Source organism: Megalops cyprinoides, chromosome 21, assembly GCF_013368585.1.
Source record: "Megalops cyprinoides isolate fMegCyp1 chromosome 21, fMegCyp1.pri, whole genome shotgun sequence".
Lineage (NCBI taxonomy): Eukaryota > Metazoa > Chordata > Actinopteri > Elopiformes > Megalopidae > Megalops > Megalops cyprinoides.
The window spans coordinates 19653578-19929269 of record NC_050603.1 but is presented as its reverse complement, the minus strand read 5'-3'; the positions used below and the strand labels follow the sequence as shown (position 1 = coordinate 19929269).

General features: G+C 46.0%; 6 protein-coding genes and 1 long non-coding RNA gene across 13 annotated transcripts; 3 read left to right on the top strand and 4 right to left on the bottom strand.

Moving 5' to 3' along the window:
• Nucleotides 1–2434: 2434 nt before the first annotated feature.
• On the bottom strand, nt 2435–57180 carry LOC118769269. Its single transcript, XR_005004475.1, has 3 exons — nt 57080–57180; nt 37001–37191; nt 2435–2588 (listed from the first exon to the last, which is right to left on the bottom strand). It is a non-coding gene; the product is annotated as an uncharacterized LOC118769269 (long non-coding RNA).
• Nucleotides 57181–100605: 43425 nt separating this feature from the next.
• Nucleotides 100606–102247, bottom strand: fabp4a (fatty acid binding protein 4a). Its single transcript, XM_036555295.1, has 4 exons — nt 102132–102247; nt 101627–101802; nt 101428–101529; nt 100606–100845 (listed from the first exon to the last, which is right to left on the bottom strand). Exons 1-4 carry the CDS (start codon nt 102202–102204, stop codon nt 100792–100794), a joined length of 405 nt encoding a protein of 134 aa, XP_036411188.1. The 5' UTR covers nt 102205–102247; the 3' UTR covers nt 100606–100791.
• A 1242-nt stretch (nt 102248–103489) lies between these two features.
• mrpl53 (mitochondrial ribosomal protein L53) lies at nt 103490–106270 on the bottom strand. The gene is made up of 3 exons (XM_036516293.1): nt 106170–106270; nt 104023–104135; nt 103490–103701 (listed from the first exon to the last, which is right to left on the bottom strand). Exons 1-3 carry the CDS (start codon nt 106259–106261, stop codon nt 103583–103585), a joined length of 324 nt encoding a protein of 107 aa, XP_036372186.1. The 5' UTR covers nt 106262–106270; the 3' UTR covers nt 103490–103582.
• Nucleotides 106271–111600: 5330 nt separating this feature from the next.
• On the top strand, nt 111601–149811 carry pag1 (phosphoprotein membrane anchor with glycosphingolipid microdomains 1). Of its 4 annotated transcripts, XM_036515558.1 has the most exons (9): nt 111601–111831; nt 130179–130214; nt 136832–136863; nt 139103–139353; nt 140068–140119; nt 142026–142122; nt 142514–143082; nt 148379–148438; nt 149451–149811. In XM_036515558.1, the coding sequence occupies exons 4-9, from the start codon at nt 139199–139201 to the stop codon at nt 149769–149771; spliced, it is 1254 nt and encodes a 417-aa protein (XP_036371451.1). In that variant the 5' UTR covers nt 111601–111831; nt 130179–130214; nt 136832–136863; nt 139103–139198; the 3' UTR covers nt 149772–149811. The 4 variants fall into 4 exon arrangements, with proteins under 4 accessions (XP_036371451.1, XP_036371450.1, XP_036371453.1 ...); XM_036515557.1 differs by lacking the exon at nt 130179–130214; XM_036515560.1 differs by lacking the exons at nt 111601–111831; nt 130179–130214 and adding an exon at nt 133449–133577.
• Nucleotides 149812–154322: 4511 nt separating this feature from the next.
• Nucleotides 154323–195936, top strand: znf704 (zinc finger protein 704). The gene is made up of 9 exons (XM_036515893.1): nt 154323–155197; nt 163100–163296; nt 185659–185762; nt 186399–186640; nt 192272–192372; nt 193469–193730; nt 194429–194536; nt 195277–195374; nt 195762–195936. The coding sequence occupies exons 1-9, from the start codon at nt 154940–154942 to the stop codon at nt 195871–195873; spliced, it is 1482 nt and encodes a 493-aa protein (XP_036371786.1). The 5' UTR covers nt 154323–154939; the 3' UTR covers nt 195874–195936.
• A 14688-nt stretch (nt 195937–210624) lies between these two features.
• On the bottom strand, nt 210625–234711 carry tpd52 (tumor protein D52). Of its 4 annotated transcripts, XM_036555419.1 has the most exons (8): nt 234586–234711; nt 217904–218022; nt 217248–217396; nt 215970–216071; nt 214922–214948; nt 212577–212618; nt 211783–211831; nt 210625–210784 (listed from the first exon to the last, which is right to left on the bottom strand). In XM_036555419.1, exons 1-8 carry the CDS (start codon nt 234602–234604, stop codon nt 210659–210661), a joined length of 633 nt encoding a protein of 210 aa, XP_036411312.1. In that variant the 5' UTR covers nt 234605–234711; the 3' UTR covers nt 210625–210658. The 4 variants fall into 4 exon arrangements, with proteins under 4 accessions (XP_036411312.1, XP_036411313.1, XP_036411314.1 ...); XM_036555420.1 differs by lacking the exon at nt 214922–214948; XM_036555421.1 differs by lacking the exons at nt 212577–212618; nt 214922–214948.
• A 2698-nt stretch (nt 234712–237409) lies between these two features.
• Nucleotides 237410–252527, top strand: zbtb10 (zinc finger and BTB domain containing 10). The gene is made up of 5 exons (XM_036515676.1): nt 237410–238588; nt 244411–245323; nt 249763–249828; nt 250613–250788; nt 251956–252527. The coding sequence occupies exons 1-5, from the start codon at nt 237866–237868 to the stop codon at nt 252265–252267; spliced, it is 2190 nt and encodes a 729-aa protein (XP_036371569.1). The 5' UTR covers nt 237410–237865; the 3' UTR covers nt 252268–252527.
• Nucleotides 252528–275692: the final 23165 nt, after the last annotated feature.

Genomic DNA, 275692 nt, shown 5'->3' with positions numbered 1-275692 from the left:
CATGGGTAGCGCCTGACATAAGAGCAAAAATCACATGAATTCACCTTATTACAAACACTGAACCCAGACAGCAAGGCCAATACTTACACAGGTCTGTTCATTAGTAGAGTACCTCCAACTACACTCTTTCCCAGGGGTTAATTTTGAAGTATTTTACTAATTATTGTCTCTGTCCAGGAGCTGCATTTTATTGTATCTCAACAATTCTTTATTGCATCCCGATAAACATATGTGCTAAATGATAACTGTAAACTATACCTTTAGCAAACAGCCCTCGGTGTTCAGTAAGCTGACCTACAGTAAACAGTGTTGACCTATCAGACTCCAACAGAGTCAAGCTTTCTACTGTATCATACACATAATCAGGCTACACATACATATGCATATAAGAATGATGCTGTCTGCTGGAGAGAAGGCCTGCCTTTGTGTTCCATGGCTGTTGTACCACATATGAACAGCAGGGGGGGTTATAGCCACGCTCTTCCCCCAACGAGTGCCAGTCACTCACAAATCACATGGGCATGACTACAGCTCGCTGCCACGAGCTGAGAATGGGCACGAGGATATGAATGGCATGAATGAGTGCGGGAATGAGCCGTTTTCTCTGTGGCGGGTACAGGCCGGAGCGGCGTTCATCCGGAGAGCTCAGCCCGAATCCGCATCGATTAAATCAATCAAATTAAGCCCAGACGGTGACAGGAAAGCAGGAGCCGACAACTTTCCCGCAGCTGATTGAGAGAGCCGCAGCCCGATCGATCCGCCAGTCAAACGCGAAGACAGCCCCCCCCCCCCACCTTCCCAACTTTTGCCTCCTTTCGAAAAGCTTTACAAACACCACCGCACCCGCGAAAGCGCTATTCCTTTTGTTGGCACCGCACGCCCCGCACGTTCCCACACGGCCGAGAACGGCGAATATTATAATCCAAGCAGGCTTATCAGACACTGGGTTAGCAGGGTCAGAGAGAGAGAGAGAGCACGCTGGTACAGGCCTGTTTAACACCGAATGATTACAAGGACTGCTATTATCTGTTGTACTTACTGCCCTTGAGGTTGCGCCGTTATCACTGAGCTTTGCTTGTCCTCTCAGAATGACACACACCCCGGGACTCCATTCATTCGGAATCACAATGCCGAGGCCTGAACGCGGGCCTCATATTGCTTCTCCCCTCGCACAAAGAGGTGTCGGCGAAATCACGACGGGGCACATGCTGCTGGTTTCTGGGTCAGAACCGCGCCGAGCAAAACCACGCGCTTGCTTGCATGCCGCCCACACGCACAACACGCATACACACACACACACACCATACACACCACACAGACACAGAAACATGCGCACGCACACAGATACCGCACACAGCAACCACAGTCACCACACACACACAACCACACGTTCCCTCTCACACCGCACATGCACGTGCACACACACACAGACACACACACGCACACACACACCTTGCAGCTCATGTGATACAGGGGGAAATGAGGTGAAGTACCCACACTAATTACTTCAGACACGCGGTATATTTTTTCCACATGCGTGACTCATTAAGAATTGATTTCCCCTCCACATCAACAGAGCACTGTGCCCTGCCTCGCTGCTGTAGGAAAAGTACACCAACAGATTTTCCTACAGGAGGTCTCACTGAAAAATGTGGAGAGAGCGAAGCCCGTGTTGTTTTGGTAAACAATGGATCTGTTGCCAGGCAGATCTTTTTTTCACTTCTTCTTTTCCTCCAATGAGAGGTGAAGCTGAAGCAGATCGCGGAGGGATTGCTTCGTTTAGCTCAGAGAGGGCGCTAACCAAACGAAGCCAGGCGGTCTTTTCTGGGGCTATCGAAGCCAAACACAGATGGCTCCAAATCAGCATTTCATCACTCCATGAAAGATTATTCGCTGCCTAATGTATCCAAAATAGCATAATAATCAAAGCAATCATTTATTTATATGAGATACAAATCTAGGCAAAGTTATTACATTAAAATGAAAGGTTTAGTCAAAAACCAACACCAAATCCTGATGACCATATAGTCAAAATACCTGTTTTATCCAACAGGCCCCTGTGTTCACCTCCCATAATCGTAAAGAAGGTCAAACTAGCTAACTTTTAACAGCGTACTGAACTTTTAACTTCTCTGCTGTTCTATCTTCACGGTAGTGTGTCAGTGCCTCTCCCAGCTCTGAGTGTGCGTACTGTTTCGATCCGACACAAAGCTGGAAGTGTGCTCTCACATGCTCTGACACACGGTTTGGCCTGCCTGCTCCAGCCTTGCACAACGGCGGCACCCCGGCTCACAAACACACCGGGCGGGCCAGCAGCAGCCCGCGTGACGCCGCCGCGTCTCACTCACCGGTGACGTCACATGCAGGCGTCGATCGCGTCCCATGCAGAGTCTCTACGGCGTGGAGAGCCCGGGGGGGGGGGGGGTGTGGGGTAAAGCGGATGGGTGTTCTCAGGGCCTGGGACCGATGGCAGCTAGCGCATCTGCTCTGTACTGTGGCACCTTCTGTCTCAGTGACGGCGCATGGCTCTGCCCATGGGGGTCCTCACGGTCCGAGTGCGGTGCTTTGTACCGGGGCCCGAACTCAACCTGGAGAGGGGGAGGGGCGAATGATTAGTAAAGAGGAACTCAGGTGAACTGTGCAGAGGTAATGGCCTCCCTACAAGCACACCAGCGTGGATAGATACACATATGCAGAGACAAAGGCAGGAACCCAAACCCCTACATACAGAATCATGCATATCGATGAACACACACGAATGCACACAAACTCACACAGGCGAGCAGACACAGGGACACCCGACACACACTCACACACACGCGCACATACAATCTCACACGTGCACGCACCCACAAACACACGCAAGCTCGTATGTATTCAGACACACAGACAGAGACACATGCTCCAAAATTGTGCTATTAACTGTGGAAGAAACAGTGGTGTTGAGCCAAACACAGATCTCCTGCTCAGATACAGCCGTGTGGGCAGTGCTCCAACACGTCCCATTGAAGCGATCCAACAAGCGATTGTGTCCCCATTGGCCTCTGAGTGATCCAGGAAGTAACTGACTGTGTCCCCATTGGCCTCCGAGCAATCCAGGAACTGACTGACTGTGCTCCCATTGGCAGGAGCTGAGAGTGCAGCTCCCCCCACCTCCTTCATCGCAACGGAGGCTGCATTCCAAACTGCTCCCTCAGCAGCGCTGACCTCAGATCAGTCTGGAGCCGGGCCCCGGCCCCCTTTGGGAGAAAGCGTGCTCTGTGCAACACGAACCTCGGGGCTGAAAGAGAGACCGGGAGCGTTTCCTTTCCCACTGCGCGGGCGTTTCACGCGCACAACGCTCGTTCAGCTCGCAGACATCGGCCATCACTCAGCACAGCAGTCACGGCCCACAGCGGGCCGCTCCTCGCGCCGGGAAAACCAAACTGTGCTGGCGCACACAAATCACAGCGCAAGCGGCAGGCCTTTACGGACCAGAGCGGAATGGCTGGAACTGGGACCCTCAGAAGAAGGACCCAGTCAATTCAGAGGAAAAGAGGGCTGGCTTGCATTCCAAGTTTTCATTCAGTACCGCCTCTGAACTCTAGATAAGATACTACCCTTGTGAAAACATCCTATAAGACGGCATAGCTTGCTGTTGGATTTGGCCTGTTAAATATAGGATTTCCGGAGGTCATATAGAGCATTTTTGTAAAGGCATTCCCAGAGTTTGTCAGACCATAAAAGGACACACCGAAGGCATCATAGCTGTGCAGTCATCTAACTCAGGCACTCTCCTCATTCACCAAGTCACTGTTTAAAGGCCAGAGGGGTCTGTGCTAGGCAGGGGTCTGTCTCTCCGCACAGCTTCTTAGTGCAGCATCTGTCAATCTCCCTGCCACTGCAAGCACCCTACGGTTTTCCCCTGTTACCAACAGAAACAAGAAATAAACAATGCAAGTAAAAGTGCTTCCTTTCACATGACCGGAAAGCAATTAAAAAAAAAAAGGCAGCTAGGAATTTCTTCAGTCTCCTCTGCGCCTCGTCCAAGAAACGAAGAACAAACAGTTCTCCTTTTTATTAGCCTGTGTTTTGGATTAAATACGAGTGTACAATGCTACCCGTCTTAACAGGGAGTCCTCGGCGCAGAGAGCCAGGATCCCCCACACTGAACCACTTCCTAAACCACCCGCCTGGTACAACTAAGCAAACACTTTCCCTGGGTTTCAGTCTTCTTTTTAGTTTTGGGGGCTTATTATTCATATTTTTTAGAGAATAGTCCTAAGTGCCTCTTTCAAACCAACAAATTATTGTCATTATACCCCCCAGTCTATTCAAATTCATGCTGGACATCTGACTTATGATGCTGTCCAAACCAAAGCTGTATTAATGACCTTGGTTTTAATGTGCTGATTCTGAATCCATCCACTCAGCAGGCAAGCCCAGAGAGCACCAGTGCAGGGGCATGAATGCTGATGAGATGTAAGTGAGACCTGGGAGCCTGAACTGAGCTGTCAACACAATACAAAGCAAATACCTGGACAAAAACACACAAATATGAAAAGTACTGCATTCACTGTGAATGGCGCTGGTGACGTTTCGAAAATGAATACCAAACAGTTTCTTCATAGCCAGCGGAAACAGAATTTATCAAAAATGGAGACTGTTGTACTGCCCACAACTGTTGACAGGAAGTGAGAAGAATATGTAATTTAAGGGATTTTTTTCGCTCAACAGACGTCGTTAGCTTGGTTGACTCCCATGGCTTATATTTTCCACATGACTGTCCATGCACACAACCGTACGTTGATTGACGAGATCCAGTACCTTGTTCAAGGTTAGAACACCAGCAGTGGGCTGTGTGGGATTTGAGCCTGAAACCTTCTGGAAAGGCAGGCAGAGGTCCATGCCAGAGACCCCCCTGCTGTCTCTTCCTCCCTGTGATTTTTGGATCGGCGCGTATCCAGATGGCAGCGGGGACGAGTGCACCCCCTGCCGTGGTTTCCAGCGGGTGTCCGGACCCGCTTCCGCACAGTGCCTCCCGCTGCCCACGGAATCCCGCGGCGCTCCACAGGCCAGGCGGCGGATGTGGGTGCGGGGGGGGCGGGCTCCGGGGATTACCCCACGCCAACTGCCAGGCCTTAAATCAGTCGGCAGGCCTTGAATGGAGGCCGAGGAACACGGGCCGCCGCCCTCCCAACAGTGAAAACGCTCACGGCCATTTTCAAAGCTCGGGAACGCGAGGGGTTCGAGGCAGCCTGAATGTAAACAGAAGCGTGGAAGCACCGGGAGTCACGTGTCCCGATGGGTGCTGACTCGCGGGTTTCGGATTATTCCGGAATCGTTACCTAAACCCACGCCCGGGGAACACTTGTATGCGCAGATTCCTCGAGAGGGAGAGACCCGAGCGATCATCCTGTGGCCGCTGCCTGCGGTCAAAGCCTACGGAATCCACTGAAACGTGTTTGAACAGACAGGCAGTTCACCACCAGAGAAGGGGATTCCTGCAGTGGTGAGGCCTGACAGACCATTCATTCTTTAAAACAAGACCAGGAAACATGCTTCATGCATTACTGGTTTAGCCGATGTATTTACTACAGTTAAAATGACTCTCAAGTTGCTGGTTTGTCATTGGTGCACACGTCTGCTATCTGAAGACATAGTGGAGAAAGGAGATTTTGCCATTTCAACGTCTATATGTTAGTAATGGCCATCTACCCTGTGTATTTTGTGTATTTTGCAATACGTGTGTATTTTGAAGACTACTTTTTAAACAGGAAGTTGACATTACAAAGTCATTGCAACAGACGGACACAGTGATGTCATTTAGGAACATCCTAGAACACTCTACTTACTTGGACTTGACCCTTCAGGAACAGCTGGAAGCTACAGGAGAAACTGGGCAGAGAATCCACTCCCTGGGCAGGGAAATGCCAAACCCGGCCTGAAGCCTCACGAAAAAAAAAGAACCCTTTCACAAACACTACATTTCAGCAGCAGAGCTTCCACAGGAAGAATAGTTCAAACAGCTGTAGCCACGGCACCCCGACGTCTGTGAGCGAAACCGCCGCCGTTTACCCAAGCGCACACGTCAAAAACCTACGGTGGAAACCCCACTGAGGAGAGAGCCCTCTCACAGCGTGTAGACCCATCTCAGACGGAAACACAAGCAGAGACAGGCCCCAGCCACGCTCTGACACCCCGAACACAGCCAAGCCCTTCAAACAGGATGACACAGGCAACTTGGCATCCGAAACAAAAGCACATGAGCACTGTGTGCCAGGCAGAAGGACAGACTCTAAATAAAACACATGTGTATATGTATCTAATACATGTATATATGTGTATTGGAGTGTATATATATATATATATATATATATATATATATATATATATATATATATATATATATATATATGAGAACAAACAGGAGGCACACAAATAATGAAAACTATGAGCACCAAACAATACATGAATATTGATTAACTAATAAGGAATTAGGCAATCCAAGTTTTGAACTGATTCTAGTGGCATATCTGACCCCTCTTCAAGATGGAGAGTTTCCAGTTCTTTGAGAGATGAAGGTCTAGTGATTTTAGATCTGGTGACTGTGAAGGCCCCCGTCTTTGACTGGTGTTCATGAAACCACTCTTGAATCCATTTAGCAGTTTGTCTGGGGGCGTTATGGGTGTCAATATCTTGGAAGATGGGAACATCTTGAGGGAACAATGTCTGCACCATAGGGTGCACCTGGTCGCCTAAAATGGCTCTGTATTCCTTGGCTGTAATTCTACCACGCAGAGTAATAACTAGACCCAATGACTCCCATGACATGGCTGCCCATACCATAACAGATCCACAACCCTGTTTAACGGGCAATGTGGGTCAAAGGCTTCCTTTGGCTTTTTCCAAATATAAACATATCCAGATGTAGGAAAAATACCAGAGGACAACTAATCAGACCATATTACTTTCTTTCACTCAGAAAGAAGGTTTCAGAGGGACTCAGAAGTCCAGGTTTCTTGCTCATTATACCAGGTTGTGCATTGTTGCGTATTAGCCTTGGTTACAAGCTGTTTACAAATAGCAGCCCTACCATAAATATCAACTTTGTGTAGCTCACAATGTGGTTTTTGTTGAGACTGGGTCACAGAGGTATAATTCAGTTCTGTGGTAATTTTTGAGGCCGTTGCTTCATGGGTTTAGCAACTATCCTGTTAAGTGACCGTCTATCCCTCTCGGTGAGATTAGCCTTGCAACAACTGTTCCTCTTTCCTGATGCAGTCGAGTCAGTATTAACTGGGTACTCATGGGGGCAACAGCTATGCCTCATTTGGGAATAAAAGCAGCAACCTTTGGGTTTTGAGCTCAGCAACAGAAACTCTCAGCAGGGCACAGAAGTGGAACAGAGAAGACTAAAAGCCATGTGAGCTGTTCATGAGATTTCTTGATTCCCCTAATCGACGATCAGGACTTAATCGATCGGCCGTGACTTCAGGGCCTGACCCATCACATTCTGTCCCACTGGATCAAGCCACTCCCCCCTGCGCAGGGGCACACACTGGGCCTCCTGCTGGGAAACTCCGCCCTCTCCCCGCCACATGAGGTGGGTGCCGGCCCGCAGCTGGTGTCCCTGGGTATAGGGCACCAGAGGGTACCATGGGGGCACCGAAGCAATCTCTACCTGCTCTGACAACATAACCCCATCCACCAGGCACCTCCCAAGCCCCAGGACAACATGCTATCCACTCCACCAGGGAACCCTCTCCTTCTCACCACAGTGTGCCACTGAAGTCAATGATGAACAAAACGCAAAAAAATATACGTCAAATTCTCACAAAAAAAGAAAAGAAAAACTACCCAATTCCCATCTTGGGAAAATCACCAGATCACCAGTTATTTGTGTCTTCAGCAATATCCGGAGGTGTGACAAGCTCACACCTCAAGACAAGACACACAAGCTCTCTCAAGTCACAGCCAAAGCGCGCAGTCAAGTTTTCAACCAACGATGAACAGAGACAAACTCAGTGGCTCATTGTGGTTCCTTCACCTGTTTGGTTCTACTGTATTCCCACCAGTGTCTTCTCCCTTCCGCTTGGAGAAGACGGCAGCATGAGCCTCGTAATTACTAAAAATGGGGTGTAATTTTCATTAACTGCTGCCACACAACATCCACTTCCAGTGAACAAACACAAACTAACAATCAAAAGACATCTTGTGGCTGTGTTAACAGCCAAATCTTTGAGGCATCTCAGGCAGTCCTACACAAAAGCCAGGGAGAGCATTTAGCTGGACACTCCAAGCAATTATAAGCCAGGCCTGTAGGGTCCATTTACCTGGTGCATACTTGGTATGTCCACCTGAACACTTTCCAAGGGTTCACTTAGGAATACTGAGACATTTTTGCTGCTGGAATGAAATCTGCCCTAAGTAATCCCTCAGGAATTTGCATGAATTGAACTCTCTACTTTTATGAAGCCCCATTGTCTTTACTCACAAAATAATCAAACCCCCACGAACAGGGATGTGATTCACTCTCCTTTCATAAAGTGTCCCACTGAAGCCCCTCCTCCTTTTCCCCAGGTGCCCAATGAAATCGTTGAAACCCTACCTGCTATCCCTCCTGAGAGTCAGACAGACACACCGGCGGTACCGGCAAAAACAGCGTGCGGCGTGGCGGCAGCGTCCTCCCGGCACACAGACAAAGGAACCAAAACGCGCCCGTTTCGGCGCTTCCGCGAACGTTCGGTGCGGTGTGCGCGCGCAGCAGACGGCAGCCTGTCTGTGTACACTGCAACCTCTCTGTAGGGACACCGTGTTTTTCTATTCACTGCGGGGGTGGGGGGTCCGGTGGGTCGGGGAAGGGGGGAAGAGGGGGGGGGGGGGTCGTCTGATCCTTACTGCTTTGCAATTCAATCCCCCGCTCCAGGACTAGAGGGGCTGGAGTACATGCATCACGCGAGTAATTGGCTTTGCCTGACTGATGCGCGGCGGATGGCGCGGGGAGAAATTATCCCTCAACGCAGCTGATGCAAATCAGCAGTTACCCCGCTGCTAGGAAATACTGAGGTGACCAGCAAAATGCCTGCGATGCTGTGCGCAAGTTCACATATGGGTATTATTGCAGCAATTTATAATACAGTGCAAACTACAAAAAAATCTCTGAAATTCTTCAGATTCATCTTAAATTGATCCATGCTGTGCAATGTGTAACCGCAAGTGGTGACCACAAGTAGCATTCCCACTGCAAAACAGAGATTCAGCTGTTTCAAATATTTTGCGAGGCTTGCTATTAAATCTACAAATTTCAAAAGAAACTACATCGATACATTAATCCATTAGATGTGCTGCAATTCTGCAACTGTCCACCAGGGGCAGGACATCAAATAATTTCCACCTATTGCGACTTCTCAATTTAGCATACACACACATGATTTTCAATCCTAAAGTGCAGTCTTGTGTGTGTCCACACACATGCACATTTATGTAAACAAGCACACACACACACACACACACACACACACACACACACACACACATTCTCACACATGTGCACACACACAATCAAGAGGCCATCACTCTGCCAGGCACACCCAGACACACACACACACACACACACACACACACACACACACACACACACACACACACACACACACACACACATATACACACACAGCTCCTCTTGTAATTCTTAGAAAGCCCTACATGAGAATCCTGAATGAACCTGTAAAACCAGTCTGAGAGAGATAAGAGAGACATGACACTGCTCTGACCTGAGGTGAATCTCCTCTACCCAGGTTAGAACCTACAGGACAAGAGTAAAACATTTCAACACATGCATCCCTCCTACGGCCGAAGCACACCACATTCATCCTAGTCAATTTCCTTCAATAAAAAAGAAACATTTGAAGAGCAACAACGTGTTTAACTTCTCCTGGACAAATAAAATCACCGGAGAGAAACCCCTCACACGATGAACGTGACTCACACTGAGCTCGCCGGTAGGGCACGCCAGCCCTCACACGGCACACGTCTGCTCCCGCACAGTGGACACATATTGTTGAGATTAGCGCGAACTCAAAGTTTCCATCGAAAGTCTTGACGGGGTGAAATGGTGCGCGTTTCACGACCGCAAGCAGTAAACAAGAATCTCGTTTTTTTTTTTTTTTTTGGTTCCCCCTTCGGCCCCGCTGCCTTCATGAAAGAAAGATTGGCCCTGCCAGTCTTCCCACATACTTTCCTGGAATCTTATCCCCTCTGAATGTCCCGATCAGCACTTTAAGGCCCAAACAGTCCACTATTGAAGCGTAAACATTTCAGTAGTCAAGGACAGATGGGAGGGGGGTAGGGGAGTTGAGGGTGGGTATAGGGGCGTGATCCCACACACTGTGACACACAGGGTGATGAGGGTGCGGGACACCACTGTCAGGTCACCATTTTCAACCCGAAACTTGTTCAATCAAACAATCAAAGTGGCCTGTGCCAGCCTTCCCACCCACACGCAAGCATTCCTTCTTTACCCCTGAGAGCACACTGAGAGATTGTTACTGATTTGGCCCGGGAGCAGACAGGGGTTTCCCCACAGGGTCGTGGCGAACACACATTTCCAGGTAGGCGGTAACGCGACGCGGCGTCACGGCCCTCTGCGGTTTCACGGACGGCCGGGCCTGCTGACCTCTCATTGTCCGCCTACGGCCGCTCATTTCTGGGCAGCCCCTGCCACCAACGCCCCCCCCCCCCCCCCCCCCCACCCCCACCCCCACCCCGCCGGCAACCAGCAGCTGATTACTGTTGGCCGGGCACCAGAATATTTCGAGCCTGACATACTGTCTGACAGACGGTTATCCCGAGAAGGTCAGGCAAAAAACCCTCAGAACTGGGCCGCCTCGCAGGGACTGCTGAAAAACTGCTGTGCAACGTTCTGCCACGCTTCCTGAGTTCCTTCCCTTAATATGCAGTATCATTACGGCGCTGGATATCAATTCCGCTAATAAAAAGTGCTGAAATAATCATTATATAAGTAATATTCCTGATCATCCCTAGCCCTTTCCAACTACGTAATTAATAATTACAATGTAATAACTGTTATGGAATTAATAACTAATGTAATTGCGGCTAATATGGCTCATCACTGCTAGCCAGTGTTTTGTGATATTAGTAAGATTACAGACCATACCTTGCAATTTCCATCTATGTAATTATACAATGCTGTTAATATTACTAATATACTAATGATCATTCCAAACCATTTCTGATCAGGACAGCAATATTAGTAATCTTCCTGAATATACCAATATATCTCTGAGTAATTAATAATGAAGGCTAAATATCAGTAATATTAAAAATATTCTTTTGCTGCCTAAGTTTATCGTCTTACTATGCCTGTCTTCTCCAAAGCAGACTTTAAGGAGCAGACGAGTGTCTGCTTTATTTGTATTCTATATTGTACTCACATTGTCCTTTTTTATTGTGTTTGTGTTTTAAGTGCTTTAGTAACACTGGATAACTCCTGAAAAGCCAACAAAGCCAGTCTGAATCCTTGAATGGTTGACTGGCACTTTTAAAGAAGGGAGAGAGGCAGAACCCTTCCATGAATGCGCTGTGAGAGGCTCTTTAACGAGGACCTTGAGACTGGCAGTGCGTCTGAACAAGCAGGCCGCATTGTTTGCCTTGCCTGAATAAACAGAGGGAGCCCACCGCCGTGACTGCGCTCTGACTGCGCTCTGACCCGTGAGCCCGCCGGCCGCGCACCGAGACATCAGAGCCGGGGGGAGGGAGGAAGGAGGAGGGAGCAGGCTCTGTCCCTCTGCTGGAGAGGCCCGGGGGCCTTCGATAAGGCCCACCTCTGACAGGCTGAGCCCCGCAAACGAGGCGCTACCGGAGGCCTGCACCTCACCCGGGAGTACGCGGCGTGTTGCATTAGCATTAGCATTGCCACTAAACGCCCGGGGTGAAGCGCTACACCAAAACCATGCCTGCAACACCATGGCAACTACGCCCCATCGTATAGATTCCATTACATATGTACCTGGAACAGTAGCAGTGTCCCATTTGGGAACTGAACCTACTAGAAATCAAGCTCCTTAACCATTGCACCACACTGTCACTGACAAACACCACACAAAGCTGTCATAAGGGAAGACTACATTAAAATTCTTAAAATCCATCAAATCCTTCAGTTGAAAAAATATACAATAACCTACATTAGTATACTGCTAAGATGGGACCATAATGCAGCTGATTGTATGAGCAGATACTTTGTCACACTGCACACACACTACATAGTAGCTACCAATGTGTAGTTCTTACATTTGAAGTGGGTCTGCGGTGCTTCAGAGCCTCAAAAGATGGGAGCCGGCGGCATCAGTCTCTGGCTCTGCATCCACTAAGCGCATTTTGATTGGTGGGAATGTATGAGCTGGGTGGGGCGGAGTTGGGGGGCAGAGCCGTGACGGAAGGACATCCTTTTATTTACAGTCAAAGGCAGGGCGCAGACAGCCCTCAGAGGCTTTTCGCAGCAGCCCCGCTGTGCATAAAGGCACCTCATATCAGCCGGAGCACAAGGCTCTCACTTCAAAGCGGTGCCGTGCGTGACAGACGAATTAAAGCGCTCCACGAGGATGACCTCCCTGTACTTTATCCCCCCCCCACCCCCCCCCACCCCAATCCTCCCCCCAGCTCTCTCATTCAAGTCACCAGCTTCTCTGTGTTCCTCCTTCCCTGTCGGGGGGGGGGGGGGGCAGAGAAGATCTTAGAGAGAGAGTCTGTGTGCATACTCACACAACGACACCAAGGCCTGGAAGACACAGACACCAGGCAGGACACCCTGCTCGCCGGTATCCCACAGAAATACACGCAGCAGTGCCTTTTCCCCACAATGTTTTTCCCCAGAAGAGGTAGTCACGTCAAAGCCGCCACCTTCTTGGCCAAGCCAGTTACGCAACTCCGCTTTTACACAACATATAAGGTTCCCACGCTCATGCGAGATGCATGACAGAGGAGTAAGGCAATATGCGTGACGGAGTTTGTGACATGGGTTGTGACAGCCGGAGCCCCTGGAAGAGGGTGGCCCGCGGGCGGCGAGGGAGTTTCGGCACCCCTCCTGACTCCCTGAACCCCGTGCTGCTGGCTCTCTGCCCGCCCCCCTGGCACAGCCTCAGCAGGAGAGGGGTGCACGGGAATTTCCAAGAACTTGGGTTTCGTGTTCAGAATCAATTAGGCCATAAAGCGGGCAAGAGAGCGTCTCGCAGACGCGTGACCCTTATCTGTCCGTCAAGGCCATGCAGGGCTGGGTGACTCAACAGGACTTCCCCAGCCGAGCAAGGTAAGAGGGGGCATATTTACAGTTACAGTAATGCTGCAGAGCAAGGTACAGTAGACCTGTACGGGCTGCAGTGTACACTATATGGACAAAAGTATTTGGCCACACCTGTTTTTCGGGGTTTGGGCTAGGCCCCTTATCTCCAGTGAAGGGCAATCTTAATGCTTCAGCGTACCAAGACATTTTGGACAATGCTATGCTTCCAACTTTGTGGCAACAGTTTGGGGAAGGCCCTTTTCTATTCCAACATGACTGTGCCCCAGTGCACAAAGGAAGGACTATAAAGACATGGTTTGATGAGTTTGGTGTGGAAGAACTTGACTGGCCCACACAGAGTCCTGACCTCAACCCCATCGAGCACCTTTTGGGATGAACTGGAACTGAGATTGCGAGCCAGGCCTTCTCATCCAACATCAGTGCCTGACCTCATAAATGCTCTACAGAATGAATGGGCACAAATTCCCACAGAAACACTCCAAAATCTTGTGCAAAGCCTTCCAAGAAGAGTGGAAGTTGTTATAGCTGCAAAAGCGGGACCAACTCCATATTAAAGTATATGTATTTGAATACAATGTCATTATAGTCCCTGTTGGTGTAATGGTCAGGTCGTCCGAATACTTTTGTCCATATAGTGTAGTTCAGTGAGGGTGTGGTGTGATTTGCCATTGATGTGGAGAGAGAGGGAACAAATGAGCACTGATTAAGACCCTGAGTGTCAAGGGTCATGACATCAGATTTTTGCTTAACAGTGGCCTTTTAAACTCCTTACGTTTTTTCATATTCATAATGAAGCAATATGGGGGTACTTGCATCGTAGGTATAACTGCAGTGCTCCGCCCAGGTTTCAAACCAACGACGTTCAGATTCCCTAATCTCTGCGCCACACCTGAACCCAACAATCACCAGGTGTAAGTCAGGTACTGCAATAGGAATCCTCAAGCCCCCCCCGGGATCTGCCCCAATCTGCTCTCTTCCGCCCACTCTTCGGGCTCCCACGGCAACCAGCCAGCCTGGCCAATCAGCAGCCTGGCTCTCTCGCTCAGTTCTGACCGAGGACTACCGGCAGACTGGACCCGCCAAGGTCACCACGGAGAGCGAGTGGCTGCCGATGACATCATTACTACCGCAGGGCGGTTATGTCACAGATCAATAGATAAGGGCGGGGGGGAGTTACTCTGCGCCAATGAGCTTGCTGTTCGCTCCAGGCAGCTCTTGGGCAGCGTGTCTCACTGGCTGGAGTCACTTGTGCAGCATAAGGCTGCCTACTACACACACACCACCGAATAACAACAGAGAGAAGAGAATTTTATAGTAAAATACCTTGCTTTCAGCAGTAAAATGCCAGAATATAACAACCACTGAATAATGCATTACATATTTTAAAGGTGTTTATGATTCTAGCTAATATATTACAGAGAATCACTACATTCAGCAACATTTTTAATCATCTTCATTTTTTGGCCAAAAAAAACCATAGATTCTATATGGCTAATAGAGAACAGAGGGCTGGAAGCTTGTAGTCAACTAGTAAAACATTAGCATCCATTACACACCACTTACAGCTCCTCTTCTCTCATTCTACTCTATCACTCAGATGAAATGATAACAGCGCTCTCAGCTCAATTCTCCTACTCACTCCGACATATCAGCTTTCACAGGGGCTGAGAGTGAACACGCCGGCTATGGGAGCTATTCTCAGGTTTCCGCACCGAACAGGCCGCGGTAACACACAGTGCTCCGGACACTCAGCGGTCTGAGAAAGCCCGCTTCCACGGAGCCCCATCTCTCCTCCGCGGTCAGGTTGATGCCGGCGGCCTCCCGGGGCGGTTTTTGACGGCTCCTTTCTTCGGCGCTGAATGAACCTCGCCTTCCCGTCCGCTGCAGATGGCCTGAACTCTGCTCGGAACGCTTTTGTGAAAAAGGCACTTTTTTTCCTCGCGTTCCAGTGAAAAAAAAAAGGCACGAGGCGACAGCGTTTCTTAGAATCTGTTGTTGTGCTGTTCTCTTCTGCTGAGCAGAGATGAACTGCTAACAAGTCAGACAACTTGGGAAACTGGTTGTTGCTGATGTTTAAGGCCACGGAAAGGCACTACAGAGATGCTAGCAATTCATATCATCAACATATATTATCATTCATTATCATCAACACCCTGACTAAAGACGACAATGATTATTATTAGCAATGGTGATCATAATTGTTACGATCACCATTGCTATTGTTGCTGTTAATAATAATGATAATTATAGTAATAATAATATTATTTTCATCAATATTATTATCTCTCTCATTTCAAGCCAAGGACAGTAGTTATAGGAATAAGAAGAATGATTGCAATGAAATTATTAGTAATAGTAAGAGTAGCAGTATTGTTATTATTAGCTGTATTAGCAATTGTTGTAGTAGGATTGTTACTATTGGCAGTATCTGGAGCAGTATTATCATTACTATTAACAGCAGCAGTAATATACAGAAGAGCAGGCTTGCAGTCAGACATAGTAGGGCTCCCATGATTGCTCTTGGCTGAGGAACAGCGTGGGTTTTCATTCTGCCAGAGAGAGCATACATTCCCGCCTCCCCAGTGTCAAACTCCCGTCAGACTGTCCGATCGCACTCCCATCCACCCCCCTTGCCTCCCGCCAGGATCGATACGCCCGCAGCCATCTGAGCGGCCCACGCGCCTGACAGGGGGGCAGGCCTCTGCCCAGGCGAGGGTCGCCGTCCGTCGCAGGCTGATGAGGTAAGAACGGGCGAGCCGAAGGCCAGAGAGAGGGAGCTGATCATCCCAAAACACTTGAGAGTCTGTCCTGAGTTTCCATCTCACTGAGAGGAAGAAACTCCACAACAACACCAAGGCCACACAGCGTGGCACATATCAAATCAAAATGGCAAGGAATCAGTATTTCACATGAGCTTATACAAATATATCAGTTATTTTTGCCCTCACATACACAGTTTATGATACATATTGCAGAGTGAAATGTACAGAATTTTCAAACTAATAGAGGTAACTGGAAAAACATTTGGCATTTTTGTTACATATGACACATTTCAATATATTTAAGAAATGTCCCTTTCAGTTGAACCCCATGAACCCCCAATGCCCCTGTAAGGGGGCCTACCAAGCGTAAATTTTACAACAATTAGCAAGAAAGCTGCCTGGTCACGGCATTACACTTTTGTACCATGACAACAGGAAACCAAACATCAAACGAAACTGACTTACAGTGTTCCTCTTGCAATGAAATAGTGGCTTAAAATATCTGAGCACGTAGAGACTGCTGATAAGTGCACGCTACGGCTTAGTGGCGGTGCTTAAGAAAACCACGTGGTTAAGCGGAATGAGGCAACGTGCAGAAATCGCAGATGACAACTTGTGTGCGAGAGTTTTAAAACGCGGACAGTCCCTCAATAAATCCACAGTCTTCGCCGTGCAGAGAACTGGATCTCGGGCGGCGGGAGAGGCGGCGCTTCAAACCAGCGGAGCAAAAAAAACGAAATGGAAGCATGCCAGCAGAACGTTTGAGATTCCCTGGTCCAGTAAGTCTGCTTCTACATCCACCCCAACATCTTCAAAGCTCCGCTGCGCTCCCGAGAGACGCCACAGAGCGTGTGTAGAACCCACAATCCCCGCTCCTCAATCTGTACATACAAAAACCCGCCCCGGGTCGCTCTGGTTTTCCCCCTGCAGAGCAACAATTAGCTCAAAAGGAAGGATTCTTCATATAAAATGACGCTGTGCCACTATAATAGTCTGACTATAAAAAACAGGATTTAAATAGTAATTGTCTGTGCCATCCTGAGACGCATAAAATAAACTTGTCTCAATAAAGAACAGTTGTGATTATGAACAGAAAGGAATCCTGGACAACTATTTGCTGGACAGCTGAAATAAACTCTAAAGGACAGGAGTGTGCTGGTTGAAGGTAACAGGTATAACTGAAATCTGCACAGCAGAGGGCAGATGGCGCTGTTTACGAGTCCCGCCGATCAGCTTAAACCAGTTCTGACACTCAGCCCATTCATTTTACACACAGCTGATCTGGGGTCAGCGCTTGGAGCCGCTACCCAGCCACATCCTTCCCGGCAACTGAAACCTGAGGTATCTGAGAGCTGTGGGGAGCGCTCCTGTTTGCCCATATGTCATATGTCCTGATTGTAACTGGTTCTCGGTTTGTGAGCGCAGCTCTCACAGCATAACCTACAGGCACATAAACCTAACGAGGCGGCACAGCTGTCCAATAAAAAAAAAGAAAGAAATGACAGTGTGCGCCAGCCAACCTGACACCTGGACACTGTTGCCGCCAGGAGAATTCTGGGAAGGACTTTCTCCGGGGGAAGTAAACAAGGGGTGAAATTTCCATGGATACCACTTCACAGAGGGATGGAAAACCTCCTAACAGCCCCACAGAAAGGCCAATAAGAAACCCTGCAATGACTGTGTAATCCCACAGTCTAGCCTGAGGAGAAGCAATGGAAAGACTACTATGCATGCTGGGAGCTTGCCAACATCTTACCATGGAGATATACACATTATGCTCATGATCTTGATGATTATGATTTCATTTCAATCATGATAATTCTTATGATACTGATACTGTTGTAGCTTATTATTATCGTTGTTACTTTTGTTGCTGCTATTATTATTATTATCATTATTATTATTATTAATCAAAATAATAATAAGGAAAATAATCATAATAATATTGTTTTGTTATCATTGTTGTGCTGTACAGAAATGAAGATATTCCTCTTGTCTTTCCCAGTTGTGTCATTTCAGCAATATCCCTGTATGTATCTACAACAAAGTTGTAGAGCTTCAGTGGCTGAGCTTCAGTTTGATTTCTTTTTGTGCTTGCAAGGCCACACTGGAAAGTATCAGGTCCATAAAATCTGTGGCTGTGTCTTCCAAGCCATTTGTCAGCGCTTTTGAAGTGACACTGCACCAGGTTTGGCACGGGGGTGAGAAACTGCTGAATCTGAAGCTACACAGACGTCACGCATCAATCACGTGGTGAACCTCCCCGCCCCACGTCCGCTGCCCTGCAGGTCACCGGCCATCCCGCTCGAGCTCCAAATCACTCATATCCTTCCTTCAACCTTTAGAAAAAGTAAATCTGAGCATTCAAAATGGGGCTGAATCACGCTCAACATGCAGGAGATGAACACTACGAGAGCGTATCACTTAGCACCTCCTGTGCCTTATCTTATGAGCCTTCTCACTGTCTGCCCAGTCAGACTCAGACTTCAACAATGCGAAATAAATAGCTATAGGGTGTCGGAGATAATCTCTTCCTGTAGGAAAATGATATTACGCTAAACGCTGTCACGCAAGGAGGGTCGCCCACATGCGTGTTCAGCCGTGTCTTACACTTGTGCAACGTTAACCTCACCTTCCTCTCCGCGCCTCTTGAACACCTCCGTCCTGATAATGTTCACATCGAGAGCCAGTGCAAAAACATTACTCAAACAGAGGAGAGAAGCTGTCGCTCTGCTTCTGGTGTGTGTGCGTCGAGCAGATTACGGGCAGCCTGTCCCTTTAAGAGAAAGCGCAGAGTTCATTGAGGCAGCCACGCTGAGCTGCTATTTATAACCCCTGTCTTTGAGGTCTTTCATTTGCATGTAAGCTGCGCTCTCACACCCTGCTTGCACCTCATTTGCATACGCCGCGCCGCTGCCACGGAGCGGCTCCCGCTGTCTGCTGCTGCGCGTACGCGCGAGCGCGCTCGTCTGTGTGTGACTGTGTCAGAGAGTGTGTGTGTGTGTGTGTGTGTGTGTGTGTGTGTGAGAGAGAGAGAAAGAGTGTCTGTGTGTGACTGTGTCAGAGAGTGTGTGTGTGTGTGTGTGTGTGTGTGTGTGAGAGAGAAAGAGTGTCTGTGTGTGACTGTGTCAGAGAGTGTGTGTGTGTGTGTGTGAGAGAGAGAGTGTGTGTGTATATGAGAGAGAGAAAGAGTGTCTGTGTGACTGTATCAGAGAGTGTGTGTGTGTGTGAGAGAGAGAGAGTGTCTGTGTCAGAAAGTGTGTGTGTGTGTGTGTGTGTGCATGTGTGAAAGAGAGAGAGAGATAGAATGAGTCTGTTTGTGTCTGTGTCAGAGAGTGTGTGTGTGCATGTGTGAAAGAGAGAGTGAGTCTGTGTGTGTCTGTGTCAGAGAGTGTGTGTGTGTGTGTAAGAGATATAGAGTGTGTGTGTGTGTGTGTGTGTGTGTGTGTGTGTGTGTGTGTGCGCGTGACAGAGAGAGGTAGAGTGTCTGTGTGTGTGTGTGTGTGTGTGTGTGTGTGTGTGTGTGTGTGTGTGTGTGTGTGCGTGAGAGAGAGAGGTAGAGTGTCTGTGTGTGTGTGTGTGTGTGTGTGTGTGTGTGCATGTGTGAAAAAGAGAGAGAGAGAGAGAGAGAGAGAGAGAGAGTCTGTGTGTGTCTGTGTCAGAGTGTGTGTGTGTAAGAGAGATAGAGTGTGTGTTTGTGTGTGCGCGTGAGAGAGAGAGGTAGAGTGTCTGTGTGTGTGTGAGAGAGAGAGAGAGAGGCAGAGAGAGAGACAGAGTGTCTGTGTGTGTGTGTGAGGGAGAGAGAGAGAGGCAGAGAGAGAGACAGAGTGTCTGTGTGTGCGCTGCGCGGCCTTTATCTGTGTAAGTACCCTCTCGCTGTGTGGGGCAGCTCCACGGTGCTTCCGCGTGTGCTCCCGTGAAGCACGTTCAGGCGTGTGTGCTGCCGGCGGAGCCGTGATGAGTCACCGCCCTGCACGGCGGGCACATTAATTACACTGACTGGGCCTGCTGTCTCCCTGCGTGCATGTGTGTGGGCACGCATGCGCATAGTACCAGACAGTGTGTGTGTGTGTGTGTGTGTGTGTGTGTGTGTGTGTGCGGTGCGTTATAAGACTTTGTTTGCACTGTGTGTGTGTACGTGCATTAAGAGACTGTGTGTTTGCTGTGTGTGTGTAAGACACTCTGTTTGCACTGTGTGAATATGTGTGATAAGAGTCCATGTAGTCAGAGTATGTGTGTGTTTCTGCGTGCGTGTATGTGTGTGAGACCATGTTTGCACTGCGTGTTTAGTAAACTGTGTGTCTGCATGTTTACACAGTTTGTGTGTGAGAGTGTGTGTGCGTGCGTCCATATGCGTGCGTGTAAGTGTGTGTATGTGTGTGCGCTCAGAGCGTGAGTGCTTTGTCAGAGTGTGTGGGAACCCCTCGCTCTCAGCAGTCCCTGAGGACTGAGAGTTAGCCCAGGCTTTCAGCGTAATAGCGCCTCTTGAAGTTTGAACCCAGGGCTGCGCAAGCCCTCTGCTGCGTAAATAAAAGCTAGGAGGCCTTTTTCCCTGAACGCGCAGCGCTCGGTGAGGCGTGTTAAAACGAGCACACGCGGCCTTTCAGTCAGCCTCACAGCAGCGCACTCTGCCCTTCACTCCGCACGGCAGACTTCCGTACATTATCCTCCGTTCTTGCACACCATTATGAGTTTGAAAAAGTATTGTGTAAGTGATGAAATAACGTTACATTCGCTTAAGGTCTTTAATCGAAGTTAAGCCCGAAGTGTACCGGGGTCAGACTGGATAGAGGCCAGATTGTGTGGATTATGTAAAGCAGTCTGCAGAAACACGGTCTTGTGGTCACACAAACTCCTTAATGTCCTCTCTCTTCCTCCTTCTCTCTCTCTCTCTCCTTTTCTGTTAACACTGTATTAAGTGTTCTTTTAACACTGAGCGCTGATTCGCTGTGCCTACATTGCCACTCCTGTGTGACGACCCGGTGAATATTTACATCTGTAGTGTATGACATAACCCTATGCATTGTGCAACGCTTTCCTCGTAGTAGCGCACCCGCGTTAGACGCCTCCCAGAGTACTCTCCTGTCTGCTATCTGCGATCCCCTTCACGTCGATCCCGAGTCCGAACTCCTGCCAAAGTTCAGCAGCTCCGGACGCTGGCAGCGAATCGTGAAGGAGGAGCTCGCCGGCTTTGACGTTCGCAGCCTCCGATACTTTGCAGCGTGTTTGACATTTTTTTCGCTCCTTGCCAAGAAAGAAGAAAAAGGACCTGGCATCCAACCCATGTATTACTCAACTGACTTTACATTTTTCATTTGCTTAGTGGCATCAGGAGTGACCTGCAACGCCTTACACATTACTGCTTTACACACCTTTCACATTTACTACTTAACACGCCTTACACATTACTACAGCTGGCATAAAGGTGAAGGAATGCTTGCTACGCCTCAGTCTGGTGCACGGTGTCCTCATAGTCCTCACACTGCTGTCTCAGAAACGCCAGCTGCCTTGGTCTTCACCTTACGCACGGCATCGGGAGCAACAAACGATCAAACTGTGGCTGTCTCTTTTCACCTGCTCCCCGCAAATGAATGAGTAGACCGTTATATTTTCCACTCAGACAACATCACAGGCCAATACGGCGCAGATAAAAAAGCATTGAAATCCTCTTTTTCGCTCACTTCAAATACTACTTCCAAGCCAAGACATTCCCTCCTTTGTGACTGTCTGAACTATGGGTGAAGGAATTCTTATTCCATCATCCTACAGACATGGGTTCATTTATTTCAAAGCATCTTTCACAACTGAAAGGTTTATAATGGAAACCTGTCCCTGTTTAACCTAGATAAATGTACTGTACCATACGTTACATGTAAAAGCTCACAGTCTATGGTTAGTGTTGAAAGATGTGAAAAAGAAAAATTTGGCTAGCTATGTGTATCAGTACTGGGGACTACTGACACTATATCATTTATGAAATACAAGACATTAAAGAAAAGGGGCCACCATGGACAGATTGACAAGATTCAAATAGATCTTATTAATATCTCTGTTTTACGTGCAACTCTAACGTAACCACACTGTGTATTACACAAAAGCCTACAGCATGAAATTAAAGCTCTTGCTTATGTAAATTAAAAATGAAGTAAAAACAATACAGAATGTACTGAACACATATAAACAAACAAAATACAGAAATAACCTCTGACCGTACATGTGTCCCCCATTGCACACAAAACACTGAACACCACTTTACATTACTTAAGACAGCTCCATTTTACCAAAGCAACTGTAATATCTGTTATGTTCTGACGGTGTCTAGATTGTGCTTGATAACAGCCTGCCAAGATCAGGCCAATGAAACATTATGTTATACAATCATAGCACTTGGCGCATTTTAGTTTTCGGAGGCACTACGATTCAACACAGTTGTACAAGCTATCACCACCTTGAGACAAACATTTTCCACTGTAAATAGCATGTGCTCTAATGTCCTTGTAACTGCGCTTCATACTTGCATGTGTTCTTGTGAAATGATTGCTGCCGCACTGTAATTACAAGCAGATTGTTCTAGAAGGGAGTGAATAAAGACCATTCCTCCCTCCTCCTCCTCCTCCTCCTCCTCCTCCTCCCCCCTCTCCCCCCTCCTAGCTTTGCCACGGGCGTTTGATGTCGGACTTTGCAGAATACCAGCACGCCAGTAAAACTCCCACACTCTTTAATTCGAACCTGACCGGTGTGATGTGGTTTGCCCGGGAGGTGGAAATTCCGGTGCCGGGACGTAAGGTCTCTCTCGCAGGAGCTGGCTGGAATGTGTGTGGCTCACGTGGAAGCAGAGGGGGTGCATTACCCCCCCCCCCCCCCCCCCACCCAGCGTACCCCTATCGGGCCGAACCGGCGCCCCCCACTGACACCTATCCTCGGAGGGGTTTGTACCCTTTTTGCACTGTTCATGCAGTAGGGCTGCAGTGCTTAGAGAAGTTTATTAGGCGTGCTCCCCTTCTTGCCTTACTTGGAAATATGTGATTAACACTTAGTCACTCATTTAACAGTCTTTAGGGTGACTTGGCTACACAGCAGTTTTGCACCTTTATTCTGTTGATTATATTACACACTGAATTCTCTATTCATTTACTGTCACATGTTACTAGTGCATTCATGAATTTATTTACTATCACATGTACTATCACATTCCTCATGTGTTATAAGATTTCTGAAATTATTTATTTGCACATTTATTTTATTCATATTCCACTTACAAGACACAGTATTCCAGTTATATTCCAGTTATAAGACGCACTGTACAGGGGTTTCAGCATACAGCTCTCTCTCCTCTGGGGCTGGCTCCTCAACTAGTAGGTGGAGCCTAAGAATCAGACCCCGGTTGTCTTAATGAGTATAGCAGCTTTCCTCATTGCTTCTGCCTGAATCTGGGCACTTCCATGCAAACCACCTACAGCAGACAATTTTACTTGTGGTGCCAGCAAGCCTTTGTTTTCTTTGATTGACTAAGTTTAAGTAGGTTGAGTCTCCCAACGGTGCACAAAATTGCTGTCTAGACCTACCCACCTGCAAGGTTGTATCTGTCAGCCCAAAGATGGACAAAATTGCTTTCTGCTCCTGAACAACTGATCCAGGGTTAGTTTAACTAACCCCTTATCCTGACCCCCCAGCTACAGTGTGAAAACAAATGTGGCGAAAATAAAACCGATCCCGGGTCGGTGTCATGAAATGAAATGAAAATACAACCCACAAAAAGTAGGCCCAGACTGGCCTACATTTCAGAGCAGAGAAACAACAAACTGCAGTAAAGCCACTGTCAGTCACATCGCTGATAGCAATAATCAGCTCCATAAAAAAAGGAATTTGCTTTCCTGAACACATGCTGGCTGAGGCAGTCAGAAAATCTGGCTGGAACCAGTATTACTGTATAAGCACAAAGGTTACAGGCCTAAGATCACACGCCCCGATGGGCCTTGGAGTATTTCTTGTGAGCGAGAGGGAAAAAAAAAAAAAAGGAAAGTTCCATGCTACTATGACTTACATAACTGGAGCGCCATAAAGACAGGACGGCGTAAGCTTACTGGGTTAATAGCTCAGCTGAGAATTTGAGCTTTTGGATATGCTGGCTTGTGCTGCTTAATATGCAGCCTTCTCCAGCAGCTTATGCTGCATTTTGCATTTCCTTCGGGTTACATTTTGTGTCCTTATGTACACTCTCCCGGTACCCTCGTTTGGGGTAAATGGCCTTGCCCCCCGCTAAGGCATGAACGCGTACTGAGCGCGCTCAAACGACATCAACAAAGCTTGTCTGTCAGGCCACACTTTCACCTCAACGCCTCCTGAAAGCACTCCCCATAAATGGAGTGCATTCGGAGTGTGAGGAGATGCATTTCAGATACGCTCTCCCTCTCTCCCTCTCTCCCTCTCTCTCTCTCTCTCTCTCTCTCTCTCCCTCTCTCCCTCTCTCTCTCTCTCTCTCTCTCTCTCTCTCTCTCTCTCTCTCTCTCTCTCTCTCTCTCTCTCTCTCTCTCTCTCTCTCTCTCTCTCTCTCTGCGGTGGAAACAAGGAGCTCCTGATGTAGAAGCTTCCAGAGCTCTCAGACAGGAGCCTGTCTAGGGCCTCTCCTTGACTCCTGGGTCAAAACGACAAACGAGGATGTTCCCCGCTTGGAGAATGCAGCGTTCTCTGCCCGCCCTTATCGGTGAGACAGACGAGGGAGGCACCGTGGCCCTCTTTCCTCCAGCCCCGTGTCAGCAGCGTCATAAACCTGCACCTCGTGCATGAAGGCCATTAGCCTGTTTCGCTGCACAGGAGCGGGGGCTGCGACCGCCACCTGCACAGCCGTTCCCCCGGTGCACCGGGCACGTCTCCACGCGCTCGCTGCCTGCAGGGAGCGCGGGCGAGTGATTTACCGCCGCTGCACCGTACCGCGGCCACGAGGAGGATCGAACGCGGGCGCGAACGTGCAGCCTTGATACCGCGCCGCTATCCCGTGCATCACCCTGAGAGGGAACTCTACCGCCCCCCCCCCCCCCCCCGGGGCTGGCGCGTGCCTGAGGGCTGAGCCGGCCATCTTCAGGCGCTCAACTCCCGTCGCTTAGCGTCGCCCAAGTATCCATTCGCGTAGCTGGCATTTCAAAGAGGCAGTTTGATTCCCGTGGGTTCGAGTGTAACTATCTCCATTTTACAGTCCCAAAAAGCCTCGTGGCCTCACTCCTGCCCCTCAGGGCTGCATTAAGAGTAATTTGTCCAGTGAATATATGAATCGTAATTGGACTGTGCAGAGTTTGCCATTTCACACTTAATATCGTCCGAGCAGGAAGAAGCAGGAACAGGTATTTCCCACTGTGGATAGGTCAACTGCTGAATTTATTCCAAACTGAAATGACAACCAGCATGTGAATGAATTCTGGGAGGGACTCGGTCACAACTTGATGAATCACTGTACGGGAGACAGGAGGAGCATTGGCTAACAGGCCCTCCAATACCCAGTAAGTGAATGTGGCTAAACGGCTGCAGATTTCCTGTGTTTTTACAGCTGTATTGTTATGGGAACCGTATCAGGGGACATCCAGAGCTAAACCAAAACCCATCCCATGGGATCTCGGTCAAAAACCATCAGGACTGCTGTGATGTCACTGTACTGTGCAACACTACTGGTATGGATTTCACATGAAAGCGGAGGATGCCTGGAATTAGAATCTGTTGTTAGATTAGATTAGTTGTTTTCTTTTTCCCCTCAACAGCTTCATGAATCACCACAAATTTTGCTGCCAGCGCTTTCATTTCAGTCAGAACCCAGTCACAATTGGTCCAGATGCCCATGCAAAAAGCTTCCCGTTTCAGGCACAAAAGCAAGGAATATTCAAGCGAAATCAGGGACCGGATGAAGACCGTTTACAGTTGGACTGCTGTTTAGTTTCGTCATGAATCACTTCTGGGACAATCCCAACGGAGTGTGTGCATCATTTCACATAGGTGAGAGGTCATCCGCCTGCCTGATGTCACACTGCTCCCCTCACCCACAGTGATGTCACCATACAAGCCGGCTCTACCCCCCCTTCCCTGCCTCCTAATGGCTGACCCCCCCCCCTTCCATGCCTAAACCGGGAGGGGGACTCGGTCCAACCAGTTCAGCGAGAGGATCCATCATTTCGGTCCCAGGCTCCCTCTACCCTCCCTCTGTGCCGTGACGCATGCGTTTGAAATTCGCCTCCCTTTAATAACAACCATATGGCCACCGCCAGGGCTGCAGGTTATGGGAACGAGCCTTTCGCCACAGATCAGGGAGATTACACAGCTTCGGCCCAAAGCGCTCTGTGTTCCAATGGATTCCTTGCGCTGCACTGTATTTGATTTAAGACATCCTTGTCATGCATTCAAAGCAGTAAGCCACTCCATAGTGTTACTGTGGGCCATCAGATCTTTCTCAACATATAAGAGGAACACAGAGCGGTAGCCAACTGTAGCACCACAGCTTTTTAACTCGTGATTTACACTGACTTGCATTCATGCCATAAACACCAGCTCCTTGAAGTGCTGCTTAGTGGAAGATTATCAAGCTCGCCTTTAACAATCACCACTTAACACGCGCACTTAACTTTCTCAGATTTCCTTTATTCCTTTCAGTGCAGCGTCCTACATCCGTCTGGATACAGTATGCTGTTTCTGTTAATTAAACAGGAAAAGCATTCAACTGGACGTATGAAGCACACACCAGGTTAACAGGCCTCACCGGGCCGATTCCCCTTTGCTTGGCACGTCCAAACTAAAACTTTCCCTGTGTTTTATTTTGCCAACAGAGCCACTGCAGGCACTTTACGGAGAGTGCATTAAGAAACAGCAAGGGGACATGCTGGGGCTCTTCATAGCTGAGAAGAGCAGGAGAGCAGCCTCGGCAGTGACAGACTAAACTGTCTGTCCCCCGCGCTTCACTCATTCGCCTGAAGAGCCTCTGCTGATTGCAGAGAGTGCCCCAGACTCCATTTTCCAATCACTCCGCCCCACGGCAGGGCCCGGCAATTACCGTCCCCGCAATCTCCCAGCATGCACCGTGAGCCAATGGAAAGGAAGGGAGAAGCCACTCGTAAGTAATTGCCAAATAACACCCCCCCCCCACTCCCCGATGGGCCCGAGTTAATACGAGAACCAGAGGCTGCCAGGGGAGGGATTTAAAGACCGGTGATCTCTCGGCGGCGTCGTCAAGCGCCTGGCGGCCTTCTAAAAACCGCGGCCTCCGCATCCCGGTCCATTAGAGACGTGGTCGCTGGTGCCACCCCAGACCGCAACCCCGCCCCCCCAAGCAACCCGCCACGCTCGGTTTAACCTCAAGTGATGTCAACAGTAGCAAGCTGCAATCAGCAGGAGAAGGCAAAAAACTCTGGGAGAGGGGATAGACAAGTAAGTTCACATGGACTCAGTTTTTGTAGGTCCGCCATGGTTGGAGCTGTATAATATAAATCACATTCAAGTGAAACACCTTAGGGCTCCAACTGACATTAGTTAATTGCAGGAATGCTTTAACATGGAACATTAAGAGCTTTAGGTGTGATTCTCTGGAATAGATGTATGCTGTTCTGACGCAAATACTGTCAGTCTGGAAAAGCTCATGTCCGGTTATTACTTGTTCACTGGGTGCCTCCCAGCCCCGTGGCCTAACACTGGGATTTCAGTTCAAACATACTTCTGACACTTACGAGAAGCCCACAGCAACGGCTTCTGCATGCCAGCGATCGGGTGTCAGCTTTGATGCCGTTGGTCTGTCACTGTCAGCATCTCCCCACCGCATAAACTGCTGTAATTCCAGGGTTACGAGCCGTCAAAGTCCATCACCGTCAGGCCAATGAAACGGTCTGTTACGGGTGCCAGAGGGACTGCACAAGCTCGGCGAGGGGAGCTGGGGCGCAGGGGGAGGGGGGGGGGAGTGTTCCCCTTTCGCAAGGGAACAATCTGTGTCCATGACAACTCGCAGACAACACAGCCCCACCCTACCCTGCAAGGCAAGGTCCGGTGCAATACAAGCAGTACCATACAGGCTGTTTCCAGCAAGTCACTTTGAATGAACGGGATAGCGGCGCTTTGGTGTGTGTGTGTGTGTGTGTGTGTGTGTCTGTAGGGGGGGACAGCCCGTGGCTCGGTCCTCCTCGTGTCTCATCCTCCTTATCTGTGACAGCAGAGTCCTGAACTCTTGGTGGCGGCGCCGGTGCCACAGCAGCCGTCCCATGAATCACCGGGAGCGGCAGAGGCCCTGTGACAGCTTGTAGGGGATTATCTGCCGCGGATCCGGAACCGCTCCCCCTCGCAACCCGATCCCCGACGCGAGGAGCCGCAGAGCCTCCAGACAGCTGCGACAACACGCCAGCCCGGGGGCCCGCAGTCTACGGGAGGAACAGGGACCGGGGAAGCAGTGTGGCAGAGCAGTAAGTAGCAGGCCCTGCAACCTGCAGGTTGTCAGTTCTATTCCCAGGTGGGCCCTGCAACCTGCAGGTTCTCAGTTCTATTCCCAGGTGGGCCCTGTAACCTGCAGGTTGTCAGTTCTATTCCTAGGTGGGCCCTGTAACCCAAAGGCTGCTGGTTTGATTCCCAGGTGGGACACTCCTGTTGAACCTGTGGGCAAGGTACTTAACTTGATTCCAGAAAACATCCTTTCTTTTTTTTATAAATGTGCTATGCGAGTGCTAAGGGATCTGCTGAGTAATGTAGTCATGTCATGTGTACAGATGTGTAATTGAAAGCTGACGGAGAGTCAAATCAGCATTTTAAAGAGGGGGGAGCTGAGCAGGGGGACCCACCTTGGCTGTTCTCCCCCACTCTAATTCCCATTCCCCACTCCCAAAGCAGAAAGAATCACCAGCAAAGCCAGCTGGGCGACCGGCGGCCGTAAAACCCGCGTGACCGAACCCCTGCCGCTTATCCTCGGGGTGAAGCGCCGCTGTAATGCGGCGCTGCGCTGAGCTGGCCGCGGTCTGCTGCAGCTGCACGCAGCCATATGCAACGGCCGTAAATCCGACACGGAACAAATGCGTCGTGACGCATTCCCCGATATTTCCCACAGGACCCGGGGAGCCGGTGGGCCTCCACACTGCGGCTAGTTTCTGATAACGCCTGGCCAGAGACGGAGGGCAGGATCGGCCCGGTTCATCTCCGCAACGTGCACAAGGACGGGTTCAATGTGACACTTCTCTGTGACTAAAACGACGCTTTGTGTTGAAATATGCATAGCACTTCCCAACAGCTCCCACAAGGGGATCCCCACAAGAGCAGAAATAAACCAGAAAAGTAAGAAATTGTATCCTTAATTAAGGTTTGCTGACAGTCTTGGACTGCAAATATCCACACTGAGAACCTGTATACATTTTCATGTTTTGCCTCAACTACCCACCACATCCCTCCCATCAATGTGACAACTCTGGCCCGCCCCCTCTCAGTCAATGAGAGTCTTGTGTGTACATGTCTCACCCCTCTTTCATACACCGTCAGTCATACAACTCTACCGCCCCTTCTGTCAGCAAGCCCCGCCTCTCTCATGTCAGTCAGAACACCCTGCTTCTCTCATGTCAGGCAGTCCCTCCCCTCCTCTGTCAGTCAGACAGCCCCGCCCCTCTCCTGACACACAGCCCCGCCTCTCTGTCACATCCTCTCAGTCAAACTTCCTTGTCCTCACTCCTCTCTTCTTCTGCTCTCCCTGACAGTGTTTCACACAGCCTAAAATATCCGGCAGTTACACCTCCTAAATCACCTAAATATAATCCCCGCTAAAGCTGCATGGCTCTGCAGCCAGCCAGTAGAGTTTCCTAGAAACCCAAAAGGGTCAGAGGTCTCCTGACTCACGGGTGAAGGGTCACAGGTCTGACTCCCTGACTCCTAAAACAGGCCACTAGTAAAAGCAGCTATGTGCAGTGCACCAAGTTCACAGACAATCAATAGTCAGAACCAGCTGTATTTTTCCACACACCACTTTCACATGACTAATATCACTTGCGTGCTGCGAGAGAAAGGTAATTTTATTTATCTGTGTCTAAAAAAAAAAATCTACACAAAGCAGTTCTGGGCACACTGTGTGAGAACAAGCTGTTTGTCTGTGGGCCTGACCAAGACAAATGCAGGCGTAAAACATAAGGAGCTCCTGAGTCACTCTCTGCTCCGGTGTCACAATGCGTCTCGGATCACTTTCTGCTTTTGTCCGTAGTACTCACACACACCCACAGGATTCCGGAGCCAGCGCTCTCTAAAAATACCTGCCTGAATCCCTCACTCCTGAGCTCGTAAGGCAACCAGGATGAATCATCTGCAAAAAAGTATCTACTGTAGTACACAGACATTCTTTCAAGGACAGAAATAACCATCATATTTCATTGTGTGTATGTGTGTGTGTGAGAGAGAGTTGTGGGGGTAGGGACACACACACACACACACGCGCGCGCGCGCGCGTTCGTCTGTGTGTGCTCGTTTGTGCCAGCGTGGGAAGCTGGCCAGTGGCCCTCGCATTCTCCGGCCTCCACACATTTCCACACACCTGGTCTTTACACTGTGGCTAATTTCAGTGAAAATCAGGTGTGGAGCAATCAGCCAATCGCAGCTGCCTGCTCTCTGGCGCATGCGATGACTGGCAATTCCACAGATTAAGGTGGAACTGATGGAACGCTAGAATGACGCTGTCAGTTTGCAAAACAGACTTCTCACACGCACACACACACACACACACACACACACACACACACACACACACACACACACACCGCAACAGAGGCATGCAAAATTAGTTTGTTTGCCGACGATGGGGCCTTCATCTCTGCATGTGGTCTACTGTCTGCTGACTGGGTGTGCTTTCCCATAAAGTTCCTCTTCTGGTCACTGTTTCAGGTTTCGCCATGGGGCGGATGGTTCCATTTCTCTGCCATGAGCTCCATCACAGCCGAGGGCCACAACGTACTCTCCAACTACTTGGCTCTTTGATCTGTATATTGTAGCGCAGGCTGTATGTCTGTTTGTTAAAAATCCTCTGGAAACCCCCCACCCCACCCCCCACATCCCATCTGTGTCCTCCCAATTCCTCGCTCCCATACATCACAGCCAATGATATTTGGTGCAGCAGTGCAGGGCTGTGACTGAGGAAGTGGATTCGTGACCAAAAGGTTGCCAGTTCCTGGGTTGCCAGGCGTCGTGACCATGCCTTTTACCAACACACATAACCTAAGCTGTTTTGGTGAAGACATCCAGCTTTTTAAACGGATAATGCGCAGTAATGTGTACAGTTTAGCCTATGCAAGCCACCAGAGATAAGGACATGTGCAAAGCACTTAAAAATAATGTAATCCACCACATGTCACTCTGTTGTGATCTGACACTCAGGGGAAGGGGACAATAAGCATTTGTGCAGAAAGCTTCCTTGAATCCTCTTCCCGTCACGTAGCTCCGGCTTCCAGTCTGTCTCTGAGGCAACAGCCGGCATGCTCAGTTCTACAGAGCCTCTCTTCCTATTCAGCATTACGTCGTAACTTGTCGTCCAATGCCATTGCTCCGTTCAAAATATCCGTTGTGAACGTGTAACATTAATGAAGTTTAATGGCAAAAGTGTGTCAGTAACTGGCTTACTGAGTTAGAGCGGTGAGGAGACCTGTGCCTGCTGCTAACACTGACATAAAGCCGGCCTCACAGCACCTGGAAACACGGGCATGCAGAAGCAAACGCAAACAGCGAAAATACAACAACCCTTAAAGCACACCGGTCCCTCGGTACATTGCTGGCCGTCGAGCGGTCTTCGATTGATCCTGCCGAGGATGGCAAATTCAGGCGGCTTTTCCTTTGTTTGTTCTTAGCTACTGCACAGATGCATCTGTGGACAGCTCAGCCAGTGAGTGAGGAGGTTTTGTTAGTATTGTGCTAGGTGACCGCCACAGGTGAACTTGCTATTACCCTCATGTGCTAAGGATCTCTGGGGGGGGGTGTGTGTGGGAGAAAAACGCACCCATTATGGGTGTAAAGAGCGGGAGGTGCTCACAGCATCCAATCAGACTCAAACCCCTTTCAAAATCACACATGCAGCATCAAAAATAACAAAACCCGCCCTGCACAGATAAGGAGCTGGCCTGCTGATATTTTCAGGCCTCAGCATTTTTTATGTAGACAAAATATCTCTGGAGTGAGTTAGTTTTGAACTCCTCAACATCAGTGCAGACAAAGAAGTAGAGTATTCAGAGTCCAGAAAAGCTTCAGAGTGCCATGCATGCACATCAGCGTAAAAGAATCTTCCCAACTGGCCGCCAGTAAAAGATAAATATCCAACAGGCCTGAACTGTATGACTCAGGCTAATGGTAGAGCTAAGAAACATACTCTATCTTCACAAAAACCGGATGATACGCAGCTTTTACATTTAAAGAGCTCGCAGGCTGGTCTAAATGGGAGTGCAAGAGGTTAGCTATAACATGTTTAGTGATGGGCAAACCTGACCACAAGCTCAGAAACAACACACAGTTTCACAGCCGCAGAGGCAGCCATGACGCTTTGTCATTAACAGCATGGCTGACCCTATCGCTGACAAGACCAGGCACGCTGTCCACCTAAACAGGTAGAGGGCTCCAGGCCACACCCCATCGTCGCGAAGACCAACCGCCTGCACTCCACGGTGGATGGACCGCCTGCACTCCACAGTGGACGGCACTAACCCCAAGCGCCGCATTTACTTTTGAACCCTTAAGCTGCTATCCAGCACAGGAGACAGGGAAGGGAACTGCGAAGGTAAGGAAGTGAATGTGCCCGCAGGTCAGGGTGCCATCGGCCCGCTGTTTCGTTCCATTACCAAAGATCAGAAGCCTCGGTGATAAAAGCAGGTATCTGATCGCTAACGCTACGGATGAGGCTGCGCATTTGACATCTATTGTCTTTGCCAAATCAGCCGGAGAAGTGACCTTTCGTCAGCGGATTTGACATGTAAAATGAGAAGCTGAAAAAAGAAAAAAAAAAAAACGAGGCACTACGTCCGGTAATTTTTTATCTTTATTTAAATCCACAACAAAGAGAACGTTGGCTGCTGCTGACTCTTGGGAATTCAGCCAAAACAACCGACAACACCCGGGGGGTGTCCCAGTTCCCTTAGCTTTGCATGATTAATCTGGGCACTTAGAAATCTAAGGGATGGCTTGACATTCCTGATAAAAAAAAAAAAAAACCAGAGCGGTATGCGAAGAGAGGATCAAACCGTTAGCAGAGCAGCAGCCTCCGCTCTCTGCTTGTAATGCCGCGCAGTAATCCTGCCTGACTTTGATAAAGCAGCCGGCTCTTGCGCTCGACAGCGGCGGCTCTCGCTCGCCCCTTCCTTTCTCGGGAGGGTGAGATCAAAGCCGCAGACCACCAAGGCCGGGTCCGTCAAGATCGCCATCACTGGAGTTAAACAAAGAAGAGTCCTGGAAAAACATACGCCACACTTTTTTTTTTTATTAAGTCTGCCGTGATCACAGGACACATGGCAATCTTGCTCTTGAGTTGATTTCATAATTCATGATATTCCATAATTCAGCTCCTGCAGAAGACAGTGAATGTGTGCCGGTCCTCAGTGCACTATTCAGATGATGACAGCCTAATACATCTTAGTTATTGGTCAGAGACTGGCATGCAAATGCTGGCCAATCAAATGTATGCTGGGGAGAAATGTAATGGTATTTAACTTTCCAGATGACATTTTCGTGGATAAAAATGTCTTTTGTCTGTCTGCAGTGTTTTTTTTTTTTTCAGGATCCAGGACCCAACAAAAGCCTCATATAATCTCAGTGTTTATTCTCTAGGCCATGTTTTAACCTAAGTGTAACATTGTGTAACATTGCTATTCCTGTCAGCTCTCAGGGGATGACATGGCCAATCACTTTAAATTATTTGTACAGTCACACTAATAATCCCTGAAATTAACCAAGCTCCACCTCTATCGGAGAAAAGACCGACATATCACTGGCACATTTAATATATTAAACGTAATTACTGAAGAAGTTGCATTATAGATCTGCATGCACACTGATAATTAAACCCAGAAAGTAATCGTTCCAAGGCGCTAGCCAGCTGCACGGTCTCGCAATTAAGACTTTAAAAGCATTTGTGTAATTGAAAGGGCTCACCTATCATTACCCCTGCCTGCTATTTCAATTAAAACCAGGACATATTTGAATAAAGCCATACCGCCACAACCAGGTAATTGAATAATCGTTCAGTAATTAGGAGCCCAGAGAGAAAGAGAAAGGGGGGAGAGAGAGGGAGAGAGAGAGGAAAGGAGAGGGAGAGAGAGTCGTCAGGGTGAGAGTGAAGTGAGAATATGTCAAGGGGAAAAGCTTCCCTTCAGGGTCAAAGATAAAGAGTCTCTTTTCAGAGAATCTCTACTCCATTAGACACAAGAGCTCCGAGGGGCCTACAGGGGCGCTGTGGCAGGTTTGGTGGGGAGCCAGGTTCCTGCTCCCAGCAGCTGCGGGCCGAAGGTCCCTCACACTCAAAACCCGATTGTCACAGCCATGCAACTGGTGCAGGATTCATTACGTCCAATAGGTGGTAAGGCTGCGCTAGTACCCAATGATCCTCTGACCTTTGACCCCCACACCCGCACCCACACCCACTGCCACTCCAAGAATTAACACTTCAGAGTAGCTAACGTCCATCTCACGTTAGTTATTTTTCTGTTAATAAAGAAAGCTCGGCAAATCTCAATGCACAGCTGCCAAGGTTTCACGGCCGCATTTTTTTTTACCCGCTTTTGTCTCCCAGAAGCAGCAAGGAGCCGCCCTGGATAGGCGCAGACACGTGCGATGCCCGCTCTCCTGAGACGTTCGGGAACAAATGCGGCTTCCTGGCAGGGGGCCTCCACACGGGGAAGAACAGCAAAAAGGCACGGGACAAAAACGAGGGGGAGAAAGGAGCGGTTTTCCGATTGGACGGATGAGTGTTACCGGGGAATTAAAAGGCGATACGATGGCGAGGCTTCGGCTACGTCCCCACTGCTTTCCGGGTAATGGGTAACTGCTTTCCAGGTAACTGACAATGATTCTAGGAACCAGGCGTGCCAGGCCACTTCTCTCCACGGACTGGACAGACCCATGACCTGACGATACCACCCTGTGCAACTCACTGACCTCCAAGCCGTGGAGAGAGAGAGAGATAGAGAGACAGTGAGGGTAAAGATAGAGAGAGAGAGATATATATATAGAGAGAGATAGAGAAAAAGAAGGGGCAGAGAGAGAGAGTGTGTGAGGGTAGGGGGAGAGAGACAGTGAGCACAGAGAGGGAGGGAGAGAGAGAGAGTGTGAGGGTAGAAAGAGAAACAGGGAGAGTAGAGACAGAGAGACTGAGAGAGAGGGGCAGAGGGAGGTGAGGAAGAAGCTTACAGAAGTGTGGTGTGTCTCAGACTACATTGAGTCAGCACCAGACACAGGCTGGGAGGAGGAGAGAAGGGAGGGGGGGTGCATGTGAATGTTTCCACACAGCCAGGAAAGGCGAGAGACCACAGCACGCTCACCCTCCTGTCAATGAAACCCAGAGCATCCGTATCAGCAGAGTCTTCAATGACATGATTTGTCTATCCAAACTTTCCCCACGGTTTACACACCTTGTTAAATGATAACAAACCTTTAGTTTCAATTATAGTTCTGATAAGCAGCTGCAACGCATTGGCTCCTCTACCTCCATAGTCAGCAATGACAGCAAGACTGGTTTTATCTCAAAAAGAAACCTTGCTGACCTTTACCTAGCACTTGTATGAGACCCCCACTGTCTGGAGTCGCTGTACTGGAGGGGATACAATGTGACAGCAGAAGAAGAAATGGGTGTGAATTCACAGGCTTTCCACAAACAGTGTGAGTATTATAACAAGCACAAGGCTGATAAACATATAAATGGTCACACGGCATCTGAATTACGGCAAAATGCCTTTCGCACCAACAGGTGATTTTCTCAGTTTTTTTTTTTTTTTTAAACAGTCGCCTTGCATCGCTGACAACGGTGTCTTCCATACCGCCCACGGACGCCTAGCGCGGCGCGGCGTCTCCGGCGACGCTCGGCGATTCCGACACCTCGCAGACTTACCCACGACCCCCGCGCTGGAATCGCGTATGCCGCGCGATTCCCGCACGAGAACGCAAAGCAAAGATCGCAGCTGTTGTTAATGAATAATCACATGCCAACGTTTTTTTTTTTTCTTGGCACCAAATGCGCTGGGTTTTTCTCGCACTTCCAGTAAGGACCGAGACAATTACGTATCAAAGACCAACGGGCTGCTGGGAGGATAAAGCTCTACCCATTACGCTCAGTGAGACTTACACAGCTACAGCACGGCTCTTTAGCTAGCAATGCGGGTGTTAAACGCGGCCTGCCACGGACTTCCTGTCTCTGCAAAAACTGTGACCACTTGCAACTCCAGCATAATGCTATTCTGTATGCCTCAGACGCCAGTCCCGTGAGAAAATACAATCACCAGGCTTTTTGTTGTTAATATGTGCTGTTACTCACATTAGTTTGGCTTCGTAATCCTTCATAATGTAGCTGAAATATTTTGTGTGTGGTCGAGCACTTACCTGACTTAAACTAATCATTTACCACATGAGAATGAATTCTGTGTACCACAGAATGTAATAATGATGCATCCCTCTGCATGTGATAAATAACCGCCATGCATAATTTAAGAAGTGTTTGTGTATATGCAAATGTGTGTGTGCACTGCTTGTTCGAACACCGTGCTTTCCATAGCCAGTGGAATATGTTTGAAAACCATGACAAAGTAGCTGAGGAGGTCTGTACTGAAGTCCCTCATGTCAAATGTCTCTTGGCATTTTGGGCTGACGGCTATCAACACGCCTGTGTCAACTGGGGATGGGTGTCACTGGCTCGAGGCCCCTTTGGGGTTGAACCACCTTGGAGGCACTGCACTGGGACGAGCTGAAAGGAAGACGACCGTGCCGGTCTTACCTGAGACGTGTGGGTGCGGGCGGGCGGACCCGGGGCGGTGCGTGTTCGCTGGTTCAGTTGAGGACGAGGGTCGGGTCTGTGCGGCGGCGCGAGGCGTGTCCGAATCTCTCCGACAGCGATGTGGGGGGACCGTGCGAGATGCCCGCTCTGTCTGTCCGCGTCTGTCCGTCTCCGGATGCTTTCACCATTCCCTGGCGAGACAAGGAGAGTCCGGTTCAGGAACCCCCCCGAAAACATCCAAAAACAGGACTGCAAAGCCATGAACTGCTCTGACAACAACGCCGCCCAGACTTTGCATACGGCAACCACAGAGCTATTTACTGTTCACAGGGAAATGTGTGGTGTAGAGTTCAGCGGGTCACACGGCCGTGGGTTGCAATCCCAGGGGACACGCTGCCGTTGTGCTCTTAAGCAAATGTACTTCACCACAAGTAAAAATCGCTCATAGATGGGTAATAGGATGTGGCCATTCAGAAGCACTGTAAGTCACCCTGGCTAAGGGCATCAACTTAAAATAAATAGGCTAAACTGTGTTATACATTTGGACATTCTTGACAATGTGGATAACGGTCATGTCGCTGTTGCGGACTTCCAAGAGAAAGGTCCTGTGCCCTCAGCAGCTCTGGTTAAAAAACGTCCGCAGCGTACGGGTGTGAGTCTGCGCTTTCTGGTCCTTTCTGGTAAAGCAGCGCCGGGCTACAGACAGCGGCAACGGTCCGCAGGTCCTTGCGGAGCCGCGGCCCACGCGCCGCGCGGGATCTCTCTGCCCATCTCTGCGCGGCCCGCATTCCTGCGCTGCAGACGGAGAGGAATGCGCCGGCAGCCGTCATTGCGCCCGGAATCGCTCGCCCTCCACTTTCTCAGGGGAGAGCAGCATTCACAAAACAAACACTGGCCACTATTTATAGATGCCTGTTGGCATGGCAACCCCTCTGTTTGAGTCTTGAAAGTATTTCTGGTTTGCCAAAATGCAACAAAAAAAAAGGGGGGGGGGGGGTCGTGCTTCCTTGAAGCAGGTTTTGCGATTTGAGAGCCAGTTCTGTTTTTGTGGTCTTTTTTTTCCCTAATCTGCAAAAATTCTAGAAACTATCACCCCCCCCCCAATAAATGATGTCACTTCACTCTTTTGTGTATCTCTCATGGCAACGTGGGAGGAGACACAGATAAAGGGGCAGGGCCAAGGGACAGACAGTGCTGCTCTCTGCTCTTTGAACCTGACTCTGGAGTGCACGTCCAGGTCACCTGTCCCCCAGGTCAAAGCATCATGCCTACGACTAGTACAGCACTAAAAGCGGCTCTTCCCAGCTACCGAAAAGTGCGCAGCTGTACCACAATCAGTCTGAAAGCGAGATATTTTTAACCCTTTTCAGTTTTTAGTTTCCTACTATCAGCCAAACACCAAACAGATGTCGAGTAACGCCTACTACAGTGTGAGCAGTTCTGAAGAGAAGCTCTTGTTCAATATTTATGAAGTACTAAGGACACACTGTATAGAATCGATAGAGCCTTTTTTAATGAGCTAAATGAACCCCTGAGGGAGGTAGGGGCTGGGAGGGGTAATAGCTGTGAATGGGAGAGGTTGTTGTAGCTTGTAATTTGAACTTCAGACTTTTGACTATAGAACATGGCATGTGTTCAAATATGGGCAAGAATCCAGGAGTACCCTGGCTGAGAGGAAGGATGAGTACAACTGCGGTAGACAGTTTCAGGTGGAGCTCTGCCTTTGAGTAACCACACACGCGCACACACACACGCACACACGCACACAGACACATACACACACAAACACACAGGCGCACACACACACACTCACACACACACACACACACACACACACACACACACACACTAACACATACACACACACACACACACACACACACACAGAGACACATACACACATAAACACACAGGCACATACACACACACACCCACACACACGCACACGCGCACACACACACGCACACACACACACACAGACACATACACACACAAACACAAAGGCACACACACACGCACACACACACTAACACATACACATACACACACACAGAGACACACACAGACACATACACACAAACACACAGGCACATACACACACACACACACATACACTAACACATACACACACACACAGACACACACACAAACCCCGTGCTTGCCCTGACTCAGCAATAGTACATTCAAGTTTCAGTTCCCCATCGCTGACGAACAGGAAGCTCGAACCGACACTACAGTCAGGCCTCTCCTCCACAACCACTAGCACTGGGTCAACGCTTCCTTTTCAAGATCCTTTAATCTTGCACGAGATCATTCAGAGTGTCTGTGCGCATTACACATCAAACACAGTTACAAAACTCAGAGGGCACACACAATGCATAATGCATAATGTAACTTGGGGCTAACTGACACCAACAACTTACAAATGAAAGGAAAGACATTTCTGTGCACAGAAATCACAGTTCGATTGTCAAGACGACTGACAGCCTCTCTCCCACCTCACAGCTAAGGGAACGAGCTTCTGGCTCTTCTGGTGGAGCTTCTGGTAACACTTCTGGCGCGCAGAGCTGGGAGGTCAATGTACTCCATGACCTCGCAGCCACACCAACGCTGAAGACGCATTAAAGAAACCGCAACCAGCGGCGCGCTCCGTTAGCGCCGGTTGCTTGTTTTTCAGTTGGCAGCGGCTGTGGGGATATTCTGAGAACCCGTCCCGCTGTAATGCCTCTGGAGGCTGGCTTTCGGAAAAGGGGATTTTTCCCTGAATGAGGCAATCTCTCGCGGCTTAGCAGCAACAGGGGAGCACGCACTCCTTTCTTCTTTTGGGCTGGGACTCTGGGACGGAGCGGGCAGCCGGCCCAAAAACTGACCCGGGGGAAGGTGAGTGGGGGGGGGGGGGGGCAGTGGATACAGTTCCAGGCCCACTCCCTCACCCTCCCAAATTCAGAGAGCTCTATCTCGTGGAACGGGTCCAAAGCAAACAGCACGGCAGGCTCGAGGAAGGCCCTGTCCTTCTGAGCTACGCCGCTCTTTGGTGGATCAAATTCCTCAGAGAGTACCGAGCTTGACCAGACAGGCCTGTGATCAGGCAGCTGGGTCAGGTGGAACGGTCTTTCCTGGCCTGCTTTCAGTATACGTCCTAGCTGCTGCTACCCTTCACTCTAACCCTCTTCCGTTACCTTATTAATGACAGTAATGAATACCATGACCCTGCTATAAAAGTCACCTATACTGAATGCTGTATGATATACAGAGACTCAACTGCTAACTAAATAAATATTGTGATCCAGCTAAAAGGAAAGTTATTTATACAGCGCAGTGAACAATGTAAAAAGTCATTGGATCACTCAGCCTTTGAAAATGTCTGATCCCATAATGCCAGCTTCACACTCACTGCCCCCTCCCCCAAAACAGTGCGGACTCCAAGTTAGAGACAGATCCTTAATCATAGGTGGCAACCAAATAAAACATGGTGATACTCCACGCTCGCTCGGGGTACAGTGCGTGAATGCGGCTGAGCGTGTACTGGAAAGTGTGTTCTTCAATTCCCCCGTGACTCAGATTAAAGTACGTGGGCACAGTGCCAGCCTGCCAGCCGGGGCACGTGCTGTCTATACGTTTCAAACAGAGCAGGAATGCTAAAGAGAGGCACCGCACCATGCGCGAGGGTAAGCGTGCGCGAGTGGTCTGTGGTCCCAGACTGCACGGAGACGTAAGGCCGGGGGGGAAGGGGGGGGGGGATGGGGCTGCTGTCTGTGACGCCCAGCGACCCGCCGACGTAGACAGCTGTGTTTATGCTACTGTGGGAAAGCAGCGTTTTCGCCACTCTCTCCCTGAAACTCGGCTTCGCGGAATCAATGGAGCAAAGTCTGTGCCTCCCAAAGGCCCTGGCAAACCGCTGTCTGGCCTCCACGCTGAGAGCCGTTTCGCTTACGCAAACCCCAAACAGACTCCCGTCCTACGGTCTCAAAGTTCACCTCTGGATTAACTGATGCTTCTCGCCTCAGACAGTCAGCCCAGCACCACTGCTACGACTGACACCAGCACTGACACACTGTATAAGAGAATAGAGCATTTACAGCTGACACTACAGACCACAGCACAGCTCAGGTCAGATCTCTTTTAACGACACTGAAACACTACTACATACCAGACCATGCACTATGTCAAGACTGACACTCACCACAAACAAGAGATGACTACATCTGACACCAGCACTGACTGACTCCACTACTGAATAGACCATCACAGCTGACACCGAGACTCTACAACGGACAAGACCACTACAGTTAAACCCAGCACGGACACACTCCAATGGCCAGACAGGCGTACTTCTTATTAATGACACACTACAGAGCACAAATAGCAATTTCATATAATTAGTGGGGTTCTTATCCACACTGACGTGTGTAATGTGGGTTCTTGCATGCTTTTAGCCCCCGTCGGCCTGTCCCCACTGGAGCAGGTCCAGTCACTGTGACCATCACTGCATAAGGTATGCAACGTCACTGCATAAGGGGCGGCAGTGTAGCATAGTGGTTAAGGAGCAGGCCTTGTGACCAAAAGTTTGCTGGTTCGATTCCCCACTGGGGCACTGCTGCTGTACCTTCGGGCAAGGTACTTAACCCTGAAATGCCTCAGTGGAATATCCAGCTTGTAAGTCACTCTGGATAAGAGTGTCTGCTAAATGCCAATAACGTAATGTAATGTGCTATGCAGCTGGGGTCAAGCAAACGGCTCATGTCTGTGGCCTGAGCGAAAGAGGAAGCATGTTTCGTGATGGAGAAGTGAACTGAGAGTAGCGTTTCAACACTGAAACATTCAGCACCATGTTGTTTCTGGGGACCATCAAAATAATGTTTCTTTAGCAGACGTAAATACAGAACAGCACAGGAAGTCCTTAACACCATACTTACCAACACAGGCAGACAAAGTAGGTTGTTCTGAGGTATATCGCAACCTGAATAACACACCTCTGGTGGTGTAAAAGGCACCAACAGTGGGTCTCTGAGAAGAAAAAACCCAGGGAAGGTGCTCATTGGAACGTCCCAAACTCTTGTACATCAGTATCTAAAGAGACACAGATGCGGCGCATGCTTGGTGGGTCCAACTAAAAGATTTCCCTAGTGTTTATTTTTAAATGAGTACAGTTAGCTCCCTGTAATAGTACACTGGATAATTGCTTGGTCGGCTTTATTGCACAGCATGCAGCCAGTCTCACTTTAATCCCACTGATTTCACTGACTCCTGTTACATGCATACTGTGGTTATGTGCACAATACTACCACAGCCCTGAGCCAAATGCAATTATCAGGGCTTTGAAACTGACATCACTCACAATTTCTGACTGTACATGTATGCTGGATGGTAAGTGCCAGGCAAAGTGCAGATCGTTTTCCAAAGAACGGTCCTCTTTAACACGGAATGACACAGTGCTCTAGTGGAGCATAGATTAAAAAAAAAATACCTTACAACAACACCTGAGGGAACTACCCAGCATTCCACAGGTCAGGTCACGTTCCCAGAATTTGCGGGGGGGGGGGGATGCTTTGATCGGTCCACTGATTGTCACACAGGAACGTACGATGGCTCCGCAGACAGACAACCCTGCCATGACCACACAAGAAGCAGAGTGAACACCGCCTATTCCTCCCTCCCTCCCTCCCCTCCCCTCAGCGATCGCCTCCCTGATGAAATATTCAAACGCAGGAGGAGGAGGAGGGCGCTTCCACTAATGCGGGCTCGTTCCACAGCGCCGTCAGGCCCGACGAGCCGATTTTCTCACTGCGGCGCGCCTCGCCATCCGGACACAGGTTAACTGTGAGGCTCTTCAGCGCGTTTCAGGGATTCAGCACAATCGCTGTGAGGTCATGCTGACCAGGAAATGAGGTTAAAGAAATCCCCTCTGTAGCATCGACCCGCCAGGTTCTCCGTCGATGTAGCTCTGATATGCAGCAGAGAGTGATATCATTCAGACAGGCAGTATATTCCTGCAGACCTTTCACATTTTTCAGAAATTTATGGGAGGCCTAGACTCTTGTTTAACTAAACGCATTGCCGCGGAATAAATTCGTTTCTCAAAACAGTTCCTCTAAAAAGGCTAAACATGCTAGCTGATACCATGAAAGATGTGTGGATTGAGTCAGCGGATGCCAAAATAAGATGTTACTGAACAAAATGTGTCGCACCAAAAAAATGTAAAAAAAAAAAAACAGAAACGAAACAGACAAGATGATCAAACTGCTACTGTTCTTCAGAACTCAACCGCAGAGGTTCTTCCACAAGCGCAGCAAGTCACGCTAGGAAAAATGAATGCAAATTCTGAATTAGTGACTGAGCAACTCCACCTCTAACCAAAAGGCAGCCGGTTTGATTGCCCTGCTGTTGCCCCCCTGAGCTAGGTAGTGTACTTAACTTGAATTGTTACAGGAAAAAAATCCAGGGCAACATGTAGGTCACTAGTTAAGGCCATCTCCTAGGCAAACAGCTACCGTGATGTCCGTCAGGCTACCGTGTTAAGGGTTATGTCATCTCCAAGCAGACGGAAGCCTGGATTCGAGTGCGTTTTAAACATGGAGCGGGACACCGATCCGCGTTATCTCAGCTCTGGCAAGTGGTGCTCAGTCGTGCTCCCGGACAACCCCTCAGAGCACACGCGATCTGACAGCAGAACCGGCGTTCAAGAGGAGCGCTGCCTCTTTGTCACGAAGGATCTCCTCAGCTGGGCCTGGCACCCCTGGCCGGGAGCCGACTCGCTGCATGTCTCCGACGTCTCATTAACGAGCCGCACGCACGAAGGTGGCTCACTCGGAGCGACGCGGCTTGTCTTTTCAGACCGGGTTTGTTTTTCTCCGAGCTGTCGGCATGTGGCGCGCGTCAGATCTCCGCAAACAAAAAAGGGTCAGCTTATACACGCCTTCCGACGGCCCAGAACCGGTCCTGTATCCAACAGAGCTCTTTCTGCCAAGCATGCACATTTCTTTTTTTTCATTAAAAACAGCTTCATCTATCCTGTCACCCCTGAATTAATTAAATGCTAGCATTCAGCTGAAATACTTTCGGGAGGACCAGAATACATGCTGCGTTCGGATATGTAGAACACTCAAAATTCCCATAGCGCTCTTAGATGAGTGCTGAGAGGGGAGAAAAAAATTTACTTACAACTAAACAAATTCCCAAAAGAAGGATTCGCACAGACTTGTGGGAGATAACTCAGAGCAGTTCCTCCAATTCGACAGAGCAACATACAGATCCCCTTATCTATCTTATTGGCTAAGAATAATGCAATAATGCAAACCCAAGCTTTGAGCAATTATCATAAAACAGCGATTCCAGAAGCTATAGGACAGGAATTTTCTTGGTGTAAGGAAAACTCTTGAAGCTTCGATTCAATATGCAATATACTCAATTAACACCGAGTGACAAGTGTGAGTTCTGAGCGAGTTCAGAATTTTATTCACAAATGATTTCAACTGATACAAATGATGCACATTTCACGGTGCATATGAAACACAACAAATCTAACACTTCATTAAATTTTGTTTAAGGTGAGGGCAAAGCTTATTGCAGTTGGACTGAATAGAGGACAGAGTCGAGGTGTGCAGAGACTGGTGCTGTATCTTCACAAGTCAAAGACCCGTGTTTCCACTGGTCCACTGGATGTTTCCACTGGTCCATATGAAGAAGCCAACACATGTGGAGCTCTGCCAATGGCACAGGTGGACCATACCATTATTTTATATATTATACCATTATTGCTTTTATTTGTATACCGCACTCAAGAGTACCAAAATCTAATAACTCCATCACTCTATGAAGGTGCATATATGTAAATGCACATGCATGTGCATGCGTGACTGTGTCTCCAGGTAACAGTGGCCATGACACACAAGAGAAGGGCCTGGTGCTGGCAGCTGTGGTTATGTAACGGAGGTCAGAGTGCCGGAGGGAATGTGCACCGCGGCGTTTCCACTTTGTTTGCCTTTCCACTGTGCCGTGCGCCATTGTTGCTCCCTGCAAAGTGGCTTTCGTGATACGCGGTGACACGCGGGCCATTTGGAACACGTCCAAACCGTCAGCGCTGGCTGCCGCCGCTTCCGCACTTCAGCGAAGCGGCTGCACAGATCCACGGGGGGGGGAGGTGCGGGACAGGGCCGGCGGCGCATAAGGGCTGCCACGGCGCGGGGGGCCCGTGCACAGGGAATAAGAGGATTCGCTGGGGGAAGCTCATCTTTGCTGCTGACCTGGGATCAGTGCCGTGGCTCTCGGGAGCCCACCATGGGAGAGGAGTGCACTGTAACAACCTCTTGAGCTTGGTCTGGATGACCTGGTCTTTCCTGTGAGTGGTACTGGATGCAGCCACCACTTGTGTTTGAAAGTCACACACACACATACATATACAGGCACACACAAACACATACATAGGCTCACACACACACAGTCACACACACACACACACATTCTCCATGCTTCTCGCTCTCATACATGTTTAAAGACTAGTGAAAGTGGAGCAGGGATGAATATGAAATGGAAATGAGAGTCATTGTGAAGGCTAGAAAGGGCCGACCCCCTCTCTACAGGAAAGGCTCAATAATTAAAACCTTTTCAAACGGCACCATACCAGACGAGAGGACAGCCAATCCAGCTCTTATGAAACGCAAAGTAATTGAAAAAAGATTCCAAAAGCACTTTTATTCTCTTTTTTTTAGCAGAATTTTTTTTAATTTGCTTTTGTTTGCCGTCGTTGTCATAGAATCCTGAAACTGACCGAATGATCATCTTTAAAAGTGTCTTTTATCAGTGGCTGAACGCTCCTGCTCTGAAGAAGAGAGCATGGCCCCTTTAGAGCTGGCCTGTAAGAGATCGGCCAATACGGCCGTTACGTTTAGAGACTCTAATCAAATCACTGCCGTCATAAATATCAGTATCATGTGAGAGGGCCGGTCACTGGACATTGCATTTGTGAGGGCCTTTGAGGCGAGGGGGTCATCTTATAGAGTTTCTCAGTTAGTCATCACTGAGGTCATTTCATTTCCTAAAAATTGAAAAAGAGCTTCTTCAGCACAGATTTTCGGAAAAAAAAGGCCTTTGGCAGGAAGTTGCCTGGTTTACAGCTCCCCCTCGTACTCCGGCTGAGAGCAGAGTCAAAGTAATACCCCTGCGCAGGGCTTACCAAAACCTGGCCCCAGACACCTTAAAAAACAATGCCAAGCAAGCAAATCGGGGCGCCGAAACCGCTGCGATTGAGCAACGTTACTAGCGAAGGGCCTGTCATGCGCTGCGCTGGGCAATCAGACAAGCAAATTAAAGGCCAAGAGTGCAAAAGAAAGAATGAAAAACACCTCGGAGCTCAAAGAAACTTGCCAGTCCGGCTTTTTTGGAGCTGCTTGTGCAATACCTCGACATCGAGCGCGCTCGTTATGGTCCGCGGGACGTTTACGAAGGCTTTAAGAAACATTTGTCAATCAAACTCCCCCTGTGACGCGCCTTACCCAGAAGCACCTGCTGTCAAAGAAACGCCGGCGGCGATGGGGCCTTCTGCCCGCATTTTATCCACCAGCTGCGTCTCATGTTACAGAACGCGGCCCTCCTTGATCATGCTGCTCCTTTTGCTTAACACGTTACATTCCTCGCTTAACACACCAGTGTTCCAGCTTCTGTGTGAGTGCGCGTCGTGTCATCATAGAAGCTGAACACTGCTAGGAAACTTGACTGCCGGAGGGGAGGGGGGTTGTCCATGCTTGGTGGTCACCTTCAGTGGGCATCCTATCAGATCTGCTGTGTTCCAGGCAGCGCCAGTTTAATTAATTAAGCTCTATCTACAGCCTTCCTCTGTACTGCAGCGGCCCACCCAACCTCATCGCCCGCTGCCTGCTTATCTTTTATCACATCCTTTATGAACCCGACGGAATGAGCAGTGCGTGCCTTTTCAGCGCTAAAGACCGTTTTACCCGCGTGAAAGGGCCGCATTAAGCCCCACTGCACCCTCTCGGCGCAGCCTCACGCACACCGGGAAAACCCGTCACTGTTTAGCTCGCCCCCCGCGAGGCCAGATGAGCCGTTAATGGCGGCCTTCGAAGACGCTCCCTGTGAAAACGGACTCCCGCTCGCATGCACGAGAGCCACTGGAACCAGGCCCCGCCGCGCCACACCGGGACTCGCGTTGATTCTGACCCCCCTCCTGAAGAGCGAACGAATCAGGACGCTGGGTTCCGGACAGACGAGATCGAATGGAGGCCGCTGACGCTTCAACCCCGGCGCTGGGCAACGTCCCAGAGTCCAAAGGAGACCTTCGGTCACCTGGTAATGACTGGCTCAGCTGTTAGATATAGACACGCGGATTCAAAAGCGTACTCACTCGTACACTTGTTTGAGTGCACACACACGCTTGAGAGCTTCCCCTGTATTTCCCAGAGTTCTTCTCCACAGTGATGGCTCCAGTTTAACCCCCCCAGTCCAGGCGGTGTGAGCTGCCCACTCGCTCCGCAGGGGCGCTGACGCAAAACACCTACAGCACAGGCAGAGGGAGAGAGCTTCCCGGGCCCAAAAAACACACCCCCACTTCAATCCCCATCCTGGCCCACGAGCACAGCACAAACCGATGACCTCCCCAGACACCGAGCGAGGGGCTCCCCGCAAAGAGCTTTCCCTCCCTTCAGTGCCTGAAGACCCCGGGCTTACAGTGCCAGAGAGGGCTCGTTATAATTTCCACACGGTAATTGCTGTGAAATTGGCATCGCCACGCATGGTTACTCAAACGCCCGACCCTTTCTTGTTGCTTTCCGGAGATGTGCCCCGCATTACAAAACAATACCCGCGCTGCGTTTCGGTGGGGGTCGGGGCTTCTCAAAAGGCACTGCGCTCGCCGTTCGTCGCCACAGGCCATGAGCCGGCTGTTTCGCGGCATCTCTGAACTGCAGAATGGCATGCCACATAGCGCTATCAAAAGCAGTCCCCGACACTGGAAACAAAGTGGCTTTAAAGTGCAAAGACCTATTTCAGATCTTTGCAGGCGATTATCAACAGCAGGGCCACTGTTTCCAATGTGACACTGCTCTCTCCTTTCTTTCGGCGGAGCTCCCGAATTGTGCGGTACTTTTCCATGATCTCCCACAACTCCCATCTACATCCATCCTCTCCTCTGCTGACGGCAAATTACCGCCACTGCCGAGACCCACACCAAAAATATGCAGCAAAAAGTTCTACTGGTACGGAAAAGAGAATGCCATTTGTCCCTTATGAAAAATGAATGCATGGATGGCACAATTATCTATCATATGAGGAATATATTTAAATATATGCGGAAATATTCACCATGTATTAGAAATGTCTATCTATTGGACAATGCCATGCAAACAGTGCAAACTGCTCTAAGGTACAACTTTTCCATAAGGGGAGGGTAGCAACATAAGTGAGATCCCCTCTGCCAACGAGCTGTCGTCACTGTTCAAACTTCAGTTTGTCTGACTACATTGATTTCACTTCATTGTGGAAATGTGCAGTTACAATTTAAATTGACATTCGATTCTGAAGCACTGAGTTCTTCACTTTTCCCACCGCAAGCACTATGGACACTATACATGCGATCATAAGTGCAAGTCGGCTCCAGGCAGCGCTGATTTAGGACCAGTTTTGCTGCTTTAGCTTACAATGGTCAAGCATTTAACAGTGTTCAGGAAATCTGACCACAGACCAGCACTTGGAGACGACTTTTACCTAGAGTTTTAAGTCGGTTGCCCTCATGTTCACGCTCATCCAGCACGCGCTTAAGTTCTGATTCTTTTTTCCCTAAATCCCTCTAACGGGTGCCCTGTCTCCACACCTGAGTGCACTAACTCCTCTGGGGCAGACTGACCCCTCCAAAAGGACCATTGCTACGAACTCCCCGGTGCCTGATCCGGACTTGCTGCCTCTCCCCGGGGGGGCCCCAGTGTAGCCTCCCACTGACCCTCCTGTTGCTCCGTAGGCCCCTATCTGTCTGCCCCCTCCCTCCCCCATGTCTCTTTTAATCACCATGGTCTCCAGCCTCAAACTCAGCCCTGAGTTACAGTTTGGAATTTTTTAGGGTTTCTCCTATTTTTTTTTAAACAATCGTTAAAGCATAATTATTTTAATGCCTAAATGCATTTCACAAAAGTATTAAACCCCAGACCCATTCAGTCTGGCTAGAAAAACCCACTAATGCATGCAAAATCTAATTTTTGGTCAAATAAAAGGAATACAAGATTGCATTGGACAAAACCAAATATACATGCATCATTCATGAATCGATTCTTAACAGACACTTGTGTGAAGGAAAATACACATTCCTCCTTTTTCCCAGCATTCACAACATGATTTGGGCATTAGTGCAAAAAGCATCAAAGAGAAAGACAGACTTTTACAGCATATGGAAATACTGAGTGAAGAACAGACATGAAACAAGTACATTTCAAACACATCCAAATATTTATCATTATTCCAAATATAAGTTACTGGAAGACCTTTTTTCTACAAATTCATATTAAATTAACTCTGATGAAGAACAGACATGCAACTCCTTTAATAAGGCCAAAATGATTTTCAGCTAACTCTGCATGCCACTCACTAACTCAGCAAACATATTACAATATATCCATGTGTGACCATGTAATAGCATGTAATTAAAAGGTATTTAAAAATATGGATCAGTGCTGTGTGACCCTGGTGAACTAGGTGAGGTCCACTCCTACCTCCCTCTTGCTATGAGATCATGTTACTGTACAGTGACTGTAAGTACTTGTACTTTGAACACCATTTCTGTGGTAACAGCAAAATTCTGTTCATACGCACTCAGTTCACACTTACTGTCTATTTCAAACGTGCCAAATTAAAATGTGTCTTCTTCCAGAATATGGTCAATGTTTGAGATTCCACCATTCATCCTAAATACGGTCAGTGGTAGAAATTTCACCATTCTTCCCAAAAACAGTCAGTGGTTATGATTTCACCATTCGTCCTAAATATGGTCAGTGGTTATGATTTCACCATTCTTCCTAAATATGGTCAGTGGTTGGGATTCCACCATTTGGACCAGTGATACTGATACTGATTCTCCCACAAGGCAACATCTAAATAATCTCTACTCTCACAATATTCTCCTCATAAACATAACAACAGATAATACCTCTTGTTTTTCGTCTCATTTAAAAGGACATTATAATAGCAGGAAATGCAAGCAAAGAATAAATTAGACTGAATCGTCTTGCTGAAAAGATATTACATTTACTGTCATTTATAAAATGACATTTTAATACATCCATTTCCCAGATAGAGGACCTCACTGAGTATGAGTATAAGTGGTCTCAATTCTGAATTTTTCTGTTAGCATGTAAATGTGCTTCATTTTGAAACCCTTTGTTCTCGAGCACAAATACTTTTAACTCCAAGTATTTTTTTCTTAATGGATGGCTTAAAAGGGAAAAGCCGTATCGGTGAAATCATCTCCCACAGGAGAACGGCAGGAATGTTTGCCAGCATACGAGTCTGCGCAACCTGTGTGCCCTCTCAAAAGTGCCTTCATTTTCAAACCCGCTTCATGTTCAGCTGAGGACTATAAAGAGGAAAAAAAGGAGAGAAAGGCCTATTCTCTTTGTAAACCATTTACTCTCACTTACTATTTAACAGCTAATGGCGTCTTATCGGCGTGGCATTGCACATGCGAGTGAACAATACAAAAACCAGACCGATTTAGCCTACAATTAGTCACCTCTACCATTACAACCGGCTCGTCTTGTCTTACACTTCTGCAGTGTTTTTTTGCACTTCCCTCAAAGCTAAATTAAGACTCTGCGTACTAAAGAAGCGCCACACCAGGAGACAAAACCAACACTGCAGTGTAATTACAGCCCGCTGTAAAGTTCAGCAGCTCAGCAAGGCCTCTATGTACAGTAGCAACACAGTACTGTGTATGGCTACCACCGCATGCACTTCGCACAGTCATAAAGAATAAATGGAGGAGGTTTAGCCCTGCCAAAAATAACAACGTAAGGGTGGGTTTTGGTATTCCACGGGTTGTTTGTATCAGTGTCTCTTCCTGTTATTGAATTCCTTTCTCGGTGCGTATCCTTTTCTTGCGCTGGACGGACTCATTGTTGATGCCCGCACTGAAGTCACGCTCCTTGGCATGCCTCTTCTGCCCGGCCCCGACGGAGGGCAGGACATGCAGATCTGGTGGTGTCATTTTCCGGTCGGTGCCGGCGGCCCCGAGCAGGTCAGCTGTCCGCTCTTCCCGCACAGTCAGCTCCAAGCGAGCGGCGGACCCGGGAGCCTTCATGTTGCAGTTAAGTAAACCTGCAAACTCCCCCCTCCCCCCCCCTCCCCCCCCCCCCCCCCCCCCCACCAGTGGTGGAAGGCAATGCCAAACCCGCCCGCAAAAGGACAGCGGACAGGGCGGCACGGACAGGGAGCTTGGTGGTCTGGCTTATCTGAGCGCTGCATCGGGCACGGCCGTGTGGCTCCATTGTAATTATTTGTGTGCCGTTTTCCTCCAAGGCCCTCTGAGGAGAATGTGCTCTGCTGAGAACGAGAAGGCCGACCCCCCCCCCCTCCACCACGTTCGACTCCCAGACAGGGCTGGAGGAACAGTGACTATGAGGGATCAGCTTCTGTGAGGAAGAGACGCCCCAAAGAACATCCATGTTTTTTCAGCCAATAGTACTACCCCACACTCGTACCACGCATTGGTTCTTCTCCCAGGTCCAGGATACGTCACCACAGGCCTCGGCGGTCTGTGAAACGCCCTGCTTACTGTACGAGGAAACATTTCACTTTCAGTGCCCTCGGCCCGCCACACTGACCGAGAACATGACAACTCAGAAGAGCATGGAGTCACTTCATCCGTGACCAGCTCCAGGTCATTTGCGCGTGACTCATGCCCACAGTGACATTGCACTCCAGAGACGCATATAAAGCATTACTGCTGTGATATTTTGCCAGATTCAAAGCAGGAACAGACTCTAAACTATGAAGGAAGGGGGAATACACAACACTAACAATACATCTGAATTTGTCACTCAACCCTCTGATGTACTTTTGAACTCTAGACTGAAGAGAAAGCAAATGGTATTACATAGTTCATAAAGTCCTGTAATTATTCACCAAAACTTAGCACCAGACCTTACACCAAGCTTCTGTACTGTACCGCATGCTACAGGCCAGTGTGATGAGTAAATGCAACCTGCACAGTGTTCAGGGTAACCTATCAATCTAGCTGTGCGAGAGAGACAAAGACAACAAAGCCCTAGCGTGAAGTCAGCCAGCCAAAAATAGGCAGGCCTTTTCGATCAGATTTTTGAACACTCCCTCGGCAAACGCCGCGCGGATCCGCCTCCTCGCCCGTCCGGCCTCGAACCCTCCGCCTCCCCCCGAGCGCGGCAGGCCGCGCGGCAAATCGTTTCGCCGATGATTTAAGGGCGGCCTGAAACCACATCAAATACAGATCGAGATCAAGCGCAAACATGTGACGGGGGGGGGGAAAGGGATTACCGCCCCGATCGCTGATAAGGGCTGTAACTGCAGTCTGCCGCTGCTTTGATCAGATAGCAGGTGGAGGGAATACTCTTAGGCCGCGGGCCGGGCGCCCCACCATAGTTTCAGTTTGAATCCTTCCGTCACAAGAACACTTTCTGCTGCTAAACACAACAAGAACTTTAAGACAGTAGAGACAGTATATATCCTAAAACAGATACAAGACCCATGTACCTCTTTAATGCGGTCTCATATGTGCTTAGTGCGGCCAACTGAACTCGTTCCCCGGGTTTTTTTTCCCCCCTCAAAGAGCAACCCCGGGTGCAGTTAAATCCATCAATCAGGAGCCGGCCTCCGCAGCAGCTCTCTGCTCACGGCGTGTCACTTAGGACCTGCCGATCACTGTCACCGAGGGCGACAGTTCTGTGCCGAGTCCTGGTGGCGGTGGAGTGCTACTGCGCTGGAAAGCTTCCCTCTCTGTTTGGCTTGCCCCATTTAACAGCTGCTGACCTCTGTTCCAACAACGCTGCAGGTTTCCACAATATCTGCAATTTGTGCTGAATGCTACTGTATATTTCAGTGTTCTTAGAGTTTCGCTGTAAATGACACATGCAGTGATACATGCAGCATGGTTCTGTTCAATCTGGTGCTATATAAAGGCAGAAAATACTGCAGCATTCTCCTCAGCAGATAGCCAGGATAACCCTGTCATATCCAGTGGTGTGGTTCACAGAAATCAATAATCAAGGCCGCAGTCAGTGGGAGAATAGAAACACTTTTCAGAGAAGTGTAAATACTTGTGTTTGTTCAAGGCCCATATCACCCAGACTGACAACTGGGTCCAACGTCTGCTTCTCCTGGTGTCAGTCATTCCGCTGTGCATTTGGGGCGTTTTCCCCAGAGGCACCACTCTCAAGCACAACGACCGCGATCCCTCACATCTGATTATGAAAGTGAACAGGTTTTATTTCTAGGCAGCGGCCAGCTTACGTGTCGAGAGTCGACGTCGAGCTGCCGTCCGACAGCACCGCGTGATGGGCGGGCGGCGGCGGAGGCGCCGTTCAGATCAGGAGCCGATCCGAGCCCGACCCCTGCGAGCGGCTTTTGCCGAGACCCGACACGAGAGCATTCCCTCAGTCCCTTCATCCTCACAGACAGCTCTGCGCGCCACGCTGAAAATACCCACACGCCGGCACCTACTCGCACAAGACCCGCCACAAAGGAGGGAGCGCGATCTTCCTTGTGTGCGTTTTCTCCAGCGGAGCGGCTCAAGTCAAGCAGGGTTAAGCTCGCACACACTGCGAGCAAAACTAGACAGTAGGGAGGGGCATCACTCCCTCCATCCTATCCTCTCCCCTCCCCTCCTCTCCCCTCCCCTCCTCTCCTCCTCTCTCGCCTTCTTCATCTGTCACTGCCAGAGACACCGTGTGGTTTCGTATCACAAAGGATGCGACTGCCTCCAGCTGACTGCCCACAACAGATATTCTCCACCATCAAAACCTCAATCTGACTTGGGTGGGAAAAAATAGAGGTGTACACCAGCAAGAGCCGGAAATAGTTATTCGAATTGAAAGAGGCTGTGGGTGGGTGGGGGTGGGGGTTAGCGGGCGCAAAAAAAAAAAACAGAAACAATTAAACGGTGTTAGGGTATTTCGCCACTTCAGTCGCCGAGCAACAGCTCAAGGATGATCCTCGCACACACACCTTGCGGTGCTGGGGGGGGGGGGAGTACACAGATCGGCCTATCTCTGGGCCTATCTCAGCCTAAATCTTCACCCAGCAGAGGAAAAAAACATGTTTCAACCCTGCTACCACCCCCCCAATCGCCGATGCTGGCACTCAGAGCCAAGGGCTTGCAGAGCCAGGCCTCGTGATCTGGGCGGAGGTGCAGGCTGTATCCTGAAGAGGAGATGTTTCTACACCCCTCCCATCAGGCAAGGGAAGGTTAGTGTGTCTGCCCTGCTCCTCTCTGCTCAGCTCAGCTCCGCTCCACCCTCTGTTTCAAGGGACCCGAAAAGCACGTTGTCGGTCGTGTTCCAGGCCACAACAAGTACGAACTCGATCCGGAGTTCCTAGAAACTTTGACGGGGATGCAAAATGCACCAATTGTGTACAGCTACTGGCATTGCCATTATTTATCCATGCAGAGAGTGACTTAGTTGTATTCATGGGCACGCCACCGTAGCAAATCATTCGACTTACATAAATAAGGATGGCCATTAGTCACATGAAAAATAACAAACTTAAAATGATGTGAACCAAGAACACATTTTTTCCAACTGATTTAACATCTAGTAACATAAGTGCCATATGAAATTAGCAGTTTGTCACAGTAGCCTTTGGTCACGTTCTGAGTTGTCTGCTTTTTGGCATCATGATGTTGGCAAGATGATTTTATGTAAAATGTCCAATCAATCCAAATTCAACTCTTTTCTGGGTTATTAAATATATAATAACAATCACATTTTAACATCCTGTTTTGTGGGACTTACCAAACTCACCCCTGGGTTTGCTGTTCTTTGACCCAGATCTCTTATTATTAATGTAATTGGGAGGAAAAGCATTCAAGCACTTCCATGATTAATTTCCTTCTTTCAACTAATTTTGACTCAAACATTCGCTTTGCTCCTAAGATGTGTTTTCCACAGGCAGGTGTATAGTTTCAGTAATCCTCACTTTACACACTTGTCTTCACCTTCACCTCCCATCTGATTCCACCTGTCAATCAATGAATCAACTTCACATTTATCAGACCATTTTCCAAGGAACTGCAAGTGGGAGTGCATTAGGGAAAATTAGTGCATTAATTGTTGCCTCACAAGCAGTATGATTAGAAAGTACAGTACTTCAGTGAAAGTGTCACACATCTGTGACACAATGTGACCTTGGGGAAGATCACTGAAAATGACAGATTAGAGATGTCTGAACAGGTCACCTGCAAAACAGCAGTTTTGGTTGGCAAGAAACTCAGCGTGTACAAGGGAGCTGTGAAACCACTTCATAAAGTTCTTGTCTCTTTCAATTATATTCTGACTGCATAGGGCAAATACTATTTTATCGTAAAACAAACCTAAGTCTAAAGACGACCGAATATGGCACACCATCGCACGAGGCACACAAACTTTGCAAACAAACAAAATTTGCATGCATACTTTGTTCTTCTGTTGTTTGGTACTGAAGTCCCTGCGCAGGAGGAGAGTAACGTGGGCCTCAGGTGAACGCCATCTGTAATACGAGCTGCAGAACTGCGCGCTCGTGACGCCCCACAAGGAGAGATCCTGCACCTCTAGACATATTCTTACTCCAGTTTTTAAATTATGATTAGCTTTATGTAATAGCCACTGCTGTTGTAATACCAACACTGCACTACTACACCACAGAAACACAGCGGCAAAGACAAATAAATCAATATGAATTGTTAACTGGACTGGAACGGGAAGAGTAAACAATGTAGCACACTGCTGTTTATTACGTTAATTATTTTGTCATTCATAATCACTTCTATTTATACTACCGCGCCCGCGTGCAATCGCACGCATTGAGTGGCAGTTCTAGCTTTTAAGAAAACTCTGGTTTTTGAACATCTGACAATGTACACAATGATTCCTGACTGTAAACAAAGTAAAAATAGCCTTCAATCGCTGTGATCCCAACAGCCCATTATATAACCAGAGCTGGTTTGTATGACATCACGTTCAGTCGAGCAATCACTCCTCGAGCAGAGAGAGAGAGGCAACGTCCTTAATACGCTAGCATTCATGGAATTGTTCTAATGTAACGTTAAGTGTATTCAAACCTGAAAATTGACCGTTTTTAATAATTCACAGGATTAGCCAGTTCAGATGTGCAATAAACCACGCACAATCGAATGCATTCACCTAAGTACGTTCTTCCATAGCGAGCTGATTATTTGAAAATAGGGGTTTCTGATTTTTTTTTCCAGAGGTACTAGTTGATTGTCAACTCTCCATACGTTTGTATAATAAAGCAATTTAAAATGTATCCTTCTGTTGACTTGGCTGATCTCCCGACAGCGATGAAATGCTGTTTTAACTGTAGCAGCCACTAGCATGTTGGAAACTACGGGAAAGTGAAGCAGCCAGCGACGTAGGTACAAAACATGCGCCTTTTGATTGTAGCGATAGCAGCCAGTGTACTACACTACTATGGAATATATACTATATCTTCTTTAATGCAATGTGAAACCAGAGGAGGTGGAGTTGCGCAGTAAGTACCGAGCTTGCCCTTCGCCAGGCACGGCTTAGTGCGCTTCTTGTCCGGCTACAATTCCGCGAAACATCCGCTCCCTAGTTTTCGCACTCTAGCTAGCCAGTTTTAAAGGCTTGTTGAGGTGTGACATGGCTAACACACCACCGTGAAAGTCACACAGCACATTATACTTAAGAGAACAAAGCTTTGCGTCTTGGGGCTTAAAAATAAACCTTTTGATCGGAATGGGAATAAATGACGATTGTGCTCCTTCGGGTCCCTTCCTAGTTCCAGCCATTTTTATCACTTGCCTGGCTGAGAAAAGTGTCCGTGTAGCTGGAAGGACAGAGCAATAACAGCGGTTGTAGTAAAAATATGACTTACTGTACGGTGATATGGATTTGTGCCTTAGCTTGTTACCGGGTCTCCTTTTTCCAGCACTGACGGTGGAATCGTCTCCCCTCCACTAGCTAGTAGACCGACGTCTGCAGCACTGAAGCTAATAGCTCGCTTGCTCTATGCGTCCCCCTCCCTCTCTCTCCCTGCCTCTCTCGCTGTGCGCGTGTGTGTGTGTATGTGTGTGTGAATGTGTAAACCCAAATATGGAGCAGTTGGCCGCCTCTGCAATAGCTCAAAGTTCCTACTCTGTTCACGAAGGGGACGAAAACGAGGCAAGTGACTGGCAAGCGTCCAAAATCACAGATTAAGGCATACCCACACTACAACGCGTTACAGAGCCGCTGAACTCCATTTAACCTGAATGGATTGTCATTTTGGTTCTTACTCGCGACCGTCTCAGCTCTTTCTGCACGCACAAAAAAAATTCGAAATAATAGGTAATACAAAAGAGGAAGGAACACTGACCCACCCCATTCATAAGAAAGTGACCTACGTTTATACACTGCATGCATGTTGAAGCTGCAGAGCGTGTCTGCCATGGCAAACAGTTTCCGTATACGGTCAATCCGAACCAAATGTCTTTGCTATAACACGCATCATTGCAAGTCTCAGAGGTCCGCTTACCTGAGCGTGGTACTTTAGCTCCAGGACGTTTAATTGTAGTACCACGAAGTGTTACATTGTTATAACCGAAAGTACAATTAGCAATACAATATGCTTTTATTGATTTGAATGTTTGGCCGGCTCCATCACAGCCATAGATAACTACGATGTGTCATGATTATTGCGTAACATGTTTGTCATTAGTGCCTTTTCCGTAGTAAAGCCTTCGACTTGAGGCAATGCTAGTACACGTGAATGTTTAAGCATTTACATGAGCGCTGACACAAATGGTAACACAACCTGAATGTCAGTTCCTCAAAACCGAGGTCGCGGTTTGTAGTGGTTAGTTTTACGCACGCACCGCTAACGGCTCTTCTTTAGCGCAATGTGTATATCAACCCCCCAAACCGTATGTGAAATTGAGTGGAACTCTGTTCTGCCGAAATGAATTTGAACAAATGGAAAAGTATTCATGGGAAAGACATGCCACTTTTTGGTTGTCTGTGTGTGTGTGCGCGCGTGTGTGTGTTCAGGCATGGGTATTAAAAGCCAGTGGCACTCATCTGTATTGTGCGTAGAATTGTTGTATCGAGTTTCAAGTGTTTTGTTCAAAAGTCTTTGTCAGACAAGTTTGAGGTTGGACATGCATGACAACATGACATAAAGATCCTGTTACAGAACAATAGTTTGCATATTATCAAGTGCACACTACATAGTCACCATCATCTTATGCTTTCAGTACTGAGCCTTGTGCTGTGTGTATAATGGGTATATTTTTACTACAACGCAACTCCAAATACATGCATGTGTTAATGGTTGTTTTCATCAAACCAAAGGCCTGTTCAAAGGCACGAAAATGAGCCTTTTATGTTCAGCACAGGAATGATATAGTAAGAAAAAAAGCAGAGAACGTACTCCAACTTCTTCAGTTTCTCAGGAGATATGTTATCCTTGGGAAAATGCCTGAGCAGATTTTGTGATACCATTGTGTGGGAGGGTGGAGGGAGTGCGTTCCTTCATACAAACTCTAATGGGGAAACGATGAAGGCCTGGGGACAGAAATCTATCATCTAAGACCCTAAGCAGCCCTTCATTCAAGGGCCGGAAAAGGTTGTAAACTGACACAGGGCCGCTTGCATTCGGAGGAGAAAACATACGCACGGACCCCACCCGTAGCTCATTCAGGGGCCACGCCATTGTTTTCCCCTTATCGCAATCGCCAAGGAGACACCCTTATTGAGGCAGGCTTGTATTGTGTTCAGCACATTTCCCTTTTATTTGGAACAGTTATGACCGTGAAAGCTGTGATAGAGAAATCCAAGTGCCTGGGTGCAGCAGCAATGCCCCACCCAGACGCTGAAACTGCCACCGTCTCTTTGGTCAAGAGTACCAATGCTCCGCATGCAGTCCAGCCGGAATACTAACATGGACATCACCTATAAATGCTGACAATTTAATACAGGTACTGAATTCTCTCGGAGCCTGGCTGCTGGCAGCCCTTGAACTGCTTCTGCTGCTGTCTGTTGTCATTGTTTCTCAGAGATTTGTTCCTGATTCTTCAGAAGGCTAACATTAAATTAAGTCTGTGATATGAGGAAGACTCTCAGGAGCAATAGGACTGTTTTTTTCCAACAAATAAATCTTATTAATTCTGCCTTACTTTTACTGTTAAGTGCCAGTGTCTCCACAAGCGCAATCAAATTGACAATAACCTCAGAGATTTGAGAGATTCCTTGGTCCTCTGTGTTACTAATTCATAACAGCAGAGTTGTGAAATTCAGGCAGGTTTGTTTTATTCTGTTTAATGTTCTTGTTGAGATGATTCTGCTGGGAAACATGGCCTGTGGTTGATTTGAGCCTGCAAGTATTATACAACAATAGGGGGTCAGTTCTCCAATGTGTTTCACAATGTTCCCCAATGGTTTATGATGTATGTAACCATAAAAACAAGTCAATTTAGCATTGACATGATGCAAGCAGACTATTATGTAAAATAAAAGGATCTCCAACTCCAAATGCATATTGTACACTCATAACACATTTGGATTTGGCTCTGAGTTCATTACAGCTGGAGATGGGCCCAGTCATGTACTCCTCATTTGTTTTTAATGTAATATGCATAGTACAGGAATAATAAAACATCTGAATCGATATGATATGATTGATAGGTTGATCTGAGAGTAATGGCGCAAGGGCACTGTCAGGCCGTTTTGAAGTTCATTATGTGATTAAATTAACTGTGAGTGGTAGATGGTGAGATAAGAGGCTTTGGTTATCTGCAAGCTTTTATTTCATCTGCGGTTGCAGAGGCTTATATGCTTTATCACAGTATGGGACTTCGAAAGTGCTTTGCGTGTTGAAGTGTTCACTACACCCTCTACTGGGGAAATTAGGTATTGCCTCGATATTTTCAAACCAAATGCGTCGCAAATGCATCCTGTACTGTATGTAGTTCAGCTAGATATATGCTGTATCTATCTATCTATAGATATATATCTTATATATATAATATACATATATATATATATATATATATATATATATATATATATATATATATATATATATATATATTTTTTTTTTTTTTTTTTTTTTTTTTTAATCAGACAGTTAATAGTTCATAGTATGTCTGTTTTATGGTCAGTCATCAGGCTGGAGGCAGACACAACTTTGGAAGCCAGGAAACAAATTGTCCAAGAGCGAGCAGAAACGTCCATGTGCCAGGTCAGCCAGGGTTTCCTCATCTCGCTCCAAGGCACCCCCGTGATCCATCAGGCACCTGTGAGTTGCTCAGATGAGGTCACCGGGAGTAGTGCCTGTCCTCCAATGAGCACCCACTTCCCTACGGCACCCTGTGTGACTGTGCGGGGTGTGCAGTGTAGAAAGGAGCCGCTGGCTGCATGCAGGTGTGTTGGAGGATTGCATTTGACTCGCTTCAGTGCTCATGCATGAGTGCAGAGCTGTGAGAGGAGCATAACACACAAACAGCAGTGCCAAAGCATGGTTGCATAAAGGGGAAAAAAGGCAATAAACCGTGTCTTATAGAAAAGGCCAGTTAGCTTGCAGATTTGGTCCATTTAGTATAAGACAGTAATATAAGTGGACATTTCTTACAGGGCTCTTTTGTTAAGGGACACAGCATCAGATGGCTTTTCCAAAGGATCCATCAGAGGAGCAGAGGCCGTTTCTCAGCCCGGCAGCTGACACGCCGTGATTTACGACTCCGCGGCCGGGAACCTCAGGTGAACCTGGCAGCCCTGCGGCACAGCTGAACTTCAAAGCAAGACAATGACCAGAGGGCCGTGCGGTTCTGAAACCTGCGCGTGTTTGAGGTAGATAGAAAGAAAGACAGAGAGAGAGAGAGAGAGAGAGACGCGTGACGGAGTGATGGATGGAGATTGAGGGATATGGGGGGGGGGGGGGGAGCAAAGGGAAGAGAGAATGAATGGAGACAGAAGACAAAAGAGATGCTCGGAGCGTGGTGTTTCCGCTTTTAGAGTCCGAGGCATCGCTATTTCTGAAGCCCCTCGTTGAAACGGGGTGCAGCGCGCAGCGACGCCTTCGTAAACACCCACCCGCAAAATAGGATTTGTGCTTCTTTTGAGCTGCAGCTGGCAGGTACAGCCTCCGAGCCCAGCGCTTTAAAAATCACCATGACAGACTCCCATCCCAAATAAAAATAGTGCAAACGTAAGTGCGCCGCAGTGGACACAGACGCATGTTCCCCCTATTCAGACTCTATTGCAATTGATTATGTGTCAGAGGCGGGCTTGCCATTGTTTATTACGTGAGTCATGCTTTAATGTGAGCCCTGCCAAGTCCTGACAGACAGCATAAAGGATTTCCCTTTCAATGGAGGACGGTTTGGATGAGGGGCCGAACACGTGAGAAAGTGGCGGAAACTGTCTCCAAAGTGGGCAATTCACTCAACGCCGTTTTCCGCAACAGGGACGGCAGTGTAGCATGGCGGGAAGGAGCAGGGCTTGTAACCGAAAGGTTGCTGGTTCAATTCCCTGCTGAAGCACTGCCGCTGTACCCTTGGGCAAGGTACTTAATCCACAATTGCCTATATTCAGCTGTATAAATGGATAACATGTAAATATTGTAATCTATATAAGTCGCTCTGGATAAGAGTGTCTGCTAAATGACAATAATGTAATGTAACAGTCGGTGCATCTCAGGGCATTAGATACAGTTTATGTATTTCGAGTCCAGGTCAGATTTATATTTTGATATGCGATGTCTGTATGTAATTTATAGGCTCGATATATGTCGGAAACTACATGAAACTTAGCCTGCTGCCATTTGTTATCGGCATATCAACAGATATGAAGTTAGCATTCATATCATGGTGTTGGGATGACGTTTGTTATAAGCATCTGTTGCACTGCAGCGCAGTGGAATGGAATTCCTAGAATGCAAGCAGGCCTTTGAATGTCACCTTTAGCTGAATGCCCTCTCTCATTTCCTCCTTGCCTAATAACATGGGAAATAAAATACCTTAGATTAGATGCGGTGGGTTCATAATCTTTTTATTGAGAGCGCCCAATTTAATCAACTTCTTTGGCGCAGACAGATTAGCGGTAATCTCGGGGCGCCTAATGTGATCTTCAGAAAGTTTAGATCTAATTAGCGAACAGAAATCGAGCCGAGCACACAGAGTCGGTGAGGATTCCTCGCCCGTCTCTGGCTTGCAGAGACTACAGCTGAATAATACATGAGCCCCGATAATCAGAAACATTTACCATGCTGTTTATATTAGGGAAGCCGATGACACCCCATGGAAGAGGGATTCCTCTAGTGTGGAAACACAATGCATTACAGACATGCAAACACTATAAATGAGTCTGTCGCCAAAGCAGAGAGGTTAATGTATAGTATCACTGGAGCTGAATGAATGAATCATTGTATGAATCACACTGTTCACTAATGGCCATGTGTATCAGGTGGCTAGATGGATAGCCAGACAGGTGAGCAGTCAGACAGGAAGCCGGACCGATAAACGGATGCACAAAGTTTATAGGGAGGAACAAATCTGAAAATGCTGTTCGTGTTTATTTTGTAAACAGAGAGAGGAAATAATCAGAAAAATATTCCATTTCGCATTCCGTTCGCATTTGTATTTTTCTGTTAAATTAATTCCTGACTGTCCACCATGGTCAGGAATTGAGACCATGTAGTCTCACTACATAACCTCTCTGTAATGCTACATCATTACTACATCATTACTTACTGTATGCACTTTTGTCGCTTTGGATAAAAAAATAAATAAATGTAAATGTAAATTATCATCAGCATTAACGTCACTATTGTCAATATCACCATCATCTTCATCACTGTCAGACTCCTATCATTGCGATCACTCCTATAGCTGTATGTAGTAACTCATGTCCCTCAGTGTGACAGAGTATACTGTGTGCTCCTGTGCTACAGACTGCCACTCCACTATGGTTTACTCTGCCGTGGGGAGGCCTCGCGTTAATACCCACTCTGATCTCTGTTAATGATGGCGTGATTATTCAGCCCTCTTCACCAGATTACAGCACCCATTACACAATGTCCTCTTTCACGGGCAGAGCCGCTCGAGAGCTGCTCAGGGGCAGGATCGGCTCGGCCGCCGCCGTGAGTCGATTGGCCAGCGCCGGGGGACACATCTGTGCCTGACACGTTACTCTGTCTGCAGGGCGCCCTTGTTCCAGCTCCTTTGATGTGGGGAACATTCCACCCCCCCCCCCCCCCCCCCCCCCCCCGCGGCAGTGCTTTTGTGTCTCTAACACAAAAATGGTTTCAGCGTACAAAAAGGGCCAAGTTACTCGCAGGTACAAGTCATATGATCTCCATATATCAGTGCATACACATTCGCTAAAATAGTTTTGCCACCCAGAGCATTGATATCGATATGCTGGTAAAGTAAACCAAAATTAGTCCACACTACCTCACACACACACGAGAGGTGCAATTCTATGTGGATGTGCCCAAATGTTTCCTCTGTTTTTTCAGTAACTTGACCCTGTGGTTTATCATTTTAGCAGGTAAGGAGAAAGTGACTGTTCAATGTAACTATTTGATATGTACCTGGAATGTGGCACAGAAGACATGTGTAATTCTGTATAACTACAGTGTTGCAGACTATGTATGTACACATGTAACTGTGACACAATATGTGTTTGCCCAGATCATGGCCATCCTTCCCAGCCTGCAGCCTTGTAGTCTTGCAGCACAAATAAATTTGTCATCATCAATGTACACATTGTTATGTGCATGACATTGAGGTCTTTATGATGTCTTGGTTTGTTACTCTTTGGCGCATTATACAGGTATATGCAACCGTGGAAACTGATATATTCACTATAGATGTGAGCTTGCAACTGTCCACATGTCATCAAACTTCATTCATGTTTATTGTTCATTCACACTGATGTTCATTCATTACAGTGTTGGAGTTCTGAAAGTTGTTCATATTTCAAAGCAACTTACACACAAGCACATGCATATTCCTTTTGCAATTCCCCCACAACAGTCCACTCCATTGAAAGGAATCAGCTGTCATTCCCTGCCCAGTTTCAGCAACAGCTGCTTGGCGAAATACACAGACCATCCGGGAAAGGACATTCAAATGCTAAAATGATAAACCGCAGGGCCAAGTTACTGGAAAGAACAGAGGAGACGCTGGACAGCTTTTTTTGGAATAGCACCGCTCTAGCATGTGTGAGGTAGTATGAGCAAACTCCATAAACATTGTAAAGCACTATTTTTCAATGTAACACGGAACTGACAATGAGCCAGAAGCACCGGGCTCTCTCTGTAGCCACGTGGCCCTGGCGGCACGGTTCCCCTCCTCGGATGAACGACACCAGAGGCCCGCGCACAGAACGTTCCCTCTGGTACAATGGCCAGGGGGGGGTACGCTGAATTATGGATGAAGGTAGCGCGGAGAGCACAGACAGGCGACTCTTCTTTCACCGCGAAGGGCGCGGGGCGGCGCTTGGAGGAATCGGACGCCGGTGTCGGTGAAGCTCTGCAGAGAGGTGAGGTCACTTCCTGTGGAGGCGGCGGGGAGAGAGCGGGCGCGAGATTCATTTAGACAAAAAACGAGCGAGCACAACTGTATTCACCCCAACCACCCCAGGGAAATGAGACAGTCTGTATGATAAAATCCAACATTTTTGCTGTTTTTGATAAACCTCAGAATGTGCGCCAAGTATATCAAATATAAATAAATATGTGGGTTATTGTCACTTTCATACATTATACAACTGCATAAATTTCATATATTGACACATATACCAGATACTATGTGGATACTATTTCATATATGGCAAGCAAATACAAATATGAATAATTCATATACAAATAACATGAATATAAGGCTCCGGAGTGGCTCAGTCAACAAGATGCAATGCAGTGTAGGCCAAGCCCTACGGCCGAGGGTCATTCCCAGCCATGTAATCTGCAAGCAATGAAGACTGGAAGCCCACAGTGGCAGAATGAACTGGCTCCGGGATAGGTGTGAGTATGTCTGACAGGGTTTCCTTGTCTTGCTGCTCTAGTGACACCCTGTGATTCAGCAGGCATATATATTACTTCTAATTGTATTTTAATATTTTAATATATTGAGATATATTACATTTTTAGAAGGCCAAACTGTATTGCTGACTGTGTGCTTTACACTGCACCAGACACTAATAGTAATCAATGCCATTGCTCCTTAACCTTTTGTCATGAATAAAACTCAGTTATCTGACTGACGCCTTTCTCTATGCATTAAAAAACATCCGATATAGGGGATGGAATTCATATACCATTTGTTTGTTTCTTTGAATGGAGTCTTACAGATGGCTATGAAACTCTCCATAGCCGAGAGCCAGATGTTTAGAAGACCCAACTGTCTCATGCATTAACCATGGCTACCAAACCACTCTCTCATGAATGCCAGTAAAAATTGTATTCTCTGTCATTCTTCCTGCAGTCATCCCGCAACGACTAATGAATGGTTATTATCTGGTGGTTATTGTCTCTACAGGATATGATTTGATACAGCTCCGAAAGCAATCTGATCGTTTGATTTAGACCGTTCGGCGAGGCCGTGACTTCAGCCTGCTTGGTCCTACATGCAAGCTATCTTGTATTTTAATGTGAGCGATCTTGTATTATAATGTGACATTTCAATATTACAAGATTAGCGGAGTGCTGTGATTCGCCAGCAAAGAGGTGAGCTGAAGGAATGAGATCTAATCAAGGAATACTTCACATTTCATTACATTAATGCCCTGAAATTATGCATGTAGGTCTTCTTCCCCCTTCATCCAAATGCATGTTCACATTGGCAAGCATGGCAGACTGGTGATCAAATGAAACCTATCAGAGCCGTGCAGCATGTCTCTGGTAGCAGATCTGAAAGAATAGAACCTGCTCTTAAGAAGATTATCTTCTCATTATCTGCACCAGTTTCACTTCAGGTCCATTAAAATCCATTTTTGGAACTGTATCAGCACACAGCAAGGCTCCTCTCACGACAGGATTGGAATGAATTTATTTACACAGTGATTTCTTTTTTCATAATTAAAATTTTGTAATTACTTTTTTTTTTTGCTCAGCAGAAGCCTTTAAACGGGGTTACTCATAACAGTTTACCATATTTATAAATCAATTATGAAGATGATTATTGGGACAAATGAGGTGAAGTGATCTGCACTACATGTTACCCTTGAACAGAATTGAATAGAAGAGAATCTTATTGCGTGTGGTGTTACTTTGGTTTCAGTTCTCCCCTCTGCAGGAAATTAATGGTGTGAAAGCTAACTCAAGAGTTTTGAGTGATTTGTCCTGTCTGTCTGTGTCTTCAGCCTGTTTCATGGTTAAAAGCCCTGCATAAGCATTCACTCACAAAATAAGTTAGGACCAACACAACGGCTTATCAAAAATATTGCATTTGTCTTCAATAACTTAAAACAAAGAATTCCACTTTCCAATATTTTTTGGTTGGTTTATCCCATACATGTATATAGTATATTATTATGTTCAGAATACATTTTAGAGAATGTTGTATCTCAATCAATACATTGAAAATATGTAAATTATTGCCAGTTTGGTATATTGTATTATTTTTCTGTTTTGTATTTTCAGCCCAACAGTGAATTAATTCTTTTCTTGAAGCGAGCAGCACTTCAAGTATCATAGAAAGAGTCGACACCTTGAGATGGCATTCGCTGAGAAGTGGTATCACCAGGCTTTCCACAATCATGTCCCGTAATGATAACATACAAACATAATATCTTCATTTTAACTGCAGTGAAAATATTGCACCACGCAGTTACAACACCACTGTACATTTCCCTTGATGCAGTGGAATTTTAGCTTTGGGAAAGCCACCAGGAGAGCATAGGAGTGCTGACTGAGTAGTTTGTGTGTAAGAGAGACAGCACCTCCTCCTACACCATAATAGGTCCTGTGCTGATTGTAGTTGTAGAAAAAGCATGCACCATGTAGATAGGTCAAATGGAGGGTGATTCAGAGAGAACCAGGAAAACTGTAGTAGATACGTCTTCACCAAGATTTTCATCTTACAGTTTCAGACACTGGGAGCCGATCCACTTTTGTGATATAATAAATCTGTTATTTACCGTTCTCTTTCTACCCCTCCAGATCTGCGTGGATTTAACCAAAAGCAGAACTGACAGTGCTCCCGGAGCTCATCGTTTTAGATTTAAATGTGAGCTTTGCCGTTTCAATGGCTTATTAAAGTGCTTCTTTCCCTGCAGCGGCAGATCCTTTAAACAGCGAGCATGACGAGTGGGAAGCAGAAGTGCAGGCAGAGAGATGCAGGCCCTCGCTACAATGGCAAATTAAAGCTTGATTTACTTCAGCAAGGGGAGGTACTGCTCCAGGGGACACTTTTAAAGGAAAAGCCACTCGCTTCATCTCTCTCTCTCTCTCTCTCTCTCTCCCCCTCCCTCTCTGGGTCTCTTTCTTTGTCACTCTGTCTCTCTCTCCCTTTAGCTCACTCTCTTGCCCTCTCTCCTCTCTGTCTTTCTCCCTTCCTCTCTCCTCTCTCTCTCTGTCTCTTTTTTGGCACTCTAGTTCTCTCTCTCCTCTCTATCTCTCTCCCTCCCTCTCTCCTCTGTCTGTCTCTTTCTTTGTCACCCTATCTCTCGCTCTCTCTCTCTCCTGTCTATCACTCTCCCTCTCTCTCTCTCTCTCCTCTCTCCTCTCTCTAGCTCCCTGTGTCTCTCTCTTTGTTTCTCTATCTCTCTGTCTCTCTGTCTCTCTCTCTCTCTCCAGCCATTTCACGGAGTCTTGAACCCCAGTTCTCTGAGTACATATTTCATTCAAGGCTAACGTGTTCGCTTGTGGTTAAGGGTGAGAGCTGCTCTGATCATCGGCAGGGCACTTAAGGGCTGACCCGCACGACCTCACTGATGCATGTAACCCAGTCGCCCGTGTCCTCCTGCTCGTTTTGCGCCCGTGGTTGGACACGGGGTCCTGGTGACCGTGTCAGTGAGGAGCGGCAGGGTGACTGAGCGCAGGAGAAGCGCCTCCCTCGCCTCTGCAGAGCCGCAGCGCCCGTGTGCTCGTTCGGAGCCTCTGCCGCCCGGTTTCTAGGTCAAGGGCTCTCCCTGTGGCGGGCTGCCAGTTGTATCCATGGTCTCGTCTGATCCAGGGAAATAAATCACGCTTCCACTGAAACCCCCGCTCCGCTCGGCCGGCTCCAGCTCAGGCACACACAGGCCACAGTTCAGCTCTCGGACCCTGAAGGGAGCGTGTGTGTCTGCCTGTGCGTGCGTACGTGTGTGTGTGTATAGGTGTGTTTGTGGATTGGTGAAAATGTGTGTGTGAGTATATATGAAACGTGCGGGTGTACATGCTTGTATGTGTGTGTGTGTGTGTGTGTGTGTGTCTCTCTCTCTCTCTGTCTTTGTTTGTGTGTGTATGTGCTTGTGTGTGTATGTGTGTGCGCGCGTGTGTGTGTGCTTGTATGTGTGTGTATGTGTGTGTGTGTGTGTGTGTGTGTGTATGTGTGTGTGTGTTTGTGTTCACAGATGGGTGTGATGGGTAAACAAATAATGGTATGAGGGTTAACCTCAGCTGCATTCCTGGTATTTCTGCTATCCCCATGTGTTGCATTGCCACTCCCATTACTCTGTCTGTTTGCAGAGCTCAAGGACACGCACGGACGGGTCCGCTCATTCTGTGAAACCTTGACACAGACCCAGTCCCAGCAAAGCAGGGAGCTGAACTTTCACGAAGGCTGCTCTCTGAGGGACCGATCAGACAGGCTCTCTGTCACCGGCCGTCCTACCGACCAAAGGGCCTCGTCCTGAATGGCTAACTGACGCACACCAGTCCCACTCCAGGAACCAATCAACAAAGAGCTTTCCAAGGGGTGGCAGTCTGCAGAGTTGGGACTCATAACGGCACGGGATGTATCTGTTCAGGTACATTAATTAGAGCCCTGTGAGAGGGCAGATTGCCCGCAGCTGACGTCACACGTCACGCGATTGCGTGTCTGAATAGGGATGCACTCACCTGGGACCACACCCTCCCCCCAAGTCCTACAGGCACGTCCACTGACCCCACACGAGAGGATGATGCCTGGTGGGCGTCAGCCTGTGTATCTGTGTGCGAGGGAGAGCCAGGAGAACGGGAGCTCTCCTTCAATCTTCCCCTTGCGTACGTGAGAGTCCCTTCTCTCTGCTTCCCCCCACCTCCCCCAGAACACGGCGCTCTCGTGTTTCCAAAACCATGACAGCGCCGTGCTCCCGAAGGAGGGAAAACAGCCCGCCGCCGCACGTAATCTGGAGCGCGTTCGCGGCGGGAGGCTGTTTGCATTCAACACAGTCGTGTGGCAAACACATCCATTCAAAACACACGTTCGGTAAAATGTACTACTGTAATATGCTGCTCCGACCGGCAGTGTAGCACAGCGGTAAGGAGCAGGGCTTGTGACTGAAAGGTTGCTGGTTCGATTCCTTGCTGGGGCACTGCTGCTGTACCCTTGGGCAAGGTACTTAACCCATAATTGCCTCAGTAAATATCCAGTTGTATAAAGGGATAACATGTAAAGAAAAATGTAACCTATATAAGTCGCTCTGGATAAGAGCCTCTGCTAAATGACAATAATGTAATGTAGAAATGGTTTTGGCTGATTGGCAGAACCAGTCAGCTGACAGGGTATGAGCAGCGCTCAGAGTGCACATTGACAGAGGGTGAAAGCACGGGCCTTTATTTAGGGATGCGCTTCAACACCTTTGGCAGTGCAGAGGCAACTGTTCCCAGAGCAAGACGTGTTATTAAGAGAATCCACCCCCCTACCCCCCCCCGAGCTCGTTACCCTGCCCTGATCATCACACCCAGGGAAAGCTGTGAAATCACCTCATTACCACCTCCGCCTCCGCAACCTCGCTTCCCTTAAACCTTGGGTCACCGTACCCCCCCTCCCCCCCGACCCCTCCCCCCCGGAACCGATCCCTTTTATGCTCTTCACACGTCTGTGTCACCCTGGGCAGCTGCGAAAAGTGGGGGAGTTTGGAAATAAAGAGAGGGCACGACACCATCTCTCTGTTGGCTGTGTTCGTTTAGCGAGACGTCTCCCGCAGGTAGGCGAGACCTCTGCCTCATCAATCTGCCACACGAAGCGAGAGACCAGAGGCAGTCTGTAAATGTGTCACAGGGGTTGCCAGATTGGAACCTCACAGGTCTGAGACTGGAGACTGGTAGAAAAAATTCAGAGAAACAAAGTGAAGATGTCATGATGTAAAAAAAGGATTTAATGGAAAACACCATGTTAATAACTGTTTTTCCATTCTAAAAACACAAAAATTACTCACAAACAGTCAACATGGCAGGTATTTTTGTTCCAAGCAAGTATCATTTGATGAAGAATACATACGTAAAATGGACTAGCTAGCCTGACTGACAGGTGACCTTCCTTATGTCTGGTGTCATGAAACACAGGTGAGATCTCAATGGGAACACTACCAAAACATCTATAAGCCTTCCCCCTTGTGGAAATCTATGGCAGTGCAATTCTGAGTTTTTTTTTCAAGCTCATCAAATTTAAGTTCATGGATCCTTTCATTGACATATATCCCTTTATCATGCCATTCAAAATTTATGGATGGTAATATACTGTCAATTTCCAGTTTCATTTCACATCTAAAAGACCAATAACATTGAGGATTAATTTCAGCAATATATGGCAACCATTCTGTGCCTTTGCTTGCTACACAGGCCACCATTGCTCAGTGGCTCCAGGGCTGTTTATTGTGCAATGTGCGGCTGACCGGCCCTGTCTTTGGTCTGCCATCTGAGACCAGCGAGAGCGCCCCCTTGCTCAGCCTTACGGAGCTATTTTTAAAGTGTCTCATGGGGCGGTGCTGCGCGTACATGTTGACAGTCAGCAAGAGCATTGTACCGTCTGTGATCGTATTATATGTCAGGTATCCTGTATCACTGCAGCTATTTTGGGAGCCATTGGTAAATAATTTTAAAATATATATTTATCAATGAAAGCAAGCCAACAGCATTAATTAATGCTGCAAATGCTTTATATAAAACGTCTATACTGTACTACTGGTGAAATTCTGGTGCAAATTATTTGCATTTGAATTTCAACACACACACACATACACACACACACACACACACACAATCACACACACATATACAAACACATATACACTGAAACACATGCACGCACAGATACATATCCACACACCCACACACATGTACACACACATATACACACACACTCAGACACGCACACATACAAACAAACATGCAGTTCTGCACACACTTCTAGAGTGAGCCATTGTCCTCTGGCTGGACTCCGACGCACTCAGCATCCAGCTGAAGACCCCCCCCACCACCACCACCACCCCATGTGTGATTATTTTGGAGACATGAGACCGCAGAGTCCTGGCATACAGTACATACCTCCACCCAGGCTGACGAGGTGCCTGGGGCCCCACTCCAGGACCCTAACTCCAGGACCCTAAACCCCCTCCCCCCATCCCGCTGGCCCCCTACCACCTGACCCCCTGGCCCGGGATGAACGTTATCAGAGAGAGGATTCCTAAAAACAAGCACACAAAAAGCTGAGGGCGCAGCAGCGCAACGCAAGCCCCCTCCACACGCCATACCTTGAACAGGTGCTTTTTCAACTAGCACAGCAGCCCGGCGGCCATCTTGTTTTTGCTCCTGACATTATAACGAGTGTCTATTTCTAGCATATAAAAGTGCAGAGGCAGAAAAAAGGCTCCCAGCCCCCGTGTTAGGCACCTTGCTCATCAGTAAACAGCTAATCACAACATCCGTAACATGGCATAAGCACGCTGACACATTGCAGGTCTCTGTAGTGACACACTCAGTATTATTTTCAACTTGCTCTTTTTCTTCCCGCAGTCAATGCCGTGTTTGTGTGAAAAGACGGATCTCGGAGAGTTTGGGGTGACTGTCCATCACACGTGCTGTTTTTGGCTGAGCGTAAGCGATATGCAGTGTGTGTAAGGGGCTCCGATGTCTGTGTAAACAGGATCAGTGGTAGCCTGTCTCTTCCCAGTTGCAGTAACCTGATACGTGAACCACCAGCGTTCCCTGACCTCCATGGTAGGGAAAGTCTGTCTAGACCAACAGGTGGTCTTAATGTGATTCCAAAGGATGACAGGGACAAAGAGCTGGACTCTGAAAACTGCAAAATGAGCAGTCTTTAACAGCCTCAGCTTAAACCTTGTGTGATATTCAGCCATTCATTCATATTCATTTGTTCATTCAACACCATTGCCCAGATTTTGTCAACATCTGTCTTTTGCTTTGATTAAGAAATAAATGCAAGTCTTACTTTTTTGCTGCAAACTCAATTTCCCATTAATTTTGGTGACTGCTGAATTGTTTGTGAGGAAAAAAGAAAATATTTATTTAGTCAGTTAGTCAAAGTTCAAGACAAATGCTCACTAAATCTTGGCTGGATATGTGACCCACTTACAGGCACAAATCCTTTTTTCACCTTAGAGCCCTGTTTGTTGTATTCAAAGCTTAAACTGGTCTTTGCGCTAAGCTGATAATTTCTCATTAGCAGGTGTGCGCAACATGTATTCCTGCTCGCCTTTTTAATTAGGGGTTTGATGTGTTTATGCATTGGGGATTACAGTAAACAACCCTGAATTTGAGGGCAACACTAAAAAGTCATCTCCACCCCCCCGTCTGTGTCCTCTTTGACGGAGAAGAGCAGCCTCCAGGCGTGACGGGAGCTCTGTCACCGAGCGCTTAGCCACGGCTTTCCCCCGGTCTGCTGATAGTACTACGCACAGCAGCTGACTCTGCCTGCCGAGGCAGCACATTCCACATTGTTACTACTTCAGATGTTTGTGGCCCAGGAGCTCTCTGATTGGTGGACAGCCCTCTGACTCAGGCCGCGGAAGCATCCAATGAGGAGCCAGCTCCGGGGAGCAGAAGGGCAACTGGATAGTAATTCAATGGCATTTTCTTTCCAGGTCGTTTCTTCTAAGGGGACGGTTATTAAGCGATGCATCATGAAGATTATGATGTTTTCCCTCTCTTGTGAAGATCAAGGCCTTTGATGTACAATTTTTCAGGCTTTTGGTTTTATGAACGATCAGGCGTTGTCTCATTCCTCTCTCTCTCTCTCTCTCTCTGTCTCTCTCTATCTCTCTCTCGCTCGCTCTCACACTTCAGCCACAGGCCAACCAGCTCCATCTGTCTCTCAGCTGAGAGTACAGCAGACTGTAGGCTCTGCACTCACTGAGCCTGCCTCCCGGCCTCAGCCAATCAGAGGGCTGATAAAAATTAATAGCACAAGTGTTACAAAGTAGTGTGCACACAGACCGCACCGGGCTGAATTCCCTGCACTGTTCAAGCAGCTGACAGACAAGCCCGGGCAAACTCGTGCCTTTACTCAGCCATTTTGAGCTCAGCATGAGGACCAGCTGTTCCTTGCTGCCGGCAAACCTGATGCTTTTTAGAATGTCTTGAATTCATTTTTGAATTCAAAGTAAAACATACAGAGAATCAGGTCATAGTAATGTTAATATTAAGTGACATGTGGAATCTCTGTTACTTCCTGTTGCACCCAGTCGAATGAGACTGTCCAGGCTGTGTTTTTTCATGTGTCCATAAAGGAAAGTCAGTGCTTACCTAATCATGGCTACCCTCTCCCGGATTCTCTTACACTGGGTTGAGAGAGAGAGGGTTTTCAACTGTATCACTCTCGCTCATCTATGGTTCCTGAGGTCGTGATTCACCGCCAGCATTCAACAAAAAACACTTTGTCTTCCTCGTCACTGTTTTAATTGGCCTAAATTTTGGTCTCAAGAGTAGACCACCAATAATTCAACAGCATCCATCTGCCTTGATTTTACTGAGGTTTTTTCCCATTACATTTACATTGTATGTGCTTTGTAGATGCTCTTATACAAAGAAACTTACATAGCTCAAAATATTTACATGTCATTCATAGATATTTACTGAGGCAATTCAAGGTAAGAACTTGCTTATGAGTAGCCCACCTGGGAATCAAACCAGCAACCATTAGGCCATTATGAGCACCTTACTGCTATAACACACTGCTGCCTCTGAAATTAAAACATTATGGGTTATTAGCATTTTGCTAACATGCAACAATGCATGAGAATAACAAGAAACAATTGCAATTGTTATAACAGTTCATTATGGGTCTCCTTTTAAACATGAGCTTTGCCGGGGTATTTCTTAACTCTTATAACCGCTGTGAAATTTCAGCAAACTCCAGTAATGCATGAAAAATAAACTATCACAGTGGAGTAATCATCTACACATGGTTGGCCTCACAATCGCAGGGTTAAGATGCCTGATAGAAAATACCTACAGCTAAAATTTTTCTTGCATGCTTCACATTCCCCATGGATAACAGTGATTCCAGCACATTCTATGAGGGCTTCATTTATATGCAAGGCATTATGGGAGTTTGGTCAGCACATGAACAGCTTGCTCAAGTCAAATCTCTTGGATGCCTGCAAGATGTCTGTCACGTGTGCTTCATTGCATTTGCACAGAACGCAAATGTCAACAAACCGGTTCGCAAAGTATTTTGCAGCTAAGTGCAAACGTACACATTTGATAATAGGCTAGTTCACGCTTTGAAGTTGTTTGCGAGATTAGCGGCTGGGATAGAGTGTGGCATTGGGTCTTTCAGTGACGAGGGTTGATTTATTTATAGCCAGAGGCTGCTGACTACAGTGTCGGCATTTCCACCCACGCAGAAGGACAGCCTGGGTCCTCCATCTACAGCATGCACACTGAGTGTTTATTGATATTGATTTCGGCAATAACCGTGGACTTTCACCAAGCGCCTTTTATTTTTTGATAAGCCTGACAAAACCAGCAAAGGCAGTTTAGAGGCATTTGTCGAGTGGGTGAGACTGATCCGATTAGAAAAATGAAATGTATCTTTCTGAGATTTTGGACTATTAGGCTGTGTGGAGATGAGGAAGGGGTCCCTTGTGGGTCTGGCTCCCCCTACGGCCTGTTTAATGGAGCTTCATCCTAAATGGTCTTTTGCTATATATCTGCCCTGAATCTCTTTGGGATGTGTCGAGTATTGCCAATTTCAAACACACATGCACCCGTATACCTACTCAGAGTAGACTAGTTAACTGTATTTGATTATCATATAAATCCAGCTCTCAGATACAGCATAGTCCTCATTGCATCTACCTCCATGTATCTCGAGGATTTCACTTAGTGGGCTGTTGCGATGGTTATCATTCTTCAGTTATTCTGTCTGTCTTATTTCAGCATATATGTATGAATTTGTTTTATATAATTTGAAGTGAATGTCCTGTCATTATTACTCAGCTGACCCGTCTAATATCATCTTATTTTTTTACTTATTGCCACCATTTAATATTAAGCTATCATACAATTCAGTTTCTGCCATTCTGCCATCCTAGCTGCCTGAATACCTGAATACTTGGATCCCGCTACCTGGATACCTAATGGACCTTTTTAATGTGCAGTACTTTGGTAATCGCCTTCCTTGTGTGAATTGCGTGGCACAAAGTGCTCTATGAAGATTCTGCTCTGTTTCTGAAGCCACTGATTGGCCAGGGTGCAGAGAGCTGAAAGCAGGGATGCGCAATAGAATGAGGACGATGGCTGTTCAATACCGCAGCCTTGAGAGAGCTTTTCAGACCAGATAGGGAGGCGCAGTAAAGGAGACCTTTCAATTACATGTCGTTAGCCATCGGGCTCATCACAATCAATTACCACTGAGTGCTCCGCAGTAATGCATTCGAATTGGATCGGGTATGCAGAGCGAGTAATTTATAAGCAGGTCTTTACAGACAGCCTCGGGCACATCAGTCTGAGTGATTCATGACTGAAAAGAAACCCTCCCCATGTTGAACAGCGCGGCATGTCAGCCGCCTTCCTCTGTTCAAAGGTGCACCAACGGCCCAGATATCAGCCGTCACTATTTCAGGTAACATTGTTGGCAGTGACTTGGATCACTTGTGACAGATAGCATCTTAGACGGTTTCTTCTGACTACGCCACGCACATGTAAGAGAACGTGTCTATCCATTTTTTACTCTCGCTGTGGCGAAATAGAGGAGGGTAGCCACGGATATGCTCAGAAACAGTGCTTGAGGGAAGGTTGTCTGACTCATCGGCTATTTCCATATTTTACTACCGATTCAAATCTACCCCTGTGGTGCAGAGCAGCTGACCTCTGTTGACACGAACAATAGACGACGTGCACGGCACAGGCAGAGATTAGCAGCGGATATTGCACATGCTACAGGTACCTGCCAAGTGCTCTGACCTCATTCAACTTTACAGCAAAAACCGCTGATAAGGATGTAGCTGAGGAAAAAATGATATTGGACTGCTCCCTTGTGCATTCATTTGGAGAGAAACCTGTGCGAGGATCCCTCAGGCACCGAATGTGTAATTTACAAGATTCTGTACCCCTCAATAACACACATCGTGCAACCTTACTGCCACAGTGACAACTGTGGCGACCTGATCGTATGAGCAATGTTACTGACTGGCAGAAAACAGCATTGCAATAATAAGCAGGCAGAACAGTCGTTTGACTCACCAAGACACAATGAAGCTTCTTCTATTATGTCACTCCCTAAGACATAATAAGCTTCTTGTATCATGTGATTCCCTAGAACATAATGAAGCTTCTTCTATAATGCGACTCCCTGACACATAATGAAGGTTCCTTTATACTGTGGTCCTAATGTCTGGACATGTGCATTTCTGCCTGTTATTACTGTAGAATATTACTGCGTAATCACGGCAGTATATACCCTCATCTAACAGCGCTCACATCTCACACACTTTACACACTTCTGTTGCACAGGAGGTTAAGAAGGTAGAGAGGAGGAAAGCCCGTGCAGCACCATATGGGTGTGAGAGGCACAGGGAATCAGAATGCATTGCACCGGGTGGTTATATAATGCTGAGCTTCAGTGAAATTGGTTGAATTTTAATAGAGCTCTTCAGGGTATTCCAGGCCATCCAGTCTCACCAATAAGAGATCAGAGAGAATTTCCAATCGTGCCCTCCCTGCACGTCTTAACTTTCTGAGAGCACAATGGCTTTTGGATCTACTACATTTCTCCAACAGCTAGACGACAACCCCCCCCCCCCTCCCACACACACACACACACACACACACAAACAAAAAAAACTTAATAAAGCTTAACCCTACGTGGAAGACACGTGCTGTTTGCAGGTGACCCACTGGATGAATGACGCTCGCTATGAGTGGCACGTCCAGAGTGGCCCAGCATGTCCTTGGACGGCAGTTATATTTTCACAAATCATCTCGGTGGGGGTTGGTGGAAGGGCCATGCAGTGGATTCACTTTCAAAGAAACACACGAGAGCCTATTGTGGTGTTCTGTGGAACTGCCAGGCATTCGTACCTTTCCACACAAGGAGTGAGCCATTTGTTCTGTGTCAAAAGCAGAAAAATGGATAGCACTGTAGATTTAAAAAAAAAAAAGCTTCACGCACACATCTGAGCATCGTCTAGTTCAAAGGGTCGTGAAACAATACAAGTGCGCAATTTTAAAGTGGCTGCTTGGTGCACTCTTTGTCATAATTTCATTATGCCATTTCTGAGTTTCATTCAGTCTTTGGTCTCGGCGGATCAATCATTTATGTCGTGTGAAAGGTTTACCTCATTTCTCAGCTCGTTTCACAGGCGGAACAAAGAAAATGGAGCCGCATTTTACAGCTGCTTTTCAGCTATAGAAATCCTCGGCTAAATAACACAGAGGGCCGCGCTGCTATAATGCTCGTGTCTAGACTGGAGAAGATGCCCTTGAAAGCCAGCTGAAAATTTGTGGCTTTTGATTCCTCTGAAAAAAAAAATCAGCTCTCGGAATAATAATGATGGCAAGAGACTGCCGATTAGCAACGGGCAGATTAATGGCAGCTATTTGAGGAACCACTAAAGTGCGGGCAAGTGCCAGAACAGTTTTCTCTTTTTTCCATCTGAATTGAGAATTAAACCCAAAACCAGTCCCCATAACTTTAAAGGCACTAATGTATATGTCTGAAAAAAATGAAACCCAGGAAGGGTGTTTTATTGGACCTGCTGAATGTGTACAGATCGGCCTTGTCAATCCCTCTGTATAAGGTTTTCAAAGTATGGGGTATGGAATGTAAAACCAAACACTCCACCTGGGTTTAACTTTTGTTTTGCCTCTTTTTTTCATTTGTGGATTTCTAAAGAGGATCTGTAATTTAATATCATTCTTACATGTGAATGAAAAGGGGCATGATTTTGACAGTGGCCCTGAAGTTTTGGTCAACACCTGTCAGCGTAATTGAAATAAACCGAGCCCCTCACAGCCCAGTGTTGCACTGAGTTTTCCGTCTCCCCGTGGCTGGCGAATGTTGACCATCCTCGCCGCTTCAGGCCCGACACGAGTGACCCTTGGCAAACAGAGAGGATCGGGCGTGGCACCAATCTAGAGTGTTCACAGAAGGAGAGTAACAGAGTCCTGGGCTGAGCAAACTAGCAGCGCAAATATTCCAGATTATTCAAATATTGACAGTGCGCAGCAGGGCCAGCTGCACACCTTCAGCCACAGCCAATCAATGTCGAGCTCAATAAAAAGTGCCACTTCCTGTCACGGTTCAGTGACTTTGAATGCTCTCTTCCCACAGAGAGCTCCTTTTAAGTGAAGAGAGTCTCCCTTACTCCCTTTACTCCATTACTCCTTTATTCCATTATTCAATTCCTCTCTGACTCCCTTTACTCAAGTTCTGTGTGCTCTTACTCCTGTTACTCCATTATGCCTTCGCTGTATTACTCCTTTACTCTGACCCCCTTTAATGTATCAGTATACTTTGTCACTCCATCAGACTTTACTCCCTTATTCCCTTCTCCACTTCTCCCTTCGCTCTATTCCTTTTACTTTATTACTCCTTTACTTTATTACTCCCATTACTGAGGTACCCTAAAGGCTGCACAGTCTACAGGTATTGCACTGCACACTTCACAGCTTAATTAGACTGGAACACAGCCATCGTTTCCCTTGCAATACATTTACTTAAATCTGTTTGATTGCCCAGCTCAGCATGACTGTGTGACGACAAAGAAAAAGTTGAATATGCTCTACCTCTGAGCTGTTTTGCATAAATCCCTGGTCTGCGTTGCTGTAGGATACAGAAAACCTCTCTGGAAATGGTTATGTTAGAATGAATATGTCTGAATGGCCCTGTATCTGAAGTATTATCCAGTTGTCATTGTGTCGTGCATATTGTTGCCAGGTAGGGTTGCTATTAGCATGCACATCACACCTCAGCCTGTTCCCATTCGCAGGATGAGGTAAAGACCACCGGGGTGACTTCACCTGGGAAAACTGACGGCGCGAGGAAACGGATCTGCAGATGACATCTCATTGCCCAGGCCTGGAGAGAAGCAGATGTGGAACATGGCAAAAACCAAAGAGAATCATTACCAAAATCATGGCCCAGATGAGGAAGAGGAGGTTTCCTCTCAGTGAGGGCTCAGGACTAGAATATTCCTCTTCCCAGAGCAAACTACTGACTGTTGTTTGTGTATGTATGCCTGTGTATGAATGGGCACGTGCGTGAGGAGGCGTGTGTGTGAGCATGCATGCGTGTGTACGTGCGTTTGTGCGGCATTCAGGCAATTATTGGTGACGACCCATGGGAAAAAGGCTTATTTCAAAACTCGCTCCAATGTGATGTCTGTGTGTGTCCTCGGATAACCCAGGCGGGTTTATTTATTTATACACACAGAGCTTTCGTTAGCAGGAAATTCCCCCGGACTGAAGGACCTCCAGGGACACCAGGGAGGAGAAGAAGCAGGAAAGTGGGAGAGCAGGGAACAATATACCAATATTAAGAGGAAGAATATTTTATTAGGCACTTCTCTTTGAGCTGGAACACTGCTACAGGTCTGTATGACCGCTAGCGGTCAAAAAAGCCACTGCATTTTCAAATTCTTACATTAAATTATGCATAAAATGGTACATGCCATGTTCCAAAGCACACAAGAGAAAAATAGGCTTCTTCAGTTTTGGGCACAAGATGGAAAGGAGTGGTCTACCAACCATTTGAGAGCTCTTTTAAAAAAAATTCACAGTGCACATTTTTAGAGAGTGGGTGTTCTTGCTACTGAATGTTTCAGTCAAAGTTATAGATCACATTTGGTCCTGTCTGTGTGTTTGCTAGTGTGTGTTCTCAGTTAGCTTTCAGAGAGTTTGCGATGAATAAAATGACAGTATAATGTAGAATAAAGACTGAATAATAGTTGGTTCATGGCTGTGTGCTATATTTTGGCACAGGATGACATATGAAATGCATCCACACAAACACGCACAAATGCAACATGCTGTTCATTCGCACCATTCATGGAGAGGTACCTGTGACGTCCCGCCAATCGTCGTCATGCCCTTAACTTCAAAATCTACCATGAAAATAATGTATATATATGTATGTATATATGTATATATATATGTATATTTTGTTGCGGCTCATGCTCCACGAAATCTCAATTATTAAATGAAAGTCCCCCCCCCCCCCCCCCCCCCAAGCCCGACTCTCCCATTCACATTGATGCTATTTTAGCGGCGCCGCGCTGCGACGGAGTGAGCCGGCAGCCCCTTTCAAAGCGAGAGGCTGACAAACCGGCGCAGAGGCGCTCGGAATGAAGCAGCCTGGGGATCCGCTCCGTCTCTTTTGGTCTTCATTTCGGAGGATCAAGAGCTTTGCGAGCTCAAGGTAACGGCGCCGAGTGCTTGTGCATACATCAGACGCGCAAAGATGTGACAGCCCTCTGCCAAGCCACCTCTTAGCTTCATTTCATTTCTCTCTCCCCAATTACTTGTCTGTAGTGTAAAAAGAATATGAGTTTATTACAGTTTTTTTTCTCATATACATGCATATTTCAGAAGATTAATTTTGTTAGGAGGGAGAGGTATGGGGAGGGTTTAGCGAATGAATTAATCAACTGAACCTTTTTTGAACAGAGATCCTTCCAGAAGTGCCAGGCCAGCTGAACCGGCTCACTGTAGACTGAACAGGATTGTGGGAATGAACCCGTCCCTGCTTACACCATGTTTGTGTAATGTTGGCCGCGGGGCTGCCAGGTGGCCGTGTGCCTGCGGCACTCGGCACTCTACCAGGCTGGGCTGCCTGGCACCCCCCCACCCCCCCCCCCGCAATGTACACCGTCCCTCCTCGGCGAGGCCCCTTCGGTGTCAGTGCCAGAGGCCTCTGAAAGGCACCCTGAGGTGGTTTGGTGATAAAGCCGGGGAATGCACTGGGGGTCAGACGGACCATACATACAGAAGTCCACCATTTACAGAAGTACACCTTATACATTAAAAAGCAGATAGAAGTTCATTTTGAAACACTTGTAATGATAATATCAAGGTTACATACAATTTTTTTCTCATAGGGTGTGAGCCACTTGCCCTGCAGGCCTGACCTGGGAGTTTCTGTGCAGTTTATGCCTTAAAATGTCACACAAGACAATGTAGCTGAGGAAAAACCTCCAGACCTAACAACAGTATACCAGCATGAGGAGAGGAATTAAGAGCGTAACTAATGTAAGCCACACATGAAACGCAGCCAGCAAATCTGCTGAGGTGGAGAAATTTAGTTATTATTTAGTATTAATCAACCATGACTACAAAGAGGGGAAACTGAGAGCTGAAACTGTGTCAATGATGAAGTGCTGACTCAATTTCAAAGTACCTAATAATGGCAAAATAATGTACATGAATGCAAAAGAGGATTCTATAAACAATGCATAGTATGTATATATAGTATATATTTTTTCATGTTAAGTTAGATGGATCAACACCAACAATACCCTTCATAATGGTGCTGCACAGCAGGTTAAACCTCATCTTTACCTATTTGCTTAGCAGATACCTAGAGTATCAGGGACCTTTATAAATACCAAGAAAATGTGTATTTTAAATATTATCCATTGGTATAGCTTGATATTTACTGAAGTAATTAAGAATTAAGTGCCATGCTCAAGGTTAAAATAGGAGTCAGGGAAGTGAACCTATAACATTCTGGTTGGAATCACAGCTTCATAACTGCTGTGCTATACTGCCGCTGTATGTGTGTCCTTCAGGGACATGACAGTCTTATGATGGGACAGAGTCACTGTCACACATAGCATGTAAAGACAGGGCCTCTTCAGTAGCTGTGAAGCAGATACTGCTATTCTTTTAACTTTCAGTGAGCCGTGCTGTTGCATTTGTAACTCACTGGCGCCTCCTAATGGGCACCAGTAAGAATTGGCCATGGCTGGGTACCACATCCACCTAACGCAGAGCTTTGGCACGCCTTAAATGGGAGGTAGTGTGTTTGATATGTTAATCATTTGTTTGATTTTGCATTCTGTAAGATATGTTCCCCTTAAAAAGTCCATTATTAACATTGAGTTGCAGAATATGCTTATAACGTAGTATGATTTGACCTGAAAAAAAATCAGTACGATGATTTTTTTTATTTTTTTTTTTTGTCTTTTTTTTTGAAAGGGGGACACATTGTGTCTGGTCTCAAAGCTTAAAATAAGCTATTTTTAATGGCTTTAATGCTCTGCATCTTTCGGATGCACTATCCTTTAGTGCTGTACAAATGCAGAGCTGTATAGATTTACTATAAAAATAGTTATTTTAACATATATACCATAAATAGCCCAAGAACCATAAATTCCTTCATTCGTAAATCTAACAAAGAGCAGTAGTACGATGCAATCGTACCGTTTCCTGACTGGAAAACTTCACATCAAATAAGTAAACCGTATACTTGGGTGTGTGCAATTACCAAACATTAAAACAATAGTCTACAGTAGTTTCTCACAGTAGCACAGTAGACTACAGTAATAATAGCCCTGCATGTACCAGCAGGGCAGCTTAATATCCACATTGAAGCCTAAATGATCTCTGTGGCTCTGTAAGCTGTAATAATAAACTGTGTGGAAGCTTGTGACACAGCAACCTCAGTAGTTCTCATCCACAGAAACAATCAGGCCTGTTGTTTCGTATTCCAGCCTGCGAAACAGTGGCAAGACAAGTCACCGTGCAGTGCAGGTCTGGGGATGTCACAGCCAACGCCTTGCCCCGCCTTTCTCTGTGAGGTATACGATTTCATTTCATGAGGTGACTATGACACCACAGAGGGTCTACCTGCAGGAGCGTGCTTTTTTTTTCCCACACACCCTCAAACAACACAACACAGTTCAGAAACACATGGGAAAATAAATATGTAGGCTAGATTAACAAAAGTTTGTAAAAACGGTATTCTTCTGTACCTCTCCATTGCTGTAGCGTTGTGACCCTGTGGAAATGTGACTGCAAAGTTATTAAAGCATTGTGAAAGGGGTGTGTTGTGTGGCTCGAGTGTTGCTCAGCAACGGGATCTCATGATGTACAGTGAGACCCAGTGAGGTGAAGTCCACAGCTATAAGTGGCTTCAGTAATGGAGTGATGACATGAGCCAGGACACTCTAGATACAGTATGAAGAGTCAGGAGCCTGTTTTCCAATGCTCATGCAGCGTTGGGGAATGGGAAGGAAGACAGGCAAGCCTTTGGCAACCATCTTAAAAATCACTCCTGTTTCAAAAGATAAAAGCATTTTTAGGCACAGTGACTCCTCTGGCAAAGGTCTGGTGAGATCATAATCCAAAGTGGACTTTCCAGAAAGCCTCACAGGGGAAGTTTACATAAAACGAATCCCTGTAGTTCTTCAGCCCTTGGATTACCTTTTAGAACAGACTAATAGATTTCAACATAAACATGCCTCATGGTCCCTCGTTCCGATCGGCAAAATGCCCCTGCGGCCTTTAAAACAGCAGGCTGCAAATTGCACTGGAGCACTGGCCAAAAAGACAAACTCTGTTTTCTCCAAAATTCCTTTGTGTCTCAGTCACCCCACTTTCCTTTGCATCTGCCATGCATTCCACCTCAGAGTACCCAGCAAAAGGATATCTACACCTCCCTCAGGCCCACTCTGTACAAAGGTTCATGCAAAATGACCATAAACACATTTAACAGCCATCAGAAAAAAGATCCTAAACCGGTCAAGACTGGCTACTGATTGAGAGGGTACTGGGTAATGACATATAGAGGTTAACCAAGGGCACTCTGGGATATTGAGTGTCAGTCCAATAGATGCCCTCCCCACACACCAGACGTGGGTAGAGGTACTTTGTCTCCATGACCACTGACCCTGGATCAGAATCAAAATTTTATACTGAACAGTTGGGGTTAGGATTAAGGGTGGGAAAGCTGATGTTAGATATTTGGTCCAACTACAAATTTCAGTCAACTGTAAAGACACTCAACTCTAAAGACAGAAATTACCTCAGAGGAAGAGGGAAAACCAGACCAAAGCTATGGTGCATGCAATCATGTCAAATATGACTGTATGTGTAAGTCCAGGTTGAGACATGCTGTGCTTAGGTTAAAGGTTAAAACCATTTATGCCTTAAATTCTTTGCCTTGTATTCTCTGAGCAGTACACTGTAAGTAACACTGTACAATGGGGAATCCCATGAAATGTTCACCTTTTAAAATTAAGAAGCTGCTCTGTTTCATTTCTTAATTACACTGAGCCTCAGATGCTTTGGTGAAGACTTTGATCTCCAGTGTTTCTGGTGAGTTCACATTTAATGGAAGAGGCCATCATAACAAAGGCCAGTATTTTGTTTCACGCTCTTTAAAGATGCTGGCCAACATTTCTCACATTAATAAACAGAAAGAATACAATTTTACCAAAATCAAATAATTTATTTTAAAAAAACAAAGACCAGACCAATTCAGCCTGAGGGTAGCCACAACCACACAACTGAAAAAGTTTGACTTCTAGCTCTCTAGCTACACACCTGTATTTAATATGCCTGATTAGACAGGTTGTGCTCATTAAACGGTTGATTTAGGCACAATTATTGCAAACATACAATTACAATCAGACAATTACAATGGGCTGATTTACAGCGAGGTTGATAAAACAGATCTGTTTAATGTTAAGATGAGTAAATTGGACAATTAAGGATCCTTAGACACATTAACACAACCATTTAACAAGCATACAATACATAGACAACATTTCATTTCGGGGAGGGGAGAAGCAGTTTACGGCTCTCCTTCAAGCTCTCTCAAGAAATTAGCAGCTCCCATCAAACTGGCATGATGCAGTATAAGCACTATATTTCACTTTTGATTATGTTGTACTGATGGCAAAGCTATCAATACAATGAGGGTTTATAAAAAGTGATTTTTTCATTTCTGTCTCTGGATTCCCAGATCTTCAAAGATCAAAAGTCACACCAACCCTGTCTGAGGAATTATGGATACTGGCAGATTGAGATGGATACTGGCAGATTGAGCTTTCCATTGTGATTGAAGTCAACAGCAATGTTGAAAACAATACAAAAAACCATACAAAGGGGCCAAGCAAGCTGAAGAGCTTCAGTTCACAGCTGCAAAGAGTAAAAGTGTCAGGATGTGTGTTTGTCAGTTGTCTAGTTCCAGACCTGCAAGGCCCACCCCACAGAGACACAATAGCACCCTCTATAGGAGAGCCACAGACATTCACGTCTGTAGGTCCGTTCTATTGAGGTGACTTCAACAACCTTCCCCCACAATAAAATGCATGGCAAAACTAGGAATGTCCCCAGGAAATATCCACCAAGGGAAAACCACATTAAAAATATACAGCTGGGAATAGGAAAAGGCCTTTGAATATTCTTGGAGCTTCAAACGGTAATATTACCTTGAAAACATAATCAAAACTTTAGGAAAACTTGACTCAGTTCATGCTCATTTAATGGCATGACTAATGCTTACTTGAAATGAGCACAGCCACACAAATGGATGTAGTGTGAAAAGGAGAGCAGAAATCCACTCAGCAGACTTATTTCTATATTTCAGCTCACAATAGAGGCTTCTGTTGAATACCTGAAATAATGGGAAATTAAAGAATGCATCACTATCTGTGAGATATTCATGTAAATAAAAAGATGAATATATTTACAAAATAAATGAAAACTATTAAAAAATGAAGAAGTGGGCTGATTTGGAACAGACAGGGCATTTTAAAAAGCTGTTATCTTTCAAAAGTTTCACAATGTAAAATATGAGAAGAATAAGTTTCATTCTTCAGTTAAGTTTAATTTAATTATGAAAGTGGAGCTTGATTCTGTGTAAATAATCAGTGCAGTTAGTATACACATGCCTCGGATCCTTGTCATCCACCTCCTACTCAATCCTACTTCATAATGAGACAAACCTATCATTGTTTCACCATTTCATATAATCTATGGATTCTGTATCACTTATCTGCATGGTGGTTTTGGTGACTGTTACCTTCATGCAGAGAGGTATAGGGAAATGCTACTGTTTTGTTTAGGAGCTCGTGCAGATGTGATGGGCTGGTGTGACCCCCCTGACCTGAAAGGAAGGAGCAAAGGACTCTCACATGCTGTTGCCTTGCGTGAATCACTGTGTTCTGTCATTCACAGAACAATGGCTGCCATTTTCATGGTGTAGAGCAATACTGGAGCATGCGGCCACTGACCCAGAAAGAACACACGTTCAGCAGAGATACATGTTGTTATTGACAATAATGGTTAAATATGAATGAAAACAGCATTTGATGAAAAACAAAATTGACTATATTTTGCTCAGATGAAAGGGCTGAGTCATATGTTGCCCAAAGAATGGCATGTTTTTCAGAAAGCTTATTCATGGCACCAGGCATCAACAAACAAGATACTGACAAAAATATCCTGCTTCAACATTCTGTTGCCTTGCCTTGACATCTTTTTTATTAGAGGGTCAGTTCAGAAGACAGAGTCACATTTACAATGACCAATGTCTGGGGTACCAATGTCACTCAGATCTCCTCTGTTTCTTTTGAGCATTGCAGGCTAGCAGGTCTATATTCTTCTGAATGATTTGCTAATGATGTCATTTTACAATGCCCTGACTTGGTATAATGCGTGAGACTCTATTCACGCTTTATATCTCACGCCATTCCAACTATATTAATTTCAAGGCGGGTGCAAGAATGGATGGGCTCTGTACAAGGATCTTTCAGCAGCCTGATTGGTTGATGCCTTGAATATCACAGCCAATCAGGGTATTGGGAAACAGTCCCTTTGAAAACAGATGTTCACACAGACAAGCGCTGGACTTCAGAGAAGAGTGTGCTGACGCAGCAGAACTGTGCATGAGTTCATTCAGCAGAAAGATGATCAGTTCTTTCTAAAATGGTGCTTTTCTGTGTGCAATCAGTCCATGGCAGACTGAACGTTTCCTTGAACGTTTGCAAATGAGAAATGATCAGTGACAGAAGTCCAGAACAAAATATAATAATTTTACAACCTGAAACAGCTTTACTTAGCCACCGTTTGTGATGTGTCATGAGAAGGGTCAAGTCAAATTTTGCACTTATATTTTATTGGGTTAAGATGTGCACCCCTTTATTAATTATATTCTGACAGTACTTTGCAGGCTTCAAAACAGAATCAAGTTTAATTAGATTGAAGAGGATTTTAATTACTTTGTAGATCAAGTGCTAAACCTAAACTTCCATTGTGCCACTGACTTCTATTTCTGAGAATTAGCAGGCATTTTGATATCTATTTTGTGCAGCACTGATGTTTTCCCATAGTTTTTTCTCTTTGATCCTTTTGTGTGAGTGTCAGATCAGTGAATGACGTAGTATCAGGCAACATTAATTTCTCAGGATAACTGAATATACAATTTAGTGTCAAATATCATCAATTGCTCGCCTATTTCAATACACATTTCAATATATGCTATCAATTATCACAGGTAATGAATGTATATACAGCTACACCACAGTATCGTCTGTCAATTTTGAAATAATTTTGTATTAAACTGAAATTCAATTTTGTATTTTGTATTTGTATTTTCATCACAGGATTTCAGGTGGCTAAGTACAATATACAACGTACCTGACAAATGGATCTCACATTTAAGTGATATACTAAAACAAACAGTTCATTGTCATGGTCTTTATGGCAGAAACTATAATGTAAAAGTACCACCTGCTGGAAACTGTTTTACTTTGCACTGATACTTAAATATCATTGAAATACTTTAGGTTTGCTGCTTCATAATCTTAATCTTATGCATTCTAGAAACACAGATCACCATCATCATCACCATCATTTTAGTTTTACAGCTCAAGGATACAGACTAGTGCTAGATTCAGGGTCTCCAGAGATAACCATCGATCAATCTAAGGGGGGGACAAAACTTAAAACACTACTGCAAATTCTCCACTAGGCGGCAGCAGCACCCCTTTCCTTTGTGAAGGCAGCACCCACACAGATACACAGCTGTCTAGTTCATGCACATATTTTGAGATTCAGCTACAGTATGGTGAACATTCACGATTCAGCATAATTATTTACAAAACACATGTTCCCAGATACTGAAAGCAAATATTGATCTAACAGCTACATTTATTACAAAGCTAAGGATCCATGTGGATAGAACAAACAAAACTCCTGAAAGCGTTCCAAAGCTGAACGTGGCAAGCACTATCAAGAGACTCACATGCAGTATATTGGGCAGGGAGAGTAGAATCTGCAGGATAAAAAAAGCAGTGATTAATTATTGTTTAACTGCACACCAGACATCATTATCCAGGGCAGCTTGCTCTTTTTAAAACTGCATTCACGTTTTGTAACAGATTTCTTCAGCTGGAATTTCTCCTGGAGTGTCTGAGATACAGCAGCAGGGTGCGACTGGAGTGCACAGCGTTAATAACAGCTCCATTTAAGACGGCCATTTAAAGCAGCTCCTCTGCTCATTTCATTGATATGATCTAAAATATGTATTGTTTTGGAAATTCATAGTTTGTATTTTGAAATTTGAGAGTTTTTTTGAGAGATTTTTCTGCTGTACTGCTGTATTGACTTTGTAGGCAAATAGCGATGGAGGTCAGATTTTCTGAGATTATTTAGTCTTTTTTCCATGTCTATATTATGATTTAGAACTGTGAGAAATGTGCTTTTTGTCACCAGAATGCTAGTCATGTGGCATTAACAGGAGCAATGAGGGCTCTTTTTTTTTTTTTTTTTGGGTGGGGGAGGGTCCATAATATCATTTCCATGATAACACTGTGCGCCCTGTATATTTGGGAATTCACTTGGTCAACCCACTGAAAGTCTCAGCAGGACTCCATCCCTTAATGAGACTGAATGAACTTAATTGCACTTAATTGAACTAAATTGCATCCTGGTTCTCAGATCTCATTGCCCTCTTATATCTGTTCATACCATGGACATGCATTCAAGGGCTGTGATTTACAGCACATCAGAGGTTTTCCTTCTTATTTTTCTTACACATTCCAAAATGTTGTCTCTTTTTCAGAATAGCAGTCATTCCAGGACATACTACCTTCTTCCACTGAGGTGTGGTCCAGTGGAGAAGAAGGTGGGTTTGTGGTTTGCAGGTTCAATTCCCCAGTGGGGCAGTGCTGTACCCCTGAGGGAGGTGCTTAACCTGAACTGCTTCAGTGAATATCCAGCTGTACAAATAGATAACATGTTTAAAATCTAAGCTGTGCAAGCAGCTCCAGGTAAAGGCGTCTGCTAGGAAAATAAAGAAATATAATGCAATCCAAATGAGGCCGGGAGCAAGCTGCTATCTTGTTACAGTATTTGTCCGTGGACAGCGGAGCTTTTGCTGGCCATGTTTGTCCATAGTCAGAATGTGACTAAACCAGTGTTCTTTCTGGAGCTCATGAGACCAGTAAGACTAGACAGTGTGACTTGCGCTCCTACTATCAGTTAGGAACAATCCAAAGAGCCAGTGCAAATGTCAGCAAGCAAACATGTTGTGGGAGTGTTTAAGTGGGTGGGGTGGCACCTTTCTCGTGCGCGCACATCTCTGTCTTAAGTCATTTGGTGCATAGGCTTCAGATGACTAGCATTACCACATCAGTTTCACTGCTGCTTGCTCAAGTACCCAGTTAGCCACTTTATTTGAAAGAAACTCTAGCGAACTGGTTTGTGATTCATTGACGGCTTTATCACGCAAACACATTCAACACCACACTGGCGGATAAAAAAAAGATACCCTTCATTGTTTGGTCTGTTGAGGAGCTTAGTTTGGTCTTTTGAAGAACTCTCTTTTCCTCTGTTTGGACTCCTGAGGTGATTCGTCCGTCCTCTTATCGGGTACCTCCGATTCCAGACTCCCATATCAGCAACTAACAGCGGGGGGGGGGGGGTGGGGGGGGGGTGACAAAGGTCACAGACCGCCAGTGGAATCTTTCCGGAAACGGCCGATTCGGGATCAGACAGTTGTAGAAGTGGTCAGCTGTGGAAAAAAGCGGTGATGTATTTATTTCTCTGCCTCTCTCTCTTTCTCTGGCGGGCCGTATTTGCTGACGGTGCTGTGGCGGGCCCGTGAGTAAGGTCCAGGCGGCCTAATGACTGTGCTGTCCGCTGAATGGGCCTGCCCATGCGGAACGGAATCGGCCTGCAAGAGAATGATCCCCTCTGACAGGCCACGGAGTGACGGGCCAAAAATAATCGGGGGAAATAAAAGCCGCCCCCCAGCAAACGCTGACCCCTGTGGAACCCGCTAACATGGAAGGATTACGGCACCGTGGTGGTGCGTGTGTGTGTGTGCGCGTGTGAGTGTATGTGTGTGTATGCGCAAGAGTGGCCCAGCTTCTGCTGTCTTCCCTCTTCTCTGTTCCACGGGTGTTAAAAAAGATGTGCACCGAAGAAAATTGGCCCTCTGAGGACCCCCAAATCGACACCTGGAATTTCATTTGAGGACATCATGGGTGTGCATTGGCCCCTGGGCCACCTGCAAGATGAGAGCGAATATTAACTCCACCCATTCATAACACTGTAGTCCTGTAAAATATGTGATACAATAATATTTTTGAGAGATTGTATTACTGACCCTGTGGGAAGGGGGCACTTTGCTGTTAGCATATACATTTGATGCAGTGCATTATGGGAAGAGCTTGGCTGTTGGAGCCTGAGCAAACCTCTCGTTTCCCATAAAGGGAATACAAGCATCTGACTGAGGTCACTGCATTTGCTACATGTCTGATTCTTGTTGCGCAGAACGAAAAAAAAAAATTCTAACATTTCTAATTTGTCTTTTTGTGTTCTACCCCTCTTCATATAAATGAAGTGTGGTCTACAATATGCAGGTGTAAATTAGCCATGCTCGTTAACAAATTCAACACCCACCAAAGCTAGGAATTATGCCAAAACAATAACAATAATCCAGATCTCATAAAATAACATCAGTTACACAAGAAATAATTGAAGCAGGTTGAAATTAGTTATCCCGTATTTCTTTTACCATTTCTGACCAACAATATATTTTGGGGGTCAGGTATGTTGTAAACAGCCAAAATGTGAATTCATATTTACAATGTGCATGAGTGTGCATTAATATTTTGCATTGCAAAATCCTATGGATCCATTATTTACTTTATTGTATTCATTAGTAGACAGTGTATTTAGGTTTAGTATTAACTGACCGTGTTTCATGCTTGTTCTTCTAAATATTTCAAAGTGGAGATGATCTTTAACCATTCCAGAGTATAATACTGGAATTTTAAGCCAAGTGACCTTATGGCCTCATTAGCAGAAATGCAGCTCTCTGCCTGGCATTACTAGTGTTGGTCAAGAAAATGCACGTCAGAATACTTTACATTTGAACATAACTTGCAATTTGTCATTTTGATAACTATGTCAGGCATAATTTTAATGAGGACAGCAAACATTTCAAAAATGTGATGGTCACTTATGAAATTTTGACAGTGGATGAGTTGTATCTTCAAAATGTGTCCATTTTCTATAAGCTCAGCGAAAGCAGTCATTTCTGCCTCGGCTGACCTGTAACCTGTTGAACTAGGCTGCTTAATCACATACTCAGAGTAAACTGAAGTAAAGTTCAATGACTTAGCTTGATTGGAATTTACGGGTCTGGTTGCAAGAGGCTGAAGAATGGATTCTTTAATGCCGCAGAGGAAAGGGTGGGTGAGGGGGTGCAGAATGGTGCGTATTTGCATGGCGGAAAAGCATGTGATGGGGAAATGCTCACATTGAGCTGCCTGGAATTAGCCTGGCGATTGGGTGATAAAACAGCGAGTGGGTGGATTGTGGTATGACATGATTATTTCATTGCTTGCCAGATGTCTGTATCAAGGATGAGTTATATGAGTTGAAAGGGTTAGTTCATATTTTAGCTCTTTGTGATCTTCCTATTTATGCAGAAATAGGGAAAAGCAACTCAATACACTATGTGTCTCTTTAAAAACACCTAATCTATGCCATGGCTCATGAGGCAACCTGTTCCGCAACCTGTGCCAGCTTCCCACATGGACGGTGCCCTTGCTATGCCCTTCGACGAGCACAAAAACCACACACTCACATAGTATCCCCTCATTCACGTCTTAAAATGAACATACGGCCCAATTTCTCAAGTCCTGGCAGCCTTCTGAATTCACAACGATTCACAGAATCTTAAGACTCTGTGCTACCAGGAATTCAGTCTCCCTTTGCACCCATGATGCCACTCTGCTCATTGCTGAAATGTTAAAACTCTAAAAGTTGAAATGCGTGAAGTCTCGCGTGGCAAGGTCACTTGCAGACTAGACACAGTGCGTTTTTTGACTCGTGAGGTATGACGGAATTGCAGCAGTACTGCCGCTTGATAAATATGGCTATTAAAATCTGTAAATCCTTTTCCCACTTCGCTCTGCAGTGGACACATTCGACAAAATAGCTCTAATTAAATGAATTGTGCACTCTCGCCTGGATCTCAGACACACCAGAGACGAAGAGGGGTCAGAGATTCGTGACACAGTATTGGGCTTGGCTTCACTCCATCTCCCACATTCCTCCGGTCACACTGGCAGTAAAGCTGTAACATTCGGTCCCGCATACGTTTTGTCCCTTCGCTTTGTGCGCATCATATGACCGGTTCCCCTTCGCCTTAGAGATCAAAAGTAACCCGTGTGAAAGACATGAACGCTGAGATGTTGGGCCTGCTGCTAGCAGAGGCATTTTTATACTGCGAGGTCAGTTGTGACAGTGTGGGAAAAGCAGTCACAATGTGAAACTACTCTGTAACCTAGAGAAACAGGGAACAAACACTTTAGATACTCCTTGGGCAACAATCTTCTGAGGTCTCTTGCTTGGTTTCTAATATTAGTCATTGCATAACAGATGTTAGTCATTTGGGTTATGACTGAGAGACAAACCACAGCTAGTAACATATGTGTTCCCTTTCACCTTTTAGCCTTCAAGCAAAACAGATTTAGCCTTTGTAATACCTTGTTTCAAAGGACAAATGCAAATGCTCTGCCTTTCTTTGTGTCTTTGTTTCAGGTACAGAGGGAGACATCTGTACAATATTTTATAATGCAGCTATTATTAGCAGCACGAAGTTATTAATAAGAAATAACTGAAAGATAAGTGGCATGAACTTGGGACTAGATTGTGTGCCATTAAATCCAGCTAAATTATTTTCCATACCATTCTTTCATGCTTGACAGGTTTACAAAAAAGGAATTTGTACTTCTTCCAAATTGCGAGGCAATCACATTGTGTTGCACTGGTGAACGCTCTATTTACAAGTAACTTGGATAAAGGTCAGCGTAAGAATGATGACTTCCTTTTTCCTCTGGGCTGTCAGGAGTAGAGTGTGTCTGTTATCTTTCCAAAACACTGTGTGGAAGTACGTGTGGCACACTACGCGTCCGCGGGTATTTGCATACCCATTGTTTTCGAGAGCACACACTTACAATAAAGGCATCAGTCCCAAGGGGCTCTGCTGATCCATATAGGTGAGGAGTGAGAGTGGGCCATGCTTAAAACATGAAGTCTGCAACCTTCCTGAAATACCGTACGGCACCAGAGATGCTTCCATCCAGCTTCTGTTTTGAGGTTTTCTTGCAGGCGTAAGCTCTGCCAGAGGCATCATTGCAGAGCTGAGGTTTATAAAAACTATTCATTTATCATTCACTATCTCATTTTCAACATATAACTAGGCAGAAAGGAGTGATCAGTGGGAAAATGAGCTCAGGGAATCCATTTTCTGTATTTCATCACAAGGATTGCATCTCCTGACAGACAGGTGTCCCTGGGTGTGGACACTCAGCAGAGATTGTTTTACTCTTCAGGGTGGCTGTGGGGGAACATTTGCCTGTGAGGCCAGGGTGAGCATATCCCAGAACACAGAGCACAGGACCAGGAAAGCAACATACACTTAAAAGTATATGATGATCTGGCCAATCCAGCTGGGGAACGGTCAATGAATTTCCCATCACGCACTGGGCTACTTGCAGTAAGTGAAGAATCAAGGCCTGTAGGTGACAGGCTTCCAGATGGGCAGATGGGCTCCCATGCAATCAAGACACAACTGAAAATGTATTTTTTTCTCATTGCACGAGTACATGTATATCTGCTGGTTCACTGATCAATAGACACCATCGCTGATTGAACATCGTAATGTATGCCTTTTGGAATGCTGTCCAGGTGCATCCGGGTAGAGTGGGGGAGTGTCGTGGCACCGGGGGCGGGGCCCAGCACGTGCCCGGATGGGCAGCTGTGATCTCGGCACCTGCCTGTGAAGGCCAGAGGAGCCCGATGGAAGGCCAAACATAAACACAGCACCCTTCCCCAAAACTGTCTGCCCAGTACCTTGAATTCCCACCCCGGCTTTGTCTCCTCTTCTCCGAGAAGACAAAACCCACACCCCCACCAACCACCCCCTACACACATAGGCCTACACCCACCCACGCCCCCGTGGCTGTCTGGGTATGCACTGTGTAACATTCTGATTTCAGCAAGACGGAGGCCTGCTCCACACTGTTCCAGAGAATAATGATTCCGGTGCTTTGAGGTGCTGTGCTCATGCCCTCCGTTTCCCATTGCTGATTTTGCGGAATGCACAGCTGTGATACTCTCAGCTGCGCTATCTGGTTGCCGGGTGATAAACCGTACTGTAAGTGACTGCGTTTCAGTCCTGCCCTTAAACCGTACAGAGTCTGCGGGGGGTCATCCTTCACACGAGCAGTGCTGGGAAGCGAATGACTTACATTCATGCGTTCAGTTTACATTCTAGTGCAGTGTTTCCCAACCTTACTCCTGGAGGCACCACTGTCCTGCATATCTTCTATCTATCCTTGCTGCTTGATTAAATCAGGAGTGCTCAGCTAATCAAAAGTGCCACTGATGAGTTCAGTCAGGTAGGTAGAGCAAGGATAGATAGAAGATCTGCAGGACAGTGTGCCTCCAGGAATAGGGTTGGGAAACACTGTTGTAGTGAATTCAGGACTCTTTTCATTCTTTATATGTGACTAAGGGTACAGGCCTGGAGGAAAAATGTTTTGGTTTCTGATGGGTGAACCACAGAGAAGCAGCCAAAAGGAAATCCCTCTTTTTTCCCACATTTCCACCATTCATTTTTCTCTGATACACTGTAATTGAAATGATTCCTTTGCAAAAACAGATTGATTGATTCTTGGCTTGACTGATTCTATAAAGCATTGCACAGTAATAGACAGAGTAGATATTATTTAGCTACATTTATACCATGAAATAGAGTATTACTTTCCAATATGTCTCTGAAGTTTCATCTCTGGCTACAGTACAAATATATTAAATACGATAGACAAATGATTGTGTATTAACAGGAAAATCCATAAGCTTTTTCTTTTCAACATTTGTGAATGATATAAAACTCACCAGCAAGGAGAGCACCTTTACAAAAATATCTATAAGGTGGCTATGCAACTTGCTGGTTAATGATCTTGACATTACCATTAGATTACAGGTTCACATCATAGGTGGGAAGCTGATACTATACATTGTATAGTAGGGCTGTTACATTGCCTCAGTCATATTCCAATTGTGTAAATGGACAACATGTAAGGGCATCTACTAAGGGAAGAAATAACTAAAATGATTAATCATTCAGTTATTTTTTTCTCATGTAAATGAATGAAATTGAAAATCCATTCTATGTTTCAAAAATATAATAATTCCACAGAATGCACTCAGACACATATACTGCAGCAGTCCCAGTACTTTTTGCAGTACGGTTATAGCTGTGCTGGTTGGGTGGGGTCTTTTCAAGATGTAAAGACAAAAAAAAAAAAAAGCAAAACAATGATATTTGTCGAGCGGAAGGCATGCTCCAAAGGAAGCTGGTGAAATATTATGTGCGTGGTGTCAGCCTTGGCCTTGCCTTCGAATAGACATAACCAGGGGAGGCGGGTTCAGTAGGCTGGCGGGGGTTGGGGGGGGGCAGTTAGGAAGGCACACCGAAGAGAGCGAGCGTTACACTCAAGTGGAGATTTCCAGATGTTACGCAGAGGATGTGATTTCATTCCTGTGCGGATATGCGGCCAGGCAAAACAGAGGCAACAAGATAGCACCCCAGAGTGTCAATGTTTCACACAGTACCTCAGTCTTTCTGGTCTGCTGGCCATGCAACTGCATGCAGATTGAATTATTGCTCTGAAGTGCAACGTTCCAAAATATACATTTTCTCTGTACAGAGGGATGGAGGGTGAACAGTGAACCAGCAGCTTTGTGGGCAGTGGTTTAAATCTGTGTGTTTGACCAAATGCTTCCTGTGTGGAGGGGCAACTGCAAAACAGTGATATTAATTTTCAGGAAGAAGAATATTCGGTTCATGTTCATGCTCATCCAAAAAATAATATATTGAGAATGTATTTTAGAGAATTTTTTTTTGATCAATCACTTTATCATAAAGACGTAAATTATTTCTATTTGGTAAATATTTCTGCTTTGCATTAATGCATTTTAATATATTTTATGTATTTGCAATATATTCTTAGAGTGAGCAACATATTTCTCTTTATATTATGGTACATTTCATTTTTTTACAGGTGGACATAATAGGCTGGCTGGATGAATAGGTAGATAAATACGTAGATTAATTACATGTTTTACATGGGAGACCACTGCATTATGCATTTGTTGTTACATTTGTTTTAGTGCTCATATTTGCCCGATGCCTCTCTTTTCTGCGCCAGATAGTCTCCATTCTCACTTGGGAGTGGAAGCAGACTCATTTCCCCACTGAATGATTGCTCCTGGCCATTGTACAGACGCAAAGCATTGTGGGTGTTGAACCCTGAGCTGTTTAAATAAGATCGTATCCTTTCCCCGTCAGAACAGGGAGGCTCCTGATTTTTCCCCTCTCACACAGAAAACAAACCACTGGCGTGGAGTTTGGGAACATTTCTTTCATGGATGGCTGAGTGCCCCCGCATAAATTTGACCCCAGTGTCATGTTACAACTCACCATGGATTTGAGTGAGTTCAGCATAAGTGTGTGTTCAGATAATGGCCTGTAAAATTCAACCTCTCAGCTACATTTACTAAATCCATTTTATTTCAGCACAGCTCTGGTGTGAGGGCTTTCCCAGTTTATTTTGACCGGAAATTTCCTAAAGGTAACACTACAGTGGTCATAAACAATGGCATACCACTCTTTATGGCTTCCTGAGAAGTACAGGAGGCTCTGTTTTAGACCTCTGTTCACGGTATGTTTTTATTTACATGAGGAGAGACATGTTTGACTGCATATCTCATTCTGTCAGCTTTGGTAAGTCTGGGCAGTAACCAAATGCATTACGTTTAGGGAACGGATACCGTTAATGGAGAGACATAACCCATAATTCCACCTGTTTAAGCTGTTTTTGTCGTTGGCCACAATCAGTCCCTACCCTTCCTCTCCAGGGAGCAGTCCCCCTTGACCACTTTTGGAACCATCTCTGCTTTGAGTCGTCGCCAACAGCCATAATTCTTAGAGGACCCACAATGCTCTGCTTTCCTGAAGAACGCAGATTATGAGCTGAAAGGGAAATGTTTCACCATACAAGGAAAGAAATACATATCCTCTCTGATCTTTGACATTTTGTCCTTTTAAACATTAAAAACTTGCAACTTGACTCCATACTGAAATATTGCCTGTCTCTGACTGTGTTTAGAATATATCTTCTGTGTTTCTGTACTGTGATTTCACATCTTGGAATCATGCTATAAGTGTATTTGATTTATGTAGAATCACGGTGAGGGGAGGTGAAGTACATATTTACAAACATGTCTTATGCTAGTACTGAAAATCATTCAGTATCCTTTAGTATATATGTTGGTCTATTATGTTAATTACCAGGAAAATAAGGTCCGTCTGAAACAATCTCTTTTCAGCATTTACACAGAGTCTTCCTCTTCCCAGTAGGTCATTGATTTGTGTGCATCATTCAGATAATGAAAATTCTTAGACTTTAACATAGACGTGTGTTGGCAAATGAATTACTAACAACTTCTGTGCAGATGTTTAGTGATCACCTAATTCTTCAAAGTTCAAATCTGTGTTTGTTTCTCATTTATTTTGGGGCACTTCAATGGGTTTTGCCTACTTTTTCACTTTGTTATAAAACAGATTACGTCAAATTTGGTATGCTCAGATCACTGTGCAGTAGAGATTTCACTCAACTAATTTTTGCTTCACTGTAAAATAACCCATGACAAATACACTTTAGTCAGATTACTATGAAATGAAATCCCATGAACCATTAGCTTTACAAATCCATCTAGGTCATTTAAGGACCTGACCCACCGCCTAGGTTTTCATTGGTTTGTGAAAAAAGCTGAAAGAAATCCTCCATTGACAAAACCTCAGTTGGTGCTGGTTTACAGAGTAAAAGCCAAATTACTGTTGGAATACATTCTGTCTCACACACTATTAAGAATGCTTGCTATCATTCTGTGCAGTCAACCAAAGGTTTCCTATACAGCGCATTGGTGTATGGGGTTTTCAGTTGGTTTGCTCAATGCTGTGAACATTACATTCGAATGTATGTCTTTCTGTATTATTTCTGTATGTCTGATTTTTATATTCAAATCCTTTTAGAATACTTGTCAGTGGTCAAATTAAAACAAAATGTGTGATGATTTCACTGAAGGGCATGATAACCATAAATCATACTTATACAATGAAGGAGCTCTATCACATTGTGCAACAATTCTACAAAAATACAGGGCTAATCTTATGCTAAATTCTTCAGTTTCAGAACACTGTATCATCTATATAACAACTCTAAAAAGACTCTAGCTGTATCATATGAGACCCACATGTTGGTCATTTAGCTGTTACTCTGTACAGTACATTATGATACATATCAATAAAGAGAATGAACTACATTGAGTTGCCATCCAGGAATATACGGCACATTGCAATGTGTCAAACCTTTAGTATATGGGGAGTCTTCCACAGCATATATAGGGACAAGAGTTTGGTCTGACCTGTGTTTGCCCATTTGGCCAATACTTCCTCGCTTTAAATTGTAACCCTCTGCAAATACTTTATTTTTTAATGCATATAGGATTTGCTCTCTTCAACAAGAACAAAAGCAAGAGTTAAAAAAGCCTTCTATGCCTAAAATGTTTCCATGTTTAAAATGTTTCCATGCCTTTGCAATATGTAAATATTTGGTACAATAATGTGAATTTAAAGAAACTCTGAGGGGGTTTGAATTCTGTGTTTGTCAGGCACAGAAAATTACCAGTGGTAGTAGAGGGTAAAATCAGATGCCCTTGGCCAACAAATATGTGAAAAATGGTGTACACATATTTGCTATCAACAGATTAAGCTTGAGGCATTCAATCTGACAGTCTAACTATAACACTTTAACCAGTCTTTTTTTTTTATAATGAACATGAGCTTATTACATGATGTAAACTCTAAGACATTGCAAGTACCATAGTCACTTCAAATGACAGAAATAAACAAGGTGTGAAGAATTAACTATGTAGTACATTCTTGAAGATTTGTGTAAGGATAAAGGTAGTGGTTATGTCAAATGCCATGCTATTCTCAACAGCATAGCTGGTCTGTCAGTGTACAGCGTGTTGAGGGCAAGTATTCTCCTGTACCTAAAACTAGGTTTGGAGAGAGATGGGAGTGAGTATTCCACAGTAGGATGCAACAGTGAATTCATCAGGGCTTGTTTGCAGGTTGGGTTTTTTTTTTCTCCGAGGTATGAAAGCACTTTAAGTGTTAAATATGTTAACTGTTTAAAATTGCGCCTTTTGCAACATAAAACTTCAGGTGGGATAAAATCAAATGAATTGAGAAACCCAACATTAAAAAAGCAGAATCAACGCATTCATGATCTGGGTTCCTACTTCCATGGTCCAATACCCAAAAAAACCACAAAAACTCTTTTGCACAACTCAGTTTTTTGGGGCTGGTGCCTCATTGCATGCATTTCATCCTACAGTTTCAGTTGTAATTACATGCAACTCTTACCTATTCCAACTCTTAAATAAACACTAAAAAACAGGATTTAACATTTTTATTAAAGCACCACAAGAGGTTAATACTGAATGCAATCATCTCAAAATACATGGCATATGTTTGCTTTGGTGTTACAAAATGAGCGAGACACAAGCAGCCATTTCAGCCTTTTGCTCATTGAACTGAGCCTGCCATCTTGAAATCCAGCCGCCACGAGGGCCAAATCGCTTCAAGCTTCTTTCACGTACGTCCTCACTGCCACAATTTTACCCATAGTGCATTTCTGCAAGGAGAGGCACAGAGGTTAGGTGGGTGCACGGCTGTCTGTTTTTGCAGCTGGCAAAACCTACAGTGTGGGATTAACCCATCCCAAAGTAGTTTCAGTCAATGACCAAGCAGGACATTTTTAATTTGCAATGGTGACAGATTCAAGCAGAATAACATTCTGTGGAACACAACAGCACCTAAAACAGACAGGCGTGACACACAAGAGTAATAATGAAACATTTCCCAGACACCTGCTTCTGCACAACAGAGTATGACTTTATTGAGTGCATATAGATTGCTGGATATTGCAAAGAGGGGGAAAGTCATTGAAAAATCATTGTAGTATTTATGTTCAACTGTTCTTTTCATTCAGGTACAAAACATCATAGGGTGAGACATACACGTTACCAATCCAATGACATTTTGGACAGAATTAAAAATATGATATTATTTGCAAACTAGAAAGAAGGGGTTTTAAATACCATCAATATTGAATCAAAATGTGTTTATATATCGGCACAGCATTACAGATATCATTCATACCTTCGGATTTAATTTCAATAACATTATTAATTTCACCAAAGGAACTTTCTCTTACCGCTATCATTTTTCCATCCGTCACCTCTCGCTCTAATGTCGTGTCTTTGCCATCCCAGCATTGCTTTTGCACAAGTTTGCCATTTTCGAGGGTTACAGTAGTCTGCAAGTGAAAACAGGAATCACGACAAGTTATTTCCAGGAGGCATAATGTTTGTGGCTGGCTGCTGTATTGCGCGATGACTAGACTAGACACTCACCCTGGTCCTTCTGTCGTCAGCGGTGGTTTCATCGAATTCTTCATTGAGTTTGAATTTGACCTCTGTGGTTTTGAATGTACTCTGCGACTTCATGCAGATTACTCCTTGATCGTCCACGCTGAATATCAAGTTTGGTTTGGCCATATTCCCCACCTGACGGGTGGCAAAACCGACACCTGCAAAGTCCGGAATAAACCGTTATCTTATATCCTAGCCTTAGTTGTATGAAAATCACTATCCCCTATCCGGGTCGGTGGAATTGCGGACAAAAAGTAAAACGTTTATTACAACATATAATATGACAGGTATATAAAGAATCGAATGCAATAATACAAAGAAGACAACAACCTGTGCACCTGTCTTGCACCATTTTTGTATCATCAACACAATTACATCGTTGTCTCATGCAAATATGTTTTGCTCATTTAAATTTGCTTTTGATGCACTCATTATACAAGTTTAAAAGGAGAGTATGGAGGAAAAAAAGAAAGAAAATACGTCTTACCCAAAGCCTTCATATATTCATCAAAGTTCTCACTGGACACCATTCGCCATGTTCCCACGAATTTGTCAACCATTTTGTCCACGTTATGATGCTTTTCTTAAGATGTAAACTTGTGACTTTACGTTCAATTGTGGTAATGACAGGTTTTTGATGGTATTTAAAGGGGGCTACCGAGCACGTGTCCTTTTCAGCGAACCAATCGAGGGACTCGACGTCACATCAAGCGATTCTATAGGAGAGCAGTTAGAAGTGAAACTGGGAGAAAGGTTTTGAAAATTCTACAGAGCCCCAGATGTGTGGAAAACTGCCAAATTACATTTACTAAGTCAGAGGTTAAGTATTTGAAAATGCAATAGTGGACAGACATGGAAAATATTTGTTCACTTAAGCAAATATCTGGCCAGGCTTGGCAAACTGTGGACACGTTAACATTGAAGCAAGCAAGATACAACAGCTGGATGGCTACTTGTAGCTGACTGAAGCACTGTACAGTGGAATTTAGTTATGTTAGGTAGCATTGTTTGTATGTGAAACAATATGCAATTGGTGCAACATGTCAGAAGAATTAAAATAAACTGAAGTTATTTAAATCATTAGTCATAAAACTCGGTGCAGATGCTAGTCGTTAGCTAGAAGTGCATGAACACTACACTGCTGTATAGCTCGCTACTGCGTTTAAATGATGGACAATAACCGCTGTTGAAACGCTCCACATACCCGTGTGCCTGAACATCGTAAACGTCTGAACAAAAATGCTTTTATGTCAGGAAATGGTTATTTTTATGCTTTCAACTGGCAGACATCAAAAATTAACATCTGAGAAAGATTGTCAATCATGTTACTTTCCATTTTCAGAAAAACCCATCCCAAACTAGTTTCAGCCAATGACCAGGCAGGAAAATTTTAATTAGCAATGGTGACAGATTCAAGCTGATTTCCTGATCTGGTGTGCTGAACAGTCTTTCCTAAGATAAAAATGCAATTAACGCTTCTCATTCCTTATTGGTTACTTAAATCTAACTTTGGCTTCAACTCTGACTGATGAAACTTACATAGCAATATTCATATGGTGTAAGGTCTTGATGGAAACTTTATTTCTTGGAAAGAATTATTTATGATTTAACTGAATGGTTACAAAAGAGATGAATTTTACAGCTAATATACAGTTTTGTTCCACTGTTGAGACACTTTAACTGTGAGGTAACACACAGTGCTACTTGGAGGAAAAAAAAAAAAAAAAAAAGCCAACCTTACAGCTGGATGCCCAAAGACATACATCGGGAAGCAGGCAGGATTTCTCCCTGGCAAGTAAAATACATCAGAAGAAATACATGGCAGCATTGTTTTCATGTGCATCTTTTATTGAGTCAAATTACAAATCACAAGATTTTACATAAATATGTACACACATTCATACATGCATCCATATATCCAAAATATACAATGTAGGACTATTTCTTTGCCCCCTCTTTGGCCTGGGGGTCTTTGGCTTCACATCGAGACTGCAGAGCCGAGAGCATTTCAGAGCTGGACAGATGAGCTCCTTTCATCAGTAACTGCTCTCCATCCACTGTGGAAAAGAACAAATCAGCTTTACTGAAACAGCACCGATCAGAGCCGCTTCAAAGAGGTACCAGCATCAAGGGCAGCCGAACAAAACAGCATTTCTCTTCACCGCATGTAAATACAATTGTCTTTAACTACATGCAACACTGAACATTCAGCTGAAACATTCACAAATATTCTTCTTAAACATAACCTTTCACAGAGCAATTTGCCTGGCTACATCTGGCTTTTTCTTATTCCGTGTCAGACACAAACAAGTCTTGCAATTTAGCCTGCTGGTTAAACACAGGAGGGCAATGATTGTTTGGGGTCGAGTCAGACTTACCGAAAGTGATGTCGATGATGGGCTCGGACCTGTCGTGTTTCACCACTGCTGACACTTCACAGTTCATATTTGTAGATCTGGCTTTTTCTGTTCCAACCCTGGCAAGAAACTCCCTGCAGAAAGGAATTGTGGGAATTAACGGCAAGCTGTGCCCACAGGGTCAGAAGATGTACTCGTTTCAGTTGCATGAAGCAGTTTGGCAAAGAAGTACAACCCCTGGCAAGATACCATTCCATCAGAGGAGGTAACTGTTAGCATTTTTGATGTGACTCTTTTGAGAACTGCACCCAAATAGGGGTGTATTTTAGCTCCACACCTCAACGTGTCATGATGGAGCAACATAAGAAAAAGTTGTTGTAATTCACTATAACTTCACTTGTAATTAGGCAGTCCAAATAAGCAAAGATGACTTCCCCCCTAAACAACGAGGCTGATTCCATAATAAGTAAGACAAATTTTCAGGGGCAATCTGTTTTCTCTTATACATATCTATTTTGTAGGATACAGCTAGCCTGCATTATTTTTCTCACCAGCTACTTTAAGATAAAAATGACTACAGTCTTCTAACAAGCTAGGCAACTACATTTTTCACAGATGTAACATTAGTTTGCCATCTATCAATAACTAACTAGCTGGCTTGTCTTGTCACTGTACCCTCTCAGCCAGTGTTGTATATGTGTAGTTATCTTTATTAATTACTCATTGCATGCCTTCCCAGTGGTGTTCCAGTTTTTCCCTTATTCTGAGTAAACAAAGTAATAATAGATATGTGAAAGCAAACTAACCATTCTGAGAACAGCAGACAGTCATTAGGGACGTGGTATCAACAACATCAAATGTCTGTATTTGAAATTGTTAATGTTAATTGTAACTAGTTAATGATTATTTGGGCTTTTGGAGGAAGGGGCAATGTAAGGAAAACAGTGACACTCCTGACAATTTTTAAAAAAAATATGCACACCTCAGACTGCACTTCTACACATGTGTAATAAATTTACAGAGGCCTGCCCTATCTGCTGCTCTGTTGATCCAATCAGGCTGTGCTGTAATTGTAGGAAACAGGAAGTAAGAGGAAGTGTAATGTGTGACTAATGAGGTTAAAAGTAGTTTTCCTCTGGATGTTACCCAAATAGATCCATGGTTCCTGTTCAGTCGAAATGGAATGTTTGAACAAAACAGGGTGTGGAAGCATCAGATGCCAGGGACCATCGGTTCTTTCATTTGAACCTGTGTCTTTAGGGGAGAGTTCATCTGAGACTTAGACAGTACAAAAGGAGAAAGTGAGCACTAGAGGGACCGAGATGGAGAGAGACTGGGGAGCTGGACCTTAAATCTTTTCATCACATGGTCAAACCTGCAGTTCAGCCTACAGTGAAAAATGTGAACAGTGACATAAAACTCTAATCACTACAGTATTCTGAAACATATAAGAATGGTAAAGAAAAATTTAAAGGTGATGTTTCTGCAGAATACATTTTGATATAACATAATGGAAATGCAAGATTCGTGGGAAGCCTTTGTTTCTTTGTATTTTTAAGTCTTTTCTGAATGGAATGCATCCCATCCCAGTGCCAAGAGATTGATTCAATGTACAGCCATGTATCAGAAAAAAACTATGTACAAATTTTAATAAAATTTATACACACACACACACACACACAATTACAGTACGTTCCATAAAAGAAATCAAATACACACAGAAACCAGCAAACTCATATGACAACTAACCAACTAACGTGAATAAGTTAAAAATACATATTAAACAAACTTTGCTACAATTTGTTACTGTGTCCGACTAAAATGAACTGGTAGTTTGGCTGGACCACTGCCATGAATGTCATTCCATCGGATCCTAACTAGCAGGTTACCCTTCTGCCAGCTAGTTTGCCAAAATCAAGAAGCAGGGCGCCATACCCAGATCAGTTCATGTCGATGTGTTATGCTGACATTAACTGTGTCACAAAACACACAGCCCAGGGAAACATTTATGGAGAAAACAAAGCAGCTCTCAAGGTCTAGCTAGCTAGTTAGCCTTGCCACTGTCCAATGAAGATTGCTACCCAGCTAACTGCTAAGACAGGCATCCCGCAGACAATATGGAGGCTATATATTTTTTTAACAGTTTAACTATCCACAGATATTCCTACCTTGTGGAACGAACATTAGATTCGAATGGACAAAACTGTATCACAATTTTCCTCACTGCCTTCAGCACCACCGCTCCCTTGGTCGCAGCCATTTTTTCACATTTGACCTTTCAACTCTATGTTCCGTGATGACGCATTTTTCAAACTACGACTCCCAGAGTTCACCTCACGTTTAAAGCGTCATGATACTCACATACTCACACATGATACTCTCATACGTATCACACACTGTCCGTATCTGTACCGAAAATCACATATATCTTAGCAGAATCTGAGTAACATTTGCACCCCATCTCCTCTACGACAGCTGTCTAGCTGCATTTAATTCTACACAGTATGTGTGTGCGCAATTGCGCTAACATAGGGCACAAATGAGATGGACTGATATTATCCTGATGACATTAGATACGCTAAGTGAATATTCGAGTGTGCCGCCCAAAATTAATATTAGCATTACATCATCAATATGCTTATGCAATTTATTGTGCCCTCTAGTTTGCCCAGTTTACCGTGCATCATGACGCCCTAAAATCGAACTATAATAATTTGTCAACAGAGAAATTGCTCGAATTATTTTGTCAGATTCATGGGTTATATGTCTATACTATACGTCGATTCCTTAATGAAAGGTATCAACTGGTGAAAGGAACTTGAGGTATTACATTTGTGTGTCTTTTGAGAAACTAACGATAGGTAGTCAATGCAATTTGGAAACATTTTAATAAAAACAATTAAGAAATACCTGGATACTTGAATCATATCAGAGTATTTTATTCTGTAAAATGTAGCATATATATACTCGTATTTTGCTTGTAATATGCGATATGTTATATGATTTAGTCCTCTATCTCAAAATCATCAAACTGCTCTCTGTAAAAACATCTGTACCTGTTATTTTGCACATTCACCAGTAGATGGAGCCAGTGGATAACGGTTAATCAGTCCTGTTGCGGTCGTCAAGGTTTATTTGCATTTAAGTGGTCAGCCTTGGATAACATTGTTAGACATGTGCAAGCTGTGAAGACGTGAAAAGAACGGCAATATATGAGCTATCTGAGATACTGTACCCTACTACTTAATGCACAGACAATCGAATATACACTCTTATCTATCCAGTTTTCTAACATTTCTTTCTGCAAATGCCATCTGGGAATTTTGTTTTATTTTGTATTTCTTTGACCAAATTTGACTTGGTGTGATTGTAGAATAAAAGGCTTGTCTGTAAATAATTACTGCATCAAATTACAAAATTACAGAAAGTATTGCTTTTACACATGAAAAATCTTACAATATGTCTTCCATTTCTCTGACAAAATATACTGAAGACAGACTAATGTCAACTGGACAATCGGTAAACTGTTATATCTGAATGTGTGAAAGAGCGCAATCTTATTTTTAACACAGAGACCGATGACTAGGTTGACAAGCAGCGGAGCACTGTAAACATTAAAAAGCAGCCAGTGCCGTGGGGGTGTGAACAGGCGGAAAGGACACAGTTTTGTGGGAGGTTGTCTTCTATGTGCTCGCAATGTTGTCAGCTCGCGTTAGCCCTAGCATCATTCAAGCAAACTCGGAGCGTTTGAGCGACATTATTTCTTTGACAAGAACTGCCGACGTTCACCTGACGGCATCTCCATTATGTTGTCGCTCAGAGCTGCGAGACTGTGGTTTATGTGGACCACGGGTCTCCTCGGTTCTTATGTGGTGGCTCTCTGGTCTAGAAACTGAATATAAGGCTACTTAATAGCTCTCAACGCAGTGTTTTGTTATGCGGTGCTGAATAGCGGCGTCATTTTCTCACTGCCCCACACCCTGGTTCTAAACTTAGAATTTCATTTGGTTTTACAAAGTCTTCTGGCCTTTCCTGTGAGGCCAAAATTTTGCACAGATGACACAAAGAGCTAAGACTATATTTAGAAAAGGGCTTGAAGAGCATGTTTCCTATCAACAGGCTGGTTCCTTTTTTATGAAACAGTGACAATTGATACTACTGGGACCATATACATTTGTGCAAAATAACATAAACCAGGGCGAGAACAAGAACAGAAACAATGCAACTGAATTCACATGGGAGGAGTAGGTTACTAAGCTTGAGGGTAAAAGGGTATGCCTTTATTCTCTCTTTGTATTCCTACAATCATTACAAATATAGTTTCGCTGTACATGGTCAAACTGAGTTTACAGATTCTTCTACACAGTCCAAAGTCTATCCTAAGTCCAAAGACTTGATGGTGAGTATTTTAACAAAGTTTATTACAACTATGGAAAGTATGTATCCATTGCTATCTGTTTTCATTTTTTTCTGCTGTTTAATTAATGGGCCCATGTCCTTGGACTCCTGAATTGTTAATATTGCAAGTTTGTAGACAAAGCAGTCAGTATTATGACTAGACAAACAAATGATCAAATTTCTATTCACTGTATGTGGGGATTTTCTAAACATCCATCTAGAAGAACTAAAAAACAGAAAACCAGGTAATCTCTCATTCATTTTGAATATAGTATAACACCAATGTCACAGTACCCTATAAGCACACTGCATAAGACTTGTGGGAGCTTTATAAATTGACTCATAACAACAACCTGATTGTCTGACAGTTTCTCGATAAACTATCACTGACAGGAAATTGTCTATACATTTTCTCAGAGAAGCTGCAACCTGCATTTACCAAAATGGGGGAGACTATCTTAAAGACCTAAGTGCAGGACAAGAAGGTAACAAGTAAGGTAACAGGTGATAACAAGAGATCTTGCTCTGTGAGAGTAACTGAGGACATTCAAAGGTGGAGAGGGTTCCTTCTTCCTTCATCAGTAGAAGATTCTAGAAGTAATTTTTGCTGAGAGCTCAAAATATGATTTGTGGTCCTTAGTGCTCAATGATGTAACAAAACCTAGCAGTTCCTCACAGCAGAAACAAATACTGCAAGAAGATGTGCGTATTCAGTGAAGCATGTAGCCACCATATAACGATCATAGTGTGAACCAAAACAATGTATCTCAGTTCTGCTATTTGCAACTTACAAAAAGAGAGAATAGGATGGCATGTGCTAGATGTATATTCTTTTAATGTCCTGATTGAAATTTAACTTAAGTTTTACTGATTAATTATCTGCCTTGTTTTAGTTATGGCATAAATACAAGGGAGGTTGGAAGAGGAACTTGATTTGGTGAACCCTGCCCCTTCTGTAATTTATGCAGGGTTAAATAGCAACCTTTTGACTGAAATTTGAGGGCTGGACTCACACAGTGGTAAGAGTGTGAAGAGTATGGGGGAAAGAGTGCATGGCACAGAAGAGAGTATTTAGAAGGGCTGGACTGCACATTTTAGTGTCCTCATGTTTACATTCACATGTAGTTATTTCACATTGAGGTATGTGTTAGCATTGTGGAATAGCATAGTCCCTCAGTTGCATGTACCTTGATATGATTATCTAGGAGTGCAGTTGTGATCGCAGCAATATATTTGGCACTGACACTTGTTCATATGTGGTTGATGGTGTCATGTTTGTACATCTTTTCGTGCCACTTTATTAGCACTTTGTTAGTTGCTCTAGATAAGAGCGCCTGCCAAATGATGATAATGTAAATGTAAACAAATAAACCCCAATGGGTGCTCTATACTAACCTGATTTACTGAACCGTATGTGAGGTCTTGTAATAGTTCAGCCATATAGCAGCCATATCAGCCTGCTACTTACATCTCCTGCCTGATAGCTGAAGCTAAGCAGGGCAGGGAAAATGGGGCTGGTGCTAGAAGTGGTGTTGGTGAGCTAGTAGGGGGCAGTCATCCCTCTGGAATAAACAGTACATCAATGGCTGAGCACAGTGATGGGATCACATTAAATCAGCATCTTTACTCACTGAGGTCATTGAAGACTTTATGAAACTAATGGGGGCGGGGGGGGGGGTTCCCTGTTCTCCTGGGTAAATTCCCAGTTAGCTTCTCTCATTCTGGACATTCTCTGTTACAGGACAGACAGCAGGCCCTGTTCACTGTCACACCCACGGCAGATCAGAGGTGGGGTGAGGGCGTGATGTGTGGAGATCAGTCTGATTTAGAGGTATATGTGACAGTCACAGCTGAATATGGCAAGCTGGGGTTTTGCTGTGGCAAATTTCCATGCAAAGCAGCGGGGAATGCATTCTTCTCTGACATTACTTCATTCAAAGTGGCCCAACTAGTTTCTTGCCTGGGTTCTTCCCACTGCCAAAGTCTCGACCCTCTTTTACAGTCTTACAAAGGGGTTCTGGAAACTGGTTTTATTTGCTCTTCAACAAGTCTATATTTATTTATGGCACAAGACAGGAACCACAAAAGACAATGCTTGTCAAGCAGATGTGGATGTGGGACAATTGAAAATACCATAAAGAAAAGCAGAAAATGAATCAGACAGACAATGGGCAGTCTACAAACAGTGAGAACAAGGTTGCCAATTCAGCTAAAAATTGCACTGCTACACTTCATTTTGTATAGACTACCAATTAAACATACATTGAAAATATATGATTGTTAAAACATTTTGCTCTGTTATCTTTGAGAAATATTATTTGAACTGTGGCAATTTTCAGTAGCTGTTCATGTTAGGTATGCAGCTATTTTGTCAGTGTGCAGCCATATGCTGTGAAGTAGGCTTAGAGTGTGATGATACAACTGGCTTTTGATCACTGTGTATTGATTAATAAATTGATCATCAAAACTCAATTCTCTCTGTCTCTCTGACTCTTCCTCTTCCTCTCTTTCTTGACAACCTTTCACAAAGCACCAGCAGTTGTGTCAGTAGTTACTTTAGGCTGCAATGAAAAGTCAGATGAAAAGTCAAAGCTGCAATAATATCAAAAAAAAAAAAATGGACTTTTGCTCCTTTCGCGTTACAGAGAATGTACTCAAAAGTTGATGGACTCGGTGAGGTAATCTCTTAGACTGATTGAAGGATAGTGCAATGTAAAGCCTTTACCAGCTGCTGAAACCCCTATGGCAACATAATCCAACCCGATGGTGAATCTCTCATTGTGTTCACCACCCCTTATTCCACAGACATTAAGTCACAGTTTTACTGTGGCCTATAATAATTAATTTGTATATTAATTATTGTAATTCACAATTGTTTCGCGACACTCTGACAAGACAACAAACATTTCCCACTGCCCAAGACAAGACGAAGGGTGGCTGGATTGTATTTAATGATAAAATAATGTACGTTTATTCTCTCCAGCTACAAATCCGGTTATGTAATCAGATTAGGAGTTCCTCTTCAAATCAGTTTGCGGCCAAAGCCGCCTGATGTACAGAAAGGGTTAACCGGCTGCGCACTACAAGTCCCGAGAGCCATAGCGAGACTCCTTGACAATCGCCGCTATCTGTCACGCCTCCCCAATATCTTGGCGGAGAAGAGGAGGGGTAGGCTCAGCTAGCTACATAGTCTGAATCGCACAGTTCTGGTATATCATGAAGGTTCTTGCGTGCGGGGCAGAGTGTTGTGTGCGATGCAGCTCTTCTGTTTTGAAGTGTAGCTATTCCGATTTGATAAAAAAAACAGTCATTCCTTATTTCTCATTATAAATGAACAGTTCTCTGCGCAGGTGGTGAGACCTGAAGCTGAGTAAAGAAAGCGAGTTTGAATTTAACAGAAACCGACTGAAATCATATGGATAATCGTTTTTGGTGAGTGGTCTTTTACTCCCTCCGACCGCAAAATGCTTTTAAAGTTGCGCATTGACCCAGATGGCTGGCTTTATAATGGGGTTTGAATTAAGTGTATGGTTGCTATGGAAGCTCTTTTAAACTTCATTGATTTGCTTTATATGCCGCAGCATGTCATGTTTGGAAGGCGGGCTTCACTAAGTAGCTGTCTGGCTATCTAGCGAGTTGCATCGATTCCAGTTTATTGAGAGAAATCACCTGTAAATCCATTTAAACGTAAAGGGCAGGTGTACCCGTTATTGTATCGGTGTTAGCTACAGTATGTCCCCACTTGTTTTATTGGCAAAACTGTCTTCGCCGAGCTACGCAATTCCAACCCGGTCGAAATAGCTAAATGGTCTCTGGCGACAAATCAAAGTTGGGAGCCGGTTGAGTCTCAGACGAATATTATTTCGCAGGTCTATTGTTATACGATCTTAGCTTTCGATAATTTTGCTAGCTTACCTGACGCCTTTGAATTTCCTTTGTCTGCTGTTCAGCTGTAGCTCTGTTAAAACAGTCACAATGATTTTTTTTTTTTTTGGCAGTAGTTCAGTGCATAAATGTGCTATTGTTCTTTTACCATTTGCCTCTGCATTTGAAATGTGAAATACATATTCATGGCCATTTATATGGAGAATACGAAATGAGTGAGGTCATTTTAAAAATGTTAAACTCTTAACTGTGAAATTAAAGGATACTGTGCATGCATGATTTTACAAAAATGGACAGTGCTGGATGTGGGCGAAGGAGCCAGACAGAGAGAGGGGCGCTTTGATTTTACCCTAAAGAGTGACAATCAAAAATCAATCCTGTAAAAGTCTGTGACACGTATTTCAGATGAGGGGGTGGTCACTCATTAATTACCCTGCTTAGTATTTACAGGAAATGCTTTGGAAAGGATTTCCCCTCTGAACAAATATATAATGGTGGTCAGCTCCAAGTGACCTTGCAACATCCAAGTGCAAAATATGGAGTTTTATTTAAGCATTCTAAAGTAAACAGCAGCATTTGTGTGGTATTCAGCATTTGTCTCATACTACAGCGGTATGTTCTTCACTGTTAGTTCATGAGATGAAACACCCAGGTCCCTACAGCAAGAAATACCATTTATTTGAAATTGAGGCACTTGAGCTCAAAAACACACACCTAAAACATAATTATCAGGAAGATTGGCCTCTTTTTTTCAAGCGGGTCAATATTGTAAACTTTCATTTTTATTTCCCATCGAAATATTGATCCTTATCACACATCACAGCTCTCTGTTTGATGCTGAGATTCTGAATGGTGTCCCTCTCTACACTCATGCAGCTAAATTCCTTTCTCCCCACCAAGGTTAGCCAGTTTGAGTGTCACCAGACTCAAAGACTCACTGAATATACTAATAATAACACCAGTATACCAATAAAACCCCACAGGCTCTGTCCACAATGGTGTCTGAGGTCAGGTGATTGACAGGCAGTTTTCTGCTCCCAGCACTGAGGTGACAGAGCTCTTTCACATGTGAAATTGTTGTGCTTTCGGTTGCACTTAAGAGTTCTGCCACCACTGGCACTTTTTTTCGTGTGTGTGTGTGGGTTTTTTTCTGTGGTGCAATGAAAAGTCCCGAGGTAATGTGAGGCCACGCAATAGGGAAGCTACTTCTCAATCCAGGAGGTCCCCTGGCCTGAAAGGCTACACACAGAATAGAAGCGCACTGGCAAAGTGTATTGGCTTTCAGGGCAGACCTCGGGGAAACTGTGGTCTTTGGTCTTTGTTGACGGAGGTGGGAGCACCCCGTAGCCCAGTGCGCTGTGACTGGTATTGTAGACATTGGATTGTTGCCTCCAGTCTGAGTGAAGGGCAGTTAAGGAGATTTAAACTGGAGCTGGCTGATTAAATTCATGAGAGATAGGCTGGTGGGGTGGTGTCAGTACACCACATACAGTACTGTACTTCATGCAGTGGAAGAAAAGAGGGTGAGAGTGAAACTTGTCTTCCTCAAATGACTGGTTCCCCAAGTGTAGGCCGTGAAGATGACTGCCGCATGGCAACTGTTAGTGATAATTTTAACCCCGTGATGACTGTACGATATTTCTGAAGTTCAGATTTAGCCGTGGGTGCCTCTGCAGCTGTCAGAGAGAGGGCTTAGAACAAAATGCGGCTCACGGCTAGTGACTCGTGCGACACAAACAAGTACCCTGCCATTTGAGCTCGTGCGCATTCTTGTGCATGGTCTCAGTGACACACCCTTTGATGTTCCTGGAGTGAGCCCCACAAAGCAATTTTAAGAATCTGTGGTTTGGTGGGTGGGTTGTTGTGTTGGTGGATGAGTGTGTGTGTGTGTGTGTGTGTGTGTGTGTGTGGGTATGGGTGTGTGGGTGGTTGAGGGGGTGGGGTAGGAGAGGGACTGGGAGGTGAGCATTGTATTGAGGCCCAGAAAGTCAGACGAAGGCAATGCTTCCTGACTGCGAGCAGTCAGCGACGTTGTCATAGTATTTTTTGCATCTACAGAGGATGGCAATATCTGCCAAAAGGTATTGGATGTGTCAGTAAAAGCCACTGCTTTGGTCTTTTCTGCACCGTGCATTCAAGTCAGCAGTCAGGAACAGGAGGTGACCCAGTTTTAGCCCCAGGGAATATTTAGCTTGTCTGACTGGTGTGGTGACAAGCACTCCCCAAACCATTGACCATGGACCAGTTAATCTGGGATAAAAAAATCACCTGCAGAATCTCGCCTCAGATCAGACTGAGAACATCTGCAGTGCAAACACAGCTATAGTAAACTAAGATGTGGTCACTCGAGCTGCTTCATGCTCACTGCTGTCTCAGCTTTCTTGTCTGAAACCGTCAATCAACACTATGCTTGACTGCTGTGGTTTAGTGATGCTGAAAACTTCATCCCAGGTTGGACTTTGGTTTTCCACCTCCCGCGATTTTGCTCATAGCTCTTCAGGATTATACTCACCAGGATTATGTCATAAAGTAAGTAACTCACTGTCACTGGCATAGGCAGGATATGTGTCATTGCAGTTTTACATCGCAAGAGCTCAGGTTCTCATGACATTAGTGTTAGTGCTGTTGGTGGGGTTTTCATTGTAACAGCCAGCAGATGCTGTGGAATTCTGACTTCGGGAGCACATATCGTAGTATACGGGGCGAGACGGCACATGCAGATTTCTCAGTGTCGCCAACCGTGACGAATGAATGTGAGAAAATGCAATCATACAAGGAAATGCCCCAAGCTTATTTGGAATAGGGTTTTTGACTGCTGCACTGCATGAATTGGAAATCACTCCATATTCTGCTTATTAGAAACCCGAGTCCCAAAATTTTGTCCAGGCATTACAGTTAATATGCTTTTTATATTTAAGAGTCAGCAGGCAAATATAGGCGGTAGGATATGTAGACTGTTTGTGGATCTGTCCACATTAAGCCTTGTAGACCAGACTGGCTGAATGACTGATAGATGAAAGTATGCATGCTTATTATTGCCCAAGGCCAGAGGTCACATAAAATATAGCCATTTTCACAGGTGTCAGTAACCCCTAACAGGATCCATTCATTTGTTTCACATCTGGTGCATTCATCAGACATGGGCAGTATGTGCATGCAAAGCGGCTTGCTGAAACTCTCTCTCACTGGCCACACCCAGTGCATTCGTAGAACACAACTTTTGCATAACGCCACAAAAGCGGTCACGGCCTGTAGATTCGTGCGCAGAATACTTGCACCAAGTCCACGGTAACATCCAGTTGGTCCAGCATGAAGGGGTTTTCACAAGTAACTTCCGATGGCGTCGGCTCATCTGTGTCACCTTCGGCGCCTTGATCCGGCAGAGACTGTAAACCTGTGCTTGGCCCCTCACCACATCCAGCCACACCCAGCATCACAGCCGCCGAAGTTGTCTCTAGATACACATACGCACGGTTGATTATTGCATACATTTCACCAGCATCTCTTCCAATCAACATTTGCCACATTTCTGAAACGCTGGCTTTAGAAGTGGATTTATTCTTGGCCGAAGCTCACAGCTACCAGACGTTTGGCTTCAGAGCCTCGCCTGAAATTTCTAGCTCTCCATTTGTCATTCGCATAGGCTGGGCAAAGACCAAATACGTGGGTATTAGAGAGAGCTGTAACCGACCATAAACCTGTGCTTATTTACACAGAGGCTAATAAACAGCGGGATGGTCAATACCACCCCCTACAAGGATTGATTTGTGCCATTAACACTTAAGTAGCCATTACAATTATCTGCGTCGTATTGATATTTTACTTATTTGTCTTCTAGTAAAAGTACAGCACTAACTCAACTATCAGCCACAGCAACACTGACAATGTGGAAATAAAAAACTTAATACTTGCTTTAGAATGCTATACACGTTGTGATTTATGTAATTAAAATGAAAAATGGTTAAGCTTTGGTACCTGCAGTTGTGAGGGAGCTAAACCAATAATAAAAAAAAAATTCTTGACAGCAGTCTTGCCTGTGTTGTTCAGCCTGACAGAGTTAATGTCATGCATATTTGTCGAGGTGCTGCTCGCGTCTTGCCTGGTCTTGTCCGCTGCGGGCTGTTATCAAATGGGCTTCTTGGCAATTTTCTCAGGATAACCAGAAGGTTTCGGCTCATTGTTGAGAGCGTCTGGGTAATGCTCCGCTCCGCTCAGACAGAAATTGCATCAGCGCTGCCCCGAGAGGATCTGTAATGGCACCGAGAGGGAGCGGGATGGATTCAAGACCACTTTGATTAAATGAAAGCGGGGGAAAATGCTGAAAGGGACATGGAGCTAATGCCACCAACACAAACTTCTGGTGAGGACACAGGCTGCTGCAATCATATGCAATATTTCATAGGAAAAAGGTATTTCTCAAATATTATGTACATAAAAAAAATAAAACGTATGATCATATTTGTAAGGCATGAAACAGATGACATGAACATTACATATTACACACATGTGGAGTTGCAGGCCCTTTGCAGGCATGGAAACAGAATGTACTTCACCGGGTTCTGCTTTTCCCTTTTCCTTTTTGACTTGTTTTGATGACCCAGCATACTGTTTGTCCCCAGCACACTGCAAGCTCACTGACTCATGGGAAATGGACCTCACACACAGACAGTTTGTGCAGTATGCTGCTGCGAGATAGGATCGGCATCTACACAAGGCAGTTGTTTCAAGCATTTCCTTGAAAATGCTGGCTCTGGGGACTGTCGAACCTTTCAGGGAGCATTTAGCCGAGGCACAGAAGAAACGAGCCTCTTGTGTAGTCAGATCATGTGTTTCTTAGGAAAAGCGGTGACACGGTCAAGTTTGCTTTGAGGAACATAGCTTTGATTTCACATCCTAATTCCTTCGCTACAGCACTAGACAATAAGACAGATTTATGACACATATAAGCATTTTTTTTTTCTCGCTTGATAATAGGAGCTCTTCACTGATGGTCTTGATGAACTGTCACAGAAAAATAGCTTGAGATCAGAACTGTGATAAGGACCAGAGCAAGCCATTCTGATCCGCCCGTGACGAGACGGAGGCGGTGACGTGGCGTGGTAGCGGCCGAGGGCGCTTATCTCTCCCCTATCTGTCTGGATTGGATGGAAACTTGGAATCGCGCAGATCTGGGAGGTCCTGGGCTGGAGAGCGCACGTCTGATATTTTTCGCCACAATTACCCCCTCCTCTTTCCACGCAGCTCATACTTTTCACAATTAACTGGGCCCTCCCACTTCCCCTTCCTCATTGCTCGCGAGGAAATGGGTCTGTTATCTAGCAAACGCATATTAATAAGAAACTTTCAAAAGCACAACAGCAAGCAACAACAGGGCTGGTCCTCGACGCTGCTTCAGCTCAGAGATTCTGCTTTGGATTAAAAGAGCGGTTCCTAATGTTAGGAGGACTTTGATGCTGACATTGCGGCCTCTCCCCGCTTCGTGACACGGCCCGGGGTTTTGACAGATGTCAGAGAGCTTGCGGCCTGCTATTTTCGTCCGCGCAACGATTCAGCGCTCGGCCAACAGGAAGCACTCGATGGGTCATCCAAGATCCGTGATGCGGGTCGGCGCAAGCTGTTCAGAAGCACTCGTGCTGACCCTGCTGGTCTGACGGGACCAGATTACCACAGGCCACGGTCTTTATCGGCGAGCGAGTTTCCTGTCAGAGTTCTGCTGAACGGGGGACTAAAACAGGATCGCGGATACCCTCAGCCAAGTCGCAACCATCTGATCCTTAGTGTGAGCTTCCCTCTGACACCGGGCCAGACAGTAGGGAATGCATCTCCTCCCCAAGAATCACCCTACGCGCAAAAAAAGCTCCGTGTGATTGATTAACGTGACTGTTTAAAAAGGTTGTAAAGCGCATGAAATTGATCACGGTCCCAAGAAACGTGAGTGATATTGCCAAATTAGCTCTTTGGTCTCAATTTTTTCCCCCTTGAGTAATGAGAGCAGCGGTGCTTTCAAATGAGGTAGTTTAGACCATTAATGTTGCATTTTCAAACGCTCCCCAGGCGCTCGCACGCATTGCGAACAGAGCGGTGTCAGACACATTAAACAAATCCACGGCTGGTTGTGCGCCCGGTGGACAGTCCAGTCTGTTTATGTAGCATGCAGCGTCACAGAGTTCTGCTGTGTGGCATGACCTGAATGTCAAGTGTGAGCCGCTGTGTTTGGAATTCATGAAGAGAGAGCAGCCCGTTCGCAGAGTGTGTGAACTGGACAGTTGTCCAGACAAGGCCGCTCCGGGGAGAAACAAGCGTGTCCTTATTGCTGGAAGGCTTTTTGAAATGAGACTGATTCTCACACTGTTTGCTTGGACTTGCAGAGCATTCCAGTGTTGTAAGGGCCATTGAGTTCGTTTGTTCTCGGTTTTGTGTCAGTGAAGGTTCCCTGAGGTTCGGCTTAAAATCTCTTGTCAGAAAACATTTATTTTAATCTTCAGTTAGATGTAACATCAATATTACATGTAAATTACATGTAAACCAGCCAGTAATGGTCCTGAGCAGCTTCAGTAACTTCACCAAAATTTTAAATTGATGCTTACCTTACACTGTAGGAGGTAGGCATAATATACGACAAGGAACTGGGTCCTACCACAGTAATATCATGCTGTGACATCAGCCTTTGACATTTTTCTTCTGTAATGCATGAACGGTGAAAGTGCACTAGACTTCCGACTCTGCGCCATTTTTCCATTTCATTTCTGTTAAGATCTCTGTGTGAGTCTTCGAAACCTGCACAGATGGCTGTCCTGATCCATTTCTGTGTAAGTGTAATCACTTTACACCTGTCTTCTTCAGAATACACTGTGGAAGTAGTCACATCCTGCCGCCCAATAACGTGCAGCTAGCAGTCTGCTGAAAGTGATTGCATCTGCAGATTAGCACAGCATATGGAGTCAGTATTCATGCATTTGCGTGATCAAGGATGGTTTGTAAAGAGGCAGCGAGAGACGAGGAGAGGTGGAGTCGTTGATTCTGTGGGTTTGCATGAGGGTGGATCACACGAAATAGGTTAAGAAACCGAAGAACAGTTTCAAGTAAAGTTGTGTTCTTAGTCATCAAGCAAATGAAGGTAGTTTCAGGTTACAGATAACTGTCATGGGATATAATAATAATCCCCCTTACAGTGCACCTGGTTAAAATGCAAAGGCAGGGAAGGACCACGGGGAGTTTATTGGTTTGATCAATTAAGGTAACTGCATTGAAAATCTCATCATTCCTCGCTTGCTTATCAGACATCCATATCCAGACCCTTACATATGATTAATTTACAAAGGTGTATATTTTATTGAAGCAGTTCAGGTGATGAGCCCAAGAGTAGTGCACCGCTTGGAGATTAAACTGGCAGTCGTTGTGTCATGAGCCTAGCTCCATAACCTCAGGACTACCACACTCTAACGCCAGACTACCGTGTTAATGATTCCTCACTGGCTCTGTGCCGCTGTGCAGCACCCTGTGATCTGATGGAAAGTGCCACTTCTGTGTCTGCATCTGCTAACTGTCAGAAGAAGTCATTTCTTAAAAAGTGGCGCCAGCTTTTTGAAATCATTTGGGGAACTTCTACCGGGGACGCGAGATGTGAACTCCTCCCAGGTTTTATGAGTTGAAGAGGTTACTTCAAGCGCGCTTGGCTGTTTTTTGCCTTCCCCCACGTCTCTGTGAGCAAGTGTTGCTCACCACTGCAGCTGACTCTCAGGGCGTGGCTCAATCAAGGTGATCTCCTCCCAGCGAGCTTTGCTCACATCCTGCCCGACTGTGGCCACAGGAGTGCCTTCGTGTGGGTTTCAGTGCAACGGCAGCACCGGTTATTTCCCTGATTCTGAAAGGCATGCAGGTATCGAAATCAGCAGCTTTCTAACTGTCTCTTTGGTTCACTTGATTCCACAGCACTTTTGCCACCATACCAAGTAAAGTTGCATTTTTAGATTTATTGTCTTAAATCTTTCAGGTCTAATATCTAGAGTTGTGTGAGAAAGCATAGCTTCCTGTTAACCTTATGGTGTGCACACAGGTTGTGGCATACTCAATATGAGAGTTGTTGATATCAGATTAATGAAAAGGGTAACAAGCTGAAACAAGTGTTATATTTTCTCGATTTTGTCATTCACTGTTTTGTGAATATTTGTGATTTGCAAGCTAAATAATAAATAATTTCACGTGGCATCAGTAAATCACAGCACCTGCTTAAATGCATCATAACACTTGAAATTAGAGGAGAGAGCCCCACTGCATTGAGACACTGTAAATTCAGAGCTCTGATCGGTGGCACAGCACTTGAAAGCCTGAAACGTACGTACTGCATAACCCCCAACCGTGTCCCCTCTTTGGCCAGCTCTCCCCTCTTGCTCCGGCATGACGGCATTTTCTTCTGACTCTGGTCCCCTTGAACTTTTAAACCCGTTTGCTGTGCCTGTCTCTCCCGCTCTACTGCGGTTTTATGGGCTCGAAACTGTGGGAGCACAGATACTGTGCAAGTTATTAGCATGAGGCATAAAAGAGTGCAACAAATCAGTAACCAACCCCCCCCCACACACACACACACACACACACATAACTGCCACATTTGTCCCCAGCTGTTAGGGTTGTTTTGGTGCAGCGAACCGAAGTTGATTAACATGGACAATCTTGTGAGCACATTTAATCTCGCGCTCAACTGGGGGGGGGGGGGGGGGGGGTGGTTTACACTTGTGCCATTGGAACAAGGGAACACAAACAGCCAGCTGCTTAAAGTGAGAGGGACAGGGTTCTAAGCAGTGGCCCACAGAGGTTGGAAGGCATCATTGTACATTTTCAAAATGCTCATTCATGTGTTCAGAGTAATGATGATTTGGCCAATTTCCTGTTTTTTTGAGTTATTTGTTTCCCCTTTTTTAGAAAATGGTTGGTAAAGTACAGTTCCGTTAAATCTTGACAGCTCTGATGAATAAGTCCTATTTAGATCATTAAATGGAAACGAATCAAGTCGAGGATCTCGCTGGATTGTGCATCCAAGTTATTTTTTGCAGTTTTCAGCAGAGCTGTGGGTAGACTGCCTAATGTATTGATCCAAGTCCTCTTGGTCCGATGTTCCTTGGTTCATTGGTGCTGTCTGGCGTTCGTTCTTGAAATTCTGAGTCGGCCTGGGGGGTTCTTTATTTGGAGGAGCAAAGTGCTGCATTCAGAAAAGCCCTTCGAGGCAAGAAGTGAGTCCCGTCTGTATTGTGCATCCTTTGACAGTGAGGAATGCAGGTTTGGTGGGGCGGGGGAGTGGGGTAAAACAGAGCCACCCTGCAGAGCTGTCTCCCAGCAAAGCGAGAGGTCGACCACCTCCTGCCTCAGGGCACCTCGTCCAAATCCTGCAGAAAACGCTTCCAGCTGTTAGCAGGAGGCATTACGTAATGTCCATGCTCCCAGGGTGGTCAGTAAATCAGGACGGATGCGTATAAACCAGCAGCATTCCTCCGCAGTGATTATGGACGCCCACGTCTTTAGGTTCGCCCAGTCAGTAGATGCCGCAGATTTTACCCACTCTTCCACACAAAAGTTCTGCTCCATCTCTTAACTGCTACTGTTTACCCCGGGAGGTATGGAACATTCTCCTTTTTTAGTGGAGCTCTGTTACCAGCGATCGGGGCTTCCTGGATCATTAATGATTAAATGAAACCTCTGCGAGGCTGAATCAGTGGGAGATCTGAAGTTTAGGCCATTGCCGGGTGTGGAGAGGCAGGGAAAACTGCCGCAGTAGCTCAGAAGCTGTATCTCACTTCTCTCCCTGCGGGGTTGAAGTGAGAGAGAATGCCACAAAGGTTCTCATTGTGCGCATTATATTACCTGGTCTGTTCTGTGTGTGTGAGGGGCCTGTACTTGGCACGGGCTGCGGCCAGCTCCCAGGGGAGAGGGGAACCTGGCCAGCTCTGCTGATCAGAGAGCTGGGGATTATAAGAGGCTTGTAGGAGCTGAGCAGAAGTCCCTTGCTGCGCTATAACTCTGTAGCCTTGTCATTTGGTAAATGTCAGTCACAGGGCTTTCGTGATGTAATTCCACAGAAATGGTGCAGTGTCCACAGCTGCTGGGACCTGTCTGCTCATTCAGCCAGCAGTGCTTGCGCAGTAACTGCTGTTTCACTTGCAGTGGCTAAACTGACAGTCAGGCCGGCGCTAAGGGTTCTGGTAAATTCACGAGAAATGATGCTGCCTTCCCATAATGCAGTAGCACCTACAGTTGACATCATGCACGCTGTTTAAGGGAATTATCCTGGTACTTTCCTTCAGAGATACAGGTTAATAATTATCCAATGTCCTGGGTCATTATATTACTCCATTTTTTTTTTCCACTCTCTGATTCAGAGGTCTAGAGATGAAAAGATGGGAAATGAATATTTATAAGGGGTACAGATCAGTGTCATGTCATATCCTCTGAGCTTCTGTTTCTTTCTAGGACATTCTCCTTCGGCAAGTATCATGCATGTCTGATTGTCAGCGATGATCAATATGCATCGGACTCATATTCTGTCCGCAGGGCCGCCCTCCAGGCTGTGGCATCATAACTCTTGCAAGGGCTGTCTGGGATGCTATCATGTTTATAACCCATTACATGGACTTACACGTCCCCCCAGCCAGGCAGAGATCACGGGTGTAATTCGATCCTTCGGCTTAGTGGGAGTTAATGCATGAACATTATTCAATTCTTTATTGACGGTCGCGTCGCAGTTCAATCCTTTGAGGGCAGTGCTCGTAGCGGTTGAGGCGCACTTGCTAATAAGCCGAAGAGTGGTTTCAGAAGTATTAACGGCTTAACTGCTTACTGTAACTGGTTAATAGGATAACTGTGCCTTCGAAACAATACATCTTTAGTTTGTCAAAAAGGCAGCTGGCTGGCTATTAGGCTTAATGTTTTTAAAATGTTTGGAACAGCTTTGGGAAACGACTTCCATAATGATGATTTGTTTTTTTCATGCCAAAAGTAACAATGCGCTACGTAGATTAATTAATTGTCTTATGCTATGGAGCTCAGAGTGTGAAAACGGTTGATGTTTTTCTTAATTAGCAATAGCACAGTGGGGAAAATACTGGCAAAACAAACGTCATCGGTGTAGAATCCCCTTGGTCAGGATCATTACACAAGCCTATGGGTGACCACTTGTTGTAAAATATTCAATATTCAAGGCATTGTATCAGTTTAAATCACAGAAAGGGAAGGCTGTTGTTTTTTAACATTTCTCCCTGCATGTCAGTGTAATGTTTCAGGTATAAGTCATTCTTCATCCCACTGTAAAAAAGACAAGATGTGAATTTCAGTACAGGAATGGATAAGCATTATAAGTTATTGTTGTATCAGATTTTTCAATCAACTGTAGCAACCCATGATGTGAGGAAGATGTTTTACTAAAATAATGTATTGATCATGCCAATTATGTCTATGTATCAGTAGAAGTTTTCAGATGTTTTCCTCAATGGCAAAGTGTCCAGAGAAAAAAGATCTTTTCTATGCACTATAGCCAGCCATGACCTTAGATAAGCATGTTTGGAGACAAAGATATTCAATTACATCAAAATATGGCTGGAACTTTTCAGACCTTACATTGTCATTAATGTACCAAGAAGACATTAAGATAGCAATATTCTCAATACAGAGAAATTAAACTGTTCATTACTTATACATTATAATAAAACATTAGTTTGTTTTCTAGACAGCAGTATTTTTTCCACTGCAGTTTGCTGTCTATTGGCCTATTAGCCTGTTAGCTATCACTAATCAAGTTAGAAAACACTAAGAGCTCTGCGAAAGGTTCAGATGTTGCAGTTAAGTGTGAGCTAATGGAAGGACATTGGAAAAAGGCTTAGGGGACTCTATGTTTGAAACACTTTTTTTTTGCAAGTTTCAAAAGTGATTTTCAAAATATAAAATGAAACACATCCATTTTTGTCAGTGAGTGGGAATCTTTCTCTTCCCATCTCAAAAGATCATTTGAAAATCATAATTTGAAATGGTAAATTCTGATAATGCCGTTGTCTACACACCAAAAAAAAACAAGGAATTACAGCAAGTATCTTGGGTTTCCTTCTATTCTAAAATTCTGACCACAGTTCCTGTTATGCTCTCAAAAAGGGTTTCTGATCCTTCTTAAGAAAAGTCCTAAACATGCCCCTTGTGAGAGAGGCATGTTTAGAAAAAAAAAAAAAAAACCCATAACCCCTCAACTGCAAGTTTCATGGGGCATAAACGGTATTGTACTGTTGTGAAGGGTGAGCTGCTGGTTAACACACATTAAAATATTGCTGGGCTGGGCTACGAGAGGGAGTGGGAAAGGTTTTCAGATGTCCTCGTGGGAAAACTCCCGGCTGGCTATGAGATGAACAGCGTAGTGAGTAATGTGTGGGATTGTTTCTGTGCTTTGAACTTCATGTCTCCTGGAGTCCCTGTAGGCTGTATCCTGTAAAATTGGATAGATAGGCCTATATGGCGATGGCCTGCTATAGTAAGAGCACAACCCTTTGAATCCCAAGGTGAGCTGTCTGCAGATGTGTAGGAAGCCGCCACAGCCTTTTTCCAGGAATGAACTGCTGCAGCGGTTCCAGATGCAAAGTGCATAGATTCCCTGTGATGCAGCCAACAGGCATGTGGACGGATTGAAAAATGCCTTAAATGAACTGCTCCCCTCTTACGGGAGGAAAAAGGGGCGGGCGGGGGAGATGTGTATGCGAGGGTGTGACAGCCATTCCGTGTCTGTCTTATTCTGTCTGTCCTTTTCAGGGGAATTTTAATAGGAACCGTATGGCGGTGTGGGGTGGGGGGGTGGAGAAGGGGGGGGGGGGGGGCACTGTAGTCTCGGTAGTTCACTTCAAAGCAGTGCCATACTCCTCACCAGTTTTACCGGCACACTCCGGCACCGCGACACGCACTCCACCTGCTCGTGCGTTTGAACCGACGGCTCATCGGCTCATCATCTCTCATGTATTATTCATTATATGAAGGAGGTAATTGGGTTTTGAAATGCAAACGGTAGGGGAAGGGGGGGGGGGGGGGCAAACGGGAAGTGAAAACATTGCGGATGTTACATTTATTTTTACTGCCAACACTGTGCTGTGCAGCCTAACAGCCAAGCTAATGATCAGTGATTTCCACGGCTGTTGTATTCAGCTAGCCACCCTCCTGCCTCCACTGGCCTGCTCAGCACTTCCCTGTACCCGTCCTCCTCCCTCTTTGACCGACCTGTCACTCTAGGCTTTGACTCCTGGGTTCTGGAGGGAACATTAAACTACACATGTACAGAACTATATTCTCCATTTTCTGAAGAGTAACTGTACTGCATACAGTGGATGAGTATTCAGTAATATGTTATTATAATAATTAAATAAATAATTGTATTGGTTATTATTAGCATGATTATTATTATTGTGCAATGATTATTGTGCATTTATTACATTTGTGATTAATATTTAAATGTTAACTTTTACATATTTGTATATAATTTATTAGGTAGAAGTAAGTATATGCTAAAATGCCTCCATTAAGTTTGGCAAGCTGTGTTGCCTCGAGGCAGCAAGGAAATGTGGGGAGATGCAAATTGGATGAATGTGAATGTGGAACTGCATGTGAGCATTAGAAGGAAACGTGAGAAGCCAAGAGACTGTGTGACTTCATTGACAGTTTTTAAAAGGTTTGCCGGGTTGTGGTGTTTGTTGGTTTGCCGGGTTGTGTTGTTTGTTGGTTTCTTGGTTATGATCAGTGAAATCTTTTATTGAAAAAATCCAGAATGTTTTGTTATATATATATATATATATATATATATATATATATATATATATATATATATATATATGGAGTTTTTTTAAATTTCTTGTTGTTTGTAGCCCACTTCAACAGTAAAAAAAAATTTAGACTGAAGTCACCACTCTGTGGAGGTGCCTGTTTATTGTTATTGAGAAGGATATTCACACAATTCAAATAGTATTTTAGTCATAAAGATGCGTTCTGTTGTTTGAAATGTTGAGGGTATATTGTGGGTTGTGGGTTTACGTCTTGTCATGTCTTGTGGGTTGTTTTCAAAGTATTTGCTGCCTTACAAAAATAACAGTGATTTGATGGTGAAATCATTTTAAGCTGTGTCCTGGCCATCATTTGGACAGATGTTGATTCCTGTTAGCGGAAACTCTGCTTTGCGGTGATGAATTCTCGTGAAATAGCTGTTAGGGATAAGTGTCAAAACATTTATATTTATATCATTGTTTGTGCTAAACTCTGATGAATCTGGTAGCTGTGTGTGAAAGATGTGAGAGCGATGTGCTGCTTTTCTTGTGTGGAAAAGCTGAAGGCCTCGGAAGGCGATCCCTGTTGAAGGTTAGCCCGGGTAGAAAATTGCCTGGAGTGTAAAGGAAGCGCGGCCTGGCTGCAGGCCCACCTATTTGAATGTACTCGTAATTGCTGACCTCAAACAATGGGGGAAACTTTCAAAGCACTGACGCCGACGACTTCAAAGCGAGAGAGGGCTTTTGCTAGCAGCTGTGCGGCCTTTGGAGGATATGGCAATGCAGACAACCGCAATGGCTGAGCATGCAAACAACTGCTTGGCTACCAGCTTAAATGCGCAACTGACTTCCTCAATGGGAACACGACCGCGTTCCTGACAGGCTAATGAGACAAATGTCGCTAATCCTTGGATCGATGGGACATTGTTCTTTGCTGAATAAGAATAGCCATTTTTGATCTGCATGTCAGCGTACGGGAGAAATTACAATACATTACAAGTTATTTCACTGTCAGCTTTTGACGTTAATTGTTAGGAGATCCAAGTAATTAAAGGGGTCCAATTTGGAGGAGGGTGGACAGCAACAGTCACCAGCAAAACTGTCGCATGATGGTTCTGTACTAGCATGGAAAAAGGGGCTTTGCATCCACTGAATGGGTGATTAATCAGATCCAAAATTCACACTGCGCTTGCATGAAATCAGATGGAGTTCAGACGAGTCTTTTTGGTATGGTCTCTGTAGCTGTATCCTTGCAGTGCTGCATCGTACAGCGAACGGCTGTTTTGCTGAGTGAACTGCAGGCCTGGATCGGCCTTCTGGGTGCACTGATATGTGATGCTGTGGTTAGCATAGCGCATTCAAGGATCAGGGCATCAACCTGCTGAGCGTTCTTTCACATAAGCTGTTCACAGCTTTAAAAAATGGGTAATCAGTACAAGGTTTAAATCCTTTTTTATTTATTTACTTATTTAAAGATGATGTTGCTCTCGGCAGATAAAATACCACGGGATTTCGAGGCGTCCTGGAAAAAGTATGCACTGCCAATCCTCATGCATAAAGACTGAGTCAAAGAGGATGTCCAAAAATGTAGCGGGTCTTGAAAACAGATTTGCAGACGGGGTTAGACAGGTAACACAGAAAGTATTTGGGGAATTTTGGCTGTTGAATTCCAGCCTCTTGGGTAGACGTCCAGCCCAGATGTGGTCCGCTGATGTTTTCGCGGGCGCATATAGTCGTAGCTGCGGTATTGCCTCGCCTTGTTTTTAAGGCATGCGGCTGAGCTCATATTGGTATGACAGGAAGTGTTTATTTGAGCGCTGATGATGTCTGAGGTCGCGGCTTAGCTCTTTTCCCAGCACCACAGCTCATTCCTCAACCCCCCCAAAAAAAAAGCTGTACTCCTGTACTCCCCCTGGGACGTCCCTTTATCCAGATGGGCCTAGTCTCGCAGAGGGAGCAGTCCATGGCTGTATTACTGACAACTGACTCGGGCAGCGTTCCCCTGGCATTTACGGGATTCCAGGGGCCTCCCGGGAGAGATGTTTATTTAATTTTATTTTTAGTCTCGGAGGAATGCCGCTGCACTCCGGCTCCCCTTCCCCCCCCCCGGCCATGCCTCATGTCCGGTTTATTTAAAGACTTTGCCTTGCCCGGGGCTGCGGTCCCCCCGCGGGATCCCTCAGAAACACCCCCCCCCCCCCCCCGCCGGCCGCATCTGGGGAGGCGCGCTCCTTTAATCAGGCCCCCGCCGGACAGGGGGGCCCCCGTACAGGAACGCATCCGTCACCGTGTTTGTCTTTATAAGCCCGGTCTCTCCGGGGGGTTCCTAATGGCCGAGAGCGCGGGCCAGCAGCTGAGAGCGCCGCGCGTGTAATCCAATCAACAGCGCTGTCGCAGAGCGGGATTGGGAAGGTGCAACGCGGCCCTCTGAAGCCAGGCGCCTGCCAGGGATTCACCGACAGATCGGCCCCACGCCAGGGGTTTGCTGGAAATGCAACATTTTAAACATGTTTTGTTGGAGGATTATTAGAAAATCCCTGTTTAGATTTTTTTTTTGTGTTATTTTCCAATGTAGGCAGCTGAGTGAATGCTGTTAGGTCCGGATCCCCACTGTGTCCTGTGTACTTCTAGGTTATGGTTCATTAAAAAAGTGCTGTTTAAGGCAGAATGCATTCTTTGAAAAACACATGGCTGTTATTTCTTCCTTTGTTTTTCTGGTGATTATTGCTGAATGGTAATTACGTTATCAAAAAGCACAAGTGTTAGCTGAACCATTCATGCATTTCTTTGGACTGTAAGTTAATTTTTTTTGATGAAACAGTATTTTCAGTTTTTTGCCTACAGGAATGTGCCTACAGGAAACTGAATGAAAATATATGAATCCCCCTCAATCTCTCTCCCCCCCCAACCCCCGGGGGGCTGGAAAAACTCATGAAAGCAGCGCTTGGAGTGACGTGGTTTTAATAGTCTCATAAAGTAAGAGAGCTTTCGAGCTCTGATGCAGATCAGGCCCTGAAAAAGTAATGAGACGACGGAGGCAGACATCACTGAGTGCGGCCAGTGTTGAAGCGCTGGAGCGGAGCGGAGGTGGTTTGCACCATTTCACTAATGCCCCATAACAACCTGCAGTGTTGACTCTCCTAATAGAGGGGAAAGCGGGCAAATATTGAAAGATAATTGACATGTGTAATGGTGGAGGGCTTTGGAGAGCCTCGCTGTGGACACAAGGCAGGCTCTTTGATGCAATAAGGACGGACAGGAAATTAGATTAGGTCTTGGGTCAAGAGCTTGCCCGTTTCCCAGAGAGAGAGAGAGAGCGATCCAGATTCCACTGCAGAGTGAACGGAGAGAGGGAGGGAGGAGAGAGGAGTGCGGGTGGGGCCCCCTGAAGCGAACTAACGTGGGTGCTAAGACTAGGGCCACACCTTCAAGACAAGAAGACATTCACACGGTGGGAACATGGGTTTGCCTCCAGAAGTTTTAGCCCCTTAACTCAACTCTGTGACTGCTCCCCCTTAAATTTCACGCCCCTGAGTCTGAGGGATTACGCCCATTCCTCAGAAAGCCGGGACCTCCTGTTGGTGTTCCTCTCTGCTTCCCTGACTCTCTCACTGTTTCTAAAGGCTTTGCTTGCACCAGTACTCTGTTTTCCATTTTATGGCAAATCTTAGGCACTTATTATTTTCAGATGTAGATGTGTGTTTAGTGCCTTAGGGAATAGTGGAATGAATGCTGTCATGTAATTAATAACTCTAATAATGGTAAGAAGTAATAACACTAACTTTGAGCGAACTTCGTCCTAACCATAGTTCTGATTGTGGAGGACTGATAGTCTAATATCCCGATGAGCTGTGTCTGAGGTTGCCTCTGCTGACTGCACTCCGTTGAGTGAGATTTCGATCCACTGCTAGAACAAGAGGCTGCCTGTTCGCACGGTTCAGTACTCTGGCTAGTGACAGCGTGAATGCACCAAGATCCTTAAAACTCTGCCGCAAAACATAAGACAGATTTTACACTTTGATAGATTGGCACTGTAAATGTGTTTTTTTTTATACCGGATAGGGATTTTTTGAACAACTGTTTTATTGTTATTAATTATTATTTTCTTTACCTCTCCTCAAGGGAAGGGAGTGAGAGACAGAGAAACATCAATATAAGGTAAGATAATATGGCCAGACCATTTACAAACAATTGGCAAAATAGATATGCAGCAGAGATGTGATTAATCTATTACAGTTCAGTATGGACAGAATCCTGTATGGCCTTTCAGGGAGTCCTAGCACATGATTAGCTTTAGGGTCCCATTCACCGAGAGTTGCACAAGAATCTCTATGCAGACAAGAGCTGTCTTCTTGTAGCGAGTAATGTCTTATAAATAACTCCACACACTGCACTGTAGCTGTCTGAATGTTCACCCTGGCTAGAGATACTTTGATGTAGTGATACACCTGAGGATTATTTGTTGTCAGGTTCATTATTATGCATTGTATGTGCTGGTGTACCTGTATTGACTGTGCTTAAGAGGAGCAGCAGTGTGAATGTGTTGGACATAGAGGTAAAGGTCAGCGTGTGTGTGTGTGTGTGTGTGTGTATGGGGGTGTGTGGGGGGGATGGGGGGTGCCGCGATCAGCACTGTGCTCTATCCGCCCCCTCCCCCCAACATCGAAAATCAAATAAATCAGAAGCGGGAGGAAGATACGGCTGTCAGCGGAGAGTTCAGCCCAGCCTCCCTAAATCACCCTGATGCTAATGAACTTTAAGGGACCATATGAAGCGTTCCATTTCCATTTAATTTGTCTCTGCCTCTCCCACCCCCCTGCACCCCCACCCATTACTAGTTCCCTTTTTGGTTATTGTCTGGGATGCAGCACCGCACCTTGTCTGGTTATTGTGATGCATTGTGCTTTTAGCAGGTTAGGCGAGTATGACGTTCCTATTTTACAGACACCTTCTCTTGCACGCAACTGATCTGGGCATACAGTAATTAATCCAATCCGCGGCCGTGCACATGCCCGGACACTGTTAATTAAACACGGCGCAGACAGGAGTCTCACACTAACGTGTCCTTTTAATCCCTTAATCCGTCCCTCACTGCGCTTCACAAACTCCAACCTGAATGCAGAGCCGGCTTATAGTACCTGTTCCATAGAGGTCTGTTTCCGCTCTGTCATAAAGAACACTCATAATGAAGGCTGGGTGTGGTGTTCTTCTCCTGAAGGTGAGGCGCATTGGGGCTCACCACTGTCTGATAGTCCCCGTGTTTTGCCGTAAGGTTTTCCCTTCATGAAATGGGACCTGTGAAAGTATTTGGCTACTTAAATACCAGCGTCCTGCTGAATCAGTGAATTCTGCCTTATCTTAGAGAGTTCAAAAAGAATGTCTGTTTGGCTTCTTTGTGGTCGTAGGTTCTTAGGGTGTGGCAGTTTGTTTGTGCAAAGTGCCTCTTCACATTGGCCCCGGTGGCACGTCTTTCAAGCGCCTGTCAGTTGAGAACGTAGGTCCAGATGGTCATGGTGATCTCAGCTTGGGCTTTGCTGAGTTATGTAAGACGCCAACAGCCGGGAGATCACTGTATCACTGATACAGAACAGCTGCACCAGTTCTGTGAGAGTTCACTGGTCCAGCGGTCTAAACTCAGGGTTACAACCCTTCGAAAAAGTCATTGCATTCGGCCTCATGAGACGTAAACTGAAAATGACGATTTGCTGGATTTGTTTATGTGCTAGTTGTGATTTTCTTCTGCTGTAAACAATCCGTTCCCTGCTTGCCTCTGCGCTGAGCTTGAAACTGGGCCTGTGTGCTTAGGGATCGCAGAAACATCACTTTGTTTACTGTTTTCTGAATCTCTCATGTACAGAACATGGAGCAAGACTTAGACCTCAAGTGTAAGATCTGGCAAAAAAATTCCACACTGTCTTCGCGATTCCATGTTCCCCACCTAACACTAACGGGTGAATTCCATTATTTGGAATCACTTTCCCTAAACTGTGACTTCCAGGGAAATGCAAGTGGTACTTTATTCTTCACAAGCATAGTTTTATGACTGAATGTTTCTGTTGAAAAAAACAAACACCCATTTCTTTGGAAGCCAAAGCTCAGGAGAGATGACGGATGTTGATCGAATCCCCAAGGTCAGTTAGACCGGGGTCAGCAGAGGACTCTTCTTCCACCAGTAGTAAAAACTGTCTCTCCTTGGGTTATACACTCATAAGGGTGTGGTCTTGTCAGGCGTCCTCAGTCTGTGGGACAGGCAGTGAGGAAGTTGCTTTGTCTCGCAATGCAGACCACCCTAACCCAAAGCTGTCCGACCACAACCTTGTGGTCTCCCGTAACTTGTAAAAACAACCGTGTCACAGGGGTGACAGCCCAGCCGAGGCCTACGTCACACAGACGTGTGAGGGACGGGGTGCTGTCGCCGGTGTGGCCCCGGGCAGGAAGCTGCCTGTGACAGCCCACCGACGCCTCCTGGTCGGCTGAGAGACGAAGCCAGGGGAGAGCCTCCCACGCCCCCTCCATTCCTGCATGGCTCTTTCTCATCCCCGCGGCTCCGCGGTATTGTCTGACAGCCTGGCTTCAACACAGCTCAATAGCCTAATAGCTTCCTGGGCATGTTGCATGACAGAGTCAGGGAGGAGGTGTGGGGACGGTATTGTCTCGCTGGCGTTGTGATAGCCTGCCGCTGTTTACAAGTCATGCCTCGGATTTAGTGCTTTAAAAGAATTCACCTCTTTCCAGACCGAAAAGATTGCTTCAGATTGCCTTCAGATTGCTGAAGGCAGCTCTGCTTGTTATGATGGTACAATTATGTAGCCATAGCGCCCGGGTCAGAGAAAGGAGCCCATGTAATGCTAGCGGTTCAGGTTTAGCGCTGCGTATTGAGGATGTTTGTTTAAGTGTCGTCCCTTTCGAAATAGGAAGTGCAGACCAGCTAAACCTGAATTGCTGTTTTGGCGATTGTTTATTTCTGTTGTTTTTTTGAGCGCAGAGTTGAGAGAGAGAGAGAGAGAGCGAGAGAGAGAGCAAAGAGACTCTAGCCCCGGGAGTGCGTTAATGCTCAACACAGAGCGCATTGTTCGGCGGGAAAGGGGCCGACAACACAGCGAGTTGCCGCGCTTTGCATGCAGGGCAACACTCGGCCCAGAGACTAATAACTGGAGCGATGGAGCGAGAGAGAGAGAGAGCGCTCGCTGGGAGCCTGACAACCGTTCACACGTTTGCACCCTCCCTGTTTGGACCACTAACAGAAGGCTGGGTTCACACACACAGCGGCCCTGTGAAACTGCTCCCGCGCCCCAAAAAGGGGCTGCCCAAAGTGACCCACCACGAGGTTGTTACTGTTTCACACGGCACCGAGAAAAGACACTGCAGGCTATTACTCGCTGTTGTCGCAGCTTTGGTTAGCATTAAGACATGATGCTTTTTCCCTGATTACTCGTGTGGATGTGGTTTGGTGTTTTGCAAAACCTGTGGCTACCTCAGTGCTGTAGAAGATTAACAGACGTATCCGTGCTCAGCTTCCTGGTACGTTAAAGATTATACCCCATCAATGATGCATTTCCTTGTACGTTGCTTTGTGGGGGGGGTGGTAGCAGCCTGCTTTGTTCCATTTTAAAATGTTCTTGATTTTCATGATAAGTACAGACTCTGTGCGTACGTGTTGGGGGGCGGTGAGGTCAGAATGGTTCTGTGGGACAGTGAGCAGAAGACAGGAAATGCCTCTTTCTCAAGACAGTGACATTACTGAGGTCTATGCCTCTGAGCTGCAATCACTCCCACTGAGGTAATTAGAGAGCACATCTGGCAGTGCTCCTCACTATGAGAGTGGCATGAGGCTTTTCTCAGGAGACCATTTAACCGGGGTTACAGCTGATATGTCTTTTCTTAAGAGGGGGTCATCTATATTCTTTTATGGCAGCTGTTCTCACCCGAAAGGTGACTCTACTTATGCTAGGGGAAGCGTTTAGCAAGGAGCTATTTCCTTCATTTTCCGTGCGGTCACTGTATTGAAGCAGAGACTGAAAGGGTGCTAACCCCTCTCAGAGCATCCTGTTGTGTCAGCCAGAGGCTGGAAGAATAAGGCAGCGAGTGCTAGGCTTCGGTTAGATGCGCTCCACTCTTAAGCAGACGCGACTGCCATGCTGGAAGAGTTCACATGGAGAGTAGGAATGCGGTTTGCGTGCCTGGCGACCGACCAAAGTGATGAACCCTGTCATCGAAGGTGACAGCGTGTCAGTTGGTTGACGCAACTGACACGCTGGGGAAGACCGCGACCCCCCCAATGCGAAGCTTCTTGTGTTTGGTCGACGGGCCCTGACCGACGCGTGGTGACCCGCAAGCCAAGCGGGGGTCTCCTCCCTCAGAGCGACTGGGGGGGTGTGTTAGAAATTAAATTAGTCACGGCTCGTTTCAGCTCCCCCTCCCCGGCGGGACTTATGTCACACGGCACGGAGTGGCGTCTGGTGGCCGGCTGTGGCTCTCGTTTTAACCGCCTCCGGTGAGGGCGTGTCCGCCTGCAGCCCCGTCCCTTCGTTACACACATGGCTAGCGAAAGGAAGGCTAACGAAGCAACGCCGAGGCCCCCGGTGTGACAGCCAGCAGGCTGAGATCGAGGGCTGGCGATTTGCATACCATCGATTGGACGCTTTGACTGACCTCACCAGCATGCTCGGGTCAGCCAGCCTGCCAGCCAGCAACATATGCTTCTGCGAAGCGCTCGATAACTGTGAAATTAATCAGACAGGCCGATTTTTAAAAAAGCAATCCGCAGTTTGTTTGGTTCACACAGGCCAGTTTGTCTGTTATACGTTGTGATTTGTGTGTTATGAGAGTGACTATTCGGGCTGCAAGAAGCTCCATACACCGACTGCTGTGAGTTCTGTGACTGGCATTTTCCAGGGGACTTCAGAATGTAAGGATTCATAGTGCAGCAACTAGGCATTAAATTAGGAGACAATTCACCCCTCCGGGCTGAGGCTGCCCAGTGGGACACGCCGCTCATCACTTCCTGGACACTGTCCTGTGCCCCCCCCCCCATCTCCTTCAAATTGGCCTATAGGGGTTTGTTGTCTTTTGTTTATGGGTTCATTTTTCGGAGGCCAGATTATTTGTTTATGCAAAGAGCAGCCTCGGGCTTTCACACGAGAATCTCCGCTTTCTCAGGGCGGCCCAGCTGCACATTCCAAACGTCCCCGAGTTCCGCCGGCCCCGTCGGCGGGCGGTCCCGGCGGCCCCCGCGCCCCTCCGCACTCCTCCGCGAGCGTGCCGGCTCACTCGCGGCTCCGTCCGCCTCGGCCAGCTCGCGCTCAGACGCTCCTTGCCCGCTCCTCCCCTCCCGACCGGCCGACAGATTGACGGACAGACCGGCTGACGGAGAGCCGCGGCCAAAAAGGTAACGCCTCCGGGTGCCCGGGGCTCGGATTGAGACTTCAGCCGGCTGCCAGAACCCCGCTGCTGGCCGCTGGCACCTCTGCCGTTATACCCGGCTGAGAAAGAGCTGTCGCTGTGCTGTGTGTGTGTTTCTGTTCTCGTCTCGACCCGGCTTGTCTGTCATGATGCGCGCACAGCGGCGTAATGAGGCGCGGCGCACGGATGCGCATATTTAACGCGGCGGAAAACGGTACGCAAGCAGAATGTAAGCAGAGTGCGGGGTATTTTCATCGCGCAGGTGTATCCTTTTCTTAGCCTGTGAAAGTGGAACAGAAAGAGCGTGGAAACTGCTGAGTTTCTTCCGTGAAGCCCAGCTGAACTGAGCTGTCAGTGGAGAGTTTTCACAGAAAGAAAGAGGAGGGTATATATCTCCTTTTTTAAATGAATCAGTGATCACTCTCCTGTTGGATTGTTCTCTTTTCTCTGTTCATCCCTCTCTTCAGTGTGTGAACAGGCTCTAACCGACAGTTATGTTTTTGCTGTTTTTGTATAAGTTACTGTTATTATTATTGCAATGAATATGATTAGAAATTTCATAAAGAATATGACCACAATGGTATAAATAATGACACTGTACTACATGGACTTCCTCTGCGTCAGATTAAGCCCATGATCCTCCGTGCCGGGAGTGCAGTGAGCTCCTGAGAACTGCTTTTGAGAGCCAAATGCTGTGCCTGGTTGGTTTTTTTTTAAAACATGCTTAAAAACCTGATGACAGGGTAAACTGCCCCACGGCTTGTGCCTGGTCCTGGTCTGTCAGTTGCTAGACACTGAACTGCAAGTGAGCCAGCACATCAAACGAGCCTTAATCTCACTCCCAGGAGTGACTGATTAAGGAGAGGAAAGGAAGATATTCCCAACGTCTCAGTTTCCACGAAAAGAGGTGATGTAATGAATATTTCCAGCGTGCTGTTCTACACTCGTAATGCCGTTTCCTCTGTATCGTCGGCTTCCTGGTGTGGGGTTTACCTCCGTTTGGTGTTTTTTGATAAGGTGAGACGTGGAGCCCGAGTCGCGTGAGGTGAGGTCTTTGCGGCGAGGGCGTAGGCATCGCTGAGGGTCTCGTACCCTTTCCCCCAGCGCGCCCCTCTCCGCCAGCAGCCGCTGGGGGCGAGAGCAGTCGGGCACGCATCTCGAGGAAGTGCCAACCCCCCCCACCCCCCACCCCCCCTCCCCGCGCCGCAGATTGAGGAAGGACCTGTCTCCAGTGATATAATGCCGCATGATGTCACCCTGTTAGTGTAGCGATGCGCTGATTACGGCGGGCCGAACGTGCCCGGAGACGCTGTGCTGCGTGTCACGCTTTGCCCCTGCCAGTAACACCTCTGTCTGTCCTTTTCCCCCCGCAGGCAGAGCATTCCTCAGCTGTCCCGGCGTCCAGGTAGGCCCCTCTTAACTACCGTTGTTTGTCATTTGTGAGAGTCGTGCAGTTTAGTCTGTTTAATTCGAAACCGTTGTTGACGTCTGTTGACAAAGCCGCACGCTTGTATTAATGGCTCCGTGCGAGACATGTTTATTATCGAGTCAGGAAATGCCGTGCCGTCCGTGTCACTACCTAACGCTACAGACAAAACGCTTAAATTGTTAAGCATTTTAAGGCAGTTTAAAGGGCAGGTAAAGCTGCTCTCTGATAAAATTCATATTAACTAGTAATTAATATTAAAGCTGTACATGTGTATATGCAGTAATTGGATCTTGAAATTGTTTTTTTGAAGCTGTTTTTTTTTCCCTAATGTTTTTGAAGTTGTTTTTTTTTTTTTTTTTAAATGAACCCCTCAAAATGAAAGTTTTTATTTGGGTACACTGAGCACACACTGAGTTTATGGCCCTGACAAGTCAGATTTATAAATGACGCCGCGCCTGGCCAAACCTTGGTTTAATGTTTAATTCTCTCATGGAACAGTCCAAGGTGCCTTTTAAGTTATTGCCACTTGCCTGTTCTGGGCAATTTGTATTGCCTGCCTCTGTATAATTCAGTTCCTCTTAGTCATGTAGCACCGCCACAGTGTAATTTATTTTTCAGACTACAGATCCTAAGAGTATTGAATATGCATATTGGCCTCAGCTGAGTCTAGAGAAGGTCTGTTTCTTTCTTCTCCTTTGAGTCTGGGCAGGGTAGCTTTAGCGCTGGTAGCCTTTTTTGTTGGTTTTTTTTTTTTGTGACTGTGCAGCGCCCGGCCTCATGGACGGTCTTCGACGCGAAGTCGTCGTAAACATCGCGCCCCGGGGGCAACAGCAGACACTCCCCCGCCGAGAGGGGGCATTTGCATAGGGTACGCAGTGGCACAAAGGCCTTTTTCAGAGCACGTGCGGAGAGAAGTCTCACGGGACACGCGGTTCCCAGCCTGCGTCGGCATGCGCTCCAGCCTCCCCTGCTCTGAAGGCTCCGTATTGTCAGCCTCCGCTCTCTGACCCTTTGTTGCTCTGTCCTGTCTCTGACGGGGGCTGGGGGGGGGGTTCAGGGATTCCCTTCAGCTGATAAACAGAGCTGCCTCCTGTGTCTGATTTCCAGGAGGGCTGTTTCTGAGTGCGTAAACATGGGACGGGCTGGTTTGCACTGGCTGTGCCACTCTGGGGCCCCTGCCATCTGATTCTTATCTCCCCATTCAGTCTGTGGAGGTGGGGCGCCTCTGTCTGCCCCTCCCCGTTTTTCAAAATAATTCGGGACCGGGTCCCCATTGAATTCGGGCCTGCCCTTGGAACAGCTTCTCAGGAGTAGCCTACGTGCAAAGGTTACTTATCAAACGCGAATGCCTAAAATCAGCAGCCTGTTATTCTTTGATAGACTGAGCTGCGGTAGACCGTCTGGCTGCTCCGTGGAGCACAGTGCTGCATTGTTTTTTTGTTTTTTTTTGTCAATGTGCCGGCCGCGGTGCTGGGAATCGGAAGCCGGCGTGAGGCTGGGCTGCCCCCTGGTGGTGGAACCTCACTACAGTCTAACGATCTGCAGCAGAGATAAGGACTGCAGTAACGAGAACCAGTACGAGCACTCCTAAACGAAACTGCCACGCCCCTTCTGTGTGCCAGTGCTTTGAAGTCTTCAGAGACAGCGCTGTATCAGAACCTCCCGATATCTTATTCCCGACAGGCTAGTGACGCAGAAATTTCTGAGGCGTCTACAGGTCCAATGAAATACCAGTGTTGGTCAAACGTAGTAGGGCATATGCTTGAAACTGTCAGGATTTATGACTTTTAAATGTTACTCAGTCAATAAAAACACGTTTTATTTTTCCATGGACGAAAGGGACACCGACATGACGGGAAAAACGCTGGTTTCCATGATCAGTCCAGTGGAACTGAACATGTAAATGACATGCGTAATACAGCTAACAATACCCAGCCACAGTGTTAATGGGCACTGTTTTCCAGGGGCAAGGGAGCTGATCGCTCCAGGAAACAAATTGTCATTAGAATAATGTGTTCTCTGTGCTGTACTATACAAATCAGCCTGGTACATTATTGTCATTTATGCTACAGTGGACAGTATACACTACAGTACACTGCAGGCCAACAGAATCTGTCAGGTTTAATGTTTGAATAGGCTTCTATGCCCTGTCCATTTTGGAGTGAATGACACGCTCTCAGCCCCTGCCTAAGAACCACTTGCCGGCTGCTTCCAGGGTGGTGACTGCTCCGTGCCGCCTGCGCCCCGTGTGTGAAGCCGCCGAAGAGCTGCCAGAGCGCCCCCTGCAGATGAGGCTGGCTCCCCGCGCGTGATGGCTCCTGTGCTGAGTGCGGCCTGGGCTCAGGGCGTGGCGGGGGCCTCGGCGGAGCTGGGGGGCGGGCAGCTGGCCCTGGTGGGCACCGTCACCGCCGTCTCCGCCTTCCTGCTCCTCTCGCTGCTCTTACTGCTGTGTACCGGCTGCCAGGGGTGAGTGGCACCGAACAACTCAATATCACTACCCTCATAACAAAGCACTGACATTGATTTATCGAGTTCTTCTATTGTACTGCACAGTGTTCTTACTGTCAAGGCAGAGCTTAACTGCCGTTGATTTATTATATTTTTGTGTTGTACTACACAATATTACTACTGTTACAAGAGTTTAACTGACATTGATCTATTTGGTTTTTCTGTTGTACTACAGAATATTTTTTCTGTCATCACAGAGCTTTACTGGCATCGATTTATTGAATTCTGTTGCACTACACAGTATTACTATTGTCATGATAATGTATCTATAGTGCCTTTACACTTTAATGATAATTCTTAGTTGTTTCATTGTTTTGTGTAGTACTGTATGCATGGATTGTTATTGTTACTGTAATGACGTTGTGTCTGTGATGGGATTCAGCTTTCGTAAGTGATTACTTCTGTTTATATAGCGTTGTTCTGTATTACACAATGCAACATTATCATTGCAATGACTGGACTTGAAGTGCAGCCGAACTTGTCTCAGTTGTGGGCTCATAACTGTGTGGTCATTATTGATATCATTGGTAGGTTTTGGGCTTGTAGGCTGGGCCCCAGCGGTATTGTTGTGTTTGTACACGGGGCGAAGCATGTCTTATCCTGATGAGTTTCTAATCCCACTGCTGTGTATGCAGAGCATTTAATCCCTCTGTCTGTTTTCTCTTTTCCAAGACAAAAGAAGGCGAACGCGCTCGTGGGAGAGCGCGAAAATCTGACCAATGGGGTATGTTTCCGTCCTGCTCGTCCAGCCAATGAAAGGGAGCAGTCCCCTTGCTTTTCAGCTCGCACCAAACGTTGAAAGGAGCGCTGCGTTCCTCGCAACTAACACATTTTTCTTTGTGCGTAGCACTGAATGAATGTCGCGGTCTCATGTGCTAGTACCCTGGGTCATATGAAGTTCAGCACTCCAGAAACTGGCCATTTGCCATATGGCGTAGAAGGCTGAACAAAATGTATATATTATGTGCATGTCACATTCACTGTGCTCACACAGATCCAAGTTACATTGAGGGGTAACTGTATCTCAATTCATTCCACTGTCTCACACACACACACACACACACACACACACACACACACACACACACACACACACACTCACTCACGGATACTGTGGGAAAGTCTCATGTTCCTCTTGCGGACATTATCTACCAGAAGATTCAGATGTGAGGATTCCGGCCAGAGTGGTTTTTCGCATTATTGAAGGGCTGATTTAGCTGTTAGCCACAGTGAAAGGCCAGCAGTCTGAAACCAGAGCCAGATGTGGGGAATTTGTCTTCATTAGATACACATTGAGATGACTATGCTGTACACTCTCTTTTGTGGGCATGAGTGCTTTGTTTTGACTGACTCATCCAAAAATGAAACTGCCAGAAAAATCAATTTTGATTCTAAAATAAACAGAAAACCTTAACTGGCTTTGATTTGGGAATACGAGCGTTCATCGTCGTGGGCTCTTTCTGGGTTCGTTCTGAAATTGCTTCTCAAGCCCTTACGCAAGGTGGCAGAGTCATCGGAATACATAGTGCTCCCCAGGATAAAGCCCGTGCTTTACTGTGATCAAGTTTTACGATGGTCTCTGTTCACATCATTGAAAAAAATGCCACCGTCCGCTGTTTTATCACACAGACCGAGTGTGAGAAAAAGCGCTGGTAAAAGTAGAGGAAAAAGTCAAGAAAAAAGTCTGAAAAGGTAACATGGATGTCTTTCCCATAGGGGTCTCTGTTTGAGTGTGCTGTGTTTTTCTTATTTATGGTTGCCATTTCTGTTCAGTGAACTCATTCGCTGAAGGTGTGGCTGAAGGGTTAGATGAGGGTTAGCTGAATATTGATTTATTATATTTGGGTGCGCACTGTCTCGCTCACCTTGTGGCTAAATAAATGCTCGTCCAAAGACCATGATTTGTGTCCTGCTGTTCCTGCAGTGCTAAATATACTGCAGGGCCTACTTCACGTGAGAGTATAGTTAAAAGTACAAATGTTTAGGCATTATTAATCAATCCCATATTTAGATAACTTTGTAACACTCATAACATTGTGGCTATTGGAAAAGAAATTACCCACTGACCCACTGTGACATTGAGAATAAGGACTTACATATTGGAGCCATCTTGTATCCAAGTTCGGTCTCATGCTGTGCTTTCCAGTTCTTTCCTACTTATGTTTAACATCAGCATGCTACAGTCATACTTTGTGACTTCTTAAAATCACAGGGGATGCTGGACTGATTTTATGTGTGATGAATTACCAAGTGTAACGTTATTCTCCATATATCCTCTGTCTGTGAACATACTGAGCAGTGCACTTAAATGTCAGAATTTGTCGCACCCTGACAGTATAAAAGGGGACTTTGTCTTGCCATGACAAGATGATTGCTCCTCCTCTTTAAACCTGTGTCCCTGAGGGACGTCTGCCGATCACTGATCCGGCCACTAGATGGCACTGCAGAGTTATTCTGTTCCGCTCTGGCGCGGCAGCTAAAAATCCAAACAAAGACCTGTGGACTGCAGCAGCTTTCCCGGTGTCGCATGCCGTCATGTCGTTGAGTGCAGTTCGAGCAGAGCACCGCCGCAGTGTCTGTGCCAGCTGGTTTAAGACTCTTGGAAGTGACTGGAGTCGTTCTCTCCCCAGGTGTCAGAGAGGGAGGCGTTTAGCCAGTCCGTTGACAGCCCCGCGACTGACATGGTGGCCAGCAGCTCCCAGAATGGGCCCCTGACCAGCGGCACAGGTGAAAACTGCCTGTCTGTGGTGTATACGGCTGCTTGTGTTAACTGAGTTTTGTAGCAGTCTTCTATAGTACTACCTTTGTGATAAGGAGCAAGGCTCTGCTGCTATTCCCCAGGGCAAGGAACTTAACCCAATTGCCTCAGTAAATGTCTAGCTATATAAATGGACAAAAGTGTTACCTACAAATGCGGAAAAGAGCATCTGTGAACAATATGACAATAATGTAATGTAATGTAAAGGCTAGCCTCTATTAAAACCCTATATGCTGAAAATATTATTGGGCTCATAGACGAAAATATAAAGGAATGCTCTCCATTAAATATGACTTAGTGTCTTTAAGTTTAATTGCTGCTGTCAGGGTGATAAGCCAGGCGCTGTTGCTCCGCCCACAGTGCTGTCAGAGGACACATTGGACACCAGTCCCCAGCCCTCCGAGGACATGTTGTCCAGCCAGTCAGAGCTGAGGTCCTCCAAGTGCCCGCAGGACCGCGAGCTGCCGAGCATCCCCCCCAGCGGCGGCTTGGAGGGGGCAGTGGTGGACCCACAGGCCTCCACCGGGGACGGGACCTACGAGGTGGTGAAGGAGACGGCCTCTCGGGACGTGAGTGCCGAGGATTCCCTGTACGAGACCGTTAAGGAGCTGAAGGAGGTGGAGTCCAAGGCGCTGCTGAACGGGGCCTCGGCCCCGAGCCCCGCTTCCGCACCCCCACCCCTCCTCAACGGCGGCCTCAGCCCCGCGACCCCGGACCCGGCGCTCCTCTCCACGGGGGCCGAGTACGCCTCCGTCGACCTCAACAAGAAGAGCCGCTACAGCGCCGACATGGAGGGCAGGCGGCCCCCCGAGGCCCCACCCAAGGAACCAGAGGACGAGAAGCCGCCGCCCATCCCGGACAAGGTGCTGGACGAGAACGATAACCAGCCGGCGCCCCTCGTGCCCGGGGCGGGGCTCCAGAACGGCGAGGTGAGGGTTCGGGATGAGGGCAGGGAGGAGGGTGTGTTCCCCACACCAGGGAGGGGGTTTTCTCCTCAAACATTCCGAAGGAGCACGGCCACATTCGCCGTGCATCTTTTGTTTGCGGCCACGTGACTCGGGGAGAAAAACAAAAAGAACCATGAGATGCATTCCATCTCGCGCTTAATTATTATCTTTTAAGCTGCCTACACCACATCGCCGGTAGAATACAAATGAAGCCATCTGCGGAGGAAAATAAATTGCTCATACACTGAGCCCCTAACTGTTCTCCCAGCATGAGGCCTCTCTACAGTGCGCAGTGATACATCATACCGCTCCGCTGCTGCCGCAGTTACACTTTCTAGAAAGCGAACGCTTTGTTCCCAGGCCCTGGAGTCCTTTGTGTCCTCCTTTGTCTACTGCTCGGCTCCTGTTTTCATCAGCCTCTTAGCCAATTAGCTCAATAGTAATATAAACTTGTGTTTGTTTTGACTAGCAATGCCACCAGCCCCGTCCTTCTCAGCCGAATATTGAATTGGGGTCTGTGGCACCTGACTCCTGGTTCCGCGTCCAAATGTGAAGTCAGCAAATCGGCTCGTTTTTTCCCCCCCACCCCCTCGCGCCTCTACCTGGATTTACATTAAGTGAAAACCCAACCACGGCAATTCCCACGGGGCCGTAAATACACCTAATTGGGAGCGGTGGTATTTTGTCTTATTAGGCGGTTGGGGAATGTGTGTGGTAATGTATGCAGAGTGCTCTGTTAGGCTGATTGGAGAACGTCGCCGGGTGAGACGCAGCTGTCAGTCTTACGAGCTGTGACTGAACGGAGGTGAGGGTGACCCTTGCGTGGGGTCAGTGGGGTGAGGGGGGGGGCGTGGGGGGATCGATATGTTCACGTGAGTTTCCCTCCGAGGCTCTGCTCTGTCAGTCACCTCCGGAGATTTAGTATGCACTGAAAGATCCATTAAGCACAGCATTCTTAAAGAGGTTTGTGGTAATGCTCATGCAGATCCATACTGTGCACAAATAGCCAGTGTACTCACTTCATTCACACAGACGTCCATTCACACAGAGATCCGTTCACACAGAGATCAACGACACACGCAGAGATCCATTCATGGAGAGATCCATTCACACAGAGATCCACGACACACACAAACGCCTATAATACAAACAAGTCCAAAAGGACATCCAGCACATATCCTGAGACAAGAACATAAGAATGTCATAATGACCAGAACAGGCCCTTTGTTTGTATGGCATTTCATGCGCATTAACTATTGCAGTAACTATAGCTTTTTGCTGCCATTCATATTTACTGTACTTACTACTACCGCCTAAGCTGATGGTAAGAGCAGTGAAGAGGAAAACGTGACACCCGCCCCACATACACGCTCCTTATGAAACATGAGCGCATCTCGCAAACCGCATGTGGTTAGTGTTTCTTTTTTAAGTAGCTGCAGGAAAGCCTGGATTGATTTATCGAGAGGGGCTGCAGCGGCCTCACATGTGGAGCTCATGCAGAGAGAGGGGAAAAACATCAGAAAGCTCAGCCACTCGGCCGCGCGGCGCGTAACACACTCGTGGAGATCAGAGATCGATGAGATGTTTAATGATGAACAGTGCGTAAATACGCAGATGGCGCAAACCAGAGATTCGGCGTATATCTGGTCTCGCTTTCCTGCTCAAAAACCTGATGCTCGACTGGTAAGCAAGGCCCCACTGTATCCACAGGTATGTAGATCGATGATTCACACTGAGGTGTAAAATTGTGCTTTTTCCTTCAGTTGCATTTGTATTTTGCAATGTCGTGATGCTGTAATGGTGGATTTGTGCGTCTTGAAAGAGTTTTTGTTATGTGTTTGGATTGGTGAGGGAAGCGTTCGATGGTTCTCGGTGCGTTCTGAAGGAAAGGCTGTCGACATTGATCCGCCTGCCAGCTGAAGTGTGATCATTCGTGCGGTTCTGCCCTGATTCACACCGGTACTGAACGTCAGGAAGCCATTCAGTAAAGTTTCCTGCCTGTTGCAACTCTTTATTAGAGGCCCACTCTGTGTCCGTGTCTCAAAATGGCATGGATATAAGACCTTAAAAACTGTAAATTTGGGTTCACATTGCAAGAAAAAAAATGCACAGAGGATTACTTTAATGAAACACTTTGTCAGAGTAGATGCTGGGGGGGGGGGGGGGGGGGGGGCATGAGTCTGAGGTGGTCCCTGGAGGGTTGTCCGCTTTCATGTTGTGCGACAGTAAGTGAGGGCCGTGAATGTGTCAAAATCTCACGGAGGTCCGTTCCCGGGCTTCAAGCCCATTAAATTAATTGGCTCGCTAATTAAACAAAGAGGAAGACACAGATGTTGAGGTGTGTCCTCAGAGTAAGCATAAAAAACACAAAAAACCTTGACTCTGAAGCGCAGTCAGAGCTTTGAAACAGGGAGGCAAGAATAATTTTGTTTATTGCAAGATATGTCCCTCCTCTTTCATCCACACACGTTTGCGTTCCGCAGGTGGAACAGAGCAGCCATTTTCCCCACCTGCCTGAAATCCAGAACAAGAAATGTGCTATGCCTTTGATGTGCTTTGGCTCGTATCCCAAGGTGGACCAAAGATGTACTCACACTCTGACCACTGCTGGGCAGAAAGCAGTTTGAAGCAGATCCAGGTGTGACAGGACTTTGTTGATTGAAGGAGGCAGTAGAGTCCAGCTGTGATGAAAGAGACAATGATACAGCAGAGTGCTACTGTCGAACAATAGACAAGTATTCTGCTTCTATTTCATATTCTAGCTTTTATAATGAGACATTTTCGGTATGACTGTTATTAGGGAGGTGCGAATGAGTGGCTTCTAGCAGAATGAATATCACCGGTCCGACTGATAATTGATAACAGTGTGACTGTAGTTGTGAGAAGTATTTTATTGTCTCATTGTTATTTTCCGAACTTTATGCAGCATGCTACCTAGCTGTAATTTTGAGATTTTAGTGAGATGTGCTTACTTTTTACTTCACAGATATGGCTAGCTATCAATGTTTATTCAGTGTGGCCTTTTAATTTTGTTTGATAGTGTGAAAATCATAATTTGTATACATGCTGGAAACCCATTTAAGACCTGGTATATTTCACTAAGTCGCTGTCCACAGAGAATATTTCTCCAAACAGAACCATTCATATTTCAGTCAGTTTCTTTGTGTTCTGGGACCCACTTTGCTGCGTAGCCTGATAATGACCGTAGAATGTACATAGCAAATTGATGATCCAACAGTTAGTCCTGAATCTACATTTGGATGCAGGCAACTGCGAGGAATACTACATTTTTATACAGTATAGCATACTCTAACCATAAATTACGTTAGAAGTAGTTGTCAAAAATACTGTAATTATATACCATAATAATAAATCATCAAGTTTAAGCTGCCTCTAGAAGTGTGTTGCTAGTAGCAACTTGCTAGAAGTCCCAAAATGGTTTCTGGCCAGAGAGGCTGCTGCTTTACTAGCTAAACACATATGAGCAGGCGTTTTGTCTGTTATAATTATTCTCACTGATTGAGGAATTCCCATTGATACTGGCTGCATGCCAGTGAACTGCGTATGGTCAGTCACTCTGTAAATGTAAAAATTGCTTGCAACTGGAAAAGGAATGTTATTAAGTGGTAAGCAACGTTTATAATAATGTTTTTGTTCCGCAACATCAGGAATGAATTTCACTACATTTCGTTTGCTTCTGGCCTCTGGTGACATATCCAAAAATGTTGAAATCGATTTGTGTTTGCAAGTATGAAGGGGGCCTTTGCCCCGGTTCAAAAAGAGGAAACAGATGCCTGCTACAGTGGAAGTCCATTTCTAATGAGTGCAACAGAGACTCGGTAATTTGACAAATGTAATTCAAGCAGTGCTGTCTTAACACATGCAGAGAAGCACAGAACTGGGTGGCGAGAGATGTTTAAATGTGCGGCTACACTTTAACTCGGGAGGCGGCCACAGACGGTCCCTGGAGTGATTTCCTCAGAATATCGAGCGGTTGCCCCTCACTACGGACCAATCAGCTCGGAGTGTGATTATGCGTGATGTCAGCTGCACCATGTGACCAGATTCCAGACTCCGTGCCCTGTTTTTCCGCTGGTGGAGACAAAGCCACTCTGTTTTTACCAACCTCCCTTTCATCACATGTATGAACAGGTCGTAATAATGTGGAACGGACTTCCCCATCTCCACCAAGCCAGTGTGTAAACGTTGGCAGCTCCCGTGTAAGCTTGGTTGGCGTTATTCAACACAGACGGTGCTTTTGATGAAATCTAATTGCAGCAGCCATGAAAGCGTACAAGCTTTGAGGGGTGCAGTGATTTTGCTAGAATGATGTTTTTCATCAAATTCATCCCCACAGAAGACGGGAGATGAGGAATTGACAGGGGGTTGATTAGGACCAAACTTGTTAATTGAGAGGATCCGCGCGGCCGCACAGCGCAGTCGCGGCGCCGCGATTAGAGCCGGGCTCGCTGCTTTGAAGCGGGTCTGCGGAATAGAGACATCAGCGGCCAGCTGCCAGGGGAGACAGATGAAGTTCGCAAACTGCCGCACGCCTGATCAATCGTTCGGCGGCGCGGCGGATCGTGCTCCCCGCAGACAGCCCGTCCACACCCCGCGCGGAGGAGGCTCGACCGCTCTCACAGTGAATGTTTCAAGAGGCCGTTAAATAATTAACCGTTCACTTCTGTTTCATTCCGTCCGCCACGGAGCGCCGCAGCGCGCTCCTCGGGGGCACCAAAACGGCATATTAATATTTCTCTCTGTTATTGATCTGACTCTGTTTATTTACATTTTAAAATGAGAAGTTAGGACTTTTAAGCAGCTCGTAAGAATTAGTAAGCCTGCGCTGAGCTCGCTACTTTAATTCCTGTTTTGTGAATAAAATGTAGTTTATATATGGTGTACGCTGACCTCTCTTTACTCCTTCAATCGTAATTTTCTGTCCACCCGAGCTAAGCGTAATTCTGCCCTTGTGGATTGGTTTTCGTGTTTCTCTCTGTTCTGTTTGCAAATTTATGAGATCAAAAGCGATCGGAGACTCGCATTGCTAATGATTTCAATTAGTAGCTCCTCCATAATTAATTGCCAGCAACATTTTTATCACTGTGTAAATATACAGCCATTTCCACACATAAATACGACTTGAAAATAGTGAGCCATATAATAATTGAATTGAGCCCGGAGCATTAAATCTCTTTTGTCCTCAGGCACACCATATAAACAGGGTTTTTGCTAGATGAGAAAACTCTACTGTTTTTTTTCTTTTTTTATCATGCAGATAAACAGTCCCCTGTCTCCTAGCACTGGGTTGGAGAATCACCAGCTCTTGGAGAACGAGGTGGGTATTATTCTCTGCGTCCATTCGCCCACCCCAGAGGAACCCTTTACCCCCATTTTGGTAGCCAGCACAGCTGGGTTGAGTGTTATTGTACACAGTACCCGGCCACTCATCCACTTTCATTGCTGCTGGTACCCTTGTGGTGACCTCGCAAGAATAACTGGGGACAGGGGCAAAATATATATATGCCTCTGCCTGCCGTTTCCCGCCAAGCCATCTGCAGCCAGTCCCTGCCCCGTCGCGCCCAATGCTGTCACCACCTGTCCCGCTAACGCCGTGATCAGCAGGCGCCCAGCCAGCGACAAGGGGCACCTGGCCCGGGCCTGAAAACGCAAGCCCGCTCTCTTCCCCCCCCCCACTCCCCCCACTCCTAGTCGCACCCTGCCAAGCCTGCTGGCGTTGAGCCCGCTGTCTGAGCGCCTTGCAGCAAAGGGCACCCGTCACCGCTGAAGTTAATCATCTCTCAGCGACTCTCTCTACGTGCAAGGCTCAGTCCGTTTAGACGGCCGCACGTCATTCTCTCCCTTCAGACTGTTAGAGCAGTCAGGATTCTGTTAATATATAAACATACATAAGCAACATTTCCTTTTAGCATGGCTTTAACCATAAACCAACACCATGCAGGTCAGAAATTGGTAAAAATCCATCAAATCAATAGCCTTACCTTGTTTTGAAGAGATTGTTTGGAAGGTGTCTGTTGGTATGTTCGGATTTGTTGCCTTGAATAAATGTTAAATATTAACATATTCTGTATATTTGGTATAATAGTCCTAGCCAATGTGGGATAGAAAGGAAAATCTGATTACCTGTTTACTACTACCGCTAACTATCTGTTACCCTGGTGTGCCTCTGTCTGAGTTGTAAAGTCATGACGGAAGTGTCTAGTGTATCCTGATTGAATATGCAGGCCTTTATGATAATGTGTGACAGTCTTGTGACTGTGGGAGAATTCGAGCTCTGTGAAGGCCGACCGCGTTATGTGTGCGTTTGTTGTTGTTTTTTTTGCTCTTAGCTATCGGCCATGTACTCATCCGTTGTGAAGCCCTCCGCGGTGGAGAAGGAGAACGACTACAGCAGCATCGCCGAAATCAACGGTCTGCTGCCCGAGTCCAGCTCCAGCGACCTGTATGCCACGGTGACAGACACTTACCAGTCGGTGGCGTCCAGCACCCCTCCCGGGGTGCAGGAGAAGGCCAGCGAGCACACCGACCCCGGGTACGAGACCATTGGGATCCTGAAGGCGGGGGACGAGGGGGCCGGCTCGGCTCAGAGGGACCCCGACTACGCGACCGTGGGGGAGCTGGAGCTGGGCAGGGAGATCTCCAGACTCTGACTGCAACACTGACGATGTGATACCCATCCCTCCACCCCCACCCCCCCCCCCCCTTCCCAGCCTGTGGACATTGCCCTTTCAGCCCCATCCTAATTGACTTTAACATACCAATACAGTTAGATTTTTTGAGCCCCAGGGTTGAGGGAGTGGCGACCTTTTGTGATGTCATTTCTGTGAGCCCCACTCCGTTTAGCGTGAGTGTGGCAGCAGTGAGAGGTTAATATCAGCACAGCGTTCCAAGGGTCTGATTTTAGGTGAACGGGTCTCTCTGCATGAAGTGCCATCAAGTAACTGCGTAAGCTGTGTTGCTGCATCCGGCAGTGGAGAGTCATCAGTATTGCCCAAGAAAACGTCCTGGAAGGTGTGCAGAGAGGCACGGAACCAACTCACAAGAGGGACTCGTGGGACAAAACCTGCTCCCTGTGCTGCACCCTGGGGTCCTCTCAAACAGGCCACCTTGCAAACTAGAGACAACGGTTGCCTTTTTAGGGGGCCAATTGTATTTCAACCGAGAAAAACAAAACAAGACCAGACAAAATACCTACAGGAAATCAATGGTTTACACAGTATTCAGAGCTGAATATCCTGCAGACTTTGCTTTGTTACTGAGGTTGCAAATGTTCTTGAGAATGTTGAAAATGCTAAAGATTTGATTTGAGGGATACCGGGCTTGGGTGCTGATTGGCTGGTAGCGTTGAGACTGAGGTCCTGTTAGACCTGCAGTGCCGTAGTGTCCACTAGTTTGCGTTCCGCCTCAGCACTTAATCGTTTAATTTAATTAGCTTTTTGGACCGGAAGGCAACCAACCTAGTATGCCAGGTGGACAGCAGTTGCCAGTTGAAACGGTAACTATAAGTCAGACCAGAGCAGTTAAAGCCTGGAACTACTCACCCCGTGTATAGAGAACGTCTTCATTCCCAAGTGTCTGAAGAAGTTTATGTAGGGTTAGGCTAGACAGATTAGCAGCCGGTCATGATGTGAAGCACATTGGAGAGGTACGCATAACCCCCTAGAGAACTTTTTTTAATAGATTCTGTGTATACATTATAATGAAGACACAGGGCCACGCACCATGTAACTGAAATGAGTTTGTCCATAACTTTGAATAACAAAATCAAGAAAGTGTTATATTTTGTCATTACTCAACTTTTTTTTTTTTATTTCAGCAACTGGCAACCTCTTGTGTTATGAAAATAATATTCTTGCTTTTTTCAGTGATGGACATTAGCAACCACATGTCACGGTTAGACAGTGATGTGGCCATATCTATCTTTTAATGCTGACATTGAAAACTCTTGTGATTTTGTTCAAATCTGTGTATATGTTTTTATTAGTTAACAGGAATCCCGTCTTGTTCAAAATAATATTCTATTTGTGACCATATGAAATAGCAAAACAATTTGTTAATCTGACAGTATTTAATACCTTGGATTGTACTTAGAACTTTTTTGCTTATTGTAGGTACGCATACAGTGGTCAGTGTCAAGGACCCTAAAGCACAAGGCATATATGTGGTACTACTGCGCAAGGCCTGTTAAGTTTGTATATTGTAGACATTTCAAATGTCAAATACATTTTCACTTGGTGTCATATTTACCCATTGCAATCACTTAGAAAAAATGTATCTTATGATGACGATAGGCCAAAAAAGGCCTGTGTGTATTTGCAGAATTGTATCCATTTAATCCCAGTTAATATAAGGATTCACATTAGTTTTTTCACTATTCAACAATTTTCTTACCTGTCCAATACTTTCAAGTGGGAAAAGTATAGTCAGAGGAATCTCTGTAATGAGCACCCATTAGTTGCTACAAAGGAAAACAAGTACATACTGGATTGCCAGAATATTATACTGTAATGTATTGTAAAGTTATTGTAGCTGAGAGAGTGGCAGTTGTATAGGGATGCACTGCCTAATAATTTGACTTACAGGGCAGTTTCTGGTTGAAGATCAACAGTTTAATTCTACCACCTGGTGTTTACCAAGCCCTACTGAATGGGGATAAAATTTTAAAAAACTACTGATCTTTGTCATTGTCTTGCAATCCAGTATAATTCCCATCGTAGCAATTTCTGTATAATCATGGTACATTGTGTTGGTACAGGTAGTTTCCATGTTTAAGTATCTTAACAGTTATCTTTTAATATGGAGGTACTTTTATTTAAAATATATATTTAAGTGATAATGTTTAAAAATGACAATTTTTACTCTTGGCTTCAAGCTATGTGAGTGTGCACATGAAAGTGTGGATTTTAAAACTGCTATAAGGCGCTATGACAAAAATTTGTGAATGCGATTATATACAGTGTGTATACATATTTCAACATACATGCATTAACACAATTGTCATCTGTTGAGAGCTTAGTTATACATTTGCCTGTTGATAAATAAAGTGATACCAGACCGAATTACCCCATATTAATAAAAGCTGTATTAATGATGCAGTACATTTCACGCACTGACTGTCCTCAAAAAAAAAAGGAAACTCGTATCTGAGATTTTATATGCGTTTTATAGGGAGTAAATCTCATTGTGATTAATATTTATGAAGAAAATGACTCCCTCGCTCTATTCTTTTGCCCTCTGATTATTTCATGCAGTGGAGTAACGCCATCATTTAAGCCTAATGATGTTCATGGAAATGTCGTAAATTGTCTTTTTTTATGGTCTGTCAAAGGCGAGTGCCAGTACCAGATTTTACAAGGTACCCCATTGCTTTGCTGTACATAGGCTTTACATGCAGTGAGCTGCCTTCATGAGGGAAGTGAGGGCTCGAAGGAAAACAGGGAAATGTCAGGGCTGCTTTGCACCTGAAAATGTTGAAAACTGTTTATTGAACCGCCCATTCAAATAAAAGAATGTACATACCCTTAATGAATGGCTGCTGAGTTTTTTTTTTTTGTAATGACTGTGTTGACAGGGAGGTTTTTTGTTCTTGCACGATACACATTCATTCACCATGGGCCCAGACATGTCATGAGGAGCTTCTACACTTATCGGAGGAAACACACCTGTTTGGCAGTACTGTGCATGTTTATTCAGAATTTGTTGAGCTCCTGTATACAGATGCAAATAATTGTATGTATATCGGTTGAAAAGATTAAAAAGCAAAAAAAGCAAAGAAGAATTGTGCCAGTTGTGTAACTGAGAGTATCCCTGAGACGGTCTAGTGTGATAGTGTTTTCACATATGCCAGCAGCAGCATTTGTATGTTCCTCTATTTGCTCTCTCATTGCATGTACATTAGTGAATGCAAGACCTGGGAGAATGGATACCAATGCTTTCAAATTCTAGATTTCTCCTGGAGGGAAGGACCAGAAAACAAATTCTGTGGCAAATGCTTTTCTCCGAAGAAGTACTGCAGCCCATACTCCTCAAATAAGGTGGATGGACATTTTGGGATCCTTGCACCCAAAGCATACATCAGAATGGGCAAGAATTCCAGCACCATATGTGGACGGCCTGTATAATGTATGGCATATTGGCTTCAGACCAGGTTTGCCCTGCTCCAGTGTGACTGGACCTTGACAACAAAGGTTGGAGGTGTGAAGCAGATGGGTGAGGATTCCTGGATGTGTTAAACATGTCGGTAGAATGTGCTTTGTATTGGACTTTTCAGGGGCTGAAAAGGTCCCTGCATACAACAGAGGCAGTCCCAACACTTAACAAAACAAAGGAACAATGGTAATCATAGGAAAAGAATAGATGTGATGAATGATATGACTTACTATGGGCATGCCAATTAATGTGTATCATACTGATAGATGACTCAGTCCAGTGTTGACACATTTAAATATATTATTTTAAACAAATCCAACTGTTTGAGAAGGGAGCTCATATACTCTGGACCATGGAAAAATTTTAATGTGTTTATTGTAAAGAAGTAATGACTGTGCTTCAATTGTAATAAGATAAACTATAAGGATCACAGACTCAGTTAGATTTTTGCATATTAAGTGAATAAATGCTATTGAGGTATTCTTATACAAATGTACTTATTTTGATACTAAAACAATGCACACGAGCTCAAGAACGGTCAGCTGGAACCACCACGAAAGCTGCCCTGCATTGCTTGCTGTTTACATATAGACTCCTGATTTTTTTTTTTTTTTGTTTGTTGAATTCCTCACCGCATTTTACCGATTTCCCCAATTATTGCTGACCTTCAGCAAATACAGCATAACGATGATGATGCCATATAGCTTGGCTTGGAGCAGGTCGTGCCACGGCCAAAGCCGCCCGTCGCGAAAGCTCAAGTTCGCCAGCGATTCTTCGTCGCGTTCCAATCCGCTCTCGTTCTCTCTATTTTCCACCCCTCCCTGTGCTCCCCTTTCTCTCTCTCCGATCATTGCGTCATTGTTTAGAGAGGAACTTCCTTCCCATCTTGGGTTACCGCTGTTTGGAGGGAAACTGGCGTTGCATCCCCGTAAAGGGAGAGTAAAATAGTGGAGGCGTGTGCTCCCCCGACCAATGGGAAGGCTCGGTGGCCGCGAGACCGCACATGTTTACAGGCAGCATTCCGCCGGTAGAGGCACTGACTCGAAGGAAACCTCTGTGGAATGGATTTTAGCCGTAGAATCGGGAGTCGAGCAGCGAGGAGACCGCATCTGATATTTGCCGCGGTGCTCCCATGCGTAGCCGAGTTTGCGGAGAAGGTGGCGGAACGAACGCGTCGGCCCGCGTAGCTTATTCTGTCAGATTGTTTCGACGGGCGATTCGGTGCCAAAACCGCCTTTTCACTCCGAGATATAAGGAAATCCGTGCCGTGATTTTTCTGCTGCTAGCGGGCTTAAGGGAACGGCTGTAGGAAAACAAACAGGTCGAACGAAGAAAGATCGGTGGCCGGTCGCATGAAGAGGTTGATACGCTGCGTGGACTTCGGCGTTGCATGCGTTCGGAAGACGGTGCTTTTTACCGTTTTTGGGTTAGGTAGCTAGCTACGCGTTTGCCACTTCGTCTGTTGCAATTGCATTTTTATTTGAACTTGGTGTAAACGCATATCTAGCCAGCTAGATATGTTATCGCTTGCTAACGTGCACTCGGTGCTTTTAGACCACAGTCTGTCTGCTGCGGGTTTTTGTTATTTTGATGTGTTGGCTCACGCTTTAAAAGTCGACGTTTCCAGCAGGCATTGAATAGTTAACGGTCCACATTCGAGGAAAACGTTATGCATTCTAGGCGTTTGGTGAAGCGTTCTATCCTCGGGAGTCGCGTCTATGCGCCTAGCCCGACGGGAGACGGGGCTCTGATCACAGGAGTGGTGCAGGCTGTCAAACAAGAAAACAAGGATGCTTCGACTGGACCTCGCCGAAACGTGTACACGGTGCTGATGCAAGACGGCAGCTTGAAAGAGTATTCCGAGGACGAGATTGCCGTGGGGCCCGCTCAAATGACTGCAAAAGGACCGCTCAAGTCGAGTTTGAAGGTTTGTGGAATAGCTGTTTTTGTTGTGCGTGTTGTTCAGTGTGGAACCACTCCGTGCTTGGTGCACAGTATCGCATATTTGGCTGCGGTTGCTGGTTTTCCACCAACCAACCGCGGTCGGCGATTGCAGGCTAACGTAATGCAACTAAACAAACAGCTATTGCGCTACAGTAGTGAAAGCGGCATAACTGCAGAAAAACAAAAACAATGGGTTTCCGTTGACGAATTGCTTCTGAACGCTGTATGACAGGGATTGCGCACTGTTTATCTGACCTAGTAGGAGGTGGGTAGCCGAGACAAACAAACATTTTCTGCAGTATTCTGTGCGTTGCATTGTAGAAGCTAGCCACCGTGTTTTCCGTTACTCCCACCCGTGATTCATTTTGGCATCCGGTCCAGTGTGCCCCTTCGAGGCATTGGACTTGATACCCCTCTTTCCCTCTCACTGTAACGTTTGCTCTAATGTCGCTTCAATTTTTCGTCCAATTATTTATCTCTCGGCATTGTTTAACCGCCATGCTAAAATACCGCTGGGTTTTCATCAGTGGGTAGCTGTATGAGGAGGAATATGATACATGGACGGGTGCTATGACCCACCATTATTTTTAATGAAAAAATGACCTCATTTCCACAGTTTGAGTCACATACAGTATATACAGTCCAAACAAAGAACTCACCGTAGGTCTGAAGAAAAAGTAGCAATCGAATTACAACGCAAGAGTAAAATAAGGAATGTATTTTTAAAATACAGAAGGTACAGTCCAAACATTTCGACATTCCCGCGTGCAAAAATGCAGTGTTTTGCATTTAACGTTAATTGTGTTTTGCATTGATTGTACATGCAAGATCACAGTCACATATTCACCCATGCATGTGTAAAATTTGTGAGATTTTTTTTATATATTTGTGCCAAAAAAACAGTCCCTATTCCTTGAATTTCAAAAATTGTGTAATTCATTGGCTCTATCTGGAAAAAACCAAAACATTTTTTATCGTTCCTGGCAGAGCCTGGAAAGTATGTCAAAGTGCACGGGGGCGAATCGTCCAAGAGCAGCTGCCATACTGCAGTAACAACTCTTTGGAAAGGACATGTTTTAAGAGTCTGTGGCTCTGGCAGGCTGCCCAGATTGCCAAATGAACCCCATTCAGCTCCGGCACGGCCACTTGTTGACTTGTGTTGTGTGCTGAGGGGTGGGGTGGGGGTGTAGGGGGGCTAGCTGTGTGTGTGTTGGGGGGGGGGGGGGTTATTGGGGGTTCAGTTGTCGTGCATGCTGCACTCCCTTCAGACATTGAAAGACAGGCTTGTTTCCCCCGTGGGTTCTTATCAGACATTAAATCAAGTGCTCTCAGGGCTTTTCTAGGGTGAGTCTTTGTCTAGGAGGGCGGTAGACTGGACACCATTTGCATTGGCTTACTTTAATTAGGGTGGACAGAAAATCATATTTAACCAGGAACTGGACCTTAAGCCAGTACATTTATCAGGCTTATGATAGCACCTTTTACATAAGGGGCTTATTGTTCTCCTTGATTACCTGGGCCTGTGTTTAGATGGCAGCATTGCAGGGATGTGGACGCTGATTTCGGAATATCTGACGAATCGGCCGGATGCACTGTAGCGGAACGTTGGTCCCTGAGATGCGGAACAGCATGCCTGCCCATGCGCAACAGCCCATGCGTGTTGTAATCTGCGCAGTTGTTGCCTGGCTGCATTTTGACACCTTGCAAATGAGCTCTTATGCATGTTTGGAATTCAGGAAATGAAAAGGTTACTGTAAACAGCATGTTACTCCGTTCACAAGCCTTTCACCAGGGCCACGTATGTACATTGAAAGGTAAAAAAAAACAGTTACGTAAAATTATGATGCTTATGTAATCAGAAAGTGTGTGTATTTGATAATATATTAAAGGACAAAGGAGTCACACATGTACATTTTTGTACTGGAAAACAAACATGATCTTCCCTTCTCCCTACTATGGGAGTCTTCAGAGGACCACGTTCATGCTGACGTGCCTGAGTACTCCTCACTATCAAAATGCACCTTCACAGAGACCACCTGTCCCACGGGGGCCTGTTTAGCCTGACTGCATTCGCCAAAAGCAGGCCTGCGATGATCGCCCATCAGCATTCTGAAATCCGAGCAGAGAACAGGGAGAATGAAGGGTCCCTTAAACCTGCTGTCTGTCCTGCAGTGGTCAGATGGTGCTGGTTGAGATTCGCAGTCACCGTCACTTGTTGATAGTGATTCTGTCTGTCAGCGTTTGTCATCAGAAAGCCCGTTTTGGTAGGCGGATGCGTCAGGCACCCCAAGACCGAGCGCTTTCACAGAATACCGTTGTGGATTGCGCTTCTCGTTTTCTGGAGCCGAAGGATTGGGAGAGCATTTTATGCTGCGAGGCTCCTTCCATTCACGTATCTCAAACCGCATAACCAATTGAGTGAGGCCTGCGCATTCTTTAATTTCCTGTTTCCATGAAAGATCATTATTTATTGCTGATATGAGAGGGAGAGATTAAGGGTAGGCCTTGTAAAGTATAGGCCTTATTTTCTAAATTGGTTGTTTGAAGGCGAAGAAAAGCTCGCCTCTCAATTTAAACGCATCTTTGACATTGTGAGCTGCCTTGGGGTCCATTGTATCGGAGCTTCGTATTAGAAGCTGTTTTTGTGCTGGTGAATTTTTTGCACAAGACCTGTGTGAGGACTAGTATCCAGTTTTTGCTTTCTCCTCACAAAGTCAGACAGCGTTAAGCATGATCATTTTTCATTTGCACGAGGAACTTGCCAATGAGCCGTCTTCTGTGCAATTCAATGGGTGTTGCTCCCCGGCTGAGCTAATCGGGTTACTTTGAAAGCATGATCTTGAATACGTAGTCGACATAACAGTACAGACGCTGCTGGGTTTGGCAAGGATAGGCATCACCTCTGTCTTTTTCACGCTCGTTTGCCTTTTTGTAGGTTAATATTTGTGGTGGAAAGCTGTTTCCTCAATTATGTGTGTGGTTCATTTATATGGAAGAACGCATGCGTTCTGTCTGCTTTGTGGTTGCAGGGATGTGTGGGTATGTCTAGGGGGACAGGTGTATAGTGAGAATTATGGGCTTTGTGTTAACAATGCCGAAATGTTTGACTGTGTTCCTGGATCATCGTACAGCTGCTGTTTCCTAGACAGAGCAGGTGGAGGAGGGAGACAGGTGAAAGGAGCACCTCATGGGGGCTTTTGTGTTCCGTTTACAGAAGATCCAAGTTGACTCACACCATGATGCACCCTGTAAGATGTTTAGAGGAAAGGATCTGCTCAAGACACAAGTCCTGATCATAGTATGATCAGATGAGACTCAAAAGAGGAACATGTTACGATGGTCAGCAAAGACCTTACCATTATGGCGTACGGACTAAAAGATATTTCTGTTAGATTTAATCTTATGATTTTACAGTGTCTCACTGACACTGAACAGTGTCTCACTTGGTGAATTAGTAGTCCTGAGATAATAAAATGTATACTACCATAATATATTACTGAGAATTATTAGTACAAATATTTTGTTATTGATAACTAAAAGTGCTACATCAGTATTTTTCATTTTGTGTGTCATTTTGTAAATTTTACTAATCACAGTAAGTGGGGTTGAATCGCAAGTTTCATTGGTCAGTAGTTTTACACCTTCCTTGTAGACCAAGCCAGAATGAGCGTAACTTCAGAACACAAGACATGTAAAGATGAGTACAGGCCATTCAACACAACAAAGCACTTTTCTGTCTACAGTCTAGGGACTTTGTAGGTCTGTGTTGAACCTGGTCTTGAACACTGGATTGGTACTCACTTCCAATATGAATCCAGGTGAGCTGTCCCAAGCATTACTTAATCTCTGCACAAAAACACTTCACATTCTAAGTGTGAGAGGATGTGAGCATTAGCCTTGGGCGGTATCAAGGTATTACAGTGTACCAGGGTATTTAGAAATCCCAAACATATGACTTTCAGTACCGTCAAAAACACAGACACTCCTCAGTGAATTTATTACAACAGGGAACTTACCCAACAGAAGAATTATTTGGAGGTAGAAAAGAAATAATTGGCTTGTGGTGACCACTCGCACGCAGGACTAATATTTAGTATAATTAGCACGCTACTGTTAGTAGATTAACTATGTTTCCCATACACCCAAGGGGGTGATTAAGTTGTGTGTTCTGCAACAACGAGGAAGTGTTGTTGAAATAAACGAAGGATGATCTTTTTAATTCTTCAACAAGGAGCTGTCTCCGCGTTTCCCCAATGCTCAACAGTGCATGATGGCTAACACAGTTTCGCTCAAATTAGGTCATTTCTGCTCTATAGGTCTCCTAGCTAATCAATTAAATATGACTAGATATGGAATCAATAAAATATTGCCACATATAACTTTATCTTGAGATGACTTCTTCCAACTACAAAAGCAGTTTATTAGCCACGTGATTTTATTCAACTGCCAGTCTGCCACCACCCCCCGCACATCATCTCCGTTTAGCCCATTGATGTGTCGGTATCCGCCACGGCAGTGTCATCGGGTCTTCCAGCAAGGTGTGCTGAATCTATGGAAGAAGGGCACTTATGTCCCATCTATTCATTATTCTGTGGGCCATAAGTATTCAAACCCAGCAAGACTTGTCTAAGTAGGCTAATTGCATATTAGACGCACAGCATTGTAGGCTAGCTAGACAATGTCATACATGCTACAGTGACTTCTATCACCAGCAGCTCAGCTTTTACGTTTCTTTTTTTTTTTTACACAAATACCGTCATATACCGTATACCCCGGTGAAATGTCGAGAAGGTATGCCGGTATGAAAAAATGGATACCGGCCAAGCCTAGTGAGCATCTTGTTAGTGTAGCGGTAACTGCTTTTGCTGAATGTGATATTGGGGAAAAAAAAAAAAAAAAAAACAGAAGCGTTTTTTAATTATTGTGTTGCTGGAAAAGCAAAGCCCTCTGCCAGAGAAACTTGTCAGCTCCCAGACTGATGACATTAGGCGTTGAATCGCTGTTTGTTCCGCAGAGCTGCCGATCTGCTCGTGTGAAGGAAAGGTAGTGCAGTTTTAGAGGCTTGCTGGCTTGGCACAGATGCATTGAGCAGTCCAGCAGCCTCCACAAACAGCGTTTTTACTGTAGGTGTATGTTGTTTTATCATAGGGTACATTGTAGTCTTACTGTAGACTGTGATGCTACTGGTACAGTGCTTCTGTATGAAACTCTAGCTCTTACATGGGAACCACCAGTGAAGCACGTTCAAACACGGTCAGTTGTGTCCTGAACTCATGCCTATTAATTAGATGCACATTGTACTCCCTTTTTGTAAATTCTCTGAATAGCAGTGTCTGCTAAATGACAAAATACAGTTGTAGAAAGTTGTCAGTCCTAGGCGTAAAGGAGCTCAGTAAGGGTTTTTTCAACAAACAAAGGCCTTACAGTCCCTTCTAATACCTACCTCATAACTATAACCATATTTCAACATCATAAAGTGGTAGTAAAGCTATGCTTAGATATCTATATGCAAATTGTAACATTTGTGTAAGGTTCATGGTAGTGTTATTGACAATGAAATGCTATGTTATAAGCACATCTTTCAATAAGGCTAAATTAATAACTGATTGTACCATTTAAGTTTCTGGTAATGCATTGTATCAATTGTATGCAATTGATTGTAGATTTATATAGATTTATTTTCCAGTATTTCAGTTTGCCATGTACTGAACAAATGGTGCCATTTTATGGGTGAGTAACTGCTTCAGAACCAAAGTGTTAACGAATGGGTTTGCCCATAGCACATGACTCGCACACCTGTATGCTGTGGTTTCGCCTTTGACCGCAGCGCCGAGCAGACATTAATCTGCAGTGTGGAGGAACACATGAGACTGCACAGGATTACCACGTACAAAGTGCTCATTGTGAAGATGTTGCTGATTCAGCCTAGTGGTGAAACGTGCACGGTTCTGGTTACACAGTGGCAAGAAGAGCCAAGGAGAGGCAGCGAAGGGAGAGCCTGGTTATGGATTCTCTCGAATATTTGCCTCCAGAGCTGGCGTTAGCCAGGTTTCGGGTGACAAGCACTCAACCAAAGCTGCGGGGAAGCCTTCCTCAGCCTCCTGTGGGCTGTTTTTCAAAAGTAGTCCGAGAGCCATCGCTGGCTTAAGCGCTTTGCGGGTTGAAAATAGGTTTGTCATGAAACTCTGTTCCGAAGGCCCAGGTTTCTATGACAAGTTAGTGAGTGGTTGGCAGTTGTCACAAACCTAAAAAATGCTTTTAGATGCCTTCTCCCTTCCGCAGAGCAGCATACAGACAACATATGTATCCAGAGCCTGGACTGAATTAAAACTCCAGATCAGGTCTCTGTTGTTTGTAGTTGCCTGCACTATAGCAATTTAAACTTTGTTGCAACACATTTTACCTGATTACATGATGTATTATTTAAGTTAAAGTAAGCGTTTTTGTTGTACATGGCATGAAAATGAGCAAAATCCAGTAGTCCAGTGCTGTTTGATGAAACTATTGGCAAAAATCTCATTTATTAACATGTTGTCACAAGAGTGTAGCCCAAGCCACTAACGCAGTTTAATGATTCTTATTTCACTTTTGTCAGTGAAGGGAAATAACTGCCAATTTATTTCTTACACTTATCTAATCTGTGAAAGTAATTTATCTTATACATTGTAAAACAGCAGAATGACTTTGAAGAAACCGTCATTTCTAATGTGTTTGCCAGCTAGTTACCCCTGCATATTTTTCAATTTAATACCCAGCCAGCATAATCATATCAAGGTGCATTTGTCATTTTCAGCCGCACTGCCTTAGCAAGAAGGCTATATGTTCCTTATACAATATAGCAGCGTTTCTCAATCCTACTCCTGGACGCCCACTGTCTTCCATATCTTCTATCTGTCCTTGCTCCAAACATACCTGATTGAAATTAGTGTGTATGCTCTTGATTAAATCAGGTGTGCTCAGCTAATCAAAAGCGCCACTGATGAGTTCAGTCAGGTAGGTAGAGCAGGGAAAGATGGAAAACGTGTGGAGCAGGGGGTCCCAGGAGCAGGATTGAGAATCAGTGCAATATAGCTAAATAGCTAGCTAACTACTTGTTCATGGGTGTCTTTGTCTGTATATACAAGCCTGTCTGCTTAAATATACCAGCACAGAACAGTGATATTACACATACGATAACATCTGTGAACATGAATAGAAATCATTCAAAATTCAGCATGTTTAGTAAAATTAAAGGAAGTATGCCTGACCAGACTGCACATTGTGTAGATATGTAATTGTAAATGATTGGTAGATACCATCTCCCTTTGCATTAGTGCGTTGTGCATCGATCCACACTAAGACTGAACAAACAGCCGTACAGCATTGGTCTCTATTGTGTATGGGAGTCAGTAGGCAATGCATTTTTTATAGATATTACAGTGGATTAAGTCTGTCTATAGAAAATGTGATAGGCCAGCAGATGTCAGTTTGATAGATTACATTACTGTAGGAGTTTTAGCTGGAATATGTATTGTCTTGGGAAATCCCGAGCAGCCAGATGGTTACACATATGTGGTACCCCTTTGTAGTAGCATGTGCTGGTCTCAGGTTGTGACACCAGAGCAGGAAAAGCAAAATCGCGTATTAAATTAATTATTTAATAAGTGCTTGATGCGATTTTAGGGTAACCTTATATGCAGTGCTGTATTTGCAAACAGTTTTTCATCATAATGTTTAACCACATTGCAGGCCTCGTCACCATCTCTGCACAGCAGTGTGCTCCTGAACAATCTGGTCCATTTTTATGAAATGTGATTACTGAGTTTACGCGTTTGAGTTGGTATGCCGCAATGTAGGCAATCTCAGGCTCCCTCGATAAATAAAACCATGTCTGCTCCCTCTGCAGCAAAGCTCCTGCAATGGTCGGGACCAGCCGACAGAACCCCAGAAGGGCGAGGCCAACTCCCTGGCGCCAGAGCCAGCGGAAGACTGCAAGTGGGCGGGCCGGGCTCTGGACCCAGAGAAGGACCACGCCCGCTCCGTGTCCCTGTTGGAGCAGAAACGCAAGGTGGTCTCCTCCAGCATCGACGTCCCCCACGCCAGGTAAGGAAGCCTCGTTTGCAAGGTGCGGAGCCGCCTGCATGGCAGGGGACCGTGGAGCTGAAGGCCAGCCGGAGCTGAGGCCTCGGCGGCTGTTTTTCCCACAGCAAATTATTTCCTGCCCCGAACAAGGACAGCGTGTGGGTTCTTCAGAGGAGATTGATAATGAGGTAGAGTAGAGCCACAGAAAAGCGTGAAACCACTCTGACATCATCAGTGGCGCCGTCCTCACTTAAGTATCACGGCTCAGACCACTGTGACATCATCATGTGTAGAGGAAGCACCACTAATGTGTACAAAATTGTTCCGTTTGCTCTGTAAGGGCCACACTCAAGGAACAGTAATGGCTACTTGCTGTACTAAGCTTTGCTGGCCTTATAAACATGAAATGAAATCAGTTCAGTTGTGAGATGTAAACTTGGCAATGTTAACAGGTTGAGAATATAGGCTACCTGGATGGAGGAACTAAACCCTCTAGAGCCTTCAATACAATGGATATCTCATGAGTTATTTTACCATGGCTATAAATGATAGCTGTAAAGTTCTGTGCTCAGAGATGCTGTGCTTGTAATGTATTTGCATACCGTGTTGGCATGTGGATAAAGTTGACTATGATCAAGACACCTTTCTCTTGCCTCACCTGTGGGTGTGGTCTATGCAAATTAAGCAACACCCAGTGGCCACGGCAGCGCATTGCTATTGAAATCTGAATCGTAAGAGAATTTGCCTTTCAGCCTGCAGGACCAGCAAGCTCAGTATAGCGCTTCAAAGACCTGGAGTCAAAATAAGTTGGCACGTTGATACATTGCCATTAGTTGGGAGTCTTTGGGAAATATTTAAATGGCCCAAGGCATTCTTTCCAACCGAAAAACGCATCGACCTTTCCTGCCTTCCATAGACTGAAATGAAACTCCAAAGGGATTCAGACCGATATTCATGTAAATATTTACACAAACATGAGTTCTCATTGGCAGTAGCTTGAGCTAGAAAAAACCCCACAGAACATTACTAAAGAAAATTCAGTAACAGAATTAAGATCAGTTTGCAGGGCACAGCAAATACTCTTTTGACTGAGGATACTGTGCATTCCCTACACAAAAGAGTTGTAAGAGTGCCTTTGTTGATATTTTAAAATTATTTAGTTTAACATTATTGAGGCCTTAGTTGCTACCTTGCTATATCAACATACATGGCCCTTTCCCATTGACTCAGTTTAATTAACAGAATTGCATTTAATTTGCTTATTGTATGAAAAGAAAAATAATTCATTGCCCTTTTCATACCACTCTTTCATACCAGGGTCTCCTGTGTCCCTAAAACTTATAGATTGTTTTTAAGTCATATATTTTATGGATTAAGCTTAACAGTAGATTCCGTAATTTAAAGAGATGCATAATATAAAATGTCGTCATTAACTGACATCATAAATGAAAGTTATCAATGAAATATGGATATTAGTGGATGATATATTGGTAACAATAAGAGGATTTTGCCCCAACCCAAGGTTACTTAAGGTTAATACTCTCCCATCTTTCAATCCATAAAAATAATGCTATTTATTAATGGCATCCACCTACATAATTTATCTTGCAACTATTGTATTAACGTCTACTCGTTACAGTGGGTGGAAGAGCCAAGAAAAGCATTGTTTTCACATCTACACCTACAATCCCTGATATGTGAGCCAAATGTGAGAGGAATTGATGAATGTTGTATGAAGTTATGCATGCGGAAAGCAGGTTTGTAACCAGGGGTAACAGAAAGTGTTACAGGTGCACCTTGGCAATCAGAGAAATACACTGTGATATGAAAAGCCACACAAAGTGATTGGTGATTTGTGATTGGCACATGCAGCCAGGATGACCATTTCACACATGCTTAAAGGTGTTTCTAGCCTATCCACAGTTCATCTGGGGCATGACGTAGATATGTGAACCTTGAATCTATTCAAGTAACATGTCAAAATGCAAAAAAATGTTCCTTTGCCAACCAATTGGGCATGGCTGGATGTAGTCAGGGACCAGTATCCATGACAACAAGCATGCCCAGCTCTAGATACCATGCCTGGAAAAATACAAGTTGAATGAGCAAACACTGTCAAAAGTTGCTGACCCACAGCCATAAGACCAGTGAAATACGAGTGAAAACTGGTGATGTTGTTCAGAGTCACATCTAAGAAGAAAAAACAAGAAGAAACCAGAAGTAAATAAACATGCATAACCAAAAGTATTCTTGCTTGAAGGCCTCATAATGTTTAGTGCTGTTTGATTTATCTTTTAGCATTTTTCCCTGCATCCTGTTTAGTTGGTGGTGATCTTGGTCTGCCATTTTATGATGTTTGTCTTACGTAACACAGGACTGCATGCAGTATGAACATCAGGTGGCAAACCTGGTGAATTGTTGAACATTCAAAAACAGTCTGACACACACATCATCACGTATCTACCTTGAGTGACTTGGCCCTTCATTTCAGCACAACATGCATTGGGGGGAAAAAAAAAACATTTCTGATTTGTGGTCTCCATATCAACTGGAAACTCTGCACAGTGTCTCTCTGTTCGGGCTGCTGTCATAGTGTTAATGTGGCTTTCTCTCTGTTACGTCAGGCCACGGCAACTCGCGAACAGTTCCAGCTGTGGTCACTGTGGTTTTCCTCATGTTACATTCTTCAAACTGAAAATGGTAGCTGTTTATATCCAAAATAGAGATGTCTGTTTTTTTGTTCTTGGAGTTCCTCGAAATGTGTTGTGTTCTTAAGTTTGCGATGGCTCTTACTACTTCCCACTTACTTGCTGTCAAGTTCAGCATCTAGGTCTAATCAGTGGTCTGTTAATGGCGCTCATGATATGTTGCAATAAAACGATTGCTTCATATTTGGATTTGCCAACAGCGATTTTTTTTTAAACTGTCAAAACTGACCAAACACTTAGAGCTGAGTTAATTCCAAGGTCATGAAATTGAGATGTTAGCATGTGATATGATGTAATTGAACCCAGCTCGGTATTGCAACCATGAGCCATTGTGTGTCTTTCTAGGAGTTCTCTATAGTAGAAAGACCGCTTTATGACTGAGTGCAATGCGGTGGCCTCAGTGACATAGGAATATCATTGTTTCTATAAGACAGCTCTAGGGAGTAATCTACAGGAAGCACACGCAGAGTCAAAAATAACCACATAAGAAAGTTTGTGAAGCTTTAATTCATCACAAGGAAAAAACTGAGACCACACCGGCAGTCCCAGCCCGAGGTTTCGGCAAAGCCTTCATCAAGGGAGTACTGGTAGAGAGTAGGCATGAGCAGACCCTGGCATGCGTGTGTGTGCACACACAAAGAACACTGAACACACGCCTGTTCCTTTTTTTTTTCTCACACATAATGAGTGAGATATGCTGTGCCAAGAAAAAGTATCTGCACAGTGTCAAAAGGATGAATCCATCTTTTTCGCAGCTGAGGCAGTCAGATTGGATTTCCAAGCCATGTGTTTTGTCCACTTTTCACCAGTAACGAGAAGACTGTTGGTAAACAGATTACGTATTGCCGTAGGAACCTGCTTTTCCCAGTGCGTTTGCCTCATAAATTTGTAGCCCAAACCAAAGGTGATCACGCGTTCCTCCATACTAGGAGTGTAGTGGTGTTGTGGGTTTGGCTACATAGTGACCCCTGTGGTAGATGCATGTACTGCAGCTGTGACCTTTTTGCCAATTACACAGATGTCACCCTTCTTGTGGGTCTAAGGTGCCAGGTGCGTTTAGTCCTCCACCTTCTGGGGAAGCATTTGAGAGGCATGTGCTAATCTGTCTGGGTGTACTGGACCGTTTGAGTAGGCTCTGAGTCATGGTTTGGACAGTACCTGTCGAGTCCTCTTGGTTTAGTGGCACTCTATGGGGCATGACTTAGTGAATCAGATTTGCCTTGCTATGAGGTGTAGCCTCTGGCAGTCTCCTGAGTGTTTTTCTCCAGGAGGTTCTCGTTCTCTCTGAGACTGTGTGCCTCACTTGTGAGCCCGTTGTTCTGGGACATAGTTCAGTTCCTGACAACCTGTACTTAACTTAATTTGTCTCGATTTTGTGTCCCCTGTTAACCCCAATGTATTAATTTGTTGGTGAACAGTGTGCTGACTTCCTCTGTCCTCAGAATGTGTCAGAGAGTAGTGAACTTCCTTGTACAGACCAGTAGCACACTTTCTAAGACAGAAAATAGACGGTTAGCTAAGTAGCCTTGTTCTGTGAGTGAAAGACAGCTACTGGGCTACCTTGTCACTCTGAATAGGTGTGTTCAAAGAAACTGAGGAAAATCTTAATGCAGTAGTCTCTATACAGTGGTGTGTCTGACATAAGAAACAGCAGGACCTGTGTCACTAAGCTACAGGCCTGTGCACTGGGCTATGTATTCTTTCTGCATGTATATTTGAGTTGCTGACTTTCACTCATATCCCCACTCTTGGCCTGCCTAAGCCTACCATGCCATCTCTTGTTCACCACAGTGCCCCTAGACTCAAACTGATTCCATGAACTGATACACTTGTCATGTTATTCCAGTGTTAAAAACTCCACGGTTTTACCGGAGTCTCTTGACTGGATTTTCCGAGGGTCAGGAAATAATTTGCCCGTTTCTGTCCACTTGGCCCTGGGTTTGCCGGTTTTTTGAATCCCTGTGTAAAATGCACTCTGCTCTGTGTTAAGCCCTTTGTGCCAATTTCCATTGTGAAACTGTGTTATAACAAACAAAATCTGATTTATTGAGATTGCAGGGTTACTTAGCTTACATTATGCTTAACAACACACATAATGTATTGCTTTGACCTTTAAATGAATTCACTTAATGGATGCATTGTGGAAAGTTAAAAAGGTTTTGATTTTGTTTTAGATATTTATTGTATTTTAGTGCAGGTTTTACATGAATCAAATTGATTTTTTTTACCTTGATTTGATTTCTTTGTATTTCTTCTATATTAAAGTGACACAGACAATTTCATTATAATGGCTTTGGCTAATATTGGTATAGAGAAATGTGTGCAAGCAGGAAAAAATGTAATTGACAAAAGCCATTTTCTCAGCTGAAAGCATCATCCTGTAGATTCTGTGGTACATGGCAAATATGTGTCTCTTCCTTAGGTTCAGCTAAAAAGCCCCAGGTCTCTGATCTGGGAGATTGAGGGGTCCTGTACCCACCTCAAGGAGTGACCTCGCCATTACGGTCTTAGTATGCAAAAAGGAGCCCCACTGCAGTCAGTAGCAGACCAGAGACCTGTTCAGGAACAGCGCTCAAAAATCTCCCAAAAACACCAAAAGAAATGTTTATCCCAGCTACAGACAGGAGACAAGAGGATCTAAGGATTTGTGGAATAAAATCCCTTGAAAAACATGACCTTGAGGTTTTTATTGTGTCTTGGCAAAGTTCCTGCATTGCTGGTGCTAAAAAATGTGCCTTGATGTTCTGATGGCATTCCATTAATGTAACCTAGATACAGTTGCTTCTGAACCGCAGTGGGGAACCTCCGACTGGTTTTCCTTATTTTTTTTGTTCTCTCTTACAGTACAGAGGATGTGGCCTGAAAAGACACATTGTGTTGTCCTATGTGACCCAGGTAAAGTGTTTGGTTGGACGTGCCAATCTTAAAAATGGACTGTTTAGGGGGTGTTTCATTGATGAATACTCGGTAAGACAAACTGAGTATACATAATACAAACCAATATATAGACTTTTACGGAAACAAAATGAACCTGAAACTCAGACTAAATTAAATAATGTTTGTATAGCAATGATACTTTTTCAGGGAAAAGAGCTGTGGTGTCCTTTGTGACAAAGCGCATAATTTTGGTACATTTGTACCAATATAAAGCACGTTGATAAATATGAGGGGACTCAGGCTGTAGATTCATCTGTGATTTATTCATACTTTGACATTATGAATTTTCTCATTAAATTTTCTGTATCAATTCCCCATTAATGTTCCATGAAATCTTACACAAAAGTATAGTAGCCTTTTAGAATGTTTGACCCAATTTTCACTAACTGCAAAACCTTGAGTGAGCAGTCTTATGCAAAATGAAGTATCTCGATGTATCCCACTGGTACCTCAGTGAGAAGTGTTGTTCGTTGATGTGTGCGCCATGGCGCATGTAGAAGTTCCATGTTGCACTCTGGAGAAATGTTAAATCGCGGACACTTTTGACTTCTGCCATCCTGGGCAGCTGTAAATTCTGTGCTATTCTTGGAAGGGTTATTATTTTTGCTCATGCAGGAAATGACCACGGTAATAAGAGCTGGCAAGCTGACTTCTGGAAACGGAGCCCTCAGAATGTGACAAATAGCCTTCAGAGGGCTAATCACAAGCGGAGGACGTGGAGTATAGTTAGGGGGGAAGAGTGGACCCCCTCATTAAAGTAGAACAGCAAAACAACACACTTTGTTCGGCGGGGTCAGCCTGCAAAACTGGCTGTTTTTAGCGTTGCACCCCTCGACTGGACAGACAGCCTTTCTTCTGTTGCTTCTTTCTGATTTTCATGCACCTCTGTGGCACATGCAACATGAGGCAATGTTTGCGCCTGCTCGGTTATCCCAGAAAATGATTAAGCTTTTCTGGCGCTAATTTAACTACGTGAACACAATAACACTAAATCCTGCACTAGCATTACACGTGAGGCGGGATGGGTTTGAGCTGTCTACTCATGTTTAACCCCACCCAAGTGTGACAGCTGAGCGTATATTTTTTCAATTTGATTTTCCTGATTTGACTCAGAACAAAGTAGTTTATTGTCAGTGTAATGCCTACTGTCCATGTGTGCTGTTAGATATACGCTGGCAGAGTGCGGTGAATAACACTGAGTTTTACTGAGGAAATCCCTGGATTTCTGCATATGTTGAGCTGGTGATGCTGTTTTCCTTCACTCCCCTGCATATGGATTTTTTTGCCCTGTAATGGCTGATAGTTTCCGGAAATGTGCAGGGGGGGGGGGGGGCGCCGCAGAGCATCTGAACAATATGGTTTCTCAGCAGAGCTGTGCGCCATTTGCCAAAGAAAACAATTCGCCTCTGAGAGGGGTGGTGACTGCTGGTTCCAGACCATGTGATTACCATCTGAAAAGCACTCCTCTCCGTTGAGCCCGAAGATCTGCTGTGTTGGACGCCGTCCCTGCTTAGAAACAGTAACTTTTCATTTCGGCTCGCTGGTCTCCCAAGTCCTGCATCTGTTATCAGATTGGATGTGCTCTCTGGCTGACTTTCCCGAGCTGCACGTTGATCTGACTATTTCGAAATTGCGTTATCTGATTGGCCCTGCTTGCGTGCTGCTAAAAATACGCTCCAGACGGTGGGCTTGCAAAGTGAATGAACTGGTTTTGGTAAAGCTTGTTGGATGGGTTAAGGTGCAGTTTAAAGCGTCCTTTGCAACATTCCGTCTGCCCTCCTAACCAGTAGGGGCCAGCAAACAGCAGTCAACAGTTTCATTCAGCTCTGTCAGATCTTTTATGTAAATTATTCAATTCTTCCTTTCACAGTTTTTAAATATTGCAAGAATTCCTAACCAAAGAAAAGGGAAACAAACACAAATACTACACATTATGTGAGAAAAACATGAAGCTTTGAAATGTGCATGAAAGTACCACCAAGGACGTTTGCAGACTGTGGTTGGAGACTGGGTGGAGTTTTCTCAGAGCGAGAGTACCACAGGCAGGCCTACATAGACCAGAACCATAAACCGCTCCTTATGGAAGGCTGGTCTCGCTGTGACATTCACAGAGTGTATACAAATATACTTCAAACATAGGGGGAGGCCACCAGTGGCTCACACAGGAAGGAGATTGACAGTTATGTGGAAGGTCTCGTGAGGTCTGAGAAGGTCCTTGTTAAACTGACTGTGAGCTCCATTGAGCCAATTTAGATTTCAGCAAGAAGTGCTGAAGGAATTCATACCGATCAAAAATGGGCTATCGCACACTGGAAACGGTGAGACTCTGCAGGTTGTAACAAGACATCGCAGTGGAGGGTTATGGTTAAGGTCGCATTTTCTCCTTCAGCCTCGTTTGCCGTACCTCCTCCTTCAGTCTTATCCTTGGCATGATTATAAGAGTGCTGAAAGTAGATGTACTCATGTTTCATTAATCTCCTCAATTCCAGAAGTGAAAATAAAAATCAGAATGAAATATTTTACACAGAACAGGAAGAAATTTCACTTTAAAAAGCGCTGTAAAATATTGACATGAAATGCGGTTTCATTGCAGAAGCATTAAACATTTAGGTATCTGCTCTGCACTCAAATTCAGGTGAAAAAAAAAATGTAGCTGAGAAATCCAAGAGAATGGTAGCCCTTAACAAGTACCTTATGTGTTGTTGAATGCTTGTAGAGTTACCATAACAAAACTGTAAATAGCTTGAGCTATTTGTGGCTGAATAAAGACAGTTCCCACTGTGACAGCTTCCCATGTGCTGAGTTCTGTATGGACACAATTGCATTACACACACAGTATGTCGTATATTTTAATGTGCTTTGAAGTTATGTGATACACATGTGTATGTGGGAGTGGTTAACAGTGAATTATGTTTCAAAATTCCATACAATAGGACCAATGACAAAATCAATTGATTGAGATCGTATTTTTATTTGAAGTGCATGATGTCACTTATTGTTTGTTTTTTTTAGCTAGCTAGCTAAAAAATCATGTATATAACTGTGTGTTGGCTAGTTACCTATTAGTGGCTACGTATTACATTTTATACCTTTCAGGTAGAATGGAAAAAAGTGACTATTTCTATGAACTACTGTAAACTAAGTGAACTACAGCTTCTATTGTCTATTTGTTATTAAGAAAACTTTCAGGTGTTGTTTAGGTACTAGAAACCAGATATAAGTGCTAGTCTAAAACATAGCAAGCAAAATGTTTCACTGTTTAAAGTGAGTTGTTTGCAAATGAAGTAATAGGTTTGGCTTCATTCAATTGAAAAGTAAATTGTAGCTGAAATGAATGTGAAGTTGTTGATTAAAAGTAAAAAAAAAGAAAAAAATCTTTAAATGAAATAATCTTGTGGAATTGACCTCAAACTTATAGTTCAATAAACTGGTTACGCCTATTCAAAATCCAGAAATTCATATCCAGAATAACAGAATACAATTAAATGACAAAACGTAACATAGTAAGTCATTCCAGAAAGTTTTGAGTAATTTTGAACAGTTAGTAATATTTATACGTGCCTAGCTATAATGTTATGATATTTTTTTCTGTTATGGTTGTGAATGGGTCATAAAAGGTGACGTGTTTAGAGAGGTGTGATCATTTCTTCTCATATGACGATTACCTCTGCTTCAGTACAAGGAAAGAGGTGGTTTATGATGGACACTGAAGTATCCTCGCCAGCAGTAAAAAGTTTCAGTTGAATGCAGTGGGGACTCATTTGGTGTTGAGCTTGAAAATAAAGTTCACTCTCTTCTGATTCAGATTTTTTTGCAGTTTTTTTTGTTGCAGAGTTTTGGTATTTACTATGCAGCTGTGTGGAGATTGTCGGATCAGTTATTGTTTTGAAGGCATTGGGCCTCCCCCATTGTGTACCTCTGTCAGCACAAAATGGATTTTCTTTAATAACAGTCGCTCGTAACAGCCTATTTTAATAACTAATTGCTGTCATGATAAAAAGAAAACAATGATAAGGCACGATAGCTGTCATGAACAAAACAATAGTGAAAAATAATGATGAATTATAGTAGGCAGTAGAAATGCCTTGTTATATAAGATAGCGAACTCTGAAGCGTGATATACATATATATATATATATATATAATATATATATATGCAGCCTGTTTATTGATATGATAAACTAGAGTGTGATATCCTCTTTTGCAGCCTTAGGAGCAGTTGGGGAAATGAAAACAAATGTGAGGCTATGGTAGCTTACAGACTGCAAAACAAGAATGTTGGAGGCTCTCAGCACTAGCTACCCACTGCAGTAACTTTGCTTTGCCTCTCTTTATATGCCATGCACAGTGTGTGGTTTTTTTCATATGCTGTACAAAGTCCTCTATCATTCAGCTAGCGGTAGATCTGTCTCCGTGTCAGAACTGTTGCACGCGATTGTCTCTGAAGTTCTCAGCGGGAATCCGCCGTGAATTAAACACGTCAAGGCCGTCAGTGTTCTCAGAGGCTCGTCTGCTAATTACACCCAGTGCGTTGCTGTGGTAGCTCCAGTACATGCTTTGTGTCGGAGAAACCGCTAAGCGAACATATTCGAGCGTGTATCGCCACGTCTCTGTATTCAGGAAACCGTTCCACTCAGCGCGTGCGTGTGTCATAGAGCTGAGAGAGAGCCAGAGATCTCTGCGGAATATTACACTTCCCCACCCTCACGCACATAACATGCGTCACGGGTGTCCCAGCAAACGGAGTTAACTCAATCCATTTGCATTCAATTACGTTGAGATATATTTTTAATAAGTCCCCATTGCAAAATGTGCAGTTGGTTAGAATTTTGGTTTGGGGCAAATGCATTATGGAAGAGAAATACACTTTGTTGTCCTGGTAATATATGTCCGGTTATAATTATACCCATCAATTTCGACACTGTAGTTGGTGATATAAATTATTGATTTCTGTCAAGCTGACAGCATTTATTAATTAAAACAGAGACAGACTAATTTAGCTCCCCGCATGAGTGTGTCATGATTGTTATGATTTAATTTGGGGGCACACTCATCAATTTTATCACAGTTTAGCATAAAGGGAGCACAGAGCACCACATGGCTGGAAGCCACCAAAGACCCCATCACAAGGAATAAAAAAAGAGAGATCGACAGAGAGGGACGTGGAGCAGGCCTGAGATGCGACTCTGTTGTTTGTGTGAAGTCTTGAGGTTATAAAGATGAGGGCCGGGATCCAACAGAGCTGTTGGATAATAAAACTCATGACAATCATAAGGGTCAGGATTTGCAACCCCACCCCCCTACTCCTGTGGGCTGTCACAGCAGAATAAAACAGGTGGTAATCGTAAGATAGCAGTGATTTATGAACGACTCCCGCTGTGTCTCAAGCTCGCTTCAAAATAAAAGGAAGGAATTTGTATTTCCCATCTGTAAATGAAGGGCGTGATACAGAGGAAACATCATAAATATAGAGTGTGTAGGGATTAGAGGGGAAAACCGGGCCCTGAGAGTTGGCACCCAAACCTCGCCTTGCTGCTCGGCTGTTCATCTCAAGCCAGTGCTTACTGAGAACTGCTCTCACTGAGGTTGTCGCCAGTCTTCCCCCTCCAGTAATAGCCGTTCCAGATCCAAGGACTGTCAGATTCCAGTCCACGTTTTGCCACGTTTTTTTTCCTTTGTTTGCAAACATGCCCTCACATGGAAGTATGAACTAATTAAATACGTGATCTCGAGGTCTCGGAGAGATCTTGGAGGCTCTCCTTGTTTATCTTTGGATATTAAAATAAAAAAATCTAATTGCTCTGTGAATGCCAGGTTTTGGCAATGTTGACTGGCTGCATACCATCGAACAGTACCATAGGGAGATCCACAGTACTTCAATAAATAATGTCCACCCTGCCTCTGCTAGGTCAATGTGCCAGATGTTACAGGAATATATTCTGGAGTGGCATAAAACGCATCACACAGCTAAATGGGCTCTCCAGTGTAAATCACCAAAGTAATATTTTCATTTTGCGTAAAAACAATTCCATGTCAGCGTGTATTCAAATCTAAACCGTCAATAACGGGAGAACTAATATCATATGCAGTCTCGTTTTTTTATTGTTATGCTTATTAATTATGCATTAATTCCCTCCTCTGTTACTAACCGAATCCGAGGTGTTTTGCATTGTTTGATAAGCAATGCAAATACTCATACAAGTGAGCCGGGGAAATCGTAGATGGCTGGGTTTGCGAAATTCCTGGGGATTAGAGAACGGAGCTGGCAGCTAATCAAAGATGGCACTGCTGCCTTATGTGCGGTTAACCGTTAGCATCTTCTCCTTTTGACAGACAGCGGCAGGATCGTTTTACCCCATGATCCAATGAGGGCTTTGTTTTTTGGGTCAGCCTTCTGGGGGTGCATTTGAACAGCAGGATGGCAACTGTATACCGTCGGGAAGGTCATTAAAATGAAAGGTAAAACGATGCATTTGATGAATTGCCTTCACCGCGGTGGTTGTGTGCCCTTAAACTATTTTTCCCATCTTCGTACTCTTTAAATAACCACTAATCCACCCCTTAACTATCCTCTTTAACCGTTAGTAACCGTGATTGTAATCCCTCTGAAGAATGTGAGGTAATGTGAGGTGAAGGTCACATGTTGGATTGCAATGGAAGAGGTTTTAGGTCTGTTACCGATCCAATTAACCAATCACCCTGGAAACCAGCAGCGGCCTGTCTGTTTGCGGGGTAAAAAAAAAAAAAAAAAAAAAAAACAGCTTGAGACGAGAACACTCAAGGTCGTGGTGAGTTTTGCCCACGGCTGTTTTTACTTTGCCATTACAGCTAGACACCTCTAGGGGACGTGCGGGAGTGTCCCGGTGTTTTTCGTCCCTGTCGGCCCAGTTGTCTCTATGGAGTTGCCAACAGCGGCAGCTTTGGGCAGGAGCTGAATGTTGACGCCCGTCACGTGACCGGCTGCGTTGTCCCATCTGCTGTAGATGTTTTTATTCCATTACACGCCTCTAACTTTCCCCCGTGTCAGAGGGAGGGAGGCCAGAGCGTGGCCAAACTCCCAAGGACTGCCACAAGTCTCTCCCCTCAGGAGCGGCTCCTATTTTAATATCAGATTGCAGGGAATATTGATTGGGCCGCTGCAACCGAAGGAGATGCAGGGGTGCAGGCATTACCTCACAGAGCACAGATACGCTCACCAGTGCATCTTTCTCTTTCTCATTCTCTGTTTCTTTCTCTTTCCTTCTCATCCTGCTTTTCTCCCCTTCCTTGGCAGCCATTTCTTATCGATTCGTCTGTAGTCTCGCTTTCTCTTGTCTTTGTCTTTCTCTCTCTCCTCTTTTCCTGTCTCTGTCCTTCTCTCTCCTTCTCCTTTCTTGTCTTACTCTCCCTCTTTCACGTCTTTCCCTTTCTTTTTCTCGCTCCTTCTCTTTCTCGTTCTTTCTCTCCCTCTAGTTCTCTCTCCCTCCCATCCTGCTCTCCTTCTCTCTCTGGCAGCTGTTTCTGCCTGTTCTGGCCACTTCAGCAAAGGGCAGAGGCCTAGCTTGCAGAGCACACACAAACAGACGCAAACACACACACACACACACACACACACACACACACACACACACACACACACACACACAATAGAGAGAGAGCTCGATTGTAGTTCTTGTTGCCCTGGAAATATAATCAGGCACTTTATTGCGTTTCGCCAGTGATAAAAAACATCCAAGGCGGGGCGGGTCCCCACCCCTCCATACCCCCCAGCCCACCCTCACAGCGGGCTCGTTGCCGTGCCCCCCCCCCCCCCCAACCCCCCCGGTGGGAGTGGCCAAGACGTAATGCCCATAAACAGAGCTGCACCTCCAGCAGCCGGTGTGAACAATAACCAACACCCCCCCCCCCCCCCCCCCCCCAAGCTTTGCGGACAAGTTCCGTTCTCCGCTCGCTCCCTTTGTCTCCTCGCTCGCTTGTTTTTCCTCCCCCCCCCCCCCCCGTGCTCTGGACGCGCTGCGAGAGAGGCGTTATTCAGCTGCGCTGCTCCCCGCGGCATGCTGCTGCTAACCGCGCTGGCAGCCAGGTGCGCTCGCAAGATGGAGACGTCCGAGTCCGGCCCTTTATCCGCTAGCGCCAGAAGCATGCGCGGCCCCCTGCAATACGCCAAACCGGAGGGCCAGGGGAGTCTGTGAGCTTGCCCAATTATTCACCAGGATCGCTGGCTTCTAAGTGGATCGCATGTATTCGGTGGATCCAAGTGGATTACAGGAGATCAAACCCCCATGTCTCGTTTAGATTTAAATGTTATTGTAATAAATATCAAATATTAAGTGTTCACGTTGTACCGCGTTTGCAGCCACATTAAACAGTAATGTTACAGTAAACCACTGTACTTGGTCACAGGAAACCAAGACCATCAAAAATTGATAAGTCAAACATATTTTGAAGTAAGGCGCAGCGGTTATCTGAAATCCCTTGTTCAGAAATCCCTGTAAAGCTCTGTAGTTGTACATGCTCAGAGTCTTTCTGTTTAACATGAACAGTAAAATGAACAAGGGAATCCCCCCCCATATGTTTCAGGGCTGTCTTTTTCCAGCCTATGTGATCGTCACACTTCTGACATATGCAAGGATTTCCCAGCATGCAGTGGGTCCCAGGAGCAAAGCCGCACGAGGAAGGGGGCGGGCGGGTGTTTTTCCGTCTCCTTCGCCTCCACTCGGGGAGACCCTTATCGTTCTAATTTAGAGGTGTGCATACCCCCGCCCCTTAAAAATAACAAACTCCCGGGGAAGAGCACTGATTCGACTGCCTGATTACCGGGGGGGTCGTTTGTTTTGTTGTTGTGAGCAAGGCCGGGGAAAGGAAAGCCAGCGCTGAGGGTAAAAGCTTTCTCCTCCGCCGCGTGTAATGATGAATAATGGGAGATAATGTCCCCTGACAGGAAACTGGGAAAGGTGCGTTTTGTTTATAACCCAGGCCGGCTCGCAGCCGTTCCCAGACCCTCCTCCTTCCCTTCTTTACTGTACCCCAGGGGCATAGTCTCGGGCTTGCCCGTGCACACGGCATGCCATTAAATCCCCGAAAAAACGAGATAGGGGACCACCGCGACAACACAACGTCCGTGAAAGTGCCCTTTAGGTAAATATTTAAGTGGGGGGGAACCCTCTCCCGACCACAGGCGGTATAGAGGCAGTGTCTGATGATTTGTAAAGATAGAGCACGCCACGCTTCCTGTAGATTGATGGAGCGGCTTTAGGTGACAGGGGAGAGGGAATTGGTGGTGGTGGTGAGGGTGGGGGCGGGGATGCTCGGGGGAGGTGCCTGAGGGGGGGGCGCCTGGCTTTTTACGAGCGCCTGCTCTCTCTCTCCCCCGAGCTGTAATTGGAAAAGCGTTGCTCCCCTCTCCACTGATGGGATCTGTCTCGGGGGGTCAGGCGCAGGCGGCCGCTGAGGGCCGGGTTGGGGGGGCGGACCTGCACATGCCGCTGCACACGCAGTGGAGGGCTTAGCGGTAACGAGAGGATCAGAGCCGGCGGACGCGGCCGGCCGACCCCCGGCAGGGCCTAACTCCATCTGGGCTTAACAGGAGCAGCCAGATGCTGACGCAGTGCAGAGGTCAACCCCCCCCCACCCCCACCCCGGACACCCCCACCCCACAGACAGAGAAAAAGAGATAAGAGATGGAATGAAAGAGATGGGGGAGAGAAAGAATATCTGTATGGACAGTTGAATAAAAATTGGCAAATGAAAAGGTGGGTGTCCCTCTGCAGTAGCACGGTACCACAGTGGACTCTGGTATGTTTATTGACAACTGCAAGTCAGACCCATGATCTTAGTAGCTGTTGTGGTGGCTTTCATACTAGAAGTTCTAATGAACTAATCAGTCAGTGCTTCCATTCAAATGAATGCTACCTCTGAAAGAGGCTACTAAAAGACTTGTTTACAGTGCAAATGGACTGTGTGATGCTTTTAATAAAGGGTTATATATGCTTCTGCAGGTGCTGCGTAATTAGGTGTGGTCCTCCTTCACCTGGACGTGTTCCAGGAAGCTTCAAGGAGATCAGGCAGGAAGTGAGGTGATGAGGCGGTGCCTCTCTCACTGCACAGGTCTCTGTAGAACAGGGAGCCAAGGCTTTTTGCTTCTGTCAAGATGTGTGGTGTAGTAGCTGGTCTGTGGTGGTCACCCAAGAGGTGGACCCTGGTCACTCATCAGTATGTAGTTGGATCACCCTGTGCCTGCCCCACTTAAAACCCTGACATGCCAGGCAGATGAAGAATGAGCTGGTTTCCAAATCCTGTTTTTTAAGACCACATTGAAAGACGTCCTCCAAGGAATCCTGGCCAGGATTTTTTAATGTTCTGTCGGTTGTGTCGCATAGGCAGATATGTAGGTTTAAGTAGCTTAAACCGAAAATCGATGAGGTGTTTTTTTTCCCAAACGAAAGCCTATTTTACAATTCAGCCCAGCAGATTAGCGCTTCGCTCATCGCTTTGAGTGTCGCCGCATAAGTAAACAGCATGTGGTCCTCATTTGGAAAACAGCATCGTTCCTGTGCGACAGAGAACACCGCAAAATGGGCCCGTCTCGATTTTTTGGGGTCGCAGATTGCACCCGGCCAAACGCGACCTTTCCAAACAATGCACCGGGGCATTGGAAGTGTCCCCATTGGTGAATGTTAAGGATGGCACCTCGTCGAGCTAGAACAGCATTTTGGATGGGGGGTGTGTGTGTGTGTGTGTGGGGGGGGGGGGGTGCTCTCTGAGGCTCTATAAATAGCAGAGCACCAGACAGCACAAGCAAAGCACAGCATTTTGTTTTGTCTGTCCGCAGATTAGAAAGTAAACAAGGGTATCTGCTATTAAAGTGAAATGATTGTTTGACTGCAGCTCTGCCTGCGGCCTGTGGCCAGGCCCGCCCCCCCCCAAAAAAAAGCCGTTGTTACTCCTCACTGGTGGGTGCCGAGAGCCGAGGGCCGGCCTTGGAACGCAGCCAGCTGCCAAGGCTCCGCTGACCGACAGTAACCCCCCCACCACCACCCAGCCCCCCCCCCCCCCGAGCAGGCCTGCCCACGCGGCCTACGGGGGAGGGACACGCCCCAAACCTGCTCGCGCCAGGGCAAAATGGAGACCGGGGGTGCGGTGGAAGTGTGGGGTGCGGGACGGAAGGGGGGCCGAGGGTGGTTTGGGCGGTTTTCGGGGGGGAGATGTTGTTGTGGCATTGAGAACAAAGACGTAGCTCTCATTCACTCCCCCTCAGCCGCTCTCTGGTGTAGCGAGAGGCCAGGGAAGCTGCAACGCAGAGGGGAAAATGATTACGGCTGGGATATTGGGTTATAATGGGGGTGGCCGGGTGGTACACGGAGAGCGCGTCTGTCCGTCAGATGTCGAAAATTGATATTTCAGCAGTGTAATTTGCCAGTGATGTTCATTAAACACTCGGGTAATGGTCCCCTGTAATGACCTAGTCTTGTCATTCTGTAGGATTCAGGAAAGAGTATTTACTTTGAGCACATCAGTACTGACCATGCAGCTAGTGTTCTTAAAAATCACTAAGAAGACAGAGGAGAGCTCTGTCTCCAGAGATTTACTCACTTTTACCCAGATTTACTGAAAATGCTGTAATTTTCAGAAAAAAAATCCCAAGAAAATTACACATTAGCAGCATTTTTGTCCTTGGTGAAAGTGAGGATTGTGGTGGTTTTACTCTGTGAAACAGGACAGTGCTCCAAAGCCCGCAGGACCCTGAAACCCGGAGAACAGCCCAGCTCGGTCCCTTTGTTTCGGGCCCTGAGCAGAAGGCCGGGTTCAGAGAGGTTCAGGCCCAGACGGCGGATGCTGTTGAGTTATGACAGGTAACCATCGGCGCATACATCGCAGTCTGTCTCCCGTCTGCGGGACCGTCCGCCACCGTCTGCGAGCTAACGTACCATGAACAGCCGGAATCTCGCGGTCAGAGCCGTCCTGCGTTTCACTGGCATGGAAGACGGACCGCCTTCTCCAGTATCACCCAGTGCTGGTAAAGGCAGTGGTGTGCTGTGCTGGTAAGCAGGGTTCATGTATAAAATGTTGCCACTTTGATCCCCAGGTATGCCCCTGCCTTTGTAGAGGTACTCAGCCTGAATTGCTTTGGTAAACATTCAGCTGTATGAATGGCTGATCTGTAAGCTATGTAATTCACTTTGGATAAGGGTGTTGGCTGAGCAAATAATATGCTAAAATTATTGTTGGACTTTGTCCCACAGAACACTGGATTAAACAAGGGTTGCATTCAAAGGTGTGTGCATTGAGTTGATCTACTTTTTATTTGCCGGTTCTGCTGGGTTCAATGTAACCTGCTCTTTGAGACCTCTTTACAGCAAAACGGAACCCGTGCATGTATGTATCAGAATATCATTAGACACCAACACTTTCTTCAGTGAGAAATAAATTCCTGGCAAAGGAAACCATACAGGAAATGAATTGGAGCGCTCTTGTTGGCTTTGTTCATTTTAACTGCCTTTGTCATTTCGGTTTGTTCTGAAGGCGCTCAGCCATAAAGATAAGGAGGAGGTTTCGATCCTTTACAGATCTTCAGGAAGTGGTCTTTGTCCTCGCGGCGGCCCGTTAGAGCATAGTAATGAGGCGCATCTCTCTTTTTTTCCACACACGCTGCTTCTGCTCTGCTCCGTATGCAGATGCGCGCATTTGGACACGCGTGTCATTACCTGCTGATAAGCAATAGAAGAGGCTTTTGCTGTGTGGCGGGGAGATGACTGATTTACTGGCCATTATTTACGAGGAAATGAAGTCATAGCCCAGTGACTGCAATAAATGCGCGGTCGCTGCGCGCGGAGGAGAAGGGTCTCGCTACGAGCCGGAGCTGAGGCGCCCAGGTGGTGCTCCCACCGTAGGCCTGGAGTCACAGGCAATTATGTGCCATTCACTGTAACGACTAAATAACATTAATCTGTTCAGACCAGATCTCGAGCCATAACACTGCTGTAACCCCGACCTTAACAGCTAGTAGTCCTGTAGGGGGCTAAGGCATGGGACCAAAAGCAGTTGGTATCATCATGATCCAGCAGTCATTCACTATTTTGGTCAGCAGATACCGGATGTAAGTAGGAGGCCATTTAGGCCAAGCGAAGTTTCTCAATGAGCAGTAAGTTTATGCTAACCCCAAACAGGGAAAGTATAATGAAGTCAAGAGCTGTAGTTACGTTGTCTTGCGTTGGGACATGCAAACAGTCTGGCTCCTGCTGCCTTCAACCCACGAGGAGTCCGGTTCGTTTAGGAAAATACAGCGAGCGAGAAATTGTTGCGTAACCTAACTCTAACCATAAATTGACTTGTTTTTCACCCGTCGCACAGTCTCGATCAGGTGCAAGCGCAAAGATGGGCTTTACAAGAACCGCAAGCGCGATCGCCTGCGGCAACAAGCGCTCCGGCTCCAGCCCCCAGCTTGTTATGCTCGGGCAGATGTCAAGACTGAGGGTTTTTTTTTTTTTCCCGCCATCGGGTTTCTCTCGCACCGCGTTCAGAATGGAGCGAGCCCCTCCTGGAAGAAGCGCGAGATGGAGGAAGGGGCGGAGTCGGGGGGTGGGGGGTGGGGGGGTTGGTCAGTCCCCCGAGAGGCCGCGGAGCACGCCGGGCTTTCTCCAGGCAATTAGCATTGCTGAAGCCAACATCGTAAACATGACCTTAAGTAGGTCCCCGTCATCGATTTTAATAATCTCTTAAGGGTCTTCAGCAGCAAGGATGGCCGCAGGTGGAGAAAAATCGCAGCCATCTTTCTCACTCCTGCTGTAATGTGTTTATCTTTGGAGCCCAATTATATTGCCAACTGCAATGAGATCAGAACTCTGGTCAGTTATTTACATTGACATTTATTCATTTGGCAGACACTTTTATCCAGAGCGACTTACAAGTGAGGTAGAGTGCAACATAAGCAAAAGGTTATTCGGTATTGCACACAGATGCCTGGGCTGTTGTTGCTGTTATGCTAGACGCTTGTTTGGGTGAGGTTTTTTTTTGATTGCTTTTTGTTTCCCAGGCCAAAAGATTTGAAAAGCTGTTTTTGCGTAATGCAGATGTAATTGGTTTTGATGCGCGCAGGCCAGGGATCTTCCCGGCCCTCAGCTAAACACGGGTGTGCAGATGTAATTATTTTCGATGTTGAGGAAAGTAGGAGGAGCCGGAGAGCGTCGCATCCCGGTGGGCTGCAGCTGCCCTCCGGACATCCATCTGAGACCCTCCCAGCCGTGTGGTACGACCGCGCGGCACACAATACCGCACGAGCCCACGGTGTACCGAAAAGAATAGCGATTGTTTTATGCCCAGGCGAAAGCCTTTGCGCCAAACAAAAGCATGTGCTTTTTTTCACTCCCATTCAATTAGCGCCCTTTTTTTTTTTTTTCCTGTGGGAGTTTTGTGCCGGGCGGCAACTCCTCGGCGGGACGGCGAAGGCCGGGGTTGTCGAAACGAGCGCAAACAGATGTCCGCGAAAGTAGCGCCGCAGCGAGCGTATCCTCTTTCGCCCGCTGCCAGAGAGGCATCTGTCTCCGGAGTTTGGGGCGGCCGCAAAGTTGGCACATCTGTCCGCTGAAGTGCAACAGATGTCAGCAGAATGGATTTCACTGGCGGGCGGCCACCCCTCCCATTTAACCCCGCGCTGCCCTCGGCTCCCGCTAACAAGGAGGGGAACGATTCTATCATAGAGCTGTTTCAGTTTTTGGGAGCTGCAGGTTTGTCACGCAGTTAGTACAGGGAAAAGCTCAGCACCAGTGCTTGAAGGGAGTTTTAAGGGAACTCTCCTGTAGTGGGTAGAACAGCACTGTCTGAGGGATTGACACACATTCAGATGGTTAGAAGTGGTTTGGCCTTTTCCTGATGTACTCTTATTAATGTGGTCTTATCATGAGCATGTTTCTTTGCTTTTTTAGCTGCAATAGCTAATTCAGAATTTATTGTGAAAATGTTGTTTTCTGTTTGCAGAAAGGCAGCCCATCCTGCTGTTTAACCTGCTGCTCAGAGTTGCTGTTATTAGTTCTTTGTTACCGAGTGATAGGGAGGCCAGGGAGGGATCTTCTTACATCTCAGAGCCAGCATTTCAAACCTTGAAACCTGTGTGAAGGGCATTTAATTAAGGTGTTTCGGATTCACTTTCATGTGTAGATTCAGTCAGAGGGAAACTGTGCAGTGAAAGTCTAAAATGTGTCATTTTACTGAGCATATCAGATCATTACTGTGGAGGACTTCTAATTGCTATGACTTTCTGTGCTGATAAGCAAACGACTGCTTATACATATAGCTGCTGGAAGAGTGGAAAACTCACGGGGATTTGCATAGGTGATGGATTATGGAAGAATGGCCAGCCCTTGCCTCCTTCTCCAAAAAACGATATTGAATCATATTAAAATATAAATCGGGGACAGCAGGGAGGTGGAACCCATCCAGTTTGGTTGATGTGTACCACCCTCTGCCCACCCCTAGCGGACATAAGGACCACATTTATACAAATCCACTCATCAAGCCTTTCAGCGTCCCCATCCCAAGTGAAATGCACACTGTTCAGTCTGACATCTCTCTCCTAATCCTTCTTAATTGCTCACTCTGAAGGACTGGCCTACACAACTCCGTCTCGATAAGGGCACTAATGACGACTGTGATTTGGGGCTCTCTTTTTTTTTCTTTTTTTGCGTGTGGCAATGCATCATATCTTAATTATACAAGATGCATTTTAGCTTTTTTTCCTCAAACGCGCGATATTTCATCCACACGCGGATATTGTGGGCCGAGCCGAAGGACGTGGGGACGGCGTCTCCGCTGCTCGGAGCCACGCGTCGCCGCGCGCTCCAAGGTGACCAGGAAGTGGCTCCTGTGGGAGAACGTGACGAAAAGGGCATCGGGCTGCCTAAGTGATTTACCTCACGCGCATAATGACATCATTTTCCTCGCCGAGGGCTAATAAATTAGGGTGTCTCTCTAATGGATGTCTCTCCAAAGGAAATTCTCTGTCAGCGCTTTTCTCTCTTGTATTTTTTTGCTTATTTAAAGCCCTTTGTTGAAAATGGCTTCCATATAGATGATATCGGCCCTTTGGCTTTTTGTCAGGCCTGCGTATTGTACCATCTTAATGCAGTGAGTATTGTGTGTGGGTGAGTGGAGCGGAAGGGTTTGTACACAGTATGAAGCACTGAAGAAAGTAACCATGTTTCTCTTAACCAACAAAAAAATCACCTTAAATCATTTTTAATTTGCCTTTATTTGCCTCTGGAAATGGAATAATCAAGGTTTGGCTCAAGTGCAAGCGTTTGTGAATCACACTCTTTTAGAGGGAGCTAAGGCATAATGCTGGGCCTTGGAAGGTGTGGCTGGTATGTGTTCTCACAAACATGGCTATGGTCTTTTCTGTCTCTTTTCTTTTCTCTTCTCTCCATTGTCAAAGAGACTGAAAGTACGTGTCTGAGTTTTAAAGGAAAGGTTCGTGTCACAATTCCTGGAAGTGGAAAGAGCGTGACAGGCGCTGGTCTCTGCTCAAACTAACCACAGAGCGCTTTGCCCTTTGGCGGTCCATTTCTCACACAACTTTTTCTTGTTAAAGTCAGCGACCGCTAAATGCGCCGCGCTGCATGAGAAACAGAGGAAGCCTTGACTGGATTTGCGAAGAGTTCGTGAGAAAGTACATGGCAGTTGTGTTGGGCAGAAGCCTCAGTCTTGTCCTGAGTGGGGTCTGCTTTAGGTGCACCGTGTGAAATTTCCCCGTCTTACAATTCTACAGGAAGTCGGATGAGGAAGTGGACATGGACAAGGTGACCGCGGCCATGGTGCTGACCAGCCTTTCCACCAGCCCTCTGGTCAGAAGCCCGCCCGTCAAAGTCAATGGTGAGTAGCTTAACTATTCTGGGCTGAACGAAGCTCACACACTCCAGCAGCTGGAGAACACGGTTGACTGGCACTAGACATGGAAGCCTTTTACAGACTACGCCAATTATGATGTCATGCTTGTTTTGTGTATCCCGTTCCAACTGACGCAACATCCCAATAAACACTGTCATTGATGTTGCGGCGCTGGCACCTCCATCCAAGCACAGCACAGTGTGTGCTCCAGTATGAATGTTACACGGACGCCTTCACAGTTAATTACTCTTAGTTCCTTTTTCTATTGTGGGACATATTTTTGTGCCTTGTTTTGCTTTCGTGGCTTCCACATAGAGTAAAGGATCGCTTTCGTGGAAGAGCAGAGGGGGCGGTCCCATCCCGATGCTTTGCGGTTGTCCTTAATTTTCCCCCGAGTGATTTACAAAAGTGGAACTTCTCTCCCCTTAACGACATGGTTGCAGTGATTAATGGAGATTTGTGTGTAAACAAAGAAGAATGTAACAAACTTTGGAAAGTGATATTTAAGGGTTACAAAAACTGCAAGGCTGGAGGAGTGAGAATGCCAAGCCCTTTGCTTTGTGAGGTGCGTGTCTGAGTGGAGCCCACAGGGCTGAGTGCATTTGTCTTGTTTTTCTGCAGAGTGTCTGAACGGTTCCTGGAAGGACGGGGCGTTCACCCCCTCCAGCTACAGCAGCAGCGGTTACTGGAGCTGGAACGCCCCTAGCGACCAGTCCAACCCCTCCACGCCCTCCCCGCCCCTCTCGGCCGACAGCTTCAAGCCCTTTCGCATGCCCAGCGTGGCGGGCGCAGCCGACGACGTCATCGACGAGCCGGACGGGAGCAGCCTGCTGTTTGACGAGCCCATCCCCCGCAAGCGGAAGGTGAGCCGCGACCCCTCGGGCGCCGATGTGACCTTAACGAAAACAGACAGCTGGGATTCCAAGTGGCTCGGTCAGCTGGAGAGCTTGGTCCGAGCCCTACAGTCTTGAGCTCTATGGCCCAGGGTTGATCCCAGTCAAGTTGTCGGCTGACAATGACAGGGAGGCCACAGCGGCAGAACAAACCGTCAAGAGGCTTCCTCTCTATTCCGCTGCAGTGCCCTCAAATGGCTTGTGAAGGATTTAGCGACATCAGTGATGTCATTGAGGATCCAGCCATCGTCCAATCAGCACACGCCCTGCTGTGGTGCACTGTGGGACTTGCAGGGTGGCAAAATGGCCAGTGGCTGCATTGGAATGTATCCTGGCTGCACTTGCCTCGCTCATAGTGGGTGTGCAAGGAGATGATCCACGTTCTGCGAGCCTAGCTGCTGCGTCAGAATGTATCTCGATTGCATGAGACACATCCTGATCCATGTCCTGCAAGCCTAGAACCTCCTCCAGTCAGTGCTGCAAGCTGAACTTACTGCCACTCAGAGCTTTTTGTTAAATTTGAGATGCACAAAACTCCAGTAAAAAAAAAAAAGCTCCTTCTTTCTACAGGTAGCTCTATGATCTTTTAAAGCCTGACAGACAGGCAGAAACACACATGCTGTTGGTGCGTAGATGAGTTATCTGGAAGGTGTAAACTGAGCCCACCTGAGACCTCGGAGGCATTTCTTGATTTAAAGTGGTGCATAAACGCACAAGGCCACGCTATTAAAACTGAAATGATGTCTAGCCTTAAGCAGGTGGTGAACGGAGAACAATTGATTGTCTGGTGCGTATAAATTCGACTTGCGTGCTATTGATTGCAGATATTCAAGGTAATTGGACATTTGAAACAACAGTACGTGAAAACCTGATTGATCATGTTTCCTTGAGCTCTAAAGATAATGGCTAACATAGCTGGGAATGGAGCACATAACAGTACTTCTGTGGGGGGGGGTTTGCAATCTGACATAGTGAGCTTGACTGTTACCAGTGCTATGTCAACAATGAATGTAGACATGCAAAGTTTCACTGGATGGATTTCTGATATCAGTGCAGGTCTCATCATGTTAATGTCCCTTCTGTCTGCACCACAACAGGGGATAAATTTGTATAAATCCCTAATTAATAAGTGTTGGCAAATAACGATTACAGCGGCAGGATACCAGTCAGTGTGAGTTTCATGCAGAAAAAAAAACATCTTGTGACTAACAATGTGCGATTTGTGGATACTGATTTTAATTTTTTTGAGTCAAAACACAAAAAAAGACCAGAGAAGATGCTCACAAATCCTTTTGATGGATGGTAACTTGCTGAAACATCAAGCATTGTTTTTTCACATATTTTCAGGCATTTTCTCACTGCTTTGGGGTTATTTCTCTGGTTTGTTAGTTTTGTATTGCACTGCATTTTTCCAGCATTGCTGCTGACTCCTGCCCTCACCAGTGAAAGTGTGTCTGGATCTCCTCTTGAGTATAAGTCCTGTGTTTGTTCACAAATAAAATGGCGGCGCGTTCCGGACTACCTCGCTATGCCCAGCGCAGTGGCAAGCCTCGGGCGGCTGCTTTCTTCTGTTGCGCGGATGAGTGTGCTCTGCCGCGGTGTCGTGTTTCGAGGAAGCGGTCTCGGCGGCGCCTCGGCGGTACCGGCCCACGTTCCAGTGAAGTCACCGCCCCGCCGCCGAAGCGCGGCGTTTTGCGCGCGAGCGGAAGCACGGCAGCAGCGCGGGCACGCGGGGGGCGCGAGCCGCCTGTTTGCTCTGGACGGCCGCCGAGATCGTTAGCACCCGCTTCTGTCTCGGTGCTTTTGGCTCGGCGAAGCAGAGGTCAGGCTGGAGACCGTGAGGGGTGGGGGGTGCGGGGGTGGGGTGGGGGGATTATAAGTACGGTGCTTGATTTTTATGGATCTGGAGCCCGCGGGCCACGTTTCGGTGCCCCCCCTCCTCTTCCCACGGGGCGGGCTGGCATCTGATTGCAAATCTCATCGGCTGGCAGAATCGTGACTGCGCAACATAAGCGGCTGCGATGACATCATCTCCCAAGCACGGAGGGGGAGACAATAGATGGAGGCTGTGAGGCGCGGCGCTCTCCCTCCCCGGTCCCCCTCTCTGCGGCGGCGCTGGCGGGCGGCGCGGGGATATCGGATCTCCGGCGTGTGTCGCAGTCCGAACCTCGGCCCAGCGATGCTGCTTCTGATGCCACGCTAAGCATGTCACGCTGTCTCCTCTCCTGGACACGTTGTGTGGTTTTCCATCCGGTTTTTTCTCCTCTCCTGGGCACATTTTGGGATTCATCCCCAGGCTTCACTGCTCTGTCTGACAGCACTCCCATCCCAGAGCCTGTAACGGACTCACACGGTGCCTTTAACCTGTTATCGTCTCTCAGTTTTACCTGTGGAGTGCCTTTGTCCCTCATTGTCCGGTCATTTGAGCTGCTTAATTACTTCTCCGCCACACAGAGGCCCTCCAGGCGTTAAAATGAATTATTCCTATGTCGTTGCTCGCAAACATTAAAATTCAGCAGGCTTTCTGAGATCAATAACAACTCTCCAGCGCGCAGTGGCTGGTGTGCTGCTAACATGTGGATTTAATTGCTTGCTGATTCCAAAGAATGAGAGGGAGAGAGAGAGGAGCATATCAGCGCTGGCTCTGTGAAGACAGCTTGTTAAATGTGTGCCCACCAAGAACCATGGAGCTGATTATTTAGTCTTAGATTATATCACCGAAGGAAAGGTCTTCTTGGGTAAGAATGGTGGAAATCAGAATCGCAGTTTGAAAACGACTGTGTCCATATCAGATCAGAATGTGTGCGTGTGTGTGTGTATGTGTGTTTGTGTGTGTCCATTAGTAGCTTGTGTATTTAGCGTGTGCGTGTGCGTGCGTGCGCACTCATCTTTTACCGCACATTGACACAGCCTGGATGGGGACCCTGTGTTCCGCAAGCCCGAAGACCATCTGAGCGGAGCTTATTATTTATTATCGGCTTATTTGGCAGGCGCTCTCATCCGGAGTTCAAATGAGAGCTCACAGTCGTTTGATTGAGGAGCCGAGCAGAACCCTCCGCGTTGTTAAAGCCGTACTTCATCTGCTGAGGTTTACAAAGGGACGAGATCCGCCCCCATGGCTGTAAGGCGCCTATAAAACTAATATCACAAACTCTTAACACGAAGCTTACAGTATGTTGCAGTGAATGCTGTCATAAGTAACATGAACATAATATTATTTGACATTGTAAGGCACATCACACACACACAGACGCACACCCACGTACACATTTGTCTGTTTGTTTAATCTGTCTTTCATCAGGGCCTTGAAAAGGTTGCAGCCCTCTACTGTGCCGTTTCTCAGATAATTGCCTTTTACCCGTAATTACCTTTTGTGGCTCGATTCACATCCAGCTTAATTATTTTGACATGATCTGATGTGACAACTGAGTTTTATTATTTTATGAATATCCTTAAATTTTACAATTAGAAATGAGGATTTCTCAAGGTGATTAAAAAGCAGCAGTGAAATCCATCTGATGCAATTAGGCAGTGTCAGACTGTAAGATTTCATGCACCTACTAAACTTGTTCAGATAGTATGCGAGTTCAAAATTATTTCGAAGAAAAGGTGACTGCGCTCTTGTTTAGGGTGAAATGTAGGGAATGACTCGCTGTCATTTCGGAGTATTTATCCTTCGGTTGTGGTGTTGAGTCCTTTGATCAAAATGTATGAAGTAAAACATCTGCTCGGCACGATCAATTTGAATATGAATGCTGTAGGGGGAAACGCAGCATAACGCAGATCATATTGACATAAATGATTTTAATCACAATAGACTTTTACGCTATTTAAACGCAGTTAATTTGATAATGCTAGATTTTCGGAATCCCATTGTATCGGCGTGTTTGAGACGGATCAGTGATCACATTGGAAAGTTCAGATGGCGAGAGCCAGTGGCGTTTATGTCATCTTGTGCCTCAGTGCTCCATTCTAAGGTAGCAGTGCCGGTGTGAAAATTCATTGCAAAGTTATACAAATGAGTACATTTTCATTTGAGAAGAAGGTAGCGTCTGAAGCCATCTTAAAATGCCCCCCCCCCCCCCCCCCAAACAAAAAAAAAGTAGAGCTTTGGTGGATGGAGATAGGAAAATGAGAATGTTTTGATCTTGTCTGTCGTGAACGTGAATTTGAATTACTGGTTATGGGAAACCATTTTAATTTAAATATTGCAGCGTTCTGAGAATTGGAAGGATGACTTCAGTTTGTTTGCACTCATTACAAAAGATACTTGTGTTCTATATCAACAACTACACCACAATAAAAGTGAGTGTGTTGAATTCCATGAGTGAATATGCCTCTGTTATGCCTCGATTAATGCTGCATGTTTTTACCTTGAACCTGTGATACTGAAGCCTCTATATAATTCAACCACAATGAGTTCCTTCCTGACCTCTGGATAGCAAACCAAACGTATAAATAGGCTTCTCTTGCACAATTTAACCTCTCTTGCTTCACTCTTAAAAGCCTATTAAATCTAAACGCCACATGCTCTGTCCTTAACTTTGAGCAACACACATGAGAAAGACCATTACGTTATGTTACTATTCACAGAACAGTTTTTTGTTGCAAAATTTTCCTGCTTCGTAGCAATGTGTAAGAAGAAAACAAGTGTCCCTAAATCTGTGGCGGACATGGAGGCCACACATGTCCTGTCACACATGGCTGTCACGCCGATTGCAGATGTCAGTGTTCTGAACACTGTCTCCCGTCACGGCCCGAAAGGCAAGCAACGCTCAAGGTTGTTGTCGCCTTTACGTAGTTTGTCACAGAGGAAGACGGGGAATATTACAATGACAATACACATGCTAGAAAAAAGGAGGAGATTAGCATGACAAAGCGTTGGCGGAACTGCATCCAGGGGACAGCGGGGGTTGCGGGGATCATGTTATTTCCCTCAAATAAATGTCACGAACACCACACATTTCCCTGACACCCCCGTCCCAGCCCCCCAACCCCGCCCCCGCGCCCTCGGTAGCGCTCATGTGTCGAGGCTCCGCCTGACCTCGGCTTCGCCACGCCGCGGAGCCGGAAGGAGAATCGGATGAGTTCGGGGTCAGCAGGCGTGCACAGGCAGTGAGTTCACGCTGCATTTGGCACACTTGTTTTGCCGTCCAGCACCGCCGGGCTGGATGAGGACAGCGTCGTTCAGTTTTGTAACAACGACCTTTGTGTGGAGATGAAGTTACCGCAATAATGGACAAGGCTAGAAAGCAAATGACACATGCAGAAAGCGCACTGGAAGAGGACGAGGATTACGGATTGGACAGCTGTGAGCGTAGCCTTCTGGCTCCCAGGTCAGGCTCTCAGGTGGACACTTGACAGCTCGGATATAGCTCTCTCTAGGGAACGTGCTCTAATTAACATGGAAATGGTGCTGCTAAAAGACACCAGTGTCGTCCTTTCATCGTCATCCAGTCAGACCGTAATTTTTTCAACACGTGAGTGAGGAGAGCCTGATGTTTCGGAGCTGAAGGCAAAGAGAGAGAGAGAGAGAGAGAGGAAGAGAGAGAGAGAGAGGGAGCGCAAGGTGTCTCATTGTGTCATCTGTGTCCGTGGCAGAACTCCATGAAGGTGATGTTCAAGTGTCTGTGGAAGAACTGTGGGAAGGTTCTGAGCACGGCCGCGGGGATCCAGAGACACATTCGGACCATACACCTGGGGTAAGAGACCATTGTCCTCACCCACACACACATACACACTGCACACACGCATACACACACGCACACACACACACACACACACACACACACACTTGACCGCATGTTAATGACCTCAGGTTGTCGGACTGTCTATGGTGGAGAGATAAGGATGACCTCCGCCCACCTCGCTCCCTGTCTTTGTCAAAACACAAGATTTAATTTTGTCTGGATTATCGCCTCTCCGGCATTTTCTCTGCAGTGCACAGAGCCAGGACAGGGCCCAGCCACTGACCACCTAATAAACCTAGTCTCAGTCATCAGATTTTCAATTTAGTCATCCATCCTAATTTATCACAAGAAAAACAGCACTTCAGTGCGCTGTTGTCTTGTCAATATTTGGAGATGTGGAGAATCTAAAGTATGTGACAGAAAATGAATCTTCTTTTCCAATATTTTATGTGTTTAGATATAAATCAGATCATTGCATTTCAGAATTTGACATTTGTTTGTCCTTCTAATGCGCTTACATCCTTCCTTAATTGTCTTCAAATAAAGTCAGGCAGTTTCATACCCATAATGCACCTTGCCACACATAGCACACAGTTTTGATTTATCTGCGCTAATGTGGATCTCATGTGCTTTTACTGCCTCGTATGGTTCCAGTTTGCTCTACGCTGAAACACAGTAACACCCTGTTGCTTTCAGTCTTCAAGCCATGCATTGTGTAAACTGGAGTTCATGTTTGAGACCATGAACCTTGAAGTGAACTTTTTTATTGTATCACATTAGTATACACCTGGATGAAACAGCCCAAAAGAGTGATAATCCTCTAGCCCAGATCTCTTGTTGCCAACATTTCTCCTCTCTCTCTTTCACTGTGCTTCTTTTCTCTTTCTCCCTTCACTCCCCTTTCTCCCCTTCACTGCTCCATTTTCTCCTTCCTCTCTTCTTTGGTCTCTCTCTTCCTCATCTTTTGCTCAGTTCAGTTCATTTCAGATGCCTCATTGACACGACACAGAGTACATATTTCTAAAGAATCAAGAACAGCCAATGAAAAGACAGGACCACCTCATTTATTCTTCTATCTTGCTCTTTTGCTCCCCTCCCCCTCCCACAGGCGTAACTGTGATTCGGAGTGCAGCGACGGCGAGGAGGATTTCTACTACACCGAGATCAAGCTGAACACCGACTCGGTGGCCGAGGGCCTGAGCAGCTTGTCCCCCGTGTCCCCCTCGGTGCTGTCCCCGCCGCCGCCACCCCCCGACCAGAGACGCCCCGACGGCAACACCGGCGCCAAGAGCGAGAGCACCACCACCACCCCCCTCAGCCGCTCTGCCCCAAGCACTCTCTACCTCGTCCACACTGACCACGCCTACCAGGTACCGTCCAATCGCATGCCCCCTCTCCAACACCAGACCGTGTTCCAAAACCAATCCTGTGAGAGTATGAATGTCTCTCCACAGATGTTCTACTTTATGACCAGATATTCAGCTCCTGTGTTCCTTCCATCCTACATCTAGGAGGTTCCGGCTGGAAATAAAACATTCTGATTTGGTGTGTGTTGCTGTGCTGGATGCGTGTTTTAGACCCTTCCAGAATGTTTATAATGAAATGAAAATACTTGCAGCTTCAACAATCTCAAAAATAGAACGTTCAGCCTGAAACACACTGAGCTGAATATCTGCTCAATGTATAGAATATTTGTGGTCACCCATCAGTATTGTGTTAATTCTAAAGTAACATGAGTTACCTTATCACCCTGATAATGGGGCCATGTTAAGCGCTGTATGTAGGTGTTGTGTTTCTCACAACTACATCCAGTGGTGTATGGAATGAAGGCGATGGTCTCACTGCAGGAGCAGACCCAGTGCGTCCTTGTTTTTTGTCTGAAACCTTTGCATTTGACAGATAAATATCAAACTATCCTTGATGACATAAAAACAAAGGCCATGGGTCAGAGTCCTAATTGTACTATTGCTCCTGTGTTTGTGTGTCTGTGTGTATGTGTGTGTGATTCTGCCTGGCTGGGGCTGTGTGTGTGTGTGTGTGTGTGTGTGTGTGCTCCTGCCCTCTGTAGGCCACCGCCCCCGTCTCCATCCCCAGCTCCACCAACTTCACCCCCAGCAGCTGCAGCAGCTTCAGTATCTCCTGGCAGTCTCCTCCTGTCACCTTCACAGGGAACTCTGTGAGTACACACACACGCACGCACGCACACGCACACACACACACGTGCGCACGCGCGCACATACCTTCACCAAAATCTCTGTCATCACCCCACCTGCAAGGCAGAGCAGCTGCTGTGTGTGTTTGGGTGTATGCACCTTTGTGTATTTCCATGTCAAACTCATATTCAGATATACATAGCATGTGTGTGTTGGTGTGTGTCTGCATTACTGCAGCATTACACACAGTTTGGGTGTGAATGTCTGTGTATCTGGGTATACATCTGTGTGTCTGGGTATATATCTATGTCAAGCTCATACTCAGGTATCCACAGCATGCTTATATTGGTGTATATCTGAGTAATTGTTTCTGTATGTCTATGTCTGAATGTATATGGATGTGTCTGTATTTATGGCCTGTATATCTGTGTGAGTGTGTGCGCGTGTGCGTGCATGTGTGTGCGTGTTTGTGTGTCTGCACCTGTCTGTTTCAAAGTGTGTACCTGAGTGCCTGTGTGTTTGCGTGCATATCCATGTATGTGCCTGTGTCTGTGTATATGTGCGTGACTGAGTGTGTGTTTGTGAATATATGTGTTTGTATGTGTGCATACATATGTGTGCTTCCATGTGTATGCCTGTGTCTGTATGTGTGTATATATATATATATACACAGTATATGCGTACTCCTGCATGTATCTGTGTGTGAATGTGCCTGAATGTGTCTGTGCGTTAGCTGATACGGGTTATGTTTGGCTACCCGCAGGCCTCTCCTACCCATAGCCGCACCCAGAGCTTTGGGGAGCAGCGCCCACAGTCCATCGCAGTGCTCTCTTCACCCCCCAGAGCCTCCAGCTCCCTCAGGTACCTCTCCTTCCACATTTTCACCCTTCACCTCTGTGGATCTGCCGTTCCACAGAAGCTCATACAGCAAAGCTAAGGCTCTTAGATTATATGCTTCTTGTTTCTCCTCTCTGCCTTAGATGTCAGACTACTGCAGTTTAGAAGCATATTTATGGTTGTACATTGAAGAGTGATCTAAGCGTTGTCTTATAAGATCATATGACAAATGTATTATTTGGAGGTCTGAAATGTGTTTTAAGTTCTCTGTGGAAGGCAGTTGGTATTTGTAAACCACGCGCCTGCTGAACAGATGGCAGTAAGCCAGTTGGTGAACAGGACCTGACCCAGTTGGGCCCCTTCTGAAGGTAAACGCGTGTGACACTTGTCCCCCTGTGGCGTGCGTGGCAGGAAGTCCCGCGGGGAAGGGAAGAAGTGCCGGAAGGTGTACGGTATGGAGAACAGGGACATGTGGTGCACGGCCTGCCGCTGGAAGAAAGCCTGCCAGAGGTTCGTGGACTGAAAACCGCGGCTCCGTCACCGCGGAGACCGGGAGGGGGCTTTCCATCAGCTGCGCAGCAACACTCCCCGCCACTCCCTCCGCCCCACCCTCCCTACCCCCTTCCCCCCCAGCTCCCCACCCCTCACCTCCTCACCTAGCCTTGGGGGTGGGGTGGGACTTTCTGAGGTGCCCCCACCTATGGACCAGGAGCCGCCGCCCACTCTGAGCTCTGGCCATGGGGCACCGCCCGGCTCTGGAGCCGCTAATCGCCGCTTTTTATCTTCCGTTTCTCCTCTCTTTATTCGTTTCTAAAGCTATGGCGACAGGATACTGCTCGTCAGGGAGGAAGGTGTCAGCAATGAAGCTAAACTTCGACAGTTTCCATTTACATGGAGAAAAGAACCTTTTTTTTTTAAGCTTTGGTGAGATGTTTAAAAAAAAAGACAAGAAAATCTTTGTTTTCCAGAGGAGACTTACATTCTAGGTGTTCTTTTCCACACTGGCTGGTGTTGCTCCTTGACCGTCCTCTAGACTGCTTTTGGGGGGGGGGGGGGGGCTCTCCTAGACTAAAGACCCCACTGACTCCCCAGGGAATGTAACACAATGTTGGGGTTGAAGTGAGCGGGAGAGAGGGGGAGCGCCCCCTACTGGAAACACACCGATGCAAAAAAAAAACAAAAAAAAAAAAACAAAGACCAGGAAAGAAGCAGAACATCGGCCAGCAAATACACCTTGTCTCCGTCACACTTTCAGCTAGCGGTTGCTCACGCACACAAAAAGAAGGTTTTCATTTTTTTTTAAACACGTGTTAAATACTTTATGTTTTGCAGGGATAAGCTCACAGAAAGCAAAACCAGCAGCTACGTTTATACAAAACTGATTTCCGTGCACTCAAGTTTATATCACACAAGTATTTACTCGCAACCAAAATATTACTTTTTTACCTACTTTTCACTTTCTCTCTTCTTGGTTGAGTGGTGTGTTTTTGTCGCAGCGATTTCAAACAACTGAAATGCGATGAAAATGAAGATACAGAACTTTCTGGCAGTAGTGAGGCCGTCCGCAAAAAAAAAAAGGACCACTTATGCCACAAGAGGGTGACCCTCCCCTCGGTCCACCCCACCAGGGTTGATTTTGAGTGGTCAATTTGTTTTTTCTCCTGCACAAACTTTAAAAAGAAACATGCCATCAACTGAACGCATATATTTCTATACATAAAATATATTCCTTCTTCACTAACCCCAATCTTCTACATACCATTGCAGTTTTACAATGAAGACTGGGGTACAAGATACAAAAGATATATGAGATCAGTAAACTTCATCTCAGAAAGGTTTTTTTTTTTTTGGTATTTGCTTTTTCTTAAGAGGAACTTTGCTTTCAGAAAACCCCTTATTATTCTGCATATGTTATATACTGGAGACTTTAAACTAAGCTAATCCTATTCAATGGAAACATAAAATGTCGCAGGTCCTGAACGCGTAGCTAAGTAGCTGTTGAACTGTGTGCACCAGAGAGACTGAAGGAGTCTCAAATGATTTCATCAAGGAATTCAACAAGAACGGGAGCCATACCTTTCTCGGTACTATTATGACTGACAGCGAGTGGCATTGAAAGAAATGCCCAAAGTGAGGAGTGTGCTGTGTGAGAGCGTGTAAAATCTGCCATTTGAGAGTGTGAAAACCCCTCTCTCACCTTTCTTTGACCTCACAAGCTGTGTGGGAGGCAGCAAGATCTTAGCGGGCGCTGTCACAGGCGCCTCCTTTATCTACCGAGCCCAGCTTATTCAGCTCGAAGAGGGAGCCGTAATGGAGCGAGGGATTGTGGGGAAACTGGAAGCTCCTCGGTGGTATGTTTATTTTTCTTCCCACGAGTCGTATTGTAACACCACTCTGCACTTAACTGAACTGGGTGATTGGCCTGTTAGACGTGTCCTTGTACAGCATGTGTCACGGTGTACTCTTCATGTGACAAGGACCAAGCGTATCCCTTGTCGTACACCTCGTCCTTCCCAGCTCGTGCGATCGAACTGGTTGCCTGGTTAATTTAGACAGAGGAACCAAATTTTATGAGGGGGGGAAAAAGAAAGAAATTTGATTTGATTCGAAAGAGGCAGTCTTTCCTAAAGTCTAAATGTCTGTCAGACAGAACAGGGCAACACCAGTTTATAAAATTCTGCACTCTACACAGCAGCTTCCTCTGGTCCAAAAGTTGTTTATTACTCTTTTTTTACTCCGTTGTCTTTATTCCTTGCTTTTTTAGCGGTATAAAGTTTATAAAGATGTGTAGCTCAGAATTCAATGTCAAATGAAACGTTCTCAGAGTCAAACTAAAGGCGAAATACTTGATTCCGCCAGAGCAGGCATTGTCCACAGAGCCAGTGTGGGTGACTGTTGTCTTAGGATGCAATATGAAAATATCGTTCACCTTTTATGGCAAAAAAAAAAATGCTTTAAAGTAAATTTAAAGGAAAAGTTAGATTTATTACCGCCATATAATTATTCACCTTTATTATCCCTTTAGCAATGTTTTAAGGCAAAGCTGTACTTGTAAAGGAACTGAAAATTGGCACTGTATTATGTGAACTTGTTTTTTTTTAAGTAAAATCTGTATGAATATATGTTTATATCTACAACTCCAACACATTTGGTTGCTTTTTGTGACATTGTTTGAGGATTATTTGTGCTTTTCATGGTCTGCAGAAAGAATTGTAGATGTGATGTTCACTCCCCAGTATAGCGACAGAACCCTGTGTTGTGCTGTCTTGGTTAGACTTTGTTTGGCCTTTAATGTGTGGAACGCTAAGAAGTGCTCATCAACCAAACAAATTTTATTGGAGTCGGCACTGTTAACAACAGAATTGTTACGGAGCACCTCAGAGTCTGTGCGTTTTGTTTAAACAAGTAATACTTGTTTAATACAGCTAATACAGCGCAGTCGGATGAGAGACGTCCTAATGTAACGCTTTAATGGTACATAAATGTCATGTCAAGATATTGTCATTTTCTTTTTACGGATGAAAGACCCACGCTAAGAAGCACTCAAATGTTTGCGAGGGGAAAAAAACGGGAAAATTTCTCCCGCTGGCCGAGAGCCACGGAAAGTTAAAACGGAACAAATTTATCTGCGTCGTCGCTTGATAGAATTTAGCTAACGGGAAACAGGTGTGCAGCATTCGTCAAGCCCGCGTCAGAAACCTCTCCATGCTGCATCAGATGGGTCAGTATCCAGCAGTACAATGCCAGACCGAATTGAAGCAATGTCTAAAAAAAACAAGAAGCGAAGGACACTCGTGTCAGTTCGAACGCGTGACAGTTCTTCTAATCTTCACTAATTCTTAATGGAAGTTAATGGAAGCCAAGCGTAGGCAAGAATTTGATTATGAATAATCTCGGTGCAGAGTTTTCATGGATTGTCAATACGGTCGCACGAACAGTCCGATCCGAAACGTTGACACCACAGCTGGACTCTGACCGTTGTAGATGGGATCAGTTGTAACGCGTCGTCTAACCTATGCTTTATCCTCCGCCGTAAAATAAGGATGAATGGGGATTTGGCTCTCCGCCGTGGGGGAAGTGCAATTCGAGATGCTATTATTGTCATTTTTTTTCTTGCTGTGTTCACGGTAAATCCCATACCGTGTAGTCCGAAATTCAAATGCATACTATGAGTGGTTTGGTTGCTGAGGTCCTGTAACTTCCAACAAATTGTCTTATTGGCTTAGACATGAAACATTTATAATATAAGGTTGTCCTGCCCTGGTTAACTAGTTATGGAATTTACTGTTTGAACATGTGTTAGGTCATGTTTAATCTTCTTCTGTTCATTTACTTGGTATGCTTAACTCTGCTTGGTTAGATCATGTGACAAAAATCAGTTGACCTAAGTGGTGCTTAAAGGTGCTGGCCTGGAATTGGACTTGGGCCCCCAATAACTAGATCTGTTTTTAATGAAGGGGGAAAATACTGAATTCCCCTCATTTGGCACGCACTGTAATTAAGACGAGTATAGGTAAATGGAGTATCGGTGTCAAACAGAATCTTTTTTAAAATCCTGTTAATGTATTGTCAGCAGAAAGGTGTAAATACTCCTCGGCGTTAATGTGAGCTTGGGAATCTTCAGTCCCAAGACGGTGTCGTCTTGTTTTTCTACCACCAGCCCAGCGTTTCCCTGGGGACAATAAACAAAGCACTTTCAAAGGCTCCAACTAAAACTGAACAATCGGAGCACTGAGATTCGACCGATTCGTAACCAGACTGCCGTGCCATGGCAGTTATTTCACCACAAAGGTCCGGTTTGATCCCGAACCTCCCTTTGGCTCAGAGGGCACAGATCAACAGGGCGCAGTGATTAATTTTTTTGGAATGGGTGCGTGGGTAGGTTGTAGATATCACCTTTGCTGTTTTTTTTACGGTGCGTGGCAGTGCCCTGGAACACCCGATCCCTCTCTGCAAAATCACAGAGCGGGGGTTTAAAGTGGGGCCTTGATTAGCTGGGTGGTGCACTAAACCTGGTTTGAGTCTTCTCTTCGCCCCAGTGGGAAGGCTCCGCCAGCCCTCGCCTGCGCCTGCTATTGAAATTGGCGAGGCCTTTGTGTGCTATTAAACCCCGCTGAATGGCGACTCCGGCGGGCGGTCTCACAGTACCCACGGCAACAATGTGCTGAACAGAACAGGCTGTGAGGGGAGATTGGAGCTAGCCCTGAAACCCGCAGCACACCAGCGAGGGGGGTTTGTGCCAAAATGTTGGGGAGACGGTGAAGGTGAGGGTGAGCGGCGGAGTCAAAGGTGAACAGGCAGTCCACCAAATAAGGGGGAACGCATAAAATGAGTGACAGCAGGGTTTTAGTTTGTTTTTTGTCTTCTGTTTGATGGCAATATATAAAGGGGTTAGCTGTTTGGATACTGGCGTTTGGATTTCCACTCCAAAAAGAACCGCCAGACTTCCATCTTTAAAGTATGTTCTGCTGCGCAAACGTGTTTCTGACGAGCAAAATAAACAGTGCAAGCGTGACGTGCCTCCCAGGCCTCCATTATGAGCATATGGGAGTAGTTTTAGAACAGGGGTTTTCCCCTCTGCGGGGGCGTTTGCGCGGAGGGCAGGGCGATAGACAGGGCGAGACCGCAACACTCCCGCCAGCTAGCTCTGGTTTGGAGTTTTGTAGTAGCTGCTTTGGAGGACGGGAGGGGTCAGGAATGTACGGGGGTAATATAGGAGTCTGTGCCTTGGTGATGTATGATGCTGTGCCGTAACGCGCAGGATCGAAAGAATGTCTCTGGTGTTGGCATGTGTGAGTTCTGCATTATCTCTCGGTAAACGAGGGGAATTAGGGGTCCATGTTCATCGTCTGCGTACGCCGAAACGATGTGCTCGTTATGTTCTTTTTGTTCCGGCACTGGGTCGTTTGTACTAACCGAAGGTGATGGAGGTATTTTTCCCCGACATTATCAGTTTTCAGTTCACCTACTGTACTGTTGTTGTTCTCTTTCACTGTTGGTTGCTTTCTCTTTTTTTTCTCTTTTTTTCAGGTTTACAGAATTTCACATCACCCATTCAGTCAGATTCATAGACTTACAGCACTTATGTAAAAAGAACAAAACCAATACAAATATGCTATTGGAAGACATAGGCAAATGCTTCACTTGTGGAAAACCAGGAATTCCTGTTTTCGGGAAAACAAAGGGTTAAATCAGTGAGATCATCCATCTGACCCCGTGACCTTGAGGCGCAATCCCACAGCAGAGGCATAAGTCACGCCTTGATAATCACACTTATCCGTGACGTGTACGGAAACGGTACACTTCCAAGTTGACATCGAGCGGCCATTCCTCTCTGTGTCCAAAAGCAATACTGGCACAGCCCCTGTGGAGCTTAACGCACTTCCAGACAAACAACAGCCCAATGAGTGCGATTGCAGGGCTTTTTTTTTTTTTTCACTGGGCATGGTAGGCACACTCTGGCGATTCGCACTTTGTCATGTCGGACAGAACGCGGGCGGTTGATCCCTCAGAAATAATCTCGTGTGCTCTCCATGCTTCGTGTCATTTTTAGGCCTCGGTAGCAACTGTAACTCAGTTGAAGGCATGGACTGTTTAAGCATCGCCCCCTGCTGGCCTTCGCCTGTTGGCTACACAGAGTAGCGGCCTCAGGAGCCTGGTAGGGGAAGTCTCCATTCAGTAAAAGGATGGCTGTGCCTTTGGAACACAAGACACTTTGAAGCTTTCAATCACGACCGCGAACAGTTCTGATAAGCTCATAGATCTGCATGGGGGAGGGGGTCTCAGCCATGGATTATCTCACTGCTCTCATTTCAATGACCGTGTTAACCTCAAGAACTCAACAACTGTCGCACTGGATTTTTACACTTTTACTAATATCCTACGATCGAACTGTATTTTTCATACTGCATGTGCATGCAAGAACCTAATTAATATATAAATGTGTATATTGTGATGTGATGTCCATGAAACAGGCAGAAGGCAGGCAATAAAGAGAATGATCACCATGCTCAAAGCCCTCCAAAAGCCAATAGGGACAGTAACTCTGCTGCTGGCCCACCTATTTGCACTTCCAACTTTTCGCTGTGTTTCTGCCTCATTTAACAGGAGGAGAAACACCCCATTATAAGCTGTGGCCCTTTGCGGCCATTTTGTGCAAAAAGCTAAAACTGATCCGGGGTCTGTGCCTTGGATGGAAGCGTCTCACCTCTCCAATTGGCTTCCCCTCGAGAGGTGAATGCCTCCTGATTGGCCAGCCTGTTCTCCTACTGGACTGTCAGTTCTGGGCAGGCAGCCAAGGGTTCAGCGGGCCCTGTCTCCACAGAGGCCGAGGATCTTTATGCTAACATAATACAGGAAGCATAAATGTGTTTTTTATTTCACTGCACGCTTTTATTAAAGGAAAGTACCGTTTGCTCCCGGTGGCAAACGTAAGGGGCAATTGCCTGCGTTCTCCCTGCACTTGGGACCCACGGTGATTTTTATAACTTTGACGCTTTCCTATTTTTTGTGTCTTTTCTGTGTAAGAAGGCAAGCAACTCTAATAAACATTCCTCACCATAGGCAGTATATTATACAGCGTTGAAGGAGACATTGGAGGCGGGTTCACTTTACACTACAGTATACTGTGTTCAAAAAGAAAACTCAGGATGTCATTACAGGCGACCGTTGGCAGGGAGGTGGAAAATGAGAATTTGAAGCCATAACTGACAGAGCTGTGCAGGGGTGCACAACTCCGGCTGAACGGGTCTCAATCCAGCTGGTTTCGCTGGCCGCGCACCTCCGGCTCAGACGAGGGCCGAATTCAGTCCCACCAATCAGCGAAATCGGTTTGGTCAGGTGTTTAAGGATCGGTTAAGGAGGGGACAGAGGCAGCTTGGACGCGGGAGTTGTGCACCTCCAGTTTAGAAAATGGTGTAGCTAGGAAACCTTGGAGAGCAGGAAATCGCAAGCGTTAAAAAGAGTGGCCACTCCTCAAACACTGTCAACCCCTCTGGCTCTGAGCCGCCTTCAAAGCTCTTATAATTAGGTTTTTGTTCATTTCATTCTTATCATTAACAAGTTCCTCTTGTTCCTTACCTTTGCATTAGAATTTATTTTATGTGGGCAGCTTTGTTTGTATAGCACCAGACACACTTTGATTTCTGAACTCTTCATTTCATCATTGAAAAAAGTCACGATAATTAAGTCATCAATAATTAATGCAGCAATGCAGCAATTAATGCAGACAACTGTGTGCTCAAAGTGCTGTGTTTTTACTGCTTAGAGGTGTCTAGAAAGGCTCCAGGGCTGTGGCGTTCCAGAATCAGGGTTGCAGGCCACTGTCCTGCAACTTAGGTCGATTCTGTCCTCGAGGTTCATCAGAGTTCCCCCTCAGGGCTGAGCTTTTGCGTTATGCTTCTTTGTCAGTCTGTGGACTGCATTCACCACACATTCAAGGACTGATGCTTTGGTATAACTGGCAGGCTAATGAAGTGATGTCAGCATTTCTGTTGCAGTAGAAAAGTTACTGAAGTTTATAGGTTCCATGCACAATAATGTTCTTTACATTTAGGTAAGGGGGCTGTAGCATTAGGTTGGTAAGAAAGAAAGGGGCAGGTATTTTCACTCCACAACCTTAAATTCCCTTATAAGCATTGTAAAACATTACAGTTGACAGACACACATCTGTGTGGCTAGCGCGTGTCAATCATAATCCTTACCGCTACATGCGCTGCTCAATAGACAAGCCACTTTCTGAGTAGAAAATAGGCTTTTGTCCTCAAAAGTTCCCAGGCTGCATCAGCGTCCTCTTTTGGGCGAGAGATGTGTAGGAAAAAGCCAGAGGTGCGAGGTGCTAATCGTGTTCTGCGGGACCGCTGCATCAACGCGCGACCAGATAATCCAGCTTTTACATCTCACATTATGCTAGTGCGGAGCAGTGGGAAGCAGCCACAGGCCCGCGGAGCTGCTGTAAGCCTTGGCAGCTCGCTGGTCAGTTTAACCCAATTTCTGTGTGCTGAAGCAGATTGACATCCTGCTGTCTGTGTGACGCATGCCTGGCAGAGAGTATATGGATCTATGGAGTGTATATGAAGGGCGTATATGATCTCTTTTTTTCCTTTTTTACCTATGCAGGAACACCTCATCAGGAACTAGCTACATATTATTCTAGGGATATAGGGTTTTTCGTAAAAGGGCGTAAAACAAACCAGATATTTAATGACATGTCAAGCTTTGAAAAGCTGTGGGCCGGCTTGTGCACGTTAAACCTATGGATTAGGCATAGGCTGTAGGATTCATTCTATAGCTTACATAAAACCGCCTTTTTGAACGCCTGCCACGGAAAACAGTGATCGTTCTCCACAGAAGCGATTCCCAGAGCCGTTTGCGTGCTCTGGAACAAGTCAGCGACGTTCCTACATTTCTCTGTAGAATGTTTGAATGCGGCAATAAATTTATCTCAGCCCATGATGGGATGGCTCCAGAACAGTGGCATTTAGCGTTTAGGAGCAAAGGGGAAGTCCGTCGTTGTTGCGGTCGTAACAGTTAAAAACGGTCATTTTCATTCCAGTCAATAGGGGGTTTCCCCTACCAGGAAGAAATAGGGGATCTGCACTGTCATTCAGTTGGAAAGGGACAGGGCAGATCCCCTATTTCTTCCTGGTAAAAACATAGCTACCAGCACACTGTTTAAATGTCCCTAAGTGATTTAAGAGGTTGGGGGCGACTTCAATGGAGTATATTTATTGCACACTTTCATCTGCATTACTACTTTATAGCCCCCCATTGTCAACAAATGAAGTGGTTTTCTGCCAGCATCATCATGACAATCTAACCACACCCACCCTGAAAACAAATTTACCAACCCAGGCTGTTTCAATGCATGTATTTCCTACAGCGTATACTCAAACGCCCGGAGGCCGGTCTGTTCCGTCTTGCCCTTTGAACAGTGGGACTGAGAAGCAGAAAGCGGTGTTGACAGTGTTTGATGGTGTCATTCTTTTCCCTTGTGATTGAGACGAAACTGCAATACATCACACGTCACGTACAGACCGCACTCGCCACGTGCGATGTCTCACACACTATCTCCTGATGCACCAGTAAAAGTTTTATTACTACTTGTCATTTTATGCTTTAAGAAAAATGGTTCTTTCTTGGAAGAATCAAACCTGGTGACTGTTAACTCTTCATATGCTGGCTGTTCTAGTTATCAGAGCGGTGTGTATATATAAACTGCCGTGACGTTGTACAACGCTGACGTTGTCCTCCTGGTGCTTGTAAGTGCAGCTGTTGTCATTTCCTTTTTTTGTGTAAGACTTCTCGAAGGCTTTTTCTGTGTTAACTATGAGCTCCTGAAGATCAGTCACTGAAAATAAAGCCTTTTGGCAGCTGTTTACTATGTGGTGTCTGAGTTGTACTCTTTCCTTCCTGTGTGTGGATGTAACTGAAACGGCACCACAACTGTTCTCTGAAAGAGTCTTTATTTTGATTTAACGTGTGTCTAATTGTCATTTTCACTTGTATGGAAAAAGACAGCATGTGAAAATGAACTGTGGGGAAGATGTTTATTCAGTCATAGCAAGCACACACACGAAGTGAATGACTGTACATACTGATATACACCATCCTACCAAAGGTTATGGGAAACCCCATCTGACTGCAGGAAAATGGGTGTGTCTGCAGGTGTAACTGTGTGTGTGGTTTGAAAAGAATAATACTGGAGCATTGCAGTGCCAGCACAGAGCTTCGACTTCGCCCTGATCAAACAACTTTGGTTTGAACTGTAACACAGAATTAGGGCAGGGCCATGGTAGCCCTCATCAGTAGGGATTGCTTACTAATGCTTTAACGGAGGAGTGAAGCACAGTACCACAAGCACTCACCCAAAAGTTATACGTGCTTCCACAACACATTGAAGTTGTACTTAAAGCCAAAGGTCAATAATAATAAAGGCATGTTTTATTCATAAGTACCTGTGTCACATGACTTTTAGTAAGATGGTATATAAGCACAGGGAATTTCCAAGCAAATGTTTTTTTCTGGATCTTAGAACAATCCTGGGTTGCATCATAGCAGATCCATCTTGGGTACAGATGCCCTCCTCCACTGTTTCAGCTAGAGACCTCACATTTCAGGGTTCAGATCAAAGTTAGGTCTTAACGACTTAATTGGTGAGTAACTTCCTGGTTGAGTCACTTTTTGTTCCAAGTGTAAAATCACAAAAAACGTCAGCACCCCCAGGACCACAAGTGATTACAAATACTCACAGTGACAGGTACACTGGTACAGCAATACTCTAACAGCAACTTGTCCACACGCTCATCCTTAGATTAAATAGCATTTCTTTGGTCACTAATTTTCTGGATGTTCAACATCAACAACAGCGACAGAGATACATGAGACATATCATGACGGCAAATCGGCTGTAAAATGAATTCCGTCATCTTAAGAGCCGCGGCTATTGTTGACTGTTGCCCTCTTGTGCCCTTGTATGGCATTGCATACTAAAGTCTCGGCCAGAAAATTCCCTAGAGCTTGTGCATTGTGAGCGAATGCATACAATTTAAAAAAAGAAATGGGCAGAGAGACCGTGTTTTGTGCTTTCAGTGTGCTTTATTTAGCATCGGACACACAAACAAGTAAAACGAGATTGTGCTGGCAATGCATTGTTACCCTCTTGGATGCAGCCTAAGGGTTTTACAGCAAACTTAGTAAAAAATACTTTTAATTCAAACGGATAGTCTGTAAAAAGCCAACAAGAGACATTCAAAGTCTAAAAAGTAGATTTTACAATCGATCATGTGTTTGCAAGGTGACAAACAAGTGACCCCGCCCACCATTACTGGTGGTCGTGGGCAAACAATGGCATTCAGAGCACTGTATAACGCACGGAGAGCGCCAGAGTAGTGGCAAAACACGGCTGTCATACAATTGATTTTGGCCTTATTTGCAGTAGCATGTCTTTACTAATCTACATTTTGGTCGACATTATCGTAACACATGGCGTGTACTTCCACGTGAGACACACTGGCTTTATTCGTGCAGAAAAACAAGCTAACATTGAAACTCCGTCAATGTTACCTGCTCTCTTGGTGTTTTAAGAGGAAAAACTAATGTCACAGCGCGACAGCACTGCAAAGCCAATTTGCATTTGTTAGCTAAAGCTTGAACTCCCACAATATACGGCCTAATTAAACCAACCTAACTAGATAAATACCTACTACAAATTCTACTGATAAAATATTGACAAAGCATTTTTTTCTGGAGAAGATGTAACCTCTGCCCCGAATAGAACAGTTGCATTTAGTTTTTTCCTCCTTAGTTATGATACGCTAAGTATATCTTGTGAGTTACACGAGTGCTAGCCTATTGTGTGGAGGAGTGCGTGTGAAAGGCATTTCAAAAGAATATTTCTAAGCAACGGACAGAAACACGCGAAGCGGACAGGGCTGGCAGCTGTAGATTGCGCGAACACACGGTACAGGATCACAAGCACATGAACAAAGATGTGCAAACAACGCCGGAGCAACTGTAAATCCACCTGAAAATAACTCGCCACGGAGTTGCTACACCAGCCGACGAAAGCCTAAATCGACGTGGCTACTTCCACCCCATAGAAGAACCGAATCAATTTGGAAACACCATGGCTGTTTACGAAGTTATTTGCAGCGGTTTCAAAATAACACACAATGTCATTTCTAAGTCTGACTAAAGTGGAATGTGACGCCCAAATCCAATCATCGAACAGCATTAGTAAAGTGACAGACGCTTTGTAATGTTTACATCTCTTAGCACAAAGAGCAAAGTCAATTGTAGTCATGTAGGCACCCTTCCTAATGCACAATGTTTAAAAAAAACTGACCCAGCCAGAACCTGGCATAGGAGATTAGTGTATTAACAATCAATCATCTAATAGGGAACATAAATACAATCTCTCAACTATCTATAACAGGAACCACCCTGTTCCATTTTCCTTTAGTTATGTTAGAAATGTTGAGTATTTGTCATTTAGGACTGCAATTACACATCTCAGCACTATATGCTATATATTATGAAATATATTTCTCTAAACGCTTTTGCACAAATGAAAGATACTTAAAGTGTACCTCTTCATCAACCTGTGTTACATGAATAGACTACAGAAGTGAATAAGCAGAACAGGGGATATATTGATTGGCACCCTCAATCCAGCAGTTTTGGCTCAGTTACACTAAAACCTAACAGACTTGTTCATGAGAGACTGGCCTATCCACCAACTATGTCAAACCCTGCCAGTCTCTCTTTGCAAAAACTATTCAAGCCAATTTTTTTGTTTTATTCTAAATTCATCACATCTATAGTGAGAGAAGACTTATAAATCATAACTTGGCTAGTAACTACCATAGGTGATTGAAGTGGCTTAAAAAAACAGGTCTGAGAGAAAAATAATACATTTTCCATTTCCTCCAAAATGAGTGTGACAGGAGAAATCAAATAAGAAAAATTGGGTGGGAACTCCACTGGCGTTGTGGCATTCATGTGTGTGTCTATGTACTGAGAGCAGAACATGTTTTTTCACCCTTTCTCAGTCTTTCATTGCTTAAACCAGGAACATCAGCGTTTCAATTACAACCCACTGTAGCCGATCGGGCCTGCAGCAAGCTTTGACCTTGAAAGGACTTCCACATTTGCCAGCAGGTTTCCCTATGAGAACATTCTTTTGCAGAAGCACAAACCTGACGGTGGCGCCCCAAAATTTAGAACATGGTTTCTCTGATAAATGTAACCGCCACAAAAATGCGGACGTTCGCACATGCCCACACGAACCTCTCTCACACTGAACAAAAGGCAAACTGCCTTCATTTCCTCAAAGTGGACAGCTTCTCCAGCCCCTTTCAAATGCATCCAGTTCACAAGAGATTTTCAGCAAATTCGACTTGTCACCAAATGCGGGAGTTGTCGTGGACTGATTACTTTTAGTGTGTTAAATCAAGGCTGTAACACAGCAATGCTGAGGCTTTGGAGGTGAACTGACACTCTCATTCATGTTTTCACAAAGTGCTGCCAGAAGTCAGCAGTAATCCACAACTAGCATCTAATTTTGTTGATGTGAGTGTGTATATTGCCACAACAGCATATAAGGGATTTTACACAATGTATAGCCACTGACAGCCTTACATACATTATTTTGTGTGAATGTCAACAACTATAATACTTTCTACAGATTAGAACACTGAGGGACAAAAATCACTCTTCAAACAACATCAAATTGACTTTGTGGTAGATGTATATATACCGTTTAAAACTACTGGAACTTCTTCAAATATCAGGAAGGAGTGATCAGATTCATGAGTGTAGGGCAACTGATTATGACGGTAAATGAGTTATTAAAGTTATTATTTTCATAACACAACTTGTGTTGCTTAAACATGAATGGGCTTATCTTATATTTTCACGATCTGAACAGATCTGGTCAGGGTGAGTTTGACTAGCAATGGCACGATCTCGGGGGTGGCTGAAATTGGCCCGCACATACAGGAAAGTGCTTCTCCAGGAACACTGCCCAGGCATGGGCTGCCTTGGATACACTGCCTGTGAAAGTAGCAGTGGCCCAGATGTGATTCTCAGCTTTACAACAGGAGTAAGAGACAGCGTGATAGCCCCATAGGTGTAGTCACCCCTACACCCCATCCTCAGGAGAAGGGGGGCTGTGCGGGGGATAAAAGTATGTAACCTGCTATAGTGAGTATCCAGATTAGTGTATGTAAAGCATGTAAAATGTAACTGGTGTAAGTTCCGCCTACAAAGCAAATAAGTAGCAGAAGAGAGTCTGAGTTCACAGAGTGAACATAGTCGAGGAAGAGCTCCAGTGTGTCAGACTGCCTACTCTTTCACCCCAAAATTCAACTGCCCTTGATAATGTAAGAAATAAACGAGCTAAAAACACCAAAAAATTCAGCAAAGAAAGGTCATTGCCGAACCCACATAAGACTGGATATTGTCTTCTTCAACAAGGGCTTTTTGGTTTTGCTCTTACTTCGCCGTTAACTACTATGCGTAGCACACTTCTTCCATCTGTACCATTCCTTAACCAATGACTATGGTAATGAACACAAAATAAATGTTGGGTGTCTCAGCTGTGTGTTCACAGTTTAATGTTAAAAAAGGGACTGGGATGCTAGCGCTAATGCTAATGGAGTGCAAGTACAGGCTTCTCTTGCTCTTTTCCTTTGGTTTGCTGTTGTGCGGTGGCCGAATGAGGAGGAGGAGGAGGGGGAGGAGAGGGTGGGGTCTGGAGGGCACTGGGGGGGGGGGGGCACGTGGGAAGGGGGATTAGGGGCGGTTCCTCAGTGGGGCTCCTCGCTTTCTGATGCTGGGGTCATCTCAGCCTTGGCCTCCACCGGGCTGGTGCTGGCCGTGGAGTTCAGAACCTCGCCGAAGTCACCAGTTGATGTCGTGGGGCTCATCTTGGTCTGCAGTTAGAAGCATAGACGAAGGAGGGACGTAAATTTGCTGAGTACACAGCACATGTAAACGCGGGAATGAAACAGTTTACAGACACAACAAAAAGCAAGAAATGGACTGAAGGTATTGCCATGGATTTAAATGCCAATAACGTAATGTAATGGATATTTAACTGGTACTGAGACCATGTGGAAATTATTTGCACAGTGCTTCACACTGCACCTTCAGAAGAAACTATTGTTCTTATTGTTAAAAATGACATTAAATGTGTTCAAGAGTTTTCCTTAAAATATACCAAGGGATGTTTTACATTTTTTCAATGGAACTAATTTTCTACCTAGCCAGCTAGCTTTTACTCAAGGTACATTTTTTCAACTGATAATCCTGTTAAGGAAAACTTTTGCTTAACCAAGCCCTGCCTCTTTGCCCACTAAAAAATTTCCATCTTTCTAGCAACCCATGAGTTTATTAACCAAGACAACTTAGGTAACAACACAAGTGGACTGAGTGGACTGACACCAGAATGGCTTTTTCATATCTCAAAAACTCAGACCAAACATTGAACCAACTATCATTAAAATGACTACGTCAATACCTTTTGTAGTTATTAAGCACAAACCTTTGAATCTGTTGGCTTTGTAAATTAATAGTGGCAGTCGGCTGAATGTTTGGTTTGACTAATAGCGAAAATGGAAACCGACTGTGGTAGGAGGACTGAATTCACCTTCAATTCTCAGGTTTCTTTTTTCCTTTCCACAGAATTATTATCCAGGACATTATTCAACATAGTGATTGATTCAAACAAGTGAGGTGAACCATCATTCATAGTAATTCACAGTAATGGTATATATGTAACACAAGGATTTGCTTACCTATCTACCTTCATTTACTTAATTTTAAACTTACCTAAAGTATTCTAAGTGTTGCTGGAATGATGTTTCTACAAACTGTATTGATTACACCCAGTGGGGGACATAAGTAGCTCATGAATATCTACAGCACTCACCTTTAAACTCTCCACTCTCTCTTCAAAGGACTTAAATGTGGGGGTATTCCTGCAGAGAAGATGGCAGGTTAGTAATCATGGTTACACAATATTCACTCTTCCACTAAGGGTCAAACCTAGGACTTCAATCAATCCATTAGTTCTTATTGCTTCTCCATCGTTTGTGAGCTAAAAGCAGGCTTCACCTGATGCCTCAGACTCATTTCCACTTTTGTATGGGAGTTAGCCCTGGGCTTAGGGTGGCATGTCACGCATGTCATATGCATGGAGTACACATAGGAACATCCAAAATATAATTTTTCCCAAAACGAAACAACAATAGTCTTGGCTAGCACTGAATGATGGCAGTGTCTCAAAACTGAGACACTCAAGCTCTGTTCATGGTCATTCTAGGATACTGTAATGAAAATACCCACTCTGATAAATGCACTGCCTTTTCGAGTGATCCCAACAATGGCCCATAAGGGACACAAAAAGCTCAGATGCATAACCCCTCACTCTACACAGGTCCTTAACCTTCTCACTCTCACTCTCACAAGATGCAAGATTAGTCCACGCCTACACTGTCTAAAACCTCAATGATATCAGAGGCAGTGCAGATTGAAGGTCTGGCCAGAGGGGAAAAACTGAAAGGACTTCCACTCCACCCCCGCCAGTTAGACACCTGCAGCCCTCCCTTTCTGTCGGGTGTGCAGGGAGGGCGAGGATGATTCTGGAAAAAATCCAGCCAATGCTACCGTCGGGAAGTTGGTGGAGCGGGGACGACCGTGTGCTGTGCATGCACAGCCCCTTACCTCATAGCAGGCATGCTTATGGAGTGCTGCAGAGAGCGTATGCTGTCCGTCAGCAGTAAAGGAAAGGAGAGAGGGTTAGTCATGGAAGAGACGGCACTGGGAGGAGGGGCGGTACAGAGGGAGCGAGACCTGGCCTGGTCCTGCTGATGTCACGTGTCAGGATACACTCTATGGACAAAAGTATTTGGCCACACCTGTTTTTCAGGGTTTGGGCTAGGTCCCTTATCTCCAGTGAAGGGCAATCTTAATGCTTCAGCGTACCGAGACATTTTGGACAATGCTATGCTTCCAACTTTGTGGCAACAGTTTGGGGAAGGCCCTTTTCTATTCCAACATGACTGTGCCCCTGTGCACAAAGCAAGGACTATAAAGACATGGTTTGATGAGTTCGGTGTGAAAGAACTTGACTGGCCCGCACAGAGCCCTGACCTCAACCCCATCGAGCACCTTTGGGATGAACTGGAACCGAGATTGCGAGATTCTCGTCCAACATTAGTGCCCGACCTCATAAATGCTCTATAGAATGAATGGGCACAAATTTCCACAGAAACACTCCAAAATCTTGTGGAAGGCCTTCCAAGAAGAGTGGAAGCTGTTATAGCTGCAAAAGGGGGACCAACTCCATATTAAAGTATATGTATTTGAATACAATGTCATTACAATGTAATGGTCAGGCATCCGAATACTTTTGTCCGTATAGTGTACCTCCGTCTGGACAGAGTCATGCTGTTGACGTTTGGCCTTCTGCACCACATGCTTACATTTCACACAAAGTGTCTGATTGGTTATTGCCCTGTCAATCACACACACCTCTGGGCAAGGGCCGCAGAAAGGGATTCAATTTAGTTGATGTGATTCAGACTCTAGCTCAGAAAGGTAATCAATCCTGTGACAAGTAAGCAATGTCCATAGCCTGAACCATGAATTTCCGATTTATGACATAGCAGGCCAAACCAAAACTGGAAGACTCTTTCCAGACTGGGAAGTATTCTAAAACACGTAACTGTCTGCTGGACAGGCTGAGTGAGACCCAAGCAAATGTATCTGCAGTAAATTTAAACATTCTACTCTTACTCAACTGTGAGCCAATTATTTCTGATTAGGAGGACTGAGGACACAATTACTTCTGAACAAAACTTGCAGTGCATGTCGTTTTTTTTCTTCCAAACTGCATAATTTACAGATGTGTGTGAGAGGACTTTTCATGAAAGACAGTGACTTAGTGCGGTCCGGTCCTGCTGATAATGACCAGCAGTCTCACACAGGGAGGGGGTGGGGGAGCTGGAGGATCTGAGGTTTGAGATGAGAGGAAGGACTCTGCGAGCAGATGGCTCCGCAGGGATCTGTCCATCATCAGGCCTCTTACAGAGAGAGTCAGCGGGACAGAGTTCAGCACTAACAGACAGTGAGAGCAAACAGAGCAAGTTCATCACACACACACACACACACACACACACACACACACACACACACAGAAACACACAGAGAAAATACTTCACACAGACATGCAGTGTTATTATATTAATAACGTTAATAATTGTGAATGGAAGATTAAAGAGAGTCAAATGTCCAGGATTTCCAGCTGTGGCTCCAACATCTCACACCACATGTTACATTATATAGCCAATAATAAAAACAAGGGCTAAAGCCATATATTATCTTACAAGAGGTGTCTTTTGTAATATCTTGGTTGAAATGACCCCACTAGTGTATCACTGTTAGCAAATCTGGTCCAATTAGCAATTTCCTAAGAGTCCTTGAGGACTGAAAATTTAATAACTTGTAAAATGCCTTTGATTGCAAGCTGGGTGAGAGTATACATCTGATCTGGCTCTTTATCAGTATCACTTTCTCCATCTCCATCTGACATCCTGGACTTGGAACACTCTATTTCACAGACTGGGACATCTGTACTTAACACACGCAATCACAGATAATTACTGAAGGGACGGATGATTACGTTTTACGCAAATGCATGCAATCACTTACAACAATAATTCATTCAATGTTTTAGATTTAAGCCAGATATGATGTCATTAAAAGTGCTGCACAATCTATTTTATATGAATGTATGTGATTGCTGAATGTTTTGTGGTATGCGTTGAGAGAGAAAGAGAGCGAACTCAAAGGAGAATTCAAAAATCTAAACTATCCATCTGAAAACTAGACATATGCATTTCCTCTTCAAATGGCATCATACACTACATTGAAGACTGACTTGGACTGAGCGATCAGCAATTATGGGATGGCAGCTAAGCAATGCCAGCACACTGTGATATGGAATGTACAAGGTTATGGCTTTGTGTCTTGCGGTGGTATTGACTTGGGCGATGTGACGGCCTTACCTAAAGGAATTGGAAAGGCTCTGTAATCTGCAGCCATTGAGGTGCATTAAAGAGAAATAAAGAGAGATGAATCTCCTTCATGTGGCAGCCCTGAGACACAGTGCAGCTCGGCTGAAATTAGCCGAGTCCCATACTTGATCAGCCTGACTCTCCTTCTGCTCACTGCTGCTAGGCAACGCCTCGCACACCGCACCGCAGTAAGGAGCAGGGCTCAAAGCCCAGATGTGGTCGCAGGTTTGATTCCCACGGGGGGGCACTGCTGGGTACACTTGAGTACGACTCCTAACCTGAACTGCTTCTGCAAATACGTAGCCGTAAAAATGGACTCTATGTAAGTCCGTCGGGGTAAGGGCCTGCCAAGTACATAAATAATGTAATGCTATTAAGTAAGTAATATCATTGCTATGGAACTCTGCGTCAGTTCGAAGCATTTAACAGACTTTTCTTCCTGCATGAAGGTAATGGGAAAATAACCTCTCATGATGCTTCAGGGATGCCAAGAGCACGGCGTGTCACCTGACTGCGGCGGTCTGACACGGGTGGGGTGGGGTGGGGTGTGTGCTTCCATAAGGAGGACACGCACGGCGGAGGAGGTGCTGCCCTGGGAGAGGCGTCGCTCCCTCCCTCTACCCTCTACCTCCTCCCTCGCTTCTGCACCCTGACACTGTGGTGAGTAACGCCCCAGCTGGGGGCTGTGAGCGCAGCATTTCCCTCCAGCTCGGCAGCGAGCAGTAATTAAGCAGTGAAAACCTCAGCCAGGTCCCTGGTGTAAGCGCTGAGCTCTACACTTGCAGACGTGTGAAGGCACCACACGAAGATGATGGTGTCAGTTAGTCACCGGCACAGGAGTTAGTCTGCTGGAAGTTTCCGCAGGGGTTAGTCAGCCATAAGTTACCGTAGGGGTTAGTGAGTTGTAAATTATTGCTGGGGTTAGTAAGCACTAGCCCCGTGTGAGTCTGGTAAGTAAGTGGACAGGGGAGCTGGGACGGCCCATAGAACAAGGACACATCCCCCCCCCCACCACCCCGGTCCTCCCACACCGGCTCACCTGACGTCCTCCAGTTTCCTGCTGATGGCCGAGCCTACGCTGGAGAAGGCTGCCGTGGCCTTCTGACTGGCCTGGGTGAGAGTCTCTGAGGTCTTCCTGTAGCTGCGGGGAGGAGGAAGACGAGACACTGGTCAGAACACCTGGGAGCAGTGTGGAGCCACACAGGGTGGTGGTGGTGGTGGTGGTGGTGGTGGTGGTGGTGGGGGGGGGGGGGGGGGGGGGGGGGTACTGAACAGGGCAGGGTTGGGCAGCAGTCCCAGAGTTATCTCCTGGTTATCTATTGGCAGAAGAAATGCTGCTGTCTCTTATTAAGCTCAATTATCTGGAACAAACCACTCCACTGGTGACCCATCATCACTTATATGATCGCTGTGGTAAAACATTGTTCAAATGATGGGGGTGGGGGGGGACAGTCTCAGTTGAAGGATTAATGTCAAATACAATCACTTCCTCACTGGCTAACTGATAACTTGGTTACGAAAATTACATTGCTGTATATTACACTGCTGTCTGTGGTGGATTATACTGCATAAACCGCAGTACAGGAAATTACAATTAAGACTAATAACTTCTGTCCAATCCACCTGATACTATGTGGTGGAATAGCACATACACTGCAAAAAATAGCCCTTCAAAAATAAGAAATAAAATAATTAATACAATGTGTTTTTTGCTAGTAATAATTGAAAAAATCTGCCAATGGAACTAGTGGAAATACACAGATATTCAAGATGCACCGTCTAAAAACAAGTCCTTGTAGCTCAAGGAAATTTTGCTTGTTTGGTGACTGTGTCTTATATTAAGTGTAAAGAGATATTTTGACTTGAAAAGAGACAAATATGCTTGGTGAGATTTGGATTTTTTGCAGTGTACAATGCAGTCTCGCTCAAAGGCAGCTGCATATACACATACAGAAAGATTCTACAAGAAATGTTTCCATTTCCTGTTTGCCCTGAAACCTACAGTGTAATGGTATGTTAAATCAAAATGGCCTAAAGCACACCAGACTAGAGTGTCCTTTCAGTGTCCTGACAGAAAAGCACATATTCAGTCAAAGTGGTTACATAGTGGCACGTACACAATGGATGTAGGGACAGACAAACTCATACACAGAGCCACATACACAGTGAATGTAAGTATAGATAGGTACATACACAGTGAATTTGGATATAGAAGGGCAGATGCACAGTGAATGTAGGTACACAGGGGCACATACACAGTGAATGTGAGCACAGACAGGCCCATACACAGTGAGTGTAGGGACACAGAGACACATACGCTGTGGATGTGGTGACCTCCTGCCAGCTCTTGGTGATGTTTTGCTTGAACTCGTTGAGCGGGGTGATCCCCAGCTTCCTCTTGATTTCTGCCACGTGCTTCTCCTTTGCTGCCAGAACCTGGGAGAGAGTCTGGATCTCATCCTCCACCTGTAATGGAGAGACCCATTTCACAGCAGAGCCACAACCAGCCTTTCAGACCCAAGCCCAACAGCAACACTGCAAACAATCTGACAGTTTAAGTACATGCATTTAACAATCAAAAAAATACGGCAGGTCTCTCGTGTCATGTCAAAGGGCATACCATAATCCTTTGCGTGGCAAAGGTCACAAACTGGAACATCCAAATCAGATCCCCAGATATAGCTCATGAGCTTCACCTCTGCCAGACCCACATTTCAGAAGTCTCGCTTTAGCCACAGCCACCACTCAGAAGCCTCTCTTGAGCCACATCCACATCAGAGGTGTCACTTCAGCCACGCCCACAGTTCAGAGGTGTCACTTCAGCCATGCCCACAGCTCAGAGGTGTCATGTTAGCCATGTCCACAGCTCAGAGGTGTCACGTTAGCCATGTCCACAGCTCAGAGGTGTCACTTTGGCCACGCCCACAGTTCAGAGGTGTCACGTTAGCCACGCCCACAGCTCAGAGGCCTCACCTTGGCCAGCTCACTGCGTAGCTCCTCCTGCTCTTCTTCTGTCAGGGTATTGGTGGGCTGGCTGACGGTGGTCACGGCATCTTCTCCCACCTCCGGTATGGAGTCTGGTCTCTGTGCACCTTCAACAGCAATAACATCCGTCCCATGTGAATAAGACACACTCCCTTTCACCATATTTCCAACACTTTGTAAAATCTAGCTCCACTTCCGCCTGAAATGGCAGAACCACAACAGGTCTGATGGAGACAGCTTAGGATGCTTCGGTGCAACGAGCAAAAGCACACATACCTAATCAGGGTGTGGTACAGATTTGTGTATTTGCATAAGAGTAGGTCTATTGTGTTGTGCTGCTGGGAACACCGCCTTCACTGATACGGCAGTGTGGTGTGCGGGTTAGGATCCTGCTGCTCTAATCAACTATACCAGAATCAGTTTCGTAAAACAGCCATCGGAAACAAATAAATCCAAGAGTTTGCCTGAAAGCTATTGAGACATACATAGATAAGGGGAAAGCAACCACAGTGTGCCAAAAATGACTCCAGTTTCTGCCTCATGAAAACCCTCAGTAAGACAACTGGATCAACCAGTGAGTTTCAGGAGTGCAAGTGACTATTCACCGGGAGTGCTTAGTACTGTGCATTTACAGAGTGCCAGACTTTCTGCAGCATGGTGGCACTGCACCAGGGATGGCGAGTGACACCCGTGCTTTGCCGCTAGGCACCTCCAGTTCTCCCTTTGGCCCAGACTCCAGCGAGGATGAGGAGGGTAGGAAGAAGAGAGGTGGGCAGACAGGTAACGGGGGGGGGGGGGTGAATTGGGACAGTGAGTCCCAGGGACAGCTTGTTACTAAAGGGAGAAGCACGAAAGAGGCACATGCAAGACCAAGCGAGCGGTGACACCCCCTCGCCATCTGATGCCGCCGGTGTCGATCAGAGCAGGTTCACTGATAAGTCCATCGGAACCACCCAGGGCGCAGCAAAGCCCCTGTGTTTCCGTAATGAGTGGCTGCCAACTGGACCGTGGAGAAGGAAGGAAGAGAGAGGGCACCGAAAGGACGATCGATCAGCAAACAGGACTCAATTGTTACCAGCTGGCAAAGGTTCTCCGAGCAGGACGCAGCAGAGCGGCAACGAGGCGATATTATATCACATGCCTCTAATGAAATCTTTAATGTTGACATCTTAATTGGAGAAATGAGGCCAGGCTGTGGCTCGGCACATCCTCGAATGATTTTACTGTACAAATGAGAAGAATGTGATGCAGGTTTTTATATCCCGGCACTGCTTTCAAGTCAGTGAAATCTTAAGGGCACGACCACTCCACACGTACAACCAATTAGTGTACATTAAGGGAGAGGTGGGAGTGTTCTCTGAAAATGAAGTTTAACCTCTAGTTATTATTTAACATATATATAAACTTCAGCCTGAAGGAAGTGGAGCTTGAAGAAAAACCTCTTTGACTCCATTCAGGAGAGTATGATCTGCCTGTCCATGTTTGGCCAAGGATAGCTTGACCCTCAGCATAGGGGACAATTGGTCAGGTGGAGCGACCTCTTCATTAAATTCCACCAGAGCAACAGCTCCCCACCTATAGAGCATCAATGCGCTGCAGACTCAGTAACACAGCTGCTTCCAACGGCGAAGACCTTCCTTCAAAATCCGGTTTAAATGTTTCCCCAATTGCCGGATGAAAGGAACACCATCAAGTCATTTTAAGGAGTATATTTACATTTGAGCCTTAAACCCAGCAACTGCTCAACCATAAAATCATTATGTCATAAAACAGAGGCCAACAGATGGGGCCAGAGATTTCAATCTGCCTCATTCTGAGCCTGTCTTACAGAGCAGGCAAAAATAGTTCTGATGCTAATTTCACCAACATGCCTGATACCCTTGTAGAGCTTCTTAATGTGCAGTATCAGATATTACAATATTAATTTAAATAAGCAGGTTACAACTACAATATAATTTTGACAAGTAACCCTGAAATTCATCAGTACGCTCAGCAAATTTCTGCTGTTCTGCATATGGCATTTACAATCTTTTTTTGTTTAGAACTCAGTGGTACAAATGCAATAGTATTATAACTACCAAAATCACGACAATACATCCAGACAATAAATGTAAAAAGCTGTTAACACAAACCAAAGTCATCTCCCAGAAGTATTTTTTTCCCACTGAGACCCAACGTGATTGGCTTTAACCGTATAATTAGCTGTTGTAAAGAGTGTACCTGATTTTTTTTATTTGTGAATTACAATACTGTTGTATTTTGTAATTGTGTTTTTGAGCTTGGTGCTGAGAGCCTGCCCATGTAAGTCTGGCATCTTCCCTAGATGAATGACAGCTCTAATTCAACAGGGTCAGGGTGTGACCCAAACAGGATACATCACTCCACACACACACACACACACACACACACACACACACACACACACACACACACACCACACACAAGCAGGTTACCTCTAACCACCGCTCCTGGGGACCCAGGGGGCGTTATGTTGTCACTGGGAGACAGGTAGAGGTAACTGGTGTTTAAACCCTTGTCAAAATCGAACGGCGACTTGTAGTCTTCCGGAGGGTCCATGCCGCTGCTGCGTGTTCCTCTCCCGGGACAATTGCCTGCATGTGATCAGGAGCGTGCTGCTCGGCCACTCCTCCGTGCTGTGTTTTCTCTCTCTCTCTCTCTCGCTCCCTCCCTCTCTCTCTCTCTCTCTCTCTCTCTGTCCTCTGCTGTGTCTCAGAGATGATCCGGTGCCCGCGGCTGTGTGAAACCCATCCGGTCACCTCTCTCGGGGCGGTGCAGGGCTCCAGCGACGCCGAGGCCGAGGCGCCGGCACGTTAATGAGTTACCGTCCCCGCGCGCCGAGCCCTTCGTCACGGGCACAGCCTTTGCTGTAATCCCAAAGGTCGCTGAGGGATAGCTATCGGGCGGCCCCTGCTGAGTGTGTTTTTTTTTACAACGCGGAGGAAGAGCTGTGCCGTTATGGCGTCTGTGTTTGTGTGCATAGGCGCGTGTGTGTGTGTGTGTGTGCACGCGCGTGTGTCACACGCCGGCTCCTGTCACCTCACTCTGGCCTTTGCCTGTCCCCCATCTTGTCATCTGAGGTAAACAGGGATCCATTTTCCTGCTGGTCACGTGACCGCCACCAAACCCGCAGCATCAGAGCTGTAATCTGCTGTAACCCAGATTAAGGCGCTAATCTACACAACGCTGCCACTGGCCTCCTTTGGAGCAGCAGATGAATCCACACTATACATGCAGCTGCATATGGGCACTGCAGAATGCGCCGCTGCAGTCTAAACTGCGCACAGGAGAACATACTGAGCATTCACACGCACATTCCATTCTGCACTCCTCCTGAGCTGCTCCCATGGTGCTTAGCTTTGTTTTACAGCCACCCAAAACTACCAAGGAGTTGTAAGTTGACTGAAGTCAAATGTGGGACAGACAAAAAATGTTACATAAACGTTTTGTTGTGTGAAAAATTTGAAGCGTAAATCACAATACACTTGGTCCTTGAACTAGATTCCAATTCCCTCTCTTGAGTGTTACACCCAAGAGAAAACACTCAACTTTGAATGAATATATAAGAGTGGGGCAACAAATTAAAAGGGAACCCGTATTTGCAACACGGTTTTGAAAAGAAGTGTTTTACCTCAACAGTGAAGTCTCTGGTACTCATTAGTATTCGCTTGTTTGCCTGGCTGTTGACTGGTATGACTTACAAATTCCTGATTTGAATATGAGTGGGCTTTCAGCGGGGCACTTTAAGTACAGGGCCTTGCTCAAGGGCGAAAGAGCAGAGTCCTATAGAGTCCTGCGTTTGAATGCTCAGCTCCTGAGGCACGGGTCACTAGAATACACCGCGGCCTCTGCACCGCACATTCAAATAACTTTACGCATGTGTGCATATCATACAAGCAGCAAGAACAGTGGCTCGGTGCAGAATATCGAGTAGCACACCAGTGATAAAGTATGAGCCCTAAAACACAAAAATGGCATGAGCACACAATCAGACACATGCATACATTTACAGTCATCACAAATCTTTTATATCCCATCCTAGCAAGAGCCTCACCAACTGCTGTAAGTGCAACCATACACTATGTATGTATATCATAAGAAACGCTTATGTGGAAACACTGAAAAGCTGCAATTGTGGGAGATAGCCTATGTCCTTGTACGAGTAAGATGCACAATCACATTACACTTCCTCTGTGAAAATGTCCATTTTTTCCCTGTGCTACTGTAACCCCACACCCAATCCCTCTCTCCACTGCTCCTAAACCATGCACCTTTCTGATAACACTGCTGCTGTGATCCATAATTAGACTGCATTAGAAGTTCTGAGGTACAAAGCAGGGCCTCACAAACCTTTCCCCTCAAAGAGCAGGGCAGCTACTTTGAAACCCCTCGGCCCACTCTTAATGAAGCTACCCAGGCTTTTCCGAATAGCTGAATGATTGAGGCAGAATGATAGAATGAATTATAAAGCGATAGCAGAATTATTTATAACGGGAGAGAGGGGGCCGAACTCAATGGCCCTCAGCAGCTCTGGGTTTAAAGACGGTCATCCTTTAATGAGGGAGCATTCTGCTTCCACTCAAGACTCACCTAATTAGTATCTCACACGCACGCACGTACACACACACACACACACACACAGACTCATACGTATAGTCACACATGTGCGCGCATACACTTGTGTACACTTATACATGCATGCACATGCAAACACGCAAACATGCACACAAACATACAGTCACAGGCACACGCACGCAGACACCACCTCGGGCTGCAGAATGTTGGCGCCTGCACCTTCTGTTTACCGTGCAAGAGGCTTCCAGGACCTGGATATTTACCTCCAAACCTGCCTCTGCTGGACCGCAGCCAAACCCTGCGCAGTCCGGCCCTCCTTCAAAGCGCCGCGTTACGCAATTACCCTCCTTTTCCACCCCCCCCTCCCCATACCCAGCCATGCAGCCTTGGTCTCTCAGAGAGCGCCATTTTCCCCAGGCCTGCGGGCCTGCTCCGTCACACCGGCCCTGGGTACAGCTGGCAGAACAGGGGCGTACCCCCCCTCCTTCTAACGTGAGCACCATGGCAAAAAGCGGGTCATTTCAGGAACGGTCTGCCTTGATTCATTGGAGCGGCGAGGCACGCGTGTGCCCTGTATCTAATTTCGCAGGCCTCTGCGCGCCGGTCCCCGCTGCCTTATTTATGACTTCCACAAACTGTCTCTGTTATTGTTACAACAGAAAATAGAGGGACGAGGCTTTCCGGATGAGATCATTTCTCCGCTTTTTAAGAAATAAGGGGAAAAAAGGCACAAAATCACGCAACAGGATGGCGGGGGTGGAGCTGGGGGGGGGAGGGCGGGGGCGGTAGGTGAACTCAGAAAAGCAGAACAGGGGTGTATTGCATCACGCTGCACTCGGACCGTGCAGCCGGCCCTTGTTCTCGGAAGCAGGCTGCTCCTTCGGGTCCTGTTTTTTCCCCCACTCCGCTTCCAAACCAGAGACTGTGTGACTCCTATTTAGTGCGGAGCAGCGGAGGGACACAAACAACACCCCGCTCGGGCGGCTGAGAGAGAGAGGCATTAAAGTGGCTAACGAGACGCAGCGCCTAATCAATTAGCGGATTATTCTGAGCGCGCCGTGTCACATGATGGGGGCCCTAAATGACTGTCATGGGACGGCCCCGCCGACGGTCACACAGCTGGGCTGCGGCCGGCTGCTCCGAGGGATCATGGGAGATGGGAGCCCGGTGGCCTCCCCTCTGATCTCCACTTCAAAAGGCGTTGCCGTGATCCAAGCCGCTGACACCAGGAGGACGACTCCTGCTTTACCGTAAACTCTAACAGACGCTGCTTACAAGGCAAAAGCATGGTAAGATTCTGACTGTGCCTCTAATACCACGCCACTGGCAGTCACACCCAGCTGGACGAAGGCCCGGATCAACCGTCACTGAGCCACTGATGTGAACCAAAGGCATTTCTTTGAAAAGGCATCACTGGTTCAACGTACTATTAACATTCTACATACATACATCAACAGGAGCGAGACATTCTTCTCACAACTCTCTGGAAAATCATAGAAAAAAAAAACGTTTTGTTGAGACAAACCAAACCCTAATCCCGTCTTCTAACAGTTTGTTAGTGTACAGCCAAGCTCATTGCCTAGGGATTTTTCCCTCTAAGTTCAAACCATTTGTCCTTTAAAGAGAGAGAGAGAGAGAGATACACAGGGCGGCCAACATTACAGCACACTACTACAAAGTGCTCATTAACAGTTACAGAGTTTGTGTTAACACCATTACCCGGTGCATATGAATACTGTTGCATTGTACACGTTAAACGCTTTATATGTGTGTCAATGCCGTTACAGAGTGCAGAGCACACATTATCCCTGTTACAGAGTGTGTGCCAGGTCCCGTTACAGAGCGGCCAGTGATCTGGCCTCTGAGTCCCGGTGCTTTCGCAGCTCCGCGGGCGGGGCTAAAAGGAATCAGGAGGTCTCCGGGCTAACGAGATCGCTCGTGATTCTCTGCTGCTTGTCATTTAGCGCTGTTTTTCAGCGGGCTCCTCGCTCCTTCACATGACACCGGCAGACGCGTCCCTGGGAGGGACGCCGCTGGACAGCCCTGGGTTCGCGGCGAGGCCCAAACTTTGCCCTCCCGTGCGATGTTAGCACAGCCACCCAATTCTCAGGACGCCCACACGGCTGAGGGCGGCCAGCCAGCCCAGTCGCTCTGTATCATGGGAATTACACCCCGAGACTCACTCACAAAACTCCACACATTCACTCCTATGTATGTTTCATATGGTACCCATATTCACGGTGGTAACTTATGGAATGTAACCTCCTAAATCTTTCCCTGTAACCTTGTATTGCCTGAATTCGTCTAAGGCTGGAAGTGATTGCACTCCTACATTATGCAGCAAAGGCAAACAGCTTCTGCTAGGCGTAACATTGGGCATATATCCCCCACCGCTTTGGCCTGGTGTCATCCAAGGTTAGGCGGAGAGTCTGTGAGGTTTCAAGCTGCAGAAATACAGTGGTATCACATTGAGGCAGTGACCTTTTTGTCTGCTACAGTGTAAGAAAAGTCATAGCAGCACAAGTCCAAGGCTATGGACAGTGACAAAGCTGTGCAATACTGGTGATCTACAATGCAGTCAGTCATCTCAATTACAGACACACTGCACTGACCCAGTCATCCCAATTACAGACACACTGCACTGACCCAGTCATCTCAATTACAGACACACTGCACTGACCCAGTCATCTCAATTACAGACACACTGCAAGCCAGTCATCTCAAATTACAGACACACTGCACTGAGCCAGTCATCCCAATTACAGACACACTGCACTGACCCAGTCATCCCAATTACAGACACACTGCACTGAGCCAGTCATCTCAATTACAGACACACTGCACTGAGCCAGTCATCTCAATTACAGACACACTGCAGTGAGCCAGTCATCTCAAATTACAGACACACTGCACTGACCCAGTCATCTCAATTACAGACACGCTGCACTGACCCAGTCATCTCAATTAGACACACTGCACTGACCCAGTCATCTCAATTACAGACACACTGCACGGACCCAGTCATCTCAATTACAGACACACTGCAAGCCAGTCATCTCAAATTACAGACACACTGCACTGACCCAGTCATCTCAATTACAGACACACTGCACTGAGCCAGTCATCTCAATTACAGACACACTGCACTGACCCAGTCATCTCAATTACAGACACACTGCACTGACCCAGTCATCTCAATTACAGACACACTGCACTGAGCCAGTCATCTCAATTACAGACACACTGCACGGACCCAGTCATCTCAATTACAGACACACTGCATTGACCCAGTCATCTCAATTACAGACACACTGCACTGAGCCAGTCATCTCAATTACAGACACACTGCACGGACCCAGTCATCTCAATTACAGACACTGCACCAACACAGTGATATTCAATGCTCCAAGTTCACTGCAGCTACAGCCTTTGATGGTTGGCCCTATACAACTCTTTACAAACTGTTTTTGTGTAAAACATGTCTGTGGTGTCAAAGATATGCACACAACACCCACTAAACAGAAAGAAAAGACGTGTGTTCTCATGATGGTTTCTTGCACACATGCAACTCTCTATGGTAAGTACACAGGCGAAGGCCTTCCCAGGCATCCCTTTTTCACCCAATGAATGCTGTGTCACCCTTGCCCATGCAAATGAGAGTAACAGTGGCATGTGACATGCAAACGGGCCGCACGATTGGCCACGAGCAATCACCCCTGGGGGAATGAGCATGCAGGAATCCTCCCTCATCATCGATGTCATCTTGTCATCTTTTCATATCACAGAACTTTACATATCCAACGTTTACCTTGTTTCCTCACATACTTCTTATGGAGGACAACTGTGATAACTGCACTAATCAATTCACTGTCCATAAGTGATACCGCGGTATATTGTTTTTATGTCTCCACTGTTTTCTGGTCTGCCAGCAGCAAGTGTGACAAAAGACTATCAACTGTGGCAATCTGTCAGTTTGCTGACATGGCCCAAAGTAAGGATTTGAGTAAGCCTCCTTAACATAAATAGTTGCTTACCACAGTTCTGAGGAAGAGAGCCCTTCTTTGCTATGCTTATTAATGACTATGCTTCTCTCAACACAAAACCACTCAGTATTCGAGCATGTGGTTTGACAAAACCAGTAGAGAACGTGAGTAACACCAGTCAGTGAGCAATAATTTATAATATAATAAGTAATAAGTAGTGACATACACTATATGGCCCCTCCTAATTATTGAGTTCAGATGTTTCAGCCACACCGATTGTTAACAGGTGCATAAAATCAAGCACATAGCCATGCAATCTCCATAGACAAACCTTGGATGTAGAATGGGTCGTACTGGAGACCTCAGTGACTTTAAACGTGGCACTATCATAGTTTGCCATCCATCGTTCACCATCTTTGCCACGTGTTAGTTCGCGAAATTTCTGCCCTGCTAGATCTGCCCCAGTCAACTGTAAGTGCTATTATTGTCAAGTGGAAGTGTCTAGGAGCAACAACAGCTCAGCCACGAAGCGGTAGACCACGCAAACTTACAGAGTGGGGCCGCCGAATGCTGAAGCACGTAGCACGTAAAAACCGCCTATCCTCTGTTGAATCACTCACTACAGAGTTCCAACCTGTCTCTGGCTGCAACATCAGCACAAGAACTGTGCGTCGGGAGCTTCATGAAATGGGTTTCCATGGTGGAGCAGCTGCACACAAGCCCAACATCACTATGCGCAATGGCGCAATGGCGACGGCTGGAGTGCCGCCACTGGACTCTGGAGCAGTGGAAACGCGTTCTCTGGAGTGCTGAATCACGCTTCACTGTCTAGCAGTCTGATGGATGAATCTGGGTTTGACAGATGCCAGGAGAGAGCACACAGTGCCTACTGTAAAGTTTGGTGGAAGAGGTATTATGGTATGGGGCTGTTTTTCAGGGTTTGTGCTAGGCCCCTTAGTTCCAGTGAAGGGTAATATTAATGCTACAGCATACAAAGACATTTTAGACAATTGTATGTTTCCAACTTTGTGGCAACAGTTTGGGGAAGGCCCTTTGCTGTTCCAGCATGACTGTGCCCCTGTGCACAAAGCAACGTCCATAAAGACATTTTTTGACGCGGTTGGTGTGGAGGAACTCCAGTGGCCTGCACAGAGCCCTGACCTCAACCCCACTGAACACCTGATGAATTAGAACGCCGATTGCAAGCCAGGCCTTCTTGTCCAATTACAGTGCCTGACCTCACAAATGCTCTTTTGGCTGAATGGGCACAAATTCTCACAGACACACTCCAAAATCTTGTGAAAATCCTTCCCAGAAGAGTGGAGGCTGTTATAGCTGCAAAGGGGGGGAAACCATATTAATGCCCATGGTTTTGGAATGGGATGTCCAATAAGCTCATATAGGTGTGATGGTCAGGTGTCCACATACTTTTGGCCATATAGTGTAACTGACATATGTCTGGAATACCAACAGATAATCCCTCTTGAAATCTGAACCTGACCTCTGAATTCATCCTGCTTACTAAAAGCTGAGAACAATCAAAGACCTTGAAACCTACAGCTTCAAAATACTGCAACAAGGGCACAAACATCACTTATGAAAGAGCTGACCGACTAAATAAACGCAATAGGTTTTACAAGACACCTGGTGTTCCTCAATGGCAAAATAACTCAGGGAAGGGTATGTGGCTGGATGTATGGAGCATTAATAAAACTGCTTTGTAAGCACTGCGACTGCTGCATCAACACTTTCCCTGAGGTTCACTATCAAACACGTTTCTAGCTTTTTATTTTAAATTTAAACTAATTCCAAACTCGAATGAAATATGTGCTAAATGATATGGCTCTTGAGAGTGAGGGTGAAATGATGTTAGTCATGACAAAAGAAGACAAAGATGATGTCATCTTACACTGGACTTATTTTTTCTGGACAGTGACCATTATTTCAGTGAAATCATTCCCTGATTTCACAGCTCAGTATTAAGTTGCAGGAATCCAACATGAAATGTGAGTGTAATCCATTGAAATGTCCCAAATGCCCCCCCCCCCCCCCCCCCCATTGTGATCATGTAAAATTAAGTATAATTATGTATAATTAAGATTATATAAAACATCAACAATATCTGTAATGCAATGCATAGTATTAAAACTCTGTGGATATTTTCACTTCTACGCACATAAAGGCTTCGTATGAATTTCCCTTTTTTCACAACTGTGCAGAAACTTGTGTAAACACATGCAGCAGTTTCAACATACTTACAGCACGGACACGCCCCTCCTTCTTAGCACTCAAGAGTGAACAAGTGTTATATGAGGTCAGTGCCTACTTTGAATACACAGAAAGGTCACAGAGGAGCTGGTGAATCCGGTCCGTGCATTTCACTACGCTAACCTGCAATCAGGTATTCACACCTGGAATTTCACACAGTCAGCTCTCACAAGTTAACAGTTACGGCAGTGCAATTATACAAACATTATCCAACATATTAGTAACCTCTCCTTTGAAATGAAAGGCCTTGATCCATTTCACTGACTTTACTGCATAGATGCATCATATATGAGCCTTTTGGATCTTAGACCTCCATTCAATTATACCCTAATAACTAGTGCCATTATCCAAGTGTTACATTCTTCCCTCATCTTCCATGGAAGACAGGGGTTTACAAATAGCAAAACCTAACTGTGGATACTGCATTGGAGAATAAACAAAAAAAAACATAATGGGAAGATTGGAAAATGGCTGACGCTTAAGAACATGACAATGTCCTGTGTTGTGAAAAATGAACATTTACAGACAAAGCCCTAAAAAACATTAAAGTTCATTCTAATTTTTTTTTTAAGAAATTCTTTATTATTTTTTGTTATTTAAGCGGTACTACACTTGATAGCCTTGAGCATTCCATTCTGGTTCACAATTGGGGTGAGGTTTCCAGCTGAGGTATGGGACATACAATTAAGCTTCAGCTGGGACAGGAAACCTTAAAAAGAATGAGTGAGGCAAGTTTCTTGGCCCCGGCTAACCCAAAAGAATCGTTAAATTGGATGGTACATCCTACATGCAGTGGGACTTTCATATCGACCTGGTTTCAAGGAGCACTTTAATTACGCCCATGAAAATGTCTGCAGCCAGCTGCTCTTCACTCTGCCTCCGCTCTCACTCCCTCAACCCCTGGCAAGGCCTGTAATTTTCCATAAGGCACTGGGAAATTAGCGCATTAGCCGAGCCTCCAAGGGGAGGGGGTGCGGGGGGGAGACGTAAAAAACAGAGTTAATGGCAATTATCTTTGAGGAGAACTTGAGTGACGACGCCCCTCCGCGGTGGCCTGGTTTGCATTTATGGTCACAAAACCGAGGCAGCCCCCCGCCGGCATGGCAACAGGACCGGGGATGGCGAGGCGGCCCTCCGCTGCGGGCTGCGTCCAATCAGACGCCGATACTGCACCGTGGCGCACCACACCGCACTGCGCAGGCTGCGCTGTTTGTCCAACTGCGCAAACAAGGTGTATTTTTTAAACAGAAGGTTTAGAGTGGGAATCTTTCCCCTGTTCCTGCGCAGTTCTGTGTTTTTAGCTCGGCCCCTCCGCCGATGTGGTTATATCCATCCCCGCAGCACATGACCGCGATAAAGACATAAAGGAGCGCTTGTTTGGGGGAGGACGTTAGGAAGAGGACGATGCAGAGAGCCTTTTGTGCACGGCCGGGCCACGGAGGGGACACGAGGAACCCCCGACGCATTGATCATTTGTTCAGGATCAAAAGAGAGTCGGTCAAGTTTCATGTAAGGCTCTTGTAAAATTCTCAATGGGGTCAGTTGTGCTTCAATGAAATCTAATAAAGACAAGAAAGGGCATAATCTTCGTTTGTAGTAAAATGTTCCCTCAAAGAAATGTATGGAATGGACACATTGACACAATATTTACAGTAACCTATTGTAAAAGCAGTCATCCTGTGCATATGTATTACAGAGACTTCACTGCCTCAGACATTAAAATAACATACTAAAATATGCTTGCAATTAAATAACCAGCCATCGGAAACGTCTGATATCATTTCTTCAGTACACCATACATTATGGAATATATTCAATTATATTTATATTTTTATCAATTTAAATATATATAATCATACAATTTTTATGTTTACATATTTCACCATGTATGTGGACTTAGTCAGTTAGTTTTTACGGAGAGTCCGCTCCATCAATTCCTATTATATTTTGGTTACAGGAAACATGTACAATCACAGTTCACCATTGAGCATAATGTATGCCACCATCACCATGGCCTATGCATCCAGGCTGGGTGGTTGTTCCTTGTGCATAGTCTTGAGTAGCTGTATCGCATGTTAAAACAGTCGCAGTCTGCTTTGCAGTTCAAACTTTCAAGAGTCTTTCTAAACAGGGAACAGCGTGTACCCGTCCCATCTGTTATCCGTGCCAAGTCACACCGCACAACTCCTGAGAGACCTTGCTTATGAAACGTAACATCCGACATCAGACAATGTCCGCTGGGTACTGTCAGGGAGTAGCGATTAAGGAGCCAGGCTTGTACTGGGAAGGCTGCAAGTTTGATACCCAAATGAGGCAGAGCGGACACACCGTGAAGTGAGGTACTTATGTGCCTGCACTGTTTCAGTGTAAAGCCATGAAATTTTCCTGCCCAGCAAATAACAAGAATATAAAAGGGTCTAACTCATCCTCGTGATGGCATTCATTATCACCACTAAGGTCTAGTTAAGTGAGGGTGGCTGGTGTAATGGCTGGGCGTTGACGGCACCCGAATGAGACGCTGCGCTCTCCTCCTGCTCGTTGACTGACGCCTGTCGAATCGGTCGAAGCTCAGGCGCTGCGAGCTGAAGCCGGGCTCCCGAGTTCACCACCGGGCCACGCTGTCAACGCCGCTCCCTCGTTAGCTACATCAAAGCCGGCTCGAAGACGCGGCGTTCCCGAGCGCTCGTCTCTCTCGCTGTCAAAAACCGCGAGCGCCTCCATAACGAGGGAATCAAGAGCAAGGAATTTAATAAGGACAGCTGACAGCAGAACACACAGAAAACTAACGGCAACTCCAGAGACCGAGGAACTGAGGAGGGGGGGGGGGGATGGGGGGGACGAGCGCAACCAACGCCTGTCATTTCGGTTACGTCCAAAAGACGATGAAATGTGGGCCACAAACACATCAAGTCCAGAGTCCTGCCACTGCTGACTGACACATTCGCTGAGGAGAATTATTCGGAAGCAGCAGGTCTGCTTCTGTTCCTATTGTTCTGGCAGAATGGCTTTCCTCAAAGCGAGCCACTTCTCATTCAACCCTCCCTCGCGCCGGTTACCTGTAGCTCTCTCGGCGCGCCACGTTTCTCAATCCGTTGCCATGACAGTGAGGTGGTTTAAAAAAAAAAAAAGGTTAGATCAGACTCACTGCATTGTGTGGAAAACCACAGCAGATGCAGCTAAAATATTTAATTGAACATTCTGCTTTTTTTTTTAACCGCAGAGGAGAATAATATTCAAAGGGCCTCCATTTCCAATTTAATGGGCTGCGCCTTGCATCCAGGAGGACCGCAGCATCATAATGAGACTCCCGCCTCTCGGAGTGAAGGCCGCCTCTTCTCCCACCCAGGAACGTTAAGAGATTTGCATGCGCCGCGGTGCAGATAGGGCACCGCATTTAAATTAAACAGGATAAATGAGGAGCTCATAACTCAACGGCACTTGTGGCTCCAAATTCCTCATTCTCAGAACTATTAAGAGATACGCAGAAAAGGCAAACAGGAAATTTCTCTTCCCCTTTCATGTAGGTGCGCTAACTCCGGGCCATGGAATTCGTCCACAGAAACAAGAACAAACACGACCCCCCCCCCCCCCCCCCCCCCGTGGGGGAAAATCACCGACAAGGTGTCTATGAATTCTTCACGCCATCTGCACGTCAGAAAGCACAACAGTCCCCTGTGCGCAGGCTGCAGTAAGACCTGGCACGCAGGGAGCCAACACGGACAGATGGCGGCTCTGCTTGCGAGCTGGAGCCGAGCCCGGCGAGCAGGGCGGGTTCGGTCGAGTTGCCGCGGATGCCTTTCGGAGGCCCCGCGAAGGGGGACCGGCAGGGGAGCCACCCTGAGGCGGCCGCTGAGGTGAAGATTCCAGCCGGGACCGGCCAGGGCGGGGCGGGGTCGGGCGCGGGGGAGGGGACTGAGATCGAGGAAAGCGCAATAGCGCCAAAACGCTTCACGAGTATCGCCTGGCACGCCCAAACCCCTCGGACTATACCGAAACACCCAGTGATGGCACTCTGCGGATTAACCTGCCATTAAATCCTAGTTTACAGTGTCACTGTCCATCAAATCGGTATGTTGTGCAAAACAGAGAGAAAAAAATGGCTAACAGTGACTGCACTGACAACACAAAAAAATGCTTCTTATAAATGGGAGGAGTCATGGCTGTGAAGGTGCCATTGAGATATCATCCACTCAGTCACACTCCAGGAGTGTGTGTGTTTCTGTCTCCAGAAAAACTATAAGAGACCCTTCACAACCACGCAAACCATGCTGACAGGCACGGCTAATTCTCAATACTAGCAAGATAAACAGATCAATACGGATATCCGACAAAAAATATCAGATTACATCGACACACATCCATAACAAGTCTACATTTTCATTAGCTTTACCGACAGATGTCAAGGCCTTACCTGTAAATACCAGTTTGGCACTGAACCTGCAATCGAAATGCTTACCTTTTATAAGGTCCACTCTGATAACAAAACTAATAAAAGAGGTACATACTGAATAAACACCACTGTCGGTTTTTACTTAAATGAAGACAAGACAGAAAATAAAATGCTGTCATTTTTCAACTCTTCCACTCTGCATCAGCACACGTGAGGGGGGGAATTACTGTGAATTGAGTTAAGGAGATCAGATGCCTGTGAGGAATATGGTCAGGAAATTGAGGCCAATGATCTTGAAGTGAGTTATAGATTCTTGTGTGCAATCAGAACTTACTCAGACTTCCAAATGCTAAATCCAACACACTATATTTACCACCAGAACAATAATAATGGCAAACATAACATAATGGCAAAATTAGACTGTTCTGAGGTGATGCCAGTATATATTATATTTTGTATCGTCAACATCCAAGCAAAAACAAAGGGAAATCTTCACTAAATATCACAAAACTGTATCTGTAACCAATGTGCAGATATAGATATGCTGACGCACCAATGAAAATATTTAGCCTAAACAGTCTGTGACTTCTGTATCTACTGACAGCCTTCCAGTGATGACAATCTAGGGACGTCACAAAACGTAACTTTTTTTCATAAAAAGTGTGTCTTTTAAATACGTATGGCAGCTATTTGACGATCAAGGAATAGCTGGCATAAGTCCTTTAACTTATTGTTTTACAAAAACAGGATGTGCCATGTCTGACAACCTGCTGCTGTAACTCCACTCAGCGAGGTTCAAGCAGGCTGGTACGTGCCACAACACGAAACATATGTTACAGCTTGCAATGACATTGTATATATAATTCGCAAAAAAAAGACGCACAAAAACATCGCATTTTTAAAAAAAAATTTGCTGTCTGAACATTTTTAATGGAGTGCTGTTCAGGAGAGGGGAAACATGTTCATATATCTGTTTTGCTGATGCTGTAGTTGCAAAATCTAACTAGCTGTCTAGCAGTCTTCAAGGCTATCTTGACTCGCCTAGTGTGAAACTTCCTTAATTGTTCAGCTGAATATATGGCTAACCAGCTAGCTAGCAAGTGAGCAAGTATTTTCGTGTTTCTGGAATAACATCTTTTTGCTCACATCTAGCCTACTCGACATTTTAGCTTTAAATATGTTTTCATTGATGGCCATCTTTTTTACATAAAAAGGAAAAAAAACAGCATACAATTCAGCTAGTCAGCCAGCTCAGCTATTTTGGTGTACAAACATCTCTGCCTTTTCACTGCTAGCTAGCTAGTTAGCAAGCTAGCTAACTTTTACAGAAACAATCAAAGCACAATAGCTCATTATGTTACATTTATCTGGCAACCACATCAAAATAGCTGAGTAACTGCTAGCCTGCTTGCCATAGTGCATAAGGATGCATTTACCTTGATCGGCTTCCTCCATCCTCACGTCGGTTCCTGGTTCCACAGTACTCTAAGCAGTTGAAGTGCGGATTCTTGCCTTCCCTCCTGCGATCCAGTCCCCGCACGCTGCCAGACAGTCGATGTGGGGTGGGGTCCACCCTGACGTCACTGCGCAGGGCACGTTGAAGTGTAAACACAACGAGGCACATGGTTGAAGTTGGCGCTGACGTTATCGGTATGCCTTCGCTCTGTCTGCAGGAACGGGCCGGCTGTTTGTGACGCGAACACAACGAGAAAATGATTTTTATGACGATGAGATTTATTTATTAGGGCGCGTTTCGCAAACATAAATCACTGGTGATCCTGAGGAGGTTTTGACACTGATGATATTAAAGAACTCGCATCCTAAAGAGGTCTTGACGTCTACACAAAAATGTTAACAAAGCCATGCACAGTGCAGGCTACAGACCAGGGTTACAATAACAAAATGTGTATCTGGTCATCATTTTTGGCATTACAGATTGAGAGGAATGCAAAAATAAGCTAAGGCCAAGAGTTTCAGTGGTTACCCTAACTTTAGGTTGCACAGTCAGCATCAACAAAAACTGCAGCTGGAAGGAAAAAACTGTTAACTCATAACTCAGTATTTTCATGCAAATGTCATTGGGTCAATGTAATTGGCTAAAAAATTAACAGGATAATATTTGTGTGATATGCCCAAACAGAGAGTTCAAGGTGCACCAGTAGCTAAAGCGGATTGTGAAGGCTAATTAAAGTGTGTGCAAACAATGTCTGTTATTTTGGTAATGGCACCAGAAGCTGTCATGCGTAACTATGCGTAACAGACAGGGTAAATCTGAACCTCTAATTGCTTTTGCTAAACAAACTCATACGAATGACATTATGAAGAAAAAGAATGATGCATATGTTGTACCACACAAAGAACATGAAATAGCCTCAGCACAGAGCAGACAATTTCTGAGGCACTGGTATATTTCTGGATATCCACATTTTATAAGACTATTTCTTTTTTGGTTGGCCTAAGAATGTATTCATCTGTTTAAAATAAGAAGAGAAAATATGTTGATATATATTTATGAAGTCATCTGTACTCTAACCAGTCCCAACTGTCTGTAAAGAAATGATTAGTTGACATGCTTATTTTTTCATAGTGCTTATTTGTTAAACTTTTGTATTTTTGTTTATAAAAAAGACCTAAAATGTCATAAAATGAGTCAGAGTGACTACTTATGTAATACATACTGACAAATTTCAACAAATTAATACAGCAAAGAAACACATTAATATTGTTATTAAATCCAACCAGAAATCCAGAGTCTGCAGACAGCTTTGGAGCTGCTGAAAAGCAAGAGACATAAAAATCCTAAAAACAGAATGAAACACAGCTGTCTTTCTACTTGCGTGCAGACACAGTGCATATGTAAGGCATACTGTACTTCCTCCTCTGAGTTATCCTTGCTGCAAGGGTGAACAGCCACACCCCAGCCATTAGCTGATGCACAGTGGAATCCTTCATCTTTGCACCGTACACACAAAGTCTCTAATTAAACATCTCTGGAACAAGACACCAGGAGAACAATACCTCTTATTAGCATGCAAGGGAATCAACCCGCTGGATTAAATTAAGAGTTTGGAGGAAAGAGTGCCATCTACTGAGTGAAGTTAGCACAGAGCAGGCTGGGCTAAAAGGCATTCCTCCACAGACCTGGGATCAGCTAATCCAACCTTAATCCTAACCCCAATTGTTTTGCATAAAAAAGGTAAAACTGATCTGTAGTTCACTTAGGTTTGAGAGTGCGATCTTTCTGCACCTGCCAAAACTGGGATTAGATACTTGTACAAACAGAAATGGCTTCACTAATCTGCAAACTGGGGAGGGCATTTTTTTTTAGATGACGTGCCAATTTAAGTGTTACTTCACTAACATAACTCCCTATGAATATATGCAGAAACAACAAAACAATAATAAAAGTACAGCAGCACATTTAATTATGCCATTATGTGAATACATCTGTATAATAAATTTGCTATATTACATATAAAAACATTAAAAATATTTTTGTTGCTTCCTAAAGATGGTAATTAAATTCCTGAATATCCCATTAATGTATGTGCATATCTGTTTTCAAAATATTTTAAAATGCTACATGATATACTTTGTGTCTGACATTTTATGGCCGCATTGAAGATGTTACCATCAAGCCTTTGCACACTACTTTAAAGGTTACAGATGAGACTGGTATGATCATTGTGATATTAAATGTGTATACACAAAAGAAATAAAACTCTCTGTAGTGTTAATGTTATTAATGTTGTTTGTACACAACAGTAATAAACGCATGCTGCCCCGAAAACCACAATTTCTCTTAATGCTAATTTATACACAGATAGAGAACCATCACAAAATATATGGTGTTAATAAAGGTTTCAAAATGGCTACCAAAGTCCACCCCATAAATGACATGCAGTACCCGAAGTCACCCTCAAATCACCATTCAGGGAAAAAAAAAAATAACAGCACAATTTATTTTTATCTGACTATAAAAATCAATCATCGCAATATCGTTGTAACTAACTAACTTCAGAAATTTACCTATCATGAGATTTTTAAAATAGGTGTAAATTAGCAAAGGGGCGGGGAAAGACATGCACAAAGTAACTAGCAAAAGCCCTTCGGCCATGTCAGTCAACACCTTTGCTACGCACGCACCTTTCTCTACGCCCGCGATCGCTCGCTGTACAGTACCTGTCTTTTGTCATTCAGTCTTTTGAAACATGCACGGGTAGCCTACTGAATATGTCTGTGTGATGGGATAAATAACCAGGCCTATAACCCCACTCGGCAGGGGGTCTGAAAAGCAGACACGGATTTATTAGGTTAAAGACAAGCAAATCCAAAGATGAAAAGCACGCGGAAAATGGGTGCAGTCACCAACACAAAAGACCCCTTGCTGACAAGCGGCACCCCCATCTTCCTTTAAACGAGCCCCCGCGACCCCCCTCTCTCTGGCCGAGATGCATTATGGGGAAAGTCGTTGCCATTCGACCTCTGCAGGGCCTGCGCGGACGCAGACAGAACCCTGAAATTCATTATGCGTTTAAAACCTTTATTTATTTCCGCATAACCTACATACTCTCACCAGGAGGCCAAAGCGGAAAAAAACAGCGACCGCTTATTAAATTCGGAACAACGCGATAGAAATTACAAAATACTTTAGAATATAATAATTAGCCGGAAGAAATTTTGTAAAGAGAGTGTAGATTCTAATTTATTAAGAAAATGTCCGGAGAAAGAAACCGCAGGTCGCTGGCTTTCCGAGGAGGTGGATTAGCCGTAACCGGTTCCAGTGGTGTCGGCAGCGGCAACAGTAACAGCTGGGAGGCCCAGGCCTATCAAGACCGACATTTGAACGGGAACAGGCCGGAGCAAGAAGAGGACAGGGATCTGGGGGCAAAAGGAACATCGCTAGGGCGAGTGGAGGGTGGGGGGTCCGTAAGTGATAGCACAGAACCAGAGGCAGAGGAAGAAGAGGACCCGGAAGGGGGTAACTGGGGAGCCGGGGACGGAGAAGACCGAGTCGGCTGCCTGTCACCGACGGCGGGGGAAGACAGGTCCAGAGGAAGGTGCAGCTGGACAGCCGGGAACGGTGTGAGCAGCGAGGACGCCGCTGGTCTGGGCAGCGGTGGCACGGGATCCGGAGAGGACGACAGGGGCGAAGCGGGGAGCGGGGGAGACGGAGAGGAAGCCGGGGCCAGGAAAGCTTGGGTAGAAATGAGACCGCAAACGCTTCTTCAGAAACATTCACTTTTCCAAGGTTCTTGGTTGCAGGAGTTCCCCTGGTTAAAATTTTGCCAGGAGACGGGGCTGATGTCCTGCTCTTGGTGTCACAACATTGGCACCAACAGCGATGAGCTGGTCAAAGGCAGTCGGAATTACAAGCGGGCCCTGCTGCTGAGACATCACCTGTCCTCGGAACACGGGAGGAATGACCCAACAAAGCAGGTACTACCGGCAGCCTCCGCAATTGTTGTGAAGATTTTAAATTGTCCTTGTTTTAACCAACCAGCCATTTAGCTATGTGACGTTAGATGGCAATCGTTTTATTCAAGAGGCAGGTTAGCGAGCAAGCCAATTAGCTGGGATGCTAGCTGTTAGCTAGGCTAGTTTACAGTGCTTATACAGGAGCTAGGTAGCTGTAGCTAAGTGGTTAACGTCAGCTAACAGTACCTAGGTATCGACATAAACCAAAGCTACTTGTATAGCTAGGGACTGCAGGTATACATAAATGCTTATAAATGTGACAGCTGGATTGTAATACCAATAAATTAATGTGGGTTGCTGGCTAGTTTTAATTTAAGGCAGTCCGCCTAGTAGCATTTATCAACTAGCCAACTAACTAGTTATTGGCTCAAGCGTTCGGTTAGTTGGCTAAAGTTCGTGATGATCATCATAGGTGATGTTCATACTAATAAGCATGTAATGTTAGTTAACTTGCTGGCTATCCATACTTTCCATAGCTCTTTTTGTTCGTTGAGTTCATGTTGCTAGCATTAGCTAGCGTGTGCACTGTGTAATTAGCCAGCTAGCTAGTTTTGTTACCCCAGTAACAAGCAAGCTAGCTTGATTGCCAGAGGTCAAACAATAGCAAGGTCTTGACCCAGGCAACGTCTGGGGACCCCCAACCCCCCACTAGAGTGACCTTTGTGTAAATTAGGTGGCTAGTCCGATCTCTTGTCTGATTATTCGCCTAAATCCATCGGTGGCGTTCAACGAACGCCAGCTAACGTTAGCCAAGTAAAACTGAATTTCGCAGAAAAAAAAATTGTCACGGTGTCATCTGACTTTGTTGTCATTAGCCAACTAGCCTGCAAGCAGCAGCAACAATGCGAAGGGGATTTGAAGTAAATCACTCTGTACTTCTAGACTACAACATCTAACTTGCATGCTAACCAACTACTGAAAACATATGTAATGGCTAAACGGGCGGAATGCAGGAATGTCACCTTACTTGACGTTAGCTACCTTGGTTACAGCTCTCTGTGTATTTTGCTTAATGTATGGCCGACCGTCGGTTCTTGTCAGATAAAATCAAACAATGAAACTGATCAATCGCTAACGTGAGTGTTGCTGTTCGTGTTTCAGTGGCTAGCTGGCTGGCTGTGGCGTTTGCGTATATTTACTGTATGAGTGTAGCTAGACGATAGGGAACGAACGTTGAATGTTTATTTCATAATAGCTCCGTAATGTCCGAGTGTGTTTAGCTGTCCGATCCTGTTTCAAGGAAGCTGGCTAGCCAACTAAATACCAGTCGACATAGATGATCCCCTTTCTTGTACAATCACACCGATTGAATTTGATTGTCAATTGCCTTGTTCTTTTTGTAGTTCTTGCTGCCCATGCGACGTTGAGACTGACACAAGTAATGTATAGTCTAAAATGGAACGTAATGTGCAGCATGCAGTTTTCCTCTTAAAACACAAATATCTTCACGTACTGAAATACTGTTCACTCATGTGACATTTTAAGGTCTTGCATGATTAACGTCGCTTCGGATACACTGACGCAATTGGAGCCTGTGCATTTTGATTTTAATTCGCAAATGAAGTCCCCGATAATTGCGCCGTTAGTTCTAATGTCCACGCTTGTTCTAGGCAAAATGACTTAAATGCTCCACTAACTCAATGTTTACACATCACTAATTGCGAGTGAAAGGAGCGGCAGCGATTACAGACTCAGATTCCTCCCTGGCAACAGAGTGCCCTCGAGATGATGCTTGAGACGGTAATCTCGCCTTTAAAAACGTATACAGAACCATAATGTGGACTAGCGTCGTGGAGTCCCACTGTGAGCTCGCCTCCTGCTTTACGAAGCGCAGGATCACAATATAAAAACAGTCCCTTATTTTCTATCATGTTAAATAAAGCCACGTATCATTTAAATGCCACTGTTCGCGCTGTTAGAATTAGAAGGCGTCGCCTGAAGGGACGCCGAAATGCTGTGGTTAATTACTGTGAATAAAGTCAGCGTAAGAAATACTAGTTCCCCTGGTTAAGGTTGTCTAAGGTAGAGATCTCAGACATTAGAACGGTCAAATTGGAATGAAATTATTATTACAATGCAAATGTATTTATTTTGTGTCATCCTTTTTAAAACTCTTAGATTGTACTAAGTGGTAACGTAATGGTAATTATTGCTGCTTAACTGATTGAGTAACTTACACGCATACCTTAAAGTTATCTTCTCCTCATTAATGGTGACACGCAGGTAATCATAATTAAAGTCCCATTTTTCTGGGCTGGAGCGCCACACGTTATTAAGGTTGCCTGGAGAACTGAAGGTCAGTTGGTAAATACATTACATTACATTTGCTTAGCAGACAGTCCTATCCAGAGCAACTGACATAGCTTACAATTTTAACATGTTATCTATTTATACAGCTGGATATTTACTGAGGCAATTAGGGTTAAGTGCTTCGCCCAAGGGTACAACGGCATGGCTTTGTGGGGAATTGAATCGGCAACCTTTGGGTTAAAAGCACTGCTCCTTGCCATCACACTGCTGCTAAATGTTTTTGTCATGCAAAGAGTAAACAGAGAAACACATTTTAACCAGGTGTAGTGTGAAGAGCGCCGAGTTTGAATATCTAATTAATCAACTTCTCTGGGTGTCAGGTTTTCACAAAGCCCTCGGTCAAACACAAAAGAAAATTGGTTAACCTCAGTGGTTTCACGGTGTGCCGTGGCAGGTGGCTTTCACTCTGACTCTCTGAGGCACTTTCACACTGGCTACAGAGAAACCGGATTCCCCTCTACTCATCCTCGCCAGAGTCCACATCAAGCCAGATCTGGGCGTTGGTCCACACTGGCCATTATGGGCTCTTAAATCAACCACACTCAACAAGGTGTTGGTTATCACATTGAGGTATTAGCTACACCTTGCTTGCTATTCGTGAAGGTTGCATCTGTCCCTGATAGGGTTTGAAAGCGGTTTGATAGCGCTGTGGTTTCTGCAGTAGCATCAAAGGTGCATCACTGATGATCGCTGATGGTGCAGTCAGATACAGAAATCAAACGTTGAGCATAGCTAGAAAAAGCGGTTAGCTTGCTAACTGTGGTTAGCAGTTCTGTGCAATCCCCGCTGATGTTAAGTGATTCAGCCCCGAAGAGAGCGAGCTGGAGTTCTAAGAGCGTCAGCTAACTAGCGACGCTCTGATCCGCTCTTGTGAACCCGGGCACGGTGACACACCGGCGTGAGCTCACACTGGCGTGAGTCCACTTCTGCTTTCGTATCGGGCTCTAAATCAGGTCAGCCCCTTCCCGTCTCTCTCCCAGTTCAGAAGGGCCCTCCTGAGTCTCATTCCTCCCCAGCCCCTTACAGCTGTAAGTACAGAGGTATTCTCCTGGCTCTCTGGTTGCTGAAATGGACACGGATAGGGGGGCTTAAAGGAGAATTCCACCCGGGGTCCGCCGACACACCCTTGCATTGTTGGAAGGCCCGGGGCGCGTTCCCTCCTACACCTCAGGCCTAACACACTGCCGCATTGTTCCGGGATCTGAGAGGCAGGCCCGGCGCGCGGAGTCACCCTCGGGCAGGAGAACGAAGCCGCGGAGTCCGGTGCCCCTGTCTTGTGCCATGCGCTCCTCTCCACCGGGGCCCCCCCGTTCGGTCGCGGAAAGACCCGCACCACGCTCAAGGCTCATGTTCGGGGGTTTTATGTCATCGCCACCACAGCTTTGAAAATTTCCCACCCTCGGTAGATGCATCTCAGTAGCAGAACTGCGGCTTTCCCCACCGTGTTACAGCAGCATGTGAGGTTTTCTGATAAGAAATTAAAGTTCAACATGCTGTTTTACATGCTGTTGTTTTTTGGTGCTGCCCCAGTTAAAGAGGTTTGTATGAAAGTCAGAACTAGGCCAGTTGCTATCTGTGCTTTCCTTCCTGTTGTCTGTCCTCCCATTTATTATATATGGGGAATATAGTAGCTAGTGTAGCAAAAACAAATTGCAGCAAGTCTCAAAAAAGGGTTATTGTAGTAAGCATAATTTAGTACTTGTCCTTCATAACTTAATACGTTCTGATCATTTAACCATGACCGTCTGCTGTCTGGGCACCACTCATTTCATCTAGTTTGGCTAGAAGCGTGAATAATTTATAACAGCATACAGGATATTGTAAAGATACAGTAGATGCACAGCCGTGGTGTATTCAAGTAGTAGAGTAATGTTGTATGAATTCTCGTGTTTATTGGACTTTCATATTCCAGTGTTTTATATTTAGATATCGAAAAGGGCTGGCCCAGTTACTGTTGTTTGTAAGCCTAATATATATAATATGCACCAGTTTAAAAAATGTACCTCAGAATATTTATCTGCAGCATGACACCACCTTACTTCGTTGTTGCTTTGTACGGCAGAAAATTGATTTAAGGTATTTTTGTTGAATGTTGAAAGGCCTCTGTCAGAGAAATGAGAGAACTATGATGTCAGTTATTCATGTTTATGTATCTAAATGAATGGATATAAAATGTGAACCGGGGGATGTAACAGCTCTGCCTCGTAGCGGGGCCACGTCAGAGCCTAGCGGGCTCCCCGAACAGCGAGCGGCAGGAGCAGGTCCGCAAGCGTCCGCCACTGGGCCCGGAACACGTGGCACATCTGGGGACCTGCGCTATTAAAGCGTGAGCCAGGCCTCGGAAAGAAGGGAGCGGGGGGGGGCCGAGTGTCCTCCCCTGACTCTGCTCCAACGCGGCCCAGGCAGCCGTCCCACACCAGGGGCTGCCAGATGTCCCGTGCCTTCGGTTAAATTAACACATTTGATGAGGGGGCGGGGGTGGGGAGTGGTGTGGGGGGCTGGGGGGGGTGCGCAGCTGAGACAGAGCGGTCCCCTCTGGCTCACCTCACCCTCACATTTCAGCCCCCATTCTCTCTGCTCCCTCTCCAAATCACTTTACTCCGTCTCAGCGTCTCTCTGAAGCCCTGATGATGTCATCATTTTTGCTCCACGGTAGTTACGCTAGTCAGATTTTGCTTTTTTTTTTACTGTGTAGTTTTTCCTAAGCGACATCAATGTTAGCATCCCCAAAAGCAAAAGGCAGAGGCTGTGAATTAGGAGTAAATGACTCAGCCCGAAGTGTGGCGCCAAGGAAAAGCAGGCCCATGTTAAGGGTGGTCATTGTGCGTGTAAAATGGAGAGGCCTGTCGGTTCTTTATAGTCCGATTTGCCTCTCGCAGTGCCTCGCTGATAACCCATCCGTCCTGACAAGGGCCGCAGTGTTGAGTTGGGGGAGGGGGGTGGCCCTCGAGTGATGTCCTTAATCTGGAACGCTCACGCAAAAATACAGCTGTGGAAATGGTGTGCAGATATGCAAAAACGGGGGCCGAGACAATGTAAATCACCCCGGATTAGGACATCTGCTAAGCTATTCCAAAAACCAATCAGAAACGCCCTTGCCGTTCCTATATTTTTTGTCCTCATGTCTGAGAAAAAGCCTGGGAGCAAAGTGATTTTTGTTTTTTTAGAGTGATAAGTTGGTTGTATGGTGATTAGAAGGCCATCAAACAAAGTCTCTCTTCTTTGCTGTAACTGGCTCAACCACTAACAAGGATTAGTGCCATTGAAGCGTAAGTAAAGCAGGTCCCATAAACTTCTTTAAGAGCCCTTATTTGTGTAAATTTGAGATGAGGGTCTGTCTGGGCGTGGTGGTCCCACAGAGCCATTCCGGTCGTGGGAACCTGTTGGGCCAGCTCCCCCTACCCCCACCCCCTATGGCCGACGTCGTGTTTACGCAGGCTTGTAACATCCCGCTGTTGTTTCCCGCAAACCAGGAGACGGAGAGGCCCGGGGAGATGGGCGACGCCGACGCCGAGGACTACCGGGGCAAGCCCAACGAGAACTCGTACTGCTACCAGCTGCTGCAGGAGCTCGACAAGCAGAGGAAGAGTGGCATCCTCTGCGACGTCAACATCGTGGTGAGCGGCCAGGTGTTCCGCGCGCACAAGAACATCCTGGTGGCCGGCAGCCGCTTCTTTAAGACACTCTACTGCTTAACCAAGAACGAGAGCTGTGACCAAACCACCATCACGCACCTGGACGTGGCGGCCGTCCAGGGCTTTTCCGTTATCCTAGACTTTCTGTACTCGGGCAACCTCCTGCTCACAAGCCAAAACGCCATCGAGGTGATGTCGGTGGCCAGCTACCTCCAGATGACGGAAGTGGTGCAGTCGTGCCGGGCGTTCATCAAGGACGCGCTCAACATCAGCATCAAGCAGGAGGCGCCGGACTCGGTGGTGGTGGACTACAACAAGCGGCGGACGGTGGCCAAGGACGGCAAGGGCGCCGACAAGAAGCCCAGCAACTTCTGGGCCACCAGCATCCTCTCCAAGCTGTCCATCAAGGCCAGCAGCGGCGTGAAGGAGGAGCCCAGCGACGTGGAGGTGTCGGCGGGCGAGGGCTGCCCGCTGGGGAGCTCCGGCTGGGGCGGCGACAACTCGTCCGAGTCGGCCGAGAACGAGCCGCACGGCCCCGGGCCCGTGTTTGTCTGGAACGACGCGGCGGCCGCCAGCGCCAAGGCCGAGGCCCGGGCGGAGCCGGGCAGCGGGCGGCGGAAAAAGCAGGCCGCGCGTCGCTTCGTCTACAACATCCCGCCCGAGCCGGAGGAGGGCTTCGACGAGGGCATGTTCATCCAGCCCTCCGCCTCCTACTCCAGGGAGGACTTCTCCTTCCTCTCGGAGAACGCAGGTGAGTGCTGGCATAAGTGCACAGGTGTTTTATTGACCAGATAGACGGCTGTGAGTGCTTCACATTGAAAGTACTCTCCTGTTGTTGAAACTGTTAACATTCTGGGCTCCTACTTGATGTAAAGGGGGGGTTTCTTGGTAGGAATATTCTTGATGGGGTGTGGTCTAAAACGGAGCATCCGCAGCTAACATAGTTAACATCACATCCTGTTTAAAACCGGAGCTTCCAAGACAAAGAAGTGTGGAGAACAGAAGAAACACGGGGGCAGGATATCTGGTCATAAATTATATTATCTGCGAGAAATTCCTTAACCGTTACAATACCTCAGATCTTAGCGAGAGCTATGCAGGCGTGTTGAATAGAATGGAATCCGAACCTCGAATCTATGACAGTTGGCAACCTAGATGGCCTCCTTTTTCACAGATTATCATAGATTAGGCGGTAGACCAAAGAGTCAATCATTTAACGCAGTGATTGGATTGATTGGACCCTTGGGAGGAATGTTAAAGGCTTGTCACGTGCCATTTCCAAGATATTGGGTTTCTTGACAGTTGAAAATGGTATCCGCGTAGAAATTCTGTGCCCCAGAGATTAGAGAACGCCGCTGAAAATTCTTGGCGCGAAACATGCGATTAATCGATTACTTGACTGCAAAGGCTCTGTACAAATCGATTATTGAAACATAGGTCATGCACATCCACACCATCAATGCTCTGTGTGTAGGCCCCTTTGGCGCTCCGCACTCTCAGCCAATCCGGTTCGTTCTTTTTTTTTTTCCTCGCTCGTACCCCCCGATTGTAAAGTCACACGTCCACACGCGGGGTCTCTCCTCATGACATCTGTCGCTATGAGCATTAATCCTGCAGGATTTATGGACATGTGGAGCGCTGCTTCTGGATCCGATCTGCACCCGCTGGCGCGGAGAGAGAGAGAGCCCCGGCTCTGAGTGCGATCTGCGGCACACGTGGCCGTTTCGCGCCCGAGTAAAAACGCCGGAGCGGCCCGAGTATCTCCAGAAACTACGCTGCCAGACACATGGGAAGCGTGCAGGAAGTACGCGTTCAAAGCGTGTCCCTATCTGGCTCCGGCTGACCTTAGAGCCTATTGTGTCCCTGTCTTTCATTGGCTCGCTTGCTGACTGATTGATTGGTACGCCTCCAATAGCGGGCCACGTGTCCCTCCAACTCAATTCTGTCTTCTATTGGCTATTGTGTTTGCCTGAGCTACGCTAGGAGTGGCGAATAGTTGATTGACGGGTGAACAATGAGGCTGAAACAGTGGACTGCACAACTGAGGGAATCTTGTTTTTTTTTTTTTAATAGTGTGCAGGCTCTGTTCAGTGTCATTCACTTTGTCTCTCATCTATATTGGGCTGCCTCAGTTGGCTTTTTTGACAGGGATATTTTTCAGCCTGTTAGAAAAATCCCAAAATCTGAGGTTGAAAGGAGAAACAAGAGGCAATTCAGAAGTGGTCAGCGATCCCATCGTTGATTTAAACAGCGTTTTAATTTGCTTTGTAACTGTTTTGATCGGGACCTTCACGGATCTCTGGGTGCTTTTGTGCTCACACGATCAGTAGAGCTTCTCGAGGTTCACATTGTCATAGCCGCTGCTGGGTTGACCTGCCTATTTTTAGAGCAAGGAGGATATGAAGTGTGTGACCCATACAGAGAGAGGTTGGGGTTAGGGGTGTTAACCAAAGGAGGTTGTCCGTAACTTTCGTCAGAAATATAATGTGATCTCCCATTTCATCAACATCACAGGCACACGTGGGAAAATGGGCCTTGAGTCTGTATTTAATGGAATCCTGTTGTAGTCTGTCTGTCCCGCTCCCGCAGTAATGGCATTTCACCACTAGAGGGCGAGATATCCCACCGAGGAGTTGGAGGCAGTAGAACAGCGCTAATGGAGTCATATTATTTATTGTGTAAGAGGTGTTTCAGTTGCAGACAGTCGGTGATGGAACGCTTTGTCCTTGACTCGCTGCCGCGCTCCGTCTCCGCGCCGGCGTGGAAGCGTTAACGCTTCCAAACAGATTGCGTGACCGCGGCACACCGCCTCTGTGTCTCCGATCGACACGCAGCTACGCGCGCCGCTATGGGTGGCCTGAACAGTGCGCGCACGTCAGAAAGACACGCCGGGCGCCAGTTTTAGCCAGGCGGTTTGCGCGTTCACAGGCTTCGCCCTCTGTAAGGAAACGGGCCTGAATCGAGCCCTGCCGTTAATGCCCAGAGGCTGTGTTGTTAGCGGGCGTTTCGTATCTAAGGAACACGGCGCCCCAAACGCGTGCCCGTCTCTCCGGCGAAGGACGCCCGGCCACCTTGAAACGGGAGCCTCTGACAATCAGTAACCTCTCTGTACGCACCCTGTCACTCTGTTATTCAGGTCGTCAGGTCGGTCGTGACACGATCTCTGACACCCATTTACATTCAATAAATTCCGCCTTCGCTGTGTTGGACATACCAGGGGGCGGTTACCTCACGTTTAAGGCCTCACACCCCATAATTTCACAGCGGCAGCCTTCGCCTCTCCATTTGACAGGCAGGATTGCAGAGGGGGTTAAAGTATGGTGCTGTAACAGACCAGTGTCCTTGTTCAGCAGGAGGGAGGTTCAGGCATCTTTGTACCTTAGAAACTAATATAATCTCCCCTCTCTGACCTGTCAAGGCTCAGAACCTGCCAGCACTGTGTATAGTGGTCCGTGCTCAGATACCATGAACAATATAATCTAGTAGTATGGGAGTATGGGAGTGGTTTTGCAAGGCTAGCCAAAGAAGCAGATAGACAGAGAGGCCTCCCGCATTATTAAAGGCCAAGTGTCATCAGGCTCGACCATTAAAAATAGTTTGGGTGCGAGTATTGCCATGAAATGGGAGGTGATTTTTTTTGATCTGTAAGAAATGAATTCCAGTTGAAATGCAGCCACGCTGAAAGAATTGCAAGGTCAGTCCAGGAAACCCTGAATAGAAAAGGGGCTTGGCTCTGAAATCGGCGGGACACAGTCGACCACGTCTGCATACACACAGAGAGAGCACTACTGTCAGCGGCATGCTAGACCAGTCGCTGGAAAGCATACATTTTAGGAAGTCAGACAGTATGAGTATGAGTATGAGACAGTATTCCTCGGTATGAGCATTGTAAGCATTTGTATTACATTTAACCGTGTTTCAGGATTATAGCTGTGCACGTTGAAGTAATCATATCGCAGCAAAAGACAGGTCTAGAATTTAAACACTGAAGCAGAAGATTGTAGGATTTCAACCGCAGGCCTCTGCCTAGAAACAGGTAGAAATTGTCTGGTTTTTCAGGGTTTTTAACAGAATATTTTGGGGCTGTTAAACGTTGTTTTTTCCTTGTTGTATTTTTAAATTGTGTGCTTAGCCAAGACTGAATATTTCATGACTCTTGGACTAAAACTCTGTAAAGCACACTGGGTTGCTGGTATTGAGATTGTTTTATGTGGTGCAGTCGTGCCGGGCGTTCATCTGTGATGGCAGGGCAGCGTGTCTGTGTGTGTGTGTGTGTGTTTGTGTGTATGTTTGTGTGCACATGTGAGTGCACATGTTCTCCTGCGTGTGTGTTCCAGTAGGCGGTAACGTGGCATCACAAAAACATGCTTTCCTCATATGTCACACTTACACCCCCCCCCCCCCCCCCCCCCCAAACAGCCTCTGTACCCGAATCTCCCTTTGGGTGCTTCACGTAGCGCCTGTTTATGACCGCAACGGCCGACGTGCGCGGAGGGGAGAAGCCAGGGCCTGGTGCTGAGCGAGCCTGCCGTGGCAACCGGCCAGGAGGAGGAGAGGGGAGGACGAGGGGGGAGAGGGGGGCTGTCTGTCACGGCTTTGCAATGCGAACCTCGATCCGTCGCTATAAATTCTTGGGCGCTCTCCAAACAAGACCGGCGGACTGTTTGGAGAGGGGTGGCAGCTTGTTTGCCGCTTAACTATACACATATTTCAGCACAGCCTCCCCCACCACTCCCGCCCCCCCCTCTGAGGCGAAAAGCTGCGAAGCCTGTTCCTCCTAATCCCCTGATGCTCCGCTGCCCTGTCCCCACTATTCCAAATATTGACCCAGGGCGGGGCGGGGCGGAGCGCAGCGGGACGCAGGTGCCCGCGCTGGGACTGTCAGCTCTCTGCCTCCCGCCCGCCTAGCCAGCAGTGTGTAATGCGATACGCTGTATGGGGCCAGATGCCGTTGTTCACACGCTGATCGGACGCGCCGCCGACGTCTTATTTAACCAGCAGAATCGTCCGAGCGCGGCGGGCCGTGAAGGGGAAAGGCTGCTCGCTAGTATTTGTCGCCCCCGCCCGAGAAGGGCTCAGTAATGGCTGCCCAGACCGTGTCCCTGAAGTTTTTCCTCACATCCCCTTCGTACCTCACACTGTGTCCTGTTCCTGCCTTTCTCACTTACGTTTTGTTGTGGTTCCTTTCAGAGCTGGCCAATCAGATCCAGTACAGCTTGCTTCAAGATTCACAGCAAGGAGAATCTTGGGAGAATGGTAAGGAATTTTCAAATCTTTCCCGCTTTGACATGGAGGATAGTGTTCGATTATAGCAGTTTGTCACGGCTTTTGTGTATTGTGTTGATCAGTAATTATTGTAACTGCACAAGCACATTGTGCCTGGAGTAGAAAGGTATGTGAGTGAAGGAAGGATGGTGTATTTTCTCTTCTGCGTTCCGTCTGTGGTGGTATTGGCTCAGAAATATCATTTTAAAGAGAAAGAAAATTATTGATCACGCATTTCACTGAGCAAGCTGTCAGACCCTATTGTGCCACAGGGGGGCGCTGTGTACCAGTGAGGAAAAAGCAGGTTGAAAAAGAGCGATAAGTAACACTCAGCTAAAATAAATAACAAGGACATTTTGTAAATCCTGAACCCTCTCTTCAGCATCTCACACTATGAACCAGAACCCTGAAGCCCACCTCCATACAGGACAGGGCTGTTTCCCCCTGTGCTGTGCTTCATCAGCTGGTAGTAGTTATAAATTTAGCCATATGAGGCTGTTAGTGTGGACTGGTTTTTAAAGAACTGGACTTACACCTCTGGTCTTAACTTACAGTCTTACTTAACGACCAGCTTCTCCAAGGGTAGTATGAAAGGTATGTAAGCTGCTGAGAAATTGTGTCCGATGTCTGATGTAAGCTGGTCCTGTATTAAAGAGCCCTGATGAAGATCCCTAGAAGTAAAATTACTTTGTAACATTAGAGTAGTGTGTAGACTCTGTTTATGGTCTGCAGTGAAAGGAAGCCCCTCACCTCTCTCTCTGTCTCCCCCCCCCAGGTGAGTCCTCGGACACGGCCCTGAACAAACTCAAGTGCCCCCACTGTAACTACATCGCGAAGCACCGGCGAACACTAAAGCGGCACCTGATCATCCACTCCGGCGTGCGCTCCTTCAGCTGTGACATCTGCGGGAAGCTGTTCACCCGCCGCGAGCACGTCAAGAGACATTCCCTGGTGAGACACACACACACACACACACACTCACGCATGCACCGCACCGTGGGTACGCTCAGAGCGGCTCCGTTCCGTCCACAGGGAGCCGCGTTTAAGAAACGGCGCAGTGGTTATCATTTGGAACTGGGAGGTGAAATTATTTCCTGTAACAACAAATAAAATGATTTACTTAAAAAAAAGCAGGCAGAATTCTCCATTATAAATTACATTACATTACATTATTGGCATTTAGCAAATGTTGTTATCCAGAGCGACTTACATAGGTTGCAATTTTTACACGCTGTCCATTTATACAGCTGGATAGTTACCGAGGCAATTCTAGGTTAAGGAGCTTGCCCAAGGGTACAGCAGCAGTGCCCCAGCAGGGAATTGAAACAGCAACCTTTCAGTTATGAGCCCCTCTCCTTACCAATATGCTATACCGCCACCCCAGTGTAACATAGTGTACATAGTATAAAGCCAATATTATAAAGCTGGCTGATATGGTAGACTGGGTTTGGCTGTATTCCAGCCATATTGAATCAGACTGTGTGGTAGGTTTTAGAAGCAGTTTCTGCTGTTGAAGTGGAATTAAGATGTTAAGGTACACACAGGCCTCTTATGAGAGTAATGGCCCATTACCCTCAGGCTGGGTTAACCACAGTCTCCGCAGGCCTTCTGTCCAGCCAGGCACTTAGCCGCTGGAGCCTGCTGGTGCTTATCTTGATCAGGGGCAGGGGAGATCCCATTCAGGCATTCAGCCTCTCTTCCCCGATCTGCACTCTGGTTTTAACTCTGGTTAAAAGAGCAGGAAAATCTGCCGGATCTCCATCCGTCAGGACCGGAGCAGCCCAACCCTGAGGGCCTTATTGATCTCAGTAACTGCGGGGGGGGAAAGCACATTAGACACCAGCCATGTGATCCGCGCTGTCATTATCCCTGTTTACCGAAGAGCTGATCAGAGATGCTGAGAGGGTGTGCGTGGTGTGTTAGCGTGTTCACCGCGTCGGGGAGTCAGAGTCAAGAGTCAAGAGTCTTTTATTGTCATATCCACAGTGAAAACGTGTTGTTACACCATACAATGAAATTCTTACATTTCTGGTCCTCCTTTGGCGCACGACCATAAAGAAGTCATAGGCTTCTTCGAAAGTAGGAGGTTCTCACTGGCTGCCCCATCCCCCCCTGCAGGTACACAAGAAGGACAAGAAGTACAAGTGCATGGTGTGCAAGAAGATCTTCATGCTGGCGGCGAGCGTGGGCATCCGGCACGGCTCGCGGCGCTACGGCGTGTGCGTGGACTGCGCGGACTCTCACCAGGGCTCGCAGGAGGGCCTGGACGCCATGCAGGACCTGGAGTTCTCGCGCGAGGACGACTTCGAGGAGACGGGCGAGGGCGACGAGGACCTGGCCGAGGAGGGGGAGGAGCCCAACGAGATCGACCAATCCAACTGGGAGGAGGGCGACGGCGGCGCGGTCGGCGGCGCCCTCGACGAGGACTAGCTCAGAAACAAACAAACAAACAAAAAAAAAAAAATTTAAATAAACAGCTGGGAAACAATCAACAACTCCAAAGTGCTATCATTCTTCATGGTTATGCATACATGTATTTGTATGGCAAAGCTTTGGTAGAGAGGGACTCCAAGATGTACAGAATTAAGCTTCAGACTCCGGGCCAGTTGGCCCCAGGAGAAAGAGAAATGTCTATGAAATCAGGTTTTTGGTGATGTATCTTTTTTATTTTTATTTTTTTCTGTAGGGGACAGCGGTGTACAGCTTTTTAATTTACATTAGGCCAATCATCTTAAAGAAATTTTAATTATTTAATTTATAAAATTACAGATATTATGGTCTTATTAAATATAAGTTGTTTTTTTTCCTTGTTGTTTGTGTCTGCTATTAAAGCTGTTTCATTTTTGACTGTACTTCCTGTCAAAATTGAACGTATATTGCTAGATGAATATTTAGTAAAGAGCATTATGGAGCTATTGCCTACAGGAAGATGTATTTCTCCTATAGTTCGAAATGTTTAGATGTCCTGAACATTGATTTTTTTTTTTTGTTCTGTTTTATTTGATTATTCTTTTCCCTGTATAAGTCTTGGAACCAAAAATCTGTTTTGTGACTATAGCATCACAGCCATATTTATGATTAATTTATGTCGGCTGTTTTATTGTGCCAAGCAGAACGCACACCAAGATTTTGCAGGAAACAAACTACTGAAAATGCTGAAGAAAAAAATTACAGAAAATCTACAAAAAAAAGTTTAAGGGGAAATTTTATTGCTAGCTTTATATGAATCACAGCATCACAAGTAACACTTTATAAAGCATTTTGACATTCACTTAAAGCTTGAATTTGCCAAATTAATGAAAAGTTTGGTGCTGTTAATGCTTCTTTCAGAATACTGGACCTACAGCTGTATATGATGTTAATATCTTAAAGCATAAACAAACTTGGATATATTAATCAGCTTTCTATACTACACTCTTGTGCTACAGATCGTATCAGGTATGCTTTGCCATTGATTTTATTTAACACACACATGCATATATTTTTAAAGAAACTACCGGCAGTACTGATGTTATGGACATTATAATATGTAGAGGAGTTGGTAAAATCCGGTACTGAACATAGTTATAATCACAGGAATGTCAGGTAAGATATTTGAGGATCACAGGTAGAAAATGAAGTTGCTTATAAAGATCAGTTCTATTTGATGCATAAAGTATAAATCTACAATCAGTTTAAGTTTATTTTGTAGAATCGTTCTGACTATTACGTTGTATGACTGCTAGGATGCCTGTTGTCCTATTACAAGTGAAAGCTCTATGATCGCGCTCATAGATATGCACTTACTACTTTACAAAATCGCAGAATCTTTTTGTTTCCCTAAAGTGGATCTGAATAGAAAATGAGAACTGTTTTTTGTTTTTTCTTTTTTTTTTTCATTTGGAACCGTTTTTCTAGATATTTCGTTATTTAATATAATATTGACTCCAAAATGCAATCAAGACTGTTAATTTTTATTTGTCCAACCAAAATTGTTGTTGAATTTATTGTTGAAATAATGTATGGAAAAGCCAGGTAAACTATATAGTTGTAGACCCTTGCTTGTGTATGTAATTGTCAGATTTAAATGTGTTTTATTCTAAAAATCATTCACTTTATCCTCGATGCAGATATTGTTATGTTTGTCCTTTTTATTATTATTATTTTTCTTTTTTTATTTCTTCAAGCACATATTTTATAAAAAAAAAAACATTGTTTGTGGGGTTCAACCTTGGAACAGCAGTTTCTGTTCAAATGCAGTGGACATTGAAGTGCTAAATATGATACAGAAGATGTTTAATTTCCCTTTACTCAAGATGAAAATGTATTTTAAAGCTGTATAGAAGATATTCATGTTCATATTATTTACCTTCAAAATCACTGTGGGAGGATATGAATATATATATAAATATAAATATATATATATAAATATATATTTAACTAGTCGATTTCCATTACAGAATTCAGCTGCAGTTAACAGATGTTTTAAACCTTGGCCTGGCCTTTGTTTTCCTTCACATCTTTCACTATTTTCTTACACATCTGTGTTCGTCCAAGAGATGATCTTTTTCGTTTTTACTCTATTGATTTATGTATATCTGATAAATTAAGAAAGTGTATTGTTTAGATTTTATGCTGTAAATGGACAAGACAAAAAAACAAAACAAAACACTACAGATGAAACCAGTTAGTTTTTTCAGCCGTATTTTTTTAAGCTGTTTCAAAGATGTATTTTTCAGTGGCGACACTGTTCAGTGATGCAAAACCGGCAACTGCCTACTCAGAACACAACAAATCAGGTTACTCTTTTTACGTTTTGAGGTTCAAGAAAATACATTCTACTTGTTTCTGTTTCAATTGTACTACTGTTCCTCTCTATGATAAATTTTAAGAATAAAACTTTGATATTGCCCATGGGTCACGGCGGTTCTTTTTTGTTGGGGGGGTGGCGTTTTTGAAGCGAGCTTTGACCACAGTGCCCCTAAGACCACTCTCGTCCTTGCTCCTGTGTGTTGACTTTATTAAACAGATAGTTTACACACTGCCAGCAGAAAAGTGGTGTGTATAATACCTTTTGTAGGCTGGGGATTACTGGGGCCAAGTGCTGGAAGATGTGACATATTAGAAAATGTTTGGGTTGGGTTGGTCTGGCTGGCCAGAGTTGTCTCATAAGGTCATAGTTTAGACTGATGACATCTTTGTTGAAGACTAAGAACATCTTAGTAATAGGCTGATTTGGTTAGATCTCCATCAGAGTTCAGCTACTAATGGATCAATAAAAAATTGATTCCTTCTCCATCCAATTCTGAATCACCCTGCCTTTGTGATTGGACCATGGCTCAGAGAGGTCAACCTATCACAGGTAGGCAACACCCCTATTATGATATAACTCGAAACAGGGTGGGTCTTGCTAGGCTGAGAAGTAAGAATCCCATATTATGTATCTTCTGGGAAGGCTATTGTTGTGACACACCTTCAGTTTGACAAAGTCGTGACTAGGCACTTCTCAAACACATTAAAGAATTTGTGGGCTTATTTTTGACCAGTGGCGGTTTGATAATTCGGGGCTATGGCCCTGAATATTTTAAGCCTAGCCCTAAATATTTTCGCCCTGAAAAAGGAGGTGTTTATAGTGAAACAACAGACAGACTGTGTAACAGAGCGGAACTTGACTTGCAGCATCCGAAGGTGTGATAATATTTATTTATTATAAAGGTAGATATAACCTCCTCAACCTACTGATACCAATCTCCCTTCAAAAAAAAAAAAAGAGACAAGCCCCAGGCAAACTTGACTTAGCTCCTGATCTTTTCAATAGCTAGAAATGCCCCTGTTTTCGACCAAGTCTGAACATAGCAACTTTGCCTTTTTTTCAATGGCAATGCATACTCTCCCTGCTTACACGAACTCTGTATAATGTATTCTTAACCAGGTCATTTGCCTGTTCTTGTACTGCTCTTGTCAGTCAACCCCAAATATTTTCCAATTTAGCATTTTAAACCGTTAAATATTCTTCATGTAATATTGTAAGTATTTGTAGTTTTGTGCCAGTTGTGCAATGGCCTTCTAGGAACATTACTGGTGACCTGAGTGGAACACCGGGGTCCTAAAGCCAAAAGTTTATCACTGTAATATCCATTTATTACTGTACTATATTCGGCCTGATTTACAATAATTATGTGTGCTAGATTTCATGTTCATGCTTTTTGGCTCAGGGGAATGTCATATTGTAGTTGAGCCCCCAAAATCATGTCAATATATGTTGAAAATTGTTGTGAGGCAGGGATAACCCCACTACAAACACAAATACACACACATACATACACATTACATGTATTACCATAGCTGGCTACTGATAAAAAGATGCAGACATTTAGACCTAACAGACATTTTATTAATCCTTTTCCTGATCCGTTGGAATGATTGTAGTAGTGTCTGTCCCAGTGTGTCAGTAGAGTGCTATTTTCAGATCATGTCTCCCTATTAATACAAAGCAGGGACTCTTAGTATTAGTTGTACTGAAGCTGTGTTTAAGGGACAATTTAAATGTGCTCCATGGATATGAAAAATGAAAGCCATGTTGTGGGAACGAGGGCTCATGTTACAGATGCTGGTAGAAAAAGCGCCCTGAAGTGCTGGTGGGAAAACTCTCGCCCCGTCTGTCCAGAATATCCAGTAAAACAACTACCTTTGCATACACAGTTCCATTACCATTTAAGGCCAGTTGTGCAGGCATACAACCAGTATTTATTTATTCAACCGCTAGGTGGCAGCACCTCACCTATTTAGCATTTTTAAGTGTCATTTGGAATTTCTGCTATGGCAAACGCACCAAGCGTTTTGAACAGACTGATAAATCTGAACAAGTGTCAAGTCTGCCGTTGTATTTTTTCCACATGTGTTGTTTGAGAGGTCACTGTAACTGTTAACAATGTCTGAATTAACGAGGTTGCTGAGAACCTAATAATCTAAAATCGCAGGGATAATCTAAAACCAGTGGGATACATTCTTGGATCCTCCATTTACTATTTCCAGCTGCTAGAGCTGAAGGCCTTGTTGTTTTAGGAGTTTATCATGTACGAATTCTAACACGGTACGGCTCACTGCTTTATGCATTTATCTTTCCCAACTGAGAGCCCTGCAGGCCTTATTGTTTAAGACATTTACCTTCTCCAACTGTTCACACTGCGGGGCGTATTGTTTAGACTGCTGAACTCCTTTTAGGATACCGAATGCCTGCCGAGAACAGGAAGGCAGTGTTGTGAGGAGCGATATTCTCAGAATGCACCACTGAGTCAGTATATGAAAATGCCCGACTTTGAAGATTTGCCAGCTCAGAAGGCGTAAGAAAAGTGGTGAAGTAGAACCAAATGAAGTGTTTGCCGACTGGCTAGTTCGTACTAGGAAAAAACCTCATGTTTGGTTTTCCATGTTTTCAGTCTTTCATCTTTTATTATCTGGACAGTTGATTGGTAAAAGTTTGATTATATGGTGTCACATTTTTGCTTCAGATTGTCATACATTGCAGCCTATTTGACTGAGTGGACAGAATTGCCTGTTTATGTGTATATGTGCTGAGATCTCTGAATGTCCTATGAGAAAACAGGAGAAAGCAGCACTTCAGCTGTATTTGGACATGGTCACACATCAGTCTAGTGTAGCCTATGATAGATGCAGCAGCCAATCTCCACTTATTAGATACTCATTAGTCTCCTGTAGCTCCAACCTTCTTCCTGTGTAAATTCAGACAAGAGTGATGTGCCAATTACCAGCACACGTTGGCCATTTACTTTTTGCCTATATTATTGTAAAATAATTCCAATTTAAAAAATGATCTCCACAACTGTCCATTACACACAACAGGTGTGGCTTATTAAATGCCTATAAAGGCCTTTTCATCTTCCCTATATTCTTTTAATATTGGTGCTGTCTTAAAATCCCATAGCTATAGGTTTCAGACATGGAATAGCAATTCCTCTCCTTGACGACTGGAGTCTAATCGGTTCTAGGGAAGCATTATTGTTAATGCAAAATGGCTGCCGTGCATTGCCCAGGTGGGTGGGATACATTAGTGGTGGATGAGGTGTGTCCCCTTCCCCTCCCCGTCACTGTAAAGGGCTTCGAGAACCTTGAAGGGTGCTGTATAAATACAGTCCATTATTATTATTATTAGTAGTAGTAGTAGTAGTATAGTAAAAGGTTTACACCTGCAGAGCCAGTTGAGCTCACTTCCTGTTAACTGAACAGCTGAGGTGTGACACCATAGGAAAACCAACACGCGCCGTGGAATTGCCCACCTTGCCGCTTCCTCTTTGTAAAGAGCTCTTCTGATACAGTTTTGTATCTCTCTGCTGTGTATCTCTCTCTCTCTCTCTCTCTCTCTCTCTCTCGCCTTCCTGTCTCAGACAAGGTGTTTTTTTTTGCCCTTGACCCCCTCTCTGTAGTGAGCAGGAGGACTCCACAGCTGCTCCAGAAAGCTCGGAGGCAACTTTTTTTTTTTTTTGATCCAGCCACTCTCTAAACGCTTTGGCCTCTCAGCACTGATCCAGGAACGGCGGGGCGCGGACAAAAGCCGCATACACTGTACAAACACGGCTCGGGGCGGCAGTACACTGACGCATTCTTCGCCGTGTGTGAGAACGGAGGGGGACTCCATTCAGGCCCTTTGTGTGGGTGTCTGTCAGCGGTGTTGTTTGAGGCAGAGCCCATTGTGCCGGCCACTGTTTCTTAGTGACACAGGACTCCGCTCTGCGTGTTCCCAGGGTCGGACCCGCGAGCCCGTGAAAAGCGCTGAAAGGGGATCCGCGGGGCAGCGTGAAGTTTGCGCCATTGTCCGCCGCCGTATTAAACCCTAAACTGAGGTTTACGTTTAAGCAAACAGGTAATCAGGCGGTTTCAGCTGCAGCTGCTGACGCTCCGGCCACCGCCCGCTGGAGGCATCGCCGAATAGCTGCGGTTGATTCCTTTTGTGCTGCGCTCCTCCGAGGCTGAATATTCCGAGGAGCGCATCAGGGTCAATATGCGGCTAACAGACAGATTAATTAAAACGGATTGATTGATACCAACATTCACTGGAGATTATTTGTCGTTTTTATGATAATGATGATGATGATAATGACTGTTACTATTATTATTAAGATGTCATCCATATTCAGATTGTATTGGTCACAATTTTATTATTGAGACTGTAGAAGAGACTATAAACATTTTTTTAAAAAACTGAACTCTTTTTTAAAAACCTCATGTTGCTGTGACTATTTTATATTTTATGATAATTTATATGATTTTTTTATATAGCTCAGATTTTTCCCAGTCACAATATTTATTTTAAAGTCAGAGATTGTTTTTATTAAAAAGATGTTCAAGCTTAGCAAGAAAAAAATATCAAGATGGAGAAAAAATGGGAATTGCAAAAGAAATTTGGGAACATTTCAAGTGCGTTGTCAGTTTAGTAAGAGTATAACAACGATAAAACAATGGGACTGCCTGTCGGGACGCTTCACTGCGGGACTTGCTGTGGGAGCTCTGGGGCAGTAACTGTTGAACCTGCAGTGAGAGTTGAGGGGGGTAAGGGTTGAGGGGGGCGGGCGTGTGACCGTAAGCGAGAGCGATCCGGGGAGCGTTCCCAGGGCGCGCTGCGGTAGCGTGCTGTTTGGCGCAGGACGCAGGGAGCCTAGTGTGGCCCGGGTTGCACAATCCCACGGCTGGGAAAGACTGACGTGGCCCGCAGAGGCCAGGGTACTGTCAGGGCTGGTTCCCGAGGCCAGGCTCAGGAGACAACCCCCCCCCCCCACCTCCGCCTCCTACCGCTGACGGAATTTTCAGAATTCTTACCCAAGGCCAGCGGTCCCCACCGGTTGCGGGGTCTTATGGGTTTATTCATAAACCTTTGGTAATAAAGCCTTCCTCTCTAACAGGAGGAGCCCGCATCATGCCTATATAAATGGTAACCATGTCTACATTATTCCAGCTTTAATTGAATCAGGTGCAGCTAAATTGAGGGTAAAAAAGCAGGGCAATACAGAATGGCAATACTTCAACATGGTGTATATTTTCAGGCACACACACATGCACACACACACACACACACACACACACACACACAGATATATACACACACACACACACATACACACACAGACACAAGCACATACAGACACACATAGATACTCACACACACATACAGATACACACACACAAGCACACAAACACACACACATAGATACTTAGAGATACACACACATATACACACACAAGCGTTCACAGGCACACACACACACACACACACTCTGACACACATATACAGATACACACATACACACACACACACACACACACACACATACACATACACACACAAGCAGGCACAGACACACACACACACACACAGGCACACACACACATGTACACACACACAGATATACACACACACATAGACACATAGAGATACACACACAAGCGTTCACAGGCACCCACGCACACACACACTCTCACACACATAGAGAGCAACACACACACATGCATGCACACACTCTCTCGTAGGTGCCCCATGCAGGGACTCACACGCACTGCGGCGTGTCCGGCGAAAGCCCCCTGCCTGCTGTGCGTTTGGGGGCAGCTTGAGTGGCTCAGCGGCAGCGTGGCGATTGACAGGGCCGCTGTAACGGCTGCTCACCGCAGGGTCTCACAGCTGTCCCCCCACGTCAGCGCCCCCGTGAGAGCACCCCCACTGCTGCCTCCCAGGCCCGGCCAGGCCGCTGGGATTAGGGCTGAAGACACACAGCCACCACGTCCCCCCATATTCACCCCCCCACCACCCCCACACTCACCCCCCCAAATACCCCCCCCAGACTCCCAGCCCAGACAGGACTGGTGACCTGCCCTAGGGCTCTGTGTGTGTGTGTGTGTGTGTGTGTGTGTGACTGTGCATGAGCATGTCTCTGTGTGTATTTGGGTGATTCAAATCATCTTACCTTCATTGCTCTTTACTGTTATTGTCCTGTTTTCTGCTGGATATTGATTTAAAGACGAAAACACAAAACAATTACATTTACAGTTATTTAGCTTACAATATTATTCATCACGAATATCTTGAAAATCTTGAATATATTTCAAAATATCAGACCATTGTTCTTTGATTCTTAATTGTTATATGAGGGTGTGTAGTGTGTAGTGAAAAGTTAGAGGAAGTGTTTTTTGGCAGATGATCTCGGAAAACAAACAAAAAGACATAATAATGATCTCATAATTTTTTAATTCATAACTTATTCCAACAGCTATATTCAGAAGACACTGAATATGACCTGGCCCCATGTAAAAGGTACAGTGAATGGCGCTAACAGTGCTTTTACAACAAGAATGGTAAATGGCAAAAAAGCTTTTAGACAAGAATGGCAATGGGAAAAAGAATCAACTAAGGCACCGTAACACTGTGCAAAATAAAAAGGTTCAAATAGGAGTGCACATTAGCAGTCACATCACATTGGCTGTTGGAGTCCACTTCCGTTGTATTCAGAGCAAGACGTTTGCCAGAGATGTCTTCCAACAATACGATGTTGTACAAGTGTTTCAGCCGATGTGGGCATGTTACATGAGTCTATGGCTCAGTCTACAGTCTTCTCTCAGTATACAGCAAATCAAATTTGACGATCACGTCAGAGAACCACTGCACCTGTGTTCAATCAATGTCGAGACTACTCAAGAAACAGACAAGTATTTTTGCTTGCACAAATACCTGAACTCTAAATGTTTAATTTAATCCCAAAACCAGACAGAGGCGCTCCTCAGCATTCTGTCTGGTCCTGTGTTCCCCCCGCCCCCGCCCATTTCTGTCAACCATTTTATGATTCAAACAAAATCAATCCAGTCTTTGGTCCTATGGCTGGGGCCCTGGGCGCTCCCAGCAATCGCTGACCTTTACTAGAATTCAGATTTTTTTTTCTCATGTGAATTATGGTAATTCAGTAAATGTGAGGTCCAATGGTAAATAGAATCTCTCTGCCCTTTTTGTCCCTGGGAAAGGGGTCACAAGCCACAACAGGAAGTGTTCAGGAGCATAAACAGGAAGTGGACAGCAACCGGGCCAACCATTGCGCAGTGGGACAGGTGAAAATGACTGTAAGCAGAGCTGGACAGGGGCTATGTTGTGTTCATTGCAGAAGGGCATAATCTTCAGCTGCTTCTGACGCAGATTTAAAAAAAAAAAAGAAATTCTTTCAAAAGAAATGTGTTTTATTTTCTTTGTTTCTTTTTTGTCCCTCTCGATTATTTGTAAAAAGCTGAGCTTTTTACGCTTCCTGAGAAAGCAGGGGAGAGACCCTTCCCTCCTGGCGTTTGAGCGCAGCGCGGTGTCATGTTTGTTTTTAAGCGAGCCTCTCCGCCCCGCACGACAGGGGCCGTGGAGGTTTTCGCAGGAGGAAGACATCGACTATTGGCAGCTCGGCCTGCCCCGGGGGCCCCTTGGGTGTTTTTGTTTGGCAACCCACACAAATAAACCCCCGGACCCCCACATCCCGACCCCCGTCCCGCCGACGGGCTCCTGTCTGCGGTAGCTATGAAAACAGGGCCGAAAGCCCGACCTGGAAAAACAAACACGAAACACCGCGTGAAATGACACGTGAATCGGGGCGCACCGAAATTCTCTCCAGTTCTTCCTGCGGGCTCGAGGCCGCACTGTTTACCCCCCCCGAGCGCTGCTTGAGGTGGAGTCCACGCTGCGCCCCTGCGGCGTTAGAGCAAACGATTCCCATGCTGCACCCAGGTATGGGCGCTGCGGTTTTCCCCGGCCGCTTAAAGAGCGGGCGGCGCATTGTTTCCAAAGGTTGTATGGGGGAAGCGAGGGATAGAGAGAGAAAAACAGGCCTTAAAGAGCTTCAATGGCGTTTTGTCTGGGCAGTGTGTTGCCGCAATACGATACGGTGGGAAACCTCCGAGACAACCGCAGAATCACGAAATAGAACAAGAGGAACTGGGGGACAATTGGGCCGCGGCAATAAAGGAAGCACTATCCTCCCCCCCCGGGGGTTGAATGGAGAGTTCCTGCGAGCGGGGCGCACGGTAGCAGGCGGCGCGGCGCGCAGACCAGGCGCCCACGGCTCCGGGGGCCCCGGCACGGGCGGCGGCCTCTCTGCGCCAGGCGCAGCACACCCCCCCGTGTTCCCACGCTTCCTGCGAGACCGCCGCGAGCGCAGGCTGGCGCGCTCTGCACGGGGACGTGGGAGGGAGCGGAGGCGCGGGCCAGGTGTTCTGGGAACCCGGCCGCCGGCGCTCCTGTCCCTGCTGAAGGCCTGGGAATCCGAGCAACCGGTGCGCCGGGGAACGCCCGAGCGGGACATCAGAGGAGACATGCCCTGCGGCTACAAATAAATACCCATTAAACAAGCAGTGTCCTCTCTACTGTCTCTGTTGTTTTCCCTGAGTTTCCTTATGATAGCGAATGGAATGAGGCTAGCACACTAGTCTCGGGATTAAAATGGCTGACCCTGTCCAAGGCCGCCCTTGACAGCAGCGTTGTGCCGAGACCCAAAAAGACCCCGAGACCCCCTGAAAAACTTCAACATGATCTTCGGCAAAGCAAAACAGTTGAGAATATTTGCCTCCCTTAATATACCAGCGGGGAAATGAACTTTTTTTTCCTCAGCACACACACCAACGTTGTTCGGCGTAGGGCTAGCGCGTAAAAAAGACGCAGCGCAGAGCACAATCCTCCGATTCAGCCCCCGTAACGCCGACACATGTGTTTCATTGACTGGCGGAGGGACGTGAGAGAGAGAGAGCGAGCGGGAGAGGGAGTGGGAGAGGGGGGAAAAAAAGCAAAAAAGAAATCTTTCCCCAGTCACATAACCTATTATCCGAGGAGAAGCGGACCCTGAGAGCGGTGTTTTTGCTCTCTTCTGGAGTCCACAGATGTTCTTCTTGGCACCTCCGCTCCGCTCCGCTGGTGGGGCCACGGAGCTTCCATGAGAGCAGCCTTTGTTGGACACAAAGCATTGTCTGTCCTGGGAGCGTCAGAGATGATGGGAAAGTGTCCCTGCGCCGGAGACTCGGGGGTTTGTGTGTGTGTGTGTGTGTGTGTGTGTGACCGAATCAGAAAGAAAGAACGGATCGGGGCGCCGCGTGGCCAAGGGATCGTGCCCGACACGTCAGGCCGCGATGCACTCCTCCCCCACGGGTTCATGGGAACTGCCAGTGTTCTCCGTTCCCTTTTCCCCTTTCCAAAGGGGCCTGGGGCTGGGCGTCCTGACCGCCCCCTCACTCGACTCTACCTGCTTCGCTCTGCACATTTTTCACCCCAGGAAACCCACCACGGGAGGGTTGCCAGGTCTCCCTAATTAACGAAGCTGTCCTGCCATAACCACATGTGGATGTGGAAATCCCCCCTTTCACTGTACATTAGCTGTTGGAATTTGATAAGATTCCACCCAAACCCAGTGCTGGTTTACAATGATTTTGTTCTTGTTATGTTTGGTTATGAAGCTATTGAGGGTAAAGGGGAGCTTCACTGGTCCCATAGTTCTCAAATACATCCTACACTGTATTCCTGGCCCCCCGTTCAACAATGATCAGAATTCTGGAATGTTCTACTGGTGTCACAAGGCTGACCATAGCTCAAGTGTGCCTGATTGTACCTGTCACTGCTCCATGGAGTGGGTTTCTGATTGGCTGTTGAAGGGCAGGTGGTGGTGTAGCAACAGATATCTAATTTTCCATACAAACGAGTTTCCATCATTGTGGTGTTTTGGCTTAAATGGAAAGAGCCTCCATGCATTCCTCTGTCCAGTTATAAGATCTCTCCAAGCTGTGAATACATCTAGATGTTCTTGGCCTTCCTGAAACCGTTTTAGGGGAATTCCTAAAAACGACTCTCCCACCAAAAACGTAAACTGCTTTATCAAGTTGGTGTCTGGAATAAATAAAAAGTTTGCTTAAGCCAATTTCCACAGTGAATCACAATCAGATGCTGATCTTATCTGATATTCTGTAGGGCGCCAAAGTGCACCCAAAACCCTTTAGGTTCCTTTATTTTCTCTACACTCACCCTCTTCCTAGGTGTGCTCAGAAAATGGGCGGGGAAAACCTGTATCTGCGAATCACGATGCAGGGGGTGGAGAACTAAATAGCTAAACAGAGACTACATCTTTATTCATAGGCAACTTCCACCTGCCTCTTTGCCCCACTCCTCCCAAAGGCCATGATGAGAGAATTTGTTGTGAATGTCTGAACAGCATATTATCGATTGAAGACTAATGCTGCCCAGCAATAGGACAATATTCATGAGGTGAATGATGTGGTTGCCATGGCAACGCGCAAGCCCTCTCTCCGTGTCTGACCGTCATTATTTGTTTTCTCTATAATACATACCCATCGTATTGTCAGGAAACCGAAATCTATTTTAAGGATTTCAGAACGGCTTTGAGGCTTTCGGTCTTATTAAAACATCAGCAGATACAGGAGAATAAAGGGGATGGAGGGGTTGTGGATGGGGATGATTACAGCAAACCTCAACAGTGCTACAATACAGGAGCAATCAGACTGGCTGCTTCCTCCTGGGCTCAGACACGCCGGCTCACGGCAGGAGACAGGAGAGAGAGGGGTGACAGGGAGCCCCCTGACCGCACCCAGGCCCCGGCTCCCCCCCTCAGGCACCCGACGGAGGGGGGAGGCAAAGAGAGAGGCAACCGGCCAAAGACCAGGGCGAACATCAAGCCGCGCCGACCTCTTCAATTACTGCCATGTGCAGCGAAACGCTTCCGCTCCTCTGCCCCCCGACCGCACCGCAGCCCGGATTCAGCCCCACTACAAAGGCCCCGGGCCCGCCGCGGAACGCTACGGCACAAAGCCCCGCTGCCATTCAGCGTGTGCTGAGTGAAGTCAGGAACGCTGTGTACGCCCGGCCAAAAACCCACTGCCGTTTGCACAGCCTGACTGACTCATACCGAAACTGAATTTGGAGTGTTTGTCTGTAAAAAAAGTTTGCATAAAGTGCCCTCATAGAACCAGAGCAGCTGAAAAATGAGAGATGTTTAGTATGCATGAAATAGAGTTCAGTTAAAGAGTGTGTGTGTGTGTGTGTGTGTGTGTGTGTGCGTGTGTGTGTGTGTGTGTGTGTGTGTATGTGTGTGTGTTCCTGTGTCACCCCATGTGCCCTCTCAAAAAGAAATTTCGACATTTAGAAATGTAAAAGAATAACTAATGGTAGCTATGCCAGTACTGTAAGTAGACAAGAAATGAAAATATGTCATACAGGAATAATACCTGACTACTACATGGACGAACTGATCATAATATGGTCATATTAATAATTTTTAATGAGCATTTACTGCAACATTGCCTCAGATATCCAACAAAACCCTGACTATAATTTCAACCATACTATCAACTTCAGAACAGGGATGATTCATTCGCTCCAGTGTTAAACCTAAGGTACAATTTCATGCGTACTTTCATCACTTCGGTCAATAAGCCTAATAAGGAATATACGAAACGGAGAAACGAATTAAGTTAACAAAAACAGGAAGTGCCCCGCGTGTGGACACTTGAGTCAACACGAGACTGTCCTTTGGCGGCGCTGCGTCTCGTTTGAGGTTCGGCTTTGAGCTGTCAGTTGGCCTCGTACTGCAGTTCCCACACGCGGCTTGCCGCCGTCATGGGTGAAGGCGTCACTGCGGTGGCAGCTGAAACGGCTGAGGAGACCTCTGAGTGCCAGGACGGCCCTGCTGGGCGAACTGAGAAAAACCGAGGCGACACGGTGAAAAAAACTGAGGTCTTGCGGTAAAAAAAAATGGAGGTGACATGGTAAAAAAACTGAGGTGGCATAAAAAGACAGAAGTAACGGCCGTGTAGAGACAGGACCTGCCCATCTCCGTTGTTCCGGTTCAGGCTCTGTGCCACCCCCAGCTCACCTGTGCTGTCCCTGCTGGCTCGTCTGAATACCTGGATCAGCCATGTCTCACATTAGAGCTGAAAGGGGTTACCTGGAATCGTGGGTGCTCCTCTCAATCATACAGGCTTACTCTCCTTCTCGGCCGTTATGCTCCTCCCAGGAACATCGTCTAGCATTGCCATCCCTGCACACAAGGCAATCTCAGTCCAGATTATTCTCATATGTAGTTCCCCACTGGTGGAACAAGCTACCTTACACTATCAGAGCAGGGGCATCCCACTCTGTCTTCAAGAGCCTCTTGAAGACCCAGCTCTTCCAAAAGCACCTCCTCTCCTGACAACTTCTAACAACTCAATGACAATTCCATCTCTGCGCACTTTCTGCCTCGCACTTCTTTCTCCTGTCACTACTTGTTTGTCTTCTCTGCCTGTCTGTCCTTGTGTTTTCACCTTGTTTACCTGTTTTTCTACTTTCCTTGACTTATTTAGCTGAGTTTAGTTGTTTAGATTACATTTAAAGCTTACCCCAAGTCTCCTACACTACCGTAGCTTGCTTGCTGTTCCTCACTTGTAAGTCGCTTTGGATAAAAGCGTCTGCCAAATGACCTAAATGTAACGTAATGTAATGCTGTGAACACTGCTCGTCTTTGTCAAGTTTGTCAGCTCATCTTTTCCCCTGATTTTACTGTGATCCCTCCTTTAAGGCCTGACAGATTACTGTCCTCACCTCGAAGGGGATCTGTCACCCAGGGAAGCGCAGCGCCCAGCTGCCTGAGAGGCCTTTACGGGGTGTGTTTTCACAGGCCACACCTGTGGGTACGACACTCATTCACAAAGGCTTACCACTGGATCACCGGGCCGTCCTTCGACGTCATTCCCCATGGACCCACAGCAGGAGTGAATGGGGTTAGAGGTCGCTGTGTTTTGCTTGTACAGGTGCGGAGATCCTCTGAGCCTTTTGTTTTGGCTCTGCTCCCCGGGCCGCGATGGCGGCTTTGCATCACCAGAACAAGAGAAAAAAGGAGAACAGTGATGTAATTCCGTGATGACATTTGCCGGCACCTTCACTCTGCATTGTAAAGGCTCAGGTGACGCCTTAATCGTGAGATTAGGATGAAACCTGAGTGTTGAAAAGACAGGTACCTGTGGTTCAGTGAAACATCCAATCCCCACCTCCTCCATGGCTGATAGGGCCATGAGAGGGATTACCTGCAGGGTTGCCAGATCTGACAGATGAATGAGTGATTCCACCATATTTTCAGCATTAAATCCTACATATAAATATGGTCAAACTCCTGAAGCATCTTTTACCTAATAGTATGAGCATTAAAGAAAGCACAATCTCATGTGCACCACATAACATGTTGGGGTGAAGAAACAGATGGCTCCACATTCAGTTCTGACCCTCTGATTCCCACATCCAAACACCTCCCTCAGACTCAAACTCTGTGAGATCTGTGAGAGAAGAAGAAATCTGGGCTCTCTAAGAGTGCAGATCAACAAAAGGACAACAATAATCCAATCCAAAAATGTTCAGCTGCAAACAAGCTGTCCCATTCCTCATCCCAAAGTCTCGTCATCACATGACTTTAAGGATTATTTTATGGCAACACACTCAAGGCACCAAAGTCGGTGGGAAGAAGAGAGCCTGAGTGTGGCTTAAACAAAGATATTCAATAAAGCCAAGATGTAGATTGTGCTTTACTGTGTAGAATGTGCTTTCACTGTGCTTTACATTGAATATTCTGCTATTGAAATGACTGGAACTCCTTAGCAGCAACAGGAAGTAATACAGAATGAGGAGTCTCCATGACAATAAACAGGCTCTGGTGTTAGTTGTGAATGCAGCTGCTGCTGGGTCAGGGCTGAGAGGAGGCTGATCCTGGTTCTGTTACAGCGTTGGTCTGGTCTGAACGCTGTGGAGGAGAGAGACAGGACGCTGCCAGCACCCACAGAGATGAGCAGAGGGGCGATCTGTGGGGCGGGGGCGGGGGGTCGGTCACGCTCTCTGCAGCTGGTCCCGGGCGCATCTGTGAGAGCGCCCACGTGCCCGACAGGACCTGCCCTCACCCCCCCCCAAACCCACCCCCGTCACCCGCCGCCCTCTCGCTTTATTTACATTAGATGAAAGGTGGAGGGGGGCGAGGGGCGCTTTGCGCCAGGGGCAGGTATTGGCCTGCGGGGGTGGCGGGCGCCCGCCCAGTTGCATGATGGGAGTCCTTTCATGTGCCTCCCGCTTTGATCTCCTCTCTGAAGCCCCCCCTCCACATACACACACACACACACACACACACACACACACACACACACACACACACACACACACGCACACACACACACACACACACACATGCACATGCGGTGCTGAGCAGCACAGACCCATGCCTTAGCGTTGTCCCAAGATCCCCGCCAGCCCCTCACACAGACCGTCTGTGTTCTCAGCGAACACCGAGCGTGTCGGTACACGGACGTGAGGGGGGCGAGCCTGGGAGCCCCTCCGCCGGGCCCAGCGTGGCCCCCTGGGTTCAGCGCGGGCCGCCCCCGGAGTGAGGGGGCGCTCCCCTTTCAATTCGGCAGCAGTGCGCCGGAATTCTTGTGTGAAAAACAACTGCCACAGTACTTACATTGTAACCCCGCGACCCCTGACGACATGGGAAAGTGCAGTCCTCAGCTGTTGGTTATATAAAGACGGCCGCAGTCCTGAGAACTCATGATAAATCACTCAGCCCCAGGCCTCTCCTATCCCATATGGTGTCTAATTGGAAGGCCAGTCCCAACATAGACCTTTCACTCTTTCAGGTCATTATTGTAAAGATACCACTATGGCTTCTATTTACGTGGAGCTATGTGACAGACCCCATTCGCTGGGGGGACACGAGGCGGACAGCCGGGCCTACCGCGGAAAACAATTTGTTCACTTTTTTTTTTTTTGGGAACCGTACGCCGTCCTTGACGCACAGGAGAGGCCTCATTAACAGGCTTGTATGTCCCTAAAAAAAACCCATTTCGATCAAATAGTTTTTTTCCCCCCCTTTGGAGTCACTCGCACGGTAGGAATCTGTGGTATCTGTGGTATTAGGGAAAGTAACCCCAGCCCTGACAGACGGGGCTGCTGGGATGTGATTGGGAACAGGCCCAAGGCTGCCGTGCCAGGCTAACATGAGTGTGTGGAAGTGCAGCGTGCATCGGCCCGCACACACCGCTGCATGGGTGCAACCTCGGCTGAGGTCTCGGTGATTGACAACGTGTCTCAGCAAATCAGAGTGTGCCGATGTTCATAATCGATTGCCTTGCAATTACTATTGTAAAGATTTTTGTTCTCAGTCACTATAGAGATTTATGCTAATGCTGATGCCCTTTTACATTTTAAACGGCAGAGCTGACATGTATACATGCCTGTTAAATCTCTTACACAAAGGGACTACGTAAGCCCTGCTATGTACTGTGTGAAAGTAAATGTCCATGATATATACCCAGCAATCAGCTTTTAACATGAATGTCATGTTAAAAGTTGATTGCTAGGTTGACTGCTAACAGGCCAATAGAACTGAGTGTCTTCATAGCTTTAAACTGCTTGCTTTGGCTCAACCTTCAAATTTTAATCTTTTACTTTGTTTGATGTTTGGATAACACTTTGTTTTAAGGTCATATTCACACAGGAGTGTTTGAGAACAGTAGACAAATGCATTGCTATTAACTGAAAACAACTTGCTTTTAACAGTTAATAGTATACATAAAACCAGTCAAAAGTTTGAACACACCTGATGAAGATAACAGGAAACAAAGGCGTCAAAGACATTTTGATCTAAAGACTTATGCCTTATGACTTATGCTCAAATGCCTGAAAACTCTTAGGGAAATATAATATAGTGAAGTTGATGCCTATGTATGCATTTCTTTCAAAAAATATTATTTTTAAAAATATTTTTGGTTACTTTGAAGAATCTAAAATGTAAGATAGTTTTGATTTGTTTAACAGTTTTTTGTCTTTGCATAATTCCATTTGTGTTACTTCATAGTTTTGATGTCTTTACTATTATTCTAAAATGCTGAAGATAATAAAAAATAAAGAAAAAACCTTCTATGAGTAGGAGTGTCCAAACTTTTGTCTGGTACTGTATTTTTATACTTAATGTACCTCTCACAATTTCAGATTTGCACTTTTGAATTGCTGCGAGGTTTGAATGCTGATATTTCCAGTTTGATTCAATGAGGTCATTTCGTGACGAAAATTAAGTATTTAAAAAGTGTAAATGTTAACACTGATTTACCCTGCACTTATTTGTTTATTATTTATTATTGTTTATTTTTTTAAAATCAGTCACATATTCAATGAGAAGTAACATGCTTACTCAGTGTTCCAAACACTCTGCCCAAAGACTGAACATTGGAATGTTTCCACATTTTTACAACTTGATTACCCTCTGTTACTTTCCTGAGCTGTAACATGGGGCTGCCAAGACCCTTAAAAAATAGTGCGGCTGATATTTGCCATTCGGCTGGAATACAGCAGCATTAGCACCAATTAGTCGATACGGTTCCCGTCCGTGTAACTGTGAGCCCGGAGGTTAGCCCAGATCACGAACTGCTGCCCTGCCCCCCTCCCCCTCCCCCTCCCAAGCCCCCCCACACCACCCCGGCACTCCCAGACGTGGATTAAATGAGACACACAGATGCTGAAGCACGGAACAGGACCTGTAATGGTGCATTAATTGGTGGGGGTGAGCACTTACCTTTAATTAGACATGTGGCAAGTGTTAGGCCGCGATGGCCGGCCCTCTCATGTCGGCAGCTGACTGCAGTTAATATTTCATTACAAACAAATGGGGTCGGGGGGGAGGGGGACACCTCGGGGCTGGGGGCTTGGTGTTTATAAGGGCGTAATTATGCCAATTAGTCGGCGCGGGTGAATTCACAAGACGATCCACAGACGGCCGGGCCTCTGCACCTTTTCACCGAGACCCATGTCAGAATCTAACAGAGGAGAACAATGTAGAATCTCGGTGTAATGGTAAATTATTATGAAGTAACTTTGCTTAGACACAACTCTTGAAATTAAGACTCACTGTGAATCCTGCATACAGCACGTCTAATTGCTTTCAGGACATACAAGAAATATTTTACCAAGCCCAAGATGTCCCCTCCCCTGCTTATCCCGTTCCCTCACCCCTCACAATTCCGCATTAATTTGTCATGATTGCGCTTTCCTCTAAATTGCACTCTCAGATCGTAATGATGTCCAGTCTAACTGTAGCTCCCTGGGGAAATCTCGTGTCACGCTGCATGTCAACACAGAGCGACGTGTAGCGTGCCAGTCAGTCATGTTCTGAGCAGCTTCCCGCAGAGTCAATCTGTGCTGGGAATTGTGGGTGATAATGGGCGGGGCGTGGGCAGAGACACGGTGACACAGCGGCCTGGCTGCCTGTCCTTGTGCGTCCCTGTGCGTGCCTGCGCGTGGCGTGTCACGCGCATGGGTGTGTGTGTGTGTGTGTGCGTGGTGCACTCTCAGAAGGGTGTTAAGCGCATAAAAGAGGCTATATATTCACCATCAGGTGGTCCCAACAACAGACCTTTCTGCTTCTGCTTAGATGCTAAAATTTACTGCGGGCACCACAGGTCAGCTACACAAACTGTTTCTACCGCAAATACAAGGAGAGAGAGAGAAAGAGAGAGGGGTATAGACAGACTTAGAGAGAGTGGAAGAGAGTGATAGAGAAAGGGGTATGAACAAACAGAGAAAGAGTGTGAGAGTGACAGGGAGGGGAATGGCAAAATGGAGAGAGAGATGAAATAATGTGGATACTGTGAGGCAGAGAGAGAGACAGGTGAAACAATGTGGAGAACGAGAGCATGAGAGATTGCGAATGATAGAAAAATGAACAGCAAACAGAGAGAGAGTGATTTAGAGTGATGTGGACACTGAGAGACGGAGAGAGCAAGGGAGTGAATATGACAGAGAAGGAGATGGCGAAACAGAGAGAGAGAGCGAGAGAGAGAGAGAGAGAGAAGTAGAGTGTGGTGGACACTGAGAGACAGAGAGCGAGGGGGAACTCCAGCAGGACCGCTGGCAGTTTGACTGCGCTGTAGAGTAATGGTGCTGGCAGGGCGGAATCAATTACTGGCCAGTGCGGATTTTCCCACAGGCCCGAGCTTGGGAAAGCAGGACTCCTCTGCAGCCGAGACAGCTGGCACGGACTGTCCACTGGGAAAGGAGCCTGCTCCCAAAAAAGGGGACGTTTCTCAGTGATAAACTTGTGACAGACCATAAATTATGTTTCTTTTCTCCCCCCCCCCACCCCCACCACCAAAAAAATGTGAGCGCCGGTCACCTTTGCTTTTCCCAAAATTTCTGCCAAGAGCGTTTGCCAAAAAAGTAGGCCACCCAAAACAAGGAGGGGACGAAGGATGTGTGTGGGAGTGAGTGTGAGAGTGTGAGTGTGTGTGTATGTGTGTGTGTGTGTGTGTGTGTGTGTGTGTGTGTGTGTGTGTGTGTTGGAGTGGGGGGTTGGGGGGGGGGGTTTGAAGGGCATGTTGTTTTAGGGTGACATGAGCCCAAGGACCCCAAACCTGGTCCGGGTCCCTCTCTCCCTGTCCATTCAGGCACCTCCTCACAGCTCTCCGTTCACAGTCTCCCTCGGCCGCCCGCGCCCTTCCTCTCCGCCACAGACACGAAGCCGCTCCGTTGTTCCATTATCCCTCCTCAGAGCTTTGTCACCTTCAGACGTCTTTTACGTAACATTCTAAAGCCCGGGCCGCTTTGTTTGGTTTGAGCGACGCCCTAGCGCCAGTGTTCGGTTTCTGCCCCGTGTGTCTCTGTTTCCAGTGCCCCGTTCACGTGCTGCGCTGCGGAGGCGCTCCCCCGAAAGCCTCTCGTGACCCTGACCACCGGCGGATGCATTTCACTGCAGCCCGGTCTAGCGCTGTGCCCGTCATTCAGCCAATGAGGTGCGGGTATTGCTTTTATGCGGGTCACGGCAACGTGCTGTGTGAGTTGAATAGTGAGTTTGGTTGTCATCTCATGAAGGCAGACTTCATGCATTGCTTACAGGTTTGACCACTGGGAAGAGAGTGTAAACCAGCCTTCTGCCCACTCAGCCATAACCTACTACACCAATGGGGTGGATAGCCAGCCTGATGGAATCTACTAGCTACCTAACTATTGATATATGTGGGCCATGAATAAGGCTCAAAACTACAGTACAATGTTTTCTACAGGCTTGGATGTTCACTGTATACCTGTTTAGATTCTGTTGAAAAAGTCAGAAAAATATGGGGAGCTAAATGTAGAAGATTCAAAACTGCTAATTTCAGGTCCATTAAGGTTTTGTGTGTGTGTTGTGTGTAGTTAGCATTGTTATACAGGTAGTCTGCGTATTGGGTCTTACAAAACCAAATTAAGCAACAGAAATGTATCTTTTTTCTCTGAATAAAATAATTCAAAAGGAATGTCTTTTTGTATGTATTTATTTTGTATGTATTTTTGGAGTGTGTGCTATGTGACAAATATTTTTTAGCTCTAGCACTGTTAAGTTACTCTGCCTGGGTCACATAGATCATCTCCGTAATTTATAAAATTAGCAGTTTCGATAATGAAAGCAAACACCCATATCCCCTATTTCAGGTGCTGTGCTCACCAATAAGGCCTTACGATGTGGAGCTATAATGTATTGGTTACATTAGTAGGTAAGAAGTAGGTAAGAACTGTGTTTGCAATTCTAAAATACAAGTGCTATATTCAACATAAAAATCTAAACAACTAAACAGACAAATATAGAGGAGGGTTTCTGAGTCTGATCTGAGAATTAAAGTTAAAGCAGGTTATCGATCTGTAAAAAGTAAAAATAGCAACAAAAAAAAAATCTGTTAAAAAAGACAAACATAATGACAGCCACTAAAAATGTCTTCAGGAGCCAAAATTCAGCTAAATCAACCAAATTCAGCCATATCAACCACAACACCCACCAGTCACTGAACATACTGACTATGTCCATGTTGATGAATCCTGGCTAGTGTCTCAACATTTTGTTTCCAAATCTTCTGAGGTTCCTAATGGGGACACAGAGGTTGCCAGATTCAGTTCTCCTCTACAGAGTAATCAAAAATGCATATTATCTCAGATTATCATTCCGGATTGCCCCATAAAATGAAGGAGACATGCAGAAAAGGAGCCAAATTCCCCACTGGGTGAACTCCAGCGCTAACCCTGTTTAATTTTGTCTACAAAATGTACCTTCTGGAGGGATATCTGGGGGCTTTTTGCTCAGAAGGAGTAGACACATTGACCCTGGCTGTAGTACTGTGGTAAGGATGCCAGACACACCAGGCTTCCTGTGTGGGGGACGCCGGAGGGGTGGAGGGTGGTGGTGGGGGGGGGGGGTTGCTGGAACACCCACACGTGTGAGGTTGAGTGGTGTCAGCGTAAGGGGCGAAAGTTCTTCCAAAAAAAAAAAAAAACAAATTTCCTCCCTTTCCAGCAAACTAACAAACAAAACTAACAAACGTCTCGGCCGTGGCGGTAGAAAGAACGGCGGGAACGGCTGGGGGGGGGAAGGGGGGAACAAAGGAAGGAAGGCAGAGAGAGAGGGCCGGGAGGCACGCGCGGGTGTGTGGGCGGTCACGGAGGGGGAGTCGGGGTGATGATGACCAGTCCCGGGCCCGGGAGAATGGCCTGGGTGCCGCGGCCGCTTGGTGTGTGGGGGGTGGGGGTGGCGAGGGGGGGGACAGGAAGCCCTGGCCCGCAGGATAACGCCGCTGAATGGGAGCCGGGACGTTGCCTTCCCTCCGCCCGGCGGTCTCATTGTGGAGCGTGGAACCCGGGGGGTACGGGACGGGGCGGGCCGTCCCGGCACGGCTCAGTAAAAGTGACATGGCGTCGCTGGTCGGCGCAGCGCCCCGCTCGTGAGAAAGCGGAACCAGCGCTTTGTTTGTTCTCGCTCCCCGGGGATAGGAGGGGGCGGGGGGAGAGAGATGGGGGCGCGGGTCTGGCAGACAGGCC

Bases quoted from the DNA above. Each gene is read 5' to 3' on its own strand.
- fabp4a (XM_036555295.1), bottom strand. From the start codon at position 102,204: ATGGTTGACAAATTCGTGGGAACATGGCGAATGGTGTCCAGTGAGAAC. The intron at 101,803-102,131 runs GTAAGACGTATT...CGGACTTTGCAG, and splicing joins TGAATATATGAAGGCTTTGG to GTGTCGGTTTTGCCACCCGT. The intron at 100,846-101,427 runs GTAAGAGAAAGT...CTCTCCTTGCAG, and splicing joins CGGATGGAAAAATGATAGCG to AAATGCACTATGGGTAAAAT.
- znf704 (XM_036515893.1), top strand. From the start codon at position 154,940: ATGCATTCTAGGCGTTTGGTGAAGCGTTCTATCCTCGGGAGTCGCGTC. The intron at 193,731-194,428 runs GTACCGTCCAAT...TGCCCTCTGTAG, and splicing joins ACACTGACCACGCCTACCAG to GCCACCGCCCCCGTCTCCAT. The intron at 195,375-195,761 runs GTACCTCTCCTT...CGTGCGTGGCAG, and splicing joins AGAGCCTCCAGCTCCCTCAG to GAAGTCCCGCGGGGAAGGGA.
- zbtb10 (XM_036515676.1), top strand. From the start codon at position 237,866: ATGTCCGGAGAAAGAAACCGCAGGTCGCTGGCTTTCCGAGGAGGTGGA. The intron at 245,324-249,762 runs GTGAGTGCTGGC...GGTTCCTTTCAG, and splicing joins CTTCCTCTCGGAGAACGCAG to AGCTGGCCAATCAGATCCAG. The intron at 250,789-251,955 runs GTGAGACACACA...CCCCCCCTGCAG, and splicing joins ACGTCAAGAGACATTCCCTG to GTACACAAGAAGGACAAGAA.
- pag1 (XM_036515557.1), top strand. From the start codon at position 139,199: ATGGCTCCTGTGCTGAGTGCGGCCTGGGCTCAGGGCGTGGCGGGGGCC. The intron at 140,120-142,025 runs GTATGTTTCCGT...TTCTCTCCCCAG, and splicing joins GCGAAAATCTGACCAATGGG to GTGTCAGAGAGGGAGGCGTT. The intron at 148,439-149,450 runs GTGGGTATTATT...TTTTGCTCTTAG, and splicing joins ACCAGCTCTTGGAGAACGAG to CTATCGGCCATGTACTCATC.
- mrpl53 (XM_036516293.1), bottom strand. From the start codon at position 106,261: ATGGCTGCGACCAAGGGAGCGGTGGTGCTGAAGGCAGTGAGGAAAATT. The intron at 104,136-106,169 runs GTAGGAATATCT...TCCTTTCTGCAG, and splicing joins TCTAATGTTCGTTCCACAAG to GGAGTTTCTTGCCAGGGTTG. The intron at 103,702-104,022 runs GTAAGTCTGACT...TCTTTTCCACAG, and splicing joins CATCATCGACATCACTTTCG to TGGATGGAGAGCAGTTACTG.
- tpd52 (XM_036555419.1), bottom strand. The intron at 216,072-217,247 runs GTATGTGTCTCT...TCCTCCCCGCAG, and splicing joins GAGGTCACCACATCCACAGC to CTACAGGAAGACCTCAGAGA. The intron at 212,619-214,921 runs GTAAGGCCGTCA...GCTGACGGACAG, and splicing joins AGCCTTTCCAATTCCTTTAG to CATACGCTCTCTGCAGCACT.